The 215077-nt window shown below is 22.7% G+C and overlaps 9 protein-coding genes across 12 annotated transcripts; 4 read left to right on the forward strand and 5 right to left on the reverse strand.

Moving 5' to 3' along the window:
* Window positions 1-2944: 2944 nt before the first annotated feature.
* Window positions 2945-5341, reverse strand: LOC129618626 (uncharacterized). The gene is made up of 2 exons (XM_055533477.1): window positions 5164-5341; window positions 2945-3654 (listed from the first exon to the last, which is right to left on the reverse strand). Exons 1-2 carry the CDS (start codon window positions 5216-5218, stop codon window positions 3248-3250), a joined length of 462 nt encoding a protein of 153 aa, XP_055389452.1. The 5' UTR covers window positions 5219-5341; the 3' UTR covers window positions 2945-3247.
* An 876-nt stretch (window positions 5342-6217) lies between these two features.
* LOC129618553 (uncharacterized) lies at window positions 6218-8117 on the reverse strand. Its single transcript, XM_055533362.1, has 3 exons — window positions 7992-8117; window positions 6761-7146; window positions 6218-6250 (listed from the first exon to the last, which is right to left on the reverse strand). The coding sequence occupies exons 1-3, from the start codon at window positions 8047-8049 to the stop codon at window positions 6218-6220; spliced, it is 477 nt and encodes a 158-aa protein (XP_055389337.1). The 5' UTR covers window positions 8050-8117.
* A 15833-nt stretch (window positions 8118-23950) lies between these two features.
* On the forward strand, window positions 23951-25093 carry LOC129618624 (trypsin-3-like). The gene has a single exon (XM_055533473.1). It carries the CDS (start codon window positions 24041-24043, stop codon window positions 24947-24949), a length of 909 nt encoding a protein of 302 aa, XP_055389448.1. The 5' UTR covers window positions 23951-24040; the 3' UTR covers window positions 24950-25093.
* Window positions 25094-32580: 7487 nt separating this feature from the next.
* LOC129618554 (trypsin-3-like) lies at window positions 32581-33345 on the reverse strand. Its single transcript, XM_055533363.1, has one exon. It carries the CDS (start codon window positions 33343-33345, stop codon window positions 32581-32583), a length of 765 nt encoding a protein of 254 aa, XP_055389338.1.
* Window positions 33346-35565: 2220 nt separating this feature from the next.
* On the reverse strand, window positions 35566-36422 carry LOC129618555 (trypsin-1-like). Its single transcript, XM_055533364.1, has one exon. It carries the CDS (start codon window positions 36420-36422, stop codon window positions 35667-35669), a length of 756 nt encoding a protein of 251 aa, XP_055389339.1. The 3' UTR covers window positions 35566-35666.
* A 1807-nt stretch (window positions 36423-38229) lies between these two features.
* Window positions 38230-39219, forward strand: LOC129618528 (trypsin-1-like). Its single transcript, XM_055533324.1, has one exon. It carries the CDS (start codon window positions 38279-38281, stop codon window positions 39047-39049), a length of 771 nt encoding a protein of 256 aa, XP_055389299.1. The 5' UTR covers window positions 38230-38278; the 3' UTR covers window positions 39050-39219.
* A 244-nt stretch (window positions 39220-39463) lies between these two features.
* Window positions 39464-40961, forward strand: LOC129618613 (UPF0585 protein CG18661). Its single transcript, XM_055533462.1, has 2 exons — window positions 39464-39841; window positions 40045-40961. The coding sequence occupies exons 1-2, from the start codon at window positions 39837-39839 to the stop codon at window positions 40658-40660; spliced, it is 621 nt and encodes a 206-aa protein (XP_055389437.1). The 5' UTR covers window positions 39464-39836; the 3' UTR covers window positions 40661-40961.
* A 3368-nt stretch (window positions 40962-44329) lies between these two features.
* Window positions 44330-55228, reverse strand: LOC129618567 (ubiquitin carboxyl-terminal hydrolase 3-like). 4 transcript variants are annotated; one of them, XM_055533386.1, is made up of 6 exons: window positions 55150-55228; window positions 53741-54168; window positions 48223-48367; window positions 46817-48125; window positions 46415-46701; window positions 44330-46233 (listed from the first exon to the last, which is right to left on the reverse strand). In XM_055533386.1, exons 2-6 carry the CDS (start codon window positions 54033-54035, stop codon window positions 45903-45905), a joined length of 2367 nt encoding a protein of 788 aa, XP_055389361.1. In that variant the 5' UTR covers window positions 54036-54168; window positions 55150-55228; the 3' UTR covers window positions 44330-45902. The 4 variants fall into 4 exon arrangements, with proteins under 4 accessions (XP_055389361.1, XP_055389364.1, XP_055389363.1 ...); XM_055533389.1 differs by having other exon boundaries at window positions 53741-54139; window positions 55150-55180; XM_055533388.1 differs by lacking the exon at window positions 55150-55228 and adding an exon at window positions 54671-54797 and having other exon boundaries at window positions 53741-54139.
* A 2232-nt stretch (window positions 55229-57460) lies between these two features.
* LOC129618556 (galactosylgalactosylxylosylprotein 3-beta-glucuronosyltransferase S) lies at window positions 57461-180592 on the forward strand. Its single transcript, XM_055533365.1, has 7 exons — window positions 57461-57668; window positions 57993-58094; window positions 58578-58676; window positions 178978-179265; window positions 179344-179606; window positions 179683-180037; window positions 180129-180592. Exons 1-7 carry the CDS (start codon window positions 57461-57463, stop codon window positions 180188-180190), a joined length of 1377 nt encoding a protein of 458 aa, XP_055389340.1. The 3' UTR covers window positions 180191-180592.
* Window positions 180593-215077: the final 34485 nt, after the last annotated feature.

Genomic DNA, 215077 nt, shown 5'->3' on the forward strand with positions numbered 1-215077 from the left:
ATTGAAAATTCAATAAAAATGTGTCACTACTTGAACATAACTTACTCACCTAACAATATTTTAAACATAACAATTATCTAACAGATGTCGCTATGTTGAGTAGAAAAAGTACAATATTGATAAGAAAGAAAAAGTGTGATGATAAGAAAATTTTTAAGTAAAATTTAAAATAATTTAAACTTCTTTTAAGCGACGTCTGTTTTTTTTTAAATTATTATAATTATTATATTTTAATTAATTAATTTTTAATGTTTTATATTAAGTTTTTAGTATTAAAACATAATTTCTTTTTAAAATCCTTTAATATTTAACCCAAAATTTTTTGAAAAATGCTACCATCTTCTACAATACGGGCAAGTAGTATAGACTTAACAAGTAAATAAAATGAGAATTAATAAAATCAGAATTTATTAAAAATGTTGTAATACTATTGTACAAAAGCTTAACAGAATTATAGCAATTTATATCTTATTGACATTAAATAAGTGCCTACATTAAATAAGTGCCTACTTATACATACTATTGAAATTTAATAATTCCAATTTTATAATTTCTTATTAAACTGAAATTATAAAATTCTCATGAAATGAAAAGATATTTGCTATTATCACAGTTATAATGCAATATGATTAAGTAATTAATATAAAAACAGTAAAGCTTTTTTTTATCTATTTGCAATAATCAATCATTGTAAATAAATATGTAAAATAAATATAATTGAAGTATGTATAGATAGATAAACTAAAATACAAAATTTAAGTGTTTTCATATTAAAGTTTAGTTTTCATGAAAATTTCTTAGCATGACGACATCTAGCATTAACGAATACTTGAATTGAAAAGATATATGAGTTACCATAAAGTGAAATTTGCTTTATTTACAGAAGCGATAACTGGTGGAGAAAGGGAGGGGGGGGGGGGGGGGGTGATAATGTAGAAAAAAAAATCATTCTAACGAAATAAATTTTTTATTAAGGAATAATATAAAATAAAAACTAAGCTAAAAAATCAGATTTCTACAGAGCAATAAGAGAGCAATGAGCTAAGTTTATAAAAAAAAAGTTTATCTTAGCAAGATTTATCTATAAGACTCCAGTTTTTCCACTTTGAATGGTATAAATAGCGCATTTAGGAGTGGATTTAAACTAAAATGAAGTTTAGTCAGCTTTACAACATTTTAAAAACTATCACTTTTCTTAAGGATTTTTGTAGGCATTTATTTCTAATTCTAACACTAATATTCTATACACACAACTAATTATATAAATTTAATAGTTTAATTCAAAATTTGATTAACTTCCAACTAAATAATTTTCAATTCCACAATATTAATATTGTTGTGATTAATTATTATTAAGAATGAAAAATAGACATTAACATTCTTCGGAAAATAAAAGCGGTTTTGGAAATTTGAAAATGAATTTAGGTCACATTCAAAATTAATGATTAGACTCTATGTACGAGTATTACACAAATGCATATCAATATCCTTCATCTCAATTTTGGAAAAATTTAAATCATTTTTACTTCTATTTCATTACGTTCTTTTAAAGTTCAAAGATCACATTATTATCGCGTTATTATTTTTTACAGTTCTATACAAAATATGAATGATTTGTGAAGAATAACAAAATAAATTGTGAAAATTATAAAATATATAATTAAATTTATTTACAAACGCATAATATTATTCAATTTATCAAAATTAAAAATTCCTTATTTTTCTTGATTATTATGATTACATTAGAATTTATTTTGATAGGCAAAATCACAGTTCAATTAAAATTTCAATTATTATAATAAAAAAAAAAACAGACAAGTTTTCAAATTAATCTATAATATTTTAAAATTTTAAACAATGTTATATTTAATCTAAAATATTAAAGATAACTATTATAAATGTAAATTGTAAATGAGTAGAATGTTGATAATTTTTTTTTTGTATTTAAATAACCATTAAAATGATAATAGTACTAACACTTATATGGTCATTTATAAGGACGTACATATAAGATAAAAATTAAATAAATTAATAAGAAAAAAACATATTTATTTATGTCATTTAATTCAATTGTTCTTGCAAAAAAAAAATCATTCAAACCAAGTGGCAACTATAACATAATTTTGTAAAATTAACTTGAAAATATTGTAAATTTACAAGTACCTGTATATTATGTAGGTACTATATTAAGAAATAACAAAAGTACTTTTTATTAAGTATCATATTTTATTACTTTATTAGATAATATGAGATATGAGATTCCTTGACTTTAAAATTCAAGTATAATAAGATATCAATGAACAATTCATAGTTAAATGATTATAAGGAATATTTAGCTGTAAGTTTACTAAGTTTAGTTGTAATTTTAAAGTCAGTAAGATTATTTTATTTAAAGAAAAAATTTAATAGTACATAGTATAGATCACGTTATATTTTCTGACATCGGAACTTTAAAAATACGATATATATCGATACGTACAATTCAGCAATTGGCATTTATAAGCTGAATTCTGTAGTATTCCAATCGTATAGGATTGCTCTTGTTGCACATACTATAAAAAATATCCAATACTTAATACTTACTAATATATAATATTATAGCTTAATATATTTTAATATATGAAATTATTGAATGAATAAAAGCCAGCTAGAAATCGATTTAATGGGATTAACAATAAAAAGGATTTAATAGACCTGCCTGCCCTCATTAACCATATTATAAATGGTTTATGATAACCATATTAGCTTATTTTCTCTCATAAACATTAAAAATGTAAAATAGTCATAAATTTTATTTAGTAACTTTACAAAAAAAAAAAAGAATTTATATTTTATATATTTGGTTTTCAACTCTTTTCTTGCCGATTTTGAAAATTTTTTATATGGTGTCTATTATGTTTATGTCAATATAAAAAATAAAATTTCAATAGAATAGAAACTCCAATTTAAACATTCCATATATATTAACAGTAATATTGAAGTTACAGTAATAATTACTATAAAGTTACAATTACTATGAGTAATTACAATTCTAATGAGTTGAAATTTATAATAATAACGTATTTTAATAAAAGAATATCTTTTAAATTTCATAATTAATAAATTTGATCAAATCATTAATAATTCAAATAAAAATTTCATGAATTTAAAGTAAGATTTTCTAGAAAATTTACAAAAAAAAACCAAATTTTTAAAGTTTTTCTTCTTTTTATTAAAAATAATAGTTTCATTAATTTTAAAATCTAATTTAATTAAAATATTTTAAAAGAAAAACTAAAAATGATGATATTCCAATACAACTTAATTGTGCAACTGAACGACCAGCTGGATTACATCCATCTTTATTACATTGTATACAATGCTGGATAGTCATATTTTTGCTTTCTTCTTTTAATTTTAATCCACAATGTTTTACATTATATGTACATCCTTTATATACCATATTTGTAGCATTTTTAATACTACCATCTTTGAATGCAATTGACAAACATAAAAATTCATTTCCAGTAACATTTGTTATTACATTTTCAAAGGTATTTGCAAGTCGTGTTGTAGTATAAGCTGCATTTGTATCATTACATGTTATATTAACATAATTTGACATATTTCCATTATATTCGCCTTCATATGAATAGCATTTTAATGCATCCAAACCTATATATATGTAGGTACATGAACATAAATTAAAAGAACAAAAAAAAAAGAAATCTTATTATTATAATATAAATATTTATAATGAATTGTAATTAATTAATAAAAGGAAATATTTAAAAAAAAAAAGAAATCAATTTTTGAAAGAATTATGAAATTTTTTTTAATAATTGCTAAGACTGGTGAATAAACAAAATTCTTGGTCTTATAATATTATTTATAAGCCGAGAAGTTATAAAAATAAGCAAATAATTTATCAACGGCTTAAGAAGGGTAAAAATCCTCTATCAAAATTATACAAAAAAAAATTTAAAATAATTGACATTTAATAGAAAAAAATCCTACCGATTTCATATAATTAAATAAAAATAATTATACTACAATTATACTACAATATTTTAGAAAATAAAATTTTCTTTAATCTAAAATCAATATATTTTAAATGAATAGTATAGAAATAATATAATTTCGAATTTCTTTCAAATGATTTCAAAAATTTTTACAAAATGATAGAGGATTTATCACATAAGACCTTATTATGATTTAGCATTACATATTGGTTATTAGATTTTAATATTAAGCATCTTTTAATTCGCTCTAATTAATTATAATAAAATTTCATTTATAAAATTTTTCATTTCAAAACAGAATTATTTTTTTACAAATTCTTATAATAGAATAATATTATCAAAAATAAGTTTTGAATTGCTTGGTAAATGATCTCCTTCTATTAAGTTATAAGATGGGTTCAAATCATTATTATTCCTGAGGCTAATAAAATAGCAGCATTTTATAGAAAGAGTGTATAATACTTGGAAAAACAAAATTAATAAATTATAAAATTGGTGAAAATTACTATCCCGAATTCATATATTATCCCGAAATCACATATTATCATTATTAAATTTTTTTTAAGATTATTTTTTTATTAACAATCCATATTTATAGTATAGAGTTTAAAATTATAGAGTTTGAAAATTTATTCAGTGTAATAGTTGTGATTATAAAATTTGAAATTAATATTTTTGTTTTTGGTTATTATTTTATAGGTTCAGTATATATAGTATAATATTTTTGTTTATATACTTATATATAATCAAAATTTTAAAAATTTAGAATTCAAATTTAATTTTATTTATTAAAAATCATTAAAAATTGAAAAAAAAAAAAATTTTTCCCCATGTAGAAATTTTAGGAATTTTTTTTTTAATTATTTTCAAACACCAAATTATTTTATTAAAATTATTTTATTCAATTTATTTTGCTCTATTATAATATGTTATAATTATATAACATTGAAAAGAAAATCAAAATATTTTATTAAAAATTTTAAAATTTTTGTTTTTTTTTTTTTTTATTCAAATAAATTTTTTTATAATATTTTAAAATTATTTTAATATTTAGTTTCACCAATTATTTTTATAGCACAAAAATTGGAGTTTTATTATTTATGAAAAATAGTACTTAAACACTTGTAATAATAAAAATTGCATTTTTTTTTGTTTTACCCACCTATAAGGTAAGCAGCAAAAATAACAAAAACAGCTATTAAAATTTTTTTAAACATTTTTCTTTTTCTTATTTTTTAATTAAATATTAAATATTGTTATTTTTTTTTGTTAAATTTTTTTAAGCTCGAAAATTTTGTTGTTAACTTTTTAACCTGTTGGTTAGTAATCACACACTAAGGTAGTATTAAATTAAACTTTTTATATTTATTCAAAATTTTTGGGAATGAGGATTATTCTAGGGTTTTTTTTTTTTTGTATTTGTAGTGAATCGCGTATAGTGCCTATACTTTAAATGATAAGATAATATTCTTAATTTTAATGAAAATCGATTTGTATTGAGTTTTTATAGGTAAAAAGATAAAAAAAAAATTCTAAAATTTTTTTTGATTGTTGTGTACTGAAGTTTTTTTTCGTTTTCTAGTAATAAAAAAATTAAAAGCTCTTGTAAAAAATAATTATCAATTTAATATTCAATATTGAATTAATTGTACAATTAACTAGCGATATATCAGGTAAATATTTAAATATTTCTATTGAATTTATAATACCTATTTTATTTTATAATTCAATTAACAACAAAAATTTTGTTTTTTTTCAATATAAAAATTATTTTTATGTCAAAGGCGATATGGGAATACCTACATACATAATATGCATTTATATTTATAATATATAATTATATATTTGTAATTGATGACCATATTTTAAGTAAATTTTTAATAAATAATACTTAAATAATTACTTGTTACTTAAATATAATTAATACTTAAATACTTAATTAATTATTGCTCTTTTAATACAATAAAATACATGTGTTCTTAGTTTTATAAACATAATTGAAAAATAAGTATTTAATATTTAACAAAGGACATTAAACAATAGGAATTTAACGATAGCCCTTAAAATTCTCTAAAATAGCTGTGTTTCATATATACATACATATATGCATCCATATACTACCAATTTAAAAAAAAAAAATCAGTAATTAATAAAATGCATTCTCCTTGAATTGTGCATTAATGTTAGCGCATATTACTGTAATTTTGAAATCTTCTTTAATTTAGAAAATTCTTGATATCTATGTCGTCCTGTAAAATTTTTAATATTGATACAAACTATTGCCGAAATGACGAAATTCATTGTAACCTACCTAAATAACATTCGATAAAGTATAATATTTACATTATGTATGTATTACAATTTTTGTATATACAATAATAGTAAAATATTATAACATATTCGTTATCAATGAATTTATCAATATTTTGTATATTAAAAATATTTTGAATGACGCATTTATATATTTGAGAAGTATTTTGGCATTATTTACAGAATACAGAGCTTACTAATAATACAGAACTACTACGTACTTCTCTGTATTTAGAAGGCGGGAAATATTACTATACTTTGGAGATAAAAAAAAAACCATAATATACGTTATATGTCTCATTTCTATATTTATTTAATTTTTTTATAATAAATTTTTAGTAGTTAGATAAAAAGGTAAAAAAATTACACACATTTAATTAAAACAAATAATATATATATTTATTAAAATAACTTTTTAATATTTTCAATAACTAATAAATTAATTTTACTAAAAATGCAAATATTGATGAAATTCCTATTATATTCAATTGGCCAATAGATCTATTTGCTGGATTATAATTACAAAATTCCCATGAACATTGTTTACAATGTGTAAATTTAAATGATTTATATGGTTGTCTAACTTTTAATCCACATGTTTTAACATTATATGAACATCCTTTATAAATTTGTTCTCTATAATCATTATTAACTCTATATCCAATTGATATACATTTAAAATCATTTGTAAGTTTTGTTGGAGCATTTTCAAAATATTGATATAACATTAATTTTGTTTGATCGGCTTCCATATAAGTGCATGTTCTATTTGGGTATGTATTATTAAAACCTTGATTAATACCTTGATATGTATAACATCTTAAAGCATTTGAACCTATTTATTAAAATATATAAGAAAAAAAAAATTGATTAAAATTGATTTTCTCATTTAAGTAGATTAATGATACCAAAAAAATGTACTTATACATAAAAATAACTCATATGTAAATTAAAAGGTGAAATTGTCCAAAAATCATATGAGTTATTTTTCATAAAAAAAAAATGAAAGTATTTAATTTTACAGAATTTCAAAAATCATTATTACGATTTATAAATATCATTATGATTTATATGCAAAATTAAAAAAAATAATAATGAATGTATAAATTTGATTATGAAATATTGATTGCAACATTATAGCTATTTTTGAAATTTTCTGAAATATACTCGTATATCTACATTATATATCAGCAAAATTTTTCACTTCAAATTATCTTGAAATAAAACGATACCTTGACGAGATAATAATAAAGTTATTCGAATTAAAAGCGTTTAATAAAAATGAGTTTTATTAAAAATTGAATTGATTTCGTTGAATAGAACTTGTTGCAACAAACCGCACACGGTTTTTTTAAATATTGTATTTTAATATTTGCTAATTGAACAGATTTATTATGAATTAAAAATTAAATTTAAACATAATACATAATATTGAAAATATAGATGCAATTACATAAATAAAATTAATTAATTATTAATATTTTTAAATATAATCTTTTTTAATATTAGTTCAACTAGAAATAAAATAATTTAAATTCTCTTAAAACTTCTTATGTATTACATAATGTCTACTGTATATATGCACACAAATTTTTTATTAATTTTTTTGATTTAATAATCACATAAATTTTTATTCATTTTAAATATTTAATTATACAACAATATTAATATAACACTTACTTATAATATAAATAGAAAGAATAATAAGAAATGTTCCCAAAAATGTACGAAAAATCATTTTTTTTTTTTTTTCAATTTAAATATTCGTTTTTTTTATTTAATAAAATAAAATAAATTATAAGCACCAGCAACAGGACTTCCGTCTAAAAATATTGAATATTAATACAATTATGACTATATGTAAATTTATTTAATTTATTATTAATATTTTTTTTTTTACATTTTATCAAAATTTCTCTATATCTTTTACAATCATAATTCGATAAGATAATAAATTGGATCAGTCAAAAATTAATGATTTCAAAATAAAAATATAAATAAAATAATAAAAATATTGTATGATTCAGTATTGTATAGGAAGGAGATTGGTTTATAAAATAATTTAAGCGTTAATACATTAACATCTATATTTTAACTCCCAGACAACATTTTTAGAGTCAAATGAAACTTTTTTGAAATTTCAATCAAATTTTAACAAAAAACAAAAATGTATACATGTTAGAACAAAACCAAATCTATCACCCATATTCTGTTAGTAGCCTGACTTGAAGAAATCCGACATTACTGGAAAATATTTCGGATTTCATTGTAATTACTCACATCAAAGTCATGCGACTAACAGAACAGAATAACAGAATGTAAGTGATTAATTAGGTTTTGTTCTAATATGGTCAGTAACGAATCTTTTTTTTAAATTAGATCAAGAACTTACATCTCTATGTTTATTATCTCTTAAAAAATAAACAAACACAAAAAAGTATTCCTAATATTTGTAAAAAATTTTTATTGAAGTGCACAAATTATTCCGAAAAAATAATGAATCATATTGAATAGATTCATTCATATTGAACTTAGTACATTAATCATTATAATTTTTATTATTTAACTAAACTAATCTGGTTAAAACTTAAAAACTAATTATTAAAAGACCGTACTCAATATGTAAATTTGTTTACTGTTAAACATAAAAAACTAAAATTGCTACAAAAATTTTTTTTTTTTGTTTTCGATTTATTAAACAACATGTTTCAAGGAAAATCCAGTTTTCGTCATATTGAGATACACTTCAGTTCCAAAACAATGCACAAGCTCCCATCTCAAAATAATTATGTGAGTTATATCAGTTCCCATACAAAATTATAGTTATGTAAAATAGGAACCAATGTAATTTTATATATTATTCCAATATAAGTTTATTTGAAAAAGTTAATCATAACTCTTTGCCTCTCCCGGTTTTTTTTTCTTTTGAGATTTAAGCATCACCATATGAAATTCTTTTTCTTGAAATTTGTGTGAGAGTTTACGTCTTCTTATTTTTATTGTCTGCGGCACAAGCTAAAAATATAAAATAAATTTTTAAATATAAATATAAAATTTTTAATAAATGAAATTTTAAACACAATAATTGTAGAAAAACAAAAATCGTAAAAACTTTACTTTTCAACCGAGTTCATTAACCAATACAATAAAATTTTCATTAAAAAAAAAAAACAATTCCAGATGAAAATTTTTATCATTAATATTTTATTAATACAAATGTTTTGAATTTACATATATTTAATTATATTACGAGTATAATAGTATAAAACAAAAATTTATAGGCATATGTAGGAACACATCAAACAATTTATTAATCATGGATTAATTAATTGAAAGTAAAAAAAATATTCAATAAGCTTTAAGAAAAAAATTTAGAGAACTTAAATATATTTTGAATACCTTAAGACTACAACTGAAAATTCTTAAATACATTAATAAATTAATAATAAAATATAAGGTGTTAATGATAAAATCCAAATTATTAAATTACCTTATAGTATAATAAAATGTTTTTCAAGATGCAATTTATGTACATATATTTGTTATAACCAGACTATGTATCTCACTTTTTCAGCCAGCTTTACTCACTATCAAATAGAATTGTCTTTTCTCGATTAACACTTAATTTGTTTTTTTTTTTTTGTAGTCATAGAATAGCTTTAGTAATAATAATAATTTAAAAAAGAAAACGGATGTAGGTAGACCTGCAACATATATAATAATTTGTGATTTCTGCGTAAAATAAAAATATTTTTTCGTATGGCCCGGCGTTTTTCTTTACTTTATTATCGTACCAGCACGTGAGAAACTGTACAGTTCCGTTACGTCCAGTCGAATAATTTGCTTTAGACGTTTCATATACCCCTTGACGCACATATGACTCAGGAACGTATCAGTGCTTATCAAGCGCACCTTTCCTGAATCATATGTGGCTCAGCGGACAGGGAACTTGTTAAAAAAGGAAATTTTTTAAAATTCTCAGTCACTTTTGAGAAAGTGAGAAATTCCTACCATTTTTATTGATTCCGAATATCATCAAATTGTCTATAAATACTAAAATATCTACGTGTCTTATAATTTGTAAGAGCTTAATATTATACTATATTCTTTAAAACTACAATAAAACTTACATATGTTATTAATTTTTTCTTTAAATATTTAATTGCTTAATATTAAACATACATAACTATTAAGTATAAATACTTTATGTAGGTAGGTACCTAGGCCTACATACATACATAAATTTTTTTATATTTAAGAAAATTTGTTTTTTTTTTTTTTAATAAAATTTATATTCGATTAAACATTGCAATTTTGTGTATCGCATTGTTTACAATCACCAAATAGAAAATCTATGTACGGTTCTTTTAACGTTATATTGCAAGCTGTGGCGGAATATGAACAGCCCTTATATACAAGCTGATTAGGACTAAAATGTCGTTTCAGTGCTATTGTAAAACATTTAAATGAACTTTTCTTTTTTACATGTTCATATTCAAAATATGTTTGTAACCATTCTGTGGTTTCATCGGCTTCCGTATTGCTACAATTTACTTTTTTATACATTTTAACATCCTTAGGGTCATCATCAAAATATTTGTAACATTCTAGTAACACATCCGAGCAAACTGGATGGCCTTAAAATCAAAAAAAAAAGAGAAACATTCATAAGTACATAATTACATAATTTATAAATATTTGTAAATTAATTCGGCTTTAAGTGCAAATAATTTAAATAGTAGATGTGGAACATATTTATTTGGTTATATTATTAAATATTATCGGTTTGCTTCTAATTCTGTATAAAAAGAGGACGAAAGCAATGAATTTTCGTTTCTTTCTAAGCAGATATTCCATAGGAATTTTGAGATTTTGCCCCGCAAAATCGCTCTTGTTCTGTTTCCAACTTCGATAAAATATACATAAATAGTTCTAGTTTTTAGATCAAACTTCCTATTTTGAAACGATAATTTATAAATCATAGAAATACTTATTGTGCTATTTACACATCAATATTTATTAAAATTCAATATAAAATAAAACCTAATAAGCATTTAAACATAAGATTAATTTTATATCTTACTTATGTCGAACTTTTGACAATATTATTTTAAATACATACTTACATAATATGTATTTGAAATCTTTATCTAATATTAAAATTATTTATTTAGTTCTCTCTATTGTTTCTAAAAATCTGGCAGAAAATTTTAAGCTGATGTCAGATTTCGATTAAACATTAGATTTTTATCTGATTCAGATTTAATTTAAGATTTAGTCTCATTTTACTTAAGCTAACAATTTTCTAATACTTAATTTTTGTCAATCTTTTATTTTATTTTCTATTAGTTTTTAATAGAAACTCACAATAAATGGTCACTCTATACATAAAAAAACTACTGTCTCACTATTGTTTCTTTTATTAAAAAAAGCATTCACGCCGCGTCCATTATATCTATGACATTTCATTACATTTATATACACATATAAGTAAATAGTCTCTGGATTTGTGTGTAAGTGCATAGCAAAACAAAATAAAAGATTCAATCTTCTATTATAATAACCTACAAATTTATTCTTGTCAAATTAATTTCGGGGAATTCCCGTTAAAACAAAACAATGTATCACTGATAACTTTTTTGTGTGTGTACATACATACATATGTATATATATTATTATGTTAAGTACACATGAATGCTTTTTTTTTCTTTATTCTTAATTAAAAACGACATTTAACAAATTTATTATGAAAACATTTTATCCAAATCAATTTGTTTTATCAAAAATCTAAACTTTATCGAAATATACCCGATAAATTCGGCACTACGCAAAAGTTTTTCCAAAAGTTACACTATACGCTCACTTAATTATTAAAGATAAATTTATGTAGACATTACCTAGCTAGGGTGAATAACACAAAATTATTTGGATTTATTTTTTAAAATAAAAAAAAAGCCGGTTAGCACAGTTACATAATTGTCTGTATGCATTGCACGTAAATATGTATCTAATCTAGATATACTTGGCAATGCAAATATACAACTTCACTGGCACAGTGTTCTTTTAACTTTAATTATTAAAAATTTCAACTTTTTAAAAGATCTTTTCAATGTTCATATTTTATTAATTTACTAACCTATATTATGTATAAAAAAGAAAATTACAACAGTAACCAAAAATTTATTTAGCATTTTTTAATTAACAATATTATTATTATACTTTGCTAGCAAAAAAATATAAAAATGTATAGCTATAGTTCAACAGTATAACAACGACACAACAACTGATGTGATTCTGATATAAACTGAATATGTATTTGATACTAGATGGCATTGAGGTGAAAATGAAATAGCAATGAGAAAGTCTGTATAAACATTTACACAATGTGCTCAAATTAATCTTAGAAAACAGCTGATAGCATATATTTTGTGCAAGTTTTTTTTAGTTTCACCTGGAATTCAAACTTTAACTTAAAAAAAATATTTTTTTTAATAGAAAATTACTTTTATCACTTTAATGATTTAATAAGGCATTATTATTATGCTTAATCTTTACAAACTTATTTATTTTAAAATGTTAATTTAGATTAATATTATTTACATATTATTTTCTGAACAAAAAAAATTATAATAGCTTCTTATATATATTAAATAATGGATAATGAATATAAATTAATATTTTGGAAGGTATCTAACATATTTTAAATTTGGTACTGCTAAGAAATACTTTTATCAATACTTCTGTATTAATAATAATACAATGTATGTATGTATATTAATTAAGTTTACAAGTACTTCTAAATAAATTAAACTAATTTCAATTTATAAAATAAAATTTCCCTATTCACTAAGTACATTATATAAAATAACATTTTGTGCATATAATAAAATTTTGACATATCAGTAAATACTATTGTGAATAGGAAGACTATAGAGTGACAATAAAAAAAAAAAAATTATATCTTGCATTTTTGTAAAAAAAATCAACAAAATCAGTAGCAATCTAAATTACATAATATATTGTATATTCTGCGAAAGTAGAATCTATATTGGGTACATTTTTTATATTTATATTAAAAATTATAAGTTCATTCAACAGATTGCTTTTAGTTCGATAATTAAAAATATTTATTATCAACTCTAACTAATTTCGAATTCATATTCGAAAAATATTTGTTTTCAGCAACTTTCAACTATTTTTTGCTGTTGCAGAATTTTTGTAATGAAAACTAATTTTCTACATATATTAATAATATTAAAATGTAAACAAGTTTTTTATACACTGTTTATATATCGATGAATTTAGATTGAAACGATTAAAATTTGAAAAATACACATTTGAATTACTTATAAACAGCCAACCCAATGCCTGTAAATTATTTGTAAGGAAAATCGAATTTTGTCCAATTTGCCATTCGATTTTTTAAAAGCCGGCGCAAACGAAAGTTGGTAGCACTAAAATATTTGATATTTTTAAAGTGCAATCAGCTGATTTTTATATTTTGTTTTACTAGCTTAGCAGTAATATTATAAAAAATATTAAAATAACAGCATTTTTGATTATATTAAGTTTAAGAAGAATTAGTAAATGTTGCATTAGAAAAATTTCAAATATTGATTTAAAAAATATATGTATATTTGCAGAAAAAAATGGCGCTTCAAAGCTTGTTGGGAATTGATAAGGAAACTATTGAATAGCAAAACAAGTTTGTTTCCACAAAAATACACACAAGCGATTACAATGTTATCTGTTGACAGAAAGTATTGAAAGCTTATAGTTTTTTCAATTTAATTTAAATTTTCTATTAAAATTAAAAGTCTAGATAATTATATTTATGTTAAAAAAAGATCCATACATACAATATATTCATGTATCTACATAAGTTATAATTAATTTTCGTACATAAAGGATATACAAAATTTTATTTTCTTTTAACTCATTTCATTTTATCAATTTCATTTATTAAATATTTGTTGTTATAAACATTAATAAAATTAATACGGTTCCAAAAAATATTTCTTTCGATGATAAATTGGTTAAACGATTTGCTGATGAATTTGTAGCACAATTATCATATGTACATTGTTTGCATTTTAGAGAATCCGATTTACTTTTGTACTGTTCTTTTAATGTCATATCACACATATCTATATCATAAGTACATGCCTGGTGTAAGTATTCATCATGGTCATCTATAAAATATATAGCAATACATCTATATTGATCTTTTGTAATTGTTTTTGGTACATTATCAAAAAATCTTTCTAATAAATTAATTGTATAATTTGCATTCTCATCATCACAGATTTGAGATGGAAAATTTTCATTATTTTTGTTAAGATCAATTTTTCCTGTGAATTCATAGCATTTTAAAGCATTTAATTCTGTAAATAAAAAAAAAATAAAAATTTAATATTAATTTTGTAAAACATGGTTTAATTACTAATTTATATTCATTTAAGTAAATTGGAATGTGAACTGTTGTAATATGCATGTAATTTCAAAAAATTTTTACATTTTGACATATACATACATATGTATATTATATATCTAAAATAAAAAACTACTTGGCAAATTATCCTTAAAGTTTTATATTTGAGTAATGAACGAAACTGACTGCCTACAGAAAGTGAATCTCAAATGCTCTAATACTGAGAAACAAATTGACATTTTGGCAGATATGTTAACTAGAAAGTTCTTATAGATTTCTTAAAATTTCAAATAAATATTTAAAGGGCAGTTGGTTACGTGCTGTTACCACATTAAAGTTTTTTGAGTTTCATTTATTATACCAAAGCGGCCAGGGACTAAAATGGGTAAACTGCTTCGTAACTTCATATGTTTTTCAAAAAAAAATTTACGAAATATATTAACACTATAAATAAATTTTTCGCTTATTCAATATGATTTTATTCATTGCTAACATTTAAGATTTAAGATTTGCACTATATTCATATTCCATTAATCTAAAGTAATTTGTATGCAGTATGACAAGTCAACATCCCCACTCCAATTTCTGTTAATATTTTTATATATTAAATTATTGGTAGAACTATTGTGCAGTTAAAATTAAAAATTACATTTAAATTATTTTAATAATTTAAATCTGTTATACTGTAAAAACGCACTAATAATTTCCAATTTAATTATTTTTATGTTATATTTTTTAATTACTAACCTATGAAACAAGTGATACAAATTAATAAAATGATTGAATAAATTCTTAACATTTTCACTTTAATATTTATTTTACAAATAACTGTTATATACAATAATTATTTGATTATCTTAGCATTTAGGATTTTGTAAGACTAAAAATATTATTTAATAGAAATTGATCTTATATGGATTTCGTGTTAAATAAAAAATTTTTAATTTTTTAAATATGCACACAGCACTTACGAATGATGACTAAATTATGCAAAAAAAAATGTATACAGAATGAAAATAAAGGGTCAAATTTATAATTCATATATGTACTCATTTAAACGAAAATTTTAATTAGTTTGGGTACCTATACTGCAATAAAAAATTAATGTGGTTTTACTTTCCGAAAATTTTATAATTACTTATTCACAATATGCATATATATACATATATGAATATTTAAGTGCGATTTGTATAAATGAATATTAAATTGAATATATATATATAAATTGAACGTGCTTAAAAAATAAAATTAAGATTTTGTTTTTCTATCAAATAAAATTGTTATGAAAATTATTGTATTTTAAATAATGGCACTTATATATTGTGCACTTGTATATTGTATACATACAACATATTATAAACAGTTTTTGCATAACACATTTGTATTTTATAAAATATTAATGTATTATACAAAATATTGTTACATAATTCTAATTATATTTCGTACGAGTATTCATATACATAAAAAAAATAATAATAGAAAACGGTTCCAATAACAAAAATAACTTATAAATTTTCCCTTAAACTTACAAATTCTAGTAATTTTTTAAAGATTTTCACAAAATTTCAATTTAACCCTTACCTACTCTGCTTATTTGATAGACGTATAAAAGTTTTTAATTTCTTTGAATTTTATTAATTTCAATAGCAAAATTTTCTAAAATGGCTGTATTCTTTTTAATAAGTGATCGAAAACAAAACTAAATTTTTGAAAAATTTTATACATGATGTCTGGAAAATGGAACTTTTTAAACAATATTTTTGTTAAAATTCGAACTACAATAATTAAAACAATATATTTTATTCAAAGTTTCACTACTTCAAAAAATCCACACCCATACCATACTGTAGAAAAAGTATATTGAAACATAGAACTAATTTTTAATCAATTTAGAAATATTTTAATAAATAACTTTAAAATTAATATTATTATTACATAATTAACATTATTGATCACATCTAGTATATTGTAAATTGTAAATTACTAAAGAGACATGTGAGCAAAATAATTCCTCCTCTTCAACAACCGCGCCCAACCGTCGCTTATTGTAGCCCTCTCATATTCAATTATACTTTCCTAGTCCCAAGTAATTAACCGGAGATATTACTCATAGAAAGTTGAACATATGGGTTCGTAAACACATAGAAAACCCCGCCCAAATCATCTGATGCCTCCTGATGTCCAGAACAAGACATTCACACGTATTGCCGTCTCCTTATCGTCCCAGCAGCCAGCATCCATATTTGTTTTTGAAAAATTTACAACGTTAAAGTTAGAAATTTCTCATTAAATTTAACAGAAAATCATTTAAGTTGACAATATTTTAAAAACTTTGATTCTCAAAAAAATTCTTAGTACAGTTGTATTGAAATATTTGTTTTTAAAATATTGAAATTTGACCTCTTTCTAGACTATAGACAACAAATGATATGAACTGTTAAAAGATAAAAAACATAAAAAATTACACGCGTTTTATTTTGCTCAAGTTCATTTTTGACTTATTGCAAAAATTTCACATAGCTTTAGCGATAATAAATCAATAACTTGAATTTTTTTTTTATTTTTAAAATTTTTGTTAATAATATTTATTTAACCTTTTTATGTGTTATACATGCGATTATATTGTGTACATTTTTCGATTTTATATTGATTTATTGTACTCATTATTGTAATTGAAATTTTCGTATAGTTACTTTAGAACTCGTATAATTACTTTAGAATTACAAAAATTTTAAGCAATAATGAATATATCAAACCCCCAAAAGATTATGTAAGAAATTCTTACAAATAATGTAAGAAATTCTTAAATTAGTAATCACTTTTGTAATCTAATTTGCCTTAAAAATGATTTACTCAAATTGTTCTTAATATTTCATAATCGTCACAAGTAGAATAATTAATAAAATGATCTAATTGTTAATTATAAGTATTAATTGAATTAGTTGAGTAAAATCAAAAATTTAATATCACAATTATGTTTGCAGTAATCAGCTTCTATAATTAAGTCTATCTGATAAGATAAGTATCGCAACATAAGTACATTTTTTACTCGATATCACAACATAAGTACAAGAGAATGAGAATATTTCATTGTTAAAGGTAACCTACATACTAAGAACTTAAAAGTACATTAAAATAGGGTACATTATATATTTTTGAAATTGGGAATTTTTATTTGATGTATAGGGATATATTAATCACAATTTTTCTTATAAAACCTTTCAAAATTTCTTAAAATATTAAGAAAGAAAGACATTTTATTATGTATTTTCTACAATATATGAAAATAAACTGTTCAGGACTAGTAATCATATAGAAAGACCTTTAAAATAGAATTCATTTATAAAAAATAATTAAACTATAGATAACAGACGGTGTTCTATAAATAAAATTAACAATAACATATCTTTCAAATAAAAATTAAAATCTTAATTTATATTTGAAAAAAAAATATTAGTCATTTTCTTATATACGAAAAGAAAATATTTCAAGGTACATAATAAAATATTTTGTTGATTATCAATAAAGTTAATCATAAAAGAACTTTTCAATTAAACATTAAAATTCTAAAAAAATTTTTAAAAGTAATTTTGTGAGTCATGTTAGTGGTCTTTTATTAAATAAGATTGCGTAAATATTCATGATAAAAGCTATCAGGAACTAAATTTTTTTGTTTAATTTTAGACCTAAGGTGAATTTCGTATAGGTATATTCAAATATTTACAATTATGTTAGACGATTAACGAGTGCAAGTCATTCAGATCCAGAACTAAAGACCTGGAAAAAAATGCATTTAATATGTCGATAATTTAAAATATAAAATTTTTCATCCGGTCCGGAATAGAAATTTTAATCAATTTATTCAGTTTCTACAAAGTATTTGTGATAGTTGGATGATGGTATACCGATAACAATATCTTTAACATATTTATTTGTAGTAATTTTTCAATGAGCTTATAATTTTCCAAGAGACTATTATTTAAAATGACCACCTCATAAAATATCTCGGAATTACATAAAAACAAATTTTTCAAACATAATCATTTATTTAAATACAAAGTCATATGAAATTTTTATTCGGGTAAATGTTAAATGATCAGTCAAAAATTTGCAAGTTATGTGGTCGCATATGTGATCGTATAAATGAGAAACCATAATTGCAGTGTAAAATTTTATAAACTCTCTAGTTGAGAAATATGAGTTAAAAATTATTTTGTTATAGATAGAAAATTCAATTTGAAATCTCACTTTTTGGATGTAGTTTATCTTCATTTACCAATAACATTTGATTTAATTTTGATTCGAAGGGAAGTCAAAAATCTCTGAAAATCACTAATTGAAAATATTTAGTCGTAAGTGCACAATATTTATATTATGGGATACTAAAATGCTCTTTTAATAAATTAAAATGTTAATTATAAAATTTAAAAAAAAATTGCTTTGTACTTTACTTTGAACGCAATGATATATCGAAGACACAAACCATCAATTATTAGCATTTAGCATAAATCAATATTATAACTTGAAATAATGAAATTGTTCCTTGTACGTTTCACAACTATTCTTTTCTATACCCAAAAACACCCAAATACACCAGTCTATTTACAAAAGTGTTAATCCATAGGAATTATTACGAACATTTTTTTCCGGGAGATAAAGCCATGTCACATAATACATAAAGAAAATATCATATGTAAAATTGTCAATTTTTAAGTTCATAGAAGCTTCTCCTTCCCCCTAAAACATATAATCAGCATTCTATTTGCAAACTACGTTCTTTCTGAAAGCATCCAATACTAGTATATAATTAATCGATTATTACGTTCTTAAATTAAATTGTTTAATCTCTCTATTTACGGTACGCATGAATACAAAACAAAATTTTTCCGTTATTTTTCAATTTACTATATAATTACATATAAACATATACATACATTGATTATCAGGAGTAGGACTATATTTGGTACTTGTTTTAATCAAAACTTAATCTATAATATTTACGTATTTGTTGTATGCATATAAAATAGTACTACCAGAAGTACGTGAATTTAAACAATCATTTATAAAATACACATATAGAGGCATATTAAGTAACATATAGGTACATTATTATAATATTAACCCCCTTAATTACAACAATGTATACATAACTTCTTTGTTGTAGATTTAATACAACTGCTTTAAATAACAATAAAATTTTATAATTATTGCAGCTATTTAAATGTAATCATTTTGTATCTTATCACATTTTTTAGAATATTGTTTTTAATCATCAAGATATTATTGTATTTTGAATGAATAAGGGTTATTTTCTTTTTTCATAATAACATTATCATCTTACGATTAAAGATTATGGTAAATTTTAAATTTAAATTTTAAAAATAATATTTAAAAAATTCATTCACGTCTACAATTATTATTTGGAAAAAGAAAAAAAAAAGCATATGGTAGGTACTGTAGAAAAATAATTTTTTTTCTATTTTTATCCACATTCTTATAAATACTCCTCATATGCTATCTGTATGTTTTCACAACTGTAAATCTTTTCCGAATCATATTTGCAATCGAGTTTAATCTGATTTCTCGTCTATTTATTTAGAACTCAAAAATTTTGCGAATAACTCAGAAAACTTGATGATATTTACCAAGCCACACATAATTAATTGAAATTTTACGAAGTACATACGTCGTTTATTTACACAAAATGACGTTTTGAGCAACGATTAGTTTGAAAGTAAATATGACATACAGACGTCATTTAATATAGTATTTTTAATAGTGACAGTATTTAATAAGTTGAATTACTATAAAATTTAATTATATTTTATTATGTTAGCTGTGAATCATAAAAACGTAAATAATATTAAAAACTATAGATTTAGTTTAAAGAGTTCAAACTTACATTAATTTTCACTGACTCCATTACATACAATAAGAGATGTTATGTGATGGCACGAAATATTTTCGGTGGAAACGCACTTAAATAAAATACTTCGGTAGAAAATCGTAAATAAACTATTTTCACAGCAATATCGAACTGTCAGTCAGTCGGTCTAATAATTATATACTACAATTTAACTCACAATCTCTTATTTTGCTTGAAAAATTTTTTTGTAGAAGTGTAAAAAGACTAATAATAAGAAAATTACTCTTTTCAAGTAAATGTCAGTACATTCCTAATACTTATCTTTAGCTTTTCTTTTCCATATCTTTATTTCTAGTATAATCATTAATTTTATCAGTTTCCGATATTAATAAATACATTTCTTATTCGTAAGCAAAGGTAATTAGATTGCTAGCTCGTTTTTTTTTTGTTAAATTTTAAAAATTCAAAAATTATTTTATAAAATTTGTAAAAGATTATCATGTCCGTATGATTTTTCAATACCAAACCTATAGTACTACTGTTAAGTACCAATGAACTTAAATTTTTTCAGCTTAATTTATTTTCATGTGCATATTTTTAGGATGCGTAATGTCTGTACTAAATTGTACTTAGATTTTAAAAAAAAAAATTTAAATAGAAAACTCTTTTGAGTTTATTAAATAAAATAAAATTGATTTTTTGAAATGAAATTTTTACAATTCGAAATGGAGGCAAGGAATTCCTTTGGGCATGTCTCTCTCTTTAGCAATAAGAAAAAAGTCCATTCACCTTATTAAGTAATAAAATTTTAATTGCTGAATGAATTACATTTCAAATTAGTTTGAATTTGAATGAACGTCCTATTGTTGAACGTCCATATGTGTTTCGTAAAATTTAATTTTGAAATCAAAATAATTTTAAGCAAATGATCTATAGTCTGATATAATTTCAGGATGTACTAATTATACCTAATAAGTGAACTAATTTTATATATGTATAATTAAATGCTATGCATTATTATTTTATGTTTCAAATAATTAATTAATTAATTAAATAATATGGAAAATTACTCTTATCTTTTATTAAACAACATTAATAGCATGCCTAATTAACGTCAGATCTTTTATATATTTTTAATATTTATAATTGACGTCACTGTATAATTATCTATTTTTGTTTTTTCAAAAACAAATTAAATGTATTTATTAAATTTGTAATAAAATAGTTAATTGGAAAAGCTCACAATTCTGCCGAATCTATAAAAAACCAAATAAATTCTTTTTATTAGAAAGGAAAACCCCAATAAATGGCTTTAATTTTTACTCACTCTAAACATATATTTTTTTAAACTATGTACTTTGGTGCTAGTAATTAAATTCTTTTTCAGAATATGTTACATGGCTTTATAGGCTTATATACCCGTACAATACTAATTAAACATTTATTGTTGATCTATACAGCATCCATGGATATAATGCAATCGGACAAAAAGTCCGATGTCTAAAATCTATACATTTATAAATTTTAATTCAAAGGTCCTAAAAAACAGTGTAAATCGAATTTAAATTTGAGAAAAATTAGAATGAGAATGGAAGTGGGACAAGAGTTAGAGCGGGAGTTAAAATAATAAAATTATTTGGGATCAACTCTATGTAGCCCTGCTAATTTAATTGCACATATAATATATATATATAAAATCGTCTCTAATTTTTCTAAATAATATTATTCCTGTAAAAAGATCTTTTCTAGTTTTATAATAAACTATAATAATAAAAATTAAATAAACATCATAAACCTATATGGTGCCTTCCGTTGTATATTAACACCTTAATTATAATAATTTAATAAAAATATTTTCCAAAATAAAAAAAATTACAAATTATTTTATAAAATTATTACAAGACCTAAATTTATTAGATTTAAATTTTTCCTATTATTATTAGATTAAAACCATATACTAGTGATAGAACTGATAATGTCATGTCAATGATAATGAAAGTGTGTTAACAATAGCCAAAGTGATACAATAAGTGTGATGAAAAAAAAATTTTGCATGAACTAATCATAAAAGTTTGTTTAATTGTATGTGATTCAGGGCCTGATCGTCTTTCTCGTTGTTTTACTCAGCAAGTGAAAAGAAAGTGAGTAAATATTTTATATTTGTATAATGTAATTTTCGAGTGAGAAAAATATTTGGTATTTCGTACCTCGTTTTTTTCTGAAATGTATGCAAAATTTATTCACTTTGTTATTGAAAGTGAGAAGTTGATAATTTCAGAAAATATGCAAAAAACCAACTGAGTTATTGAAAAAATAATATATCCATTAGAAAAACGGAGAATTCTGATTTGAAAGTGAATAAAAATTATTACACGATTAAGCTGTTAATCAAAAACTTAACCGTGCGTTATATTTTTATTTTTGATGTACAGGTCATAGAATTGTAGATTCGAGAGGAAAAATATTGTTATTTATTACTAGCTATTATTTATTATGCATTATTATGATTAGTCCATTTGATTGTCTTATAGCTAAAGCTTCCTTAGCTTAAATATGTTATAGTTGATTCAATAACATAGGAGTGGTTTAAATATTTTCTAATTAATAGAATTTTTGCTTGTTTTCCTATTAATTCTCAAACATATGAATGACATGAATAGTTGGGCTTACCAATACTCAAGTAATACCTCGATTCAGCTTAATAAATTTTCCCAAACGATTTCGATTTGTAAAAGTCAGTGCCCTTATTAATGTCGCTATTGTTTTGAAACCAACTTTGCACGAAATTTCTCAACTTATATGAATTATTTAACTGTATTTTAATTAGATAATAATTAATAAACATAAATGCTAATATCAATAACTATTTTACTTACTACAATAATAAAATTTTAATATATTTTATCATTTTGAAATAAAAATTCAACTAATATTAATATTATATTATATGGAAAATCAATTAAGTACCTATTACAAGAAAAAAACCCAATAATCAGTTGAATGATAAATAAAATATTTTCTATTTTTATTATTAAATTTAATAATTTTATATTTATGCAAAATATCCTTTGTTTTATACACAATTTTTTTCTAATGTCTATACTATTTAATTATATTTATTTATATTGCGATAAAATAATACAAATTAAACTAACAAATTTTTTAATAAAATTTATTATATGTACGAGTATATATTATATAAATATGTAAATATCGTAATAAAATAGAAAAACAAAATTATAATTAGATCACAGTAAAGGTATAAAAGGTCTACAATTTTCCTTTATTAACACAAAATATTTTATTATATTGTCAATATAACATTGTTAATATCGCGAAATTAAATATTTTCAAATACAAGAGCAATATCAAAATTTACATTCTAAATTTGTAACTCAATAAATAAGCAAAAACAAAAAAAAAAAAACAGAAATGAATAATATTTGGTTTAAAATTTTAATTTTAATTAAATTGATATCATCAATTTGTTTTGCAATTACAAATAATATTGAAAAAAATGAAATTAATAATAAAACATTAAGAATGTTAACATCATCACCAAAATTATCATCAATATCATCTGATACAAATATAAAATTACATCGTCCATTATTAGATGGTCAAATAATTGGTGGTTATCCAATTAATATAAAATCAGCATCATATTTAGTATCATTACATTTTATTAATCATAAATGTACTGGTATATTAATTGATAAAAATTGGATATTAACATCTGGTCATTGTACAACACATTTACAACCATATAATTATTATATATATATGGGCTCAAATAATATTGAAAAACATAATGGTTTAGTTGTTAAAGTTGCTGAATTATATCGTCATCCAAATTATACAAAAAATTTAGATTATGATTTTACATTATTAAAATTAGTTAATTATAGTTCAATTGGTTATAATATTAATATTGCAAAATTACCAGAACAAAATGAAGAAATACCAGATGGTATTAAATTTAAATTAATTGGTTGGAATAAAAATGATAATAAATCATTATTTAAAGAAAATAATGAGAATATGAGTTTAAAAGCAATTGATGTTATAAAAATTAATTCAACAAAATGTCATGAATTATATAAAAATCGTGGTGGTATTACTGATCGTATGTTTTGTGCAGCTAAATATAATTATCATAATAATAATGATAATGATGATAATGGTATATGCCATGCTGAACCTGGATCACCAATTATTATTAATAATAAAGCAATTGGTGTTGCATCATGGGGTTATGGTTGTAAATTATCCGATTATCCAAATGTATATGCAAAAATATCATATGTAAGAGATTGGATTAAATATACTAGTGGTGTTTAAAGCAAAAAAGAAATGTATAATAAAATAACAATACAAAATCACATAATTTTTTAATAAAATCACATATAATTTCCTAATTAAATTATGATTTACATATATAATATACATACATCTATCTAATAGAATTAGGAAGTAATCAATGAAAATGTTTAGCCCTTATTAATTATACAAATAGTTTGTAAGAGAATTTTTATGTACAATTTTAAAATTAATTATACAATTTTTAACTAAAAATTTATTAATTTACTGAAAATTATAATTTTTTATGTATGAAATACAATATAAAAAAATTAAATTATTTATTTATTTAATTTCTTTTATAAATGCATTTGTATTCATAAAAGGACCCCTATTCGAAGTACAGGTCATTTTTTTTTTGTTTTTTTTTTCAATTTCTAACTTTCATTAAATATTTTACCATGAAAATTTAAAAATTTCACTTTAAAACAAAAACATTTTGTAATAATTCAAAAAAATTGCATAGTTTTAGGCTTGCGTCTTATTGAATTTTATAGAAATTGCAGTAGAAAATGGAAAGCAAAATTTTATTATTAAAATTATTTTGAATTTTTTTTTATTTCTCAAAAATAATACCAAAATTAATTCACAATAGATTACATTGATCAATAATCAATTTTAAAACAATTTTGGAAAATAATTGTAGACTTTCATATTGTTACTTAATCCTTCAAGGTACAAGAAATTGCATTTGATCGAAAGGACATAAATTATTTGGTTTTAATTTTATCTCATAGTTATGGTAATTAAATTAAACTTAAATTCTTTAAACAGTATCTTTCACATGAATGATTCTGAATGAAATTTAGAGTTTTTTAATGAGTCGATTCAAAAATTTTTTTTAACTTCATAGTGGAATAAACTTTCAAGTCTATTCGCAACATTTTAGCTAGGATAAATAAATAATTTATGATACGATGTAGTAAAAATCTACAAAGAAAAACTCGAAGCTGTGTACCTATTATCCTATAAATAAATATTAATAAATAATTTGAAAATTATTAAAATTAACAAATAATAAGTATATTTGAATATGAATTGATTTCAGATGCATTCGAACCTATTTGCAGCCCTATACTTTGCTTATATCATTAAATAACATCTAAATATAAGTATAATAGTTAATAATAGAAATACGAGTATATTGTATAGTTGTGGTATTTCATTGTTTTAATTATATTTTTCCTTTTGCTCTTAATATAATTAAAAATATTAACCATTAGCTTCCATATTTTATTCTACAGTTATTTTCACACAACGTACACCATATTAATGTTATATATACAATAACCATAACTTTGTAGCATAAAAATTTTCCGCAAAATATGTTCTAAAGACAACAACATACACCGTGCATAGTTACCATATTCACACATTTAATAATCTGTCTTAAAAATTTTCTCTTACCATTTATTTAAAACACAGCTTTATCTAATGTCAAACAGCGTATAACAGGAAAAAAGAAACCGTATGTAATATAAAAAATGAAAAACAGAAAAAAAATAGAGTATCTAACATATTATTAAGTTTCTTATGACGTATATCTTCCTGTAATATTAATGATAATGATAGTGATAGCAGTAGATATGAAATAAAAAAACTAACATAATCTAAATAGTACGGCGACTTCAAAAAAACAATGTATACAATAAGATGTTATACATATATAAAACAGTAACAATATAAAACCGAAATCATAGACGTATGTATAAAATATATACAGTTAAATATACGAATAAATTGTGTAAATATTTTCATAAAATAACGCAATTGACTTGTGGGACAATGTTAAAGTTATTATTTTTTATGATTTAATTACGTACTGCCTTCCGAGTCGGCTTCCCGAAAACTGGCTCTCGAGCTTACACTACATAAAATTTATTGTAACAATTTTGTATAAAACAATGATAAATTCTGCTACTATATTAATAAAAAATTTCGTTCTTCTGAGTTTTAATTAACACTCCTGAGTTCTAATTACTGAATTGTTCAATAATACAGTATGAGCAAATACCAAAATGCAGATCTGACTCCAATTTGAATAATTCAGCAATACAAATTTAAATAATTTTAATTTTTCATAATTTAGAATTAAAGTTATTAATGCGTTATTTTAATTTAAATATCAGGGAAAGTAAAAAAGCAGTTTTCCTTAAAACAATATATATATACTTTATTAAAGATTAATTGAATTTTTAATTTTTGACAATAACATTTCAAATGTCATCGCAAATACGCAAATAAAATAATTAAACTCGATTTTTCTCTCGATTTTTGTATTTTTAAGTCACAGATTCTTCAAAGCTTCTTATTTCTCGAAAGAAATATCAATCAAAAAAAAAAAAAATTCAACTCGCAATTCAATTCCCATCTTCAATATTCCATTTACATACGGATGTATAAAATTTGTATATATTATACTGTATATATACGGATATATAAAATTTAAAATTACCGCATATAAGAATTTTATTTTGAAATTCTTAAAAAAAAAAAAAGAAATAAAGCAAATCATATAGGACAATGCTTTTTAGAAAAAATTAATATATATTTACAAGCGGATTTTAAATATTTGTATTTATGTATATATATCCATATTTTTGCTTTGTAAATATATGTAAAACTGTATGTATATTTATTATAGTTATATATTTTAAAAATAAACGTATAAATGTATATAAATGTACAGTAATTGCTAGGAAATATTCCTGTCAGGATTAAAACGAATACGTGACTTGGAAATTAATTCAATGATTTTGTCAAAAAATTGAAGCCAAAAAAATATACAAAAAAAAATTTCCCTCTATAACAGTAAATAATGTCTTAAAATTTCTGTTATAAGTTCATAATATCAAAATATAAGATAAAAGGATTCTTATAATTATTTTTCTTGAAATTGTAATTTTGTTCAAAAAAGTATTTAGTTTTCGAATTATAATATTTTTCAAGTGAATTTTCTAAATTCAAACATGTTCGGGTAGCAGTAAATATACATAGTCTTATTAAAAGCAAGCCTAACACTATAAAATAAAATTTCACTATGTTTATTTCAAGTGCTAAAAATTAATTAATTTTTGAAAATGAATGATTTAAAGTAGAACATGTTTGGGCAACCTCTATTAAAACTTAACCTATAAAATTAAATTTTCATCTTTTATTTCAAGTATACTTTAAATAAGCATTCATTAATTTTACCAAAGGTATCCTCTAAAATAGAGTATGTTTGGGCAACAATGAATATTCACGATTTCATCTTAAATAAAATTCAGTATATAAAATTAAATTTTACCATTTATCACAAGTAATGTTATGCTTCACCTTACAAAGTACCAATAAAATAGAACATGTTCGGGCGCCAATGAAAATTCACGATTTCATCTTAAATAAAACTCAGTATATAAAATTAAATTTTACCGTTTATCTCAAGTATTGTTAGATTTCACTTCTCAAAGTGTCAATAAATTTCTTTAAAAGTTTCCTTAGAACTTGCTCTGGCAGCAATTATTCTAAATTTTTTTTTTATTGAGTTTCACCGTTTATTTCAAGTATAATTAGTTTTCTGAAATCTTTTAATACCGTCCTCTATTTTACATGCTATTTATATCCTATAGTTACTAGTAACAGAATTTTCACATATTTTAAATTTTTTTCTGTTTGTTTCTCGCAGATTAATCTTGGATATACACATACATGTATTTTTTAGCATAATAACTCCGAAAAAAAAATAGAATAAAATTATTATTATTTTTTTGTTCATTCATTCTCTTTTGTTTCTTTATCCTTGTTTAAAAAAACAAAATTTCCAGATATTATATAAAAGATAATGTAGAAAATTATCCTTTACAATATAAATTTTATTCATATAAATATATATTTATATTCGTGTATGTTTGTATATACAATAGAAAACGTGTATCCTTTTTCCATGCATTTTTTAAACTTTTTTTGTTTTTCACATATAATTTTTGTTTTCTTTGTATAATTTGAACTTCTTTTAATGCTTGCTTAACAGATTCAAGGAAATTCAATATGACGATGTTATGTTATCCTTTCCTATTAAATATAAATACACATATGTTTTAAAAAACAGAAAAATAAATGATGAGGAGAAAAAGGAGCAGGAATGCATTTTCATATGATTTTTATTTTTAATTTTACAATTTTCGTTTTTTTTCTCAAATTGAAATTTTCGGATAGAACAAAAATTCTATATTGGAAATTTTCACTTAAGAACAATTTATTTTTATAAAATAATATTTAAAAAAAAAGGACGTGTTCATTATTATATTATGTATGAGAGTATGATGATTTCTATGAAATAATTAAATGGGTTGGACCAGAGTTGGACGCAAGAAAAATTGCTTATTATTCGAAAATATTTAAGGGATGTGTATAAAATAGCTTTATATTGTATAATTGTATAATAAAATAATTATTAAATTGTGATTTCTAAATTTCTTTCTTTTATAAAAAATCATGTTGTTGAAGAGTAATTAAAAAACTATTTTAAAATTTAATAATTGAAATCATTTGAAAAATAGTGAAATTTTGTTGAAAATCTAGGATTTTTAATCAGATATTCATTAAATATATTAACAATTTATAGGGGGTTTTAATTGAAATTTTATTAATTTTTAATGACCAAAACCATGTTTTGCAAAATAGCCAACTTTTTTCTTGTTTAAGTCTAGAAAATTAAATTTATATTTATTTGTAATTTTATAGGTTTAAATAAATAATGAGTAAAATCTATTCAAGTAATTAATAATTTTATTACCAAGTAATAAATTTTGCATAAATTTAGGAGAAATCTCAAATTTAAGACAATAATGAAAAAATTTAATTTTATTGTTAATTATTTCAGTTAAAGCATAAGAATATTGTTTTAGAAAAAGCTTATTGTAAGCTCAAATAAAATGGACAATTATAAAATGACTCCTTGGAAATATTGTAAATATATACCTACTTATAGTAATAGGTCAATAGAGGGGGGGAAGTAAAATAAGAATTTTGCTCTTATAAAATAAAATATTTATCGATGTTAATATACACTGACAAAATTTAAATATAATTTGAGTTACCGTTTATGTGAAAAGTTAGTCCAAAAACTAATGAAATAAACTACTTAGAAATTATGATCAATTTTAAGGATCAGTTTGTCATCCTTAATAACATTTACATACCGTTTTTTTTAATGGTGTAAAAGAAAATCATTCCCAGATATTTCGACACTATTACAGAATTAAAAAATTGTATTTGATATAGATACAGTACAATTTTTTCTAAAGATTGCAGTCATAAAGACTTTCAAAAATTTTGAGAATCAAAAAGAAGAGTAAGAATTTTCTGATTTAGAAGAAAATTCTGAATTTTGTTCTGAGAAGAGAAACACAAATACTGAAAATATGACAAAACTGAAATTACGAATTCAAGGTTAATTCCCAATATATTGAAAATATCGTAAATATTTGTGATATTATAAAGAAATTTCGGATTGTAATAAAATTTAATTATTCGCGGTGAATTTTTCAATTCTTGTAAAATTTTTAATCAAATATTTTAAAACTATATTTTTAATCCCATAATATAAACTTGTATAAAATTAAAAAATAATATTTTATCACCAAAAAAAAACCATCACTCTCTTAAAAAATTAATATGAAAGAAAGAATATAAAATTAATTTATTAAAAGAGAAATGAAGAAAGTATCACTTTGAAAATAACACTTAAAAATGTTTGTCACATCATCACAATCAATTTTTATTTTTATTGTGTTTTTTTTTTTAATATAGTTTTCAATTTATTTTACACATCAGAAAAATGTCCTTTTTCTTAAATTACAGGGTTGAATAAATAAATAAATAAATAAAAAAATAGTAGTATAGAAAAGCTTGATTGATGTTTTACGAATTGAATAATCGAAGTTAATAAATTTTGAAAGGATAATTTGTTTTTTTTTTTTTTTCATTTCAATCTTGCCTCATACAATGCCCCTCCTCTGCGGCTGCCATCCCTTCATCACCTTAATACGTATACATATTAAAATATAAAATATTTTCTTTTTATTAAATGTTTATTTTTTTGTTATTTCTGTAATGTGTAAGAAAAAAAATTTTGTTGTAAAATAAAAAAGGATATCTTTGATTACGAAAATTATAATAAAAATTTGATAAAATAGTTTCCTATTTTTTTTCTTTTAATATCCTTAGAAATATAGTGGAATAATAATATATGAATATCAAAGATCGGTTATCTAAGAGATGGTCAAGAACAATATAGTCTTAAATTGTGACAGAGAAGTTCAAAGGATCATATTGGAAATTTTTGTATGTTTTACGTATGTAAAAGAAAAAAAAAAACCCCAAATTTGATGGTAATCCTGAATTGAATTTTAAAATATTATTTTGAATTTAGATTTGTTATTTTAATATTTTGTAATTTTACATGTATTTTATTTCTTATTATTTGTGTTCCATTTGAACGTATAACACTTAAATAATGTGTAGCCTGCTCATTAATACTAGCCTATATTCAATAAAATAATTATTTAAATTTATTCCGGTAGATGGCTTTATATTTTTAATATTAAAAATAATAATAATAAATTCTTATTAAAATTTAAAATTATAGGTTAGTCCTATAGTCACTTTTGACGCTATAGGATTTCCATATGAAGAACTTTCTATTTGCAAACTATAATTTCGACTTATTCGGAATAGTTTAATAGACTGTTAAAATGGAAAGCAAGCATGATAATCGTATAACTATGTGTTTAAAATTTGCTTAATATTAATTTGCTCCTGTGTCTAACTCATTTTCCTCAATATTTTTCTCTTCTACGAATTATAAATGAATATTTTTAACAAATATACCGTATTTATGCATATTTGAAAGAAAACAAAAACAATATACGGATTCCCCTTTGAATATACATTTTTAAATTTTAAAAAATAAAAAAAAAAATTGAAATGGGATATCAAAAGTATTAGTGATAATCCAACAATAAATAATTTGAATCAACTGAAATTTATTAATAAAAAAAAATATTTGTGACATTATTATGTCATACCTATTAAATATGTTTGTCATATTTGACACGTGTTAAAGGAAATTTTTGCAGAGAATTGAATTTTTTTTAACATTTTCATACATATGTAAATGTATTGACACACGCGAGTATTTATATATAAACATACTTATATGCTCATAACATATGTGTGTATAACGGAAATTTGTGAATAATTTTAATGGGCAACTATTATGGAACAAATGAAAAATATTAGGCATTGAATTCAATTCATTGAAATTTTAAAAGATTTGATGTGAATGTTTTCACATTCTAAAACCCCACACACCGATACGACACCGCAACTGCATTTCTATACAACACATACTATTCAACTCATGAGAACCTATTTGCTGAGATGTTTGATTGTCAGTATTCAGATGCTATATTCCGATGAATGTTAATTTATGCCGTTATAAGTTGATTTATTACTACTATAATTAATTAAAAATTTAATTTAACATGTTTTTTTTTACAAAATCATTTATTTATCTTATTCTTAAGTCAAATTCGAAATATATTTTTTATTTTCATAGTATCTTCATCTTATACACCACTAACTTCACGAATCCAATTTCTTGCAAATGCAACTCTAGCATAAACACCTGGATAATTTGGTATAGCACAACCATAACCCCATGAAACAACACCAACAGCTTTATTACCCCATACTAATGGACCACCAGAATCACCTTGACATGAATCTTTACCACCTTCTTTGAAACCAGCACAAATCATACGATCACTAATATTACCTGGATATGCAACACCACATTGTTCTTCATTTACTTTTGCAACATAAGCAGCACGTAAAACAGCACGATCATCTGATGGTACTTGTGTATTACCCCATCCGCTAACACGTAATAATGTACCATCTGGTACTGGTTCATCTTGTTCTGGTAATTCAGCAAAACCAATAACAACATCACTTGCATTATAATTATCTAATTTTAATAATGAAAAATCCCAATCTAAATTTGTATATTCTGGATGTGGATGTACTTCGGTAACAGATACTTCAATACCATCACGTAAATTATTTGATGAACCCATATATATTTTATATGTTGATGGTGATAAACTTGTTGTACAATGTGCTGCTGTTAATACCCATTCTTTTGATATTAAAATACCACCACAACTATGTCTTGGTTTACGTAATGATACTTGATATGGTGCATCTTTAATATCAATTGGTTGACCACCAACAATACGGCCATCTAACATTGGACGATATTGTAATTTATCGGCCAATGTTATGGCAATAATTGAAATTATAATTAAAATGCTTATTATTGAACGTGACATTATACAATTGTATACTAAATGTATTTTTAAATTCAAAGTCCTTTTTATATTAAAAATTTGTACAGATTTTTGGACGAAATTACAAATTTTTTAGTCATTAATCAATTTTATGCATAGTATTGTTGTATTTTAGAAATTAATCCAATGTAATATGAAATAAACTATAAATATACACAAAGTCTAATTTAATCATAATAAATTTATTATTTATGACTTATTAAGGTTTTAATATTAAAACTTTTAATATTAGATTTAGTGACGTACATTTAATTGTTAATATATTACACTTGATAAAATACCAAAATAAAATCAACTAATCAATCAATTTTAAAAGTAAGTCGTGTGTTTAAATGATAACACAATTGTGATAACAAAGTTATCTTAATCCTTCCACTCAAAAATTATACAATTTACAATATTAATATTTGTCAATCATTAAAATAGTAAAATTATCAAATTTAGGCTGACTAGCTTGAAAATTTTATTACTTTATTGATATTCAAATATAGTGTATGACATGAATTCCTTATTTACCGTTCAGGAAATTTTCTCCTTCCCTTTCTCAAAAATTACATAAATTTATATGTGTATATATGTATGTATGTAATATTTAATATTATTATTCATAATTAGTACATGAGAAAATTTTCAATTATCTTTATTGTAATTCTAAGTTCAGCAATGATAATAGTTCAACAATTGAATAAGAATATTAAAATAGAATTGATAAAATCTGTGATTTGTAAAGTAGCACATTTCATTTCAACAATTTGAGTGAAAAACCATTTTCTCGTATGGGCAGCACGTTTACTTTTTAAATTATATTGAAAAATTCTTAATAATATATCATTATTGATAAGACGAAAGATTTGCACAATGAAAATGTTCTTTAAGTATTTATTTCAAATTTTATGAAAGCTAGGAACTTTCTAGTTAGAATTAGAAAAAGAAAAATACAAATTTAATTCTTGAAGAGTTTAACTTCCTGCCTAATCCAATTTCAATGTAAAGTTTTTCAGTTGCGGTTTTGTTTACAAACCGCACTCAAATACTAAATTTTCGTTATTTAATCCAGAATTCAAATACTAGAATTTCGTTTAGTCCGTTAGATAGGAGAGAAATGTAGAATTGGTTGCCAATAAAATTTCCAAAAAAAAATTGCTGATTGTTTTACCAGACACAATTAAAATATTAAAATTTCTAAGAATTCCGTTCATTACTTCACTATATAGATATATGGGCAACAATGTGAATTCGATCCGAAGTAAAAAATCTAGTTACTTGCACTTGATTCTTTTTGCATGTCGTGGTGGCTCGTCGCATACTATATATCAAGATTATACAATATGAAATTTCAAGAAAATCCTTTTTTTTTTAAAACGTAATAGTTAAAAAAACGTAAAGTCGTCCGCTTTTAAAGGTCCAGTCCCCTTAAAGCTGATCAATCACATTGTCAAAGTAAATCAAGATATGTATACATTTTCATCAAAATCGATTCAAACCAAAAATTAAGGTACACGAGTGCAGAAGGGTAAGTGTAAAATTTCGTTAATTGCAGCATATCCCCCGCACCTCAATTAGCAAAAATGGGCCGTTTTTCTACTACTACCCCTTGATTATCAGGCCGTCATTAAGCATACTATTAGCGATGGCCTATCTAAGCCATCCGGTTCTTTTGAGAAATCTATTTAAATAACCGATGCTTTTCTTCGAAATGTCGTCCAGCCACGTCTCACTTGCTCTGTCCCATGTAATCACACTGAGTCCATGTAATTACGCCCATAGCTTGACCCTCGTAGAGATTGTGTAAAATTTCGTATTTGAAAATGATTTTCTAATTGATGTTTCAGATTTTTGTTTGGAATTTTCGGAACAAATGGATAGATACACATATAGTGACGGACAAAGGAATCGTCTCTAGTGAAGGAGAGAGGAATATCATTTAATATTGTATTAACTAGCTGCTTTTCGCAATTATAGACTTTTCAAAAACCTAAAATTAATATGATTTTTTTTCATTTTGCTTTATGAAAACCATTCAAATAATTTATAAATAAACATCTCAAGTTTCGATTATGAAATTTTAAGGCAAAAATTCGCACAATTATCAATGCCTCCTGGGGAAATTGATACGATTATTTCTAGAAATCAGGATTTTTTTTTTAATTTTTGTTAAATAAAAAAACTCAATATAATAAAAGCTTTAAAATTTTTTTAGGATTAAAAAACTGTTTAATGTTAACTCATGCATCAAGGATTTTTACAAAATAAAAATGTTGAAGCAATAAAAATTATTTTTCTTATTTCATTTTTTTTTTTATTTATACTCCAGAAACTTCAGAAATCCAATCTCTAACATATGAAACTCTAGCGTAAACACCTGGATAATTTGGTACAGCACAGCCATAACCCCATGACACAACACCAACAGCTTTATTTCCCCATACTAATGGACCACCAGAATCACCTTGACATGAATCCTTGCCACCTTCTTTGAAACCAGCACAAATCATACGATCAGTAATATCACCATATGCATCATTACATTCATTTTCATTAACTTTTGCAACATGAGCAGCACGTAATAAAGCACGATCATCTGATGGTATTTGTGTATTACCCCATCCGCTAACACGTAATAATGTACCATCTGGTACTGGTTCATTTTGTTCTGGTAATTCAGCATATCCAATTGAAAATCCATCAGAATTATAATCTTCTAAATGTAATAATGCATAATCCCAATCTAAGCTGCCATATTTTGGATGTTGATGTACTTTAAGAACTTTAACTTCTAAACCATTTTTAAGATTATTTGATGATCCCATATAAACAGAATAAGATGAGCCTGGTGATACGCAATGAGCTGCTGTTAAAACCCAATGTTCGGCAATCAATATACCACCACAATTATGACCCCATGATGTTCTTAAAGAAATTTGATATGGTGCTTCTTCAATATCAATTACTTCACCACCCACAATACGACCATCTAATAATGGTCTTATATGACGGCCAGCTAAAACAGTAGCTAAAACGCCACATAACAAAACAAATCCAATAGTTAATCGGTACATATTACTGTTACTAATTAATTTTTTTTCAAATTATAACCCACTTTTTATACAAAATTCCTCTAAATTTTAAATAAATTCATTTTTTTATCATTTTTGCAATTAGATTAAAATTGAAGTATTGATTATTTAGAAAATTTATTGGTTATTAAAAAGTTTAATTTTTTTTAATTCTTCTTGATAAAATTTAGATTTTCAGTACTCGTATTAAAATTTTTATTCACAAATTTTAAAGCACTTCTAATTAAATAAACTAAAATAAAATTGCATATAATTAGGCTACCTTTTTAATCCAATTTAAAAATTTTTCTATTGTTTAGAAAAGCTTGGAATAGAAGAAGATTATTAATAAATTTCTACTGATTACCAAAATGTTAACTCATTGCCATAAAACTGTTTATTTTTCTTTGATTTATACAGGACTCTTAAAGTCTTAAACTCTACTTGAAATGCCTATATTGAATTGATAAGTAGAATTTCCAAGTAATTTTGAAATTTTTTAAGTAAAAACTTAATATTTAATTGATGCTGCTTATAATTATGGCATGTATTTTTCTTTGGAAGTTTATTTTGAAAGTATTAAAAAAAATTAAAGCAGGACAAGCAACTTTAGAATTTTACTCCAACAAAATCTAAATGAAATATAATCTGTAATCTGCTTCATTTCCTAATTGAAATGGTATTGCTGAAAAGTCAATCTTACTCGCGAGTAAATTTGCATTTAGACACACGGTCTATTAAATAATAAGATAATTATAGTTATATAATTAGGAGATGATATTTAAAAGTTACTGTGCTTATGTTTAACACTTTCTAATACATTTATTAATTGTGGCATTCAAAATTCGTAAACACAATTATCTTAGAAGTTGAAATCCCTAATTCTATCAAAGGTTGCTAAACTATGCTAAACAAAGAAAAAAACGATTACAGTAGGATAATATATTATGGAATTTCCAATAATAAAAAAATTTCTGTAAAAAAGATAAGATATTTGTATAAAATCTATGAAATAATAAAATTTAAATGCCCATATATAGGACAATAAAATTCTTAATGGATTAATTAGTTACAAGTGCGCCACTTAAATTATGATTATATTTCTTATATATGGTCGTATTAAGTTCGAGAACTCTGATAATTTTAAACTAAATGATTTTAAATATTAATTTCATTTACTACAATTAAACCAACATAAATATCAAGAAGAAATATGAAGGAGTCATTAATATGCAACTTATATTTCTAAGTATAAACACAAATAAATTAAGCATAATTGGCAAATCTCTTTGAATTTAATTGGAGCAAATTTCTGCTTGAAATTTGAAGTTTTATGCAATTGAAGGAAAACCAATAAAAGGCTAAAAATTTATAACTCGCTGCATTACCTGCTTTACTCTATGACGGAATATAAAAGTGAAAATATAAAAATTTACCTTTTCAATAAGTTCTAGTAATAATATTAAACATTTTATTTACTTCAGTATGGCAAATATTACAGTCACAGGCTAACTGGAATTAAACCTACAATTTTTATTAAATTGCAGTTAATTCCAGTTACTGCACACTATTAATTCAATTAAAAATTTTAAAATTATTTAATACAGATCTAATTTATAATCTCTTTACTTATAAATGCAAATATCAACACTATATCAATTTTTATAATAATTAGAAACTATTTTGTATGCACTTAGCTATCGAGTGCAAGTACTTGAAATGTCTGTTAAATAGTTATCTATACTCGTTCGATAAAATATTTCATATATAAATAGATCAAGCATTTAGCAAGTAGCAATAATTCCAAATTTTATAGTTCTGTTCTTTAGTTGTTCTTTATTTTAAATTAAAAGAAAAAAATGTTGCGCTACACTATTTTTTTAATAGTTGGATTTATAACAATAATTCGAGGTTATGATTTACCTAAACCATTCCTTGATGGTCGTATTGTTGGTGGTGTTCAAGTAAATATTTCGGAAATTCCATATCAAATTTCATTGCAATATTATAATAGACATATTTGTGGTGGATCATTAATTGCTAAAAATCTTGTATTAACTGCTGCTCATTGTACAGATGGTAGTTCTCCATCATCACTTAGTGTTCGTATTGGATCATCAAAACATGCAAGTGGTGGTATACTTGTACAAGTAGAAAATATTCATCAACATCCAAATTTTAGTTATTCAACAATTGATTGGGATTTTTCAGTTTTAAGATTATCAAATTATAGTAACCAAAATTTAACAATTGGTATTGCAAAATTACCAAAACAAAATGAAAAAGTTCCCGATGGCACTATTGTTAGGGCATCCGGCTGGGGTAATACGCAAAATCCACAGGAATCAAATAGTAATTTAAGAGCTGTTCAATTACCAATTGTTAATCAAGATCAATGTAATAAAGCTTATAAAGCATATGGTGGTGTAACACCAAGAATGATTTGTGCTGGACTTAAAGAAGGTGGAAAAGATTCTTGTCAAGGTGATTCTGGTGGTCCATTAGTACTTAATAATACATTGATTGGAGTTGTTTCATGGGGTTACGGTTGTGCGGTGGCGGGTTATCCTGGAGTTTATGCACGTGTTCCTGCAGTAAGAGATTGGATTCGACAAGTTTCTGGTGTTTAAATAATAATTTTTATTTATAAATCTATTCCTGTTGTGGTTTCTACATAAAATATGTTTAAAAAATATATATTAAAGAATATGTTATGAAAATTTTTTTAATTGCTATTTATGTGATTGTGAAAAATTGTGATTAAGTATGAGCTAACTACCGACTTACCTCAAAATTAAAAATTACATATTATATCAAATATTATAGCCTTATTCGATTTTATCACTTTTCTTAGTAAAATGAGAAATTTTTTTATATTTTCTGCTTAATTTACACCATTCAATTTATATAATTTATGTTTTCAAGGGTAACGGGCTTTGTACTTTTTGTCATTAAATTTTAAATAATTATTAATATTTCAAATTGAAATTGTTAGTGAATAATACATTACTATTGTGAATGCGGATATTAATTCTGTCATATAAAAGGAAATTTCTTGACGTAAAACTTTTTTTATTTTAGGAATCATTTATTTTTTTTTTGATGATTTAATAATCACATTCAATGGAAGAACGAACAAACAATATGTTGCAGCAAATGTTGAATATTGTTTGCCTTACCCACTATTATTAAAAAAGTGTGAAAAAAACTAATTTTAACAAAGTGTGAACATACCTATGAAAAATAGCACAAATCACAATAAGTACAATAAAAATGACATTCTTTACTTCATTCATAAATTCGCCTATTACTTGTCAAAAGTTAACATTTCGCATTGAAAAATGAAATAGTAAACACTGAGAATTTTGTTGGAACTTAGCATTTTAAATACTGAAAAAGTAAAACTAAAATTACAATATGAGGTAAATTCTACTAAGATTTATAATTTATTGCTTTTTATATTTTAATAAAATTTTTAATTTAAAAATATTCTTTTTTAAAAAGACAGATTATTGTCATCAAATTTTTCAAAAAATATCTATCCTATAATACATCAAAAATTTTTAAATAATTTACAAATACCTAAAATAATTAAAAATATTTCTCAAAATACTAATTACAATAGGAAATTGGATAATCCTTCAGCAAGCAGAAATTGTCAACCAATTTTAAATGTTTTAAAAAATGTTTTGAGTAAAGAGAAACCATTACGTCTATTAGAAATATCATCTGGTACAGGTCAACATTCAGCTTATTTTTCAAATGAATTTCCAAATATAACATTTCAGCCATCTGAATACGATACAACAGATTTTGAAAGTATTACAGCATATGCAAAAGACTGTAAAAATCAAAATGTTCTTAAACCAATTTTCATAGATATTTCAAGAGATTATAAAACATGGGAAAATAAATTTGATGAAGAAAGTTTTGACTATATGCTTAACATTAATATGATACATATAACACCATGGCGTTGCACCGAAGGTTTATTTAAAAATGCATCACATTTATTAAAAAAAAATGGTTTACTAATAACTTATGGACCATATGCTGTTAATGGTATTTTAACACCAGAAAGTAATGTTAATTTTAATTTATCATTAAAGAGTCGTGATCCAGAATGGGGTGTACGCGATATACGTGATTTAAAAGAATTAGGAAATAAATATGGTATTGTATTTAAGGATAGTACAGATATGCCAGCAAATAATAAAACTTTAATTTGGCAAAAAATTTAAAGATGCTTAAATTATTCAGATGTGAGGATTTTTCTATACGATTAAGGACATTATTTGACATTTTCGGGCTACATAATTTTTATATTACTTACAAGATATTTGTTTCAACTTTTGATTTTTGTTTATAAGTTATAGAAGCCAAAATTTATTAATTTTTATTTTTGTTTTTCAATAGTCTTCAACAACTTACTGTTACCTATAAATTTAGTTACAACTAATATCCTTTTCATTATATTTTTTATATAAATTTACGACTTAATATTTTAAAACACACAATGGACATAAAGTAATCTTTAAAATTTTGTATTATTTAATTTATTGTATTTCTATAAATGAAAAATAAAATTTGAATAAGAAAATTTTATTGCTTTGCTTTTAAATTATATACCATTATATTCCTGAAACTTTAGGAAATATAAAACTAATTCTACTGAGAGTAGAACATTGTTTATTATTAAAAATTTCAAAAATCCATGCTTTGAATTTTATTCTTTTTGAACTGAAGAACTCTTGTTGAACTCTTTAACTTTCTTCACATTTCGAATAGGGATGTTCACCATTTTTACAAACCAAAGGCAGTTGTCAAAAATTAAAATTAAAGAGTTGAACTCATCTACTGATTAAACACGCTAAAAGAAGTTTTTCCTAACCCATATTACATAAGGTCATCAGAACACCACCTTGCTATGCCTTTTTTGCCATCTGAAATTTAAACTGTTCATGCACATTTAAATTAAATAAAACTTGTTTTTTTTTTGTTAATTTTAAATTTATTGAATTTATTTTTTTTATTAATTTTGTATTCTATTTTTTCTTTTTATATTGAATCGTATATCATTGCAACAATATTTTAATTTTTATATTTTCTTGAAATTTCATTTGTTTTTTTTAAGTTTTTATAATTTTATAAAGTTATTTTTTTTTAGCCAAAACGTGAAATAAGAAAACGTTATTTAAATTCTTTTATAACACATATTTATCATGGAAAATCTATTGAATTAAAAACGAATCAAATTGAATTAGATAATAATTTTACTTGTTAACTTATCATTTACGTAACAAATTCAATTTTAATTTTAAATTAGATTTAGAAAATGTAACTTATTGGTTTTCATTAAAAAAAATTGAAAATATACACAAAAGTTCCTATAGAAAATTTTTAAATTTTTAATTTTAATTCGCACGAAATTCCATAACAAGTATTAATTAAATAATTTCTTGTTCTCATATATGTATATTTAATTTTAAGACAAATATATGGATAATGTTAAAAATTTTGTTATTTTTTTTTTATTTTATGGGAAAATTTCAATATTTACATGTGTAAATTGCCAATAAAGTTTTTGGATATTTTCAATAATTTTTTTCGAACAACTTTAAACAGGGATTTTCCGGTACAATCTGATTATCATGATTTAATATATGTGTTTATTTTTTTTTTTATTGTTTTTAATATTTAATATATATTTTTGAATTTTTATTTTAAATTTAAAATATTGTAGAATAAAAGTTTTTTTATTTAATTGTTTTTTTTTTTGTTACATTTTACGTACATATACCAAATATTGTTTTTAAACATTATACATATTAAATTTTTTTGTTTGCTTTCAATCTACAATTTAATTATAATTTTTGCTGTGAATATATTTAATATTGAATAATTTAATGGTTATAATATTGGAATACTTTTAAAAAAAGCAGATTCATAATAAAACAGATAAATAAAAATATTTTATTTTAATAAAAATATAATTAATATTTTCACTTCTGGGAAAAAACGAAATTCATCAAATTTTTCATAATTTGTATAGTTGAATTTTATACGACAAATTAATTATGTTAAACAAAACTTTATTTTGTAGATTGAAACAGGAAACATGTTTTTAATTTATATTTCTTTTTTTTTATTTTGTCTTAATTAATAATTTCACTATGGCGTGCTTGTTTTTTTTTTAAATTTCATCATAATATTTAACATTTATATAATAATATTCAAATATTACATAAATTTGCTCATCTTTTTTAATTACTTATTTTGTATTTGTTAGAAATTTTTGTAGATATTTTAGCTATTATATATTATAGTACCTTTTAAGAACTACTTAAAAGAGAGTTTAATTCTTTTATAAACAACTGGTACTTTTAAATTAGAAACGGAGATTAAAGAAACCGGAACCTAAAGGAGAAAAATATAAAAATTCTTAAAGCTGTTATAAAAAAAAAAGTTATATTGTTTTTTTGCTTTTATTCATTTAATCGGACCCCTACTAGATATAAACTCATACAAAAAGTCATAATTTGAAGTTTTTGAAAAAAATTTATTTAATTATTTTTTCAGAAATAAATAGGCCAGTGTCTAATATCGTTTTTATGATTCTAGTATCTTGCTAAAACAAAAATCAAAATAAATATTAATTTATTTCTTTTAAATCAAATTAGACTCGACATTTGATTCTATACATTTTTTTGAGACATTTTGTACGAAAATTTTACTTTAGTGGAAAATATTTATTTAAAGCTCTGAAATTAAAATTACTAGTCATATTTTCTTAAAAAATTTAAATAAACATAAAATAAACCTATAATATGCTAAAATATTAATAAACCTGAATTAACCCAATATAAACCTCTGATCAATATTAGCATTTATATTAAATAATAATCTAAGACATTATATATTTTAAAATAATAAGGTGGGTGTTAAGATTAATATAACTAATATATATAAAGTACATCGGTAGGACACTATGCCATTTTGATTTTATAAACTTAAATAATGATTTTAGCAGCTATTATTTTCTTAAATAATTACAATTCGTCATTGACATATACTTTGAAATTTCAATATCTCAATAAAAAATTACTAAATACAAAAGGAAGAAAATGATTAACTATATCTTTTATTATGCCATGTTTAATTAAAACATTAGTAAAATTTTTCCTTTTTAAAAAAATAGCAATGTATCTTCATGACGCCATATGTTATTTATTCTATTAATGATTAATTATTCTATTATTGTTTTATTTTTTATTGTTGTTTTATTCTATTATTGTTTGGTTAGTTATTCTATTAATGTTTAAATTCAATAAACAAAAACCATATCATTATTTTATTCTTATCACAAAAATAAATAAAACAAAAAAATTTAGCATTTTCTTAGCAAAAAAAAAAAAATTAGAACAATTCATAATCACAGTACTATATAATTTCAGTTAGTAATTATAAGAAAAAATCTTTTCACATAAATTCTCATCATATTCATTTTTTATTTTATGGTTTAAGATAAAAATCGTTTCATTAATTAATTCTCTATTATAATAATAATTAAATAATGATTTCTTATTCATTTAAATTCAAGACAGTGAATTATCGTTATTTCTAAGTTTAAAGCGATATAAACTGAAAGTGATTAATAAGAAAGAAGTTATGTTTGTTATACATTAAGACCAAACGGAGCAATATTTCATTGTAAATTGAAATTGACTTAGATCACTTTCAAAATGGTTAATTTATTACATTATACATTATATTAAAATAATAGTAATAAAAATAATAAATAAATTAAAGTAAAATTAATACTATAATTAAACTCTCTTAATACGCTTTATATTATATAATCGTAATGTAGTTCTTTTTTTTATTATTTTTTGTCTAATTTTATTTGCTTCTTTGAGTTTACCTTGGAAATTTCTTACAATGTTCTTAAAATATAGTATTTTTTTGCTTTTATAAATGATAATGTATTTTATATTATATTGTTGTTTATGGTTTTATTTAAATTTATTAATACTTTCTATTTAATATAATATTTTCTCACACATACAGAATTCCACTTTAATTATACATTCATATTAAATTATAAATCATTACACAAATTAGTATACATATATATATACTATATATCTTTATATATGTATATGTATATGTTACTTGATTACGCAAATATGTTACATTCCTTTTTATATAATATGGTATATATGGATGCAATTTTCATACCATATGTATGATATCGTGTGCATTACATTTTTATATAACATTGTATAACATCATACGATGTGTACATATGTGTATTCTGTGTATGATACACAACATATTTGGGTATAATATATTCACGTAATTTAAATCTTTTCAATTTTACAAATTAATTTTAATTTCTTTAAATTAAAACTTTATTTCCAATATACATACATATATTGTGTTTTTTTTATTGCAAAATTTACATAAAGTCAAAATGAACTTGAGAAGTTATATAGAATTATATAGAATAGTAATTATAGTTAAGATTACAAGTCATAAAAATAAAATTTTCAATTGTTTTTCTTTTTTATTCTGCACTGTAGTTAACTTTTAAAACATTGAAAATATTTTGAAAAAGAGCTAGATAATCAATCAGCCATAAAGAAAATTGTACATTTATGTTATAACGCTGTTATGTTGGAAACGGAAAAACTTACTGGTATTATTTTTACATTTAATTTCGAATTAACTTGTTTCAAATTGTTTTTTGTTTTAATTTTAAATACATATTCAATTTTCAAAGAGTTCCTGATTCAAATGCTTTTCTACATCAAAATGCAGTAATAAAATAGTTAAATTCGTAATTCAGTGAATTCATGTTATTTGATGGGGTGAATTTTATGAATTATTAAAATTTGTTTTACTGCTTTTTGAAATTTGAAATGAAATGATTTTTTGTCTTTACTTGACACACATATAATACACTCATTTTTTTTTCCTTTTTTTTTATAAATATTACATTTCTATGTATTTTATATTCAAAACATTCAATTAGTTTTGAATCATTTTTGTTTTTTGGCATAACCTGGAGATAAAATTGATTAAATGCTTTCAATAGAAGTTTATTTAAACATAATCAGTTTCAATTTTATAACACAATGTGTAAAAATTCAATTATAAACCCTTTTCTTGTTTTTTCCTTTTTATATTTCAAAGGTTGAAGATGTATAAGAACATCTTGTAGTATGTAATTTTATAAAATATGTATTTTATCTTAAAAATCGGAAACTTTATATTAGATACAATTGTGTACAAAAGTTCTATTATAAATTTTAATAAAAAAAAAAGAAAAATGTAAGAATACAAAAACACACAGGGATAAAATTACATTTTATACAAATTTATTTTTTTTGTTTTTTTTTTGTATTTTAAATAGGGTATTTCTTTTGTAAAATATTAAAAATTAAAAAAAAATTAAAATCAGTCTGAAAATCTATTTAAATCTCATAAACTATTATTATTAGTATTACTATTACTATTTGTAACAACAACAGCTGCTGTCCCAACTGTTGATATTAAAGGTTTATCTGGTAAATCGCCAGATAATGATGATGATGATGAAGTTTGTGGTATTGATGGTGATGTTGATGTTGAATTATTACTATTGTTACTATCATTTATATTACTAGGATCCCTTCTAATATAGAATAACATATATGGTTTACATTCAGCAACTTCAGATGATAATACCTCTTTAACTGTATGATCATTAAAATGTAACCATGTACCATTATTAATTGCATATGCGGTATAATGACCAACATTTGCCATTTTTCTAAAAATAAGAGCAAAAATTTATATATATAATTTTAAAATAAATAAAAATTTTTAGCATAAAAAAAATCATTATTTTAATAAAAGTAAAAAATAGATTATTTTATTTTTTTAGTCAAGAAGATGAATATTATATTTAAAAAACAATTTATGTATACAATATATGAAACAATCTTGTTTACCCATGATGAACAATCACAGCACCTAAATCGTAAATATTGTTTGCTTGGCTACTTCTTCTTGTCTCTGTACCATTATTTAACACATATTGTGACATATCTAATGCTTTTAATGGGAATGATATTTTTAAATCAATTTTATGAAATCTCGTTTGTATATTATAACGAAATCGTTTAATATGAAGACATAAAACATTAGGTAAACGTCTAATCCAAAATCTTTTTGTTGATTTTTGTTTACATTTACATGAAGTACAATAATACAATTCTCCTACATTTAATTCTTCAACCTAAAAAAAAAACATTAAAAAATTTACAAATCACATAATAGTGAGTTATTTATTTCACATAAATAATGTTAATTCACATAATATATTTAAGCAAAAATGTTATTTAATTAATTACCTCCATAAAACTTGATATACAATCTTTTAAATTACATATTGGTTTTGTTTCATTTGAATTTTTACTATTACTATCGGAATTATTTGATGATGTAGCTGATGTGGAGCAATCTTTACAAAATTTTTCTGGTATATCTAATGATAAATCTAAGAATGGATCATATTTTCTACTTTCCATGCCGCATATTAAACAACGCACTTCATTTTGTAATAAACCACCAAAAACATTTGTTACAATTGAACTTTTACTGCCTCTATAATTATATATGCCACTGTTATTATTATAATTTACGTTATTATTGCTACTACCACTAGAATTATTATTATTATTACTATTATTACTATTGTTATTATTATTACTATTATTATTATTACTGTTGTTAGTATTATTATTGTTATTATTAGTATTTGCACAACCATTATTATCTTTTGTTGAATTTATTTTTGTATTTTGTATTGTATTATTTGATTCAATATTATTAGGTAAATGTTGTAATTCAGTATGTAAACGATCTAACATACAACGTAAAAATTCATGTGCATCATTTTGTTGATCAATATAAAATTGCGGAAAATTCCAACGTAATAAATATTCAGGTGTTACTGGTTTACCATTGCTACCTTTTCCTAAATCAATTAATAATTTTCTTAAATCTTTTAATATCATTGAATCATCCTCATAATTTTCTTTCATGCTACGCGAATGGTAGACACGTTGCTTATATTTTGTCACATTATTACTGCTATTATTATTATTGGTACCTTCTTTTTCTAAGCATGGTAATGAGCAAATATAACAACTAAATTCTTGTATATTACTAAGAGATTGCAGTACAGAATTCATAAAACATGTTTTACCCAAATTTCGTAAACCAACAAAACGTCGGAAATTTTTATTTTGCTGTTGTGGTGAAGATGTAGAAGACGATGATACATTACTATTACTATTGTTATTAATAGTGCTATTATTATTTGAATTATTAGATTCATTATCTTTTGTTGCAGTCCCTTTTCGTTGAATTTTTCGACCTTTTTTACCTTCAGTTGTACTATCATTTGAATTTGCACGTTTACGTGGCCTTAACCAATAACTTGTATCAATTTGTAATTGTACATCCCAACCGGAATCATTTGATGATATACTAGCGTTTGAATTATTCGATAATGATTTTATAGATGAGCTTGACATCGTTGTTGATTCTTCAGTATTTGATGATGTTTCAGATTTTGTGTCATCTTCATTTGCTAAATATTGTCGAATTTCTTCTAATTGAGATGTGGAATTTATAATAAAATTGTCACATTTATAACTGAATTGATACAGTTGTACAATAACGTGAAAAAATAGAAAAAAAAATTTTTTTGAGAATATTTATAAATTCTTCATTAAGAATTTTATTGACTTACCAATATACAGAAAAGTCTACAATGCTCAGGCAAACTTTATGATTCGTTGTTTCATAGTGACTAAGGGCATGACCCTTATCGTATCGACTACATAGCGTTATACCACAATTTAAGCACATCCAATTATTTTTTGAATCACAATCATCTGAAAAATTAAAAAAAAATTATTAATTTTAATGCAGTTGGATAGGTTGCTATATTATATTTTTCTTTTTTTTTAATAAAATCCTAACATTATATTAGAATAATTACACGAACTTAAAATAATATTAGAAATACGTTAGATTAATATCTAAGGAAGGAATGTTGTAAACTAAATTTTTAAAAATATTATTTTTATAATTATTTTCGTTTCATATTAAAGCAGTGGGCAAAATACACATATATAGCGTACAAATAGAGATAAAGTTGTTACAGCTTAATATTAACGTATGCATGCATACCCTCATATTTTATTTTCGGATAAAATTAAGTGAAAGTAAAAACTGTCGTACACAGTAATTTTCAAATGAATCTTATCAGTTACTTATGTTTAAGCCCTTCTTTGTTTTAATCAATTTTTCAATTTTTTTTTTTTTAATTTTTAGTATTTATTATAAGTTTTCGAATTTTGTATTTTCATTTCGAATTTAATATCAGAATAATACAGACTTAACTTAAATAAATATACCTGTCTACTCAAGCCATTAAAAGAAAATTATGTTCAAAATAATAGTAAAACTAGTACTAATAGGTTTGAATATTAAATTAAAACCATAATCCTAAATTTAATGAAAATTAATTTTTAGATATTTTGATAACATGTAATTTGATTGAAAGCAATTCAGAGTACAAAGAACATGGGGTAGATGCTAGCTTAATGTTCCCGGAACATCGTCAAAAAAGGCAAACAACAGAAGAAGACATGACCGAAATAGAAAATACTACATTAGAATCTTCCACAGAAACATCTTCTGATAGTAATAATGAAGTAATTCCAGACATTGTGACTGAAACCGAAATGAAAAACAACAATATAACAAAAGAACCCGTCGCAATCAATAATTTGATGAACAATTATAATCAAAATTTTAATAACAAAATAAAAAGCTCAATAATTAAAATTATTTTCGATATTCAATCTAATCTAAAAAATAATTCCAATATAAATATTTATCCTATATTTTATCCTCTTCGTAATCCTAATGGATATAACCAAAACTTTTTCCAACAACCAATAGAAAATGAATTCAGTTTACCAACAGATACAAAACCAGAAATCTTTTCTATTTATGGAAATCAATATAGACCATTATCATCATTATCAATTGGAAAATACAATAATTGGCATCCAATACCAAATAATTATTTCCATCAAAATAAAGTTAAATATTATTTTTATGAACCAGTGTCTTCAGACCATTATAATAATAGACCAGAATATTGGAACAATAATTATCAACATTCAAATCGAATAATGAATAGTTTAACTGATAATTATCAAAATTATATTGATCAAAATACACTTATTTAAAATATTTTATTTTATGTCATTATTATTATTAATACACATTAATATTAATATAATTATTGTTAATTTTCTTGTATCGAAATACATTCATTCATTTAAAATGTAATATTTAAATGTTCAATAAATTAATTTTAATAAAATGATATTTTTTAAACTATAAAATTAATTAAAATTGTTGAAATGAAATCGAATTATACATGTACATCATTTTGTTAGTTCAATGGAGAATGGTCACTTTTTTATTAAATTTAAAATTTAAATAAAATCTTATGTTTAATATTATGTTTCATTTTGAAAAATATGCGAAAAATTGTTTCAATATCTATTTAATGAAAAATGTGAATCAATGCAGGGTCGATGCAAAAAAAATGTGTTTACCTTGCTGATGCAATATTATTTTGGCGTTTTTGTACACTTTCTAAATCATATGATTTTGAAAAGGTTTTGTGTAAAAGTATTATTAAAAATCTATCAAAAAATTTTTTTTTTAATTTCAATTAAGTTTTGAAGATTTTAATATAACGGAACATTTAAAAATGTTAATACCGTCCATAAAGAAATAATTAACTTTATTAGCTATTGAGTTGACTTCTCAGCTGTCATTTAAAATACTTTGAATAAATATAAAATCACAAAAAAAATTGATGCACAGCTTAATATGATGCGTATTTTTGATTTTTAACATACGATGCGTATTTTTGACATTCTTGGACACCAAACTTTCAAGTATTACAACTGCTGCATGGATTACTTTCCGACTATACAGTATTTTCCAAAATGAAATTTATTTTCTCTCCATTTCTATTTTTGACAATGTTCTCAAGTTTTCCATATGTCCTGAAACTGTCAAATTAATTTGAAAATTAATTTCAATTCTCGAATTGTATCAAAAAATTTTGCAATCGATTATATTGTATTCGATTGAAATAACCGATTTACATTGCAGCCCTACCGCATAAAAAAAGGCAACCCTAACGCAAGCGCAGTAAGAATCATATGTTAAATAAAAGTACTAGATTTAAATGTCACTCATAATCAGATGAAAATGAAAGATTTCTTATGTTTTTTTCTTTAATTATTATATCAGGGTAAACAAATACATACTACATAATATATATTTGGTGGCGTATGCATGTGCATTGTAGGTACATACAGCTTTTATTTTTTGAATTTCAATAAAAAAAACCATTTGATTGAAATAGAAAATTATTAAAATTTTTATTTCAATTTTATCGCAATAAAGCTATATACATGTTTACGAATTACCGCACTGTAATAAATTTCTTTGATAATTTCTTTCAAATGATAAAATATCCAATTTATGACTAATTTTCAACTTCAATCATTAAATAAATTTTATTTTTTGCCTTTGCATTTCTAAATATAAGAACAATTCCGTATGCATACGAATGTAGATTGTGTACAAACACTAACAAGCATTATGTACAAAAGAACATTTATATAGTTTACAAACAAACCTGTGACTATTAATTAAAATGCTATAATAAAAAAAACTAGTAAGCTATTTCAGAGTTTTACAATCTTTTTTTTTTCAGCGAACAAGCATAGTAAAAATTTAAAAAAGAAAAAAACAAGCATCGTTGCAATATTTCCTTCTATGTTTACGTTATCGTCGGTTTTGAAATATGTATAACAATTCTGCTGACTTTAGGATACTATTTTTACAACGCGATTGCAAAGCACATAGGTACATATATATTTTATTTAATAAAAATCAAAATATGAATTTGAGAATGCAATTCTTTATGAAACAGCAATGGTTGGTGTGTGTCAGGATATGTTAAATTTACATGGACGCTGCAATCCCAAAAGTTAAATAATTAAAAATAAATGCGCAATAGATTTTAATTTGAAACAAAATGTGTTTCTACATTATGAAATTTGTTAAATTTTCTAACTAGACTCTTGTGATGTAAAAATTTTATTTAATTTTCATAAAGGTTAGGAACATATACCTACAAAAGCTCTAAAGAATATCAGTGTTAATGAACTTCAAAAATACTAATAAGCTAATACTGATTTTGTTTTTTTGTTTTCTATCATACCCTATATACATACCGTCATAAAAGGAAACAGAAAGAACAATTTTAACCCTACAATTATATTGTTATATGTGTGTACGGAATACAAAAATAAAAAATTTTTAAATAGGCTGTAGCTGTAGGCCTAATCAATTTATTCTATCATTTTCACAATTGTACGCACATTAAAAATATCTTTTCATACTCGTACACATATAAATTTGTTTTTTTTTATATGTATATTTTATTCTATTTAATTCTTATATATGCCTATTGACTTCATCTAATGGATTTTTGATGTAGTGCGCGAACTATGTGAGCGTGTATAGGCCTTTATTATTAGCCATAAATGTATAAAAAGCTTAACTAAAAAGAGAAAACATTCTGACCGACGTGAACTTTGAAAATACACATTACAAAAATAGCAAATCTTTTAATAAAAAGAATCCAAAATAAAAATGAAAAATCAAATTCAAAGAAACATTTTTTTTTCCTACATACATATATATTCTAGTTTATTCTTTATCAACATTAAATTACATAAGAAAAGAGGAAAAATTTAAAACCCACCTATAAAATATTAATTTGAACCACGTACCTACAATCTATATTAACTTTTTTATGCCTGTAGATACTGGCGAACATTTACATACTTATACATACATTTAAGTATGTAGGTACATATATAATTTTTTAAATTGTTAGATACGTAGTAATAAATTGAAGTAAAAAGTATGAATAATCTAATATTTACAAAAAAAAGGAAAAAAAAGCACGGCACAAAAACATATCCAAAAGGAAAGAACATAAAACAAGAAGAAAAAAAACGTGGACATCCACGTATCTCGCTTTAACTCACCCAATACAAATTATTCTGGAAATTGTGATTTTAAAAAGAAGAGGTAGCCTACTATAAATTCTTATATATAGACATTTAAGTACCATATATTTACACACATACAAATATTCAATAATATTGAAGAGGATATTGATAAATCAAATCAATTTTAATTTTAAATTTTTTTTTAAATAATAGCAATTTGAAATGAAAAATATTTTAATTGACCGCAAATACTCGTATAACACATATAGGCAATCAAATTTGTTGCTATAGATTTTTTGCTCTACAATGAATTTAATTTGAATTAATTTTAAGGAAAGGTTTAGATCCGATATCAACTTATACGAAATGCCTATCTGAGCCATCTATAACCTTCGTAACATCTGATTTAATTAAGTACCTATTTCTAGAAATTTTTCATGAAATTTAAAAAAAAAAAGAGATTGCGAATCCAGCTGATCGAATAAATTTATTTACATGAATTACCCACTCATAATGTTAATCTTATCTACGTTATGAATTTATTAATTAAAAACCTTAATAAGAATGATTTCAATTGTTACTTAAATTTTTATTCAGATCATTATAAAGTTAGTCAGAATGTTTGTTCATGCATTTTCTCTAATTTTACCAAAATTGGATGTAATATATTATATACGAGCTTGAATTTCTTTTTGGACGGAAAATCAAAATAAAACACTAATTCATCATTCATTTTACATGAAATAAAGTTAATGAACAATATTTGATATCTAAAAGCTGCCTTAAATATTGTTAATAGGCCTCTGAATCAAGGAACAAAAACCTGTTAATACTAAAAACAAATACAGTAAAATATTTCTAAAAATAACCAAGAAAATTGAAACAATTGGATATAGTTAAAAATCAACACTCATCTAGTTCATTTAATGTCGAACTAGTTAAGTACTGCCCTACGTTTTAAAGTAAGTTACAAATCAAATGAATTCAATAGAGAATTAAGAACTTATGAGTACTTAAAACTTTCCTTTCTTGTTCATTTTTAAATGTTAATGTAGATACATACAATTGTACATATATAGGTAGGTAAGGTACCTAAAAATAATTTAAAGAAACACTCAAAAATATATAACAATAAAAACTTACCCACAGCACATTTCCAAAATTTTTGTAAAGTTTGACCATTGCTTATAATTGTAGTCGAACCCATATTATTTGTTAAATTTGTAGTTTGAACTAATTCATTTTGTTGACCATCAATTATTATTGTTGTTGGAGTTGGTGAATTCGCCACTGCTTCCTCTTTTATATTATTGTTGTTATTATTTATTGTTGCTGTTGCTGTTGTTGTATTATTGCATTTATCAATCAGCTGACATTTTTTTGTTTTTACAAATGTGCGATTTATTTTGCAATCACCGATCAAATGAGGGCATTCCATGTTTTTATTTATTTTTTTTGTTTGTTTTAATATTTGCCTTTGCCTTTTTTATCAACTCTCTTCCTATTAATTTTATTGTTGTTTTGTTGTTTTAATGTTTTTTCCTTTGATAAAATTTTTACTAATTATTTTTCTATATTTTATTTGTAATATAATTAAATAAAAAAAAATTGATTAATAAAAATTTTTATTTGATTAATTTAAAAAAAAAAATTTTAATCGAAGAATAGCTTGCATGAGATTGCCTTTCAAAAAATATTGGTTTTGATGTATGTATATGTATGTAGTTAATTTTTTAAGCACATACATATGACGTATGTATGTATTTTACGCATTATATATGTTATACATAGATGTATATAATTTCTTTTATTGGCAAAAATTAATTATAATCCAACTAAAAATGCAATTGTAGAGTTATATTAAAACAATAACCCTAGTATTTTGACAAATACTTTAAATTTCGTATTAATTAAGAATTTTCTTTTTATTCCATCACTTTGAAGATTGTAAAATTATTTAATTTAATGGAGATTGTCAATACCAGCTTTAGCTGTGTGTTTATAATGGATACACAATAAATCTCCTCTACTCAAAAGTTGCTCTTTTTTTTTTTTTTTGCTTCAAAAACTTACATTTCTTTTTATTATTAAATATTAATTAAAAAATATTTAAATTAAACACAACTCCTTTTTATTGATATAAACAACATTTAAGAACTTATAGTTTTCAATTTTAATTATTTTTTATACAAAAGCGGAAAATTTAATGAAAAAATTTATTTTTTCCTTAATCTTAAAGCGAGAAAAATGTAATCTGTATGAAAAATTGTTAAAATGTAGTTGTGTAGTTGCCACAGTCAATATACTCTTCAAAAATCTACTACATATTTTTTTATTTTTTTGAAGTTTGACTCATTGGACATTAAAATATCAAAAAAAAAGTTTTAGCATTTTTTTTAATTAAACTTGGATTATAACTCTAATTTATAAGCCAAATGTAATGATTTTATGTATGTTTTCAAATTTTTATAATTTTATCTTTTTAGCATACATAAATTTAATTTAAAAATCTACTTTTATCAAAAAAAAAAAGAAAATTCAAGAAAACTTACCATTCAAATAATTTTTAGTAGTGGTGGAGTTTGGAGATTTTTTATTTTATTAATACTGATACCTCTATATGTATGTACAAAAATAAGAAAACAAAGTTAGTTGACGGCTGAGTGCAGTGACATCTCATATAAAAAATAAAAATCGATTTAATCGATTTTTCAAGTAGAATATTTATTTTTTTAAATAACCTAGTGGTTACAATAGACTTATAAAAGAAAGAAGGCATTAAAAAAAAAACAAATTTTCGAAATCGAAAAAAACTTCATTTTTAACTTTTAGACTGTACCAAAATATTTTTTCTTTCGTAAGAAGTTTTTAATGTTATAAAATTATGTATTTCTAAATGAAATAGATAATGAATTATTCATTTTGTGCAAATAAAATATTTCCTTCTACTTATGTATATTTTTATTCAGAAAAGAATAATTTGCTTTTACTTTCAGATTTTCTTTATATGTTAAAATATTCTTTTAAAAAATTTGTTGTAGCAATGGCATTTCAAATTTTCACTTATTTTAATCAAATAGTGAATTATCAAAATCACTTGAATTCCAAAAGTAATGTAAATAGAAAATCCCATTTGACAGAATGTAGGGAGATATGAATATGTTCAAAGAAGATATAATTATGGTCAATCTATTAATTTAATAAGCCTATGATTCTTACAAGTGTCCATGTTCAATGAAAAATTACATAATTATGCATGTGCATAATACATACGATTTTTTTTTATTTGAATATTATTGTCATACGTTTTTTCTGTCAGTCGTAATTATAACTCCATAAAACATAAGAAATCCATAATAAGCTTCAAAACATCTTTGCTTGTAGAATCTATTTTTACTTACTGCCTTCTACGTGTAACATGTTTTTTAAATTCTAACAGTTTTTTTTTTATATTTTAACTTTTTTAATTCAAAAAATCATTTTAAAAGAATGAATTTTAAATACCTTAGTGTATGGCACTAGATAATCTACAATTTAAATAATCTACAAATACAATATATTTCGAAAATATTTTAACAAAATTTAAAAACGCAATAAAAACAATTTTCATCTCTAATCGTTTTGCTCTGTCTCTTTTACGTTATTTTATGGCTAGAATAATTTTTTGAAAGATATTTATTATTCACAATGGCAACACTTTATAACAAATGTCAAAGGATTTTATTTTGTTTATAATGTGATATGTCATGTTTTTTGGGTTGTCGGTCGGTATAATTACAATGTCAGCTGATTTTTGACATCAAAACAAAAAAAAAACGAATGAAATTTACCTAGGGAAAAAGAAAAACAATAAAAAAAAAACTTGCGCAAAAACAGTAATTCTCTTATAAAAATTTCTCATTTTTTTTTATTATACTTAAGCTTTTTTTCAATATATTTGAAATAAAATTTTAGTTCCCAATTAAATGTGTGAATCTTTTTACTTCAGTTTTAAATTGTCATTGAAAAGATTTGGTTAAAATTGGTGGCTTGATGAATCCCCCGTGCGGGAATTCAAATAGACTAAAAGGAGGAAAAATTTTTTTTTTAAAGAAAAAATATCTTCAAAGTCTTTCATTGTTTATCAAGAAAGAAATATAAGAAAAAAAATAATAATTATTCGGTTTAAGGTGTAAAATTTTTCCTAATAAAAAATTTGAGAGGTCATATAAAATTCGTATTTTTAATATTGCAAAGTTGAGAAGTAATAATTTGCAGAAATTTAAGTGTACCTAATACCATGCTATTTATAGTAATTAAATTAATATAATAAAAGTCCATAATACTATTGGGTATTTGATAATATGAATCAATTTTATATCAAATAAGTCATGTAATTTTGAGAATCATTTGTAATAAATAAGAAAAAAATATTGAATAAGAATTAATTAATTTACCCTTACTATTGTGGTGTATGAAAAGTAGTGAAAAATCGAAATAACATTTTGACATATTCAAGTCTTGTGTGCTATTATAAAAATGTGTGCGCGATAAATCATTAAAAAGAAAAAAATTAAAGAAAAAAAAAATATCTAGTGAGATGAACAGATGTTATTTTCTATTTTCAAATATCTAAAATCTTTAATAATAAATTATATTTAATCAAGAAAAAATTTTTATTAGAAAATCAAATTTTGTATAATTTTTACATTTATAATATGAAAGGTTTTCAATAATTAAACAACGATAAAAAATCTTTATTTTATTTCAAAATAATCTTAATATATAACCGCATATACCTATCTACTCATATAACATATTCTTTAAATAAAATAACAAAAAAAATATAAAATATTCCTATTCTTTCATAATTATTAAATAAAAATGACAACAGTAATACCATTTAAACGTTTAGGAAATCGTTCATCATTACCATTAAGAAGTTGGGCTAATGCTCGTAATGCTATGGCATTTGCATCAATATTACTCATTATATTACTATATGTAATATGGACATCAACAGGTAATTCGACTACAACGTCAACCTCAAGTACAACTTTGATGTTAAGTTCATCAGCAAGTTTAAATACAGGTTCAAATAGTGGTGCTAATAAATATAATAATGATATTAATAATAATAATAATAATTACGTCCGAGCACCATCATCTTCATTAACTTCAAATAATAATAATAATAAAGAATTATTATATACAAATGAAAGAGAGGAGAGAATAGATGCTCAAAATATTAATAATAATAATAATAATGATAATATTATAGATAATAATGCGGCAGCAGCAGCAGCAGTTGCTCTTGCACCAATATTATTTGCAGCAAAAATTGCTGGCGCTGAAAATTTTATTGTTGCTGATGATCATAAAAATTCTAAAAAATTCAATGTTATTTTTGATAAAGATAATGATGATGATGATAATTCACATAGTGATAATGATCATATATTATATGGTAATAGTTTTGATGGTGGTGGTGGAATTGGTTCTGGTGAAATTGATGAACGTTTTCATCATTTACATCAATTAAATCAACAACAACAACACCATCATTATAATCAACATCATCATCATCATCACCATGATCATGAAAATTTTGATAGAATTGGTGGTATTGTTAAAATTGAAAATGATGATGATGGTGGATTATTAAATAAAGGTAAGAAACAAATAACAAATATTAATAAAAATAATAGTAATTATAATTCAATAATAAATAATAAAAATATACAACATCATCATCATTATAGTCATTATAAAAATCAATATCCAAATAAATATCAATATAATAATAATTTAATAAAAAATAGTTTATATAATGATAAAGAAAATGTTAGTATTACTAAAAATACAACACATATCAATAATAATAATAATAGTAATAATAAATATAATAATAGTAATAATAATCATAATAATAATACACGTATAAATAATTATAATAATAAAAATTTACCAAAAACTGGTAAAACAAATTCTCAATTAAAAGTGGAGCAATCAATTGCAGCTGCAGCCGCTGCTAGAGCATCTAAACCAGCTGTCAATATAATTTATAAAAAATCTCTGCCACATACAACTGATAAAAAACGTAAGTGGGGTTGCCACAAAAACAAATAATTTTAACAAAAAAAAAAATTTAATTTTTTCTTAAAATTTTTTATTTATATATATATTAAAAAGGAAAAAGAATTAAAACAAAATTAAAATTTTTAAATTTATTTAACTATATATTTATTTTCTATTTAATATTTAATTTTTATTTCATAAAAAATTTCATTATATAATTTTGTTTATTTTCATTCATTCATTTTATAATTTTAGGTAAGAAAAAATTAAGAAATGAGAATTAAGTATGATTTAATAGCTACCTAACTGAATTATGTATATCGAAAATTTTGGAATTGTGAATGCTTTAAAATAACTAACACTTCCGGCTCCAACCTTTACTTTCTAACTAGCTGTTTAGAAATAATTAAATTATTATTGGAGAGAAGCGGTGATTTCAATATTTTTCATTTCTCGTAAAAAAATTACAATTTAAAATAATAATTTTTGGAATATTATGTGTTTTATACACTATCAATAATCGGTTTTATTTTATTGAGAGAGAAATTTAAAAAATTACAATACTTTATATTGGATTTTTGATAATTCAATTCTAAGTCTTAATATAAAGTACTTTCGATAAATGCAAATATAGAACGAAAAAATTACGATAGAAGACGTTTAAGTATAATTGAAACGCGATTTCAAAATTGAAAAATTCTTATTATCGTGAATAACAAACAGTTTCTCTAATTTTTGATTACCTAAAATTTATAAAATGCTTAAGTATACTTAATATTTCTTTTTGGTTGTTTTGTAATTTAAAATTAAATTATATAAAATATTTAACTTTATTAATAAATAAAAACTTAATCATATTCACGCCTTATTATTATTAATTAAATTATATTTAATTACTTAACAATTAATTTATTAATTTAATTAATTTTTAAAATTAAATTCTTTGTAAAAATTTTAATTTATTAATGCTTTGCTATTATTTTGTTGTTATTTTTTATGTTTTTTTTTCGAAATATTATTGTAGATATTTTAAAATTTATACACACTTTAACTTATACTTACTCTTTTTTTGTCACATCTTAATTAAATTCACTTAATGTACTTAACAAATTCACTTAACCATAATAATTATCCATAATAAGCATTTTAAACGTATTTCATTCACTTAATATTTTTAATTAAATTATATTTATATATTTTATGTATTAATATTTAAGTTTTCATTTATGTTGTTTTATTTTATAATATATAATATAAAAATTAAAAAATAATTATTCATCATACTTCACCACCACAAATGCACATTTATTTACTCACTTTTTTATTAAATTAAAAATATTATTAATTTTTTTTTTTTTAACAAAATTGGATTATAATTGTATATTGTTTATTTTGTTATTTTAATATTATTATGATTTTTATAAATTAAATATTTATTTAATGTAATTTTTTTATCTTTATTTTTTTTCGTTTGTTACTTATATCATTAAACATAAATTATCTACTTTAAAAAAATTAACAAAAAAAATGTATATATATATACTTATATATATTTCTACATATATTATGTATATATATAAAAAAAATTAATTATTATTTAATAAAAATAAATAAAATTTTATTTAGCACTGAAAGAAATAAAAAAAGTAGGATTTGGCCACTTTTAAAGTAAAAAAAAATTGAGTATTGCTCGTTATACTTATTAAATTATTATATATTATAACAATAATTATTTACTTTTAAGTACCCATAATTAATATTGCTAATTATTTTTGTAATATAATTATATAAAAAATTTATGTATTTTATTAATATTTTATAAAGTGTAATTGATAATGTAAAATATCAGAAGAATTCTTTTACATCTTAATCGATATTGCAGTTAGCAAAAGCATTGTATTAAATATTTTTAACAGAAAATATTTTTAATTGTTGATTGCCGATTGTTGAGCATCAGATGCAATTGTTGTTGACCGGCATTTTGTCATTATCAGTTACACCTATAAAGAAAACAAAAAATTTTAATTGATTAACTATTTTAGTATTACTTATTATAAATATTCATTACGGAAATATTCTGGGTTGAAAATATTTAAAAGTCTGATTAAAATTTTTTAATGCTTTTCAACAAACACATTTGTACAAATTAAATTTTATAGGATAATGAAGTATTCTAGGCTTATACAATAATTTAATAATCACTATTAAATTATATTTTTTGAAGAGCTAATTTATAGTGAAATCAATTTACAAAATCCTAAAAAATTATAAAATTTTTATAATCAAATGGCTAGTGTGAATATTGCATAAAGATTTCCAAAATCTCTATTAATTATAAATCTTTGGAAATTTGTAATAAATCTGTTGTACTTAAATCTAACCTTATAAAAATTGGGTGATTTGTAATTAAATTTCGATTACGTTAAATAAAATTAGTCATTTTTGATTATATATATAAAATTTTCGAAAATAATATAAATAAATTTTTGGTCTACTTCAAATTTATTAAAATGTAATAAGTAAGTATAAGTAACGTAACTAGCATCTTTATATTTCAAAATCACAATAAGTAAAATATATTAAATTATTTTATCTTTTACTTTATCCTTAAAAATATTTCTTTAAAATTAGAAATTTAATATTTTCAACTTTTCAAATTTCCAAAGTTCTCGCTTAAAAATCCTTTTGATTTTCAATATTTCTCTCTTATAATAATAATCATACTCAATACCAATAACTCTTTCAAAAATTATAATTTAATAGTTAAATAGTAAATGTTATCTACTATTTTAGTAATACCCAAATTATCAGAATTTGTACATAATATTTTTCAAAATTTTTCTTTATTTTTTTTTGTAACCTAACAAAAAAATTATTTTGAATTTTTTTATTTTTGTTTCAATAACAAGAGAGATGCTAGTTAAAATAAATAAATGCTAGTCAATTGTAACTGGTTAGGATCTAAAAATATATATATATTTATTTTTATATTTAAAAATTAAATAAGTAAAAATAAGTAAATGAAATAAAAATTAAAAAAAAAATACTAATTTTGAATTTCTTAAAACTTCAGATATTCAATTTAATGTTTCCTTTTTTTATAAAATATTTATTTGTTTCCTTAACAACATTTATTTATTTTTTTCTTGTCTTAAAATTTTTTTTTTATTTTCGGTCCAAAAGACAAAAAATATTTTCTAAATACTTAATTCGAAAGAGAACCAAAAAAATAAAAACATATTAATTTTTAAAATTAAATTGAACAAATTGAATTTTCTTATGTTTTATATTTTTTAGTAAATAATCAAAAAAAAAAAAACGAAAAAAGTGGCAACCCTACGTTATTTATAAAAAAAAAATAATTGAAATTATTTTTCATAGTTAACCTTTTTTCTTTTATATTTTATATTTTAAATAATTATTATTTTTTTTTAAATATTTTAAATTATATTTTATTTTACTTTTCATAAAAATTTTAATTGTTTCCCTTATATTTTTCTTTATTCTTGATTTTTATAGCACTTTTCCCCAAAAAAATTTAAAAATTTTCTTATTAATTACATTCTGTCAGTTCGTCCATTCGTGTTACCTTTGAGACAGAAAGCTTAAAATAGTTATTTACACAAATAGATATTTATTAGAAACTTCTTTATTGTAACGAAACCACAAAATGTTTTTAAATTCTGCAAAAGTCGAAAAGTATAGGCTACTTCTTCTACCTTACCGCATAGCATAGTTGATCATGAAAATGACAAAATGGCCTTTAAAATTTACCGTTATCTAAAATACGTTTCTTTTTTCAAATATTTGATACCGTTTTTCTTCTTTGCCGTAAGTTGTTTGCCGGATCTGAAATTTTATCAATCTTTATTTATTAATAGTTAAATACGTTAGAAGAAAATTTTTTTTCCATCTCTTTCTCAAGTTATCAACTATTGAAATTGTAAAATTTGAATTTTCAGAACCTTGTGTATCAATCATAAACATAAAAACATAATTATTTATCTTAGCTTATTAAGTTAACCCTTGAATTCGACCATTATTTTAATAAGTCTTTTAATTTTTTTTATCTCATCCTAAATATATGTGATAATTGAGATATTTTTCTTTATATATGAATGAAATTAATTTAAATAATGTAATTGCTTTAAGTAATTTAAATATGTAATTCAATTGTGGAAATAGGAAAAGTGTTATTTTATAACACAATTTTATTTAATTTCGTTTTAAATTCTTATATTTTAATATTTTTCTATACAATTTATAATTTCTTTTTCTGTGTTTTTTCTTCTTAATGTTTGTTTACATTTTTAAATTTTTTTTTAAATTTAATTTAAGTTTTTAAGCACAAAAAATTCAAAAAAACTTTGTTACACTTCATCAAAATTTGTGATATTCAAAACAAAAAAATTATTTTTATTTAGTTTTTCAAAATTTTACATGTCGTGATTCAAATTACAAAAAAAGAAAAAAAAAGAATGTTTTGTTATTTTGAAAAATTTTTTTATTTTATTTTTTATTTTACATTTTCAAAATTACATACAACATACATACATATATTATGTACACACTATATTCATTAAAAATAATTTGTAAAAAATTCATTTTCAAATTTTTTAAAATTTAAAATTTAATTGTAATGCAAATTCCAAATTTATTTAGCAATAAAATAAGAATTTTTAATTTTTTAATTTGAAAATTATTGGAGTAGAAAAAAAATATAGATTTATACTCCAATTATAAAATGTTGGAGTAGGAAACTGCTTTGAATAGAAAACAATTACTTAATTGTATGAAAACTCTTCCTAAAGAATTTTGTTTGAAAAAGAATTTTGTTTGAAAAAGAATTTATGAAAATTTACCCCACAAATTACACGATTTCACCTTGGAATTAAAGTGATATTTGAAACAAGTGTGTTAGACTGGACTTTCATTAAAGCATTCACTTTGTAATTTTAATCATGTCCATACAAAATTTGTATATATTTGTTGAAGTGTTTTGAGTTTTCCATTAATCATATGTAATTTTAATTAATTTAAAATAAGAAAGTAAATTGTTATATTTAATCATTTGAAGTTAAATTCAAGATTTTCTTAAAAAAATTTACAATTTCCCTCTGTATCAGGCTTTCACAATATATACAATAATTACTACGTAATCTTGTCTACTTATAATATTTTCTATTCCTACGCAATATGAACCGAATTCAGTGTATATTTTTTTGTATATTTAATTATAGTAACTATATTTATGCCAGTTTTAATAACAACAAGTTATTCAATTAACACTTTTTTTTTTGTATAAGTATAACAAAATTATTTACAATTCAAATTATAAAAACTGTTTTTTTTTCTCAGTACACACTATAATTATATTTAAATTTATTTTTAGAATTTATTTAAATTATAAAAGTATAAAAATACTATTGGATTTAGATATATGAAGTTTTGTTTTGTAACTATTATTTTATTACTATTTTTTTAGTATAACATTATAATTATTTGTTATACAAAGTTTTGAATTAAAAAGTGTGAATTAATTATTAAATATTGTTAAAAATTATTAAATATTGTTGTCGTTTCTATAATGAGTTTTCGGAAATTTCCTAAAAAATTTTTAATTAATTATTAGGTATAATGAAAAATTTTTCCTTTCATTTAATTTCAAATATATTTTCGTATATATAATTTTTAAAATATAACTGTGAAACCAAATCCATTTGAATTCCGACTACATTCGAAACCAAAAGAATTTCAGGTTTATTTTGTACATCATTGTCTATTCTTAATTTGTTAATGACATACATTCCAAATTAATGTTTTCTAAAATATAATATTACATAATATATATTTACATATTAAGAGATTTTATCGCTTTTAAATATTAAGTTTAGTGGACATCTTGCCGTCTACCTCACATAAATTTGAAATCTCTTTTTTTACATATATAAATAGTGGAAAATTGGCACTCGCATCCGTATGCCTTGATTTTGAGAGGTGAACTCTTTTATATTATGACTTGTAAATCATTCATTTAATTCTATTCATTGGGGTTCTTCTACTCTATAATAAATTATATTTCGTTTTATGTTTAAAAATTAAATAGTTTTCAGTAACTTAATGTACTCACTTAAAATATATTAATGGTTCAAATATATGTGATAAGTAATATTTTCAAAACGAAGACTAGAAAAGTGTGTGCCTAAATTAAAATACTTATAGGTACTCATTATTTATTATAATCAAAATAGAAATTTATTTCATTAAATTTTTGATTTTAAATTTAAAAAATAATTCATTTAATTTAAAGACTTTTAATAATTAGATAGATATTTATAATAAATAGTAAATATAATCTTAATTTTTCAAAATATATTAATAATATTAAATTATAAATTAAGATTTAGAATAAAATTAGAATTTAGATTAATTTTTTTTCGATTTATTTCCATTTTTACATTGTACTTGAATTATATTTTGAAGAATAAGAATTTCAAAAGAAAAAATGTCTCTAGTGTGTACAGAAATTTATGTTGTATAATTGTACTATTTTATAATGTTAAGAATATTTATTTTAAATATATATATTTACATATTTATTTTTATTAATTAAAAAAAACACATGTTGAAAACAATTGGTATATTTTTTATTTTTTTAAATTAAAATCAAAAAAACAAAAAATTTTTCATTTTAAAAATTCTATTTTTTGATTCAAATTATTCAGTTTTTATTTTGAAAATTTTTTTCTGTGTTTTCGTTTATTATATTTTCTTTAAGGTAATAAAATATATAAAAGAAACACACATATTTACAATTATGATTATTGTTATAATTTTACATACTTATAATTATATATTTAAATATTTATTTTATTTATTTATTGATTTTAATGTTTGAAATTTGAAATTATATTAAAAAATTTTTTATATATATTTTTACATTATATTATATATTATAATTTCAGTTTAAAATTTTTTAACAAATATAAAATTAAATTCTAAAATTTAAAATTTTCTAGCAGCAAATTAAATATATCGAACTTAAAAAATATTTCGAAGAATATTATACAAATAAAGTAAAAACAAAATCCAGCTGTTCGACTTATTTGTTTTGAAAGAAAAAATTTTTAAATCAAATAATAAATTTTTATATTTATGTACTTAATCGAATAATTTAAAATAATATGTCAGCGTATACTTTTTAGTTATAAATTAGCGATACGAAATTTATATGTATATAAAATAAGTGTTATATAAATATAACAAGGGACATTGGTTTATAGGTTTATATAAAATAATTTTCTAAGCAAGATTCTTCAGAAATATTTAATTTCAAGTGTTAGTTGTAGCATTTGATTGTGTTTTTCTTATACCTTGAAACATATATTTAGTTAACTTAACTCACGGAAATGTACCTTTAATACCTTTAATTTTTGTTATACATACATATAATTTATATTATTTATTCTTGTAAGAAGAAATTATTTAAAAAATTATTTAGTATTACAATTAAGGAAAAAATTTCCCAAACTGTATTACTATGGCTAATATAACAATATAATTAAGACATTATATTTTATTTATGTATACATACATATAAGTATACCTTGCATAAATGTATTTCGTTCGTATGTTTCCAAATACAGTTATACATATATTGTTATCATAGTAATGCGTCTGTTTAAAAATCGTGACCTATTTTCCTCTGGTAAACTGTTTCCGAAATGCTTACAAAAATATTATGTGCCGAATGTAACGGTAAATCTCCATAATTTTTCTAAATATGGTTTTTGTTTTTTTGTATAAGCGATATAAGACCGAAATAAATAATATATATAGATATGAGCCAGAGACAAGAATACCAGATTATTATTTTAATTATATAACAAATTACTAAAATTCTTACACTTATAACTTTCATTGAAATATATATGTACACTAAATTAAAATTAAATAGGCAATCAATTTAAGCTTATATTTCATTATTATATACTATAATATATTCGCCACATATAAACAACATACATACATATACATGTACATTATAATACTATCAGTTATAATGATCCATACACATATACATATTATATACGTAATTAATAATTATAAATAAAATATTCAAAAATAAGGGATTTATTTGAGCTTCGGGAACTGAGGTATATAAAATACTCAACTAATTTTAATAAAATTAATTTTTGCTGTCTATATAAATTAAATGCCTTCCAGCCTCAAAATCATAGACATAAATATGTACATTTATATTTACAATAATTTTTATTTTATGTCATTTATTGAATTATCATGAAATTAAATTATAAATTAAATTTATTTAATATAAAATATTTATACAATTTAAATTGAATTATATTTAAAATTATTAATTTATTAAAATTTACAATATTGAACTTAGAAATTTTTTATATTTTATTTTTATTTATTTTAAATTTTTTTAAAAATCTTCTATTATACTTAATTATTTCAGAGTGATATTAGAAAAAAAAACATCTTTTTATTAATGTTATTAAATTTTTATGTACTTATGAAAATATTTTTATTTAATTAAATAATTTTATAGTTAAATTCAAAACTATGTAACGTATACCTTTAAAAATAATAATTTTATTGTAGAATTTCATGTAATTTAATTCCAATTTTATAACTACTTTTTTTAAATTATTTACGAGTACGTAGCTATGTAGGTTATAAAATAAATGGAAGTAAGTAATGAATTTATTTTATGAATAAATTTTTGTTGTGTCTAATTTCTACTTAATTAAATTTACTTGCAACTTGAACGAATAAAATTATTGAAATTTTCCTTTTTCTTTTTTGAATTAAAACCTGATTTTATATTTAAATTTTACTTAAATATTTTTTTCGTATGTACGTACATATATATAAATATAGTATGAATCTACATACATATGTACTGGATCTTCAAGGTTGAAGACTTAAAGAAAATTTGAATTTAAAAAAATATTCATAATGATAAAAATAATCATAAGTACTTATATGCCTTGCGTGAAATGATTTGTTATACTTAAATAAAATTTAGAAAAAGACAGCAGACCACATGCATGAGTTGTACGTGGCTTACATAAAGCGATTAGAAAAGCCGTCATTTTCGTGTTGCCAAGGCAGATCACTTCCTTAAAACGTGTTGGATTGCAGTGTGGCAAATCATTTCCTCTCAAATATGTTTGACGATGGTATTTCTTTTCTACACAATCTATACATCGGATTCTTTTAATTGGATCTTTTAATCGGGTTCTCGGCCTTGTTTTGTCTCCAATTATTGTTCCGAAAACATTTGCGGTTTGTTCCATTAAAATTCAATAAGAAGTGCCGGTGAGGTTATTTTTAGTTTATAATGGGAATGTTTTCGTTATTGCTTTTGGGATATTAACACTTTTCCTGCCTAGAATTTTACTGATTCAAGACAATTTATGGTATCAGCAACAAATCGAGCTTACAGTTTTCACCTTTGTTATCAAGATTCAAATGCACATTCATGGTGGTTTTTAAAAAACTTCTTTAATTTTATAGTTCTTTAATATTTTTGCTTGTTTTATTTAAAATTAGCGAATTTGAAAACTAATTTCTGATCAATTCTTTATCTAGTTTTTTAGAATCAGAACCTTTTAATAAATTCTTTAAATGTTTAATTTTGAAATAGCTTTTAATATGAGAAAATTTGCATTTTCATAAATCTTTTAAATAAATACTTAAAATTTTACTACATTTTTAATTTACTTTATTAAATTTCCATTACTGACATCTTTATTGAATATTTAACAATATTGTTGAAAACTTTTGTAAATCCAATTAAATATCAATTAAGTTGAATATTATTTCGAATTGTATATAGATTACATACATATATATAAACTAAATTATCAAGTTTCTGCTTCAAATTTTAATATTCTAATAATTGAATGAAATAATTTATTAGAACATTTTAAATAAATTTAATTCGCAATTTAATACTCGTAAAGGGTATATTTATTTTATGTAATATTTTTTAATATAATTTTAAAGTTAACAAGTTTCACTAATTGAAGTAAAAATTTTTTTCACAAATTGTTAAATTGAGCCATAAAAAATATAAAAGTTTATAACATATTTCACATTTCTATACATATGTAATATAACATTTAACTATATAGTGTTTTTTTTAATATCACGTTCATAAAAAGTTACATAAACTTTTAAAAACAAGGTATTAATTAGTATATTATATAAATATAGAAGTATTTATACTCATTTCTTCGTAGATGATCTGTGTATCTATATATATGATGTGCTCATTTGCCTACTATCATTTTATAGTATTTTGGAAGTAATAACAAAGAAATAAAAAATTAGAAGAAAATATTTACAGTGATTGGACACAAATTTTGTTTTGCAAATTATAAGGTGTTGAATATGCTCTTAGTGGGTGATTCATCAGAATTTTTTAGAAAAAAAAATCAAACCGGGTGGAGGGGGCGGAAGTCCGGCTGAAAGTCGGCCGTTTGGGGGTAGTTTCGGGAGGTTAAAGATTGAAATAATTCTGCCCTTTGAATCTCCTTAACAGCTATGAAGCGGTTGAAGCTAATGAATGAGCCTCTACTAATTTGTCATACAAAATTTTTATGTCACACAATATCGTTTGTCAGGTAAAATAAGGAAACCCCCCGACAGCTTTAGAATCAGAACCGAGCGACTGTATATAACATAAAGGTGATTTCTTGACATTATGTAAATGATACATGATTATAAGTTATGTTCACATTAGATCATAGTATTTAAACGTGCCTTCACTGCAATAAGACGCAGTGAAGACAATCAAATTAATTAGCAAATTATGTCGATTTTTTTTGATTTTAAAAAAAAGTTATATAGTTTAATGTCCCGCGGTAAACCTGCTTTAATATTGAGTATATTAAAATCCAACCTCGATACCGGTTTGGAAAGGTTCATCATATTAAATTTTCTTCATATTTTTAAATTCTATATACTAAATTTTTAGTATTAAATTCAATTATTGACCAAATATTAATCAAATATCTTTATTTTTTAATTCTCTACTTTGTTCTCTTCTAGTTTTCTTTCTTAATAGTGAAGTTTTCCTGAAAAATGTATGTAATATAAATTTGACATAGAAAAAAATGAGATCAAATGCACAATCATTATACATGCTCTCTATTATAAAAACCATAAATAATTTTTCATTTACTTTATTGTTTTTTCATTTCTCTATAGCGAAAATGCAGGTCGATCATAGATGCTTATACTTATAATTTAACACTATTATTCACAATAGTTATATGAGTAATGAGAATAATAATCATGTGAATATGAGATGAGCGTTAATAGAAAAAAAAAATAAATTATAAAAAGAAAATCAAATTATAGGCAATTTCTAATAATTTTTTTTTTCATAAAATTTAATTACGTTTACTCACATTTGCCGCTCAATTTTTTTTTTTGTAAAATAAATGAACGATAAAATAAACGTATTTAAACGATTCACTTATTTTATTTATTTTTTTCTATTATAATTATATACTTATGTAGGTATAAGTGTTTATTGATATGATGAAAATTAAATATTTATTTATAGCACATTTAATAAATATAATTATATTATTTGTAATTATGAATATGCGAATTAAAACTCGTTCAAAATAATTAAGGGAGTACATAATTTTAGAATTTATTCCAGAGCGTGCACAATAATAGGTAATACATATACATACATATACACAATTCCATAATAACTATATGTACACTATATTTACATAGTAATAAACTTTATTTAGCAGACCTATAAATTCAATTATTCATATTACAAAATATTAGAAATACAAGCATGAGTTGGCATTAAAATTAGTTTATTCAGAATTTTAATATGTTTGCAATAATTATACGTGTTTGTCAATATTATGGACTTTATAACTACGAATTCAATAGTAGGCACATTTACAGTTCATCGCATTAAAACTTCGAAAAAAATTTCTAGTTTGGTTCTTTTTGTTTAATTCATTATATAGAAATTTTATGATTTAGTCATTTAAATAACTCGAAACAGTTGGGGTTCTTTCAAGAATTTTGACTTAAAATTATCCAGTTAACTTTTGGAGTGAATATCTCGAAACTCTCTTGGCTTTTAAAATGAAAATTAGGCATCATTTTATAAGAGAAATTAAGTTGAAGGCTGATAATAACAAAGTTTCAATTTGTACTTTCATAAATTACTTCCTATCATCAAAAACCAGGGAAATCTTAGCTCGCATATGGCAAATATTAAATGAAGGCACAATTCAATTGCACTACCTGTCAAATACGCCAAATGATAAGCAAATTAGAAATGTTTAATTAACCTATTAGTTTGTAAGCAAAACTAACGAAGTGAGGGGAGTGGGGCGAGGTTGGAAGGGTCAGTAATTATTTTAATTTAATTAAATATATTCCTGCTTCTAATTTTCAAGTTTTCTTACTATAATTTTTTTTTATTAGATTTTAAAATGGTATTCTTTGTACTGCTTGTAATATCACATACATACTTATTGCTTCATTGCGCGAATAGTACATTACCTAAATGAACACTTAATAAATTGTGTGTCAAAACCAAAATATTAAATTTTTTAAATGTTATTTTAATGTTATTTCCGTTTGCTCTTCTAAAATAATATTTAAATGATAATTTACAATTATAGGCACGTTAAATTATAAGTTGTTTTTTATAATGACACGTAAATCAGTTGAACTTTTAAAGAATTTTATTTATATTTTATTATTAAACAAAAAAAAAAAGAAAACAATGTAAAATTCATAAATAGAAATGAAAACTTTTGAAAAAAAATAAAAAAAAAACTATAAAAACCGCATTTCGTACTTTCAGCAAACAAATGTGAGAAAAAATTCACGTGAATTGAATTTTTATTTCTTAATCAGTTTTTGTTTTGTGATTTCTGAGTTTGGGTTTTTTAAATCTATTTTAAGTTTCAGAAAACTTGGTAATTTAGCAATTTTTGTTTTGTATCATTGAGTTTATTACTGAAAATATATAGAATTTCTTTATTTTTGAATAACACGACTGCAAAACGTTGTACTAACCAAAGAAATTTTGTTAGCTTTTTCTTATGTAGGTCCCTCAATGTTTTACAAATTTGACTTCGATCTCAACTCCGTTTGCGTTCTCAACACCATTTCTCCCGGACTGCGATCTTTGTATATTAAAAAAAAAAAGAAATTTTTTTAAAAATAATTTTTCTCTAAGATTTTTTGACATGACCCTGATTTTGCTTTCCTCTTATTCACAATATATGTATATTATGAATTAAAATGTGTAAATTTTGAAGAAATTTTAATAGAAGTCGTGTATATTATTTACAATTTTTTTTATTTTACAATGAAAAATCAATAACCTTAACCATTTTTTATTCAAATACCTTTAAAACCGGGTTTTTATTAAATTGCAAATAGTTCGGTAGTGCTATAATTATAAAAAAGAAGCATAGTAAAGCTTTGTCTGAACGATTTTTATGCTGAAATTTAATTTTTAATGGTTTCAAATGAGAAATATATTTCTTTTCATATACTTTTATTCAAATATTTGCATATTTGTAAAAATAATGGTGGCATTTTGGAGTGAAAAGTTAATAATCGCTATTAAAATTTTTTTTTTCTTCTGTACCAATTTCATTTTTGTGACATTCAAGATTGTTGTGATTATAACAAATATTATTAAAAAAAAAAAATATAGAAAAAACTGGTACTTACTAGTTAAAAATTTTGGTTTCTATTGGATTTCTCTTTCATTACAAAAATTTTCATCAGAAATCAGAAAAATGTTTTTGAATTTATTAATCGATTATTTTATATCGAAATTCGATATTACTCAAAAATTTCTGTACAAATATTTTGTTCTAATTATTAAATTTGTTTAGACTATTCGCAGTTTGATTTTAAGACTAGGGTTAGCCAACAAGGTTTAATTTTGTGATAATGTCTTAAATATTTCTTATGATTCAAATAATCCGAATCGGATATTTATACTGACTTATTTGATTTTATTAAAAATTTTTTAAGAAGTTTGTGTTGTCTATTTTATTTGACAATAAAGTAATTTCATTTAATAAAATTAATTCTCAAAATTATTTATTGTATAGTAAAATTTTAATTAAAATTTAATGATTAAATTTGAAACATATATCTATGTATGTAAATGTATGTATGTACATCAAATCGTATCACTATATACATATAGACTATTGCTTGCATTACTGTTCGTCATACCATTTTTAACCATTCGTTGATATTTTTATTTGTTTTTTATATAACAACTTTTGTGAATAAAAGAACGTTCACACTTACTTATATACATATAAAAACATCTGCACATATATTGTACTTAAGTAAGTATAGATGTATGTTTGTGTATGAGAAGAAAAGTCCAAAAAAAAAAAGCAAAACATTTTCAAGGTTAATCAATATTTTATTTGTAAACAAAATTTTGTTGTTGTTCCGTATTTATTATAAAAATGTTTGTACCTATAAAAGATATAAAATAGCGCTTAAAGCTCAAAAATTTTGGAGCTACATATATACATACATATTTACATAAATGGTATTTTTCATTTCATTAATTTTTGTTATACTTATATTTATTATGTGTTTTTCTTGTACGTAAAAGATAGCCGACAAAGACACAAGATACTAAAATATTTACAAATATTTATAAGTATATACACAACAGTATAAAATATTCATAAAGTAGTTAGATTTCTTTAAACAAAAAAAAAACCAAAAATTAAAAGTAAAACACGCGATAATATATTATACTGCCTATTAAATGAAAGTTATTAAATTGACCTAACCTTTACACATTCGTATATGAGTGTTGCCAGATTTAAATATTAAAGCAAAAGTTTAAAATCACTTAGTTGTGTAGGTATACATTATGTATGTATTTCAACAAAATACAAAAAATGTCTGTCAATTAATACAAAAATTATAATTTTTATTTCAATTAAAAATTTTATTTATATACTTTAAAAAATCTTGTCAACTAATACAGTATGAACTTCAGTGTTGCCAATATAAATTGCTGTGCGTGTATTCCAAAAATTGTAGTATAAATTGCTTTCAGTTCATGAATTGTAAGTGATGAATTTTGCGTAAACCCCGTGTTACTATAGTTTTGCAATCAGAGACTGATTCACTGTACAATTTAACTTAATTGTCAATATTTTAGGATATTAGCGGTCAGAAATAATAAAATAATTAATAAATTACCGTTGACTAGAATTTAGTGTACTTAGTTCGAATTTTATTTTAACAAATTATTTTTTACAATTTCGATTTTTATTTTGGAAATTTTTTTTACATTCTTAATTTCCCAGTGTAGTTGGAAACACTGATAGTATAGTCTGCATAAGTATGTATTGAATATTTTTTAAAAAGCTGAATTAGAGCTTTTCGTAAATTTCTTTCCTTAATTTTTTATGATTTTTGTTTGTTTTTCTATATTTTCATTTTGTGGAAATATTTAAACCTATATCTATTGTATAAAAAAATATATTTGTATATGTATGTATGTACTTAAATTGAGCTATACTCTTTTAAATTCAAAATATGTACATATAACATGTATTATGTAGTGGAAATTTACATATTGAAATTCCGTTAACTAAATTTCCGATTAACTGGTTTTATAGCACAATCATTTTCGGATTCAAATAAATTAAATGTTGATTTTTTTTTGTGCTACATTTTTGTTCTTTCGCAAATTTTAAGATTTTCTAGTTTTTATTGAACGACATACATACTGACACACATTTTAATAATATATGTGCATATATTAAATTTTTATTTTAAACATCATAATCTATTTTTAAAAAACAAAAATGTAGAAGATTAGATGATAAAATGTTATTTGCTTTTTTAATTTTTAGCATAAACAACTTTAGTTTGCAATAGTTTGTAAGGAATAAACTCATTCAGCGTATTAATTATAAAATGAGTCAACAAATTCCTTTCACTTCCAAAAAAGGAAGAGTGATTTTGAACGGCACAAAGAAATAACATGTAGATTGAGTTCATTATATCTATACAAGTCCGCTAAAGACATGTTAGCGGACTAATTTTTACTTTATTTTTACTAAAAGTAAAGTAAAATAAAAAATAAAAGCATTGTTCTATACAATTGATTTCTACAAAAATATATTTTCTTAAAGATCTTACACAATTACAGGCCTAGTGGCAATTTGATAGTATGGCGGGCAGGCAGAAAATGACTAGGTATTTTAATTTGCCACATGATTTGATATGGGACTTGTTTTTGGCTTTACTGATAAAATTCTATTATAATGTTCGATTCTTTAATTTCATTAATATTGTATCCTGCAATTGTACAATTATTAAATTAATGCCAAATTTGCGGAAGTAGAGTTACTTGATGCTGTAATGCTACACAATTTAGAATATGAATGTTCATTTTTGGATATAGTAAAAATTTTTAAAATATGGTTTGAATTGAATTTTAAGTATATTTAAAATATAAAGTTTTTATTTTTTTAAACTAACCACTCTTAAGTTACCATGCATATCTACATTATGTTATACATACAACGTACATTAAAATTTTAACAATACCATAATATTAGTATTTTTTTTATAAACTTGTATTATAAATGGCGAATATACAAAAAATTTCCTTGATTTTTATGATTTTTCCCATGGTCACAACACATAAACCATTTAAACACGTGTGTATCTGTACAATTTTCTTGCCTATGTTTTCTATTGTCCAAAATTAGCGTATAACTTGATTAGTAAAGTTATCATACTAATTTACATATGTACATATATACATTATACACTCTTGCAAAAGTTAGATATACTCATGTAGCTACATATAACATAAATATTTGATAGTTTCTCTCTCCAAAAAAGAAAAAACCGAATAACATGTGCTCTCGAATGTATGAATTTTTTATTTTCTTTCTTGTTTTCTTATTGTTTATTTATATGCGATTATTTACGAATAGCGTATTTATTTTGTTTCTCCATTTGTGACACTGGAGAAGAAATTTCTTTGTTGACTTAAGTCATTTAAAAATTATCAAATTCGTTTGGAGATCACATTTAATATGACATTGCGATAACAAAAGAGCCACTCATTTAAAATTACTCCCATGAGTATAAAACTTGAGACTCGCGATAAGTACGAAGTTCTACCAATTAATTTTTGTTTGTTTTGGTTTTTTTTATTTGTTGATTTATTTATTCATTTACAATTTAAATTTTTCTAATACATTCAGTTATCCGAGGGCTGTGAGTCCAGGATAGTTCGTCCTGATTATCAATCGTCAACATTATCGAATAATTTGATCAAAAGACGATTTTGCTGAAGTTGTGCTGTACACTATTTTTAGTTTTTTGCCCTACAGTTAGTAAAATTAAATTTGTAATTTTTTTCCTTATTTTTTTTTTGTTTATATTTTGATGTCTAAATTATGTGAATATAAAATAATTTTTTTTTTCATTTTAAACTTTTTTTTTTAGATGATAATAAGTCTAGAGGCAGAGATTTTGCTATTTTTCTGCTATTGTTTTTCGTTTTATTTTGCTCATTTTGGGTTAAAAACACTCGAAAATCGTAAAAAAAAAAGAAATAAAATTTTTGTTGCTATTCGAGTTTTTAAGTGCATCCGCTAAATATATTTTATACGTATACATATACATACATACAAGAACGTATATATGTATATGTTGTTTACATATTTTGTTTAAGCAGTAGCATCACAATCACAGCTAGCCAATTGTGATATTATTTTGATATATTATGACCTTTGACAATGTATAATGATTAATTTATTATGTAAAATAATATCGTAAATGATTTAATGACCTTGCTTATATTTTATGCTCAATATCATAATTTTAAATTACAGCTTTTGAAATTTCATTTGTGTAAATACATGTGTATGTGCATAAGTGGTTGGAAAAAAAAGCTAGTGATATGAAATTATGTACAAAATTCTGTGCGTATGTGCATATTTGATAATCAACTTTTTGCAATATATCACATGGAAATTTCATTATGTACAAATATTGTTTTTATAGTTCTGAGGTTGATTGACCCCATTTATTAATTTTTGATTTATTATTTGGAATTTTAGAAAAATTCGTAATAAATTTTAAAAATTGTGATTTTTGCAATGTGTTTTATACTCGTATATATTTATTTCATTAAATATGTTGGAATCGCGGTAATATTTTATTGTGGAAACACTGTTTTTAAAATTATTATTAGAAAACCACAAAATATTAGTCAATGGGGAATGACATGAGAGTGTGTATTTACATTCAATATGGTACACATACTTGCATACACATACTTGTATATTTATTACAATAGAAGTATTTGTATTTTCCAAAGATGGTGCATAAGGTAAGACGGGAATTTCGACAATTGAAAATATTAGTTTGACAGATGAAAATATTAGTTTGACAGATGTAAATATATTGTTTTGACATTTCGACAATTCGGTTTATATTTTTCTTAATTTTTCATTTTTTTCTTAATTTTCATAATTATGTTGCATCGACTATATGATTCCCTGTAACATATTTCCAAAAGTTAAAGTGTCAAGTTGATAAGATATCAAAAATAGAATTTACTGGCGTACATTATATCTAATATAGGTTAAAATAATGATAAATTAAAATTATCTAATTAGAGATACTTTATCTTATATAAAATTTTTATTTTATCTTCGAGCAAAAAAAAAATGAAAGTGATAAGATTTAAATCTTACGCACACGTTTTATATTTTTCATAATATTTTATTTTTGACGAGAAGAGATTTGATGAGCAATTAATGCAATCATTTGTAGTATTTCTTTTAATAATTAAGTAAATAAAAATATTTAACTTTAAAATCAGAATAATATTAGAAATAAATAAGGATCTCTGAGAATCTATGAATAATAATTGTAATGAATCAAACTATCAAGTATTTTTACGGTAATATTTATTATGCTTGTCTTCCCTTCATTACGGTCAAATGAAGGGAAGACAAGCATAATATAAGCCAGCTGACAAAAATTGAAATTCAAAAATACCGGCAATAAAACGACGTCATAAATTCGAGAACAGCTTACGGTCAAGATAAAATATTCGTACACTAATTTATAATGAAAAAAAAATTATTAAAATCTATTTGACAATTCGCATTCTTAATCAAAAGCACAACTAATTACTATTATTTTACTCTTTAGAAATATTTTTTTCAATATGTAATATTATAAAGTACGTCTAAAATATTACATGATTGCACAACAAGAATATTTATATATGCATTTAAATTCCTCCATAATGCGTTCCTATAAGTACTCTATTGGAAATTAAATTTTTTCTTCTTACATAAGAATCATACGTTTGTGTGTACATCGTCATGCTGTGCGCATAGTCAATATTATTGTTCTGTATGAAATTCGCATACAAATTGTTGATTTAATTGAAAAAAAAAAGCATTATATTTTCTTTCCTACTTACTGCACACGCATTTTATAACAAAAGCAAAAAAAAAAAAAATTCTCAGTGCATTCATTTACCTACAGAGAAGAGCGCATTAATTAAAATTTGTACAGGTATTATTTTATGGATTTCAATAGAATTTCATTTCAAATTACATTTGTATGCCCTTATGATTGTATATTGTGTTCATATAAAAGTGTAAGCTCTTATATTCTGATTTATTATTCCATATACTCAAATGTTATGTATAAGTGGAAGTAAAAATGGATTATACAATACGTGTAGGCTGTTCAAATTTCTCTATTTTTCATTTTTTTTTTCCAATCTTTAATGAATATTAAAGTAGAATGCTCCCTTGGGCCCCGAAACAACATTATATAGCGGGAAGTGGACGAGCGGATGAACTCGCTAGGCGTGGATCGACCAAGGACATTTTCGTAGCGGAACGGGTTTTTGTTTCCATCAACACAGTGAAAATGAACATATATGTATATAGGCATTATTTATGGTAAGCCATAAATGAACGCATGTGCCAAGTCTGTATGCGGGACGGTAAGAAAGATGTGGCCCCAATACGACATTAGGAAATCGGATAGACTTCTGGTGATGTCTGGGAGGGATATTGCCTGCCTTACGGCAGTTACATGAGCCACTGTCGTTGGGATATGATGTTGAGTGCCACTTCACAGTTTTTCTTTGCGAAATGATTTGATACACCAAAATTGTCTTTTAAACAATTGACTGTCTCTGCTGCTATACATGAGATGTTGCACACTTTTCTTAAATTGACATATTCTGCATCAATATGCAAAATATGTCAATACTCAAATTTTATTATTAATATACTCTCATAAAATAATATACTCGCGATAACAAAAAGTTAGTAATCATTCTTAAACGCGCATTATTCACAGTTACAGAGTGTTAAATTTAATTCTTAAAAAAGAAATATCAACCGATTGTATATGCTTGCTTCTCCACATGAACTATAATCGAAATTTTTCATACTTGATAGTAAAAGTGATTCTAGTGTAAAAATTAAATTTTTATTCTAGACAAAACGGCTGTAATATAAAAAAAAATAATTCAAATTTGGACACCCTGTATTTTGCTCTCTTTATAATAATAAATGAAAAAATACAACAATCAAATTAAAATTTATTTAATTTTTAATTATAAACAATCCGATATTAAAATTTATATACATATACATGTATATATTGCATACTTATATGAATGTAAGTATGTATATGATTTAGTTATGCAAATATTTTAAAGTAACATAAATATTATAAAATTGTTTTATAGATTTTTTATTACTTGCAAATATTAAGTATGTAAATATAAATACTGTATACTATAAAGTATACACTACTGTATACTATAAAGTTGTATATCAATTTTCCAATTTTTGATTTTTATTGCTCAAAAATAATTTATTGGTTTATTAAACTTGAAAAGTGTAAAAATAAAAGATTTAATTATACTTGAAAACAAATGTAAATATAAAGGAACTAAAAATGTAAAGACTTGACAAAATTGCAATATTGTAAAGTATTTAATGTTTTTATGCAAAATGTTGAACAAATGGAATTGCAAGTACTTGGGTTATTTTCCAATTCGAATAAACGAATTTGGAATGAGCTACTTTTGAGCTACTATATAATAATTTGGTAGCTCAATTAAACGGAAAATCGAAAACGGTATATGGCTCCTATATTATAAATACTAACTTATAATCCTAACTGAATCACTCTATATACTATAATTTAAACGAGAATATTTGATTTCTTAAAAGAAGTTATATAATATAAAGTGTCAGAAAATTTGCTAGAAAAAACTTATAATTTAAGCTCAGTATGTTTTCTCAATTTTTTCCTTTCAAGGAAATCTTTTAAATTGATCATTTTGAAAGTTGGTTTAAAAGGATTACCGAAAAAGTAAGCATCAGCAATGATAATTTTTTTAAGTTCTCTAATAAATTTTTTTGAAGACAGTCAATGCATTAATTTAAATGACAATGATTACAGAATGGTAGCAATATATATAATGTATATTTCTTTGAGGCGACAATATACGGTGTACGTGTGAGCACATTAAATCGTTTCCTCAACGCATTAAGTAACTAATAATATTATTTCAATCGAAAAAAAACAATTTTTAAAAAAAAATATAATTTTTTTTTTTTAATCAACATAGGCTTTTGATGTTTTTAATTTCATATTTCAAAATTTTTCATTTCAATTCTAATTTTTTTTTCATTCCAAATTATAAAATATTTTTTGTGATTATAAGGAAAAGCGAAATTAATATGTAAATTATGTACATATACATATGTACATATATGTATATAAATTCATGGAGATAAATATGTAGATGAGTAAGCTGAGATATAGAATGGCGATTGACAAATGAGAGATTCCTAATTTTTACTATTCATTGAATGGAATTTTTCAAAATGGAAATATTAAAAGTTTTCAGACTGCAATTCAAAACCTGACTGATTCATGTATTGGAATTGTGTGATGGACTGTGAATCATAATCACATAACACAAAAAGGGGAAAAAAATTAAGTATAATTACCAAAAATCAGCAAGAAATTTGTATATGGTATGGTGCTATATTTCAAAATGTGATATTCATACATATGTACAAGAATTTAAGGAGCCGATTTGAAAAAAAAGGTATAAGAACTCTCTGGGTTATTAAACCAGGACTAGTCTAATACTCAGTCTCATTCAATCTGTATATCAACCAATATTATTCTAATTGTCAGTCTCATTCAATCTATATATCGAATATTGGAATAAAAAGATTAAAATTTTGAGACTCAGGTATGAAAATTTTATTAACTGATTAAAAATATTTTATAAAACTAGTAAAAATGATTAAAAATGAATAATCTTTACTTATGTATATCATGTGCTTCAAAATTTGAAATGCTAACTAAATTTATCGAATTATTCAGTGGTAATCCTACAAAATATATCTCTTGAATCGAAATTTAACTTTCTATTATTCATACATACCATATAATGAAAATTGTGTGCGCAGCAGATATTAATTTTTACTTCCATTTTTTTACTTTCCAAAATATATCATGAATTTTTAATATTATCAAATAAAATTATATTCCTTAGTACCTTTCAACTCTATAAAAATTTTTTTAATGAATAACTTTCGAAATTTAATTAATCTCTATGTTTTAAACTACATATATCAAAAAATTCATACATTTTATCGAAATTTTAACTTTAAATCTGATCATAATTTTGCTCGTATTCTGCACGGACAACAAAAGGTAAACTAGAGGTTTAACTTTTGCCGTTCTTGCAATATCTTTCATTGTTTAAAATTCATTGAAGAAAATTAATAAATTTCATAGATATTCTAAATTTAAAAAAGATATTCAAGAATATAATTTCAACTAATAATTAATTTAATAAACATACTGATATATTTTAAAAAAAAATAAAAAAATAGAAATTAAAATCAATATCTGACATGAAAAGATATATCGACATGCATTACCATATGTACATATAATAGTTTGTAATGTATACATATATATATTATAGTAAAACTAAGGCTATAATGTGCCTGTAATTTAATATATCCTATATCTGCATTGACTATATTGATTTAGTATATTACAAATTCAAATATTTTATTAAAATTTTACTTTGATGACTTGTTCTTTTGAAATAATGATTATTTGATTGCAGTCACTCTATATGAAAATGACCTTTATACATATTTAATGAATAAAATAAAAAATAATTTTATTGTTCAATTATTTATATACGAGTATGTACAAGGCATAAGTTTAATTTTACGCAATTTTTTAAATACTCGTATAAGAACGTGTATTGCCTTCCAAATTATAATTTAAAATATTTTTAAATTGATGATATAAAAATTTTCTTCTCATTAATTATTTTTTTTAAGGCTATTCTATAAATTTTCCTTAAAAATTATTATCCTTTAATTATATTATTGTTATATAGTATTGAAATGGGAACAAAAAAATTTCAGAATATTATAATTAATATTTTTTTTTTGATTTTTATCAAAATTTTTGTTAAAATTTAAAATCACTTAAAATTTTTCTTTAAAAAAAAAGGATGATAGGAACACAAATAATATAAATTTTTTTTTTACCTTTTGGCAGAACCACCCTTAAATCCTTCTTACATTATATACCTACATTTGTATTTATATATAAGTATAAAATATATAAAAATTTCGACACTTTTACTTTCGTGAACATTATGCAGACTATTAAAGAAAAAATAAAAAAAAAAGGAAAAAAATATTAGATTAAGAAATGTTCGAATGTTGAATTTCAGGTAAATGTTAAATGTTTCTAATTCGCGTAGCGCTATAAGGAGAAAATATAAGGTTCTTTAGTAGTATATTAGTGTGTGTATAGTATGAAAAATTGGTTTTATTTGAAATTAATTTTCGAAAACTTAATTTTTCGTTTAATTGATGAGATTGAAGTATATTCCTCATGTTTTCTCTATAATATAGTTAATTCTATAACTGAATTGGAGAATCCTTGAAAATGTCAAAATATTTGCCCCCTAAATTTAATAGTTAGAATTTTTTTGTGCACTACGTGTATATAAAGAAATTATTTTTCGAAATAATATTACAACATATACATATTTCGAAAAAAGTACTAATTCGAATTCGATAATTGAATATATTGAAATATGTATTAGAATTTTGTATGGAAAAATTCAATTATGTGCAATACATAATGCCGAATTGAAGAGCTGACAATTGTATATAATCCTGGATTTTAAAATCACTAATAAAGATATATGTTTATATGTATTATACTCGTAGAATTTCGGAATAACAGATATATCGGAATAATAAAAATATGATCTAAAATTTCAAAATGACCAGTCGAAATACATAAGCATGTAAAAATATTTCGAAACATGTAAACAGAATTTCGAAAAACAAATTTTCGAAATCTGTGAAATATGTAATATAATTTCGAATTGAAAAGTGTAATGAAATATTTCGAAAAAAAGAAAAAATATAAGAATTTCGAATAGAACAATTGATTTATATACTAGATAAATAGCTAGAATATCGAATTGCGTTATCGAAATATATATTATATAATTTCGAATAGAATTAAATACGTACTTTAATAATTTTGTCCATAATAAAATTGAACTAAAAATCTTCCTGTTTATTTTACTTCAATTGTAGTAGCTTATCAGGGTTTTCCACCTAATTACCTATGGTGAGGATATTTTATTCCTGCATATTTCTTTTAATTTCATACTAAGCTATAACAGGTCAGTAAGATCGAACGGAATATTGAACATAAACCTTTATTATCATGTGCATGATTACTTGGTTAGATATTTAACCTTTATTTTTTTTTTACTTGTATTGGATACTTTTTTTTCGACGATTTTTTTTCTTTTAGGACAAATAAAAGTAAAAAACAAATAAAAACTGAGTTGAAAAATAAAAAGCAGAAAGGAAAACTTAAACGTAAATGACTAATTATAGTCATTTACAGTCATTATAAAAGTAGTAATTTTTTTCTTTTATTTTCTTTATTTTCAATTTTATTACGACCTTTTCCCTTTATATACCAACAAAAACAAAAAAAAAAAAAAGATATCGGCAGGTTTTTATCACAAAATTACTGAATCGTAAATTTTCTGCTTTTTTATTTCATTTCCATTTCATTTCTGTTTTTGTTTTTCGGTGTGTGTGCCTTATCGGAAAGAAATCAAAAAAGAAGGAAAAGAAGATGTTTTTTTTCTTTTTGTATTAAAATCGAAACGGGGTGAATGAGAATACAAAAAAGAAGTAAGTAGGTATATTAGAGCAAAAAAAGGTGATTCCATAGGGAAAATGAAAATTTATAAAATAATTCGAAGTTAACCACGGCCAACACTTTGTTTAATTATTATAACAATGAAATTTCTAATGAACGACCACTACCACCACCATATCCTTACTACTTATACCTTTGTTATTTTATTCGAGCTATAGCAACCATCGTTGATACCACCATATAATATGTACATAGTATACTACATACGTATAAATATTTTAGACCCAAAACATATTTTACACCTGTAGGTACATGTATAATAATTGTATATCTACGTATTTTATATAATTTCTTTTAATCGATTACAATAAAAAACGAATTATATTTCGATTTTTACCGTTATTTTATATAAATACATACAGTATATTCATACATATATATGTACATAATTTAAACTGTTATAATAGAAACGTAGCTATATAATTTATGTGGCGTTCTTATATACATATGTAGTTGCGGAAAAAATTTCCATTCAACAAAAAAAAATATAATACAAAAGAGAATATAGGGGCCATTTGAGAATTACGACAAATTAAAATTAAATTATTTTGTTATGTGTTATAATATAATAAAATTATATAAAATGTTAAAATGTAATAAAAAAAAATTAGTCCAAACAGAGCTGGATTCAATATTTAAGCAAAGTCGATTATTTAGAGTTTGGGGCATCAGAAATTTCGTAATTCATATACTGACACTTTTGTTCCGACATTCTTTTTTCGCTAATAGTAAGATTTAAAGAAAAATCAACAGTGATTTCAAAATATTATATATGTATAATTTTAAGAGATTCGAATCGAATTATTAAAATAAGCGAAATTTCACGCAAAGTTTTTAGGAGTATAAAAGATAGTGAATTAATTTGAAATTTTTGACTTATTTTACTTTAATAAGATCTTAAATTTTTTAGTTTAAAAGAAAATTTTAAAATTTTGGACCACTGGAATAACAGAAGCCTTAGGTTACAGATAAATTCGGCACTGCTTTTAAGAAATACCACATGTCTTTATCTAATTTTATAATACATTATATATACACGTATTTCTACATTTGCATACTAAATTCTATTTCGGTATTATAACAAATTAAATTATTTTGATTAATTTCGCCCTTATAAAAATTAAAATTTTCTTTCTCAATTAAAACAAAATTGTAAAAGTATGGTATTCGTTTGTTCATCTGAGACACAAACCTATACGTTTAACAGATCGATTTCATTATTCAATATCACGAATACAGACACACATATATATATAAAAAATATTAAATCTTTCTCTTGTTCTCATGAGAATCAAATTGTTACCAATCTGATTAAAATTATAATTTATTGTGATTAATAAATTCTCTGAAATGTTAACGGTTCTATTTTTTTTTTTGGTTGTTTTAGGAAGATGAATGATGGTTAAATGATTCTAGCTAAAAATTCATAAATTAAGTAATTCAATTTAAAATATTACAAAAAAAATTTCGTTTTAGAATTTTCTGATTTAAATTATGCTATAATCGTTATATTTTTTAAGGAAACCAAAATTATTAATCTCAAAGAATTTTATATAGGGTCTTATAATTTTCATGTTATATAGGTTAAAAATTTTCTAAATAAAAATGATTGTATAATCACATGAACTATTCACGTAATATATACAAAGTGGACAAATATGCACGCTCTTATTGTTAGATTTGTAACTAATAATCTCAAAATAAATAATTATATAATAGGTATACGAAATAATAAAAATGCGTGGACGTTAATGAATGTTAAAGATGATTAGAAATACTTATAATATGTAATAAACATTCTTTGAAAATTGTTCAGTGTTAAATTTTACTTATACTTACAATGTACACGTGTACGCGCTTTTAGGCATTATCGAACTTTTTTTTTTATAATAATGTAGTGTCATTTCATAGTGATAGATGTAATAAAAGGATAAATGTAGGTGATTTGAATAAATTAGAACTATATTTATACAGTAATTTTAATAGAATGTCAATTTTGTCACTGATGGGAAGTACTAAAAATAATATTGAAAGTAAATAAAAAGAAAATTATAATTCTCATATAATATTTTCTCACTTGTATATTATTATTATTATTTTTTTTTTTTATTTTCTGAGTAAACTTTTATTTAACCAGATCATTGAAATTTTAATACTGGACTTAATAGTTTGTTTAGTTTATTTATATAATATAAATTATTTTTATTTTGGAATCTGTAATTTTTTTCTATAAAATATGAACTTTTTCAAAGAATTGTTCTACGACGTTAGAATATAGGACAATACAGAACGTGTGATGACATTAGAAATCGGAGCAATGCTGAATGTATGACAACAATAGAATACTCAAGAGTTTTGTTTCAAATGGTATTGAATGCGTTTGATATCGTTTGTATGAGCTCATATTAAGAGCACATACACATTATTTCCATGAATAATAATTGTTTGAATAGTTGTTGAGGAAATGTTCATTCTATATGTACGCGTCTTTAAATTGGTGTTCTTTAGAGATTACTTTTTTGTTTCTAGAAATAATTTAAAATAATATAGCTCTTTTCATAAACTTTGTTTAATCTGATAATATTTTCATGAAAGTTTTGAATTTTAATGTTTGATATTATGGATATTGTTTGATTGAATGAAAATGTGTTAAAATTACAAAAGTTATAAATTTTATTAAATAATATTGCGGTACGACTGATTCGCTCACGTACCTAAAATTTGTCAATTCTTCAATGTTTGATGTGTACACAATTTATTTATTTATTGCTTACCAATCGAACAAAATGTATGAGCATTGTTTGATATAAAAAAAAAATTACATAAAAAATAATAGTTCTGGCAAAATTTTTTTTTAAATCTTTACGCTATGCTAGAAATTTCATATGAGCTTAACCTTTAATTTTCTAGCATCGGAAATAGTGAGTTTTAATGTTAAAACTGTATTAAGCATTTAATAAATATGTATTCATACATTCTGAACAATTTTGTTCAGTCTGTTCACCTTACATAAAGAAATAAAATATAAGTGAATTTTTTTATATTATTATAGACACTTGTGTCATTGTATACATAAAATTTGTTGTTTTTACTTATGAATATTTTTAACATGTTTTCTTTTTATAGTTTTTTACAAGTTGACGTTGCATTTTTCATATTTGTTCTTGACATTTTATAAAAAAAAAAAACAGGTATATGTACATTATACATTTGTATATGCAAATATGTCTATAAAAACTAAGTAGAAGAAATATTGGAAAATTTATTTGTTATTGGTGTTATTTTCTTTTTCTTTCACTTTAATCGGTTTTTCCGGTTCCTTTTTTTTTCTTTTTTGTTAATATTTTATAAATGAATGTATGTTTGTGCTGAGGAACAAATAATATTCTTAAAAGTGACACTATGGTAAATAAACTAATCGATATTTTTCAATATATATATACATATGTATAGTTGTATGTTCAGTACCAATGTACTAAATAATATATGTAGAAAACATAAAGAGTATAAGAGTAAACAGAAGCACAATATTATAGGTAATTCACCTGTGTCGAAGTTTATATGATAAATTTTTGCAATTTAGAATTCTTGTTTTTTTTTTCTATTATTCTTCAATTTCAATATTAAATTTTAAATAACGAACAATAAAAATTTTATTGATTTAAGCAATTTTTTTTTGTCAATTTATAATATTGAAAGTAATTTTTCATAATAATTATTCAATTGTTCTTTAAGAGTTTATGGACATTTAAAGTTTTACTATGCTTATATGTATGGAAGCTTGTGTTTTCCTATATAGTATAATAAGTATATATGATATTTTTTTTATTATATTATACTAAGTATAGTATTTTTGCTTCAGAATTTATTTTCTCAGAATATCCTATACGAGTGTTAATTAGTGTCTGTTTTATAACTGCTGTTGTAGAGACCATTCATGGATTAGAATAAGAAAAGTTGGATTGGAATGTTCATTTATAAAAATATTATAGGGTAGTATAGGGTAGTATAGGTAAAGATATTATAGGGTAGTATATACATTAGGGTAGCCCTGTTAGGAAATCTTTACAACTAAGTGTTTGTCTCTGTTTAAAGTCTATGGATCATCATCAGATTTTGCTAGATTTGAATTTATAAATCGCGTGTGTGTAAATGTCTTATTGACGTCGATACCATAAAATAATAAGATGGCATACTTAAAGAAGATGATCAAAATAACATTTGGATTCATAGATACTTTTCTTGAACAGTAAACTTAATAAGACCTTCATTAATACCTTTGGAAAAAATAATAAAGTCGAAAAACTTTACAACTACAAATAATTTCATATATGGTTTATTTAAGGTTATTCCATTTGTCTTGTAATTGATCTTGAGAGTATAACAGATTCAAGTTATGTACGTATATAATTGTGTGATTTATTTTGGAACTGAACTAAGTCCATTTGTATTAAAAATAACTAAAAATTTGGTTAAAATAACTTATTATTTCGTTTTAGTATAGTTATTTTTCTATCTAACTAAATAAGTTTTAAATAAAACAGTTCTATGAAATTGCAATTACCCTTAAATCACATTCAAAAAAAAAAATATCCCAACCAAGTATATGTATATTAAATTATAAATTTAATTGTAACCAGCCACTACTATTTTTGAGTTCATTATTATTATTGAATTATTGGGGTAGTTGATGTGTACTTTTGAAAATCCTGTAATACTAGTTAGGACATTTAAGGGAAACTTCGGAATTAACACATACTTTTAACATTTAGAAATTATTATTGTACTATTTCGATAGTGTTCCTATTATTGATTTCTTGTAATATACGAAAAGCACCAAATTTAATTTAACGGATCATAAATATCACGCGTCTCTATATGTAGGTACACTTATTTTATTAATCTAATTTTGTAATTTCTTCTTTATACAATGTAATATTTCAATAGTATATCGTATAATTGTATATGATCATAATTTATATAATTGTACATTATTTTATTATCAATTTATTTACTCTTGTTAACAATACCCTTCATTTTTTTTTTCTATTATTTTCTTATTTATATTGGTAATATGTGTACATATACATGTATGTACATTATAAATTAGTTGATTTAATATTACTGATAACATTTATTATATTATTTTTTAAGTATATACAATAAATTTTATAAAAACTTCTTTTGTAGGTGAATTATTTTATCTACAATATTTAATAGTATAACAACAAATATACAGTCGATCAAAAAACAAAATATACTCGTAGTTTTTAAAGTAGCACATTTAAATTCGAAACTCAAAAATATTTATATTGAGCTGGAATTTACTTGAAATGATTTATTTATTATTGAATTTTTTATATATATATTTAGGAGCCATATGTAATGAGACTTAGTCAATTTTAAGAAGGAATTTTTTTTTTGTAATGAAATTTTCAAAACAATCTTTCAAAATTGTAAAGTCTAGTTGTCTCAAACAAAAATTGACGAGTACTCGAACAGGTCATAAAATATAATTATATTGTCTGGCATAGGTGCCATATAGTATTCTGATTTCCGTTTCTTCTTTCATATTATTGAAATTAAAAATAATAGAAATGGTATAAAACATTATAATTTCCAGGCAACAAATAGAAATTTCATTTACTATTATTAAGAAGATAGAAAAAGTTAATTCGAATAAAAAAACATGTTATTTGAAAAATTGTTAACGGTAAAGAAAAGTTTGGAGTTGAAAAGGGGATCTAACATTTTCTTATATTTTTTTTGCGGATAAAGCGAGAAAATTATAAGAATTTCTACATTTGTCTAAATAGAAATTGCTATTATGCCTGTCAGAAACTGACATTTTTCAAGTGTAGCGAAATAGTCGAGATGGGTGAAAATTTCATATTTATTCCAGAAAAATAAAATTTTTCGGTAAATTTGTTATGTTTGTGAAATTTTAACGTTCTATAGTTAAAGAGTAAACACAGACTCGAATGACAGACAGTGTTAAACTAATATAAACATTTCTTGCTAAAAATTTTTAAGAAATGTACTAAAAACTTAAACATAAATCTAATAGAGGAAAAAAAATTAAAAAGCAAATAATCACAATAATATCAGGTTCGTTTAATATCAAACATTTTCTTCCTTCCATTTTAATATAAAAATAAAAAAAAAGAAGCCAAGTTTATCAGAATTAGGTGAACTTATTTGTTCCTCATAGTATAAATTTTTGTATACTTAGTACAATGTATACGGCAAAATAAATATGAAATTTATACATGTGTAAATATATTATGTATAATAATCCAATATATGTATGTATGTACTTGAATATTATGTGCACATCATATACAGTACAAAAACCAAATAAATATTGTATAATAATTGTAAAGAATAAGTAAAATGAAAAATAAAAAAATTAAAGCAAATACAAAAAAAAAGTGGTACCAATGAATGAATGAATGAATGAATGGATAAATGAATGGTTGAATTGAAAATGAACGCAAAATCTCTGCGCTATTTATTTTTATTTTTTTTTATGAAAAAGTTTTTCTTTCTAGGTCAGTTTTCCTTTCAGTGTATTTTAATTTTCTTTCTTTTTTTTCTGATTTTTGTTTTTATTGTGCTATATACATATTATATACAAATTATAAATAAAGTTTCCAAAATGGAAATGAAAAAAATAAATAGCGTTAAAATGTTGCCCTTTTAAACTCGAACTAAAAAATTCAATTCTTTATTTTTTGTTCTTCTTCTTCTTCTTTTTATATCGTATTTAATTTGGTCACCTATATATTATATATAGGTTATATGGGGTTCATATCAAAATTTCATGTACAAGGATTCAATTTATTATACTATACTTAAACATAAAAGTGATATGCTTTATTTACATTTTGTGGTGAAAAAATTTGATTATAACTGCATATACAAACATAATAAATATATACGAAATTTCAATATAAAGAGTTTAAATTAATTGAACACAAGTTGAATAGATTGAATTTCATTCTATAGGCTTGTAAAATAGCACATTTGCTCTACAGAATTATAAATTTGTTGAGAAAGACTAAAATTTTCGTTTTTAATATAAACTGCTTCTGTTTTCTTAATTAATGTAATAATAATTACATACATTTAGGTGTATGGTGTTCGAATTAAATGGCTACTCAGGCCGGTCATGTAAATACAATTATATTTTCTGACATACATAGGTGTGATAGTTCTCTAATTACGATTATTTTTTCATTTTATCGAAATTGATTATAAAACATTCTAGTTTCAAGAGAATAAATTGCTCTACAATTAAAATTTTATTTACTTTGATTAGACGATTGGAAGGGGTAGAACATAGAAAAAATTTAATTCTAACAAAAATAAAACGCTTGATATTAATTACCAATAAACTGACATTGGAATTTTCTCATTTCTGCAAGTTGCTGTATTTAGTATAGGAAAAATTATATAAATTTAACGAAACTTCTACAAGAAATTTCAATTCTCTATACAAGTATTGTAAAATTTTTAAAATGTTTGTATCGAAAAAATTATATTTCAAAAATTTCGTGGAGTTCTTAGAATTCAGAGGTATTGCAGGGAGGGCGGGATGGGTAGCGTATGTGGGATTGTTGGGTATGGGATTTGTATTTTATTTTGCAACTATAGGGTTTTCAAAAATTTCAATTTTCGATCTTAAATTGTGTGTGTGGAATTTTTATTTACAATAGTATGCAAATATATAGATGGAGGAACAGAAAAAATAAATCTAATAAGGGATTTTTCTTAATTTTATTGAAATTGTTATAAAAATGAGAGATTTTCTAAAGATTAAAATCAAAAAGAGAAATCGAAAGTAAAAAATGTGTGAATGAATCAGGTCTTTGTTTACTCTTATAGTAATGCTTAGCAAATTAGATTTCTTTGAAGTACTCAAACCCTTTGAAATGTTTTAACAAATTTGTTTCTTTGGCGTTTTGAATTTTTATTGTGTATGGAAATTTTTGTAAAGGTTCGATGTTTTTTAATTTCATAATACCATTATTACTTGTAAAAATATTATCAGACCAGTTGAGTTTGTGTAATAAAAAAATAGTTATGATTCAATTCTATTGAATGTTCTTCCGTCATATACGATTATTTTACGTAAATGCGGTTCGGAATTAATATAACATTACAAAAATAACAACTTAAGAAAAAATTCATTTTCTTTATAATTATTAGGTTCAAAATTATTGAAACCATTTGCTTTGTAAAATAAAATTTCGTAAAACAACGATTTCCAATGATTGACAAAATGGCCTTTTTGTGAATTTTTGATCAAAATTTTAATTTCAAAACATTCACTGCTTCACTCGTCACTTTCTAGTTTTTAAGAGATTAAATTTCTTTAGATTTTAAGAAATTCACTCAACCCATTTCTGATTGAATTTTTAAATTTGTACAAATTTTTGCATTTCTGTTAAAAATTTACTTAGTATAGTGTACGAAAAACTTCTTAAAAAAAATATTTACATTTGACTTATGTAAAGCAGTCTTAAGTCACAAAAGTAAATATTACAAAAATTAAAGATAACCATAATATAAAATAAACATTAAGTGTTTTTTTTTTATCTTGTATTTATTTTGTAAATCTAATATTTGCAATTAAACTACCGAGATACAGAGTTTATGTGTAAAATAGTTTTTTTTTTTTTAACTGTAATTTTTAAAGTAAAGATATTTTGTGTTAAAATACTTTAAGCATGATCTTGTTTATTAGTTTTTAAATGTTCTTATACAAAGTTTGCTTTTTGTTTAAAAAAAAAAACTTAACAAATTTTACGAGTTTTAATTTTTTTTAAATTCTATATAAGAATTTTTGCAAATTTTAAGGAAATTCTATGAAAGTTGATGAGTACAGGCATAAAATTAAAGCGAGCCGTTTTGAATAAATTGTTGGTCGACATAAGAGTTATAGCAAGCTATACGAGTTATAATTTCAACAGGAGATTATTTAATTAGATTTTATGGTTATAACTAAACAAAATTTTTTATTTATTTGACCAAGTTTGATCTGAAATTTATTGCACATTTGCTAATAAATTTAGAATTAATTCAGATAAAACTACCTAAATTTCAGCTAGAAACTTTCGGAATTCGGAATACTTATAATGAAATCAAAAACTACCTAAAATAACTAACTAACTAAAAATGGTTTTTGTTTGTAACCACCTAATTATTATTATTAAAATTTGTGTTTCACCAATGCAATATAATTATTTTCTTAAAATTAAAATACGATATCCTTGCAAATAATTTCAATTATTCGAAATTCATGAAATAAAAATTTAATCAAAACAAATTCTATTAATTAACTTTATAGAAGAAAAACCTGATTTTTTAAAAATTATTTTTTTGAATACCGCGAATGCTGCCTTTGCATTCATTGATTCTTTTTTTCTCAGTATAAATAAAAACTTCAAATTTTCAAAACAAAAAAGTTTTTCCTTTTGACTTTACCACACACAGATTTTTCATTATAATCGAATGATTTGTGAAAATTGAAATTTGTATGCTTTGCAATTCCCACACAAATGTGTTTATTTCTGTTTCCTTTTTCAAATTTTTGATTCTAAAAGGTATTATAAATAGTGTATTTTACTATATTTATTATATACTAATTAATTAGAGTGGAAATGTTAGATGAAATCTTAACTATGACTACCCTGTAATGTGAGTATGATTTCAAATTATTGAATATGAATGGGTTTATCAAATAATCGCAATGATTTGTTGTAAAATTTAATTCAAATTTGTAACTAATTTCTCGTCACCGAATTGCTTACCCTTACTCAATTCTTATATAATATGTTATTAACTGTTCCGAAATTCAGAAAATTTATTAAATTTTTCTTAATATGTCAAATGTTACAATTATTGAATTTGAATTTAATAAAAGAACCATATGGAACACATTGTGAGGCAACTTATTAAATGCAATTATTTTAATTATTATTACAAAAATTTTTAATTTTTCAAGAAACTATAAATGATTTTTTTATAATTATTTTCTAAAAATCTTCATTATTAACCCCATAATGTTGATTAAATAATCAACTTACAAAATAGTTGAAAATTACTTAACTAACATGATAATTGAACTTTAATAACTCTCTACATATATACATATTAAGGCTATTCTTAAATATTTTAATAACAAACATTCATGGAAATTTTAAAATTTTTATGAATGTATGTATTTACCTATATATTTTATATGCTGTTTTCATAGAATTATGTATAGTTATTTATATGAAGCTCAAGGCATTTCCAATACGATATGTACACATTATTGCATAAATTCAGGCTCTATTATTCAAATTTCCATTGAAAGTCATTAATTTACCTATGTACTTATATATTATACATATTGTGTATATATGCATCTGTATAATTATGTATTTATGCATGTATGTAATGTAAAATAATAATGCAAGTTTAAAATATACTTTAAAAATCTTATGCTTTCAATTTTATACCTTTCAGATCCTTAATTAGGATATTTTAATTTTACTGATAATATATAAAGAGAAATGAAAAAGCAATTGGAGAAAATAAAAGAGAAAACAAAAATTAAAAAAAGAAAAACACAAAATAAACATATATAACGTATAATTATTTAAAAACATGAATTTACCGTTACATTATACCTATACCTACATACATACACATATTCCTATACATATTGTATAGAGGAAAATTTCAATTTTGTTCGGAATCAATTTTGTTTTTCTTTTTCTTATTATTTTCTATTGTTTTGTTTTTGATTACAATCAGAAAATATAAAATTAGAAAAGAATAAAGAAAGAGAAAAGGAAAAATGGAGCAGAATTTTTTTTTTGTAAATGCAAAGAGACAAAAGAGAATTAATTTCCTGTCTTTTTCAATTACACGCAAACGTAATTTTTACATTAACACATTTTGTGTACCATAATAATAAATAACAAAAAGTCTTATTGAACTGCATACAATACATATATACTATATATTGGCCTGTAACACATTCATACCTACATACGTGCTTATACATAACATACGTAGATGTGTACAGGCCCATTAAAATATTTTAGTTAAGTCAAATATATCAAATATAACTGTAAATGTAAGAGAGAAATGTCAAAATCATTTCCGTAATTTTTTCCAAATATATTTTTCGTTTTTTTTTTTACCTTATATCTACACTTGTTCTTAAATGAAAGTATAATAATTTACATATTGTTTTATTGAAATACAAGTTAAAATTAAAAAGGATAATATGGAAAAGGAGAAATAGAGAGAGGTTATTTATACATTATGGACATGCATGTGTATGTATGTAAAGAAAGTAAATATAAGAATTACTTTCTAAATTTTTTTTTTATTATGCAAGTAATATTATTAAATTTTCGGAAGAGAAAAAAGAAAAATTAATAAATTTGAGAATTTTATTAAAATTTCTTATATTTCTTATTTTCGAATTTATGTAGTATTTTTTAAAATTACAAGTCTGATGATATTCAATATTGTGTTGGGGTCCAATATTATGTTTCCGTATATTTTTTATTTTTTGAATTACAAGTTATTATTGACTTATAGAACCATTGCTGTGAAAATATATATGTATATCCATATTAGGAAAACAAGAATAGTTGCAATACCAGAATTCTTCTTATATCACCAAATTTAGACACTAAAAAAAGAAAATTTTGTGGTTAGAAATAATTATTTGAAAATTATTAGAAAATTATTAAATTTTTCATTTACTCAAATTGAATTTATTGAATTTTTTAATTGAATTTTTATACCAACAAACTATTTTCGTTTTGTAATTTTTATATAGAACACACACGTCTTGTTAAATTCCATTTGAATTACAATTTTCTAGGCTAAAATTTATATGTATAGTTCTCCATATGCATTGAATATTTTATTTGTACTATTTAGAGCACTAAAAATCTATTCATTTTATATAGTTAACTAATTTTGTTTAATTTAATATTATAATTGACATTTCTATTGAAAAATTTCTATATAGTATTGTAAAAAATCATGGAATAGAATAGAATACAGGAATAGAATTGAATTTTCATTCTAGAATAAATTGTGTAATAGTGCGTGTTTAACTTTATTCATGAATTTTGTACTTGAAATACACAACAATAAGTACACTCGTAGCTTTTATTTATTTAATAAATTTTTTTTTATAAAATATTAAAAACGAATTTTAAATAAAATATTTTACATACACACATTTATATTTAGTATTATAGGTCAATTTCTTAGGAATTTGTAGGTTTCTTTTGTATATTTTTGTTGTTCTCAAATTTTAAGTCAATAAAATATAAATTTAAATAACAAAATGGTTTCCTTTTATGCATTGTTTATTAATAATTTACATTATTTCTTATACTCAAAACTTGTGTGAATATATTATGTATACATATAAGACTCTTCTCATTGGTACTGCTGATGGTACTCATTATATAGGGTAATAGAATGGGTTCATACGAACTAGAAATAATAGAAAAGATTTCCGTTTTTTCCTGATCTTCTTTCGTTATAAAACCTAATAGCTGATTTTTTTGAAAAGCGGTCAATTTTAACATTTTTTCTTAAATGCATTGAGGTAAAATTACAAATTATTTTAAATTTTTTGAACTAATTTTGGAGTTGGTGAAATTTGCCTTCTAGCCATGTGTCTACGGACTCAATAATTATTATTTGGCTTCGCGAAATATTAAATTGGAAATTCAAAATTAAAAAAGAATGTTTTCAAAGAACTTGTCTTTTAAAAGTTATTTGTTTATAATTACACGATACTGACTAATTCTTGTTTTTTTAATGGAATGAAATTTGATATATGTTGGAAAAATCTCACAAAACACATGACACTAAAGCGAAAATTCTAATTTAAATTATTGCTTTGGAAGTGCAACTGCCTCTCAGACACTCTGTGGCATTTTGCTTATACATTTATACATAATGTATATTAATTTTAAATTGAAAACTCCTCAAAAGTTCTTTTATCAATAAAATATAGATGACAAAACTAAAATGGATGGGAAAAATGAAAATAAAAGTTTTCTTTGAAGGACAAATATTGTCCTGTGGTTTTTTCCCATATATATACAATAAGTTATTATTCATTTATTGCTGATTGTTTTTTTATTATTATTTAATTAACTTGCAAATTACTAAAATGACTTTAAAATAATAATTTACATTTCGCATGAATTATTGTCAACTTTCACTTGCCACAACATTTTAAATTTAAAAATGATGTTTTTTTTTCATTAAGTATAATTTAAAATTCAATTTATTTAGTCAATTCTATATGCTGCAGAAGAAGTATTCTGAAAGCATCTCATCTCCAAAATATCACAAAATTTGAAATCAAAGAAAATTTTTGAATTTTTTTTTTAAGTTACTATTTAAAATTAAACTTAAAATTTTAGACTTGCATTCATATCCACTTATTTCCTAAATCCTAATATAATTAGTTGATTAATTCTGATAAAAATATACTTTGATAATTTCTTGATTAAGTATAATCCTTTTCCATTACAAATTAGTTCATTTAAAATTGTTTTCTTACTGCAAAACAAAAAAATACATCTAAAAATCTAAAAAGGATAATTAAGAAGAGTACAAGTAATGAATAAATAAATTTTAGTTTTCAATTATATATACATACATATACATATATACATATAGAATTTCATATAACAACCTGGAATAGACTGGACAAGGACTTGAGGGCAGTTTAGAATTGCAATTTTTTTTTTAATTTTTTTTTTTTTGTTTTTCCTCTTATCGATAGACTACATTATATAATGAATGTTTGGTATACAAAAACAAAAAAAAAAAAAAATGGTGCACGCCATCTGACATTTTTCTAGTTAAATTACAAATATTGTGTATAGTGAAATTGCTTGTAAACTGAAATATAACTTGACATTTTTGTTATACATTTTTATTTTTGTTATTTTTTTTTTTTTGACGGTTTTTTGCAATTCATGCATACAACTTGTGAAGGATATTACGAACTTGTAGTTCAGATTTGGGTAAAGAGTAATGTTGTAGTTATTTAAGGAATAGTTTCCTTTACAGTAGGAAAATTTCAAGTAAAAAGCGAGGGACATACTTGATTTGTGACTATACATATCAGTTGCTTTTCATTGAATTTACTCTGTTCAAGAAATACTATATAAGAAGATTGTGGTTAAGAAATATAAGGCGATGGACAGGCATTACAAATATCGGAGAACTAATACACACAGCAACTGTTAAAAATGTGTATCAAGATGTAGTGGCGGAGATTATGTGACCGCTATAATTCACAAATTGGATAGGCAACAGAAGAAGAAGATTGTATGAGTTTATATTTTATTTCCCATATTGTCTGGAAACCATTTTTGTATAATATTAATTATAGACTAAAATTTATAAATATTAAAATATAGACTAAAATTTTTTAATGTCAGCTTAAAGTTAATCAAATTTGGAAGAGTTTTGAGTGCGAAAGTTATTTCATATTAGCATTCCGTGTGTATTTTTTTAATATCCTATAATTGAACTGTCCTATATGATTGATCAACTTGTATTTTTTCACTTTTAATTTTATATTTTATAAAAAAATCATATAGTCATTGGAAGAGTGACAGCTCGTATATGACAAAAATAGATTTTACACGGTGAGAGTAAAATTTAAATTTTCATTATACTTACTTTGCTTTTTCTTTACTCACAAGGCAAGAAACGAATTCCTTATTTTTCCCATTTATTTTAGTTCGAGATTTTTGTTTATAATTATATTTTTATTAAAAGTTCCCGAGAAATTGAGAATAAATATAATTACAATTTGATACCACATTCTAACTTTTATTTAGTTCTTATACTTGAAAAGTATTCAAACTCTTCTCTTATCCTCACTGAATTTGAAAAAAATAAGAATAAATACGATTCTATAAATATTTTTTCTATACGTATTCAAAGAAAATATTTGCGAGTTTACGACTTTAATCATAAAAGACAAGTTGTTTGTGCTGAATTGAAAGTGTGGCTCAATTAATGGTGTTTATTCACAGAATCAAAAATTTCCGTTTATTTAGCAGTTTCTTTTTTATTGTCAGCTCTTATTTTACTTTTATGTAAAAAAAATATTAAAACATTATTGTATTTGCTCTATTACTTAAATTAATTCATGCAAGTGTTTCAAAATCTCTGGAAAATGAAAATATTTCCGGAAGATAAAAAAAAATTTTAATCACTTACGTTGTTTATGTCTTACATTTGAATTTTTAATATTTTTAAAATTTCTTTTTTAAAAAACTGACGGATGTATTTAATATTTTTGTTATTGTAAATAGAAAAATTGTAAAAAACAAAAAAAAAAAAACTAGGAGATTTTCAAAAAATTAAGAGATTGGAGTTGTCAGTTTTTGCAACTGTTACGACTCTGTTATTGCTCGTTTGTTTGTGTAAATGTACAAAAATTTGATGGGTACATTTAATTGTATAGTTTTGTTCATTCATTTCAAGTAGGGTGTATCCTTCATGTTGAAGTCCTTTTTTTTAATACTTTTCATTTATTTTACTGTTGTTGTTGTTTTTTTTTCTGTTTATGCGATTGAATTTATTTACCGTATAAAAAGTTGGTAAAAAAAAAAAAATAAAAAATTTATAAAGATTTTTTTTTTGTAAATGGTAAAAATGAAACAAATTTTTCTTTTGTTTTTCTTTTTTTTTTATTTTACTTTTTTTCTTACTATTGTTAATTTTTTGTTTTTTTTTTCAGTTTGATAACGGTACTTATATATGATATTTCGGAAACAGTTGAATTAGTAGTAAATTCAATGATTGCAATCTGTTTTTTTTTTTTGTTATTATTCAAAAAATATACACGTATAATAAAATATAATTGTTATATTGTATATATAGTGAGTGGCATGGCAGCTAGGGACATGGAGCAATGAGAATACGAAGTTGAGGAAAAAAAAATAGAAGAGAAAAAAATATGGAACGCCAAAAGTCCTTTTTTTTTTGCTTCTTTTTAAATTTCCTCTCTTTCATAAATGTTTTTAATGTTTTATATATGGTGGTCATTTGTTTATTTTTCGCCTTTTTATACCCGTACGAACGTATGTTCGAAGGGTATACTAAATTTGCCTTACCGTTTGTAACGCTAAGAAATAACGGTGTTAGATATAGACTCAAGTGTATGTTTTTGATCAGCGTCAAATTCTGAGTTGATTTAGCTTTGTCTGTCCGTCCGTCCGTCCGTCCGTCCGTCCGTCCGTCCGTCCGTCCGTCCGTCCGTCCGAACGATAACTCAAAAACTAATTGAGCTAAGTTCACCAAATTTTCACAAATGATTTATTGTAGTAAGTGCCAGAACCCTATTTAAATTGGACATGATCGGGGTACCGGTCCGGGTAGCTGCCATACAACTTCAAAATTTATTTGGCTATATCTCAGAAACTATAAAAGTTATGGTATTGAAATTTCACACAAACGAATATATTAGTAGGGCCAATATGCCATATAAAAGTAGTTGAAATTACTTGGCTCCTTCTGGTACCTGCCATACAACTTCAAAAGTTATTTGACTATATCTCAAAAACTATAAAAGCTGTGATATTGAGATTTCACACAAGTGAATATATTAGTAGGGCCGATGTGCTTGATAAAATTCGCTAAAATTTCTTGGCTCTTCCTGGTAGCTGCCATACAACATCAATAGTAGTTTGGCACAACCAGTATTTTGAATAACACATAGTACTGAAATTTTGCATAAATTAATATGGTAATACGGCAACTTAAAGTCATAGTCTGCCCCATAGTTAGTTATGGCACATTAGTTATTCGCACATAGGATAACAAATTCGTACGGGTATCACAGAGTTGACAAGGTCAACTCTATTTTTTTTCTCGTTTGCTATATTTTTCCTTGTTTTGGTACTGTTATTTTGATGATTTACTTTTATTACTTAAAATTTCATGAATGTGTTTATCGGGTGTACATATATTTATTTGTACAGCTTGAATACATATATATATACATGTACATGTACAAATAAAATATCAATATCATTCAAATATTGTGCAAGAAGAAAAAATAATCCAGAAAAACCCATTAAAAATTGAATGGTATTTGTATAGGTTGGTAACAATACATATATCGGTGAAAATATATAGTTGATAAAATGCAATATTTTAAGACCATATCATAAAATATGTACCTAAAATACATACTTATATTCTTATGTACATGTATATGGTCCTCTATAAAATTACTTGTATGGTTTTTATACCCACTCTATATATATTTTATAAATTTTTATATCAGACTCTTTTAAAATTTTTTTTCATTGGTCCAATATCTCTTTGGGGAATTTTGATTCAATCCAAATTTTTTTTTTAATTTTAAATTGAATATGAAAATATTTAAAATAAACAACAAAACGTTTTTGAAATATAATCGTTGTATATTCAAAATATTTAGTTGTGATTTTTTATTAAATTTTATTAAAATTTTTATAAATGCTTTTTACTAAAAGGATATTAGTAAATTAAAATAAGAGTGAAGCGAGTACGAAGCAAGGAAAGTAGATTGGTTATTAATGAATAACTTGGATTCAAACCATATTTTAAAATCATTTAGAACCATTGAAATGCGTATCAGAATTTCAATATTGGATTTCTTAATTTCAATAACTACTTTATTGGTTGAATCGAATTTTTGATTTATTCTACATTTCTATTTCAGAACAAAATTTCAATAAAAGACAAAATTATTTTGAGTTTTTTTTTAAAGAATTTATTTAAAAAAATATGCAATATATATGACACATAATATAAGTATTTAACAAAAAAGGCCGTCCACATCAGAAGTGTTATGGATTTTTGAAGCAAATTAGTCTTAAAATTTTACACTCTTTTCTATAAATTTCAGGTATAACCATTGTGTATATAGTTTATATAGTGACATACAGAAGGCAATATATGTAATTACACAAAAAATTACTTTTTTTCAGTGGCGCTAGTATGTATTAAAGTTTTTAATTTAAAAAAGCACCACACAGAAAATGTTTCTATTTCGTAATTTCATTCTAATTATCTTCTATATACCGCTCTAAGCTATATGTACACAATAGTATAAGCCATTTTAAAAATCAAAATTATAGTATGCTTTCCAAAAAAAAAAAAAATTTATGAAGTCAAATTTTTTGCATATTGTTTAACATTTTAATTAAACTACTTCGAAATAATCCGAATTGAATCAAATTTTGCTATAGATTATTGATTTGACTCCGTATTATTGAATATACTTATGCTGAATTTGAGAATCAAGATGGTCTCATATCAAATTTAATGTAGTAAATATTGTACGTAGATATTTAGGGAAATTCTTGAAGGCTCATTGCCTAATCAACGCGTTATTCTCTACAAGAATTTGAAAATATGTAATATATATGTGCTTTTTACAATAAGCGTGTTATCGTAAACGGATGTAGCTTCAGGAATTTAAGTGTTTATGTAAAATATTTGTTAGTTATTAGAGCAAGAGTAATTTAGGAATTCAAATTGCGATTAAACACTTAATTCTCCTCGAATTGATATCAATAATTTTAAGAAACTCTGTTTTGTTTAGCTGTTTAAAAAATAAAAATGATGACCGTGCATATTCTTTTATTATTTGTTTTCTGTTTGTATTCTGGTTTATTGTTTTGTTTTTTTAATTTCAATTTTTTCATTAACTTTAACATGTTTTATTGATTACGTGTTAAAAATTACAAGAAAAAAGACAAATACAAAAATTGAAAAACAGAACAAACCTTTAAGTTAAAAATGAAAAATAGAAAATTAAAATGATTTTTTCTTTATACTCTCGTATATAAAATGAAAAAAAACTATCATAAAAACATGAAAAAAAATTCGTAGGTGTGCATGAACTATAAAAATATATTTTGTATAAGAAAATTTCTATTATGTATAAAGTTCATACAATACTTACAATGTGAATCCTTTTTATTGTAAAATATTGATAGAAAATTGAATTAAAAGGTATAATAAAGAAAACAAGAAAAAAGAAAGGATGAAGCATTTAATTTATTAGTTCATTTTACAACTATTTTAAGGTATCTTAATTGTGAAAATGTAGGTGTCTGCTCTTTAGTACACAGTATAATTAAAATGTGGGCGTTAAGTAATGTATATAGTGCTCCTTTTAAGTAAAATAGTAAAAATATACAAAATAATTTTAGCGTATACTAATTATATTTTTGTTTTAATTAAATTTTAATATTTTACTTAATTAAGAAAAAGCTTTCAATTCATTAGTGTGAAATATGTTGAATATTTAAAAATGGTAACATTTTTCTATTCAAATTCTAATATAAAATTGTTGTAATTGATATACTTAAGATTTTTCACACTGAAAAAGATCCAAAAATATTAGCCCTCCCATATCCCAATTAAAGTGATAATACCCGGTTTCAAGCAAATACCCGAAGATATTCCTCAGGGAGTTGGACGTGAACTCGTCTACATTGAGAAAGCCTCGCCCAAACCATTTGCACCTTCTGAAACCCTGAGAAACACAGTCACACCGAATGTGTATGGCTGTCTCTTCGCCAGTCATTTGTTTTTCACAGGTATTGGCAGTCCACAGAAGAGGGTGAGTCGAACGAAAGGGACCTTAGATTCTTTCCGCGTCAACACGCCAGCGATCTCGTTGCCATTGTGTCCTATCATTCAAATGAGCGTTACTCTGTTAGTCGATGTGAACCAAATAAGCGCGAGCATAAAGCTCCAAACCAGCTTTAACTTGATCTGAGTCGATTGAAGCGCCAGGATATATCTTTGATGGGCGGTAGTAGGAGTATAAGTCAAAAATATCAACTTTTCACTAGAGCAAAAAAACTTAATAAAATTGTTCACTTTTGCTTTGAACAATATATTTAAATGCATTTGTTTCAAAGGTTTGTAAGTGTCGTAGCGCTATGAATTTTTGATAGAAGATGTATTTTGAGCTCTAGATTACATTGGTGTACTTATCAGGTTTTTGCAAAAAATTGACTTATACTCCTACTACCGCCCATCAAAGATATAGTAAGAAATTCATATTTAAAATAAATAAATTATATAATGTGCACTTAATCAAGAGATTGGTCAAAGTATTTTACTATATATTGTTAAATAATTGATTTCTTTAATGATTACAGTGTTCATTGTCCCTGAATTTAATCATATACGAGTATGTAAGGATAGCCACATCATCATATTTAATTATTTGAGAACACGATAATATTTAAGAATTTTGTCTTTTAATTTTAAATTCTTATGATAATTTTTTAAGACGTCACAGGGGATGATATATACATTAATAATACAATATAAATTCATTAATTACAAATTATATATAGCGTCATTTTATTTAAAAATTTTACCGATTACATGTATAGTATAATTAGTATATAGTACCCCAATTTATTAATTACCGGATATTAAGAGTTGAAATGGTTATAATTGACACGTATTTTAATTTTAAAAGAACAATGTATAAAATTAATGTTTTAAAAACCAAATTGCATAATATTATAATAGCCTCCATTATTATTTTATTGCGTTAAATATCGCCGTTATCATATACAAAATTACAATATCCCCTATATTAAATAGCATTGGAAATAATTAGACATGATAATTACAAAAAAAAAAAAATTATTATATTACAAGTAATTATTACCGACCGTATTGTGTAAACAATAGGTAGGTTATGTGATGGCAACAAATTTTGCATATCGAGTTTTCGGTGGGAACGTACTTCTCCATAGTAGGGAAGTGTAAATAAACTATTTTTAGAAACCTGTCGGTCTGTCGGTCTGTCGGTCTGTCGGTCTGTCGGTCTGTCGGTCTGTCGGTCTGTCGGTCTGTCGGTCTGTCCGTCTGTCGGTCTGTGTGTGCACGCGTGTATCTCAAGTTCGGCTGAACCGATTTTGATGAAATTTTATATGTAAGTTTGTTTCCACCATGGCACGGATCGATCAACTTTTGGTATATCTCAGGCCTCGGGAACTGCACTTTTTAGCGGGCCTGTTTTACATTTTTGAACATTTTGAAGAAAGTATTCAACCGATTTACTTGAAATTTCATATATAAGCTCAGCTCGACCGTCCGCAAAAATTCGTATGTTTTGGAAGAAATCAGGCATCGGCAACTAGACGTTTACTACGGGCCAAATATACATTTTTGTGTATATAAAGAGAAATAATCAACCGATATCATTGAAATTTAATATATGAACTCCTCGTATTAAAACAATGAACATATAAATTTTTTGGAAAGATCAGGGCTCGAAAACGGATTTGCGGGCCGATTTTACATTTTTCACCATTTTGAAGAAAGTATTCAAGCGATTTACTTGAAATTTCATATATAAGTTTTGCTCGATCATACGCAAAAATTCCTAACTTTTGGAAGAAATCAGGCATCAGCAACTGGGCGTTTACTACGGGCCAAATATACATTTTCGTGTATATAAAGAGAAATAATCAAGCGATTTCATTGAAATTTAATATATGAATTCCTCGTATTAAAACAAAGAACATGTAAATTTTTTGCAAAGATCAGGCATCGGCAACTAGACGTTTACTACGGGCCAAACATACACTTTTGTGTATATAAAGAGAAATAATCAACCGATTTCATTGAAATTTAATATATGAATTCCTCATATTAAAGCAATGAACATATAACTTTTTTGGAAAGATCAGGGCTCGAGAACGGATTTGCGGGCCGATTTTACATTTTTGACCATATCCACAGAACAAATTGATGGAATTTCTTAAAATTTGATATTTGGCATTTCATTTCTTAAAATTTCATTTGGCATAACGAGCATTTCAGGGAATTCGGGTAGCACAAAGCGAAACTCTACTAAGAGCCAAATTTACATTTTTCTAAGTATGTTAAGTATAAGCTTACTAATGTCCTAAAAATTGGAAAGAAGTATTTAACAGACATTTTTATAATATTCTGTAACACTTTCATTTAACTAGACAATACACAATGCGGTCGGTTATGTGCTGACCACATCAGATTTTTTTTTATTGATTTCAAATATTAAAAATGTTTCCGTTTGTAATTTTCACAGTATTACTGGGGGAGTAAAATGTTAATGACAGTTTTAGTAAAAATATACAACTTAAAACCTTATTATATATAACAATGAAATGCTGAGTAGAATACAGGTATCAACAATACAGGATTTTATTATTAAATTGTTCTTCATATAATATATTGTATAGTCGAGTACTGCCATGTACCTAAAATTGTAAAATATTCGTGGTGCCGTAATGTTATCGAATATAATTCTAAAATTTTCAATGTAGTTACATGAACAATACCAATGATCATGGAGATTAATCTATTTACAAGAAAATTTATCAAATAATTATTATTATACTTACCATAATTGTATAAAAATCAGTAAAATTCAGGATTAAAGTAATTATAGTATAACAGAAAAATTTCTAAATTTCCATCTTTAACAGAATAATTAACGTATAATACTATAATTTTAATTTGGAATTTTGATCCTTTCATAATTTTATAACTATATAAGAAATTCAATTTTTTTACCATTTGAAGTTTTTACGTCAATCAGTACCTTAGTAATTAATTTAAAATCAACTTCAGTTTCTTTGAAACGTTTCATATTTCATAAAATATTTTGAAAAAATGGGAAATATCGATGAACATCACGTACATAGACATCTAGATATTTGAAAATATCAATTTGAATTGTTGTTTTTAGAGTTGAAATATCCAGAAATGAGATTGTCAGAATACTTGGAATATAATTTTAAAAGCAATATGTATATACCTTGCAATTATTTGAAAATAAAGGCACTTATGTACCTTTAACATACTGTTCTACACAACTATGTTATATTATGTGAATGTGAGAATTTATATAATAAACGTGTATGTTAAAAATTGTGTGTATTTGATAATTTTGACATTTGATTTGCAATAAATTGAAATTATATTATGCAACATAAATAAAATATATATTCAGTTTTCATAAAATGTTCTGTTATATTAATACTAATGGATTTTAATTTCAATATTATATTGAATGGTTTCATTCCAATTCCATAGTATATACAAAATTTATATTGAAATTTATATTGGAATTTTGCGAATATTTTAATATTGTACATATTGAAAATTTTTAATATTTAATATTTTAAAATTAAAATCTATATCTGTAATCATTAGAATTTCTAAATTTTGACATCACATATGTATAATAAAAATTATTGAAAATAATTCCAATCAAATACAAATTTGAATGTATAAAAAAGGATAATTTTATAAAATTTATAATAAATTTTGAATTATAACACAAAATCATTGTTTTATAAAAAAACGAGAAAAAAAGTAGAGTTGACTTTGTCAACTCTGTGATACCCGTACGAATTTGTTGTCCTATGTGCGAATAACTAATGTGCCATAACTAACTATGGGGCAGACTATGACTTTAAATTGCCGTATTACCATATTAATTTATGCAAAATTTCAGTACTATGTGTTTTTCAAAATACTGGTTGTGCCAAACTACTATTGAAGTTGTATGGCAGCTACCAGAAAGAGCCAAGAAATTTTAGCGAATTTTATCAAGCACATCGGCCCTACTAATATATTCACTTGTGTGAAATCTCAATATCACAGCTTTTATAGTTTCTGAGATATAGCCAAATAACTTTTGAAGTTATATGGCAGGTACCAGAAGGAGCCAAGTAATTTCAACAACTTTTATGAGACACATTGGCCCTACTAATATATTCGTTCGTGTGAAATTTCAATACCATAGCTTTAATAGTTTCTGAAATATAGTCAAATAACTTTTGAAGTTGTATGGCAGGTACCAGAAGGAGCAAAGTAATTTCAACGACTTTTATGAGACACATTGGCCCTACCAATATATTCGTTTGTGTGAAATTTCAATACCACAACTTTTATAGTTTCTGAGATATAGCCAAATAAATTTTGAAGTTGTATGGCAGGTACCCGAACCGGTACCCCGATCACGTCCAATTTAAATAGGGTTCTGGCACTTACTACAATAAATGATTTGTGAAAATTTGGTGAACTTAGCTCAATTAGTTTTTGAGTTATCGTTCGGACGGACGGACGGACGGACGGACGGACGGACGGACGGACAGACAAAGCTAAATCAACTCAGAATTTGACGCTGATCAAAAACATACACTTGAGTCTATATCTAACACCGTTATTTCTTAGCGTTACAAACGGTAAGGCAAATTTAGTATACCCTTCGAACATACGTTCGTACGGGTATAAACATTAATTTATGGCAAAATTTTGTACATTTTATTGAAATAAAAATTTTGTTAAATCATGCACCAGCTATATGCTCACCATACGTCTATTCAGTTGCATTTAGTAATTTTGCAATATTTTATTGTTATATAAGTAGTAATTATGGATGTTATATAACAGGAAATAGGTGTTTAATAAAAAAATTACTTTATTTATAAATAAATTTGTATATTAAATAATAAAATCCTTTTTTAATAGTAAAGGTACAGTATTACATTCGCAATATGTATTCATTATATTCAAAAGGATTAAATGGTTTGTGAAATGTTCAAAAACGTTCACTGGAATTCCTGTAAATAGTTTTTGATGAAAAAATTATAAAATTAATATTACATTTTCACTCTTTTATTGCATATAATGCTTATGCAATCATCTACATTTTGTTATAGTGGGATCACTTAACAAAATGTAAATATGGGGCGTAATGGGTAGTTATTGAAAAATTTTCTAATTTTATGAATAAAATATATTTCGAAATCCGAAATTCTATATAGAAAAACGAAATTCTTTCCCATCCCATCACAGAACAGAATATGAATGATTGTATAAGCGTTCTACGTTATTATTGTATAATTGTTATATGTATATTGTGTCTCTTTCGTATACAGTCTAAATGAGCTATAAACCAAATGAAAATTTTTAAAATATTTTAAAAAATTTTAAATTTTACTTTATATAATTCGAGTGTATTTAATCATATTCATCCCATAATTTCCACGTTATTCATTGATTTGCTTAAGCATCGAGGATTAGAAATTGACAAAAATATCAATGAAAAAATTTGAGCAAAATGACGAATAATATAACAGTTTTGTTTACATAGCAATGTGAATTATAACAGAATGTTTACAGAAATTTGAAATATAACATAAGTAATAGACTTTTCAAATTTCAATGTTTTTTACTTTATTTGAAGAAACCTAAGGTTTAATTAAATAAGTTAAATACTAAAATTTTGCCTTAAATCATATGAATATGAAATGATTAAAAATTTTATTCATTAATAGTTTTATAATAAATTGTGGTGCATCTACCGTAACAATTGTCTCTTGATTACTCTCTGTATTTTGGAATTCTCTTTATTATGTTATCAATAATTTCATTCCATTGAACAAAAATTGCTTCTCATTTAATTATGGATAATTAATTTAATACATTCTCATTTCTTACAAATATTACTCTATGTCTGGAGCGAAGAGGCACCCGCAATGTCTCGCTATATAAATGTCACAGCATGAAAAATTTATATAATGTTAGTGTTATATGAATTGTTAACTATTTATCTCTTTTATGACAAAATTGAAAATGTATAACAGTTTAATTATTTTAGTTTTTCAATATTCCAATATTTAAAGTGTAATTTATAGATTTTTAATTAAAAGTTGATTTTAATATTTTATTTTTAATTTCTTCTTTTATTATAACAAATTGTAATTATTATTCATAAGATTATTAAAAATTTTATGATTTTAAATAATTTTCATAAAACAAAAAAACCGCTCCTATTATTAAAAATGCCTTACACCCTGTTTTTTTGTTTTTGTTTTTTAAGTTCTTTTGTATGAGTTTTTAATTCTTTATTATTATTAAGTATAGAGGAATATTTACAATAATTCATTAAATATGTATGGTATTTTAATACTCTCTTTTAAAGTTTATTTTATTAAAAATGAAACATGATAAAAATTAATTGAAAATTAAAGGACTTTTAAGTATTCGGTGAGGAATTTAAAGCAGAATTCTCTATATTTTGAAAATTTTTTACAATTTAACACGCTATATATAGAAATTTAAAGAGAACTTTCAAATTTTTGTAGTAAAAAAATTTTATCAAAGGGAGTGGAGACTTTTTTAAATACATGCCTGTTTATGGAACTGCTATAATAATTTTAAAACTATATACGAAATTAAGGGAATCATGTAATTTAAAATTGTTAAAGTAACAAAATTAAGTTGGGTAAAGAATAAATAATATATAGAAGGAATAGAGAAAATTTTATTAAAATTTCAAAATAGTAGCACTAAGGATGTATATTAATTTATAAAAAAAATTAAATTTTATTCAAGAATTTCCTTTTAGATTTACTTTAAGATTATTTGAATAAATTTCCATTTCAAAATTGTATAGGGTAACATATCCTTATACAGTACTATATAAACCAAATTTTTATCTTAATTTCTAAAAAAATATTTTCTTCTCTAATCAAATATACTTATTTAGATTTCTTTTATTAATTAATATTTATTTCACTTCCCAAAAGTTCGTTATACTCTTAAATTCCCATCTGACATGTATAACGGTAATTTTAATTATTTATTAAAAAAATTTTTTTATTAAAAAATAAATAAAACGTGGTAAAATATAAAACTGTAATAATATAATAGAAATGAAAATAAGTAAATCCTGTATAATTACTCTGAGAAAATTCAATACGCAAACTTTTCTCTGAAATAGAAAAGTTTACGTAGAAATTCGAAATATAAAGTTTAGTTAATATTTTGCGTTTAATTTTAAATCCCCTTCCAAAAATCTAAAATTTTTCTTATTATCTTAATATCATTTTAAATATAGATGGCAGTTCTTGAACAGTTTATTTCTAAATTTGTTATACATCATAATTATTACATTTTTTTTTGTTAGGAAAGAACAGGGGGAGAATTCAATACGAAAGAGTGACCTTATAATAAATGTTACAATTATTTCCTTTTACACTGTTCTGGTAGCATTTCAAGAGAACAACATTTTCAAAATACTTAACTATATAGGGAAAATATGTTATACAATTATGAATATATTAAAAATTTTTAGAAATAAAAGGATAATATCAAAAAGAAATGGTAAATTTTCAAGATTTTATGAAACACCTTTATTATTAATAAAAACAACCGAAATTTCAACTGATATACCTTATACTAGTACAATTAAATTCTATTTAAAATACAATGAATTGAGATGTATGGCATATTATACAAATAACATATAAAAACAAACAAAAGGATATTATTAAAGTTAACAATATATTAAATTTAAGGTGTATCCTGCACCTTAAATTTATTCTAGCAACGGTGTTAATATATGGAATAAATGCGGAGGAACATTATAATAATCTCATAAATAATATTATAAAAATTAAGTTATATGTATATACGCGTAGCATTATAATAAATAATTACATAAGTATATAAAACTAAATGTATACATAAATAGAGACGCTAAGCTTATTATTATTATTATTACTTAGCCCTCCTATTTATTTTTCATCTTTTTTTTTTTGGTGTTATTTCATTAATATTACATATATAATTTGTATATAATTATGAAATATAAAAAAAAAATGTGGAAGAGAAAAAAAAATATATGAAATGAAATATTTAATTTTAATTATACGGATTATTAAAGGGTTTTTTTCTTTTGTAATTGTATTGGTAATTTTACTTAAAAATGAAATTTACTTCTTTTAACAATATTAAAAAGGATAATTTTTAACTCCATTGTATAATTGTGGAGAATTTTCATACGTATTTTATACAAGGATATGTTTGTTTGTTTGTGTATTTAGGTAGAGAATTCTGTATTTAATTAGGGAAGAAAAATGAAATAAATAGAGTAGGTAGGGTTAGCTGTGGTTCTGGAATATGAGTTTTTAATTGGGGTTTTTTTTCTTGTTGTTGTTCCTTGTTTTTATTATAATTTTCAATAAATTATTAATGGACTTTTCTCCGCCTCCCCCCCTCCCCCCGCTTTTACTTTTATTGTGTTATAAATGTATACATAATTGCTTATTCATACATCAATTTACCGAAAAAAATTATTAAATATTCAGAATTTTATTATTTTTTTTTTTATAAAATAATATTTATTTTAATAATTTATAATGAAGTACATATATACATACGTAACGTATACAATATAATTTCATAATAATATTAAAATCAATCGAATATTAATAAATATTTAATGAAAATTTTCAAAAGTTGAAAATTTTGTTTGGTGTTTTTTATATTTTTTTTTATATTAATTTTTGTATAGAGGGTGTCCGAGACTCGATGGTATTCCCGAAGCCGAGTAATAGAATGACTTCAAACGAGCAAAAGACACCCAGTAATATTTTACTTTTTGGGGTCCTTGTTCTCGGGTTATGGGCACTCAAAGTTGAAATGTTTGTCTGAGAAAAATTGTTTGAGGGTGTTCGAGACTCGATGATATTCAAGAAATAGAATTACTTCAAAGGAGCAAAAACCACCTTGTGACATTTTACTTTTTGGGCCCTTGTTTTCGAGTTATGGGGACTCAAAGCTGAAATATTTGAAAACTGTGTATTTTTACATTTTTTTTTTTTATAAGTCGGAGAATATGTCATGTAGAGCCAACTTCGTATATCCATTTTAAAGCTAACTGTGTCATAAGGTGTTTTTTGTTTGTGTGAAGTCATTTTTCCATTCTGCTTCGAGAATATCACCGAGTCTCGGACACCATGTATATATCCATAGAAATAGGATATTATTGTACGTGTACGTAAATATGTATAGTTATAGTATCTAATATATACTATACTGTTATACATATACAATAAATACATATTCAGTACAATAAATAACTGTTATACATATTTAAAATTTTTTGATTAAAAAGCCATAAAATTAATTTATATTTAATTTGTAATGGGCTCAATAAAGAATTTTTAATGTTTTTTTTTTTATTACCAATTTTGCTATTTTTTTTCTTCTATTTTTTGTTTTTGTGTTTATAAATAAAAACTTTTCTTTTTTAAATTTTTAATTATACACTTAAGGATTTTCTATTTTTAAAGAAGATTTTCTTTTTATATAAATATTTTATTTATAAGGCTATAAAATTTCTTTAAAAGTTTCTTTTTTTGTAGTAAAAAATTTCAAAGGAATTCTTATTAGCTCTATATTGGGAATTTAATGTGGCAATAAATAATAATTGTGCTTGGTTGTTAAGGTTATTAAAATAAAAATTGAAAATTTTTAAAATTTTTTAATAAATTTTTTAAATAATTTAAAAAATATTTAAAGAAATTTTTCAATTACACTTCAATTTCTCATTAGATCCTTTGTATGGTTGTGTGATAAACATACTGTCTGACTGTTTGATTTTTAAATATACAGAGTATGTGTGTGTGTAGAACAGGATTATTTCATACACATATGGTTATTTGATTTCATCATGTTTAACTTTAGTGGTATAAATCATAATATTGTTTTAATTTAATTAATATTTAAATTATTCTTATTTAAAATTTATAAACTAAAATTAGTATAAATAATTTTCTGCGGTTTAGCAAAAAAAATTGAAATATCACAATTGTTTTTGAAAATTAATTTATTTTCAAAAGTGCAGAGTATATACATTTGGTATGCCAAATATTTTATTGAAAAATAATAAATAATTGGGATAGTTTTTAATTTTGATTTTTATTTATTAAATTAAATAAATACCAAAAGAATTTATTGAAAATTATTAAAAATATTTATAGAAAAAATTTATTGTTTATTATTTAAAATTGATATAAAATTTAAAATTAATTAATAACATGTCTATACAAGTATACAGCGTCAAAATCAAAAATTGTACAAATCAAGTTATGTCGGTTTTTTAATCATATTTAAAATTCATATCCTTTATATGGTTTAATCAATAATTTCGTCAAAATTTAGTTAACCTATATGTACCTGAATTTGTTATAAAATTAGAGATCAAAATTTGAAATTTTAAATTTTTTTCAAGAATCAAATTTGAATTTCAATATAAATTACCACAAAATATTTAGAATTCGAGAGCTGGCAACATGCAAATAAAAAAAAAAAATATTGCATACTTTTAGGTGTTGTTCATATAAATTAAATATAGATATGCTCTACTTTTGTAATCATGAATATATTAAAAGGACTTATTAAATTAAGTTTAAAATAAGAAAATTTTTCACACTACGACATTTTAATTTTTTTTTTCGTTTTTCGTGACTTTACGCGATTTTCTTTCGTGATTTACGCGTGATTTCTAATATTTGTTAATAAAAAATTTTTGAAAAATGATATTAAGAGCAAGATATAAAAATATCAAATCTATTTCTTCCAATTTTATTAAATTTATTCCAATTTTTTTTACAAAAAGTGTGCTTTATTTTAAAAAATTTCCAATATATCGTATAAGTCCAGCTAATATATATTTTATGTAGAAAGATGTAAGACTTTGACAAATTATTTTTGATTTGAAGATACCCAAAATACATATACATATGTGTACATATTTAGGAAATGATTAGTCTTATATATAGCACAGGTCCCTGTAGTAAAATTTACTAAAGGACTATTATGTTGTGAAAACTATATATTTTAAAAAAAATTTTATACTATCATGATAAATTAATGAATTTTGTATGAATTTGTTCATCCTCTTGTATTATAAATAGAAAATTCTAAATATATATAGAGTATAAATTTTGAGAAAATTTGTCAATTTTTTTTTTTTAGATATATAAGAGGAGTGAACTATGCTTACTATATAATATAATAACTATCCTGTATATCCTTTTTTCTCTTGATAATTCATTTATTATTTGTTAAGTTTATTTTAAAATGTGCCAAATTTAAAACACGTACATTGTGTATGTATGTATAGAATAATTTTTGAAAAAAAAAAGAGAATGAATTTTTATAAAAATAATTTTTTTTTGCAGTGTTTCTTCAAATTAACCCTATATCAAACTGTCATTGTTAAGTTAATCATTTATTGATGTCAGAATTAAAGTTACCTTATATTTTTGTTTTCTTTCTTTTTTTCTTTCTATATTCTCAACGGATTTGTCAGAATTTTCAATTTACTATATACTCTTAAAAATGATAAAAGGAAAGTAAAATCAAAAAAAAAAAAAATAAGAGAAAAAGATTAAGAGAGAAAAGAAGCTTTATAATTTCAATTGCTTTTTTTTTTTTTTACTCTGGTCGGTCTTTCATTTCTTTAACGTGTTTTTCATCTATAAAAGTGATTTTTTCTTTACTAACACTTAGCACCTTCTTTCTATGTACTTACATAAATGCTTCTTATATGTATATTAAAAAAAAACACATAAATTCTATAATAGTTTATGTGTTTATTTAAGAAGAGTGTACTAGTGTGTAGTGTAGGTATGGGAAATTCTAAAAATATATTTTTTTGAAGTAAAATGAATTTGTAAAGAAAAACTGCAAAAAAAAGTAAAGGAAGAAAAAAAAATAAATGAAATTAATTTTTTGAAAAGAACATGAAAGGAAGAATATCACGCATACATACACATGAAGGGAGAGCAAAAAAAGATTTAAAACTATCATCAATTTTAGTGCAGATGATTATCAACAGCAAAAAAAAAAGACTTCATCATCATCAATATCAATATCATAGTTGTCACTATTATGTAGAGAGCATTTTATACAATAGTATATGTAAAAAGTACACATAAAAGTATAAGAGAGCATCTTTATTTTGTTGTTATGTTTCTCGTGTTGTTGTAAAAAATAATTTCTCACTTCTTCCTTCATAATTCATTTGAACGTGACCAAAATATTTTTTTAGATTTTTACTCGAATTTTTTTTGGTTTTGCGTTTTGTTTTTTTTCTTGTCTTTTTATCTGTTGCCTTGCTATTTTTCTCTTTCTCCTTTCTTTTTTTTTTTTTTTCTTTGTGTTTTTTTTGTTACCCCACTCTCCCTAAATGACTGTTTTTTTGTATTCCTCCCTAAGTTATGCTTTATAAATTTTCATTTTTTTTTAGTTTGAGTTTTGTTTTTTTTTTTCTTTCTTCTTTTATTTTTTTACGACAACAACATGGAATTCATAAGGATCACCACCTGTCTTTATATGCGGTGTAAATGGCTATAAAAAAAATCTATTTTGTTTTTACCTCCTTTGAAATATGAAGAAGTTTAAGGGGGTGGGGGAAAACAAAAAAAAAAAAAATATTTTATTTATTTTTATATATGTTAAAGGACGAAAAAAAAGTAAATTTATAAAAAAAATACCCTTATCAAGTTGAATAAGATTTTTATTATTTTATTTCTTTTTTGGTTTTTTTTTTTAATATGCTTATATGAGATATTTACTTTTTATTTAATATAGGGTGATTTCCTAATTTTCCGTATTCGATAAACTTTTAATATTTTTTTTTTCAAAAAAAAAAAAAAAAAAAACTCACCATGTGGTGAATATAGAAATTTGTGGTGAATATCTCAGTGTATGGTGAATATATCAATTTTTGGTAAAAATCCCAAATCAAATCGGAATTTTTATATTCCAAATATTATAAAGGTATATTGATGGTACCATTTTATAATTCATTTAGGTCATTTTTTTCATGTCCATATAATTAGAAATGAGCTATAAATTTTATTGCTCTTTCCTACTATCAGCTATTATAGACATACTTACATTACTTGCTTAAATTCTAGATTACAGTACGAAATTAAGTTTGCTCCTTATTTGTTATAATATTGATTTGTTTTTTTTTTTTTAACTTCCGATTAATTCAGTCGGACTAACCTTTTTTTTTAATTCAGTCGGAACCTTTTTTTTTGTGCGTTGTGCTTCTTTCAGGTTAATTTAATCGAAAACCTCAAAAAAAAATTTTATATTAATTATTTAAAATTATTTATTTCAATTATTTTTTATTTTCCTGTCAATTGTCTAAATTTTTGATATTTGTTTTCATAACTACATTTACATGGAATTTTTCCATAGATATTATAAAATATTGTTTTTTGACAATGAATAATTGATTTTTTGTTTTATTAATCCAAAATAAAATTTCCATATGGTATATAAATTTTTTAATATTAAAATCGAACCCTGACGCTAACATTTACCAGAAAAGCTTTTCAACTATAGTTGAACACAGTTGTTGTGGAATCAAAAAAATTCGCACACACATAATTTATCTAGTAATTATAGTTTTACTAGTCTTAAATATCAAACACAACTGATAATCTCAATATACTCTAACGTATAACCTGTATTCCAGTTATGTCAAACAAAAAAATTTTTTTTTATTTTATTAAATTCACCTATATTTATTTATTCCTATTCCAGTTGCGTGATTTATTTTTAAAATTTTTAAATAATTTAATAATGTGCGTGCATTATCACATTTTAGTTATACATATGAACATAGTTAAAAAAATATATACCAGAAATTAGACTAAGCAAACTTATTTAATACAGGAGTGTATGTGTGAAAGTAAATTATTTAATGTCATGTTCATTTTTAATATATTTACTTACGTAGAAAACTATTTATATTTTAATTTAACCTAATTTCATATTTAAATATAAGGATAACAGGATTTACAAATCTATATTTACTCATAAAATAATAAATTATTTATATAATAACTATATAATCACCCTGTTATAATTTGCACATACATACTACTAATGTATACATTTATAAAGGATCTAGTTTTCTGCCAGTTTTTTTTTTGTGTGTATTTAAAGAATAAATTGCGAAACTCAGTGACGGTATTTAAAAAAAAAGAAATGAATGGAAGGGCCAAAGGTTACTTCACACAGTGTTAGTTAATGTTTTGAATTTTAATAATAATTTCAAATATATGTAGAAAATTTTTTTTTTTTATTTAATATTTGGACATTATAATATTAGGAAGAGCTTTGGGTTTAATATGGAGCAGAATTTTTGTTTTCTTATTTTAAATTTCCCAAGGATCGTCTTTAAAAAGGTATCACCTAGTTAGTTGAAAAATGGTTAAATAAAAAATAATAAATAAATAAATTTTATTTATTTAAAAATTTTTTTTTTATTTATAAGGAAAAGGTAAAAACAAAAAAAAAAGATCACGATTTTTGAATCGAATTTAGAAGTATTTAATGCTTAGTAAACAAAAAATGAAAAATATAGAAAAAAAAATAAGAAAAATTAAGAAATAATAATGATAATACGCAAAACAATAATAAAAAATAAAAAAAGGGTTGGGACTAAACAAAGAGATTTTTGTATCTTTTCCTTTATTCTGATTTCGGGTGTAATAAGTTTCCTTTTTTTTTCGTTTTAAATATTAGAGATTATAAAAGGATTCCAAAATAAAGTTAAAAATTTAAATAAATGAATTTATATTTTAGGAATATTTATTTTAACAAAAATGAAACAAAAAAATTACATAAACTCTTTTAAAAAAAGTGCTTAAGAATTAGAAGAAGATTTATGTAAATTGACTTGAGAAATGAATAATAAAAAAAATATGGGTTTAATTGCATTTTATGAAAAAAGGATATTAATTGATATTTACACCTGTTATTTAAGAGAAATGCCAAGATATATTAATAATTATTTTTGTTTGATTTGAAGAATCAACAAGAATACGAGTAACTTATGAACTACCGGATAATTAATCCAAGGTCTTATGTAAAAGAATTAAAGAAAACAAAATTTAATCATTTCTACGTTAAAGCTTTCATACAGTGTTTGATATCAAGTAAATTTTTTTGTTTGATACCAAATATAACTTTTGTTTGTTGGGATTAAATTTAATGAATTGTTTAATTTCAATTAAAATATGGTAGAATATGTGGGCATGCAAAGCTTTTATTTAATATTAAATGTTATTAATTCAATATTTGTATGATATCAAGTAGAAATTTTTTGTTTGAATTCAAAGTTTGTTTGATATCAAACATAAATTTTGTTCGATGCTAAGTTTAATTAGAATTGTTTAATGTGAAATTCGATTTTATAGGGTATACATATTCTCTCGAATGAGTTCAATAAAAATTGCTATAAGTGTGTAAAAAATTGTAAACTGTTTGATCGCTTAATCGGATGCGATCATACAGTTGCATATATACGCGCTTGAGTATAAACCTATGGAATAGAAATAAGCAATCAAACAGTTGCAAATAAACTTACACAAGTAGAAACTTTTCCATTTATAGAAACTCTGTTGTGGAGAATTAAAGATTAGCCTGTAAATTTTAAAATTGTATAGGATTAATCTATTTATACGGAACAAATATTGTTGATTGCTGAGAACATTCTCTTTTCAACTTCCATTTATAGCGTCTTGAACATTTTATTAGTTTCTATTCAAAATCAGTTCGATTCCCACTTTATCACGGTCTTTTCGTGTTTCTCTCTCGATTTTATTGGTTTTAATGGAATTTACTTTATCTTCCGCTCTACTATATAATTTCTTTAGGGTATTCTAAAATTTTGAGGTTATTTATTTCTTATATTTATTTTAAAATATTCTATGTATTATTATTATAAACATAAATTATGTTAATGAAGTTTTCGTGATGCAATTTTTTTTTTTGATATCAGAAATTTAATTTAAAATGCAGCATAAAATATAGATGTATAAATTTATTTTCATTGATAGTTTTCCAGTACCAGACAAAATCGATAGAATGACGAAAATTTATTTTGTATATAAATGCATTGTGCATAATATAAAATGCATTGATATTTTGTTTTATTTTGCTTTTAAAATAAAATTTTAAATTATGCAGTAACAATTAATTTTAAATAAAAGAAATTATTGTGATATAAAATGCTTGTATATTGTGCAGAAATTTTTAATGGTTTTGAATAGAAAAAAAACACAGATAAGAACGTGAAATGATTTTGATTTTAGAATATAAAGGATCTAATTGATATAGTATGTGCTATTTTTATTTTTTTTTTTGAAATATTTACGTGAAAAAATTGTATAAATAGTGTTTGTTCGTATAATAGAAAATGTCATTTAAAATTATCTTATAATATGACCCAATTTTTTATATCACAATGTATACAAGTTGAATATTAAATATTGTATATGAATTACTGTTGAAATGATATAGAATATTTTATTATTTAAAAAATATGAAACTGGTTGTTCTGTCTATTCAAATTTCTGTTAACTTTCTGTCATAAGAACGAATTTTGGGGAAGTCAATTCATTTGTCGAATCATTTTGTTTTTTCTCATAGATAAGTAGGAAAATTTTTTATTTACAAACAATAGAAAAATTATGTTTAATATAAGAAGCACTAGCTACCAAAGCTCGAATTTTTAAGAGTGATTTTATTTTAGATTGTAAATTATTCTACTCCAATTAAGTATTTTTAAAAAATTATATATCTTCTCAATTTTAGCATGAGTTGGATTGCATAAGAGAGAAAAAGGATTATGTGAAAAAATTAGGAGTAAAACTGAAAACGAATTGGGTGAAAGAGATTGGCAACAATGCAATCGAATATGGGTTAATCTCTACAAAATCGACACAGAGGTTTGGCCTTCTGTTCCATTAAATATGTCCATTAAATGAATCATTCTAGTATGACCTAGTCGGAGTCGGATAAAGCCTCAACTTTTTATCATTGTCGACTATCTTTTAATCATTTATCATATCGAATTATTTGCACGTGAACTGATATACTCATTAGTTTAGTTTTCTTTACCGTCTCTATTAATAATTATTGAATTTTTTTAATTGGGTTAAGTTTTATTTTTAATTTTTTGAGTTGCTTATCATATTATATTATGTAAAACTATGTCACATAATATGCAAAATATGTTAGTGTATATTATAAATTTTTCTTTTTTGTAGTATTAGTCAGAGTTAGAGACATCAATACTGTTTGCGGTTTTAAATAAAAAATATTGATGAAATATTTCCACTTTTAGATGATACTTTAATCCAAATGCAACTCCAACTATCGTTTTTGAGCCATTCGTGTAAATAATTTTCCAGTTGTTTTACTTGAATGTAGCGGTTACTTCGCAAAATAATATTGTTATTGTTTAATCTCTTTAAGATATAAAAAATATTTAAATATTGTACATTGTACACAATTACACATAATGCAAAATTGAGTTTATAAAATTATTGTAGATGTCATTTGAATCCCCTATAAGTATGCAATTTCTGTTTAATTCCCTATAAGTATGCAATTTCTGTTTCTTAATTATACTAAATATTGGGTTGAGTCAAATAGTAGCTAATAAAATTCGAAGCCAGAAAAATTCTTGAAAATTCTACTACTCTATTTGTTTTTAATGAATATTTTAATTTAATTGTTTTTTTATAATTTTTAATCAGAAAATTTTGAATTTTAAGCAAAAATTTTGTAATTTAATCATTTAAAATTGCCTATATTTAAACACTAAATTCAAAGAACTCAACTTATTTATGGCATTCTAACATATAGTGGTCTTCTTATCAAAATATTCTTCTTCTTCTGATATATATGGTCGTATATACACTTTCTTTTTATATTAATAAATTATAAAGTTTAAGAAAAAAATTATAATTTTATATTCAATTTAATATATAACCTATACACACTCCTATATGTCTTCCTTCTGTGCCAAAGGATATATTATTCAAAAATGAATTATTAATATTTTTGTTACACTATTTTCTTTCCTTTATTATTGAATTGGTATTCAAATTCTTATGAGTTTTACTGCGTAACATATGCGTAAATATTTTATAATATGGACTCATAAATTTTTTAAAACATTGTAACATACTTGATATAATTTATGCAATACATATACATATTATACATACATAGATACATTTGTCTTCATATATCAAATATTTAAAATGAATACAAAAGTACAAACTTAAAAAAAAAAAAAGATTGAGAAAAAAAAGTGGGAAGGAAAAAGTTTAAAGTATAAAAATTGCATGTAAAATTTATGAGCTGAAGGAAAAGAAAAAAAAAACAGAAGAGCTAAAAAGAAAAGCCCATATAAATTTTTTATTGTATTGCATATATTTTGGCGTTATTTTCATTTTTATATGCCATTCAAAACAATGAAAGATGAAAACTTAAGAACTCTTTGCATTTATGGTATTTGTTTTTCTTGTTGTTTTGTTTTTGTTTCTGTACATTTTTCCAAAAATATTGATTAATTTCTTAACTTTTTTCTGTTTTGTTTTCATATTTTCTTTTTCCTTTTTTTTAATCCGTATTTTTGTATTCTTTATATTTTTAGAAATTATTTTTTCATATTCATAAAAATCATATCCTTTTATTTTTTTCTGTGTTGATATTCGGAAATCCTTAAGTATACGCTCTGTTTTTTTTTCTATATACACACATGTGATGATTATGGAGAAAAAATATTTTTGTTTTTTTTTTACAATATACTCTGTTCAGAATTTTAATACATTTTCATTTAGAAATTATTACCTTTTGACTTTATACGTTTTTTGGTTTTTTTTATTTGAAAATGTAGAAAAAAAAAAACGACTTATAGAACACAAACATATTTTTTTTCTTGGTTGGTTTCTTTAAGAGTTTCAATAGATTTTCATGCCTTTTTTAGTATTTAAATTGTATACTCGTAAGTATACAGTGAACATCTAAGAAAATGGCGTCTTAAATTCAATTTAAGTGAAAAATCGTTAAAATTTGGAATTGTGCCTGTCTGGAAAGTTAATTTACTGGAGAAATCATTAAAATTTCGAATTGTGTCTCTCTGAAACGCTATAATTTATTTTAAAAATTATTAATATATGAAAATATGGCTGTCTGGAATGATAATTTATATAAAAATTCATTAAAATATGAAAAGTTGTCTTTCTGGAACACAACATACATGAAAAATTATTAAAATATGAAAACGCGTCAGTTTTGATAATAAAAATCATTAAAAATCCGAAAATTTGTCTGCCTAGATCATAATTTATTCAAAAAGTTATTGAAATACGGAAATTTGTCTATCTGGAACAGTAATTTATATGAAAAATCACTAATATATGCAAACGTGTCTGTTTGGAACGCTGATTTTCATAAAAAATATATAAGATTTTCATAAAAAAAAATATGCATCTTACATGAAATACGAAAACTTGTCTATCTGTAGCGCTGATTTTTATGAAAAACCATTTAAATTCGGTACGTATCTGTTTAGTACACTTACTTATGTGAAAAATCATTAATATATGCAAATGTGTCTGTCTGGATGTCTAATTTTTATGGAAAATTATTAAAATTCGGAAATGTGTTCATCTGGATTGGAAATTTATCAATAAATTAATTTATTATCTTTATAATATTAAAATTTTATAAAATACTATAAAACTATAAAATGATATAAAACTCACATATACACTACAAAGCCCTATACATACCATGAAAATTTCTTAAATATGCTGTAAACTTCAATGATACCAAATTTTACCGTTATTTTATAGGCTCTTGAATAATCCAATTCTTTCGATCTTCTACTGTGTATATAATTTTTCACGTACACTTTATGTATAGTAATTTTTTATAAATATTTTCTTTTTTTTTTCTTTACTTATTTTTGATTTTTATCCTTATTATAAACATTTTACGTAGAAATATTACCTAACCCAAAAATAATAATAATAACAATAATAATAAAAAAAAACAAAAAAAACAAAATATACCAAAATCCTGATTTCTATTTCAAAAAAAAAAAAAAATAACAGAGCAAGAATAGAAAAGAAAAACATCAATTTTAACAACTTCTATTTGTATAACATAAAGAATAATATTATGTGAACCCACACATATAAGGTAATAAACATATGTATATAAGTGTTTACGTGCACATATGGTTTTTTTTTTGTTTTTTACTACTCATTCATTTTCAATTCATAGAAATCCTTTTATATTATATGAAATTCATATGTAAAAGTACAAAATATGTAGAGTATTAAAAATAAGTAAAATTTGACTTTTTTCTTTCCTCCTGAAATACAAAATATCCTTTTATAGAAAAAAAGTAAAACAGAAATAGATATTTTGTTGTTTTTATTTTTAATAACCAAAATCTACATTGATATATTCATATAGTAAATATGGTTTTAGAACATACAAACATTTATATAATATTTATAATTTTATGTTTAACACAGGGTGTGTTACACAGCTTAATTCTATAATTAATTGTTATCAAAATAATTTTTTTTTTTGGTTTTGTGATCAAATATGACTTGTAGCAAATATGTTTCTTGCCAATTCTACTCCATTTTCCGTTTAATATTTTTTTCGTGTTTAATTTAATTAATAATTTTCCAAAACATTTTAATGCCGGAGGACATAATGGTTAAGTATAATTGTATAAGAAATTATTAATCACTTAATAGTTTGTCATTTTCATTAGCTTTAATTAGAATGAGATCTCGACCAAAATTAATATTTTCTAATTCAAATTTTTATTAATATAGATTTTCATACTTTCAAAATATTAATATAGATTTTCATACTTAATCTCCCGTATAACTTCATAACAACAGTCCGCTTAAACTAAGCGCTTAAACTCCGTTTAAACTAAGGTATGATTTATAAGAAAATATTGCAATTTATTACTGCTGTTCGTAACTTTGAAACTAATTGAAATTGTCGAGGTATAGCTATTAACGAAATTTTGTTAACATACGTTAAGATAAAGCTATAAAAAATTCAAACTTGGAATAAAATGAAAAACTAAAAAATTTGACTTACGGAATTTTCACTTATGTTCACATAATTGTGTTGAACTTTTTTGCAGTCAAATTATACACAGACATGAAAAACATATTGTCGATCCAATAATATAATATGTCAGTACGAATGTGTTTCCTCACTTTCATTGCCTATACATATTTGAGAGCTCTGCCTTTCGGAATGTTCTTTTTGTTATTGATTGTAAAATTTACAATAAGGTTCATTCTTAATCATTACATACTATAAAATAATTTTTTTCTGCAAAGGAGCATTTTGTATTTTCCCAGCATTAATTGTTCAAAAATCATTTGAAAACTTCATTTAGCAAATAGTTCTGTCCTATTTAATTTTTAAATATTCAGTATAAGAAATGGCATTTGAAATTTCTTTTCAAAATTCTTTACCCGAAAAATTGAATATAAGACCCATCTACGGGGTAATTATTTAAAAAATATTATGATGAAATTTAATTTTGTAACTCTATAAATTTTTGATTTTTAATATTTTTCAATTACTCTTTAACTAAAACATAAGAACATTTTTAATTAATTTTATTTTTGTTCCGATGCATCTCAAAGTACAAACTATATAAGCATAACTTAATTTTTTCCAGAAATTTTAAGTGGTCATCTTATACGCATTTTACGTTCTAAAATAACTGAAACACCACGTCATCTCAATTGGATGCTTAAAATTTTGCATTTTTTTTTTTTTATTTTTTGCTCTTTTATGTACTTAGTGAGCCGAATATTAGAATTTAAATAAGATACAAAGAAAAAAAAAAAAATAGAAACTGGTAAATAGTAAATTGCATACATATAGTTAGAAAAAAATATACAAAAAAAAAAATGAATGAAATTAACCCCAAACTATACTGAATTAAAAATGAAGATTTAATGAGAATAAACAACCTTATGGGGATAAAGATTATATATATAAAAGCATGTAGGTTATTTTCGAATAAAGAGTTTTTGGTGTATATGCACATGTCCTACATATACATTCATTATGAAGGGCTTATGCTCTTATACATGTCTGTATAGCCTTCTGTATAAAAGATTATATAATTTGAAAACTCTCTCTCATATATCCACATATACTAGTATACGGCATATAACATACATGTTATATATTTGTATAATTGTTGTATATAAATTAACTAGATTTAACTTATAACTATGATTTATTATTTGAACATAGTAAAAACAAATTAATAACAATTTTACTTTTTTTTTTAGTTTTTTCTGTTCAAAAAATTTTCGGAACTAGATTTAACTCTACATAATATACAAGGATTATAAGGATATCATATTAAAAGGATATTATGGTTGAAATAATTTTTATTAAAAAAAAAAACAGCAAAATAATACAAAAAATTTTATTTTTATATTTTTTCTTTTTTTTTGTTTTGGTAAAGGGAGAAGAGAAAAAAAAGGGAAGTAAATACTTTTAGGGATTTTAAAATTTTGATTATGGAAAATTTTTTTATAAACACGTATGATAAATAAATAAAATTATTTTTTACTTACATACATACATACAATATGCTATGGTTACATATATATTAATAAAAATTTTATTTTTTGATTTTTGTGGAATATAGAATCGTTGTATATAATAGGAGTTTTAATTTTAGTTATGAATTTGAAAAAAAAAAAAAAAAAATCCCCTAAATGTATGCAATCGTGCGTGATTAATAATAATTGTTTTGGAAATATCTGGATTTGAATAATTGAACGAGATTTTATAAGCGATAACTATTAAGCGATAACTGTATTTTTTTTTTATAATTTATGTTAAAGGGAAAGAGTAAAGTTTGATTGGGGTTTGGAAGCAAAAAAAGTTTTGTTGAATAAAAATTAAATTGCAATAGAGGGATTTTGTTTTTAAAATTATGGTTCGAATTTTAAATTAATATAAAAAAATTGATAATTTATTGCATTCAATAATGCTAATTGCATTGTAGTGTTCATTATGTAATAAAAAAATGTGTATTAATCTTATATATGATTGGGTACATTTACGCGGATTTCAAAAATTAAAAGCAAATGTGAGTAACGAACTTATTTAAGCAATTTCTTGCCTTGTTATCGTTATAGTGACTCTTAAATTGGCATTTTATCTGAAAATAATTGCTTAATCGATGTGTAAACTGGAGGAGAGACATTAGAATATCTGTCAGGGATTACTATGTGGTGTTTATAGAAAAAGGTAGCTCGGAATAGGTGGTAATTACAATTTTTCCAATTAAGCGATTATTAATTTTTTAATGGGAAAAATTTTACTGTATCTAATTCTTGTATATTGTATATTGGATCTACTACAAATATTCTACTGATTTATTCTACTGGTATATCGGAGAAAATTGCAAATTTTCTAGTTTTTCTTTTCCCACATGTCTAAGATAAACCCCTACTATGTCTTACAATTTTTACTAAATTTTTTTTTTGAATTTTTCACTATTCATTCATAAAAATAATTTTTTTATTGTAATTTATACGTTCATATTATTATTGGCCATTTTATGGTCTATATGTAATGACAATCCATTATTATATTTTATATAAAATGTGATAAACTATCATTTAAGATGACACTTTTAATAAAAGTTATTATAGTTTAATGTAGGTAATAAAATGTAAGCTATTACAGGATATAAGAACTTTATAGTGCAATGTTCTTTGAACTTCTATAGATAATATAACTCTTACTGTATGTATAATTCCTTGTCCTTTACAAAATTCACCATATTGCTGTTTAAGTTATACACCATATATATGTATATGAAATAAATGCAATTTTTTTTATTGTCCTGTAAAAATAATGACTTTGTCTACAAAGTCATCAATCTATATATAAAAAATGTCATTAAATGACAACAGAAATCAACAACTCATTAATATCTTATATATATATATATATATATATATATATATATAAAGTACTTAAAAATTTGTTAACATTAAAATTTTCTACTTAAGGTTTTTTTTTTTTCAAAATAATTGATTTTATACAACAAGTCCACAGAATATTTTGATTATCCAAAAACCAAAAAAAGAAAATTTAAAAAAAAAAATTTCAATATTTTGTTTATCCTTACTTTGATTCTGTTATAAACGATGAGGTTTTTACAAAAAAAATAGGAGAAAAAAAAAACAAAAGAACCACAAAAGGATCCAAACATAAGAGGATGCAATTTTTGTTTTTGTTCTAATTTTATTTTTTTAAATGTTTAGAACACAAAAAATATTCTGTACACTTCATAAATTTTTTTGAATATAATTTTAAAGTAAAATCCTTTAAATACCAATGAACACACGTATACATATATGTATATTAAATCCTTTTGAATTATAAATTGATTTTTAACTATTATACGATTCTCTATTTCATAAATTGTAACAATTCTTTGATAAAATTCAATATCTATTACTTAAAATAGTTATAGTATCTAGTATCTAAAATGAGATTAAAAATAAATTTTTTGTAGTATACAATCATTACAATAAGGATACATAGGTATACATACAAATAGAAAATGCTTATAAAAGAATCATTTCATACCTATATTTTTTATTTGCTCTTTTTAATGACTTCTTATTACATAATTAGAAATCCTTTCTTTCATTAATAGTAATATGGTATTGGTACTTATAATGGTTCGTTGCTCATTTACAATATACATATCCTAGATATATGCTATGTAAATTTATATACAGAGAGATTATAAAAATTAAAATAATATCAAAGGAAGAAGAGGTAATAAAATTTCTCATTGATTTTAATAAAATTATGTCTATATGAAAATTAGTTTATACGTGTATATTAGGATCCTGTAATATTTATGAATAGGATGTGTATTTATATTTACATACTTATAAGTATGTGTATTTTACAATATTAATGATTATCGTTTAAAATCTGTGGTTTTAAAGAAAAACGTTTCAAGTTAATTAGTTTCAAAATTTAGAATTAATTGTCAAAAAAAGATATTGTGATTTTCAATAATTTTAGAAATAAGAAATGTATATAGAGCGTACATTGCGGCTAAACTAAATTAGGTAAAATAAATAACTAAATTTCGAAATTAAATTAGGCAAATTTAGCAAATTTTAGCAGAATATCCGTTTTATAGTATAAAGATTTTTGATCGAATTTAAGCAATTGAATTTTTTTTTTTTTTTTTTTTTTTTTTTTTTTTTTTTTTTTTTTTTTTTATTTAATTTGCACCAAGCAAGATGCTACATAATTACAAAAATTTACATAGTTTACAATAATCGACAAAAATATACATTATACATACTTATAGACTAAGTTGAATTACACTAACAAAACATTAAATGAATTTATGACACAAATGTAATATGATACATTTAAAAAAAATAATAAAAAAAAAGAAAGAATTTTATTATGTTATCATTTATGCTGAGTAGGTATTTAATATTAATATGATTTAATAATTGTACAATTAGGTCATACGTATAATTATCATATGATGTTGTACTAGGTCAGTAGTGAATTATGAATTTTTTTTTGAAGGTGTATTTTGTAACTACTGGTGAAAAAAAATGACTAAAACGATTGAATACAGTACAACATCTATTTATTGGTTCATTTTTAGCATATTCAGTCCTATGCGTATATTCTTTTAAGAATTTAGTATGTCTGGTAGGTCTGACGTCGTTGTTGATAATAATTTTGTCTCTAATGAAGTCCACGTCTATTTTTCCTGTTAGGACATCATAGGTAAAACAAGAAGACAACAAAGACCGGCGTATTTAAACAGTTGTTGCTCTTAAATATAGTATAGTTAAGTAGAAAATTTCATATACAATGTATGCACTATTATGTGTATACTAAAGTCTAAATGGTAGTAAATCTAGCGTAAAATTATGCTAGTTATATGAGAGTAGCTGACACATTCATACTATTGTCTAGTAAATTAAATTTTACTATTAACCCACAACTTATTGATTCCTAATATTTTTCAAAAATAATTAAATATTAGTTTCCATACTTGCAAAATTTATTATTTTTGAAATATTTCATTAAGAATCCAATAACTATTGTAAATAGTGACAATTTTTTGAATTTTTCATTAAAGGCCCTTAAAATCTTGAAATACAAATGGATTTTTTCAATTTATCTCCAAAAGCAATAACGACTTTTAACGTCTAATGGTTTAAATTAAAGTTTTGAGCAGCAGGTTAAAATTCTGTAAAAAGTATTATGAAAGTTTCAAAATAGTTAATGAGAAATTGTCGGTAAAAAAAATAAAAATGAGGAAATTTGGAATTGTTTTAAAATTTGTATGCTTGTATTTCCTGAAGAAGTTTGTAAAACGAAAGAATGCTTTGTTGAATGCCCCATAATAATTTTTTCAAAAACTCTTAGGATGAAGCTTCTGTTTTTTGTTTTTTGAACGGAAATTATAAGCAAAATGTTAAAATTTCGTCAAATTTTCTTGAAATCCGTGTATTTCGGAATCGATCACGATTTGATGCTATGTTCCGCAACAAAAGGTTTACTCATTATCAACAGTCTTCCCCATATCGTATAGATGCTACAGAATCGCCCCGTATATGTAAATTATTAGGTACAGAGTATTGTAAACTTGAAATTTTTATGAAAATTTTAATAATTTCATCAAAATTAAAAAAAAAAATTCTAATTTCAAATTTCTTAAAATCGAACAAAAGTAAACGTTATATAATTGAGATTTTCGTATCCTTAAGTCAATAATTAAATCATGAAGTCAAAATCATTCTTCAATTCCGGACTCAAAACAATAAAGAATAATTGCGTGAAAAAGAATTAAATTTCACATTTCACATAAAAAATTATAAAGTAATAAAATTAATTAAATTCAGGTCAATTTGTTTTCAAGGAATAATGTGAAAAAAAAAAATTATAAGAGAACAGCCGGGCAAACATTTAAAGCTGTCAGCAAAGGAAAAAGAATTAATAACCATTCTTAAACTAAAAATGAAAATTCACCTAAAAAAAACTTTTCTAATAATTTCATTCATCCTGTACTACATATTCCAAAAAAAAAAACTTTTATGGAAGGAACAAAGTCTAGCACAGTAGTTAAGAAATGTTGTCATTACAGAAAAAATTACCATAATAACATTTTTTAATATAAGGTGATTCTCCTCTATTATATTATTTTTGAAATAAAATGAAAAAAATGAAAAGAGAAAAACGAATTTCAGTTTCCGTTTCCTTAATTTTCTTTTCTTTTATATTTACGAATAACCGTAAATTTATTCAAGTTTAAAGTATAACACTGGTCTATTATAAATGTTATATTGTAAAATTTTTATGTCTTTTTTTTTCTTTTGTACAATAATTATAACAATTATTATTTCTTTTTATATAAAATACTTTACATTTGAAATTGTTTCATTAATAGTTTGTTTTCTTTTGTATTTTGAATGAAATATGTACAATTGTAATATTGTAATACATAAGTAGAAATGTACAAATTAATGTTACTGGCAAAATGTATGAAATGTATACAAAATTTGCTTGTTAAATCTATAGGCGTTTATGGGGTTTAGAGATCTCAGAATAATGCCGTTCTCATGACAATCTTGTATTAGTTATAATCTTCTCAGATTTCAGAGTTATTAATATGATTTTAAAGCTCGAAAACTTTGAATTCTTAACTCTTGTAGCATTGTAATCTTAATTGATGTAACATTGTAGTTATCCTTAATTTTAACACAGCTGGCAATCTTCTTAACTCAGCCTTAATTTGGTTTTATTTTTAATTAATCATTTTCATATTTTAATTGTGAATTTAGAAATTGTATTATGAAAATATTTAATTTACTAACAAATTTCCCGTAACATTTACGAAAATTGATAGGCCGGACAAAATATTATTTAGTATTTTTCATTGATAGCGGTTTACTTAGATATTAGTTACCCTCCTTAGCAGATCTATATATTCTAGATTTGTTTGTTATTATAAATTTTTGGCAGATAACGTTTCTCATACGCTTTTTTAATATACTTCAGTTCGATTACTTTGACGATATTCGAGTTGTAATCTGAGTTACATTGAATATTACTCTTTGATACACTGAATATTACTATACAATTAAAAATTTTGGAATTGCGATAGGTAAATTTTCGGCGCTAATGTAAGCCTAACCTTCCCTCATAAAATCTTTGAGCAATAAGTAGGTTTAATCCCATTTAAATATTTTAAAATTTGTATTTAGTGTTTTGTACCACAGTTTATAGTTTATTATTTTTTATTTAATATTCAGTTGATTTCTTTTTTAAATTTTCAAGTCTTACATGCTGTTTCTCTAAACTTCGAATATCATATCAAAATTTTTTTGTAAAATAAAGAAATATTTTTGCAGCATGGATTGTATAATTACCACATTAGATTATCTTGCCATGATTCTGTATTGAAATCTACAAAATTGAGTGTAATACTTCTATCTTTTGAAAGTAAAAATATGAGGAAATTATTGCAGTTTATTTGAAAATACAATGTTAAGAACAGTCTTTAAAACATCCTGGATGGTATTCTTTTATTATGATTTTTAATAAATAATTGCCAATAATATGCACAACGTTCCCTTAAATTATTGTATGTAATTCTATTATATTTTTAGCATCAATTAAATTTGTTTTGTTACAATTAAGTAGCAACAAATAAAAAAAACAAAAAACCAAAAAAAAAAATGAAAAATCCTTATAAAAACATAAATTTTTTTTGTCTTTTTCTCTTCATTAATATTATAATTTTTCCTATTCTTTAACAACATGTTTACCTTTACCTATGTATATGCACGTATCATAAGTTTGTTTTTTTTTTTGTTTTTTAAAGGATATACGTTGTAATTATTATGATTAAGTAAGTTTAATGGAGTATAAGAGAATAAAGATGAGGAAAACAAAAAAATGGTACTTGAACATTTTTTTTTTCTCTTATATATCCATACATACGTATATTAATTCGAGAGAAGAAAAAACACAAATATGTAATTTTTGTTCATATATATTTAATCTTATACATACGAGTATATTAACGATTTTAGTTAGCGAAATGAACTAAGAGTTTATTGGCCTTAAAACAATTATCATATTATGTAATAAAATATTAATAAGGACATAATATAAGTACTAAATACACTAATAAAACAGGTATGCGTACATAATTAGGGGGGGGGGGGGACAAAAAGAGATATATATAAAAAAAAAAGGATAATGATTAAAAAAAAACATTAAAATTTATTCTTTTTATGTGTGTACATTTGTAAATATGAATGTACACATAGTTAGATGAAAAATTAAAAAAAAATAAAGAAATAAGAAATGTTTTTTTTAATTGCTTATTCTATATAAGAGATCATCATAAAAATATCAAATTGAAAATTCTACTAATTTCAAAAACTCTTCAAATTCTAAGTTTTATTTTTGCTTTTTTGAATAATTTTTACGATAACTTTTATTTTATTTTTAAAAAGTTATATTATATATAAAAATTCTAGGCAGTGTCATACTAGTTTTATTTTATTAGACTTACCATCATTATGGCAAATATTACACATTTCTATACAAGACGAGTTTTAACGAAGAAATGGTTGAACTCAAATTTAGAGTAATATGGTTCGAAATTTTGAAATATTGTGAAGAGAATTCAGAAATTCATATATAATACACATGAAATTTTAATTGATATTTTATATTAGGTAGATTTGGATGACTGTGGAAGATTGAGCGATATACCGCAACGGGACAATGTGCCATAAATGAGAAAATCGCGACAACCTAAACCAACTTAATCTAATGCAAAGTTATATGTAAAGTTGTTACATAACCTGAGAACATTTTAATAAACCATTATTCTTCATTAAATCAGGACAAATTTTCATTATATTTTCATTAAATTTTCATTAAATTAAAATAAAATCTTTCCCTGAGACAGTAAAATAACGCTTACTAAATTACTTCCTTTTTAAGAATTAATATAGTAGTTCCCTAAAAGAACTGCATGCTCCAATTATTTTATGTAAATTAGACAAGTATATTTTACATAATATACGATAAATTTTTTACGATATATATTTTTTCTTCATAGATTTTTCCGTACCTTTTCTGAAATTCATAAAAAATTTATAATAACAGTAATCTCTCAGTTAAAATTATTTTAAATATTCAAAATTTATGTTTTTATGCGAAATGACTCTAGGCGAGTTTCGTATACTCAAAATTAATTCTTTAATAACTGAAATTACGAGGATCACATTATAAATTTTAAAGACATATCGAATTATTCTATATTTATATCAAAGTGATTTTGTGCGAGAACTTACTGTATACCATAATTATATACTAAATGTTAATATTTTTTAAAACAATATGCGTTATTTAATAATCACATGCGTTACAGTTAAAATGTATTCAAAATTTAATTGTATATATGTGACTAATTTTCACACTAATATTGACTAATCAGGCTAATATACCTGAAATTCTTTATCTTAATGTTTTACATCATTTAAATCAACTGTATATCAAATTTTTGCACTACATAATTCAATTTTTATTTTCTACTTATTATGTAAAATTTTTGTAAAAAATTGTTACTTATAAAATTATTACTTGTCTTTCAGTAGAACTCGTTTTACCACTTGAAAATGCATTAATGTTTTATAATTTAAACATCACTGTTATCCCATTTATTTTATATATTTTCCATATTTACTCGTAAGTGATTCGGTATTTTATGTTTATTTTAATGAATTTTGTGGTATATCGTAAATAAATTATAAGTTATATAATTATATTATTATTGTAGTTGTTTTTCTTGTATAAGAAATTTTTATAAAAGTTGTCATGTTCCTTATTAAATTTATTTTATTTTTTTTGCATACTTTACGGTGCAAATAATTTTTTCTGTTAAATTCCTATATATATACGAGTATAAATTATAATATAATATATTCGTAATTAATGTAATTTTGAAAAACTCTGTTTATATTACCCAAATATTATACTTTCTTATATTTAAAATTCAATAACCTAGTTGAAAATTTCTCTTACATATAGATATTTTAATAATTTTATTAAAAAATGGCAACTCCATAATTGTTTTGTCTACCTACCTATAGGTATAGAAAAATAAAAAAGAAAAAAAAACATATATAATTTTTTTTTTTAATTTCAAAACAAATAATGGGGGGTAATTTAAATATTTTGTCAGAGTATATATATATATATATATATATATATATCGTACATTTTAATATTTTTTTATATAAATGAAAAATCTTCATTATATTACAGGTATATGTAGTTTTCTCTCTTTTTATATATTTTCATTTTGCTCATTATTAGGCTTTTCAGATTTTCATTTAATTGAAATACTTAATAAAACTTATGACAACTTAATATATACAGATATATATACTTGTACACTTGTATATAATATATATGCATATATATATGGATATATATGGATATATATGGATATATATATAGGTATATATGGATATATATGCATATATATGGATATATATGCATATATATGGATATATATGCATATATATGGATATATATGCATATATATATGGATATATATGGATATATATGGATATATATATAATGTATAATAAATTTTGTAGTCTATTATACTTTATTTAAAAACTGACATGGTACTCTACATTTTTTTTTTATTAACAAGTCAAAAAAAAAACCTCCATGGAAATTCGTTTCAAGGAATATTCTTGAAAATTCATAAAAAATTAATTTTTTTTTGATTATTATTTTTTCATTATATAAAAGCCTCAATTATGAACACAAGAAAAGAAAAAGAACAAAAAAATGAATGCCAGAAAAAATTAAATAAAAATTAAAAGAAAAAAAATGAAAAATTGAGAGAGAGAGAGGAAAAAAAAGTTTTTCACTTGAAATTTTGTTTTTAAAATTAAAAAAAAAGAAATAGAAAAAAAAAAGATAAAAATGAAAGCAATTAATTTTTTTTTTCACTCCCCTTTTCTGATATTTTTTGCTTTTTTAATAAAAAAAAAGAGGTAAAATCGAAATTATAAATTATTTACTACATAAAAATCTCATTGAGAAGAGCATTAAAACACAAAACTTTTCATTTAAAAAAACTTAATATTAGTATTGACTTAATTTTGTAGGGATTTTTTTTTTTTTCAAAATAAATTGAAAAGTTTTTACTTATTTTTTTTAAGGAACGAATTGCTCTTATTTACTTATAATTAAGTACAAAAAAAAATTTTTTTTTTAAGTTTTATAACCCTGATTTTTATGAATTTTTTTTTATTCGAAATGCGAATATTTTCATTATAATTATTAAGTATTAAATATTATTATTTTTATGTTTAAATATTTTCTGTGGCAATGAGGAAAAATTGGTTATGAGTTGATTAAATACTAAATTGCCATTAGCCTGGCCAATGGTGCAGTGGTCCTTGCAGCTAAAGGATCTCGGATTCAAAGCACCATTCAGGCCAGTATAAAAATTATATTCAATATTACATAGCTATATACATATTACATATAAAAATAAAAAAACTTAAAATTAACTAATAGCCATATTCCAATAATATCGAATATTAAAAAGTACCAGGAATAAATACCAATAACCTTAAATATTTAATATAAAAAGAATCTTACGGTAGACTCTCACCTATCTAGTAACCTCAATGACTGGTTCATGGTTATCTACAATATTGTGTACCAGTCCTATACTTCTCGTAGGAGTGAAGTAGGATTAAAAAAAAAATTATGATTTTATGATATGGTGAAATTTAAGTGAAAAAAATTTTTCTCAAAATTTCATACCAAAACTATTTCTTTGGAAATATTTTCTGGCAATTACTTTTTTTTTTGGGAAAATCTGTAAGAAACCGTCAGGTCAATTCAATATAAAATTTAATAGTGTTAAATAATGTTAAAATTCTTGGTTATCATTAAAATCGATATAAATTAGTAAAATTTTAAACTATTTGATATAATTATAGGTTAGTTAGTTTTGAAAATAGAGAAAAAATTGTGTTTTAGTCAATTTGTCAGTTGATTAATTCATTGTCAATTTGAACTAATCATCTTTTAGAAGAGCTGGTAAAATATTGAAAAAATGGTACTAAGATCTCATATAAAATAAAATTTCTAAATAATTTTAAAATATAATAACCAAAATTCGGCGAGTCTTAAAAATTAAACTGAGCCTTTAAAATGAGCCTCATGAATATTAGAACTTTTGATTTACTCGAAATTGATAATTCGCAGACTTGGGTTGTTTTGCCTTACTGTCACAAAATTTATTTACTATATTAAGCTTTTGCAATAGGAATTCCTAAACTAATTACAAAATGAAAGGGTTAAAATAAGAATTATTAAACATAAATTAAAAAATTACGATTTTAGTTGAAATATTTCAAATTTTTCCAAAAAAATACTTAAAATTTTAAAAATTGATTTATCCAAAATTGCTGATTCGCGATATATGCGGTTGGGTCCTATTACCTATTACACTTGATATACATTTTAATATTTTTAATAATATTCATATTAAATTGTTATATTAGGGAATTTTCAAATACTACGAGTATAATTGGTAGCTAATGTTACAAATTATTAAATATTAAAAAAATTTTTTTAAAAATATTCTTTGTAATAGAAGAAAAAAAAATCTTTAATATTTCATTAACAACATGCTTTTCTTTTCTTTTTTTTTTGTAATTTTGTATAAAATCTAATTTAAAGGATATTCACCCGGTGAAAAAATTTTATGAGCAGTAACATTCATATAAGATTTTCTACAATGTAAAATTATTTAATATGTATGGTATAATGTTGAATATGATTGGTACTCAAAGAGAATAAGAATTATATACTTGAAGAAAAAAAGGTGAATGCCATGGTGAAAACAAATTATTTTTTTGCCTTTTTGATTTTTTTTTTTTGAGAAGAGAATCATGGGAAATTGTTATATTGCAATATTTATTTTTTTTATTTTTCTCTTATTTTTGTATTTTATTTACACAAGAATTTGTATATAATATGTAAAGATTATTTCCTTCATGTAGATGAGACCATACTTGTGTTAAAGGACTTGTATGTATATTGCATATAGAGATTATTCCAAAGAATGTCTTCAAAAAAAAATTATTATGATTTTGTATTCTTGAAGTAAGAAATATATATATGTAGTCGTATGTATATAATTTTTTTATTGAAAAAAATTCTATTAAAATATATAGGAGGAAATTAATTTCTAGGAAGAGTTTGTAATTTTTTAAAAAAAGTAATTTTTCGTATATAAAGAAAATTATTCATGTTAATATGAGTGGTTTGACGTAATATTCATGACTTATATGTATGTATAACTTTAGTCAAATAAGTTACAAGAGAGAGAGTTACTTAATAAGAGGACATTTTAGGATTACGTGGCATAAATTTTGAACATGATTAATTTTTAACATAATATGCTAAAACCAGACCGTATTGTCCTGACCTCCGGTATTTGGTATACTTTAATAATATTCCTTAAAAGTAAGAGTTCCTAAAGTGCTATAAATTAAGAAATAAACATCAAGCATAACTATTAAGATTAATCGAATTTAATTTTTGGTTTATTATGCAAAAATAGAATTGCAATAGTTGTTATAGAATTGCTCCTATATATGCAAACTTGCTGTAGAATTGCTCGAATGTGCAATAGTTAAAGTATAACAAATTAATACATGAATTAAAGGTATATTAAGTTTAATATGGAGTTTGGTACCATTTGAAGGAGTTTCCAACAGTATTACAATGTGCATACGGTTCAGCAAAGACGGCATATTTTTGCTCAGCTTAAAATTCGTTGATTTGCATTGTTTCGTGCAATAACACCACAAACTTTCAGAATTTTTTTCTTTTTTTTTTTGCCAAAGTTCCGGTAGTTGTTATTGCCACAAAACTAAAAAATTTTTTTTTCTTTATTTCAAAAATTATTAAAGTCAGCCTCATGAAATTTGGCAACTCATATATATTCTTAAATTCTCCGTGAAATAGCTTGACAGATAGCTACAATACAACTGTAAAGGCTACACTTGAAATATTTGAAAAACTATTTGCAGTTCATGAAATTCGGTATCAGGAAATGACTAATTATTCTTAATAAAAGGTTATTCATCTGGCTTTTTAGATTTTGGTTTTAAAATCAGATTTTTTAGTTATGTAGCGATGACATGACTCCTGCTATTGGGATGTCGTGAATTACTCCTGTTGTTGGGGATGTCGTGAATTAAATTTCAATTTTATTTTATTATTTGTTAGTAAGTGCATACCTACAATTTATAATTTATTTTAAAGTTCAATATCTCTCTAAATATACGGTACCATGAAATCTCCACATTAACTACATATAATAGAAAATATTAGAAAACTTTAATCCTTAAAATAATTTGTAAAATGCTTACATAAACACAATTTTTCCTTATATAAAATGTTCCAAATTTTAAAATTGATTTAATATATTTGTTTTTTTTTTATAATCCAAGAGTATAAAGTAAGCTCATAAGTATTTCTCTAATTTTTTTCTTTTTTCTCCCAAAAATCTAGGATCTGGCACAATTTTTAAGATCAAGTTCTTACGATACATATATTCATACATATAGCATTATATATTTTTTGTATTAAAAGGATATTTTATCTTTTTTAGTTTAGATATAAGTTTTATAGATAAGAAATAAAAGCGGAGCAAAAAGAAGGATCAGAGAAAATAAAGAAAAAAAACAAGAAATTATTGTAAATTGTTCTTGTTGTCCTCAAAAGATATTTAGGTTTTTCTCTTTTCACAATCATGATTTATTTATTTTTAAGATAATTTATAGATATACTTGCTATATACACATGTACATACAAAAAATATTGAGATGAACCTAAATCCTGTAAACTATTTTGTAGTTTCATTTAATATTTTTTTTCTAAGGAAATTATAAAAAAGTACTTTGCAACTCTTTCCAAATACATACATATATACAATATACATATATTGTATTCGACCCAAGAATAATGAAAGATAAAAAATATTATATAAAATAACAATTTTCATACATGTACATTGTGTATGTTTGCCAAAAGGATGTACGTTTATGTAGGTATTTAGGTTATATAGCATATATTCCAATGTATATTATGATTATTGTGTCGGATATTTCGAATAATGTAAAATATTATGTGTTACGAGTGCATAAATTAGAAGTCTCTTTTTTACATATAAGTATTATTAAACGAATAATATGGAGCATAGGGTGAGGATTATTATTATTAGTTGCCAATAACAGAAAAAAAATTTAAAGAATTGTTATTATTAGTTTACATATATATATATACAAAAATATTATACATATGTGCATAAACAAGTTAGATATAATACAGTATTGAATTTATATTATATATGGAACAGATTCTGACATTTTGGCATGATTGTTAGTATGATATTGTGTAACAATGTATAGTAAGAGTATTGCCATGAATCCTTGATATTTATATAATATAATTTTAATATTTTCTCATATTTTTTTAGGATGCTCATTTAGATGGTATTGTAAAGGAGTATATATTTATAAACTGAACTCATTGATTTTAAAAAATTGTACAAATTATTTACGAACCCTAATACTTTCCAAAAAAAATTCATTTAATTTTAAAGTGGTAAATTTGTAATTTTTCTTACGATATTAATTGTATGTAAATATTTTATAAATATTCAGAAGATTAAATTTGATTTAAGTAAGAAATTTTTAATACTCGAAATTTCGGGCTGTTTTTCCTGCAGATAAGATTTTGTTTTTAGTGTTTTTAATGTTAACATTTCTTGCAATTTGTTAATACACGAAAAATTGTGGTCAGTCAAGAAGGTTCTAATTACTAAATTGACTTCATTATTGGTCTAATTTTTGTGCAGTATTTTATGAAAAAATGTGATCGGGCCAGATTCTAATTATATTAAATTAAATACAATTTTTTGATGCTAATTTGTTTCTACTCTAAATATACTAAAATAGAAGAAACTAAATTATAAAAATTTTATAAATGAACAATCTTCATCCGAAAATAAGCAGTTTAATATTCAGTTTTCGAAAAAATATCTATTGATATCTTAAAAAACCAGCCAACAATATATTAATTTAATTATTAACCTAAATCAATTATAATATATTATGATAGACCCACTGTGGCATATATTTTTAAAAATTAAATTTGTATTAACACTTTATGAACTGAGTATATGTGATAGAAATTATCATTTTCTACAATTTGCATTATTTTATCAACAATAATTTTAAATTCCAATATTGCATTCTTATGCATGAAAGATTTTTATATAATTATATTATATAAACTCATACATATATATATATACTATATAAATGAATTTACAGAAGAGAATTTTCTTGCAAAAATGTAAAGATTTTTATTCTTAATTTCTTAAAATCATCTTAAATATTATGAATAAGGTATTTGTATATTTAATTTATATAAACAAGTAATCATTTAATTAAAAGATTTTTATGTATAAGAACTACTTAAAAACACTTCTTTCTCTTATTATTTATTTTCTGAATATATTTGTTTTTCTTATTTTGCTGTTTTTTTTAAAGATATTTAATAAAATTAATTCCAATAGAATGCATAAATAAAATTATAAATGCAAAATCATATGATAAAGAAAAATTTGAAGATTTTTGTAAAAAATGCAGGTGATAAATTAAATAATTTTGATTAGAAAAATTAACATTGTGTATATAAATAGCATTTAAAGGCTACGATAGAATTACCTAATATATGCTTAACCTTCGTGTCGGGCATGCATGTTGAAAATCCATTGAAATCGAGCGAAACACTCTTTTCCAAGACTATTCAAAAGAACAATGAGCAATTAACGCAATTATGAAACCAGTGAATATTTTTTTTTTCAACAGTATAAATTTTACGATTTTAAGAACTAAACAATTAAGTAAATAAAAAAAAAATTACGATATAAAATACGACATCGAAAATTACGATATTAACTTTACGATATTAACTTTACGATATTAAAATTTTGAAAACAAAAATCAAATATTATATTTGCAATTGTTAAATTGCTAATCAAATAAAAAAATTTTTCTTTTTTTTTTTTGCCGTATGATATAAAATTTTATTTCCGAGCGATATTCTGATATAGGCAAGCAACGGTACGTATTTATGCATCAACGACGGCATATAATATACTAGAAATCATTATGATTCAACCGTTGTCTCTATGATAATTTCGCAAAAAAAAATTTTTCAATAATTACGTGATAATTATTTTGGAAAAAAAATTTGGAATAGATCGACAATACTCTCAGAGGGCCAGAGAAAAACATTCAAAGGAAGTCTCTGCTAGAAAAGGCAAAAAAAAAAACGGATAAAATTATTAATATCGTATATTTTCGACTTCCCATATAAATATAATAATTTTTAATAGAATTTTAACAGTTTTATTTTCTGTTATTATATAGAATTAAAATAATTTTCGATGATACTGTAAAAACGCACACAGACATAAGCATATTGACGTATAGTTTTCGGATAGAGAATATAAATGAATGAAAAATAATTTCTGGGAAGCATTAAAAAGCATAACTTCTTATTAGATTACTTAAAAAAAATAAGGCAGAAATAATCAAAGAAACAACAAAAAAACAAAAACAAGAAAAATAAGAAAAACATTTATAAAATAAGTTTATTTAGGTCTCCTTTCGTATACTATATAGTATTTATTAAAAGGACTTCTTAATTTACTTATTATTACAAAATGGAATTATATACACATTTATACATATTTACATATTTATATACAAGTTCCATATACGAGTAGTGTATATAAAGTTCGTATTCAAATTCATAAAAAAGTTTTGGTTCATTACTTATAATGAGGAAAAATGAAAATCATTAAAGAAATTTTTGTGTTTTTCTTTTTTTTTGGAAACTTAATTTCAAATTCATAAAAGAAAAACTATTTTTTTGGTAAAAATGAAAGAAAAATAAATAGATAAAAAAAATTACAAAAAAAAATGCAGATTGTTTTTTTTTTTTTTGTTTTTCTCCCATAATGTCCTAGTTATACTTTTAATTTTTTGTTTTTGTACATATTTGTTTTTATGTTTTTTGTTGAATTTTCTTTATATCGTTCCTTTAATTCCCTTTTTATCATACTAATTTAGTGTTTATAATATGAATTGAAAAGATAAAGATAAAGATCCATTTTCAGTTTCAGTTTAATATTGAGGCTTATTGTTTTTTTGTTTTCAATTTCGTTTTGAAGGATTTGCACAATCAACGATTGAAATTTAAAAGCTGAAGACAAAGTGAAATTATAATTAAACAACTTAAATTTAATTATGTGATACTGAAAATTTAAAATTTCCGAATCTAAAATAGTCAACTGAGACCATCTAGGAAACTTGTCAGATAAATGAGGTAAAACAACAACGGATTCTAATAGCTTTATTAATGTTTTTGATAACTTGTTTGAAATTTTAATAATGACTTTTGGTAAAAGTTGTTTTGGTAAAAGCTGTTGTCTCAACAGCTTAACTAGAGTGCCCGTCTTCCTAAAATAGTTGATTCATGGTAGGAAGTTGTAAATTTTAAAATATTTCAGTTACGTATTATTTATTAAGCTAATAATTCTAGTAAAAATATTGTTGAAATTGTAATAATTATAGTACTACACTTAATGTGATTTACGATATTACTTATTTTAGTCGTTTCTAGATAAATTTTCACTTTGCTACTATACCAATTTTAAAGAGTTAAATTAATATTCAAGTTAAATTTGAATAAATTTTTAAATTTCAAATTATTAATAGAAATTTCAGAGTTAGGTGTTATTATAATATGCTTTTTAAGCCCAGTAATTAATTATTAAGAGCGATCTATAATAAGATGAATTATAAATAATATTTTTATTCTAAGATCATATTCTTCATCATCTAGATTTTACAAAATTAAAGGTTCTTAAATATTTTTGCACTTATTTTATTAAGTGAGTAGACGCTGCAATTTTTGATTTAAAAAAATTCATGTGAATTTCAAAAATTTTAAGACAGTACAAGCAAATTAATTATCAAAATAGCAGTGCTGTTCCATAATTTATACACACGTTTATCGTATTATTTCTTTTTGTACTAAAACCTGAAATATCTTAAAAATTTGTAAAGTTCACCTTAAAGTGTCCTTTTTTTTGTTCCTGCTCTAGGAATAAATGAATTTAATCGTCCTTTATTTTAATTATTAAAATATTAAAAATTATCAAGACTATACTGCTTTTTCTGTAGATACTGTATCTAAAAAAAAGAGCATTTAAAAAAAACTTAAGAAAAAAACAACAAACAAACAAACAAACAATGAAAATTTAAATAAAAATTCCTTTTTAATAAAGTTTGTTTCACAACATCCATAAATTTATATTTACTGTTACAAAATGCTGCCATCTTTGCTATATAAACATAAAAATAAAGTCAAAAAATGAAAAAATAACAAATACATACAAATATTTATAAAAAAAATATTAAAGGAATAAATAAAAGAAATAGAAAATAACGACAAAGATAAAAAAGTTAAGAAAAAAAATAATAATGATAAAAAACAAGGAAAAATAAATGAAAAATAACTTGAAACAAAACAATTCCGTGTCCTAGAATTCGGCAAATTTTCATTGGAATGCAGACAAAAAAATTATAAGTTATTTTTATATCTAAAACGTATATACATATATACACATCTATAGACATAAGACAATGTTACATAAATATATTAGTGTCGCCGTTTACTTGATTATGAGTGCATCAAAAATCTACTACATTTTGATTTGTATATAAAAAATAATTAACTGGGTGGAAAAAATTTGGTAGGCGCAGAGCAAAATCATAGCAATTTTTAATAAACGTTTAATAAAAGAGTATATTTTTTTTTCTTTTCTATTCCCTTTGGGAACATAAGGGCATCCACAAAGCTGAGCTATCTTCTTTATGTTTCTTTAGGTCTGCCTACTTTTCTTTTACCTTGTGGATTCCGTTCAAGGGCTTTTCGTGAAATATTATTTACTGATCTTCGGAAAGTGAGGCCAATCCAGCTCTGTTCCTAGAGATCTTTGTTGCTGATTATTCTTGGCCAGAATATTCCGCATATTCTTCGTAGACATTTATTGATGAAGATCTGTATACCTTATCTACATAGCTCTTCTTTATCAACCATGTTTCACTTTCATATAGCAGTACGGATTTGACTTAGGTATCGAATATTCTAATTTTGGTAAATCTTGCCAGGTGTTACTGCTTCCAAACCTACCTTAGTCTTCCAAATGCCATTCTAGTAAACTTGAGTCTGTTTTCTATGTCTCTTTCAGAAAAAAAGTAGGTTAATAACACACAATTTTAAATAAAAAAAATGAAAGCAAAGGATTTCAGGAAAATTTTGACTTTGAAGGTAAATATTCCGTTAAATAAAATTGCTGATAAAAAATGTGGAACGTGCTTGGTTATAAAAAGTATTTTATGAGTTTTAAAATGCGTTTGTCAGTTAGTATAATATATAAGATCAAATTTGAGACCCACTAACTCAGGATAGAGGGCCAAAATAAGAAGAAAATTCCCTAATACTTTCTTCTTTTCTTAAGTGCATTTTATTTATGCAATACTATATGAGGCTATGCTTCTTGTTTTGAAAAAAAACAAAAAGTGTATTGTAGTAAATTTACTTTAAATTAAGAATTAAGGTAATTTTATGCCATTGTAGTGACTTTATTCATATATAAACATATTTATATGTGTAAATATATAAGTGAATAATGTACACAAACGTAAGATAATACCAAAAAACAAAAAAAAATAATAAAGAAAATGGAATTTAAATTTAAATCGAGTTTAGTTTATTTTGAAAATAAAACCATCTTACTTACCCTAAAATACTTAAAAAATTAAATTGAAATAACTTTAAAGAAATTAAAAAATAAATTTTTTAAAAAAGTTTATTTTTTGTTATTTTGAAAACAATGTTGTTATTTGTAAAAGAAAAAATTTTGTAATTGTGGAGAAGATTGAAGGAACTCAATTTTTTTATTGTAAATTTTAAAGAAAATAAGTGGAAAATTTTATCTAGAGTGTGTGTGTGTGTATTATTTAAAGAGTGATTTTTGATTTACTGGTGTATATGTTGGATTGCAATTTTTGGAATAAATAAATTTTATGTGAGATTAAACGTCTTTAGGATTGCCGATTTAAATTTGAAATTTCTAAAATATTAGAGTAATTAGTTGGTAATACTTGGATATTTTGTACATTCAATTGCATTAAATTCTATATTTGATCAAATATTTATTCTATTAATTCTTGAATTGAGTATGTCTAGCAATTGTTGTAGTTTAATTCAGAAAATTTGAGATTTTTAATCTTTAATTATTCACATATTACCCACATTTAACCTAAAATGTTTAGGAAAAATTTTGACTTTGTATAAAATCATATCGTACTTTATAATTTTCAATAATTTGTATTACAATATTTGCTAATACACGCTTTGTTGTAATATAATCAAACTCAATTTTATATCTTCCTTAATTTAGCACTTTAAATATTAAGAAGAATGATTGGTCGCTAATATTCTGATCGACAAGACTCGAACATATAGACTACAAATGTATTACAGAATTTATGTCCAGTCTACATTCCACAAAATTTAAACTAATATTAAAAAAATAAACTAATTTTTAAATTTTATATAAAAAAAAATTTAAAATATTTTTGAAAACTACTGTTCTCAAAATAACAAAGTAAAAAATTTATCGATTAAAATTTCTTCTCATTTTCTCTTTTCTCTTCTCGTTTTCTTTCATTTTCGTTAGTTACAAGTTTTATTTGACAATCTATTCTATTTATAATACTAAAAGAGTCAAAATTACGCGACTTTTAGTCGTCATCGTCACCATATTTCTTATTTGTATACAAGAAAACAAAAAAAAAAACAAAATAAGAAAATCAAAAAGTTTTCAAAAGAAAAAATCCTTTTTCGGGTTTTTGTTTTTATTTTTGTTTTTTTTTTCTATTTTTTACTGTCTGCTTAATGACATGATAGTCATGTTTTATGTAATAAAAAGAAAAGCTACTAGCATATAAAAATACTTGAGAAAAATATAAGAATTTTTTTTTACTAGCCAGTTAAATTTAGTATTTGAAAGTTTTATTTTTTTTTATATTATTTTGAATGTGTTAGTGAATTTTTGCTTTAATTTTTAAAATGAAATTTAAAATTTAGAAATTATCATAAAATTTTGCAGTTTACTGGAATTTTAAGCACATATGAATGTATGTGTGTGTATTTTGTTTAAGGACTCTTTTTCAGAATTATTTCTTTAATGTGATAAAATTAATTTTAGCGGCATGTTGTTGAACTTTGAGTTGTTAAAGAGGGTATTAGTTAAATTAAAACGGAATAATTTTATGTGATAGTCGGAAATTTTCAACTGGTCTAATAGATTTTACTGAATTCACATATTTTGCTTTTAATTAATCGCCACCAGATTTAATATTTCGTAATTTTTTCTATGAAATTGAATAGAATCTAAGAAAAAAAAATCTCACATATGGCTCCATTGTATAAATTAATTAAAAAAATTTTGCAAAAGTTCTGTTGCGTCTATATAGAGCCAAATATGCAATTGAACTATGTTAATAGCAAAAAAAAAAAGTGAAAAAGTAAAAGTAAATGTAAAAGTAATTGGTGCAATAGATTCAAATTTTTTAAAATAAATTAAACACATTATTTATTGAATTTCTGAATTTAATATATCAAACTTTTGTTTTTGAAGTTTTCAACTGCATGCAATTATATTTTATTTCCTTATTTAAGTTTCTTTAGGAAAAATCAATCAATTGTAGTTCAAAGCTGCAAATTATTCAAATTGTTAAATTATTCTCTCTTTGAAGTATTTAGAGTATTTTCAAAAACAGCAGAATTTATTTCTTCATCTATCAAATCATCAGTTTTATTTATATACCGTCATGTATGTATCTATAGCAGTTTATAATTAAATTTACACTTTCAGAGCAGCAAATTTTATATTTATTTTGAGAAATTTTATTGCGTCAACTTATACCGTTCGTGTTTTCTCTTTGTAAATTAAATAATTTTTATATTATTTTTAAAATTCAATTGAAATAGTTCTACCGCAACAGCTACAATTAATTGCTATGATAGAGCTATTCAAATTCAACTTGATTTTCATTAAATACTAAAAACCTATCTACCAAAGAAGAGCTTACTTTTAATTTTCAAATAAATTACAAAAAAAAAAAATTAAATAGCTAATATTATAACTCCTTAACATTCTAATTTATTAAATGATTTCATATTTACTTATCAATGCTAACTATTTTATTCTGAAAATAAAAAATAAATAAATTAGGATATATGTACATTTATTTAGACATTGTATATATATACTGGCATATAGGCACTTACACAGCATAATTATGAAGATAATCAAATATATGTAGAAGAAGAGAAATTAATGTGTACAAAAATAAATGTACAATTTGGTTCCCCGCTTATATAAACGTGTAATTTGAAAGTCATTATTTCATTTTCTTTAAATACGTTTTTGCTATGCCATGCCAACCATTTCAAGCCGGTATTTATTTTACTTCTCTCTAATTTATTTTATATACCTAAATTATTCTCTTCTGTTTTGTTATTATTATTGCTATTTTTGTTTTTAATAATAATAACGTTGCCTTGCCAGTTACCGTCGTCTTCTTATATAAAGAACAGAGCATATGTAATTTTCTCTCTTTTAAATTTTTTTTTTTTTTGTTTTTCTCTTTTATTTTTCATATTTGCCTTTGTTTTTCTCTTACTAAATTGTGTTATTTTTTTTGTATTATGTGTGTGTGTGTATGTGTAACATATTATTAAATTTTCGTCTCATTTCCGTTAATAAAAAGGAACAAATAAGTACATAATATATATGTATATAAGAAAGAAATTGTAACTATATTTATCCGGTTGTTGTTTTTATTATTGCGTTGTTATTGTTTGTTTGTTAAATTTTTAGCCGCTATGTGAAATATAAGGATATGAATATACATGCATGTATTCATATTATAATTATTGTAAAGATATATATGAATATGTGTCAGGATATTATGTATATATGTATGTAAATTTGCGTTTGTGTTATAATATAGGGATATAGTATAAAGGAAGGTTTTTCTGTAGCTTTGTCTTTGATATTTTTTCATGATATTTTTTATTACTCATACCTTGTTTTTTTTTTGTGTTATTTTTTAAAGATTTCATTATTTTCTTTTATTATACACATATATGCATATATATGTACAAGGATAATTTATTCTGGATTTGCATAATATTATGTACTGTGAAATAAAGTTATCATATCCTAGATATTTTACATTTTTAACTCTTATTAAGCATTACGTACATATACAAGACATATTTAATATTATGAGTAGCTGTAGCAGTATGTAAAAGTATGTAAAATTATATTTATATGCCTATATTGTATATTATCTTACATATATATACATTTATGTTTATTAGAAAATAAATGAGAATAATAAAGTTTAAAGGACATGCACACCGTTTGGAATTAAGTTTTATTTTTCTAGTTTTTTTTTTTTTTTTGCCCAATTTTTGTTTTTCATTTTAAATATTCCTTTGTTTCATTGTTTCTTTTGTTGAATATTATAGAGGTTGTTACGAAAATATTACTGTTTATTTTTACTATTATTATATATTTTGTTTTTTTCGGCTTTTGTTTTTCTTATTAAATTCTTTTGAGTTCTTTTATTGTTCAACAAAAGCAGTATATATATATAAACTGTGTTGCGTTGTTTACATATTTTTGAAGTTAAAAAGTAAAGGAAGTAATAAAAAAAAAAAATAAAATTTCTCTTATATTATAAAATTTGTTTAAAAAAAAAATTAAAAGCACACAAATATAACAAAAAAAATTTATATGCAACGAATCATGAATGAAATTTATCCTGTTTCCTTTTTATAAGCTATAATAATAGGTTAGACTAAATATACAGAGTGATTTTTAAAAAAAAATATAAATGGAAATTTATTATTTTATTTAATATTATATTAGATTGTTAAATTGTAAAAGAACATTATATAAATTGGTAATCAAAATTGTTGTTGTTGTTGCTGCACTATGATCCCTTACATGAGTATATACATGAGTATAGGTATAATTTAAAATAGGAAAAGTTAAAAAAATAATTATGCGAATTAATAAAATTATTACCTTTAAATGTGTTCATTTTATTCCTTATATATATGTATACTGGCTTACTTGTTTTGCCGGCCTATAAAGCTTAAACACTATATTTTATTTTTTGAAATGAAAAATTGAAATTCAAGAAAATTGTATTACAAATTCTTTACAATCTTCTATATTCAAATAAAGGAATAATTTCAAAGTTTTATGAAAAGTTCCCAATTTCTTTGAGAATGAAATAAAATTGTCTGACTAGAAAATTATAATATTCAGGGAAATAATTGGTATGCGTGTTGTTTTTACGATATACGTGTACTATTTACGATATATTCGATTTCTTAACATGAAAAATTACTTTTATATGAATTAAAATTAAATTATTATTACTATTGATTTATAATACCTAATTCTTTTAAGAGAATTGTAAAGTAGGGTTTTTAAGTAAATATAAGGAAAATTGTAATAAAATCTAATATAAATTTTTAAATGCACATAGGCACATTTATTAAAAATATTGTAAATTTTAATGGTTTATAAAAATGTTGTCGATGTTTTTCTCGAAAATCACCGGTTTATATAATTAAACATAAAAATTAAGTTATTATTAAATAAATTATCGCTTCTAACATCTTATTTTAAATTAAATAATAAAATTGCATACTTTTAGGTGCACATTTAATAATTTTATTGTTTAATTTGAAATAAGATGTTAGAATCGGAAAAAAATATAAAAATTGAATGAGAAAAGAAAAAATTTAATGATTTCTGTAACACGAAGTCACGTAGACAGTTTTGCTTAACGCACTTACTGTTTTGAAACACATTAAATCATAAGATTTTTTCTTACTCGTGCTGCTTAATGCAAAACACTTATTTTATTGCAAAAATTGTAATTTATATTGTGATGAACAGGTTGACTTAATTTAAAAAATCTAATCCAAATAATGATCACATATTTTTTTGAATTAAGACCGCTATATTTTAATTCAGACATAGATTTGATGCAAAACTAAATTGTTTAATAATCGTTTTAAATTACAATATAGCATGGTTCGGAATTTGTTCCAAAAATTACGATAATACCTATTGTATTTTTAATAATTCCGACATTAGTACAAAAAATCTTAAGAAAATAATTTAAAAAAAAATACTTAAAATTTTGCTGAATGAATATTATACATAGTTGTAATATAAAATTTAATTAAGCCCACTAATTACTCACTTTTTAATTAACCACTGAATTAAGTAAGTCAATTATTTAATTATACAATTTTCTCTCTACCATATTATGTAGTGCCATGTAAAACATATTATGTGTGCCTTTTAAACTAAATACAATGTTATACGTTTTTTTGTTATACACCAAAGATTTTATTCTGCGCATATGATGCCAAAGAGGAATGAAAAATAAAATTAGATGGAGCTTGTGGTCTAGAATATCTAAAAAAAAAAAAAAAATTATTTCATTAAAAAGTTAACACTCTATATTTTTTTCCTTGTTACAAAAATTTACATGAATAAACCAAAAACTTACATAATAATTTTTTCATCACGTACAAAATATGAAGTATTTTTACTGCATTATTATACTCAAAGAAAAAAAAAACTTCGTTCAACGCAATACAATTTGTGTCTCCTCATTTTAATTCGCATGTGATTGCAAACAATGTATAACAATTTACTCTTATTCTCTGTTATATTACTTATGCGATACAAAGAATATTACTCATATACGTTCTTTGTGTGTACATATACTAATATGTTATATGCCATTCTGAAATAAGAACAAAATTTACATTTTTTTTTTTGATATTTGAATAAAAAATTTCATAATTTCAAAATCTTGTTGCACACATATATTTATTATATATACAAATATATTTACTCACATACATATAATATTATGTATATTACATATACATATTCTCATGTGATTGCATAAATTTAAAATGTGATTTTCTCTTTGATATAAAATTCATAAAAAGGATCTGGAAAAGTCCTTAAAGTAAAAAAAAAACAACAGCACAAAAATTTCTATTGTAAATAAAATTATGCATTAAATTTTTTTTGTCAACTTTTTTATGCAATATATAATTTTTTTTCTTAAGAAGTGAAATTTAGTGAATCTACATAAATTGAAATAGTTCTTCGTCAAAGTGGAGCCAAATATATGACTGCATATACATGCAAATATTAGAAAAAAAAAACAGACAAATAAAATAGGATATGACATTTTTTGTATTCCCAAAACTCATGTTAGGTATACCCATAGGAATGTGTATAACTCTTAAGGATGTAGGTATATACATAGCCTGTATTCGATATAGAATTGAAATTCTAAAGAAATTTAGTTTTGTATAAGTTTCAACAGTTAACGTAATATATACATTATTTATAGTTCAAGAGATTCATATCAAAAGATTAGTTCCCTAATAAGGATGGAATCAAAAAAAAAAAAAAAATACAAAATTTTAAAATTTAATAAACTAAAAAATTATTTTCATTTATTGTCATATTTTTGATATTTTTTCACTTTCGTGTAGGATAGATTGTAGATTTTAAGGGAACTGAGTGGGGTAGGAGAACCACCATAACCATCGCACCTATTCCTGACTTATTGTAGCCTGAACAAAAAAAAAATCTTCATGTAGGATAAAATGAAAATTTAGTCAAATATAAAAGAGAATATTGTATACTTATCCAATTTAATGTAGAGCAAAATTTTGAACCCAAACTGCAGGATGAGAATGTAATTGAATTGAAATTTTCAAGAAAAAGTGCATCTTATTAGATGAGAATATTTTGAAGAATAAGCAATTTAAGTGAAGCAAAACTAAAAAAGAATTACAAGAAACATACTCGTATATAAGAAAAAATTTCAGAAATAAAAAATAGAATAAAGGAGCCGATAATCAAAAAGATATTAAAAAATTTCTTACATGTAGATTTGGAGAAGAATTCTGAGTTTTTATTGTATGTTTGTTAAAGTTTTCATACATATCATAATAATGATGACAGCTTATAAGTATAGTGTCAAAGATTATCCATGACATTTTATTAGTTGCATCACTTGACGTGATATGAAAATCAAAATATTTTTCAATAATATCGCACCACTTCATGTGAAGCGACAGTGCACATCTATAAAGTGTATATGTGTATTAACGTACTATAGAGTCTAATCGAATACGTCTATATCGAATACGTATAGCTTAGTTTTTGGTCGAAAACAACTCCATTTCGAAAAATAACACAAAAAATTTACAAAATAAATTAAAATTTTGCATGTATCGTAAATTTTTATAATATTCTTATCACAATTGTGAATTCCTTTGAAAAATAGAATTCCTTATATAGAAAATTCCAAAAATGCTGTTATTAATTTCATGATCAAAGATAATTTAATTCCCTAAAATTGTTTAGTAAAGACAAATACAATGTCTAAAGATCAAACCATTGATAAAATTAATTATATGCATTTTATTATTTAAATATGCATATGTGTACGTATATAACAGTTTATTATAAAACAGTGATATAAGACTACTTTCTCTTCGTGATTAAGAAAACTATTTGCTCTTATATGGTTAAATAATACTGTATAAGTTTACATTTAACTTATATGTTCGTAATTACGTGAAATCTTAAAATAGTATAGTTGTACTTTAAAAGTTCAATAATTGAAATATAATATGTATAACAAAATTTGCTTATAAAGATAGATAATATTAATACAAAATCATAAATATTGCGCATAATAAATATCTCTATATTAAATATGTAAATATATACGCGTATAAAACATTATAAAACGCCAGTGTTTCTAAACATTTTTGAATTGTTATATATTCCGTGATATTATAATACAATATTCAATTATCCTATAATGCAATACCGATTTTGTAAAAATTTATTTAATACAAATTTCATGTGTTAGATTTCATCTTGTTCAGTAAAACTTGATTTATTTTGGGTTTCCTGTTATTTTGTTATACACAAAATTATTGTAATATAATACTTAAAACATATTTGAATCTTGAATATATTCTAGTTTTTCAATTAAAAAATACACAAAAGAATATTATTACTCCAAAAATATTGTTAAGAATTTAAAGAATTTAAGGAAGAGATCCGGTTATATTGTAGAGAAATAGAAAACATTTTGTAAAATTATACTAATACAATGTGTTTTAATATAGTGACACACTTAATTATAAGTCACTGTATATAGTTGAGTAAATTTACATTGAAAATTTTTTATAGTGACATGAATGGTCATAACGTGATAATTCTATTGCTGATGTAAATTATATTTGAAAAACAAATGAATAGAATAAATTGGAATTTAAGTAAATTGACCCTTAGAAAAATATTGTTTCAATTCAACTATTGTATAACTAAAAATATACCTAACATGCTAACGGACAGTAAAAAAATATAATTGACCTAAAAGAAAATTGAAACACATATTTTCTATAATTAGGAAGTCACTTACTTTGTTTGTAAGTATAAAATATTATTAAGAAATCCTGTTAATCACAAAATATAGCCGATATCTAACATTTATAGTTGTATATAAAAATATGTAATTATTGTTAAGGAATGTTATAGTATTCACGTCCAGAATTTTCCTTCAATTCTAAAATTTACAGAAATTTTATTCTAATAGTATTAAAGCCTACCAAACATACTAAAATTTAAATTAATAAAACTTTCAATCAATCTTTGTTCTATACATTTAATGGGACGTCATAATCCAAATATTTGACAACCTTTGCTATATAACAAATCATATTATTTGTCATACATTCCCACAAATCATTTATACTTATTTATATACATAATAACACAATTCATATTCCAATAATATTAATATTGTACTCTATTTTCTCATTTCATTATCGAACAATTATAATTTATACTTGTAATAATATACCTAAGTACATACATATGTATTCATGTATAATCCATATTTATATGAGCATATAAAATGTGTAAATATAGACATAACAAAAAACTTAAAGTACATATACTTGAAAACTTAAATACCTATATATATACTTGAAGATTAATATTATGTGAACTCACCTGATTAAATCAATATTTGAGAAGTGTGCCTTATTTTATAAACACACAGACATAATCCACATAATGTGTGTGAATGTATATTTATATTGATTCGGAAGTTTTATTTCAACTTATATGTATATATTATGTATATGAATATTGAAAAGCAATTAATACTCGTATTGTGTATATTAAAAAAAAAAAAAATTAAAAACTTTTAAATGCTTTTAATTGGGTAGCTAATAAATTATAAAAGTTTATTGGAGTATAGTGTAAATAATGATAATTTCAATTCATTATAATAAAATTTTTATGCTCTCTGTTTATATTATATACATACATATGTGTATCTTTTATATTTATAGGTACATATTTAGTATAGGATTATGTACATATGCGACTTCTTTAATAAATCCGATATATAATATGTTATAAATTCGAATATATTTATTATTGAATTAAATTATTTATTAAATTAAATTATTAATATTGAATAATTGTTAATATTTAGGCTAAATTATTGAAAACATATATATAAGTATGTATAAATAATTGAGGTTTAAAATTGATTTTTAGTTGAAATGTTGTGGTTTTTAAAATTATTCGAAATTCATTTTAGAGTAATAATTTGCCAGAATTATTTTATTACTAATTATAAAATTATTATAGATATTCGAATAATCATTTGGAATTCGATATCAAAATCTTATTTTGTATTTGAGGTTTCTTCTGAGTAAATTGAAATTATACACAACGAAAATTTACTTATGAATTCATGGATTTGTGTTTTCTATAAACACGCTCATAATTTTATTAAAAAATTTTCGGAATAAAAAATTGTATAAGAAATTTTGTATGTATACTTGTACTATTTAATTAAATTCACACTTTAAACACTGTTCAATGGAATTTACGTGTAGTGTTTTTTATAATACAGTGCAAGTCATATACGGAATTTTACAAGAGTCCAATATAAAAAATATTGTACTTTTTATAATTTCAATTATTTGTAATTAAGTTTAAATTAAAAAGACGTTCAGTAAATTTCAAATGCAAAATGAAATAAAATTTTTAGAAAAAATTGAGAAAATAGTGATAAGTCTTTAGTTACCTAGAATTAATTGTAACGAAGGCACTGCAAAACTATACAATTTTAAAATGAAACCTAATTTAATTGTAATCACATTTTGGAAGGGATTTTGTGTTCCAGGCGTAAGTCTCACCGCTCAAGGTGGGAGTTTCACCGCTCACGGTACAAGTCTTATGGCTCACGGTGGAACGGATACTGCAATTTGTCAGGGGCCTAATATAGTAGTAATGTATAGGTAATATTTCAAATTAGAAAAGGCCTTTCGTGTTCTACAGGGAAAACAATTATATTGACTTCCCATTATTTATCAAATAAATCATTAAAGGACTCGGAATGGAATTTTTTCTTGTAAAACTCTTTTAATAGGCATTCAAAATTATTTTGTAATTCTAAATGAAATTTAACTATCAAAAAATATTTTCGAAATTCTGAAATTTCATATGATTTATTAAAAATTTAAAAAAAATCCATAAATACGTTTTCGTTTTATTAAATTTGCATTAGTTATTTGTCACAATGATATTTAAAACAAAATGGAATCAAAAAAAAAAATTATGGTCTTTAAATTTAAATTTTCCATTCTTTTTTTTTATTTAACCGAAACAGGAAGTGTAACAGAAGTATGTTATACTTGAATATTCTGCAGTATAAAATGAAATTCAAATATTTATTAAATTTCATTTAAGTTTTACTGAACTTTTCAAATTGTTTTTTTTTTTACAATGATTGTTTACCACATAAATTTTTTTATGTTTTTATTTTTAAAGTTGAAGCAAAAAGGACATGAAAACATACTAACACATTTTTTTTTCCTATATTTTCTTCTGTCATTTTCTTATTTTGTTTTGCTTTGTTGCATGTTCCCTGTGGTGGAACCAATGTAGATGTAAGAAAAATAAATGAGAATAAATTAGGTGATATATTTGAACTGAATAGAGAGTAATATAGAGAAAGAGATAGTCTAAGGAAAATAATTACATAATTTCTCATTATATTCTTAACTCCAACGAAACGAAATTGACTATTTGCAAAAATTTGAATTTTCAGAATTCGCGATTATTGAAACATTGTTAGTACTCATAGTAATAAACTCATAGTTACTCATAGTTAATGAACGCACAGTTATAAATATTTCGAGGAAATTTATATGTAAAATGGTATTTATTCAGTTTTTCCCAATTGAAAGAAAAATTTATTTACCAGCACTTTTTCTATATTAAGTCAAAACAGCAAATTTTGCAGATAGACAGTTTTAATTTTAAATCGAACGGTATGCATATATACCTTTTTTTTGTTTTTTATTTTTTACCGACCGCATTGCATACGATAAGAGAGGTAAAGTGATAGCACAAAATTTCTCATGTCGAGCTTTTGTCGGAAATGTCATTTCACATCTATTCTCTCTGTCTGTCTGTATTTCTGTTTGTCTGTGTGCCTTCCTCTCTGTCTGTCCGCCTGTCTGCCTGTGCGCCTGCCTGTCTGTCGGTTTGCCGGTCTTTGTGTGTAGACCAGTGTCACGGTGAGACGGTTTAATGAAAAAAAAGACGGTAATTTGAGGAAATCAGGTGTCAGCAAATGGACTGTTACTACCACAAGAAGGTACATTTTTGCTTATATAGAGTGAACTAGTAAAATTTTTATTAATACTAGGGCTCGGAAAGGGAGCTTGTATTAACGGCTGAATTAACACATTTGGCATTTTATATTGGCAGAACTTCTAAATTCTTAATGTTTGGCTTTTATTTGTTAACGAAATTAAGTTTGAAACTTTGCACCAAAATCGGATCATGGAAAATGGAACACTACCAAGAATTTGTGCCTTTCATAGAATTTAATATAAATATTTAAAGGAAATTTTCACAATCTAATGCAAAAATTTAACAATTCGGTCTGTTATGTGCTGTTCACATCAGATTTCTTCTCTTGTATTCTTATAAAAATTATTTATGGTAAATTATTTGATAATTACAATAAAAAATGACAACAGCAAAAAATAATATGAAGAAATTTATAAAAAAATGTTATGCCACAAACTATAGAATATTAGAAATATAGGACTTTAAAGTTAACAAAAAACAACATATAAATATGAAAATAAAAATTCGAAAGGATTTCATATTGCATACAAATATGTAAGAAAAATGGACATTTTTATATAAAAAAAAAATTCTAGAAAATTTTAAAACTTCACTATAAACAAAATAAGTAAAAAATGAAAACTAAACCATGTCACCACAATTTATACATTCTTTATGAATTCTTTAACTTGTGTTTTTTTACTCGCATGTTTATTTGGATATGTTTTATGCCTTTTATATACAAACAAACATAAAAATTGTGATGTCTACAAACACACACTTTATTTATTGCTTTAATGTATAGTAAAGTGTACTGCAGCTGCTGCACATTAAGTAGAAATGCATAAATAAAATTCAAAATATTTATAAAGAGAAAATAATAAAATTAAAAAGAGAAACAAAAAAAAAAAAAAAATAAATAAATTTATGAGAGAAGAAGAGTGTACAATTTTGACATCAAATCGTAAACTCTCGTATGTTAATGTCAAAATGATATCATATAAAATTTCTTTAAAATATTTTTTCGATTTTAAAATTTTGAAATTTAATTTACTTTCAAAACTGTTCACTTGCATATGTATGATATGAACAGGTTTTGCTTCATAACAGAGTGAGTCATTAAAAATTAAAAATAACCTGAAAAAATTTTTACCAGAGAAATTTAGCACGAATCTTTTTTTTTTGAGTAATTTCGCTTAAATTCGTAAATTTTCGGTTCCAAAAACGATTTTAATCTGGGGATTACTGTAATTTTAATGTTAATAAAATTCTTTGTTCTTTTATAAATTCTATAAAAATTTTTGATTGTGTATGTTAACAATAGGATTGTCAGCATCCCTCAGCGTAACTAAAAATGAAGATTTGTCTTCAAAATCAAAATGTTTCGGACATATTTTTTTGTGTAAAATGTCAAAATAAGATTTTTAAAATTTTTTATTGTTTGATATACAAAAATATCTTCAAAATTAAGTTTTTTTTAATGCTATTGTAATTTTTCAGAATTAGATTTTTTTTACAAGTGTTTCTATAATTTTCTAAATTTGCAAAATGGAAAAATTTACGAAAAAATCAGTTTTATAGATAATAGGAATGGTAGCAATAACGCATGGTAGCAATCAATGATTTTCGATGACAGAAAATTTTTCATATTCATCACTGCAATTAATTCTTAATTAATCAACTTGGGCTATTAATTAAATACGCCTACGCCTTCTTACATCATATGTAATTGTAGCTTTCCTTTGTTTTTCTTTTTGATGTCCGATTTGATTCGAATTGAAATCGTGGCATATTTGCTTCACACTTTTTCTAATTTTGGACTTCAATCGAAGAGCTTTAGGGGGCTGATGAAGTTTTTTTTTTTTCAAATCTTCAAAATGAAGATTTTATTTTGAAAAAATTAAGGTATTTGGGCTAATTTATTTGGCATAACTGGTGGTTCCCTTTATTTAATCGCAAATGAAACACTGCGTATATAAGTTTAATGTGCAAAAAATATGAGAACATCTAAGAATTATGTATATCTACGTTATATACTCAAATATGAATTTTCTATTACATAAGCAAAAAAAAAAAAAAAGGAAGGAAAAATAATTGTGTCCTTCTTATTTATAATTTTTTTTTTTCTTTTCTTTTTTACTTTTCTAAAATTTTAAAAATGCAATTCACTGACATATAAAATATACACTGCATACATTATGTATGTACATATATATATATATGTACATTTATGTATATGATGTACATTTCATTTCAAATCAACATCATTACACAAGTTATATTTGAATACATTCTAGTAAATATCCTTAAAAAGAATCTTTAAAATATTACTGTTAATAGCAATATATACGTATATATATGAATATGTGCACTTATATAATACACATTTATACACATGTATGTGTACGTGTGTGCAATGATGTATGCAGTTCAAATTTTTTATTTATCTCTTTCGTCCTTTTCTCTTTTGAATTGTATCAACTTTTCTACTTTTTCTCTCTAAATATTTTCTTATACATATAATATGTATATGTATGTATATATATATAAACATTATAGGTAATGCCCTTCTTTAAAATTATAATGATGATTTGATTTTGAAGGAAAACAAGGAAAATATAAGAAAAAAATGGAAAAGAAAATGAAGTAAAAATAGAAAAAAAAAATTTTTTTTTTTTTGCCTTATTTGTGTTTGTTTGTTTGTTTTTTTTTTTTTAAAATTTCATATTCAAGAACTTTTCAAACCTTACTATAATATTTATGAATTATTTTTTCTTTTCATTTTTTTTTTTTGCTTATTTTTTATTTAAACATCATTTCAAATACACCTAAAGTACGAGTAGTTTGTTTTTTCTTGTTTTTTTAAAAAAAAAAATTTTACACAGTTATAGATTATTTTGAAATTTACATGCCATATATAAACATACATAAATACATATGTAATGTGTATAATATACAGTCATCATCGGACAAATGCGTCGATTGATTTTGTAAAATTTTAAAACTTCTTTTTTAAATTGTCATTTAAATTTAAAAGAGAAATGCACTTATAATTTGCATTCTTTTGACAGAAATGTAGAGCTTTGCAATTGTATTTCTGTCAGAGACCTATTGTTACTGCACAATTTTGCAACTGTTTGATTTTGTATATTCCAGTCTTAAGTGTGAACACAATTAATTTGCAATCAAAGTGTAATTGAAAAAACTAAAAATTGCATATCTACCAGAGTTCTTATAAAACTCTTGTTGAAAAGTGCACGATTGGTGCAGTAAAACGAAGAAAATTGAAAATGTATAATTTTCATTATTTTGTTTATTCCGTTGATTTTATAGAGATAGAAGATTTTAATGTGGAATTCATGTAATTTAATTTTGTTTTCGAGCATTTGTGGCTCTTAAATAAAGTTAAAAAAAGACTTAAAAGTTAAGTTTTCCCGGCATACATTGTGAAATTATAAAAATTTTCTATTTATTTTAATATTAATTACAGCTATCATTAGTTTCTAATAACATACAGAAGGAAACTTCTGAAATTACACAATAGAACTACTATTTTTAAGAGGCGCTATTGAGTAATAATGTTTTTATTTAACTATTTATTAATTTAAACTTAGCGCTATTCAGAAATAGTAGTTCTGTTGCGTAATTACAAAAATTGTCTTCTGTATAACACTATAAATACTCAATGATATTAATTAAATTTTTAAAATTGAAAAAATTTTATCTTTTGAGATTTTTTTTTATTCAATTATAAAAAATGTTTGCAAGAGAATAAGCTTTAAATTTTTTGATATTAGCTGTCAAATTTGACAATTAAATGAGAAAAAATTTAAATTAAGAGACACTTAAGCCTCTTGACTAAAATAAACTGAGAAAATTTTGCATATATTTTTAATTTAGAGAATACCAAAATTTTCACTCAATAAAGTGTAAAATGCAATTAACTGGAACGCATTTTACCGAAAAATTTTAAACATATTTAAAAATTTACTCTGCTATTGGCAACATTAAAGCAGGAAACTTATTTAAGAATAGTGTATATATATATTGGAGGATGACTGTATATAATATGTTTGCTTTCCGATAGTGTATTCATATGTAAATTAATAAAACACATAATATGTGAATTTGTATTATAGAATAGAAAAAAGTTAGTGAACTAGATTAGTTTATAATATAAAGATTGAATTAAACAATTTTGTTTAGAATTTCATTATGCAAAATTATGTATAAAAATTTACTTTTCCTTATTCGTATAATATAAAGGAAATCCTTAAATTGTTTTTTTAATATTTTATATTTCATATTATATACCTACAACTACCTATATCTTAACTTATTGCCTATAATATGTCCCTACAAACTTTTACATTCTTACTTATGTGACACATTTCAACGTATATAAATTGGTTACATTTTCATTATAGGAATTTGCGATATTATTGTGAACATATAACATTGTGAATTAAACATAAAATGTTATGAAAATCGGAATTATGTATACAATATTGTTAGAAATTTAAAATTTTCATGCATTTCTTAAAAATAATGAAAGTTTTTTTTAGAATTTTTCTGGAATTTATCTGGAATTTTTGTTTCACTGCATGTTATGTCTTAACTTAGTATATTCTGACATATCGGAGTTGTAATAATACCGTATCGATTGCTATTAAGCTTAATTCTGCATTAACATAGTATTATTACAACTCCTGTTTTAGTTCTGTAATAACTACCGTAAACAAATGAATATTAAGAAAACCTATACTAGAGATTTGAAATGATTCAAACTTATAAATTTTCAATAATAAATTCGAGTACAACCCTACTTTTGATATTTAAACTGCATTTTCAAAAATAATTTAATTTTAAAGATATCCACAAGAATATTTTACCATATACAGGATGATGCAGAATGATTTACAATAATATAAATATATAAAATATTATCAAGAATGTGAAAAAATCGTGTTCTCAAGTAGATGCCTAGACGGTTTTCGAAATTATAGGAATTTTAATAAAATCTCTAGTTTTCACATATTTAAATTTTTTTTTCTGATAACTTCGGCTCCAAACAGGATAGTTGCTTTTGAAACAAACAATTTTTGAAAGGACTAACAGTGGGCTTTATGAATAGTACCCTAACTAGCCTATTTACAGGGTTCATTTTATAATAAACACCGAGATTATTAAGTATTATTAATAAACACCGTAATATTATTCTAGTTATGTGTACTCTAGGAGTCATAAAATTTTTGATATAGCATTCTCTATATTATGAGACTTGTTATTGCCTAATAATTAAATAATTACGATTCTGAAGACATTTTCTTTAATTTTTTTTGTAATAAACTACGAGTATCTAGCAATATTCTATAATATTCGGAATATATTTCATATCCGATAAAATTATAGCTAAAATAATGATTAAAATGTATTTTTAATATTTAATATTTAATTTCCGTTCCAATTTATCAATATCATAGTTTTTCATCTTCATTCATTTTATTTATATAAGTCAAAAATACAAAAAGAAATAAGAAAGGATATTTTGATTTTAAATGGAAATGCAATATTTTAATATCAAAATTGAGTCCTAGTCCCATGTATATATATATATATATATATATATATATATATATATTTATAAGGATTTAAATTTTTTTTCTTTATCCTTTTGAAATAAAAGAAAATATTTTAATATAAAAGCATTATAGCTATCTACATATATATATACGTATATTATGAATGTATAACAGTTATCTTGTAATATTCGAAATATTTCAATGTTCCACTTTTATTCTCTTAAGTTTTTCCACTATTACATATAATATAAGATTATCTTATTTTGTAAAAGATGAAAGAGAATAAATAAAAGAGAAAAATTTGTAATCTACGAGTATTTTTTTTTTGATTTTGATTTTTTGCCCTAAAAACAAAAAATTGACTTTTGTATAACTAAATAAGAGAATATTAATAGCCTATAAAAAGAAAATAACCTTCAAAATAAAAAAAAAACAAAATTCATTTTCCATTCATTCAAGAACATAAAAAAAAATTCATTTTTTTTATAAAAAATAATTTGCTGCATTTTCGTTCTATTTTTAAAAGGCAAAAATCTTCTTGAGAAGTGGTTTCTGTGTTGTTATTGTTACTAAATGCTAAAATTACATTGCACATTCATATTCAATGTATATATATATATATATATATATATATATATAGAATCCTTACATCCATTTATATACATGAATTTATATTGTATATGTACGAGTATTTTATTTAAAATTGAAATTATTGATCTTATATTGCCTATAGTATAACCATAAAAATTTCAAATTTATCTATTTCAATTACTTATATGTATACGTCCTATATATTGAGGACAATAATTATAATATATATATATGAATGTATAATATTATACATATATATCCTTGAGTTAAGTTTGACACAATTAAACTCTTTATTTATAATCATTTAAACGAAGGAATTACGACTATATTTAATATATATATATATATATTATATAATATGAGCATAGATACATATTCTTATTATATTTATAAGAATGATGCTATTGTATAAGATTATTGTTATTACGTGTAGGTTGATCGGAGACTTTTAATAAATGTCTGACATAAAAAAAATAAAAAAAATTATGTTAAATTATGATAATTTATTTATATGTTAGATTGTATGTATAAATGAGCACATATACAATTGTTATACATGTAGGCTATATTATAATATTCAAGTTTTTATAGATTACCTCCTTATGTAATTAAAAAATTTTTGTTATTTTAAAAGGTTTACTTTCTATACACAATTAAAGTATATGTAGTTTAAGTAAATGAATAAATTTGAATTAATTTTATTTATTTTTTTTTTTTCAAATGAATTAATTATTGGACTTGATGTAATAAAAATAGGTCCTATATACAATATAATATTTAATCGATTATAACAAATTATAAAAATATTTAAAAAAAAAAAGTTTTTTCGCACAAAATGACCTGGTATATATGTGACGGCATCGTTAAGTAATCATTAGGGAGAACAATCTTATAACGTATAAGTAAGTGAAGTAACAATAAATGTGAATCATTTTTTATTGTTTAGGTTCTGTTCTATATAATTTAAAAATTTAATGAATTTATTTAAAAATTTGAATTATTCAACTAATAAATTATGTGTTTAATTTAAAATTTTTCGATTATTTATAATATTTTTAACAATAATAGGCAAATGGGTGTTAAAGCTGCACATTTTACCTTTAATTCAAACACAATTTGCTAAACAACTTGGGCGTCTATACCAAAACTGCAAAATTTTTAACGCATAATATGCAATCTATTTTTTGTTAAACATTTTAGTAAACAAAAATATGACGTAGACTGGACAATTCTACTTTTGTCAGCTATGTGTACCTTTAGTTACAAAAACAAAAAAAATTAAAAAATTTTCCACTTACATTTTGATGTCAAATTAACTGCACATCTTTTATTTTGGTAGACGGAGCTTTACCTTAATATGCCGATTTATTGAATACACTTTAAATGAGAAGAAAAAAAAACCACAACAATTGAATTTAGTTAGGTGATTCATATGAATCAGGTGAATGAAAATTTGTATCTTCGTAACAAGATCTTTATTACTCATTTTGTAAAAGAATTATTCCTTAAAGCAGGGAAGAATCTGTGTTATCTACAATTGAAATTATTTTGTTAATTGTATTATTAAGTATTATATGTATGTATAGTAAATGATAACTCATGAAAGGAAGGCTTTTGGAAAGGCAAAAGGTTTTGTAATTGTATAAAATAAACTAGTTATTAATATTATGAAACGAGAACCTAATAATAAAAATTTATGAAAAAACTTCATCATATTAGTAATCTTATATTAAATGCACATTTTTGACAGTATTTTTATACAAGTGCCCTTCCTATATGCAGAATTGCAAAGGTAGTACGATACAAATTGATTAGTGTACTACCCTATAATTTTTCCGAATACGAAAATCGAATCCCGGCGTTTTTGAGGGCCGGGAGAATGGGAGCCAAGTAAAATTTTGCTTTGAAAAAAAAATGTTTTTTCACTAAAATTCATTTTGTATATCAAAATTTACTTAAAATTATAATTTTTGAAAAACAAACAAGACCGTACATCGAACGGACTGGACCGACTACATTTAACTTGTAAGAACATTTTTTTATTTGAAATTCTTTAAAAATCTAATTGAATATTTGAAATTCAATTTTGATTTTAAAATATTTTCTTTATAGCAATAATTACAAAGTTGCTATCGTGAATGATGAGCACAATAAATTTTAGAATGATCGTTAAACTTATTGCTGATAAAATATTTTTTTAATTTATCGCTGAATCTGAATGAATACACAAAAAAAATAAAATAAAAATTAAAAACAAAGAAAAACAAATTGCCATTATTTAAATTTATTTTGTAATTACGATTTTCTTTCCTTTTAATTTTAAACGTTTATAATTTCATTTTTATTGCATACCCTTAGGCATTATAAACTTGAAAATTTGTAATTTATGTGTAAAAATTTTTAAATTTTTTTTTTGTTTTCTTGTTCAAGCCACAATTTTGTTTTTAAATTTAATTTTTTTTTTTTTATTTGTATTTTTCTCTGACTTAAAGAGAAATGGAGTATAAAATAATGCCATGTGTAACATAATGTACATACACATATGTGCATGAATGTTATGTATATATATGTGGCTTACATATACATTCATAAATAATGTAGAAAAAGTAATTGTATGTTCAAATAATTGTTGGTTATTGTCTTACGTATGTTTTATTTTTTTATTTTTTACCATACCCATTGTATTTCGTATATGAACTTGTACACAATATTTGTAAAATGTTTTTACAATTTTGTTTTGAATTTTGTTTTTATTCCTTTTTTTAAATATTTTGTTTCATATATCCTTAAAATGGATTATTTCTTTTTTTGTTTTTCTTGTTGTTTTCGCAAAATGCTGTAAAGAAAATAAAAATGAGAAAAATTAGAACTCCAGAAAAAATTGTTTTTTATTTTTTTCATATTGTTTTTGTTTTTTTATTGTTGTGTTTTATGTATTTTGTATGAATTTTTTATGTATGGTAGCATATAATACAAATGTGTGATATTAAAATAAAGGTTACCATATTGTAACAAAAATATGTTATGACGTAAAGGAGTACAAATTATTTGTTCCTGTGGGTTCTTATTCAAAATTGCACTGTGTCTAAGGCAGCCTCACCTTAGAAATAATAATGGCTTGGTTCACAGTGTTTAAATGTTATCTTTATTCTGCCTTTTCTTTAATAATTAAAAGCTTTTTATAATAAAAATATTACATATTAAGCAATTTCAAATATCGTGTGCGTTTAACATAAAAAATCCATTTTAATAACAAATTTATCGTATGCTAAATTGAATAACAAAAATATTGCAACCTAATCAAATTTGGAAAATAAAATATTATTGAATACTATAGGTGCATGTGTTAACGTACATACTAATTGTAATTTTATTTTGTGAATTAAGTAATTCTGAAATAATAAAGAAAAATTTTAAAAAATTATAATTTTTTTTTTCACAAATTAATTGTTACTTAATTTGCTATTAAATTGAATTAGGTTAGGCCTTGAAATTTAATTCAAATTTAATTGAGTTTCAAAATTATGGATTAAAAAAGTGTGGGAACCGATTTGCTTTGTCTTAAATAAAATCTAAAACTTAAAATTTAATATTCTTAAAATATTGGATTTATTGCAGTTTTTTCTCCCTATACAATTGAAGAGCTGTACATGAAAAGAAAATTGTTGTATTAGATGAGCTGATCTTAAAATGGGGTATAATATTACACTATTGTAATTACCGCATCGGTTCTATTGAAATCATTTATAACAAAATTTAATTTCTGCTAAATATGAAGTAATATAAGTCCATTTTAATAACAATGGAAATATTTTAATTTCAATTTCGAAAATAAGTTCGAAAGACACATTGTAAAACTTACAACATATTACAATAAATATTTAAAGAAAATTAGGAGAACAAAAATTGGGTTGTTTTAAAAAAAAAGGAAATTAAGTGAAAATTTTAGAGAATTCAGATTGTAAAATTTTTCGATTTTTTTTAGTTCTGTGCGTTATTGAGTCAGTCACTTTTGACTATTTAATCAATTAATCAAGAAATTTGCAATTTTTGTGTTGCACGAAGACCTGAAACACTAACGAAAGTAAAAGTGATTCGTTTAATAAGGCCAAAAATGCCCTGACAATAAGGCCTAAAATGCCCTGACAATAAGGCCTTAATAATATGAATTTTTACTATTGTATTAGAGATAGAAGGTAACCGAAATAATGGTGAAATGTATACACTTAAAATATTTGAATCTTATATTTAGAGGCAGCTATCATTCGTTATATATTTTCATAATAGCTAATTTCCTGAAAATTAACAAATTCTTTGAACAGAAATAGGGTCAACACACAGTTTTAATAGTCAACAAAAACTTTAATTTATGCATTATTATTACCAAGTAATCGCGTCCATGCAACATAAATCTACAATAGCTCAATTAATATAATATGCAACTGGTAACCCTATACACAATATTTTAAACATTTATTATTAAATAAAAGTATAATGAGTGGAACGGAAATTGTTATAATATTATTTTGCTTTCATTTTTCATCTCATATTATTTTTTTTTTTGTACTCGTACGTTTTATATTAAGGATATATAATGTGTGTATACATATGTTATGTATAATAATATTATCCCAAGGGTCGCAGTGATGAGAGACTAAATTGTCTTCCCTTAGGCTTCTACAATGCATGCATGTAGATGTTATACAAATGTTATAATGTATTTTGTACTTATTAATGTGTACACACATTTTATATAAAAATTTTGTATAGGGTATGTGTTGATAGCATTGCACAAATGTTTAAATGGTTCTTTATTATATTTAATTTAAGGATTTTCTTTCTTAATTTTTTTCTTGTTTTTCGTTGTTGTTTTTTTTTCTGTTATATTTTAGCTTGTGTTTTGTTAGTCAAGTGTTTTTTTTTTATTTTAGTATGTAGTGTTTATACTACATAATATTGTGTTATATGTAGCATAAAATAAATAACAAAACAAAATTTAAAAAAAAAAAAAAAAACAAAAAATAAAAAAAAAATCTTTAAAATTTTTTTATTCTGTTTCCCTAAAACATCGCTTGGAAAATATCAAGTTTTGAATTTTAAATAAAAAGAAAATTTTTTTTTTGTATTTTTCAAATGTTAATGTAAAAATTTAAGAGAAAAATTAGAAAGAAAGAGGTGAAATATGCGATGCGAATAATTTTTTTTTTAAAGATCTTAAACAAAATTTAAGTTAATTGTGAGATTTTTTTTAATTTTGTCTAATACAAGAGAGTATTAGAGAGATATGAAATGAAATTTTTAAATGTTTTGGATTTCGTTCTCAGAATGACAGTGTTTCCACATATTTAATTGTAAAAAACATTATAATCGATGAATTCTGTAAAAAGAGTAAAGCTTAATTTTCTCGTTTAAATTTGGATTCGCATTTGTTTCATCAGTTTTGCAGGAAGTTTGTAATAGAAACAAATTGAACCATCAAGGGAATTGATTTGACTTAAAATTATTCAGGTTAAGACCGACGAACCAATGAATACACCATTAAAAATGTATTTTCTCATACACATAATTGCAAAGTTTTTAAACTGCGATAGTGTCACAACAAAAATTATGGTAAAAATAAAAAAAAAACAATTATATGATTAAGATTAATTATTATAATTAAGATTAATTATTATAATTAATAATTAAATTTTAATTTTTATCATCTTTATTTTAAAATATTCAGCTTGATTGTATACATTATATATATATACAAGGATACTAAGAGATTGAGAGCGGCATTGTACGAAAACTGTGACCTCGTTAAAAGAATATACAATATATTATATTAGTTTATTTTAAATTATTACAGTCTCTGTATATTTTTATATACAGTTCTTATGAAATATACGAACACAGATAACTCACAGAAGAGAAAAGATTGCATAAATGCGGCACCGATTTATTTCAGAACAAATCGTCATCGATTTTCTTGCCTCAGTGGCAAATATGAACCGATATTCAATTGAGTATCATTCTATTTGTTGATACGGGCTTGTATATAACCTGAGCTGATTGAAACTTCAACTGTATATCGCCTTACTGTCTGAGAGCGCAGATATAGGGCGATTTCTACATCCGAGTACGTAAAAATTAATTTAATTGAAATATTATTAAAATAGTCAGTTCTCTAAACGTCTAAGTTATAACTTTAAATTAATTTTATGACCAAAATATTTGATTTGTAGCATTCTTATTAAATAAGAACAAAATTATGTAACAACAATTTCCATAAAATTTAAATTATTGTTCAGTAACTCGTAAATAATCAGGTTATGTTAGATGAACATTATTTATATTCATTTACATATTATAGATATAGTTTCATTTTTTATCCTATAATATTTTAAATGAATTTATGTTGTATATGGTAATAAATTATTTTCATATATTATGAGTATAAAAAAATGAATATCAATATTTACTGCATTCCTACTTACTTTCTAATTTATTACAATCCTTATATTTATTTTTTATATAGTATTATGGTTTTTCAAAAAATAGGACTTGCCTGTATTATGCATTTTTGAGAAAAAAATCGTTTTTTTTTTTTATTTTTCTGTTTTAATATTCATTGCATTGTTTCCGTCATTAATCTGTACTACGTGATTGTATGATAAGTTCTTCAACATAAGATAAAATACAACATTTTTCAAGGAAAATAATTTCAAATTCAAGATTATTTAAAAATCGTGGTTAAATTTTAAAAAATTATTGATTAACTTGCCGAAAGACCATGAAAAATATGTTTGTAAATAATATTTAAGAAATCGAATTTCATAGAAGTTAAACGGATAAATTGAAATCATGAATTAGCTCGGCCAAAATCTACGAAAAATCCAATTTAAGTTTTTAATGTTGATAATAATTATTCATCAAAAATTCTTTCTATTTATAAAAAAAATTGCATATCATCAGGCTGAAATAATTATACCAATACTCATAGAAGTGTAGTTATTCGAATAAGTTTGAATACTTTCAGAAACTAGAAAGTAAATTATAATATTTATATTGCACAATTTCAATAAAAATTATGATAAAATAATTAATTTTTATTAAAAATAAGAAAATATTTTTTTAATTTATTTATAATTTTCAGCAATGTTTATGTGTTGCTATATTAATATAGCAAATTGCATATAGATATGTATTACCTTTAGTATTGTTGGTTACATACATACATACATACATAATAATTTTCTATCAGAAATTTTACTATACGTCGATTTTATTAATCAATTATTCTGACATAAAGTACAACTCAGACTACGTATACAATTCACTTCATTTCTTAAACTTTGACTGGGTTAACCATATAGAATTTCCTATTCTGTATAAAGATTTTTAAAGTTTATAATCGTGTATCAGTAACGTAGATTATAAAGAGTATTATAAGGTAAATTTCTTTCAATACATAATTAAATTATTAATATTTTATTCCGCTAAATCATATATTCATTCATTAATATTTGATGATATAAAATACTTGTTATATATACACAATATATTATTACTTCTAAGACAAATAGTTACGATGCTTGTAACCTAATTAGAGAATCATCTTATGTTGATGAATATAAATAAGAATATACCAAGCGAAAAATTTAAGAATATTAAGAATTGATTCAAGTAAAACTTTTATAATATGTACGAGTATATCAATAGGTTCAGAAAAGAGGAGAATTTTATTCAAAAACTATTTGAATGAATATCTTAATTATTTAGACTTCTGTCTTCATATATGCAATTTCATATAACATGGAAAATATTTTGAATAATTTTAATTGAATAAAATATTAAAAGTGATTGCGGTTATAGGAAAAGATTTTATAAAGTTGTCAAATTACATAAAATATTTAATATAAATTCAATTAATTTTGGGTTTTGAAAGAATTATTTATAAATATAATTAGATTACAGGTTCGGATAATAGTTTTTAATTTCTAGCAAAATTTGTCTACTCCACCAGTAACTTATTTTTTGATTATCATTTAATTATAATTTATATTCTATTCTAGAAGGTTAATGCACATTCAACTTAGTCATATAAATAGTGTTCTATACCTTACACATACAATGTACAAAAAATTTTCTCAAAATACATAATAAAAATTTCTATCACAATTTTCTATACAAGGACTAACAAAAATACGAATTTATTAAATTGTTATTTTAAATAAATTGTATTTAAAAAAAAAAATTTTGTTGTTGAGGTTTTGTTACAATATTGCTAATATATTTATCATGAATAACCACTAATAGAGTTTTGCATAATACTATTTTTTTTTTTTTTTTTAGTGTTGAGGTTTTGTTATATTTTGTTATATAAAGCTACCATTATTAATAAATGTATGTACGCAAATAATGGATGATTTTGTAAGGCATTTGGTTTTTAAATGTAACAAGAAAATATGGTAAAATTTCAAAATTTATATTGTAGCTTTTATTCTTAATTGTTTAAAAATTTGTAATAGAATCTTATGTTTTAAAAGTTGAACATAAAAAGGCGTTCCATTTTTAGCATATTTCGGCCAAAAATGTCCACTTTGTAGCACATTTCAGCAGATTTATTACTCATACACAATATTATTAAGTAATGTCTGTAATTAATTTGTGGGTAATTAATTATACATATGCAATTCCTCGTATCGTCTAAGAAAATAAACTAGGTTTCAAGGGGTAATCCAAATATTTATAGACTTTAGATTGTATAGATTTTTAAGGGAACCGAATGGTTACAATCTATAATTTTTCCTTCTTCGGCATATAATATACTTAATACTAAAATTTAAATGACTGAAATGTTTAAAATGTAAAATTAATTACTCAATGAATAAATTTTTAATTATTAAAATGTTAGGGCATCTGTCGCTCGATTATGTAAATTGTAAAATGGTAAACCAAATTGAGCTCGTCTTGGCAACTGTAACAAATCCTGTAATATTAAAATTTTAAATATGAAAGATTAAATTACAAAAAAATCACCCTTTATATTAAAAATTTGTTTAAATACTTTTCGATTTTTTTTTTTGTTTTTACTTCTAAATAATTTAATTTATATTCGTATAGTAAAATTTAAATAGTGGTTATTCAAATAGGGGTTTACTTTATTTTTTACGGGTAAAACTATTTTTAAATTTTTTTTTTGCTAAATTTTTAAATAGTGTCACAAATTCTAAGTTTATTTAAATCTAGTTAATTTTGTATAATTACATAGAGAGAAAATTCTCTGGTAGTGTAAATTTGAATTAATAGTTTTTATTTTTTTATCATAAATTGTTATTTAGGTTATTAGAAACCACATATTAATGTTATTTACAACGAGTTAAAGATATTTTAATTTTTTATTATTAAAAAATTTTAAATTTATATTAAATTGTTTTATTATTAATTGTAATGAGCAATATTTTGTTGTACGTATAGTACTAGAATAATCTCATTTCAATACGTATATTATTGATCTTTACTTGAAAAAACTATGCCAGATTAATGAAAAATTAATCGGATAACATGTCCATTGAATTGGAAATAAATTGAATTTGATTTAAGGTCACCACTCTGTCTGATAATGTTAGGATGAGAAGATGGCAATTGATTGGAAGAAAATATGTTTTTTTTGATCGAACAGATAAGACATACAATTTGATTAACTGGAAAATTTTCAATGTACCATGGTCAAAATTTATTGTATACACAAATAGAAAATAAATTCCGGTGGACTTTATTAATGTTAAAATAAATTTTCTTAACCATTTCCATTTCAAAAATAACTAGAGAAAACATGTTAATTTAACATATTAAACATAAATTAACATAATTAAATAGGAGTTTTAAATTAAAAATTTATTAAAGAATTACAAATTAATTAGCACACTTTCGATTAGTAGGAAATTGTTTCATACTGGTACATACAGCATAAATTGTAGATCTAGGCCAGATTGAATTACGGTTAGGTGTGAGCTCAATTTATATTTATTACCAAGTGGCATCTGTTCTAATATTTCAGACTCATACAATTATTGTTTTTTTAAAATCATTATTGAATATTCTTTAATAATTTTATTAGAAAATTTATATTGAAATATTTTATATAAAATTTATGTGCATATTTGCATAATTTTTGTTTTATGCAATCGAAAAAATGTTCTTAATTCATTCCTTGTGGCATATTTCATATATACATACATAAATTTCCCATAAATCTTACATAATTTCATTGTAAGCCTTAATAAATTTTATTCTAATGCAATTTAATCTCATTTTTAATAACTAATTATATAGAAACTCATGTTTTTTTTTCCCTTGATTTTTTAAATATGAAAAGTAATTGAAAATTTCAATTATTTTCTTAGCTTCTTCTTTTACTATTTTTGAATTTGTTAAAATAATTTTTATTCAACATATTTTTATATATAATTTCTTTAATAACTAATTGTAATAATATTTTATTTTTCTCTATATATATTTATAGACAAATCAAATTATAAAAGTTTTAGAAAACATAGAAATTTAGCAAAATTTAAGTTTTATTCATTTTTATAAAATTTTATTTTAGTTTTTATGTTCGATAATAATAATTATAAGAAATGAAATATAATAATTTAATTAAATTAAATAATAAAATAAAAAAAATATTTTCAAAAATCAATAATAGGTTGTATTTTATGGGATCAGCAAAATATACTTAGAAAATGTAAGAATATTTTAATATTTTAATAACAATTTTCTTTTTTCAATAATTGAATTTCTTATATGTATATATAATTTATTTCTCCATATATACATATATGTATATAACTACGATTATAATATGAAAATGGTAATAAAGTTTTATGTTTTTAAAATAAATACAAGAAAATTATTATGTTAGAGAAACATAGCAAGAATTCTATTATAATATTATTATTTATTGGTTACAAATTTTATATTTATTCTATTTTAAGTAATATTCATATCCAATATAATTATCATCCAATATGAATTTGAAATTTTCATGCACAAAATGTTTCTATTCAAAGAATGCTAGCATGGCATATATATACATAGGTGATTAAAATGATGAGATACTCGTTTAACAAAGAAATAAAATTTTAATTTAGTGATTTTTGCTGTAGTTTCACATCGCGATAAGGTGCAGGAATTCAAAATAGTTTATGTATGATACGAAATGAGCATTAATTTTCACGGAAAATCATGAAATATTCAATAATAATTTGCAAGAACTGAAACTTTTAAATATGTATTTTAAAAAGTGTAATGCGTTTTCATGAACAAAAGAAGCTATGTAAACAGTTACAATTTGCTATTAAACATATAAAGAACTATCAAGTTTTTTCAATAATCATCATAATTATTATATTCAGCAAAATATACAAGATTATTTAAAGGAAATTTGAGAAAAAAATACTTGAAATAATAAATACTTGTTAAAAATTTAAAAAATAAAAAGTAAATTAAAAATTGCATATATTTAGGGGCATCAACTTGAAATTTTAATACACATATGGAAATATTACAAATTTAGTGTACATACGGTTGTAATAGGGCTTTGCTTTGTATATTTAGTTATATTAACACTATATTTAAATATATACATATTTCTATAACAATAATATGAGTCTTCAAATTTTTTAAAATTAAATAATTATGTATATGAGATTGACATGAAACTTTATTACATATAACCTATTCTCAATTAAAGCTTATATACTGTAAGAAAAAAATTGACTTATATTTACATAGTAGAGCCAGTAAATTTTAAATAAATTTAATATAAAATTCTTTTTAAGTTACATAATAAATTAATTGTGTACAATATTATTAACATGAAGTGTCATAAATTTATTAAAGTTGCTAAAAATTATTGTGTTACATCCGTTTTTCTGTAAATTAGAAAACAAGAAATAATGAAAAAAAAATAAAATTTCACATTATATGCTTATAACTACCCTATATATATACACATACACATTATATACCGTGTGGGTATATTAAATTTACTTTAATTATTTAAAATATAAATAATGTAATTTTTCTTCAAAAAACAACAAAAAAAAAAAAATAAAATAAAATATTTTCTTTTTGAAATTGAAGACCTAAACAATAAAAATACCTAAAATACCTTCAACATTTTCTGATTGTCGTTTATAAGGGTATATAGAATATAGCAAAGGAAAAGATTGAAAACTTCCTGAAGAATTTATTTATTTTATATTTTGTTTTATTATTTTCGTTTTTTGTTATTTTTCATTTTCAACATAAGATCCTTCAAATCATTTACGAATATAATCATAGGTACTTGTCACCTTTAAGCCACATTAATTATTCATTGTTCATTTAAAATTTTTATTTATTTTATTTTTTTTTAATAAATAAAATTAATAGTGTATTATAAATATTGTTTTCGGTTTAAAATACGTACGGACGTATGGTGAGCTTATAATAAATTTTTGTTTAGAATTTACAATAATGAGGTATCGAATTTACTCAGTTTTAAAGAATATTTTTCAATTTCCCCAAAATAATATATGTATTTATAAGCGTGTATGCATTGAATGCCTAGTAAAAAATATAATAATTGCCTTCTGATCGTCTAAAATTATCTGTAGCATTAAAAAGGTACTTGTTACTTTGAATAGTATGTGAATTATTAATACGGATAAAGAAAGAACTTGAAAACGCTGCGAATCATTATTAATGAAGACAATATTCAAAAGGGTGTAAGCGGCAAGTATTCAAAATATACTATTAAACACTTGGACATTTTAAGAGCTTATACAAGTTTCGATATCTTGGAAACTAAGGTACAAAATTATTCAACTATACTGTTAAATAGAGTCGCTCTTTGAAATCCAGATGATATTTTTATGTTTTTGTAAAGGGTTATAAAACTATATAATAAGATAATAGCATTGCCGCGTTTGTAGTCGTCTAACTAAATTTTTATGCTAATAAGTCTTAAACACTCTATAAGATCTTTTCTTTTGCTAATAGGATTTGAACATTCTATTCTCATAATTATTTTTATAATTTTTATTTAACTACCTTATTGTTTCCTCTGGTACATATTCTTATACCAAATTGTGTACATTAAACGTTAAAAGAAAGTTACAAAATTATTTTTATAATAAAATATTTTTTAGAACAATGTACATATATATGTTTAAATCTATATTTTTGACTTATGATATGTTCTATACCTTAAAAATTACTTACATTTTACAATATATACATGTAGATTAAGTAAACTATAAGTAGCTAGAAACAAACAAATTAAATTGAAGAGAAAAAAATTAATTATTTTCGCAACAGGATGAAAAAAAAAAAAAACAAAAATATAAAGAAATTTTATTGAATCACGCAAATAACTCATTAGTTTAGTTTGATAATTGTAAACTATAACGATAAACATTATATATGTACCATATATGTGTATAACAGCATGGGTATATATGTATAAATTTTATGGTTATCAAAAAAATTATTCATTTATTATATTAAGAATAAGTTGCCTTGATTTCTAATTTTTTTTTTATTAATTAAAAATTAACTAAGTGACAAAAATTTACGAATATAATAAAAAATATAAACCTCCTTGAATTTATATATATATATAAGTATTTTGTATGTCATATTTGTTTTTTTACACCTAAATCAAGAATTAATTGTATAAAAATTTATGGTCATTAAAAAAATAAAAAAATAACAGGGGAAAAGTGTTAATATAAATCATAAAATTCTAGGACATAAAAATTTTTTCAATTTATCATTAGGTCAATAATTTTTTATGGGATGAGAGATTTTAGTTGTAAATCTTATAAAATGCGGTATATACAAAGAGGATTTTGTACAACACAACATTTAAAGTAGTATGAAATACGTGAATATTAAACATTGAGCTCAGGCAGGTATGCGATTTTTAGTTTTACAATTATACTGCTTAATTTTATAATCGTTGCGCGCACATCTAAGAAATTATTGCGTCAATTCAATCAGTTTACAAAATTGCGTACTGTTTGATTGCGCGCCTGAATATAAATAAACCTATGGAATATACAATTAAAAAATGAAAAAAATAAATATTGCATATCTGCCTAAGCTCTAAATCACTACCAAAGTGTTGAAAGCTTTATATTTCATTGCAAATTCCCTTTGCCTTAGTATTTCGTAGGAGAGATGGTTTGAAATGAAATATAAAGCTTTGAAAATGACGAGTAGACTAGTGTCTACTCAAATAATTTTCCTCAAAAATTAAAAATATTTTATGAAATTTTGTTTTACAATAATTATGCTGTGTGGGCTTATATAAGAATATTTTTATTAAATTTTTAATTTTAATTAATTATTTTTTAATATTATTAATTTTCATTTCAAATTTCAAACATTTTAATTTTTAAATTATAATATATATAGCACAAATATACTATTTTTATAAATACATAATATGAAAAATTAACATTTTTATACATTTTTAGCACCACTATATATTCAGAACCTAACAATGATTTCCATAAATATTTATAAATTTTACACTGGTTTGAAAAACATTTACATAAAGTGCACCAAAATGTTTTTTTTATTTTTAGATTTATATTTAAAATAATGCACAAATTGGTATTTTTTCATTTCTATAAATATATTTTTATATTCTTAATTATTTATTAAATTTATAATTTAAAAAAGAAGTTAAAATAAATAAATCAATATTTTTGACAAATTTATTAATTATATATTTTTTGTAATTTTCTATTTAATTCTAATTTATATAGGAAATGTAGTTAAAGTTGTACCGGAAACCGGTATCGTAAATGATTCAATGGATATATGTAATGAAAATTTTGAAGATAATCGACAATATATACAAAATCGTCCACGTATTGAATATAATCATCTTCCAATTATATATTTTGTAACACCAACATATCCTAGACGCGAACAGATACCTGAATTAACCCGTTTAGGGCAAACGTTAATGCATGTACCAAGAATACATTGGATTGTTGCCGATGATTTTGATGCATGTAATAGTAATTTAGATTTTTTACTTAATACTTTTGGTAAGTAATAAAGAAAGAAATGTAAACTATATTCGAAAAAAAAATTTATAAATTTAAAATTTAATTTTGTTTTTGTAGGCGTTCCTTATACTCATATTTCTAGTCCAATGCCGGATATATACCGTGCCAAGTCACCAAATCCACGTGGTGTTGCCAATAGAAGAGCTGCATTAAATTGGATACGTAATGGTAATCATAAACATGGTGTTTTATATTTTGGAGATGATGATAATACATTCGATTTAAAATTATTTTCGGAAATACGTGATACAAAAAAAGTTTCAATGTTTCCAGTTGGTTTAATTGGTTTATATGCTGTTAGTGCACCAGTAGTTAAAGATGTAAATATATAAATTATATATGTTTTCTAATTACAATTACTAAATTAATTTTTTTAATTTATTTTTTTTTTTAAAGGGTAAAATAATTGGATTTTTTGATTCATGGCCAGCAAAACGTAAATGGCCAGTTGATATGGCTGGTTTTGCTGTTAATTTACAATATTTATCACAACATCCAAATGCAACAATGCCATATAGAGCTGGTTATGAAGAAGATGCATTTTTACGTTCAATATCATTAAAAATTGAAGATATTGAACCGAAAGCAGCTAATTGTACAGAAATATTAGTATGGCATACACAAACACAAAAATCTAAAGCACCAACAGTACGTATTGAATCAAAATATATATATGATGGTACATCAAGTTTAGCTGGTTTATTTAGAGAATTAGAAGCATTAAATGTTAGTCATCATTCTGATACGACTGGTATGTTAGAAAATAAAATTTTAGGTTTCTTTTTAATAATTTTTTTGTTTATAAAATGATTAAATAAAATAATTTTTTTTTTTTATTTTAGGTGTTAAAGCACAAATTAGTCGAGATGGTAAAGCAAGACCGATATCGTATTTCTTCCGGTGAAATAACTTAAAAGCAAATTTTGGTGCTGTGGCTCTATAATAATTATAATAATAATAATGATATATAAATATTAAAAATATTTAATTAATTAATTATTGTACATATATATACAAATAATTTTATTATAATTAATTATTGTACATATATATACAAATAATGCAAAGCTTATTTTTTTATCATTTTAATACATGTCAATAATTTTACATTTAATATCGTAAATTTGCAAAAATTTTCCAAAATTTAATTTGTAATTTGATTTTTTTAATTTCTTTTTTTTTTAAATAGTAACAATAATGAATTATTATAATTTGACTAACAAAATAATTTCTAATTTATTAAAAGACAATTGAATATCACACAAAGTGAATAATTTTGCTTATATAGCAAAAAGTAAATTATTAATATTAATAAATGCTTAAATTTTAAATTTTTTAAATACACAAAAATAATTTCAAGTTCAAGACAAATATTTTCAAAATATTTAATTATATTAATTTTTTATTTATATACAAAATAAAAAATAATATTTTACTTAAGAATGGTACTAAAAAAAATTATTTTAAAAATGAAAAATAATAATAATGAAAAGAAAAGTGATTTTGAGGTTGAATTTTATATTGCAATTATTAATTGCAAATAATTGAATTGCTGTAAGCATATTAAAGAAAGTTATTTTGTATGTAATTTTATATTTTGTAAGAAAAAAAAAACAAAATTAATTTTGAATATATACTATTATTTAATTGTATATAGTTTTGATTTTTAAGTTTTCTTCAAATTTATTATTAATGCTTGATTTCTTATGTTAATATTAAAATAAGTTTATATTAAGTAATATAAAATTAGATTCTACCAAAGGTATATTAAAATTTTTAAAATTGAATCATTAAAAAATTATATTATGATTATAAAATAATAACTAAATTATATTATGATTATAAAATCATATTTTATATTAGATTTTTAAAATTTAATTTAATATTTCGAATTTTTCGTAATTATTTTCAAAACAATTTTATTTTTAAAAGAAAATTTTCAATTAAAATTCTAATTTTTAATTATTTTCTTGTAAAGTAAGAACCCAGTGATGAAAATCATTTGAACAAATTATTTTATCTTATTAATAATAATTTGCAACATAAAAATTTTAAATAATTCTAAATTTATTGTATTTATTTTTTTTTTTTTAAATAAAATGTCCTTTTCAAATTTTGTTGCTTTTCAACAGTTTAGTTTAATTTTTCTTTTATTGAGATTTCATTTAAAATTTAATTAATTGTGCTTTAGTTATTAAAAGAATTTTTTTTGTTTCAAATAATTTTTATGCTCATTGTAATAATTTTATTTATTAAAATCAAATTATTATAATTTAATTTAATTGCTTCAATGTATAATAAAAAAAAAAAATAACTTATAAAATACGAGGCGGTACTAAAAATTATAAATACACAATATTTAAAAAAAAAAACTTAAATAACATAATTAAAAACAAAAAAAAAATTTCTTTATCAATAGATATTTTTAATATTTATGTTTTAATATTTTTGTAGTTTTAATAATTAATACTTATATATAAACACTATAATATAACATTAATAAAATAAATGTAATAAATGATGCCAAGTTACAAAAAATATTATTGATGATATGAATATTATAATCGAATGTAATTTTAAGATATTTTAAATTAAAATTTATATATTCTTAAATTATTAAAAAAAAAAAAATAATCACATTATATAAGTATTTTAAAAACAAAAGAAAATTTAAATAAAATATTTAATTTGCTACACACAAATTATACATTTTAATACATTTAAAATTTTTAAAACATAAAATTTAAAAATTCTATTGATAATTATTTTTGATTAAACTTCAAATGTAATTAAATTTATATAATTAATATTTTGTAAAATCAAGAAAAAATCGTTTATAAAAAAAAGAGCATATTGAAGTAAAACAAAAGAAAAGAGAAAATATAAAATAAAATATAAAAAACATCAAGAAATATAAAATGTTATTTCAGATAAAATTTCTGAATGTTCAGAAAAATAAAAATTTTGATTGAAAAAAATTTAAAAATTTCTTAAAAAAAAAAAAGAAAATAAAATAATTTGTAAACAGAAAAAGGAAAAATATAACAGAATCTTGAATAAGACAGAATATACTTATATATATATAACATACATATATATCTATAAAAATAAACAAATACAATTCTAATTTCCTAAAATAAATAGCTTTTTAAAATTATAATCTAGAATTAAATACGAAAAATAGTAAAAAAAAAAAAAACTGTAATATAAAATTAATTAATTATTATTATTACTCAAATCTAACCTGATATTTTTAGTATATTTTAGTATATTTTGGCATAATTAATTAAACTATTGCTATATAATATAAATTATAATAATAATATTATGATAATAAAATATTTATAATAATTATAGTATTTTTTTTTCATTCAAAGAAAAAAAAACTAAAATTTAAAATATGAAATGTAATTAACATTTATAAGATAATATGATAATTATGCTTTTTTTTTAAATGTAAAAAAAATTATTATAAAACCTGAGAAAACTTTATAAATGAAAATTTAAAAAATAAACAATATTATTATTATAAATACTATGTTTACAAATAGAATTTAAAACATTGTTCTGATAAAGACCGAAATTTTTATTTATTAAACATTTATTTTTAAATAAAAGTTTGGATATAGAAGGGATAAATAAAAAAAATTAATATTTTTTAATACTTATTTTATTAGAAATTAATTTTTAAAAATGTATTATTAAATATTAATTATTTTTAATTATTTTATTAATTTGAATATTATATTTTGTGAAATTAAAATGCAATAATTCTTATGTAAATTCAATTTTTCTTATGTCATTTTTAATGACTATTCAATTCAATTACTTAATCATTGGGTACTATGCTTAAAATTTTATAAGACATTTTTAATATGTAGGCAGGCTGTAAAAACTAGAAAGTTTTTAAGAAAGTGTCATTTTCTACTTTTAATTTTAATATTTTCTTAAAATATATTGTACAGTTTTAAAATGTGTATTGAATATGCACTTCAAGTATAAGTAAATTTAAGTGTATAGAAAAATGTTTTTAATTTGCAGAAAGAAGCAGAAAAACGCTAGGATTAATGATACTCTTTGAAATACCTTTTAACAATTTTACACTAAACATGTAATAATGCAAAAATGCATTCGAAATTTCAAAACTGTAACAACAAATTTTTCAAACTTTAATAGATTTTTATGGCATTACCTAAATTCCTATATATATTTTTTTTTTTTGCATTAATCTATTCTACAATTCATTAATAAAAACCTCAAATTTAAAAGTAATTTAAAGTTGTCTTAAAAATCCTTTAAAAGTCAGCCTTTACAGTACCTACATTTATTTAACATAAAAAAATTTCAGTACAATATAAAACAAAAATTCTTAAATTTTGTATTTATAAAATTAATTGAATAATATTTAAGTAATTTATTATATATTAATAAATTCTACTATCTAATGATATAAAAAATTTTACATCCAGTATAGGTCACATTTTTGTGTTGCAATATTATTAAATTGAATCTCAATATTATGAATCTCGTATATTTTGCACAAAATTATTAAATGCAATACTCGTATTTAATGATAATTTCACATAATTAATATTATTAATATATTATATAAAATCTATTTTTTCGGTCTTATATGAGATAAAACCATTTTATTAAATTATTTTATTTTTAATATCTTTAATAAATTTAATCAATATTCAATTCAATATGTAAACATAGTACTTATATATATATTACTTACTTAACAAAAACTAATAGCAAAAAGAAAAGGAAATAACAACAATCTTTAAGAGAATCTATATAATAGAAAATTTATAATTTTTTTTTCTAAAACTGAAATCTATCTATTCTAAAATAGTATACTCTAGAATTTAACAAAAAATTGAAAACATATACATAGTATATTATATTTGTCCAATTTTTTTTTTAATTTACTATATTTTATTGTTTAATTATAATTGTTTATATTAAAATGTTAATTGATTGTAAAATATTAATTATTAAAAATGCTTATATCTAATTCTAAATGCAAATTCAATTCTAAATTTTTTTTTTTCAAATATTTTTATTTTCTTTTTCAAATAACAATTTAATCAAATTAATTTTTATGACAAATTCTAATTTTTTGATATTTTTTATTTGTTTGTGCACCTAATTTACATTATGAAAATTAAAATTTAATATTATAATACTAAGATATTTTACTATAAATATTTTTAAATTGTATATTAGCTCTATCAATGCTGACAGAGCCGTAATTAACTTATTTTCAATGTTCTAACACAATATTATGTACGTTGAGTTTTAAGAATCTTCTTGAGTAAAACTAAAATATTATATTTGCAACACTATCCTAAAATATTATCTGTATAAATTTAATTAATCACTAAAAATACATAAAATGTAATTGTAGCATTTAAAGCTACAATCGAATTAATATTCTTAACATCTCTACTAATTTTTAATATATAAATTTTAATTTATTTAAATCTATACGATTTTTCTACATTATTATTGAATTAATATTATTAAATGAAAATTAACTCTACATTATATTTTAAATAATTGGAATTTTTTTAATTATAATTATGAAAAAAAAACTAAATCCAATTCAATTCAATTATTTTCATTCCATGTTAAAAATGCATTTAGAATTTTGATTTTATTCCATTTAATTTATAATATAAAATGTAAATTAAAAATAAAAGTAAACTTTTCTATGAAAGAATATTTTTAAATATAAAACTTATTTTTAAATTTGTATATTATTGATATTATAAATTTTAAATAAAAATAATCTTTATTTTTTGGTTTTTGATATTTAGAAACTTGCACAAATTCTCGAAAATTTAAGAATCTTTTAAATTTATATATTTTTTTCAATTTCAATATTTTTTAATAAATATAAAATTTTGATTTAATTAAATTTGTTTATCAAAAAAAAATTTTAAATTATATAATTTTAGAAAATCATAATTTATTGCAAATTTTTTTCTTTGTTATACAAACAACTGAAATATACTCTTTAAAAACTACAGGATATGAAAATATTTGTAATATTTAAAATAAAAATTTTCAAATTAATTTTAAATTAAATATTAATTCTGTGATATTAAATTAAAAATGAAAAAAAAAAAAAATAAAAACACAAAAAAATTACAAATTTCAAAAATTATTAAAATAAAAGAAGAAAAAAAACAAAAAATTAACTAGTAATATCAAAGATTTTAAAAGAAAAACTCAATTTTAATAACTTATATTATTATAATTACTATAATATGATATTAGAAATAAAAATTATCAAATTATATTAATTTTTATTTTTATTATTTTATATTGTTTAAAAATTATTATGAGAATTTTAATTACATTGAGAATATTATGGAAAAATTAATGTAAATTGTGCTTATATAATAAAAAATCTCAAATGTATGTATAAAAAATTTTAAATAATAATTTTTTTCATTTATTTTTTTTTTTAATATAATTTGTTAGTTTTAATTTTTTTAATTATCAATTCTGTTACATAGAATTACAAACTATATATTTAAATTTAAAATAAAAAAGACAAGAAGAAAATGAAGAAAAAAAAAAGAAACAGCAAAATTATAAAATAAATAAAAGTTAAAATTAAATATTTTAATTAAAATAATAAAAAAAAATGTAATAATTAATGGAAATAATATTTTGTTAGAAATAATATTAAATCAAAAAAATTATTTTTCATTTTTCTTAAAAGATTTCAATAAATATACTTCGGAAATTTTCGGAAATTCAATTCTAACTTTGATCTTAATATAAAGCATGCATGTTCAATAGATCAAAATTATAAAATCTTCAAATGTAGCATGTTTTATAAATATTTACTAAAAACGAAGCACATACGAAAATCATAACATGCTTAAAATTCTAAAGCATTTTTAAAGATTTTTTTTAAATATGTAATGCAAAACATTTTGTATTTTAAAAAAAAATCACATAGAAAAATGTGAGATATTAAAAATCTGATTAAAATACTATACTGTAATGATGCAAAAAAATATTTTTAAGATTTAAGTTAGAATTTTAATTGAATTCGAGATGTAATTGCATTCGGATATCTGATTCTGTTCTAATTTCTTTTCGTCTTGAGCTTTATAATTTTCAAAAATTATATATACAAAATAGCGAAATTCTTATTAATTCTTGCGAATTTATTTATGAAATTTCTTTGTAAAATCATCTTTTAAATTCTTTATTAATATATTCCCAAGGGAATTCTATTTTAAATACAATATTATTACTAATTATTTATTAAAAAATATACAGTCGATGTACTTAAAGCAGTATTTGCACAGAAATTTATATTAAAATAAAATAATTATTATTCAATTATTAAAAACGATAAAATAACTTCCAAATAATTATCACTAAATGTAATTAATACAGCATTATACAGATTTTTTAGTCTACAATAATAGCTCCCTAAGTAGTCGCAATTCCTCAATGCGTTAAACTTCAGCCTTTAAGTAATCCTTTTGTATATGAATTTTGTTATTATTTCTTTCAAATTATTTCCATTATTAATTGAATCTACAAAAAAAAAAAAAAATTAAAATAAAATATTAAAAATACCGACTTTCCACTCTCATTTTAAATGAATAAAAATATAAATGAAAAATTATAAACTAAATAAAAATAGATAGAAGAAAATTAATTTAGAAATTAAAAAAAAAAAAAAAACAAATAAAATATTTAAAATTTTAATAAAAACTTAAAATAAACCAAAAAATATTAATAAAGAGAAAAAAAGGAAAAGAAAAATATGAAATTGAAATTAAAAAAAAAAATCAAATTAATGCTTGTTTTATTTTAAAAATTTATTAAATACAATAGTAGACTCAGCTTAAATCTAGCTTAATAAGTTCAGTTTCATTTAAGGATGAATATTGTTTTCACAACTGTTATCGCTTATGCTTATGGATGAGTATGATGTAGAATATTTCAAAGTTCAATTAAACAATGTTTTCAATGAAATATTAACATGATATAAGTATTGTAAGCTTTCGTTTCCATTTTAAGTTGAAATATCTGAAAAATTATTGGAATTATTATTAGAATTATATTATTGTTCGAAAAAAATTATAATTTCGAAATTTTCCTCCACTAGATCAAAGAGCTTTTTGTAATATAATATTTCTTTAAGATTTTATTCTAAAAGTTAATTTTTCCAAGCTGGGAAAATTTCAGCTAAGAAAATATATGAACAAAACCAATATTTATTTTTATTGCTGGTAATTGTCTCAAGGTATTCCCAAATAAACAAAAAGAAATATAGATTTACTATAGTTAAATTTATAAAAATAGTTATATTAAGAGAATAACAGTCATAGATCATGAAACAATATCTAATTTTTTTAATATTAAAAAATTTTCCTAATATATCAATATTAAAAATCTTTTATATATGTATAACATACAAAAAATTGTTTAATTTTAAAAGTGAGACTAGTATGGAGCTATCATTTTGTTGAATTTATTCATAAATTGATTTTGCTTGTCATATATGAACTATATAATTGTGTAAAGAAACATTTTTAATAATCAATTTTAAAAGATAACACTGTTGGTTACCACTGACTGTCTGCATTTAAAATTTTAAGTCATTTGTTGCTTTTTCTAAAGAAAGTGATAATATTTGAATCAACAGTTGATATAAAACCGATTTAATTAATTTACTTAATAATAATTGTTTGTTTATATTTTCTGAAGCACATACATATGTCTTCACCTTAACTTCTATTATCCTTGTAAATCACTGGATTATAAACAAATGAATATATTGTGTTTCCTTGTAAAGTTTATAAATTGTCTTTCTACTTTAATTTCGAAAACAAAATATTTGAGGATACAAAACGTGAGATTTACTTTTTTTCTTAAATTGGGTAGAATTTTATTAGGCTTTTATAGTTCAAAAGAAAGGGGTTTTCCTTTTTTTTCTTGCAACAGGCATTCATATTGTGTGTATAACTAAGAATTCATTTGAACAATAAAAGAAAAAACATACATATACCGTTTTAATTAAAATTTTATATGATGTTTTCTTTTTAAGAAAATGCAATAAAAAAGTTTTTTTGTTAAGAAAGCAAACACAGTCATATGTTTAAGTAATTTCATAAATTAATTTCATAATTTACCCAAATCTTTACCCGTTTCTCCCTTATTGTATACCAGGAAAATGCAATTTTTTATATTAATAAAAACATTAAAATTAAAAAAAAAATTTTTAATAAAATTTTATAAAGTATGCTTTTCATTTTAATATTTAGAGACGAATCATTTAATTCAGTCTGCTTTTCTTTTATTTGAAACAATAAAATTTCATAAAATATGAAAAAATTTATTTGATTTTACAAAAATAGGATCATTTAAAAAAACATTTTGAAGAAACATTTTAATCCTGATGTGGAATTTGTCAAACTTTTGCCTTATTTTCAATAAGGAAATAAATAATTTTGAAAATCATTGGATTACAAATTGAATTTTTGAAAAGCCGGATTATGAATATAATTAAATGAAAAGTTCTGCAAAAGCTAAACTAAAGGGAAATTTATTAATTTAATTCTGTTGTTATTTTAGGAAATAATCAATACAAATATTTTGGGCTGATGTTAAGTCCGGATTTCACTTTTTATAATAGGGATCTGTGGAAGATATTCAATGCCCAATGAGAAATATTCAATAAAATGTACATATAAATATATATACAAGCTGAAATATGAAAGCTCAACTAAAACTATGGGCCAGAATTATGTAAAAATGGTTAAGGTATATGTTAACTATTATCATGTTAGTCTTAAGATTTTGAAGAATTAATATTAATAGTTAAGGAGTCAAATATTTTAGTGAATTCTTTCTTATGAGAATACATAAAGTAATTTAAACATCTTTTATAATTAATACATATGTAATTTAATTAGTGAGAATGAGGTAAAATATCTGACATGGTTTAACCTCGCATTAACTCAATTGATATTTCTTTTTCTATAGCTCAATCCATCAGATCACTCTTTATTATAACGCGGATCCTCTAAGAATCTGACTCCTTCAGCAAATTGTTTCAATTGTTGTACAACGTAGGTTGTAGATCAGTTGCATTTGAGTAACTGCCCATATATTCAATTCTAAAGTTTTTTTGAGTTGGAACGTCTGAAGTTAATGATTTACGATTTTTGAATCCCATAGGTATGTATGAAGAATTTTCGCTTCTACAATTAGAATTAAAAGGGGAGAATTAAATTTATAACGTTATACAAAATGAATACTTACCCGAAAAAACAAATTAGGAGCAAATGTGGTGAATTAGGAGCAAAAAATGAAATATAAAATAAAATTTTCTTTTAAAACTCCTTCACTTTTTGAAAACGTTTACTTCGCGCTCATAAAAGTTTGCATTAGAATTTCCTTGTATAGATTTTTGTTTGTTTGTAAGGTTTTTTGTTTTGATATTATTAAAGGAGAAATATAAATTTACTTTGGTTTTGCATAAATATGGGACATCCGAAACAAAAACAGAACAAAAAAAATATATATATAAATAAGAAAAAAGGGTTCTTCTTCTTATACTGCTATTATTGTTATTATTGTTGTTACCCTCTTTTTAAACTTGCCAACGTATTAATAAGCTTTATGATAATTAATGCGCAAAATTGAATTTTATGTTATGGTTTTGCGGTGTTTTTGTGTTTTTCTTCTTTATTTAATATATTTTGTTAATATCCTAAAAAGGGAATGGTGAACCTTTTATTTATTCCTTAATTGAATGCGTTTTGCAATAAATTTAGTGATTGTGTGGAAAATTAAAAAACTATAGTTGGATTCAATATAATCCCTGTTTTTAGTTCAATTTTCAGTGAAAAGTAAAATTTTTTTAATAATTTGAAAAATGTAGATGAAGAAATTTTGCAGCTTTCAATCTATTATTCAGTTTTGCTTATGATAAAATTAAAATTTTTGACTGGTTAATAATAATTTCCTATGAATTTCGATAAATTCAGTGGAGATTTACTTTAAGAGTACCAAATTTCATAATAGCGAATAAAAGAATTTCGCTAGCGTTTTCAGTAAAGGTCTATTATTGAGTCTACTTTTTGTACGTATGTTGCCACCGCGTGCTAATTCTTTATGATTAAGATTCCGGCTATAATCACAAATACTGAGTACACTTGCAGAAATGTACATATTCAAATATTGAGGAGCGAAAACGTAGATCATTTCTTGAGTTAGTTGTAACTAATATTAATGTATAAGAGCTAAAACTTGTTTCAGAATGCTTTTTACTAATTATAATTATAATTTCCATTTTGCTTTACAGAGTGGCCCAAAGCGAATTAGCGTTTTAGATTTGCCTTCATTCCAATTTTTTGTATTAAAATAGTTTCTGTTTATTGAAATTCGTCAATGCGGGCAGTAAAAATTAAAGAATTGTATAATTAGACACAAAACACATAACCACTGTTAAAAATAATTATTTTTATTGAATTGAAGCACATTTCAAATTGTCTGTTAAATAAACAAAATTTCTTTAATTTAGAGAGGAGAAAATCTTTGAGTAATTTTGGGGAAACAACTGCATTCACAAAAATGCTAGGTGTGTTTTTTCCTTTAATCAATACTGTGTTAGTGAGCGCATTTAATCGTATAACTAATATTGAAGCCATTGAATTGTGATTCAACAGAAAATTTTTATAAAATTTTACTTTTATGTTCGCTGTTACAAAAGGTTAACGATTCCCTGTAATTTTAAAATAATCAAATACAAGAAAAGTTGTTTTGCTTTTTCGTTTTTTTTTTGTTTGTTCTCATTCATTTAAATGATAATAATAGCATTATATCACGTGAATTGAAAGTTTTCTTTTGTTTAGTATAAAAGAAGTTGATGGAAAATAAAGAAAAATGTTTGTTTATTCTTAGTTGTATACGTATATATGTATATAAAAAGGATATTATGCAGGAGAAGAAAGGAATAAAAATTTGCTTCTTTTTTTTTTTTTATTTTCTTATTGCTATTTTATACTTGTGTTGCTTGCAACAGATTTTTCCACAAAAGCGATTAATAAAAATTGCTTTTGGTTTTAAAAGAGAAACCAAGTTTTTTTTTTTAAAGTAGGTGTAGAATTGAAAATGAAAAGAAAAGAAAATTTTCAATATGGAAGGGATTTTTAAAACCGCAAAAGTTTTTTTTTTTCTTCTTATACTTTTTGCTTCGTTTTTATTAAGAAGGATGCGTAGTTATTATTCTTTTTTTTTATGTTTGCATTTGCTAGACAACGAAATTTATATTTGAAATACTCATAAAATATTATTTTTGTTTTTATTTCTCAAAACATTGTAATAAGAAATCTTTTAAGAAATATTATGCGGGTTTGTATGTATAAGAAAATAATGCTTAAGGGAATAATTAAATTATATTTAATTATGTATAATTAAAAAATATAAAAATTAATTTATTAAGAAAAAGAAAATTATATGCGGAAAAAAGAAAATTTGAATTTTAAAGGTGAATGTTTTGTTTGGATACGATTACAAAATTTTTGGAATTTAAATTTCGATGTTTTCGTTATTTTTTTCATAATAATATTTCATGGAAAGATGGAATTGTGTTTTCATAACAATTTATTGCCTTACATATTTATAGGCGAAGAATTTTTTATTTTGTATACGCAATACATATTAAAAATATTCTTGTAGAATTTAGATTTAAAATTTAGAAATTAAAGTAGTGAGACGTCGTGTTTTAAGAATATGAAATGTTTTTTTTTTTTAATAATATGTAGTAACAGTTGGCAGAAAATTAATTTTAGGAAACTTTTAAAATCAATATTCGTCTGATTTTAGATATAGAGAAGAATATATTCGTCTGCTTTAGATAAGAGTTAGGCATTTTGTTGATCCGATGGAATCACAATTGTTTATTCTAGTCTATGTGTATCTTAAGGTAGCCGCCAGTTACATTTTGTTTTTTTTTTTACTTTTGTATAATTTTTAAATTTCTACATTCAGTTGAAACAGTTGTTTCCATTTTTTAACCTAAAATTGGGTAAAATTTCTTAGTATTTAATTTCTTTTAAGTGGTTAGATCCGAATTTTTTTTATAGTAAATCATACTTTAATGCATCCCACACAGTATCTATGTTCTTAGAACAATATACATATTAGTTTATGGAGGAATTTTGAAAATCAGCAATATTAATTTGTTGATTTTAGATGCAAGCCTGTAAAGTCATGACAATATTTCAATAGAATTTTAAGATTATATTACAGTGATAATTTTAAAACGTTTATAACCTCGATTTTAAATAATCTTCGTTTTCCTAACAGAATTTCCACTCTTTTGTAAAAGTAAAAGGTTTTGTATTTATAACTGAGGAGTTTTTATACATGCATATATTTCTCAATCACAACTTGCGTCATTTCTAGATGTTCAAATGTAATATGACAAATAATTTTTTTGCAAATATCCAAAATTTGGCTGTGTAGTGAAATCCCGGGTTTGTTATAAATTTGATTTATATCTCAAGAAGTTTTCCAATTTTGATCAATATAGTTTGATGTTCAAAATTTCTGAATACACGTCCTTCTAGTCCATAAGATCTACTGCAGATATTTTGCTACAAAAGAAATTAATTTTTTTAAAACTTTTATAAATATTTTCTTTAATATCAAAAAATTTTTTATTTAATTTTATTTTTCCTATTTGTATGTAAACCGTCTTCGTGTTAAGGAAATTAAATGATTCAATCAATAAAAATATAAATAATATTTTTATATTTATTACAAGCATGATTACAGCCCCTATATGTACTAACTCATCCATATATATCAATGCACATATAATTCATTGGAAAACACTCTGTAATAGCAATTTTAATTTTAATTTGCCGCATATAATTTTAAAATTTATTTCAATTATATTGAATGAAATTTTTTACTACATCACGTAGTAAAATATTTTTACGATCTCCCCTATACATATATACTGGGGTATGTATGAAGACAGAATATCATCCTTAAACATTAAAAATCAAAGTATACAACAACATTTTATATTTATGTGTACATTTGCTACACTTATATTGTATAATAAAGATTTTAAAAAAGAAAATATCCTTAAATTTTTATTAATATATATATTTTAAATTCACGCTGATGAATAAGTTTCAGTATAATATTATATTATATAAAATATATACGAGAATTTTAACAAATATTTCAATTGTAAATTCATTTTCTACTAACCCAATTACAATTATTATCATTACAATCCTTAAAACTATGTATATGTATGCGCATATTATTGAGCATAATAATTATGTATATGTATGTATACATAATACACATTCATGCATATTATAATTTGTTTTACTATAAATCCTTGATATCCTTTAAATTTAAAATTTTCTAAAAATAGAAAATGTAAAGGAAAAAGCCTTGAAGGAATACCATGGTTGTCTGTTTTTTTATTTTATTTTTTTTTACTCCCTATTTTTTTATTTTTTTTATTTTCTTAGTTTATTTTTTTTTTTACTACGATGATAGATTAACGAATAAATTGAAACATCCTGATATGAGAGAGTGGGAGTATTAAAAATCGTGAAATCAACTGAATTTATTATCAGATTATAATTTTATAGAGGAAAATGGAAATAAAAAAAAGTAGAGAAAGAAAAATCAAATCATATAGAAATAGAAATAATGTGTGTGAAGAATAAAATTGAATTATATTCATATCATATCACATACATATATACATATTTATAGAGTATATTTTGGTGTATTAGGTGTACGAATGTTTATAAGAAATAAGAGGGACTCGAAACTCAAACAAATATCTACAATAATATAAGACATAGTTAAGATTATGAGTAATAATTTTAAAGTAAGAAATATTTAAGCAAAAATTTATTTAAGATTTTAAAGAGATAAATAAATAGTTATATAGGTTCTATTCAAAGTGTAGTCTTAGCCAACGTCTTCAAAGTTTCGATTGTGATACACTTAAGTTGATTAAAATAGAACAATATTCACTAAATCCGTTTTTCAATTTGTAAAATCTTAATGAAAAACATTGCAAGCCTTTAGTTTTTCAATATATTCAGAACGCGCAGAATGCAATTCTGGTAGTATGTAATTACAGATGAATTAAAGTATACACTTTTAGTTTGTACATAACCTCTATTATTTTCAATTAAACTGCAATAAAATTAATATAGTTTTCAATTAAATTAGATTTATTATCGACTAAATATATTGAAATTTGAAATTTCACAAATCATTAATTTGTTGGGTAGGAAATATGAAGCAAATCTGAGTTAGATTTTAGATAAATAGGATTTGACACACAATTATTGTAGTCAAACTGTTTTAATTCTTGTTTTATATTATAATTTAAAATATTTTATAAATTGGTTATGAGTGCTTCTGATGTAAGTAATTTTAACAAATCGTATTGAACTTAATAATACTCGTATTCTTACTCAATGACACAAAACTGCTTTAACTATAATGTAAAAATTAATTTAATATTTCAAATTTTTACTACATTTAACATTAAAACTATTAAAAAAATAATATAAACCAGAATTAAATTGACCATTTCTTTTTAATATTTGTTTAAAATTAAACTCAATAGATCTCTTGAATCCATGAAATAATCTAATAAAAAATTGTAAAATAGAGAAATTAAGTTATATTTTTTTATTTACTTATCCCCAAAAATTATTAAATTGGTCTCATTAGGAATTTGCGTTCGTGCATTAGGAAGCAAAAATTATGAAATCTTTATTGTCGACATATTGTTGAAGACAACATTCTTGCAAATACCGCCAAATTAAAATTCATACATTAGGTAATCAGGAATATAGCCATTCCCATTTTAAAAGCATAAAGTAATGATTTTATCAGAAAAAATTTTCGTATTAGAACATTATTTTGAGAACTCTATTCTTATATTTAAAAATTTCACTCAAAAGTGAAAAAAAACCAAGAATGATAACGTAAACTATTCTTGGGACAGAGCTAATGTTACAAATAATGTTCTATAAAAGATTATTATCGTGTCTGTTACAATATTTCACCAGCTGATTTAAGATATTGCGCCTCACGGCTAGGCAATTTTTTTCATTTTTTAAGTTATTCATACTTAAGCATAATTTCCCTAAAAAAAATAAAAAATTATGTACAAAAAAAAATTTATTCTTTCTCATTCCTGTTTTTTTTTTTTTCGTTTTATACTTTTAGAAAAATCATTTTCAATTTTCTAGTCCATAAATTTGAAATAAATGCGTTTTTGTCGTCGTCATCGTCGCTTCCGCAATCCCAAAAACTTTTTTCTTAAGAATTACATATGTATTTATTCGCGCGTTATAAGTATAATATTCGAATTTTTATTATTTTCTTTTTGTATATTTATTTTTGATATTATCCTTCAAACCAAAAAAAAATAGAAAAAGAACAAATTCCTACTATATTTATACCCCATATTAATTCGTGATGTGAATACCATAAAAATTAGAAAATCACAAAAATATAAGTGAGTTTAAAAGAAAGAGAGAAGAAGAAAATAAAAAATAAAATGAAATAGAAATAGAAATTATTTTCAATGGTAATGCTATGCTAGTAGTAATGTTTGTATTGTTGTTTTCATTTTTTCTATATCGCATACGATATAGAGGAGCTTTGAATGTATATAGTTTTGTTACTAGAAAATGTAGCGGGACTTATATGAATCGTATGTGATGTTCGAGATTTGTCTTGATTTTGGCTTTCTTGTTTTTTTTTTTTCTAAAATTTATTACAATGATATATTCAGTTTCAGTTTTTATATTTTTTAAAAAAATATTTTCATATAAAATATTTATTTCAAAATCAATGAATGTTTTGAACTCATATACTTGTGTACCCAACGTATTAGACAAATATAAGTGTTTTATATCCGTACCAATGTATGTATTGTAAATTTGCTCTACCGTGTGTAAGAAATAATTGTTTAAGATATAAACTCAAGCATAGGTTTTTGACCAGCATTAAATTCTGAGTGAATTTAACCATGTCTGTTCATCTGTCGGCTCTTCACGAAGATAATTCAAGAACTAATTGAGGTAACCTCTCAAAATTTTCACAAATGATTTATAATAATAAATGCTGGCAACCTATTTAAATTGGATTTGATAGACGCAGTGGTTCGGGTAGCTGTAATACAACTTCAAAAGTTATTTGACTATATCTCAGAGATTATTTAAGCTATAATATCGAAATTTTGTAAGCAAATATATTATTAGGACTTTTATGTGTGATAAAAGTAGTTGAAATTTCTTGTTTGTCCGTGGTAGCTGCCATACAACTATTGAAATTAAAGTACTGAAATTTTCCATTAATTAATGTGGTAATACGGCAACTATTATTTTCGTGCGAACGTCTGGCCGAAGGGTATTGTAAATTCGCCAATAGAACAAGTTCGTGAGGGTATCACAGAGCTGACAATATCAACTTAATTTTTCCTCGTTTCCTTTAATATGTATTGGTTATATAAAATGTTTTGAAAATTTGTGTTTAGTATTCAAAATATATTCGCATGATAATGAATTTTTTTTTTGTTTTTGGGAAAATTATTACTAATAAAATAAAATCAAAACTTTCATTTCTAAATATGTATTCTGATTTTTATTAGAGATCAAAATAATAAATTTTTTAATCGCAAAAGTTTTTATTTTTAATGTTATATAGCTAGCTTAGCTATAAGTAGTTGAAGAAAATAAAAGAATAATGTTGAATTTTATATGATAGTAAATAAATTTGGTTATAATAAACAAAATGTTATTGAACTTTTTTTGAGTATTTTCCAACATTTTTATAAAAATAATAAGAAAAATTGCTTTTATATTAAAAAAATTTAAATTTTAAAGGAAATCGATTAAAAATCAAGATTATATACTTGAGTCAAATTCTTATTTACTAACATGGCATATTGAAATAAACAAAAATTTCGGCTGCGGTGGCTTATTTACGACTGAAACGCTTCGAAGGTGTCTAAAAGGAAAATAATAAGGCAAAGGCGGTCTAAAAGGAAAATAATAAGGCAAAGAGTGAAATGAAAAAATTCGACCGAAATTTTTTTAAATTTTGAAAATTTTAACAGATGTACAGAGCAATTTTATAAATAAATGTGAAAAATCAGGAAAAATTTTAGAAGATTGAAGAATTTCACTTCAAGAAATTCAAATTAATGTTCTGTATTTTCTTGGTTTTAAATAAAAATCTTCTAAAAAAGGTTTTAAATTTAAGGACTTTGCTGTTGACTAAAAACAAAAATTGTATTTTTTCTTTAATTTAACAACTTATATAATATATTTGATTAAATTCAATTTAATGAGTCATCCAAAATTCATTTGATTTTAGGATGACCTCACTTAGTTCTTTGAAGGAAGATATTTAATATTTTCTCTTATTCACCTGTAAAGGAATAGTGAAATAAATAAAGAAGTCACCACCAAATTTAAAAATTTCAATCAGTACAAATGTCATAGTTTTTGCTCATATATATCTTAAAAATTTTACAATATTCTTGAAAAATAAATAAATAATTTTCCCACGTGTTCTGTTTTCCCTTTAAAAAAAACATTTTTATGTGCGTATAATAAAAATTTCCCGGAAAACTCAACTTTGAATTAAATCTAAAATATTTTTTATATATTAGACAAATTAAATTACTCACATAAAGAATATAAAAAATATTGAATAGCAACATTATTAAAAATTTACCATTTATACCACGTGTTTACACCTAAAGGAAAATTTCTCTTTATATACAAAATAACTTACAAGAGAATTAGAGGAAATGTTACTCTTGTTATTTTTGAAAATTACGTCATTATTTCTTTTCGTTAAATTTTATTAAGTATGTTTGGTAAATGTTTAACTCAAAAAAAAATGGGAAATATTTTATTCGGGATATTTTAATATTTTTGTTGTTTCAAAGCGGGGAAAGTGTACATATACCAAATTTTTGTTCCCGTTAATATAAATGAGAAAAGAATTTGAAAATTATTTACATTATTTCGTAGACAGTTTATACTTAATTAAATAATAGCACTGTCTGGATACTGTTACTGTTATTTACAATTTTACATAAAATATTAAGTTGCAGACAGAGGTTAAAAAATTATTTTAAATTAAATTATGAAAAAAAAAATTAAAAAGCGCAAATTATCAGAAAAATTTTGTAAATTTAAATCGAATGTTTGTAAAACGATTTGCAATTTAGTTAGTGTAAACCATAATTTTACGATAAATTACAGCATTTCGTTTGACAAAATTTAACTTTTTAAATTTAATTTCATAAACTGTTTAAAAGAAATTATTTTATTAAATGAAAGATTACACACTTGAGATGTGGCTTTGTTTTATGAATGTCTGAAACATAAGGAAGCTACTAAAATAATGATTTAATGTATTCTTCGAAAAATTATTTTTCGCGGATTTATTAAATTATTTCATCAAACAACAATTTATAAAACTTGTAAAATAGTACGTCTAGGCTGTCGATCGTTTTTCAAAAAATTAATGTTATATACAAATGATTAATATATAATTTATATTCTATAATATTACGTGAAAATTGAATTTCCGTAATCATATTTAAAACTTGTAATCATAGGCTTGCATATTCTGTGGGAAAGATGAAATGACCTCAGCACAACTTCTCGGAGAGTGTGTTTCTTTCACCCATGGCGTTTTTTTCATTCTGTTCTCATGGCGGTGGATTTGTGATCTTCTGAACTCTATATAACAACAACTTAAAATTCGTATTAAATTTAGGCTAATGATTCTAAATATTTTTTAAATGATTTATAGAATTAATTTTTAGAGCGTTATTATTAGAAAAAGTGCATTTGTTATTAAATTAATTTGATTTATTTTGAAAAGGAAAAACCTTTCCCATACTATTCTCGATAACCTAAAAATTCTGAGTTATAAAACGTTAACAAGTATTATTGTTGTATTGATTCTTCAGTATCAAATCTTTAAGGATTAATAAAAAAAGGCTTCTTAAATTAGCGTTTTTTGAACAAGTTGTAGATATATTCAAAACAAATGATCAAACACGATTTTTAAAGTGTTTCTTCTTTATTTTAATGAACATAGAAATCTTAGAACATTGTATGTATAAAAGCATAATTCGGATCCTATTGTAGATATTGATGCGAATATAAATATATTCACATATGTAAAATTCTCGCAATCGCGAGAATAAATATGTGAATATATACATAATATACAAAACCATACTAATTATTTATTTAACTTTAATTATCCTTTAGGGAAATATTCATAATTTTTTATTTGTCTTCAAATTAATTTTATTTATTCATTTCTTCGCCGCCCTTTCTTCTAACATAATATTAGATGTAAGATGAAAATTAAACTAATTTTCAAAAAAATTTTTTTTTATTTTAATATTCTCACAAGGAATAAAATTATATGTATAATATTACTGTAACATATCTCACATATAAATATGAATTTTCATACATATACATACGTGTACATACATATTGTATTACACATTATAATTCATAAAATTGTTATTATATTATTTGAACTCGTGTTTATTTTTCTGTCTAAATTTTGTTAAGATGGATTAAAGAATATTTTCTAAAATATGCCATTTTATTTAGCAATACGAAAAATAAAAAGAACAAGTGACTTAATATATAAAAGAAAAAAGTTAACATATAGCTATGCTGTTATTATTCTTAAAAAAATAAGTTAAAATTTGTATAAAGGACTCAAATTTTTTGTGTTTTTGCTTTTCTTTTTGAATAGGTACACATACTCTACTGACACATAATAATTTTTCAATTTAATATAAAAATATTTTGTATAGAAAAAATTATATAATGTATTTTATAAATTGCAGTGTTTCCCAACACTACTGCCTACTGTACTTCCAATAGTAAAAAAAAAATAGCAAAAGGTGTAAACTGTATATAAATTTTGCTTATAATTCAAGATGAATTCTTATTCAAATTTTTAAGATTCTTAACATATAAATATGAGTTTGTGTAAAAAATCAGACATATAAATAGAATTTGTGTAAAATCTTATGGGGCATTCCATGGAGTCGAGAAAATCATAAGAAATAAAATAATGGCAAATACCCACAATTTGTCAAATATTTAGAAATTAATTAAATAAATTTATTATTTCTATTGGTAGGAGTATTTGAGAACTACTGATGTATAACAGTCATAAAATATGATATATGTATTTGAAAAAGCCTTCTCTTATTGTAAGTATACAAAAAATGAACACAAAGTGAAAATCTCATCACATAATAATTTTCTTTATATATACGTATTTACAAAAGGTGAATTTATACAAGTAACAGCAAAAATTTTTTTGAAGCAATGAATAAGATGACAATCATAATTTTTGTTAAAAATGTTAATACTTCAGTTTAAATCTGTACAAAAGTATGTAGATAAAATATTAAAGTATCAATATATATAAATGTTTATATAGTAGGTAAATAAGAGCGTACTCATACGTAATTATATATTATCCTTAGAGACATTATATACATACATTTTTAATGTGTTGAATAACTGTGTATGGATTTTGCGATAGAAAAGGAAATGCGAAAATTTCTTAAAATTTTTTCTACCAAAATATTTTTATATATTTCTTCAATTCTTCATTTTCGTTTAAAATATTAATATATAGACGTCTTTTTAAGATTACAAAAATTAGTTCAATATTCTATAATTTTTTGTTAATACCAAATACATCTAATGTTGAAATAACAATCAAGGTTAACAAGTTCTTATAAAATAAAATATAGAATTTATTTTCATTTAATCAATTCAGAGCTATATTTGAAGAGTGGGGGACGGGTGAGCCTTTTTGATCTAAATTCTACTAAAATAAAATTAAACACCTTATATATTTTGTAATATTATGAATTTTATGTACCCCTGCATATACCTGCTGCTATGCTACAATTTAAATTGAAGATTTATTTAAGTATTTAACTATAATAAAATATCTATATAAGGAAAATGTTTATTGGAAAATTATATGTATATAACTATGTATTTTCTTTTGGAAAATATTTCAAAAATATTAAAGATTTGCTTCTGAAGTATACGGTGAAGATGGTATATAAATAAATCGAATCAAAATTCATTGCACAGGAAAATTGGTGTCACATAAATAAATTATAAAACATGATTTTGCTTCTTGTTTTTTGTATTGTTATTATTGTTTTAGTAGTAGTAGTAGTACACTGCTTTTCTAGTAAATCTAAGAGTATTTTACAAAATATACTTTCTATAAAAAAATTTTTTTTTGATTAAAAGATGATATAGAGAATATTTAAGAAGGATATATACCATATATTATACATAATATTTAAAATTGTAATAATTCATAAGAAAATGTTCTATTTTACGAATATTATAAAAATATTTTAACTTTAAATATAGAAAATATCAAAATTTTTTTACACATACATTATATGACATCATGTCTATTTTGGAAATATTGAAAGAATATTAAAAAGATTTAATCATAAAATTCATTTTTTATTGAATTTAAGGTTCCATAAGTAGGTAATATTACGTGTGTATAGTTTGAAGTGAAAAATGTTTGAGGAATATTTGATTAGCTTCAAGATTATTATGGTTAATAATGATAAATGTGATGATTAATGAAGTATTTTAAGGGGTTATTATACTTTTGAATTTTTGAAATTCTCCAAAAAATAATTGAAAATTTATAAGCACTTCATTTGTTAAGACATACTCAAATATTTTTGTTGTAATCAAAAATAATTTACTACGGAAGTATAGAAGGCAAAAGTTGATATTTTTGAGATTGAAATTTTGTTAACATTAGTTCTGGTATTTGAAAGTTCTGCGTTTTGAACGTTTAAAATTTTAGAGTTCTTAGACATTTATTTTGTATTTATTTGAAAAAGATAGAATTTTACTGTAGACTTTTAACAAAACTACACTAAATTATATTTGTCAATTTTTAATAGGTCCCTTTTCTTTAACATTCGACATATCTCATATTTAATTTAGTTGGTGAAAACCGAATGGTACACGTAATGTGCAATAATACAGGACCATATGCCTTTCATATTACATTTTGCTTTATCTATTTTGAAATATACAAATTGATAAGGTCAATTAATATTTTAAGATTTTTATGAAATAATATTAAAAAAATATGAAAAATAGTTGAAAAATCCCACACATAATATCCAATCTAGAACGTGACCTGCAACCCGATATTGTTTGACCAATTCATTTTCACTTTCTTGGCCTTAGTTGTGTTTCTATGGTATCTGGTTTCGACATCAATCATAGTTTCTGATTCATAATTCTTTTGTCAGAATATTTTGCCTTTTATTAAGTATATGTAAGGAAGATCTGCTTCTTGCGCATGTCATTAATTAATAGCACGTTTCGCTTCCATAATGCAACACCAACTTGCTGCACGCGTCCAATATTCAAATTTTGGTTTCGCTTGTTATAAATTAAATTCGAGATTTCTTATAACATGATGAATGCACACCTTGCTCTTAAAATTTGCAATTCTATATCTTAAGTTGCTTCCTCGTAGGTAATTAGTTTGTTATTTCAGCTACTTATAATCCATCAATCAAACATCAATTAGAATCTAAAAATTGAAAGATAACGAAATATTATTTTTGATTATATCTTAAATATTGATTTTAATTCAAATATCAAGGACATTTCAACAATTTACTAGAAAATATAATTTTTTTTTTAAAAAAGTAATAATGTAATTAAAAATGTTTACAAATATAATTAACATCTTTGCCAGTTATAAAAATCAAATTTATTAATTTTCATCCTTACATACATTTAAACTTGCGCATACCTTATAAAATATAAAAACTTAATTAAGTGTATTTAAAGTTCGAAAGTTCCTCAAAAGTTCTATAATACACGATAAATCGTAATTAAATCTCTTTTAATTTTTATTTTCTATTTGGTTTTCTTATTTTAAACCAAAATCTTCAAGGTTTATTGTACACATTTATAAGGAGCAAGAATGAAAGAAGAAAATGGGAAGATTAGAGAACCCACAAATTAAGAGAAACTTTTTAATGTCCTTTTTTTTTTAATTTTGCTATTTTTTTTTTTGTTTTATTTCTTTTTTGATTCTCTGTTGGTAACGTTTTCTTAATAACTGTCTTAATAACTTTCTTTCTTCAACTTAAAATTTTTTGATTTGTTTTTCTTGTTTTTCGTTTTTTTGGTGTTCATTTTTGATTTTTGATTTCATTTTAAATGCTCTGCTGAATTATTTTATTTTATTATTATTATATAAAATTCATTTTAATGAGTTTTTGTCTGGCACAAAACTCCATTTCATTAAAATGTTTAACACTTTTTTAACAATTTTGAAAAAAAAATGATGAAAACAAGAATAAAAAGGATACTGCACTAGAAATGAAATAAAGGATTCACCGTGAATCCTACAATATTACATATAATATGTTTACGTAACATATTTTAAATTTCAAAATGCACAATTTTATTATTACTATTTTATAAAAGAGTAAAGTTACTTAATTTTCGTAATCTTAAAAAAAATCTAAGACTTTAGTATACAACCATCACACCTTTAGGGATTTGATTTTTTGTTTTAATTCTATGATAAAGAAACTTTTGATACCACAAAATAAGGAGAGGTGCATTGAAACAATAGGAAAAGAAAATTTTTAGCTTAGCTTAAATGTGTTTTCTTTTTGGTTTTTCTTTCTATTCTCTTATATTTTTGTCTGCTAAAACTTCTTAACTCTTCTTTCCATTTGAAAAATTTAATTCAAAAGAAATGTTACATTCTTTTGTACTCTTTTTCTTATTACTCGAGGTTTCCTTTCATATGATTATTATACAATTTACGGGAATGTGTGAAAGGTGAATAGAAGGTGAGAAAAGAAAATATTTTTTTTTTATATGAAATAAATCTTTTCAATTTAGTTAAAAATAAGTTTCAAGGAAAAAAAAAATAGAGAAATATAACAAGAGGTCGAGAGTAATAATTTCGAATCCACTTTCGAAACAGCCACTTAAGCAATAAAGTTTTTGGATTAACTTTAAGCCACTTGACTTAGTTTTTGTATTAACTTTGACATTATAGTGGAACGTCACAGGCTAAAAATTTTATTGTTATTACAAAAAAAATGCAAATCTATTCTTATTTCGACGCATTTAAATTACATACGGAAATTCGATTGACAATAACGGTATAATTCTTTCAGGAAAAAAATCCTTTCGGAAAATTAATATTTTTTTTAAAATTTATTTAAAAAAAAAACATGTTGCCTTAATGGTATAACACTAACAAAAATTTATTTTCCCCTGATATATTTCTTTTGTAGAGAAAAATTTTAAGAAAAATATGATAAGAGTAGTTGTTGTTGATTTTTCCGAAAATTTTTCAAAATTTGGTACCTTCTCTTTGTATTTCTCTTTGTATTCCTTCTTCTTCTTGACTAGATCTTTACTATGATACCGTATAATATATACTATGATACCGTCAATTGTAAAATATGATCATATTTCAAGAAAAAAATTTTGTTGATGAAATGGTTTCTGTCTTTATTGTTTTTCGATATTTTCGTATGTAACCACAAAAAATGTATTGAGTAATCATATATTCTCGGTTTTTTTTGTGACTCTTGACATATGTTAAGTTTAATATAGTCATTTATTAAATATGGTTCTTTTTTCAAATTTAAAGAAATTATTATTTTTTTTTAAGAATTACTTAAAATTTAAATATTTATTTTCAAAAGTAAAGAGTGGAATTTATGATTTAAAATATTAAAAATGGTGGCTTTGAAAAAATGTTAGAGTTAGAAACTTGTTTATTTATTGCAACAATATTTCATCAACGACTTCAGAAGTTTTGATTCTCGAGTTTTTTTTTTTGTTTCAAGAATCCGATGTCCAATACTTTCTAAGAAAAATTCAATGTGAATCGTCTCAATATGAACAAGAGCTGGTGATAAAACTGATTTTTCAATAGGAATTTCGTTTTATATACGGTGTAATATTTCCGAATATAGTGGAAACATCTGCACTTATATTAGCGAAATAAAATTACAAAAATCCTTACGGAATTACCAAACCTGCGCTTCTTCTATATTCAAAGGACATATAAAAGAAAATTTTTACTATTCAAATTTGCCATAAAATACAAACGTTTTTTTCATATACCTTCTTCGCATTAGGTTTGCGTTAAGGCGTCCATCTCACTTGCTCTGAAAAAAATTAATTAAAATCAGAAACATTTAGGAAACAAGGTATTATAAATGCAATATCAGTGTGTAAGGTAATACCATTATTTTTCTAATTAAAAGTTATAACCATGTTATGTTCTTGTTATTCCAATTATTTGGACTATAATCTACTTGGAATGACAATTTATTTTATATAATCTATTTACTTTATGTAATGCACGTTTAGTTTTTGGTGTCAAATTTAATAAATTTAAAAAAAATATATATGAGCACGCAATATTTTTGAAATGATTGTCAAAACAGTGTATAAATTTCAATTCCGAATGAAAAAGGACATTAAATAATTGTGACAATAATATAATTTTTATTTTTTTTTCTTTATCACTTTCGTGTATGGGATAGTGTCATGAAAACATACATTTTTTGAAGTGAGATAGAGTTTTTACAATAATATTGGTAAGATATGAAATGAAATGTTTTACACTCAGAAAAATTAATTGTAGTTTTATTGAAATGTAGTGTACTCTATCAAAGTAGCAGGAGGGGGTCTATCAAAAATTGAAAAACACAAGGGAAAAGTACCTCTGGTAACCTCTGGTGAGACATATCGTTTCTGCAAATATATTTGCCGCTCTTATTGAATTGCTTTCTTTAATAATTTTTTGAAAATTAAAATGTTTTCCATTTTGAAAATTATAAATCGTCTGTCTAACATAAATAATTTGAAAATATTGATTACCATATATTACCATGAACCAATTTTTCTTACTAGAAGAAATTTAAAATCAATGCATTTTGATAGATAAAATTTTACAATTCATATTTAGCATTTATTAATACCTTTGAAAGTGTTATTTCCTTACCATAAAGGTATGGTACCTTTCAGGCTCATTAACTAAGTATTTCTCTAATGTCTTTTAAATCGTCAATAACATTAGTTGAACTTAATCAAAATTTTGAATGTGATACTCAAAATACGAAGCAAATAACATGACCTTATTTTGAACAAACAAAAAAATTTTCAAATTTTCTTTTTCTGAGTGTACCCAAGTTAAATATGATCTTTCATCTTACATTTCATATTTTTAAATCATTTTCATTCTTATCGAATTATTTTGTCATTTTAAAGTTATTATTTGTTATAAAATATGTCTTATCTTTACTACAACTGTTTATTATGCCGCTGTCATACAAACATATGTAAGAGAATTTTCATTATTTTTATTTTCTTTTATAATTTTAGTTAGAATTGTAGAAATATAGATTGTATATAGTTATTAGTTTTCAAATACAACATACATTTAATTTTGTATCACATATTTTTCATTCGGCTATGAGCAAAAGTAAATGAAAATGTCCGAATTCACAATAATGTATAAAGTTCTCAAAAGTACTCTCTATATATTATAAAGTGTAAATGTGGAACTGTTCATAAGGACATACAAATAGACAAAAACAAGTCAATAATAAAATAACGATTTAAGAAAAAAAAAATTCATTTTATAAAGATATAAAGTCATAAACGATTTACTTTCAGAAATTTATTGAAAAGAAAAAATAGGGAAAAAATAAAAACAAAACTTGTTCGAGGTCTTTCTAGACTGCTTGAATCTTGGGACATAAAACTATTTTTTTTTTAAAGGACATCTTGTTTATTTTATTATTATTTTGTTTTATTTTTTCTTTAACTTCTTGTATCTGGCCTTTTCTAGTATTAATTTTTTGTATATGAAAGTAAAGTTTTCTGGTGTTATGAAATATTTCTATTAATTTAACTATATACTAGATGAATGTATAGGAATATAAGTTGGAGACTAAGTGTCAGTATCTTTCGTATAGCTCTATATGAAATATAAAATTTTCTTTTGCTAAAAGAACGTGAGTGTTAAATAATAGAAAAGCAAAAAAAAATTTTTTTTTAAGAGCAAAAAATCATTTGAAAATTGTTGATGATGATGATGATTATGATGATATTATGGCCATAAAATGCAATGCGATGCAATGGTTCAATACATATAAAATTAACTATATACATTTGTTTTGTTAAATGTTAGAATATTGCAGTATAATGGAAAAACAAGGACATTGCAATTTAATTTGATTTGAGATATTAAAGAAAATTGAAGCAATAGGCATAATCAATAGGGCTAAGGATTTTAATATTAAGGAATCAATATTAAGGATTTTTAAAAATAGTTCTATTAAAAATTTATTTTAGCCTGTTACAGAAACAAATGTGTAAAAATTAAATTGTAAAAACTGAATATACAATGTAAAGTATATGTCGGATTAAACAAATGGTATTGAATATCCTTTTGAATCTTGGAAAAGCAATGAAATTCAATAAATAACTTCTAGTTCGTAAATGAATTGACACTATTTTCTAAAAATAAATGCTTTCCAACTTCTTATTTATAGAAGAATTGAGATAAATTTAGTATAGTTTAAGTCAAATGTTAACAGTCTAAATGTACGTAAAATTTTGAATTTATTAAGAATTGTATCGTATTGCGTCTATGTTCGTTTAGAATTTGAAGTAATTTTGATATTTACTTGCATATAATCTTGAATATTTTCATTTAAATTATTTAAATCTAGTTCAACGCATTTATATTAAGCTATGGGGTTGAAATAGATGACCAGAGAGATGTGGTGAAACTGAACTATTTCCATAATTCGCATAATTATTACTCGTATAACTATTTTATAAAATAAGGGAAGTTATTTTTTAGTATTAAACTAGGAACAATAAATCAATAATACCTTTCAAATATATTTTGTATGAACATGAAAATATTTAAGTTGAATAAGTAGTTGCATATTTATTTTGTTTTTCCTTGCATGCAATAATAATTTTAATTGAGATTTGAAACACACGTAAATTTCTAGGCAATTTCTCTAAAATTTTGAAATATTTTAAGATTTTTTCAATAGGGAATATGAGTACACTTTGGTATAGCATTTTTTCATTTAAGTATTAAGAGTAGTTTTATAAAATTCCTTTAGATTACAATTAGGAATTTGAGATATATATTCCATATTATTATTGATGAATGAAAGAGATCCTTAAGAATTTTTCAATATTTTGTTGGTGCTGGAAAAATAAAACTATTTAAATTAGATTAAAATGCTCTAAATGCTTCATAATGATTTCGATTAGTTTATTAAAGTTTAAATCAAAATACTTAAATAAAATAAATTATAGTCGAAAATTTTAGGAAGTAGGTGATTGATTTTCTACTGAAAATTGATTAGATTCATAAGTTATTTAGAATTTAGAATATTTGAATTATATTGGTCTCTAGTTCGATTATAAATTAATATAACCGTTGCAAATTTTTTGAGTTCTATGTACAAGTTATAAGTTGTTTATTCATTTTCCATGTCATATTATGAGTGGTATTGGGATTTTACATACATACTTCTTAAACATCTTTGCGTTCTATTAAAAAAAATTTCCATTTTAATAAGAATTTAATTAAATTTAACACTATCCGTAAATGAAAATTCTAACTTTATCTATGAAAATTAATCAGAAGAATGTGAAAGAAGAACATTAAATATGAATGTTCAATGTCACCAGACTTTTTAAAGTTAATTATACACAATAATCTCTAATAATAGTCGTGGTTTTTATTACGATTCCGTGGTAGAGTTTTTTTTTGTATATTATATATACATATATAAAAGGAATGCCTAATTATTGTGTGCAAATGTATATAAATATTTTAATATAATTAAGTGTACGAGAATAATATGAAAACATTTTGAATAAGATATAAATTGTAATAGAAGATGAAAGAAAAGAATGATCGAATAGAACGCATTTATGCCACTTGATTTGAAGTACTGTAGTTGGTATTAGAAATTTTGCATTCATTTGTTTAGGTACCAGTTTCATCCAGGAATACACATTTTGTTATTACATAATTGAATGTGTTTTGTTACAGAAGTGGATTGGACAAAGAAGTCTCATGCATGTGCAGGGAAGTGGCCTGGCTACCTCAAAGTTTAGAGAACTAACATTTCTTTAACAAGCTTCTGTAGCTTAATCTGAAGTCGATTCCAATCGGAAATGTAATCCAATCTTTACAATTGTGTATTAGAATATTCAACTAATACGTGAAATCTTAAATTTGACATACTTCTCAAGAATTGGCCTTTAAAAATATTTATTATTTGGAGATATTTCCTTTGCTTCCGATAAAGTTCATTATTTTTAGAAATCATTATTTTCCAATTATTGCAAAGAGATTATGTTTTTATTCAAATAGTCCTCGTAAATATATTTTTACTTTTAACATTTTCATTATTTTGTTGTATTACAATAATAGATTAAATTACAGGGTGTGAACATGAACAATATTTAACTACATTTTCCGTTTCTATTTTTAAAACTATTTTGTTATCTTTACAATAAATCAAAATATTAATACAAAAAAAAAATCAACAGAACCAAAAAAAAAAACACTGCAATACTAACAATATTCATCAATTTAAGGGTGCATATCCCCCAATGGAATTAAAAATAATCAAAATATACAAAGTCGATAAATGAATTGAAAATATTTTTCATTCAATTTTTTTTTTTTAATAACATATTAGATATTTTCATAAAACAACACTTTGAGAATTAAAATCACAAGGAAAATTATGTAATAGTAAAACTATTCATTATGTTAAAAAAATATAAAAAGGATAACCGGTTAAATATAACAGTAAAGGGAAATGAGAAGTAGAAATTGAAATCATAAGCACAATGTTAATCACTGAATTGAATGAATTGGAAATATTAAAAATGAAAAAAAGGATTCAAATATTTTGATTTGCTATATGCACGCAATATTCTTCTTCTTGTTTCCTCTACTTTTGCAGATGGAAAGACGAAATTTTTGCCTTTATTTTTTTTTATTAAATAAGGGAGTTATGTGCTAAGTTCCGTTTTTATTAGTAATTTTTGGTTTGGTTTTTGTGTGTAAACAGTAAGATATTATAAGATTTAAAAGAAACGTTGTAATTTCTCTAATTTCAATGGCAGGGAAATTTCATTGAAAAAAGTAGAAATTGGTCAAGAAACATTTAGAAGGCTTTGTGACTTATAAATTTCATTATTTTCTTAAAAACCGTTTGAGTTACAATAATTTTACGTAAAATTTGTATTAGAATGCTCATGTCAGCCAAATATAAGAACAAAAATATGTGTAGTTCAAATAGGTATGCAAATTCATAATATATTTAATAGAATTCATACAATTTTGACGATAAAGCTTCTAAAAATTTCTAAAGAATTATTGTATGTAGGATAAGTAAAGCACAATTTATTTAGTAAATTCGAAATATTTTTGACGTAAGTATGGTTCTAATATCTGTATTTTTCAAACAATTCGCGGTTCTAATACAAATCAAAATTGTTTTGATTTTGAATTTTTGAAATTCGTATAGTGTAACTAAGATTGTGTAAAAATAACTTTAATTATAATAACTCTTGAGTTTCCTCATAAATTGGTAGTAATTTTATATTGTTGTGCTATACCAATTATATAGATTAATAGGATATTTTTAAAGGAAATAAAAACAGGATATTCTAAAAGAATGTAAAATATAATTTTCATAAGAAAAAGAAGAAAACGGGGTATTTAATAGGGAATTTCCTTATTAAAATGTACTAAAATTTACATTTTCCAAAATATCCCTCTATAAATACCTTTGAAAAATATCCCTTTTAAACAAAACTTAAATATTTTAGTAAAAAAATGCAATTTTTGAGTAAAGTTCAAAAAATGTCCTTAATATTTCTATTAAAATATTTCGAAACTATTTATGAAATTGAAATCTATTTCAATTATTTCTCTGCTTTCACGCTACCATAACTGCTTAAACTCTAGTCTGAAAATTCTAAATTTTATTGCAAATTCAAGTTATACATTGTTTAATTTATACTCTGTCAAAAGTATGGTTGGTAAATGTCGTTGCACTATAAGTAAAAAGTTTAAATTATTGATTGGAACTTCAGTTCCTCATATTCTGTTATAATTATATGTCCGAAATAGTTCATTTTGTCACAATTACTTCTAAGATTTTGAATAAAAGTTTGAAAAACAAGAATCATTTTGTTTTAAAGTCTTAACTTTCACCAATTAGGCTTTAAGGTTTAAATATTTTCATACATTTTTTCATTAGTCTACACTAAATTGGAAAAATAAATTTAAATCAGTTAAAAAACATTTAAGGGCTTTCATAACTTCTCTTAAATTTCTATATTTACCTTATGTAATGTAGTAAAAAGATTGACTTCATTCAATTTGGTTCATATTCTTTCCTATATATACTTTAGTATTTTTACTTTAATAATATATTCTATGATATTTCTATTTAAAACTCGGTTGTTCATTCAATACAGCTTCCATAGACCATAATATTTATGATGTAAATATGTAATCCGATTTCATATACACCATCATCCCCAAATATTATACGCATTTATGTAGATATCCTTTAATAGTGTCCAATATTATTTTGATAGAATATTTTTGGAGGGCATGGTGTTAAGAATTTTCTTATTTTTTCTTCTCTCTTCTAAGAGGAGAGAGACCTCTTAGATCTTATCCTTAAAGCAGTACGCATATATAATTTGAATTTTATTTACTGGAAGAATATTTATTTTATTATTTTATTATAAAGCTTCATATATGCGTATAAAAAAAAAGGATATTAGAACCCGTATATTGAAATTTGTACATTCATATTATCCTGAAAATAAATATGTATTATGTGATGAAATTCAAAATCTTTTTTTTCTTATTTTACTTGAATCACTTTTAAAGAGGAACTCATCATGTATACCATTTTAAATTTACATTCCATTTAATTTATTTTTAAATTATAATAATTGTTTGTTAATGAAGTTTTCCTCGTAAGAATTTTACTCGTCACATGTGTGTGTTCAATTCAATAATAAAATAAATCTGTAAGAAAGAAAAAGGATTATAACATAATCATAAATTTTTTGTTTAAGAAAAAATCAGATAAGATGAAAGATAGCTTTATGGTATAAAGAAAAATTATGATGGAAAAAAATTTATTTGGAATTCTTTTTTCTCTCTGTGGTGGGTGTTCTTTTTTTTTTCTTTAAGTTTATAATTAAGTTTTTAGTTAGTGAATTTTTATAAAGGATCAAATGTTAAGATTTATTCTTTAGATATGAATTATAATTATAAAATTATATTACAAAAAGAAATGTGTTATACAAGGCTTTAGATTTTATTCTTGTCTTCTTAATGCTTTAATTTTTCCAATTTTAAAGGAAAAATTTGAAAAATTTTTTAAGTGAAGAATTTTTATTTTAACTGGGTAAAATATTTGATAACTTTCAATACCTATCAGAAATTCCTGAAAATTAAATGTATGAACCATAATCCTTGTTTGTAGAAATATTTTTCAATTTTCCATTTGTCAAGAATTTTGTTATGGAAATATTTTTTTTTTCGGGTATAAAAGGATGAATAAAAAAAATTTTATTTCGCTCTATTTTTCTAATTGTTTAGGAATGTATAGAATTACAAATTGTGAATTGAATCTGCCTTTTCTAATATTATTTGTATAATCTACCGTGAATTATTGTAACAGGAAAGGTTTGTTACTTTGAAATTTGAAAAGTCGATATTGAAAATTAGTGGTGAATTTTCTTTTTAAATTTTAGTACAAGACAGATTGAATTTACGTAAATGTAGATAAATTTAAAAATTTGTTCCTTGATTTGTACAAAGTTTATTTTTTGATGCCCTTGTTAATGAAGAAAAAATTAATACGGAATTATTCTTCAGGAATTGTTATGAAAAGGATTGTTATATGTTCTTTTACATTTGCTTTTCTTGACAGATTCTTAAGAAAATTGAGAGGTATTGAAGTGATTTTAAATATTTAAGTATTACAAATTGTGATTTGAATATTCACCTAAGATGTTTCTGACAGCTCGTCCAAGTACTTCAATTGAAATTCACCAAAATTCACTTTATCTTTCGTTTTATTGAAATTTGAATGCTCACAGAACATGTGTTGCACATTGTCCATCAGTATCAATCCCTAGTTATATTGCTTAAAAGATAGTGAAAGTATCAAATGGCATTTCTTCATTGTAGCATTGTAACATATTCCGTTCCACTGCTTCATTCCCTTCTGCTTTTCAATATTCCTTAGTCTTATTTTTTTCTTAGCAAGCATTAATTATCCGACGCCGTCACTATACTAATTTATGGACACCATCACCATCTCTTTTATAATTTTTATTCAAAAAATATTAATTCGTTCGAATCAACATTGAATCAGAATTTCTCTTCAAAAAAGATTAAAGCACTTCCTTAATTAAAAGTGTGGCAGATAAGATTAAAATTTTATACAAAAATGTAGCAGATAAACGATTGAATTATTGGAGTCTGAGGAGTTCTTGCAAAAAAAACATTTTCCTTTTTGTTGATTAAAGACCTCCATTAATCCTTAAAATGTTCACTTTTTGAATAAATCTTTTAAGTCCTTTATCCTAAAAAAATATAACAATAAAAAAAAAATCAATCTTTAAAACTTTTTTACGAATTTTGTTTTTACATTAAATATCAAAACACCTTCAAATTATTTTCATTTAATTTTCATTCAAATTTATAAATTATCCTGATTACAGGTTATTTGTTTAGATCTTTTTTAATTTAAGTTAAATTTCTCTCAACACATTAAAATTAAAATCAGATGTGAAAATTAGTGGGAAATTTAACGTTTAAAGAAATAAAATATGTATATTTTTTCACTAATATCCTTCTCACCTACATAATATAATACATTTCTTTTTGTTTTATAATTTTTGTTATTTTCAAAGGAATTTTACTAACAAATTATGCAAGGAATATAGAGAAGGTAAAAAATATTTTGAAATCTCATTACGATTTATAAATATTTACCGACCATTTTATAAAATTATCTTGAATACGTATATAAGAATAAATATTTGTGTACTTATACATTATTATGTATAGCGTATGCATATAATAAGTTTGTGTGTATATTTTAATTTTTAAATATAATAAGAATACTCATACCAACTTTATGAATAATAGAAGTAACAATAACAGCAACAACAAAATCTGTTTAGCTATATCTGTTTAATGTTAAATTGTACATTTTTTTGTAGTATGTAAACTCCTTGAAGTTTCCCTCTTCCTTATACGAAACTATGTTATTTTTGAATTGTTTGTAATCCTGTAATGTTTAGTTGTATGTTCTATTTTTCGTTTATTCATTAACGAATACTTCAATATATTTTAAAATAGTATAAAATTGTATAAAATTGGTGGTAGAATAAAAGAAAAATTATACATAAATTAAGAACTAATATTTTGCTTTTAAATTTTTAGGTAATTTTAAAACGTTTTCTGTCTTCTGAATGTAGTAACTATATAATTTTTGTGGCGGGATTAGATG

Source organism: Condylostylus longicornis, unplaced genomic scaffold, assembly GCF_029603195.1.
Source record: "Condylostylus longicornis isolate FDR11 unplaced genomic scaffold, ASM2960319v2 ptg000009l, whole genome shotgun sequence".
NCBI classification, from domain to species: Eukaryota; Metazoa; Arthropoda; class Insecta; order Diptera; family Dolichopodidae; genus Condylostylus; species Condylostylus longicornis.

What these genes read in the sequence shown, in the direction of transcription:
- LOC129618626 (XM_055533477.1), bottom strand. Translation starts at nt 5,218, where the DNA reads ATGTTTAAAAAAATTTTAATAGCTGTTTTTGTTATTTTTGCTGCTTAC. An exon ending in TTTTGCTGCTTACCTTATAG is followed by an intron (nt 3,655 to 5,163) that starts GTGGGTAAAACA and finishes ACATATATATAG; the next exon opens with GTTTGGATGCATTAAAATGC.
- LOC129618553 (XM_055533362.1), bottom strand. Translation starts at nt 8,049, where the DNA reads ATGATTTTTCGTACATTTTTGGGAACATTTCTTATTATTCTTTCTATT. An exon ending in TCTTTCTATTTATATTATAA is followed by an intron (nt 7,147 to 7,991) that starts GTAAGTGTTATA and finishes TTTAATAAATAG; the next exon opens with GTTCAAATGCTTTAAGATGT. An exon ending in CATCAATATTTGCATTTTTA is followed by an intron (nt 6,251 to 6,760) that starts GTAAAATTAATT and finishes AAAATTTTACAG; the next exon opens with GACGACATAGATATCAAGAA.
- LOC129618624 (XM_055533473.1), top strand. Translation starts at nt 24,041, where the DNA reads ATGAATAATATTTGGTTTAAAATTTTAATTTTAATTAAATTGATATCA.
- LOC129618554 (XM_055533363.1), bottom strand. Translation starts at nt 33,345, where the DNA reads ATGTCACGTTCAATAATAAGCATTTTAATTATAATTTCAATTATTGCC.
- LOC129618555 (XM_055533364.1), bottom strand. Translation starts at nt 36,422, where the DNA reads ATGTACCGATTAACTATTGGATTTGTTTTGTTATGTGGCGTTTTAGCT.
- LOC129618528 (XM_055533324.1), top strand. Translation starts at nt 38,279, where the DNA reads ATGTTGCGCTACACTATTTTTTTAATAGTTGGATTTATAACAATAATT.
- LOC129618567 (XM_055533386.1), bottom strand. Translation starts at nt 54,035, where the DNA reads ATGGAATGCCCTCATTTGATCGGTGATTGCAAAATAAATCGCACATTT. An exon ending in GTAGACTTTTCTGTATATTG is followed by an intron (nt 48,126 to 48,222) that starts GTAAGTCAATAA and finishes GTATCAATTCAG; the next exon opens with TTATAAATGTGACAATTTTA. An exon ending in GCTGTGATTGTTCATCATGG is followed by an intron (nt 46,234 to 46,414) that starts GTAAACAAGATT and finishes TCTTATTTTTAG; the next exon opens with AAAAATGGCAAATGTTGGTC.
- LOC129618556 (XM_055533365.1), top strand. Translation starts at nt 57,461, where the DNA reads ATGACAACAGTAATACCATTTAAACGTTTAGGAAATCGTTCATCATTA. An exon ending in ATCAGCAAGTTTAAATACAG is followed by an intron (nt 57,669 to 57,992) that starts GTTCAAATAGTG and finishes TTTTTGATAAAG; the next exon opens with ATAATGATGATGATGATAAT. An exon ending in GTGCACCAGTAGTTAAAGAT is followed by an intron (nt 179,607 to 179,682) that starts GTAAATATATAA and finishes TTTTTTTTAAAG; the next exon opens with GGTAAAATAATTGGATTTTT.